Below are 288,358 nucleotides of genomic sequence, written 5' to 3' on the forward strand. Positions count from 1 at the left end.
AAAATATATTAAAAGTGTTGTAAATATATTTTGAACATACTTTGATATATATGTATATATTGTTATAGGTTCGTGAATCAACCAGTGGCCAAGTCTTACTTCCCGACGAAGTAAAAATCTGTGAAAGTGAGTTATAGTCCCACTTTTAAAATCTAATATTTTTGGGATGAGAATACATGCAGGTTTTATAAATGATTTACAAAATAGACACAAGTACGTGAAACTACATTCTATGGTTGAATTATTGAAATCGAATATGCCCCTTTTTATTAAGTCTGGTAATCTAAGAATTAGGGAACAGACACCCTAATTGAAGCGAATCCTAAAGATAGATCTATTGGGCCTAACAAACCCCATCCAAAGTACCGGATGCTTTAGTACTTCAAAATTTATATCATATCCGAAGGGTGTCCCGGAATGATGGGGATATTCTTATATATATGCATCTTGTTAATGTCGGTTACCAGGTATTCACCATATGAATGATTTTTATCTCTATGTATGGGATGTGTATTGAAATATGAAATCTTGTGGTCTATTGTTACGATTTGATATATATAGGTTAAACCTATAACTCACCAACATTTTTGTTGACGTTTAAAGCATGTTTATTCTCAGGTGAATACTAAGAGCTTCCGCTGTTGCATAATAAAATAAGGACAAGATTTGGAGTCCATATTTGTATGATATTGTGTAAAAACTGCATTCAAGAAACTGATTTCGATGTAACATATTTGTATTGTAAACCATTATGTAATGGTCGTGTGTAAACAGGATATTTTAGATTATCATTATTTGATAATCTAGGTAAAGCTTTTAAACCTTTATTTATGAAATAAAGGTTATGGTTTGTTTTAAAAATGAATGCGGTCTTTGAAAAACGTCTCATATAGAGGTCAAAACCTCGCAACGAAATCAATTAATATGGAACGTTTTTAATCAATAAGAACGGGACATTTCATAGGCCACGAGATTTCTTTGTAAGCTTTGTAAAATTATACATTTATCATGAGCACTTGATTATAAGACTTTAACATGCGGATAGCTCATTCGCTACGCGTCTTCCTTTTACCCTTTCTAGGGATACACCTGAAATGTCCCGTTCTTATTGATTAAAAACGTTCCATATTAATTGATTTCGTTGCGAGGTTTTGACCTCTATATGAGACGTTTTTCAAAGACTGCATTCATTTTTAAAACAAACCATAACCTTTATTTCATAAATAAAGGTTTAAAAAGCTTTACGTAGATTATCAAATAATGATAATCTAAAATATCCTGTTTACACACGACCATTACATAATGGTTTACAATAAAAATATGTTACATCGAAATCAGTTTCTTGAATGCAGTTTTTACATAATATCATACAAACATGGACTCCAAATCTTGTCCTTATTTTAGTATGCAACAGCGGAAGCTCTTAGTATTCACCTGAGAATAAACATGCTTTAAACGTCAACAAAAATGTTGGTGAGTTATAGGTTTAACCTATATATATCAAATCGTAACAATAGACCACAAGATTTCATATTTCAATACACATCCCATACATAGAGATAAAAATCATTCATATGGTGAACACCTGGTAACCGACATTAACAAGATGTATATATAAGAATATCCCCATCATTCCGGGACACCCTTCGGATATGATATAAATTTCGAAGTACTAAAGCATCCGGTACTTTGGATAGGGTTTGTTAGGCCCAATAGATCTATCTTTAGGATTCGCATCAATTAGGGTGTCTGTTCCCTAATTCTTAGATTACCAGACTTAATAAAAAGGGGCATATTCGATTTCGATAATTCAACCATAGAATGTAGTTTCACGTACTTGTGTCTATTTTATAAATCATTTATAAAACCTGCATGTATTCTCATCCCAAAAATATTAGATTTTAAAAGTGGGACTATAACTCACTTTCACAGATTTTTTACTTCGTCGGGAAGTAAGACTTGACCACTGGTTGATTCACGAACCTATAACAATATATACATATATATCAAAGTATGTTCAAAATATATTTACAACACTTTTAATATATTTTGATGTTTTAAGTTTATTAAGTCAGCTGTCCTCGTTAGTAACCTACAACTAGTTGTCCACAGTTAGATGTACAGAAATAAATCGATAAATATTATCTTGAATCAATCCACGACCCAGTGTATACGTATCTCAGTATTGATCACAACTCAAACTATATATATTTTGGAATCAACCTCAACCCTGTATAGCTAACTCCAACATTCACATATAGAGTGTCTATGGTTGTTCCGAAATATATATAGATGTGTCGACATGATAGGTCGAAACATTGTATATGTGTCTATGGTATCTCAAGATTACATAATATACAATACAAGTTGATTAAGTTATGGTTGGAATAGATTTGTTACCAATTTTCACGTAGCTAAAATGAGAAAAATTATCCAATCTTGTTTTACCCATAACTTCTTCATTTTAAATCCGTTTTGAGTGAATCAAATTGCTATGGTTTCATATTGAACTCTATTTTATGAATCTAAACAGAAAAAGTATAGATTTATAGTCGAAAAAATAAGTTACAAGTCATTTTTGTAAAGGTAGTCATTTCAGTTGAAAGAACGACGTCTAGATGACCATTTTAGAAAACATACTTCCACTTTGAGTTTAACCATAATTTTTGGATATAGTTTCATGTTCATAATAAAAATCATTTTCCCAGAATAACAACCAGAATAACAACTTTCAAATTAAATTTTATCATAGTTTTTAATTAACTAACCAAAAACAGCCCACGGTGTTACTACGACGGCGTAAATCCGGTTTTACGGTGTTTTTCATGTTTCCAGATTTTAAATCATTAAGTTAGCATATCATATAGATATAGAACATGTGTGTAGTTAATTTTAAAAGTCAAGTTAGAAGGATTAACTTTTGTTTGCGAACAAGTTTAGAATTAACTAAACTATGTTCTAGTGATTACAAGTTTAAACCTTCGAATAAGATAGCTTTATATGTATGAATCGAATGATGTTATGAACATCATTACTACCTCAAGTTCCTTGGATAAACCTACTGGAAATGAAAAAAATAGATCTAGCTTCAAAGGATCCTTGGATGGCTTGAAAGTTCTTGAAGCAGAATCATGACACGAAAACAATTTCAAGTAAGATTTCCACTCGAAATAAGATTGTTATAGTTATAGAAATTGAATTAAAGTTTGAATATGATTATTACCTTGTATTAGAAAGATAACCTACTGTAAGTAACAAAGGTTTCTTGATCTTGGAAGATTACTTGGAATGGATTTAGAAAACTTGGAAGTAAACTTGCAATCTTGGAAGTATTCTTGATTTTATGAAACTAGAACTTTTGGAATTTATGAAGAACACTTAGAACTTGAAGATAGAACTTGAGAGAGATCAATTAGATAAATAAAATTGAAGAATGAAAGTGTTTGTAGGTGTTTTTGGTCGTTGGTGTATGGATTAGATATAAAGGATATGTAATTTTGTTTTCATGTAAATAAGTCATGAATGATTACTCATATTTTTGTAATTTTATGAGATATTTCATGCTAGTTGTCAAATGATGGTTCCCACATGTGTTAGGTGACTCACATGGGCTGCTAAGAGCTGATCATTGGAGTGTATATATGATGTCGAACGAGGTGTATATAAAATAGCTTATATTTTACGCAGAAAATACTATTAAATACGATACAATTTTACACAAGATATTTATTTATTTATAGAATGGATATACTTAAACCTTGCTACAACACTTATAGGCAGTGTACCTAATCGTACAGTAGTGTAGTTTTTAGTAAGTCCGGTTCGTTCCACAGGGAGATCTTTAAGCAAAGCTCAACGCTATATTAGTTTACTTTTATAAAAATACAAATATATATATAAGTAATATTATTATTATAAAGAGGGGTTTTTACCGTTTAATGACCGGTTTGTCGATTTTAAAACTTTAGTCGCAGTTAAAACCTAATGTAAAATATAAAATAAATACAAGACTTTAAATTAAAGCGTAAAGTAAATAACGATAATGAAATTGCGAATAATAAAAATGCGATAAAATGAAATAACAATAAATAAAAGTGCGATAATTAGAAGTGCAATTAAATATACAATAAAGGAAATAAAATATGATATAAAAGAATTATGCTTATTTAAACTTCCGTAATCATGATGTTTGACGTGTTGATTTTAGTTTTATGCCCATGGGTTAATTGTCCTTTGTCCTGGATTATTCAATATGTCCGTCTGGTTTTTGTCCATAACAGTCCATCAGTCATAAATATAAATTGCAAGTGTCCTTGTCAAATTATTATTATACCCGAAGATAAATATTCCAACTAATTGGGGATTCGAATTGTAACAAGGTTTTAATACTTTGTTTAATGAATACACCAGGTTATCGACTGCGTGTAAACCAAGGTTTTACTACTTTGTTAACAATTACACCAATTACCCTTGAATGTAATTTCACCCCTGTTTTAATTATTCTAGTGGCTATTAATCCATTCCCGTATCCGGTTAAATGAACGATTATTCGTACAAATAAATACCCCGCCCATCGTGTCCGATCGAGTGTATATGGTAATTTATAGGGACGCCCAATTGTAAATCTTTATATTAACATTAACAAACTTTCATTTAGTTAAACAAATATAAAGCCCATTAATAGCCCATAGCCTAGTTTCCACAAGTGTCGTTCTTTTGTCCAAACCCCAATTATGGTACAAAGCCCAATTACCCAATTTTAGTAATTAGCCCAACATCATGATTACTTCGTTTTAAATAAGCATAATAATAACTTAGCTACGAGACATTAATATAAAAAGGTTGAACATAACTTACAATGATTAAAAATAGCGTAGCGTTACACGGACAGAATTTCGACTTACACCCTTACAACATTCGCTAACATACCCTTATTATTAGAATTATAATTAAAATTAAAATATAAATTATAAATATAAATATATATTACTCGTATATATTGAGAGAGAGATGAAAATATTGTGTTGATTTTGATCAGAATTCGGGTTGATTTATAGCCAGAAATGAATTTTGGGGCTCCGCGACTCGCGGCAAAAAGCCCTTCAAACTCCGCGAGTCGCGGAGAGGTATTTTCATTTCACACCCTTGGAGTTTCTGGCTGCCGACGGTTTTAATAATATATATATATAATATATATATAATTAATATAATTAATTATATATTATATTATATTTATATACATAGTTAACTTGTAATTTTTAGTCCGTTGCGTCGAGCGTTAAGAGTTGACTCTAGTCCCGGTTCCGGATTTTCGAACGTCCTCGCGTACAATTTAATATCTTGTACTTTGCGTTTTGAATCTTGTACTCTTGTGATTTCGAGACGTTTCTTATCAATAATTGGAACCTTTTTGATTGTCTTTTGTTCTTTTGAGCTTTTTGGTCGTTTGCGTCTTCAAATCGTCGAATCTGTCTTTTGTCTTCACCTTTTATTATTTAAACGAATATCACTTGTAAATAGAACAATTGCAACTAAAAGCTTGTCTTTCTTGAGGAATAATGCTATGAAATATATGTTCGTTTTTAGCATTATCAAATATTCCCACACTTGAGCGTTGCTTGTCCTCAAGCAATATCGTCTTGAAATACTAGAATCACTTCTTTATTCTTCACACTTTGTACATCAGTGATTTCTATACGGCGGTATAAACAATGGTAGTAACGATATGGTTTACAGTCCCACATGACTATAAAAATTTAGATCCATTAAGGAAATTGGATCTTTATGAAAACATTTGATCTTTTGAAAATTAAATCTAGTTTTTCCCCTAGATAAGTTTTCCGGAATAACCCTTTACCGGTGTTTGCAAAATATTTTTGTGGGTTTGGTGGGTTTCAGATTTGAAAATTTTAGCTCAAAACTTGCGGTTTTGTGTCACCCACTTGCTAACCTTGTATTTGGAAAGCAACACGTCCAGTTTACTTGTTCCGTATATTACCTTTCGGCAAACTACCGTCCGGTTGTAAAGGAAAGCGTTGAACAAGCAACTGTTAAGGCAATGTCCCGTGACATGCTTTTGATTATGGTCTATAACGTGTCGGACGCAATTACTATCCTTGGTAGGAGCAATAGTAAAGCTCACCCTTATAATTTGTCGGTCTGGCACAAGGTCCTGTCTTTGACCATGCTATGCAACCACCGTTCTTACGGTTGACACCCGATTTAGTTCAGGTGACCTAATGAATTCCAGGTGAATTCCTAGGATTTTACGTTCAATGGTAATGAACGTATTGAAAATAGGGTTTTCAGAAAACAAATCGGTTTGTATTTTTGATCAAAATATTTTCTCGTTCAAGCTCGAGTTTAGATATCATCGAATTCCATGAGTTTGAATTCTCAATCTTTAAGGTCAATCTCAAGGATTGAGTGATATCAGTCTTAAAAGCTGATTTTTAATCTTTAAGGAGATTATCCTTTCTGGGGATCTGATTCATTAGTCTTATCCAGCTAATTTGCATGGTGCCTCCCCATTGTACGAGATAAATCCTTCTCATGGTTAGGATAAATCTGACCACTTGGCGACCCTGTTTAATGCTGAGGTCCGTGGATTTCCTGCTGATTTTAGTGATGACTTTTCTAGATTTTTCGTCAACCTACAGTTGGTCTGAACGACAACTTCATGACCTAAATCAAGAAGCGCGTGTCTTTTTCGGAAGACTTTACTTCCTTTTAATGATGGAATTGATTCATCGTGTAGATCCATCTCTTCTTTTCTTTCATCGGGTAAAACAGTTTAGTTTAGTTCAAAGCAAAAGTATTTTCAGTTATTTGTTACAAATATATGTGGCATATGTTTAAAATAACTTGGTAAATTTTCCCACACTTGGCTTTTTATTTTTCTTTTTATCGTCCTCTATTCCATTTTAAATGAATTTTAACATTTTAGTTTGTTTCTCAATTTATGTCCTTTCCGAGGTAACAATAATTTCGGTGTTAAAACCTAGTTTTATCGTTCATAAATATGTATAAACATGATTTGAATTCATTTAATTAAAAATTTTGAAAAATTTTACTAGAATTGGGTAGTCAGTATATAAGACTAGGGCTGTTCTTTTTTATCAGAGAGCACTAGATTCTAATACAACTACTGCTTTACTAGTATTTTTAATGGTAACCAAGTGTTTAATATAAAAATTTTAAAATCCGAAAGAATTTAACCCCTTCCCACACTTAAGATCTTGCAATGCCCTCATTTGCAAGAAATCAGTAACAATTTAAATTATTGAGGGTGATTTGTGTGAAAATGATTAAATTTTTACCAAAGTTTCCAAATATATTGGCGTTTGTTTGCTGAATGATAAATGGTGCACGTCATTTGTTCATTCCGTCTTGTTGTTATTTCACATATATTTTGCATCATTGTCGTCAAAATTAGTTGCTTTTGCTGAACTTAATGCCAGTCTTTGAAAATGCGTTGTTTTACCCTGTTGTGTACATAAGATAAACTGCAAACATATATACATATTTTTGAAGTTTGGTTTATTACCCCACATTCAAAAATTATTAAAATCTAAGAATAAAAGTTAGATAATTATAAAAATGATTACAATATTAACAAAAATATTAAATATATCAATAATTACAAATTACAAAATAAAAATAAAAATAAGTAAACTAAGGATGATATTGGTACCAATAGGGGTTCCACGCATAACCATAAGTGCTATAGAATGCTTCGGCAGGGTCATACGTAGGATATGGTGGCTGCATCTCTATCGACCAAGGAGGGAAGACGGGTTTCGGTGTAGGAATATAGTTTCTACCTATATGTTGGCAATGCGCTATGATCTGGTTCTGATGAACTTGCCAATCTTCAAATGCTCTCTGTCTAGCATTTTCGTATTCCTGAGAAGCTATAAACCTATGCATTTCTTGCCCCCCTCCTACATTACCTTGTTCTTGGTTTCTCTCTACCTGTGGATGTCTACCATTGTATCGTACTGCGGCGTTATTTCGCCGCTTCAACACTTTCGCACCATGGTATACATTTAAACCTATAGTGTCGCGGGGTTCCGGCTCTTCTACTAATAATCCCCCCCGACTTATATCCACACCGAGATATTCACCAATCAAAGTAATAAAAATACCACCTCCTATTATGCTATGTGGACGCATCCCTCGAACCATAGCTGATAAATAATAACCCACACAATATGGTATACTTACAGCGCTGTGTGGGTCTCGAATACACATATGGTAAAACAAATCTTGTTCATTTACCTTTTCTTTGTTTTTACCCCTTTGTGTAATCGAATTAGCTAAAAACCTATGTATTACTCTTAATTCGGCTCTATCTATATCCAAATAAGAGTAGTTTCCCCCTTTGAAACGGTGATGGCTTGTCATTTGACTCCACACACCGTGTGTATCAAAATTTTCATCTATTTTCCTACCGTTTAGTATCAATCCTCTACAATCGGCAGACGCTAATTCCTCAGGCGTATATATACGTAAAGCCTGAGCCATGTCCAGTAATGACATGTGGCGCATCGAACCGCCTAACAAAAATCTAACAAAAGAACGATCGGTTAAACTAGCTACCCGATCATTCAACTCTATACTACATAACAACTCTTCACACCATACTTTATATACAGGTCTGCGTATGGTGAATAAACATATCCAGTCATTAAAAGAAGAATTACCATACCTCTGTACCAGTAATTCCCTAATTGGCCCGGCCAATTCTACAGCTTCCAAGGGTCCCCATTCTATGACCCTCGGTACCTCAACAACCTTAGAGTGAAGAGTATGCAAACCCCGTTGATATTTTGGATAATCTATCCAAAGTCTGTCAAATCGCAGGTTCGGGTGCAACTGTTCCAAGTGCATATCTGAAAAGGTCATGACTGGATGAGGTACATCCTGCTTGTAGTAGTTATCTACCTCCTGTTGTTCTAAGTTCTCAGCAGGAGCATGGCGGGCTTGGGATGAAGATTCACCCCTTTCATTCTGCAAAACATATCAAACACAAATTTTGTGCATCCAAATATGCATTAGTGTCAGCAAAATCATCAATCAAAATAATTACAATGACATTATCAATTTATATCAAACTTAAGCTTATTTTCACATTTTTATTAAATCTACACTTTTTCAAATAATCATATATGAAAATTTTCGCCAAGTTCATAAGCATTTAACTCAAATAACATGTCAAAATAATCATTACTAACAAATAAACAAGTCTCAAATGGCATTATCTTTCAAAAATCAAGTTCATGAATTTTGGACTTGAAAAAGTCCACTTTAATTCTCAAAATCATGTTTAGGCTCAAAGTTTGGATCTTTTAACTACCTAGATATGTTACACTACTCAATTTAGCAATAATTCATGACAAAAATCGGCCATAACCTGTTTATATCAAAAAGCCCCAAATTGCTCAAGAACACAAACCCTAGATTCTAAAAATTTTGAAGTTTTTGGCTTCAAATCATGTTAACAAGCATCAATCTAGGTTATACATGCATAATATACTAACAATTTAACACTAATTACACTAAATATTAACAAAATTCAAATTATGAAAATATGCTCAAGAACACACTAAAATTCGGATTTAAAGGTATTTAGGTGTAGAAATTTACCGTTTTTCTTGAGTAGTTCCTAGATATCATCCTTCTCAACATGATTTTAGCAAAAAATTTGAAGATTAACGGTGAAAAATCGAGTTTTTGGGATGATTTTTGTGGGTTTTCTCGGGTCTTTTTCGCAGTATTTTGGGTGTTTTTGTGTTGGTGGGAGTGAACTGATCGTGTGCAGCTGTTTTATTTTTTTCTGTAATTTGGTCCCTCCGCGAGTCGCGGAGGTTTTAACTGAAAACTCCGCGAGTCGCGGAGTTATTTTTTTTTTTTTTTTTTTTTTTTTATATGTTTTTTTTATTTTTTATAATCTTTAACTTATAAAACAATTAAGAAATTAATTTTAAAATTTTGTTTCCCTTGTTATTTAGGACGAGGTCGTTTTGGATTGATGTCCTAGTCCGTCCCTCGACAAAATTTTAAAATTTGTCTTTTTGTAGCGATTGTTTTAAAAGCTAAGATTTTTGGGTTTTTTTATGTTTTTGGCATACTTTAAATCAACAAGATTAAAAATATTGATAATAAAAGTTCTCGTCCCTCCCTCGGGTAAAGCAATTTCGGTTCAAAGACCTAGTCTTCAACTTACGACGAATTTTAAAAGTCATATTTTTAACTTAATGAGATAAAGTAAATTTTTGTTTTTAAATTCACACAACTTAAATATAAAATTCAAAATTAATATTAAAAATTCAAAATTCACACCAAACTTAAAATTTGAAATGCATAAAATTAAAATTTCATATTTTAAAACTTAAAAATTCACACCAAACTTAATTTAAAAATTTATAAATTCATACCAAACTTATATTAATTTTTCAAATATTTACAATTTTAAAAATATTGTTTTTACAAAGTTTACAATATTAATTTAAGATTTAAATATTAATTTTAAAAACATGGTAAAAATAAATTTAAAAATCTTTTTGTCTTTTTATCCCACTTTAATCAATCAAATATTATCAAAAATATGCGCCCCTCTTTTCGGTAAAGTAATTTCGGTTCCAAGACCTAATTTAACTCATGACGAATTTTTGAAATATTTTGGGTTGATTGATTAAAGATATTTATACCTTAAGAATAAACGTTAAATTTCGCAGTGATGTAATAAATTTTTGAATGATATCAATAATTTCGGTCGCCAAACCTAATTTTATTCAATACCAATTTAATACTTTTTAGCGAACAAATTAGCGTTTATTATCAAAAGGTTAAAAATAAAAATAAAAATAAAAACTGTACAGACATACCTGTGAAATAGATTTCTTAGTTATATGATCTATTATATTCATAAGATAGTCGGTTTAATTGGTCTTCCATGGCTGCATAGGCGTAACCTCGAGCATTCATTGTCTTTTCTTCTAAACATATGAACGGTCCGTCTCTGCATAAAGTAACAAATTCGGTATTTGAATAGGTTTGATTATTTGAACATTTACCTCCATGTGACCATTTTCCGCATTTGTGACATTTTTCTAGGTGTCGTGCTCTTCTTTTCGCTGCGGATTTTGATTTTCCTTTACCAAATTGTAACTTATTATCTTCGCATCTGGATCCTTTTCTAACTCCGTCCATTCTTTCTCTGATTACTGATACTAATTCACTCGGGAGTATGTCATTATTACGTTTAGTGATCAAAGCGTGTAGCATTAGACCATGGTTTAGTTCACAGGCAGTCTTCATTACGTAAAAACCTAAAAAAAAATAAAAATTCAGAATGGGGGGAGAAGACTAGTTCTTTAGGGTCTGCTAGGGAAAGACCATACGTGTTCCATTTTCGAGAACTACACGAAAACAAACAATCTAACTCTAACAGAAATACATATTTATCCTCTAAAGACTTGATTCTCCCCACACTTAGTTTGCTGTGATGTCGAAATTGTGATTAACTTCGTTGTCGACTTCCATCGGACCCTGTATGTAATGTTTAACTCTGTGACCATTAACTTTAAATTCAATCCCATTTGAATTTATCAATTCTATCGTTCCGTATGGGAAAACTCTTTTGACTATAAATGGTCCAGACCATCTTGATTTCAATTTTCCAGGAAATAGCTTGAATCGTGAATTGAAAAGAAGAACTCTGTCTCCTTCTTTAAATTCTTTTGAACTTCTGATTCTTTTATCATGCCATTTCTTCGTTCTTTCTTTATAGATTAACGAATTTTCGTATGCTTCATGTCTTAATTCTTCTAATTCGTTTAGTTGACTTAATCGTAGACGTCCGGCTTCATGTAAATCAAGATTACATGTCTTCAAAGCCCAAAATGCTTTGTGTTCAATTTCTACTGGAAGATGACATGCTTTTCCATACACAAGTCTAAAAGGTGTGGTTCCAATTGGAGTTTTGTAGGCTGTTCTAAAAGCCCAGAGTGCATCCTCCAATTTAATGGACCATTCCTTCGAATTTGATCCTACGGTTTTCTCAAGAATACGTTTTAAAGCTCGGTTTGTATTTTCAACTTGTCCACTTGTTTGTGGATGATATGCGGTGGAGATTTTATGAGTTACTCCATATCTTTTAAGAACTTTCTCAAGTTGATTATTACAGAAATGAGTACCCCGATCACTTATTAAAGCTTTCGGTGTTCCAAACCTTGCAAAAAGACGTTTTAAAAAGTTGACTACAACTCGTGCATCGTTAGTTGGGAGAGCTTGTGCTTCCGCCCATTTAGATACATAATCAATGGCTACGAGTATATATAGATTATTATGAGATTTTGGAAATGGACCCATAAAGTCAATACCCCAAATGTCAAATACTTCACATACTTGGATGACATTTTGTGGCATTTCATCACGTTGACTTATTTTTCCGGCCCTTTGACATGCATCACAGGATTTGCAAAGAAGGTGTGCGTCTTTGTAAATTGTAGGCCAATAGAATCCAGCTTCATAAACTTTTCTTGCTGTTAGTTGAGGCCCATAATGCCCTCCTGTTGGTCCTGTGTGACAATGGTTTAAAATTTTACTAGCTTCATCTCCAAATACACATCGGCGTATTATTCCATCGGGACAACTTTTAAACAGATGTGGATCTTCCCAGAAATAGTGTTTTATATCACTGAAGAATTTCTTTCGTCTTTGGTACGATAATCCTTTTTCAAGGAATCCACAAACTAAGTAGTTTGCATAGTCTGCAAACCATGGGATTTCTTTATAATCTATCTTCAATAGATATTCATCAGGAAAGTTGTCTTGTATGGCCGATTCATTCAGAACTTCTAATTCGGGATTTTCAAGACGAGAAAGATGATCAGCGGCGAGATTTTCTGCTCCTTTTTTATCTCGGATTTCAATATCAAACTCTTGTAAGAGTAAGATCCAACGGATTAATCTTGGTTTAGCATCTTGTTTTGAAAATAGGTATCTAAGAGCAGAATGGTCGGTATAGACCACCGTTTTTGCTAGAACGAGATATGATCGAAATTTGTCAAAAGCAAAGACAATAGAAAGGAGTTCTTTTTCAGTAGTTGTATAGTTCGTTTGTGCTCCTTGTAATGTCTTACTAGCATAATATATAGGTTGAAATCGTTTTTCAATCCTTTGTCCTAAAACGGCTCCCATTGCAAAATCACTTGCATCGCACATTAGTTCAAATGGTAGATTCCAATTTGGTGTTATCATGATCGGTGCATTAGTGAGTTTTTCTTTAAGAATATTAAAAGATTTGATACATTCATCTGAAAAGATAAATGGCGCATCCTTTTCTAGGAGTTTATTCATAGGAGTGGCAATTTTAGAAAAATCTTTTATGAAACGTCGGTAAAAACCGGCATGCCCTAGAAAACTCCTAACTCCTCTAACATTTGTGGGATGTGGAAGTTTAGCAATTACATCTACTTTAGCTCTATCCACTTCAATTCCTTCTTTTGAAATTTTATGTCCAAGAACGATGCCTTCTTTAACCATGAAATGGCATTTCTCCCAATTAAGTACTAGATTTGATTTTTCGCATCTAATTAGCATTCGTTCCAGATTAATTAGACATGATTTAAATGTATCACCGAAGACTGAAAAGTCATCCATGAATACTTCCATGCATTCTTCTATCATGTCGTGAAAAATCGCCATCATACACCTTTGAAAGGTTGCAGGGGCGTTGCAAAGTCCAAATGGCATTCTTTTGTAAGCAAAAGTACCATAAGGGCACGTGAATGTTGTTTTCTCTTGGTCCTCGGGTGCTATTGGAATTTGAAAATATCCGGAAAATCCATCTAGAAAACAATAGTAACTATTTCCGGCTAATCTTTCCAACATTTGATCTATGAAAGGTAAGGGAAAGTGATCTTTTCTGGTGGCGTCATTTAATTTTCTATAATCAATACATACACGCCATCCTGTTACAGTCCTAGTAGGAATAAGCTCATTTTTCTCATTTGTGATGACAGTCATGCCACCCTTCTTAGGTACGCATTGAACTGGGCTTACCCATGGACTATCAGAAATTGGATATATCAAACCTGCATCTAGCAGTTTAATAATTTCCTTTTTAACTACATCTTGCATATTAGGATTTAGTCTTCGTTGGCGTTGCACATACGTTTTATGACCTTCTTCCATAAGGATTTTATGTGTGCAATACGAAGGACTTATTCCTTTAATATCATGAATCTTCCATGCAATGGCTGGTTTATGAGCTTTCAACACAGAAATGAGTTGTGATTTCTCATTTTCAGTAAGAGAAGACGATATTATTACAGGTAATTCAGATTCACCATGTAAATAAGCGTATTCCAAATGGTTTGGAAGTGGCTTTAACTCTAATTTCGGAGGTTCTTCTATCGATGATTTATATCGATATCTGTCTTCTTCTTTTAGCATTTGAATTTCTTCTGTTGTTGGTTCATATCCATTAGCTATAAGTGTAGCTAACATTTCAGCTTCATCAATTGGTTCATTACCTTCTCCTAAAGAACATTCTCCTGTTCCTTGTAATTCTGGAAATTCTTCTAATAATTCTGCATGTGCATCTATAGTTTGAATATGATAACATGTATCATCTGCAGATTGTGGTTGTTGCATTGCTCTATCAACTGAAAAGGTAACACTCTCATCCTCTATACTTAGGGTCAGTTTCTTACCGAACACGTCTATCATTGCTTTAGCCGTGTTTAAGAATGGTCTTCCTAATATGAGAGGAACTTGAGAATCTTCTTCCATGTCCAAAACAACAAAGTCTACTGGAAATACTAAAGTACCAACTTTAACTAGCATGTTCTCCATTATCCCTCTAGGATATTTTATTGATCTATCGGCTAGTTGTATGCTTATTCTGGTTGGTTTCAATTCTCCAAGGTCTAGTTTAGCGTATAGTGAATACGGCATTAAATTTATACTAGCACCTAAATCTGCCAATGCTTCTATTGAACTAAGACTACCCAGAAAACATGGAATTGTGAAACTTCCTGGATCAGATAGTTTTTCTGGTATCTTATTCAACAGCACTGCTGAACAATTTGCATTCATAGTAACAGCCGAGAGTTCTTCCATTTTCTTTCTATTCGTAATTAGATCTTTCAAGAATTTAGCATACCTTGGCATTCCTGAAATCACATCAATGAAAGGAAGATTTACATTTATCTGTTTAAACATATCCAGGAATTTGGATTGCTCGGCTTCAAGTTTCTCTTTCTTCATTTTACTTGGATAAGGAAGTGGTGGTTGGTATGGTTTAACATAAGGTTTAGCCTTAACTGTGTTATCTTCATTAACCTTTTCAACTACCGGTTCTTTTTCCTTATCTTGATCAGGTTGTGGTTCTTGTGGAGTAGGAATAGTTTCATCAGAAGTTACAGGTATTTCAGGTGTTTTAAGTGTTGTACCACTTCTTGTGGTAATAGCTTTAGCTGTTTCATTCCGGGGGTTAGCATTTGTATCGCTAGGTAGACTTCCCGGTTTTCTTTCACCTATTAACCTTGCTAGGTTACTTACTTCTTGTTCCAGATTTTGAATAGAAGCTTGTTGATTTCTAAATGCTTGAGCATTTTGTTCATTTGTTTGTTTTTGAGATGTGAAAAACTGCGTTTGAGTTTCAACTAGCTTCGTCATCATATCTTCTAAATTTGGCTTTTTATCATCGGTTTGTTGTGGTGGTTTGTTTTGAAAATTCGGTCTTTGCTGATTGTAAGTATTATTGGATACTTGTTGATTGCTAGGACCTTGTTGGTTGTTGTATGGAATATTTCGGTTATAATTCTGGTTTTGATTGTAAGTCGGTCTTGGCGGTTGATAATTATTCTGATAATTATTTCCAGGCCTTTGGTTTATGTATGAAATATTCTCTCTTTGTTCCATTGTTAATTCAATACTGAGACAATCTTTTGTCAAATGTGGTCCTCCACACTGCTCACAACTAATTCGTATAGCATGAATATCTTTAGTCATCTTTTCCATTCGTCTCTCGAAAGCATCTATCTTTGCGGAAATGGAATCTAAGTCATGGCTAGAATCGGCTCTAGCTGCTTTAGATGATCTAATGATGTCTTTTTCTTGGTGCCACTCATGCGAGTGGGAAGCAGTGTTATCAATAATTTTGTAAGCATCAGTTTCGGTTTTCTTCATAATCGAACCACCAGCTGCTATATCTATGTCTTTTCTTGTAGTGATGTCGCATCCTTGGTAGAATATTTGTACTATTTGACAGGTGTCTAAACCATGTTGCGGACATCCTCTTAACAACTTTCCATATCTTGTCCACGCCTCATATAGAGTTTCATTTGGCTTCTGTGTGAACGTAACAATTTCTGCTTGAAGTCTTACGGCTTTAGATGCGGGAAAAAATTGTTTAAGAAATTTGTCAACTAAAACATCCCATGTATCGATCGCCCCTTCAGGTAACGATTCCAACCAATCTTTGGCTTCTCCCTTTAAAGTCCAGGGAAATAACATGAGATATATTTGTTCATCCTCCACTTCTCGGATTTTAAATAGTGTGCAGATCCTATTAAAGGTACGTAGATGTTCATTTGGATCTTCCTTCGGTGCACCACTAAATTGGCATTGATTAGTCACCATGTGTAGAATTTGTCCTTTGATTTCATAATCTGGCGCATTAATGTCTGGATGAGTAATTGCGTGACCTTGGCCAGTGCGTTTAGCTCTCATTCGGTCTTCCATACTTAAAGGTTCCAGATTCTCCATAATTGAATTTGTTGACTCGGTATCACTAGATGCTTCAGATTTAATAGTTCGTTCCTCAACAATCTCTGTTTGAATGATTGGTGGTTCCGGAGGAAAGTTTAATGGTTCAGGATCTATGAACCGTTCCTGAATATTTTCTGGATTCTCAATTGTGAGGTTTATTTCAAAAACTGGATTATCGGAAATTTGAACTGAACTACTTGGTCGACTGGATGATGATTCTAAAGAAAAATCAACGGCGGTTATATTTGTTAAACGATGTCTTGATCGAGTTACAGGTGGTGAACGTACAAAAGGTGATGAACGTCTTGCTCGGTGCATTCACAGAATATCCTATTAGTTTTTAAAAGGAAAGAAAAATTATAATAAGTTATCCAATCAATAGACTTTTCTGATTTTGCCCACGTTTCGAATAGCCAAAAGATGCAGCAGAGGGGCAGGATTCGTTTGGTCTCAATATAATTGAGGACTGTTTGGCTCCAATAACCCGGTCCACGTACAAATCCAACTATTACTACGAACCAGAAAATTTTGATGTCTATCAATTTAACCACTTAAAATAAATTTTCGTAATTTTAAGAAATTTAGATAAGAAGTAGAAAAAAAAATTCTAAGTCCTAAAAACTAGAATAGCGAGAAATAAGAGAGAAGAAGATTGCGCGTCGAAAAATGTCGAAAAAGAAAAATAAATGGTTGAAAAATAAAAGGTGACGGAAAAATAAAAGAAACTTATAAAAACTTAAAAATACTTAACTAATTTAACCTTATTACTACAACTAACTTAAAATTATAATCGCAAATTGAAATTACTAATTGGAATGATAATTGATACATAGTAAAAGGTCTAAAAATATTAAAGCTTACAGGAAAAACTAAATCCCAAATGGAAATAACTTAAAAAGAAACTAAAACTTAAAAAGGCGTCGCAAAATTCTAAAGCACCTAAATCTTAGTCTAAAGAAAAAGCACTTAAGGAATTCTACGGCAAAGCCTAAAAATCTAGGAGTAAAAATAACTATAGCTAAAACTAAGTTTAAAATTAAATATGAGCTAAAAATACAAATATTACGCTACAACGATTAAAAAGGTACAAAATATAAAAATATACAAAAAGTTGTAAAAAGTACAAAAAAATATTATTTTTATATTATTTATTTAATAAAACTACTAATTTTACAATTTAATTAAACTTATTTAAACTAAATACATAAATTAAATAAAAATAAAACTTAAAACTAATAATAATAATAATAATAATAATGTTTAAATAATAATAATAAATAATAACCCGTGATTAATGCGGTTTTAGGGTTTTTGTCCGTGTGTCAGAAGCACTCCGCGAGTCGCGGCAAATAAAGAGAAAAACCCCGCGAGTCGCGGGGTTTAGGAATTCAGTTGACAGGTTTTGTTTTTTACGCGTTTTTCTTTATTTTTTTTTTTATTTTGTTTTTTTTCTGTTTTTAGTTTAAATAAACGATTTTTAATAAAATTTATATTTTTATAAATTAAAATAAAGATAAAGAAACTTATAAAACTTAAATATTTAACAAAATCCTAAAAATACTTATATTTTTGTTTTTCTTTTTATATTTTTGAATAATTAAAACGTAATTTTTTACAAAAACGACTTTTAATAAAAGTAGATAAAAATCCTTTTTTTTTTTTTTTATATTAGCGTTGCGCTTCCGGCTTTTAAGATAGTTCCCCGGCAGCGGCGCCAAAAATACTTGATGTCGAACGAGGTGTATATAAAATAGCTTATATTTTACGCAGAAAATACTATTAAATACGATACAATTTTACACAAGATATTTATTTATTTATAGAATGGATATACTTAAACCTTGCTACAACACTTATAGGCAGTGTACCTAATCGTACAGTAGTGTAGTTTTTAGTAAGTCCGGTTCGTTCCACAGGGAGATCTTTAAGCAAAGCTCAACGCTATATTAGTTTACTTTTATAAAAATACAAATATATATATAAGTAATATTATTATTATAAAGAGGGGTTTTTACCGTTTAATGACCGGTTTGTCGATTTTAAAACTTTAGTCGCAGTTAAAACCTAATGTAAAATATAAAATAAATACAAGACTTTAAATTAAAGCGTAAAGTAAATAACGATAATGAAATTGCGAATAATAAAAATGCGATAAAATGAAATAACAATAAATAAAAGTGCGATAATTAGAAGTGCAATTAAATATACAATAAAGGAAATAAAATATGATATAAAAGAATTATGCTTATTTAAACTTCCGTAATCATGATGTTTGACGTGTTGATTTTAGTTTTATGCCCATGGGTTAATTGTCCTTTGTCCTGGATTATTCAATATGTCCGTCTGGTTTTTGTCCATAACAGTCCATCAGTCATAAATATAAATTGCAAGTGTCCTTGTCAAATTATTATTATACCCGAAGATAAATATTCCAACTAATTGGGGATTCGAATTGTAACAAGGTTTTAATACTTTGTTTAATGAATACACCAGGTTATCGACTGCGTGTAAACCAAGGTTTTACTACTTTGTTAACAATTACACCAATTACCCTTGAATGTAATTTCACCCCTGTTTTAATTATTCTAGTGGCTATTAATCCATTCCCGTATCCGGTTAAATGAACGATTATTCGTACAAATAAATACCCCGCCCATCGTGTCCGATCGAGTGTATATGGTAATTTATAGGGACGCCCAATTGTAAATCTTTATATTAACATTAACAAACTTTCATTTAGTTAAACAAATATAAAGCCCATTAATAGCCCATAGCCTAGTTTCCACAAGTGTCGTTCTTTTGTCCAAACCCCAATTATGGTACAAAGCCCAATTACCCAATTTTAGTAATTAGCCCAACATCATGATTACTTCGTTTTAAATAAGCATAATAATAACTTAGCTACGAGACATTAATATAAAAAGGTTGAACATAACTTACAATGATTAAAAATAGCGTAGCGTTACACGGACAGAATTTCGACTTACACCCTTACAACATTCGCTAACATACCCTTATTATTAGAATTATAATTAAAATTAAAATATAAATTATAAATATAAATATATATTACTCGTATATATTGAGAGAGAGATGAAAATATTGTGTTGATTTTGATCAGAATTCGGGTTGATTTATAGCCAGAAATGAATTTTGGGGCTCCGCGACTCGCGGCAAAAAGCCCTTCAAACTCCGCGAGTCGCGGAGAGGTATTTTCATTTCACACCCTTGGAGTTTCTGGCTGCCGACGGTTTTAATAATATATATATATAATATATATATATAATTAATATAATTAATTATATATTATATTATATTTATATACATAGTTAACTTGTAATTTTTAGTCCGTTGCGTCGAGCGTTAAGAGTTGACTCTAGTCCCGGTTCCGGATTTTCGAACGTCCTCGCGTACAATTTAATATCTTGTACTTTGCGTTTTGAATCTTGTACTCTTGTGATTTCGAGACGTTTCTTATCAATAATTGGAACCTTTTTGATTGTCTTTTGTTCTTTTGAGCTTTTTGGTCGTTTGCGTCTTCAAATCGTCGAATCTGTCTTTTGTCTTCACCTTTTATTATTTAAACGAATATCACTTGTAAATAGAACAATTGCAACTAAAAGCTTGTCTTTCTTGAGGAATAATGCTATGAAATATATGTTCGTTTTTAGCATTATCAATATACCAATAGTACATACATCTAAAAGCTGTGTATTGTACGAGTACGAATACGGGTGCATACGAGTAGAATTGTTGATGAAACTGAACGAAGATGTAATTGTAAGCATTTTTGTTAAGTAGAAGTATTTTGATAAGTGTCTTGAAGTCTTTCAAAAGTGTATGAATACATATTAAAACACTACATGTATATACATTTTAACTGAGTCGTTAAGTCATCGTTAGTCGTTACATGTAAATGTTGTTTTGAAACCTTTAGGTTAACGATCTTGTTGAATGTTGTTAACCCATTGTTTATTATAACAAATGAGATGTTAAATTATTATATTATCATGATATTATGATATATAATATATCTTAGTATGATATATATACAGTTAAATGTCGTTACAACAATAATCGTTACATATATGTCTCGTTTCAAAATCATTAAGTTAGTAGTCTTATTTTTACATATGTATTTCATTGTTAATATACTTAATAATATATTTACTTATCATTTAACATAATTAACCAAGTGTATCAATATCTTAATATTATTCATATGTACCTAGTAAGACGTTGTTATAACGATAATCGTTATATATATCGTTTTCGAGTTTCTTAAATTAATAGTCTCATTTTTATGTATATAACTCATTGTTAAAATACCTAATGAGATACATACTTATAATAAAATCATGTTAACTATATATATAACCATATATATGTCATCGTATAGTTTTTACAAGTTTTAACGTTCGTGAATCACCGGTCAACTTGGGTGGTCAATTGTCTATATGAAACCTATTTCAATTAATCAAGTCTTAAAATTTTGATTGCTTAACATGTTGGAAACACTTAATCATGTAAATAACAATTTCATTTAATATATATATAAACATGGAAAAGTTCGGGTCACTACAGTACCTACCCATTAAATAAATTTTGTCCCGAAATTTTAAGCAGTTGGAGGTGTTGACGTATTTTCTAGAAATAAATGCGGGTATTTCTTCTTCATTTGATCTTTTCGTTCCCAGGTGAACTCGGGTCCTCTACGAGCATTCCATCGAACCTTAACAATCGGTATCTTGTTTTGTTTAAGTCTCTTAACCTCACGATCCATTATTTCGACGGGTTCTTCAATGAATTGAAGTTTTTCATTGATTTGGATTTCGTCCAACGGAATAGTGAGATCTTCTTTAGCAAAACATTTCTTCAAATTTGAGACGTGGAAAGTGTTATGTACAGCCGCGAGTTGTTGAGGTAGCTCCAGTTGGTAAGCTACTGGTCCGACACGATCTATAATCTTGAATGGTCCAATGTACCTTGGATTTAGTTTCCCCCGTTTACCAAATCGAACAACGCCTTTCCAAGGTGAAACCTTAAGCATGACCATTTCTCCAATTTCAAACTCTATATCTTTTCTTTTACTGTCCGCGTAGCTCTTTTGTCGACTCTGGGCGGTTTTCAATCTTTGTTGAATTTGGATGATTTTCTCGGTAGTTTCTTGTATTATCTCCGGACCCGTAATCTGTCTCTCCCCCACTTCACTCCAACAAATCGGAGACCTGCACTTTCTACCATAAAGTGCTTCAAACGGCGCCATCTCAATGCTTGAATGGTAGCTGTTATTGTAGTAAAATTCTGCTAACGGTAGATGTCGATCCCAACTGTTTCCGAAATCAATAACACAAGCTCGTAGCATGTCTTCAAGCGTTTGTATCGTTCTTTCGCTCTGCCCATCAGTTTGTGGATGATAGGCAGTACTCATGTCTAGACGAGTTCCCAATGCTTGCTGTAATGTCTGCCAGAATCTTGAAATAAATCTGCCATCCCTATCAGAGATAATAGAGATTGGTATTCCCTGTCTGGAGACGACTTCCTTCAAATACAGTCGTGCTAACTTCTCCATCTTGTCATCTTCTCTTATTGGCAGGAAGTGTGCTGACTTGGTGATACGATCAACTATTACCCAAATAGTATCATAACCACTTGCAGTCCTTTGCAATTTAGTAATGAAATCCATGATAATGTTTTCCCATTTCCATTTCGGGATTTCAGGTTGTTGTAGTAGACCTGATGGTTTCTGATGTTCAGCTTTGACCTTAGAACACGTCAAACATTCTCCTACATATTTAGCAATATCGGCTTTCATACCTGGCCACCAAAAATATTTCTTAAGATCCTTGTACATCTTCCCCGTTCCAGGATGTATTGAGTATATGATTTTATGAGCTTCTCTAAGTACCATTTCTCTCATATCTCCAAATTTTGGTACCCAAATTCTTTCAGCCTTATACCGGGTTCCGTCTTCCCGAATATTAAGATGCTTCTCCGATCCTTTGGGTATTTCATCCTTTAAATTTCCCTCTTTTAAAACTCCTTGTTGCGCCTCCTTTATTTGAGTAGTAAGGTTATTGTGAATCATTATATTCATAGATTTTACTCGAATGGGTTCTCTGTCCTTTCTGCTCAAGGCGTCGGCTACCACATTTGCCTTCCCCGGGTGGTAACGAATCTCAAAGTCGTAATCATTCAACAATTCAATCCACCTACGCTGCCTCATATTCAGTTGTTTCTGATTAAATATGTGTTGAAGACTTTTGTGGTCGGTATATATAATACTTTTGACCCCATATAAGTAGTGCCTCCAAGTCTTTAATGCAAAAACAACCGCGCCTAATTCCAAATCATGCGTCGTATAATTTTGCTAGTGAATCTTCAATTGTCTAGACGCATAAGCAATCACCTTCGTTCGTTGCATTAATACACAACCGAGACCTTGCTTTGATGCGTCACAATAAATCACAAACTTATCATTCCCTTCAGGCAATGACAATATAGGTGCCGTAGTTAGCTTTTTCTTCAATAATTGAAACGCCTTCTCTTGTTCATCCTTCCATTCAAATTTCTTCCCTTTATGCGTTAATGCAGTCAAGGGTTTTGCTATTTTGGAGAAATCTTGGATGAATCTTCTGTAGTAACCAGCCAATCCTAAAAATTGACGTATATGCTTCGGAGTTTTTGGGGTTTCCCACTTTTCAACGATTTTGATCTTTGCCGGGTCCACCTGGATACCTTCTTTGTTCACTATGTGACCGAGGAATTGAACTTCTTCCAACCAAAATGCACACTTTGAAAACTTAGCGTACAGTTTTTCTTTCCTCAATACTTCTAGCACTTTTCTCAAATGTTCTTCGTGCTCTTGATCATTCTTTGAGTAAATAAGTATGTCATCGATGAAAACAATGACAAACTTGTCAAGATATGACCCACACACTCAGTTCATAAGGTCCATGAACACAGCTGGTGCATTAGTCAATCCAAACGGCATAACCATAAACTCGTAATGACCATAACACGTCCTAAAAGCAGTTTTTGGAATATCATCCTCCTTTACTCGCATTTGATGATATCCAGAACGTAAATCGATCTTCGAATAAACCGACGAGCCTTGTAGTTGATCAAATAAGTCGTCAATTCTCGGCAGTGGATAACGGTTTTTGATGGTAAGTTTATTCAACTCTCTGTAGTCAATACACAACCTAAATGTACCATCCTTCTTCTTGACAAACAAAACAGGAGCTCCCTATGGTGATGTGCTTGGTCGAATGAAACCACGTTCTAATAGTTCTTGCAGTTGGCTTTGCAGTTCTTTCATCTCGCTGGGTGCGAGTCTATAAGGAGCACGAGCTATTGGTGCAGCTCCTGGTACAAGATCTATTTAAAATTCAACAGATCGATGTGGAGGTAGTCCCGGTAATTCTTTCAGAAATACATCGGGAAATTCTTTTGCGACGGGAACATCATTGATGTTCTTTTCTTCAGTTTGTACCTTCTCGACGTGTGCTAGAACAGCATAGCAACCTTTTCTTATTTGTTTTTGTGCCTTCAAATTACTAATAAGATGTAGCTTCATGTTGTCCTTTTCTCCGTACACCATTAAGGGTTCTCCTTCTTCTCGTACAATGTGAATTGCATTTTTATAACATACGATCTCTGCTTTCACCTTCTTCAGCCAGTCCATGCCAACTATTACATCAAAGCTCCCTAACTCTACTGGTATCAAATCAATCTTAAATATTTCGCTACCCAGTTTAATTTCTCGATTCCGGCATATATTACCTGCTGAAATTAATTTACCGTTTGCTAATTCGAGTAAAAATTTACTATCCAACGGCGTCAATGGACAACTTAATTTAGCACAAAAATCTCTACTCATATAGCTTCTATCCGCACCCGAATCAAATAAAACGTAAGCAGATTTATTGTCAATAAGAAACGTACCCGTAACAAGCTTCGGGTCTTCCTGTGCCTCTGCCGCATTAATATTGAAAACTCTTCCGCGGCCTTGTCCATTCGTGTTCTCCTGGTTCGGGAAATTTCTAATAATGTGGTCCGGTTTTCCACATTTATAACAAACTACATTGGCATAACTTGCTCTGACACTACTTGCTCTGCCATTACTCGTTCCGACACCATTTGTTCCTTTCGTTCTGTTAACTCCTGGTCCGTAGACCTCACACTTCGCCGCGCTATGACCATTTCTTTTACACTTGTTGCAAAATTTGGTGCAGAACCCCGAGTGATACTTTTCACACCTTTGGCATAGCTGCTTCTGATTGTTGTTGTTGTTGCGATTGTTATTGTTGTTGGGATGATTGTTGTAGTTGCTGTTGTTGTTGTTGTTGTTGGGTCGTTTGTTGTAGTTGCGATTGATGTTGCGATTGTTGGGATAATTGTTGCGATTATTATTGTAATTGCTGTTGTTGTTGTATTGGTGATTCTTATCACCGTTTTCCTCCCACTTTCTTTTGACTTGCTTCACATTGGCCTCTTCAGCCATCTGTTCTTTAATTCTTTCCTCAATCTGGTACACTAGTTTGTGAGCCATTCTACATGTCTGTTGTATGGAGGCGGGCTCGTGTGAACTTATATCTTCTTGGATTCTTTCCGGTAATCCTTTCACAAACGCGTCGATCTTCTCTTCCACATCTTCGAACGCTCCCGGACACAATAGGCACAATTCTGTGAATCGTCTTTCGTACGTGAAAATATCAAATCCTTGGGTTCGTAACCCTCTAAGTTCTGTCTTGAGCTTATTGACCTCGGTTCTGGGACGGTACTTCTCGTTCATCAAGTGCTTGAATGCTGACCACGGTAGTGCGTACGCATCATCTTGTCCCACTTGCTCTAGATAGGTATTCCACCATGTTAACGCAGAACCTGTGAAGGTATGCGTAGCGTACTTCACTTTGTCCTCTTCAGTACACTTACTTATGGCAAACACCAATTCGACCTTCTCGGTCTACCGTTTCAATCCGATCGGTCCTTCGGTTCCATCAAATTCCAAAGGTTTGCAGGCAGTGAATTCTTTGTAGGTGCATCCTACACGATTTCCTGTACTGCTAGATCCAAGGTTATTGTTGGTATGTAGCGCAGCCTGTATTGCGGCTATGTTTGAAGCTAGAAAAGTACGGAATTCCTCTTCATTCATATTCACGGTGTGTCGAGTAGTCGGTGCCATTTCCTTCAAAATAGTCAAATGGAACAAGTTAATCATACAGAATATTAAGAGTAGTTAATAGTATTTCGTAGCATAATATGAACTCATTTATAAAAGCTTTTTCTTCATATTAGCGTTTTATAAGTTTAAATTCGGGTAGTATCTACCCGTTAAGTTCATACTTAGTAGCTAATATACAATTCAACTACTACAATTCTATATGAAAAACTGATTATAATAATATTTCGCGTTCAAACTTTTATACAATATTTTACAAACTTACAATACCGCTTATTTTACATAAAGCATGAAATATAGCACACAATAACTTTGATACAAGATAGTTGTGAAGATAATTCTAGCTAGTACACAAGTCGTTCAGCAAAGGCAATAAAGACACGTAATTCATACGTCCAGAAACAAGTCATGCATTCTGGTTTTACTAGGACTACTTCCCATCCTTGGTCTTGTGGAACATAACCGTTATGGCCATTGATAAGACAGCGTGTTGTAATGTCGTCAAAGGGACGAGGGTTACGTAATGACCAACAGTCTCGTAATAACCTAAAAACCTCATTTCTTACCCCAATTACCGACTCCGTCACTTGTGGGAACGTTTTGTTTAATAGTTGTAGTCCGATGTTCTTTTTCTCACTTTGGTGAGAAGCGAACATTACTAACCCGTAAGCATAGCATGCTTCTTTATGTTGCATGTTAGCCGCTTTTTCTAAATCATGAAGTCCTATATTCGGATACATTGAGTCAAAATAATTTCTTAACCCGTTGCGTAAAATAGCATTTGGGTTCCCCGCAATATATACGTCAAAGTAAACACATCGTAACTTATGGGTTTCTCAATGTGATATCCCCCATCTTTCAAACGAAAGTCTCTTATAAACCAAGACATTCTTGGAACGTTCTTCGAATGTCTTACAAACTGATTTCGCCGTAAATAGTTGTGCCGAAGAATTCTGACCGACTCTAGACAAGATTTCATCAATCATGTCTCCGGGTAGGTCTCTTAAAATATTGGGTTATCTATCCATTTTGTGTTTTTATACTGTAAAATAGACAAGAGTTAGATTCATAAAAAAAAATACTTATTAATACAAGCAATTTTTACATATATCATAAAGCATAAGCACACTATATTACATATATTACACCACACGGATACAACTATTTTATTCCGACTCGCTCGTTTCTTCTTCTTCGGTTTTGGTTCGTTTTGCCAAGTTTCTAGGGGTATATGATGTTCCCCTAATACGAGCTGTCGTTTTCCACAACGGTTTAGAAAAACCTGGTGGTTTAGAGGTTCCCGGGTCATTGTTACAACTTAAGGGCTTCGGGGGTTGACGATACATATAAAGTTCATCGGGGTTGGAATTAGATTTCTCTATTTTTATGCCCTTTCCCTTATTATTTTATTTTGCTTTTTTAAATTCAGTTGGGGTAATTTCTATAACATCTTCGGAATTTTCGTCGGAATCCGATTCATCGGAGAATTGATAATCCTCCCAATATTTTGCTTCCTTGGCGGAAACACCATTGACCATAATTAACCTTGGTCGGTTGGTTGAGGATTTTCTTTTACTTAACCGTTTTATTATTTCCCCCACCGGTTCTATTTTCTCCTCCGATTCCTCCTCTTCCGGTTCTGATTCTTCTTCCGGTTCTTCTTCGGAAACTTGTGAATCAGTCCAATATATATTCGACTCTTCGTTATTATTAGGTGAGTCAATGGGATTTGTGCTAGAGGTAGACATCTATCACACAATATCAAACATGTTAAGAAATTAATATATCACATAATATATACATGTTAATAATATATAGTTTCCAACAAAAATGTTAAGCAATCATTTTTAAAGAAAACACAGTCGAAGTCCAGACTGACTAATGCATCCTAACAAACTCGATAAGACACACTAATACAAATTTTCTGGTTCTCTAAGACCAACGCTCGGATACCAACTAAAATGTCCCGTTCTTATTGATTAAAAACGTTCCATATTAATTGATTTCGTTGCCAGGTTTTGACCTCTATATGAGACGTTTTTCAAAGACTGCATTCATTTTTAAAACAAACCATAACCTTTATTTCATAAATAAAGGTTTAAAAAGCTTTACGTAGATTATCAAATAATGATAATCTAAAATATCCTGTTTACACACGACCATTACATAATGGTTTACAATACAAATATGTTACATCGAAATCAGTTTCTTGAATGCAGTTTTTACACAATATCATACAAACATGGACTCCAAATATTGTCCTTATTTTAGTATGCAACAGCGGAAGCTCTTAGTATTCACCTGAGAATAAACATGCTTTAAACGTCAACAAAAATGTTGGTGAGTTATAGGTTTAACCTATATATATCAAATCGTAACAATAGACCACAAGATTTCATATTTCAATACACATCCCATACATAGAGATAAAAATCATTCATATGGTGAACACCTGGTAACCGACATTAACAAGATGCATACATATAAGAATATCCCCATCATTCCGGGACACCCTTCGGATATGATATAAATTTCGAAGTACTAAAGCATCCGGTACTTTGGATGGGGTTTGTTAGGCCCAATAGATCTATCTTTAGGATTCGCGTCAATTAGGGTGTCTGTTTCCTAATTCTTAGATTACCAGACTTAATAAAAAGGGGCATATTCGATTTCGATAATTCAACCATAGAATGTAGTTTCACGTACTTGTGTCTATTTTGTAAATCATTTATAAAACCTGCATGCATTCTCATCCCAAAAATATTAGATTTTAAAAGTGGGACTATAACTCACTTTCACAGATTTTTACTTCGTCGGGAAGTAAGACTTGGCCACTGGTTGATTCACGAACCTATAACAATATATACATATATATCAAAGTATGTTCAAAATATATTTACAACACTTTTAATATATTTTGATGTTTTAAGTTTATTAAGTCAGCTGTCCTCGTTAGTAACCTACAACTAGTTGTCCACAGTTAGATGTACAGAAATAAATCGATAAATATTATCTTGAATCAATCCACGACCCAGTGTATACGTATCTCAGTATTGATCACAACTCAAACTATATATATTTTGGAATCAACCTCAACCCTGTATAGCTAACTCCAACATTCACATATAGAGTGTCTATGGTTGTTCCGAAATATATATAGATGTGTCGACATGATAGGTCAAAACATTGTATACGTGTCTATGGTATCTCAAGATTACATAGTATACAATACAAGTTGATTAAGTTATGGTTGGAATAGATTTGTTACCAATTTTCACGTAGCTAAAATGAGAAAAATTATCCAATCTTGTTTTACCCATAACTTCTTCATTTTAAATCCGTTTTGAGTGAATCAAATTGCTATGGTTTCATATTGAAATCTATTTTATGAATCTAAACAGAAAAAGTATAAGTTTATAGTCGGAAAAATAAGTTACAAGTCATTTTTGTAAAGGTAGTCATTTCAGTCGAAAGAACGACGTCTAGATGACCATTTTAGAAAACATACATCCACTTTGAGTTTAACCATAATTTTTGGATATAGTTTCATGTTCATAATAAAAATCATTTTCCCAGAATAACAACTTTTAAATCAAAGTTTATCATAGTTTTTAATTAACTAACCCAAAACAGCCCGCGGTGTTACTACGACGGCATAAACCCAGTTTTACGGTAGTTTTCATGTTTCCAGGTTTTAAATCATTAAGTTAGCATATCATATAGATATAGAACATGTGTTTAGTTGATTTTAAAAATCAAGTTAGAAGGATTAACTTTTATTTGCGAACAAGTTTAGAATTAACTAAACTATGTTCTAGTGATTACAAGTTTAAACCTTCGAATAAGATAGCTTTATATGTATGAATCGAATGATGTTATGAACATCATTACTACCTCAAGTTCCTTGGATAAACCTACTGGAATTGAGAAAAATAGATCTAGCTTCAAAGGATCCTTGGATGGCTTGAAAGTTCTTGAAGCAGAATCATGATACGAAAACAATTTCAAGTAAGATTTCCACTCGAAATAAGATTGTTATAGTTATAGAAATTGAATTAAAGTTTGAATATGATTATTACCTTGTATTAGAAAGATAACCTACTGTAAGTAACAAAGGTTTCTTGATCTTGGATGATTATTTGGAATGGATTTAGAAAACTTGGAAGTAAACTTGCAATCTTGGAAGTATTCTTGATTTTATGAAACTAGAACTTTTGGAATTTATGAAGAACACTTAGAACTTGAAGATAGAACTTGAGAGAGATCAATTAGATGAAGAAAATTGAAGAATGAAAGTGTTTGTAGGTGTTTTTGGTCGTTGGTGTATGGATTAGATATAAAGGATATGTAATTTTGTTTTCATGTAAATAAGTCATGAATGATTACTCATATTTTTGTAATTTTATGAGATATTTCATGCTAGTTGCCAAATGATGGTTCTCACATGTGTTAGGTGACTCACATGGGCTGCTAAGAGCTGATCATTGGAGTGTATATACCAATAGTACATACATCTAAAAGCTGTGTATTGTACGAGTACGAATACGGGTGCATACGATTAGAATTGTTGATGAAACTGAACGAAGATGTAATTGTAAGAATTTTTGTTAAGTAGAAGTATTTTGATAAGTGTCTTGAAGTCTTTCAAAAGTGTATGAATACATATTAAAACACTACATGTATATACATTTTAACTGAGTCGTTAAGTCATCGTTAGTCGTTACATGTAAATGTTGTTTTGAAACCTTTAGGTTAACGATCTTGTTGAATGTTGTTAACCCATTGTTTATTATAATAAATGAGATGTTAAATTGTTATATTATCATGATATTATGATATATAATATATCTTAGTATGATATATATACAGTTAAATGTCGTTACAACGATAATCGTTACATATATGTCTCGTTTCGAAATCATTAAGTTAGTAGTCTTATTTTTACATATGTATTTCATTGTTAATACACTTAATAATATATTTACTTATCATTTAACATAATTAACCAAGTGTATCAATATCTTAATATGATTCATATGTACCTAGTAAGACGTTGTTATAACGATAATCGTTATATATATCGTTTTCGAGTTTCTTAAATTAATAGTCTCATTTTTATGTATATAACTCATTGTTAAAATACCTAATGAGATACATACTTATAATAAAATCATGTTAACTATATATATAACCATATATATGTCATCGTATAGTTTTTACAAGTTTTAACGTTCGTGAATCATCGGTCAACTTGGGTGGTCAATTGTCTATATGAAACCTATTTCAATTAATCAAGTCTTAACAAATTTGATTGCTTAACATATTGGAAACACTTAATCATGTAAATAACAATTTCATTTAATATATATATAAACATGGAAAAGTTCGGGTCACTACAACACCGATCAGGTGTACAAGTTATAACTACATAAGCACCCGTGCGTTGGGGCGATGTTTGTCAAACCTAAAAGTACCGTCCCTATAAGTCGAGCTTACGTAAGTAATTAATATAATCAAGCTAAGGGATTTTTGATCTGAACTCATATGTATATTCGTTTAAGTTACTCGTGCCTAATATGTAAAACATTTGAAATAACATGTTATCTCATCCCAAAAATATTAATGAAAAGAAAAAATATCATGGTTGGTCCCCAAACTTTGTTCCAGATATCAATGTGAGACCTAAAGTTTAAATTGATCATGGTTGATCCCAAGTTTTAAACATTGTACACAAATAGTCCCACGTTTAACTGATTGTTAGTTGTGGTCAGTTAAGTGAATCACGTGTAGTAGACATGCTGGGCATTATAGTCTTTTTACGTTATGCACTCACCAAAACCCTATATCTTGTTACTATTCATCATCTCCACCATACCACTGTTATTTCATTACACCTTCAATAAAACAAAATTCAACATTAGATAAACACAAATTATTGAGTGTAAATTATGCACCGAATTAAAAACACATTTCTTAAAATCTGAGGTGTTTATTTATTCAATAACAGAATCAAATAGCATTAACATATAATTTGATGAAAGAATAAAATATAACGAAAAGTTCATTGAATAAGTATAACATTTATTAACACACTTGTAATGAACACAATCAAGCTAAGGGATTTTTGATCTGAACTCATATGTATATTCGTTTAAGTTTGTGATGACCCAGAAATTTCGACTAAATTTAAACTTAATCTTTGTATGATAAACATTTCTGACACGATAAGCAAAGTCTGTAAAACTGAATCTCAAAATTTTTGAATTACTTTTATATATTTAAATACCTTCGGTTGTTTTCGACGATTCGCGAACAATTATATGTAAAAAGATACATATATACTATAACATGAAAAGGTAACAATGTATTAATTGTTTGATACCGAACATTAAACTTATTGGTTTAAATATCTATTTGAATGTATATGATAAGTTGAAATATTTATTATTAAAATTTATTTATAAATAACGTCCAATGTGTATTTAAAAACTGATTTATGTATATTAAAAAGATATATACATATATATAATAAACGATAGTAACATTCGTTTATTGATTCAATTGATATTTAGATAAGTTAACTAAAGCGTTTAAGATGAACCAGTTAAACACTAATTTGCTACAGTGTTTTCAAATTGCCACATTACTCAAAATGCTACAGTGTTTTCGAAAATCACTATTTGCTACAGTGAAATTGACTTTGCTACAGTGAATTGCTACAGTAAACACTATTTTAAAATGTATTTTTAACAAATAACGAGACGATGATTTATAGAAGTAAATGACCAAAATACTCGAAAGTTTAAGATATACTATGAGTGGTATAGTTTATGGATAACTTAAGGCTATATCTTGACAAAGGTACGTGTCACGAAACGTAAAATGCAAGTTTTCTCAGCGTACGAAAGGACATTCGAAAAACCAGAACCGGGACATAAGTCGAGTGATGACGTACGACTTATCGGAACAAAAATTACAAGTCAACTATGCACGTGAATTTAATATAATATATAATTAATTATTTAAATTATATATATTATATTAATATTTAATTATGTCGACGAGCTAAATTACAAAGCATATGTGAGCTGTCCCTGGTCCTCATGCGAGTCGCATGGCCAGAAGGCCATTTCCATGCGAGTCGCATGACTCCAGATTTCAGGCCACATCTATAAATTTCAGTGTTTTCGCTCGATTTAAATCACACACATACACAAATATATATATACTCCGTAATATTATTTATTATTTATTATTATTATTATTATTATTATTATTATTATTATTATTATTAATAAGATTATTATTAATCTTATTATTTTTTATTATTAGTGTTATTATTTTTGCGATACAAAAATAATAATGTACAAAAAATATTACGACGGAGTGCTGTCCAAGTAATTTTCAAAATGAGTTTTCGAGCAAGCTAGAGCTAAGGAAATTATGGGTTATTGCCAAGGAGGTTATGGGTAATGTTCGGGGGTATTTTTTTGTGAATCAAACCTCGTGTTTATCATCTCCGATGCGTCTACGTGCTTTCCTACAATATTGTATATCAATATTTAACTGTGAGTTTCATTTGCTCCCTTTTATATATATTTTTGGGACTGAGAATACATGCGCTGTTTTATAAAATGAATACAAAAACTAAAACTGATTTGAGTGAGTTTCATTGATCCCTTTTTAATTGCTTTTGCAATCTACATTTTTGGGCTGAGAATACATGCAAATGCTTTATTAACCGATATACAATATTTATATGCGTGAGTTTCATTTGCTCCCTTTTTAATTGCTTTTGCAATATATATTTTTGGGATGAGAATACATGCACTTTATTTTAAACACAATGGATACAAGTACATACTAAATTCTACACTGAGTTTGAACCGAAAATCCCTTAGCTTTGGTAACTAGTAACTGCCAGTTATAAGAACTGGTGGGCGCGAGTAGTAGTATATGGATCCATAGGGCTTGATATCCCCGTCCGAGCTAGAGCACTAGCCTTTTAACGGACGTATGCTATTTGAGAAGCGTACACGTTGGTTTGCGTGTATTATTAAGATGATTATACAAAGGGTACAAATTATATAAACGTTAAAGTTTAGTTACCAGGGTGCTCAATTTTGTAGAACCGATTGATAAACATTTCGAATGAAACAACTGAAATCTTGTGATCCACCTTTTATGTAAAACCTATTGATAAACGTTTTGAATAAAACAACTGAACTTTTGTAATCCACATTGATATACGGATTATGTGTAATATTAAAACTATGAACTCACCAACCTTTGTGTTGACACTTGAAGCATGTTTATTCTCAGGTTTCTAGAAGTCTTCCGCTGTTTGCTTATACGTGATACAAGATATGTGCTTGGAGTCATACATGCTATATACAAGAAACTTGCATTCACCAAACTATTACCATGTATCTTATTTTGACTTTATTGTCAACAGATGTATTATTGTAAACCATTTAAATGGTGATTGTCTATACGTAGGAATCATCAGATGTTAAAAACCTGGAATTTATATATTCATTTATGAAATACCTTTTCAAACGAATACAATGTTACAAAATGTATCACATAGAGGTCAAATACCTCGCAATGAAATCAATGAATGACGTGTTCGTCCATATGGATTTGGAGCGATCGTCACAAAGTTACTCGTTCCTAATATGTAAAACATTTGAAATAACATGTTATCTCATCCCAAAAATGTTATTGAAAAGAAAAAATATCATGGTTGGTCTCCAAACTTTGTTCCAGATATCAAGGTGAGACCTAAAGTTTAAATTGATCATGGTTGGTCCCAAGTTCTAAACATTGTACACAAATAGTCTCACGGTTAACTGATCGTTAGTTGTGTTCAGTTAAGTGAATCATGTGTAGTAGACATGCTGGTCATTATAGTCTTTTTACGTTATGCACTCACCAAAACCCTATATCTTGTTACTATTCATCGTCTCCACCATACCACGGTTATTTCATTACACCTTCAATAAAACGAAATTCAACATTAGATAAACACAAATTATTGAGTGTAAATTATGCACCGGAATTAAAAACATATTTCTTAAAATCTGAGGTGTTTATTTATTCAATAACAGAATCAAATAGCATTAACATATAATTTGATGAAAGAATAAAGTATAACGTAAAAGTTCATTGAATAAGTATAACACTTATCTATACACTTGTAATGAACGCAATCATTAGAATGGGTAACACTTATCTACACACTTGAGCTGAATTAAATCCGGATCTTCTAGAACTTTCGGTAATTTCGAACCTGCTTTATATAAAAACTCCGGTTTAGATTCCGGGTGAGCTGCAACAAATCTGAAAGTTTTCCTACCCTGTAGTTTCTGGATAACGGCGGTTCAGATGAATTAAACTTCATTTTTATGAAATATATATACTAATATATAATTTATAAGAGCTGAAACAATAAAGGAGTTATACACGAAAGGGCATGTTCCTATGAATACATTGAACAAATAAGGGAGGCAGGCTATATCATTGAAATTGGGAATTTATGAGATTCATGCACCTTTGAACCTTCTTAGTTTGATTTCGCACGATCGTGAAAGCCTGAAAGTATGAAATTTCATCCCCGATTATCGTGCACGAGTTAGAATATATATGTAGGATTTTAATCATTTTATAGAGAGAAACCTTTTAGGAGACAATAACGACTTAGGGTTTCGAGAAATTTGGAAACGTTTTTTGTGAAAAGTAGGTTGAAAAAATGCTTTACGGTATCTGGTTCTCAACAGAGAAGGTTGAAAAATGCTTTATATACTAAGAAATGTTATAGAGTTTGCTAATTGCATAAAAAAGACCATATTGCCCGGCATATTTACAAAACGTCATTCAATTAACTGGGCACGACTAATGATCAATTAATTCTGGACCATTCGTGTACAATGTTTAAAATATGGGACCAATCATAATCGATTTCAACTTTATGTCCCATCTTGATTTTTGGTACAAAGTTTGGGGACAATCATGATATTTGTTTTTATAATTAATACCATCGTCAATTGGTGGCATACTATATTAAATTAATTTAATTTGAATCCGATATATAAAGGTTATGTTTGAATACTAACAAGAGATGAGGGGATGATATTGTAACTTGTGATGTTCCATTAAAATCCGAAACCCTAACTTCATTTCAACCCTTTGTATCCTTTCCTCATTCACTGCAATCGCCGCTGCAGTTCTTCGCTTTCAGGTATAACCCTAATTTTATATAATTTGCATAGTGGTTTCTACATACAGCTCTAAAAAATTTGCAGAAAATTGATTTTTATTTCAATTTAATAATTGTTAAACTATTGATAATTTTGTAAGCAATGCTATCAGATTTTGATCAGAATAAGTGGTTATATTATAGGTATTACGATCGTTTTCTCATGTAATTTGTTTTACTGCTCGATATGTTCTTATGAGCTGATTTTAGAGCTGTTTTGCCTACGTGGCAAATTATGATCTCAGAATATACTGAATCTTTAGGATTTGTTTTTAATTAAGCTCGATAAGTTTGTTTGTGGCTTTATACAACTTTATTGAGTGTATAATCGCACTCACACACACACACACACACACACACACATATATATATATATATATATATATATATATATATATATATATATATATATATATATATATATATATATATATATATATATATATATATTTTTATTGTGTGTTTTTCTGTTTGTTAATCTGAATTATAAAATGATCTGATGCATATTAGCTAATGATAACATAGTAAAATTTTGTTTATTTCAGAGTATAGTAAAATTAACAATTGAAATTATTTTCAGATGATTAGAATTAGTATATTAATTGGTAATAAATTTGTTTTTACCTGTATTATTATTATGTTTTTGAAACTGTTATGTATAATTTCTAAATTAATTTTGGTGTTTTGTTATTGTAGCATTTTGATTTTGTGAAAATGGTGAGGGTTAGCGTTTTGAATGATGCTCTTAAGAGCATGTACAATGCCGAAAAGAGGGGAAAGAGACAGGTCATGATTAGGCCTTCTTCAAAAGTGATCATTAAGTTTCTTATGGTTATGCAAAAGCATGGTTTGTTCTTGCTTTTTCTTTTTAGTTTTTATAACCGTAGACGAGTTCTTGGTGTGACAGTTGTAATTCACAATCAATATAAGATATGGTTGATGATGTGTATTTGTATACTTGAATATGTGCAGGTTATATTGGTGAATTTGAGTATGTTGATGATCATAGGTCTGGAAAGATTGTTGTTGAACTTAATGGACGTTTGAACAAATGTGGCGTCATTAGTCCTCGTTTTGATGTCGGTGTTAAGGAAATCGAGCCTTGGACTGCTAGGCTTCTTCCTTCAAGACAGGTTAAACATCTTATTGTTTGGATCAAACCGTCAATTTTTGGAGTCGGGTTTAAATGGGTTGGGCTGATTTTTTGTTCCTTAAAATTTACAATCATTTAAAATAAAGTGATTCAAGAGAAGTTACACATTCAGATCCACTAACGGTGATGTTTTCACCTTTTCTCACTTTTTGATGGTTTCTTTAATTCATTTTTTTCACCTTGCTTAGTAAAAATTCTGAAAGTAGCTACCTCCATTATTTGTTATTTCTTGAATGGATGTTAATTGATGAACATTGTTTCAATACTAATATTTTTGAATCCGGTCATATTAATAGTTTGGGTACATTGTCTTGACTACATCGGCTGGAATTATGGATCACGAGGAAGCTAGGCGCAAGAATGTCGGGGGTAAAGTGCTTGGTTTCTTTTACTGAGACTCAAGATTTTCATGTGATGATGGCGTGTAATGCTATTATAGGCTAGGACTTGAAAAAAGTTGTGTTTTTTTTTTTGAAATTGGATTTTTGTTTATGCGAGATCATGTTTTTTGTTATGATTTATCTTCAGATATGGCATTTGTTTCTAATTAGAAAGTGATGCGTTTTTAACTCTTACTGCAATATATGATACTCTGCATACATCACAATAATCTGCATATACACAGTAATGGCTTTTAGCTTCAAAAAATATGCAGATGAGAGGGCGGAGATAAGATTTATTGATCGATGGAGCTAAAATCTGTATATACAATGTAACAAGTTCAAGATTACAACTCTTATCTATAAAATGTTCATAAACAACTGATAACAATGAAGTCAATAAGACCAGTTGATTAGACTAGACTAGGCTTATTGAGCATGTATGCCAAAGATTGTGTAGTTTCCCTCTGAAAATATATGATTAAACAACCGATAACAATGAAGTCAATAAGACCAGTTGATTAGACTAGACTAGGCTTATTGAGCATGTATGCCAAAGATTGTGTAGTTTCCCTCTGATCATTCATCAAAATATATGATTAAACAACCGATAACATTGACCACCATAATACTTTGTCAATGACTCACCACCACAATTTTCTGCTATGATCACGGCTGCTGGTGATGTTCAGGCACCACCATTTTGGGGATGAAAAGAAAGAGTTCAATAGTGAGAGGTAAGAGAGGTTTGATAAACCTCACTGTAATGGGTTTATAGTGGTAGAAGAGAAGAATCTGTAAAGCATATAAACAAGAATCATTTTTTATCTCATACCTTTTTTTAATAGTGGAATACTTTTTGCTTATTCACATTTCAGTGTTCAATATTTACCCTTCTAAACTCTTTGGTTACCGTGTGAAAGGGAATTAATTAGTGGTAAGAGCACGGGGATTGTAATAGGTTTGTCACCATTCTTGGACCTTCAATGTCGAGAAAGCCATTGTCAAAGTTGAACGTCAGTGATGGACGGGGGCGAAAATATGAAAATAATATAAGGGCAGGGGGTGGCAGCCTGCCAGCCGCCCCAGTGAATTTGCAATTTTTAATACAAAATTTTTGAATTTTTCGATTTTGCGTTCAGTGGATTTTTTTCTCCAAAGTCTCCATATTTTACACAAAAACTTTCATATTTTGCCTAAAAACCTCCAAATTTTGTCCAAAAACCTTCGTATTTTAACCCAAAACCTCCATATTTTGGCCAAAATTTTTACAAGAATCCTTAGTTAGAATTAGAATGGGATTCCAACTCTGTTACGCTTTTAAAAAAAATTTCACCCTGATAAAAAAAATTTCTACTTCCGCCAATGATGATGGATGGTTAACGTCCAACAAAGCTTCTTTTTTATTCTTTAATTTTCAATGTACAAATATAATAATTATAGTTACTTTTTCAACAATGAGGTACTTCTTTGAGGGTGTGTTCGATAGTAGTGAACGTCCAAAAAAGAAAGTAAACAATGGAGATAGCTTCTTGGAATTCTAGGGGATCTGGCAATTAAGTGGTAATGGGTTGAAAATCATTTTTTGGGAAGACTTTTGGGAGGGAGTATCCAAATTAAGGGACCAATTCTCGGCTATCTTTCGTATTTCGTCTAAAAAAATGCCTTTATATCGGATATGGGATGGTTGAATGAAGCAGAGCGTATGTCGTTGGATTTTGGGCTCACTTATGTCCTTGACCCATATGAGGAATTTCTACTTGCCACTTTATTAGCTTTATTAAAACCTTTTGTGCTTAAGTTTAATAATAAAGACGAGATCCAATGGATTCATTCGGTAGACAAGGTATACTCGGCGGCGGATGGTTCTCGTTTTATGCTTGTATCAAATGTAGATGTAGAGTTCGAGTGGACTAAAGTTCTCTGGAATAAGTATGTACCTTCAAAGGTAGCCACTTTTCATTGGATAGCGTTTCAAGGAGATGTCGCGGTAAGAGAAGTTTGAGTTATAGGCAATGTATATGGAATGTCAGAAGATAAATGCGGTTTGTGGTTAGAGCATATTGAATCGCTAGATCACATTCTTCTAAATTGATCGTGGATGCACAAGATGTGGGTCGTCTTGCTTAATTGGTGGTATTTTTGTGGGGTGATGCCATTGTCAAATTTTTTTTTTTTTTTTTTTTTTTTTTTTTTTTGTCGTCGAGTGCTACAACGCAATGGGTATAAAGTTGCTCGTGTAAAGGCTAAGGTGTTTTGATGGATGGTTAACTCGAAAATGTGTGAGAGTCTTCAATTATATGTGTGGATGACACATCCATGGTTGCTAATATAAGGATCAAGATCAAGCTGCTCAAAGTTGGTTTAAGTCTTTTTTATGTTTTCATTGTGTTTTTATCTCATTGTGTACGTGCCGGTGATAGTTTGCTAGGTTGAAAGAGGTTTAGATCCTTTTAAGTTTGTTTTCAAGTGGACGTAGTCTATTGTAATTTCAACTTGCTATTGTTATTGTTATTTTTCACAATTTCGTGAAAGATATTCATTTATTTTATTCAGTTTTTTGCCAAAAAAAGAAAAAGAAAAAACTACTTCCTTATAAAACGGGTTGAACTCATTGTTACATTTAATACCGGATTTAACACCGTGCCACTCATTCGACACCAACATCAACAACAACATTACTCAATCATATCATATGTCCACGTTACCACACATTATCCTCGATATTTACTACTCCGTATAATGTGGAGGGAAAATCAAGTATTTAACCAATAAGAAATGAGAGTTGATTCGTACACCACCTTATTTTTGCCATACACCACCAAAAAAATTATTTAGACAGTTTTACCCTTCATTTGAGAAGTTAAGGGGAGTTGGTGGTGAATATAAGGAAGGGTAAAAATGTCCAAAAAATTTATTTAGTGGTGTATGGCAAAATAGATGTGGTGTACAGATCACCTCCCATAAGAAATGGTAGATGTCATGTCATTTACATCTTCAAAATATACTCGCATGTATTTTATAAAAATTTAACACTGATATTGACATCACACTTGTATCAAACTTTTATAAAAAACTGAACTTAATTATTGAGACATACTACCCAAGCACTATTTAATTTCAACTTCCATTTGGTTACACGGTTATATGCGACTATTGACCAAGTTATTGTTTCTAGATATGAATAGTTGGCTCATAGGACTTGACCAAAACTAGGTAAAGAAAGTTTCAACTTTCAATGGGCAACGAATTAATCTAATGCCTGTGTATTCAATCCTAAGTTGGGCAGGTAATTTTTTTTTTTTTTTTTTTTCAATCTTCTAGAGTTCTAGGAAATTGATTTATAGTTCTAAACTTCTAATAATTTTAGAACTAATCTGGAAGTATCAATACTTAGTAGTATTAATGGTAGAATGAGACATGTATATGCTTCAAAACATATGAAGGTTAGAGTCCCTCTGTCCCATATTAATTTTCAGTATGTACTAAATTAATTGTTCATTGTCACAAAAATTGATAATTGATAATATTAAAGAAGTAAATTTCTTTATAACTTTAATATATTAATGCCAGAAAAAAAAACATGTATAAGTAAGAGGTAAGACGGTTAAGTAAAAAAAAAAAAATTCAACGTGATAGTAATATTTAAACTGCACGTCTTTTATTTGGAGACAATTAAACTAGGATTAGGAAGGAGGTACAACTATCAAAGATGACTATGAACCTCACAATGTGAAAGTCATATAGGCATGGTCTTTTTGTGGTGTCAATTTGGGCATTTTGCATAAAAGGGACCTTTATTTTATTGATAATGAAGTATAATAAAAATATAAAGATGCAAATAGTCATTAAAATGCTCCCATTTGAATAGAAAGGCATATAAACACTTTACTTCTTTATTCAGTATTGAATTTGAGAAACCGATGGGATCATACTCCATAACAAACAGTGGCGGATCTAGGAATAATAGTTACGTGTGTTACTAGTTAAAAGCTTAAAAAAACTTTACACTATTCAATGGTGTCACATAGAAAAAACTAGGTAAGAAGCCCTTGCTTCGCGCCAGTCTCCGTTTCAAATATAGTTTATTGCGTTTAGTTCGAAAAATTATTTTGAGTTTAACGGTTATGTCGTTTAAACGTAACTCGACCCGAGCGAATAGATCAATCCCGTCAAAAGTTAAGGTTGTCAAGTTTTAGTAGAGGTTCCTTGTGTGTACAACATCCGAAGCATGGGGTACAAAGATTTTAAGCATGAGAGTGTGTTACTATTCATAACGTTGTCTATTAGATATAGGTATAATTTAATATATTATAATATAATATAATAATAGAAAACACCACTAAGGACACTTTAGTCCACTCACACACACATTTTTACTATTAACTTTCATATACTATCTTTTAGATATAGGGGATAGAAAACACCATTAAGGACACTTTAGTCCGCTAACACATTATTACTGTTCACTTTTCCTATATCTTTTAGATATAGGTATAGTATAATTTACACTATCAAATGGTAACGTTAATTAAAAGTCCAAAAAAAATTCTTCTGCATCGCGTATTTCAGTGATAGCCCGCACTACCATTATATATAGTATAGTCCGCCCTTGATAACAAATACAAAAGTATTAAGCAAAAATTGACTTTGCATGTTTATCATAGATATAAAAAGCACCGGTTTAATAAAACTGAAAAAATGAATAAGGTTTTTTTTGTTGTTAACACAACCGGGAGGGCAAATATGATTGCTTAAATGTACATGATCTAACAAGGCTTATCTCATGATTTTTTTTAACGACAGTATCGGCATCACCAGAGGGGATTTAACCACCTTTGTGATCATATTTCACACACACTGACACGCGTTAGGAGGAAACCCAAATCGCAACAACCCTGACAGTACGGTTGAAGGTTGGGAAAACTCCCTCCGAGAGCTAATTGCTGACAGTACCAATTAGATCTCGACCCTTGAAATCGAACATGCGCTTACTCGTTGAGGACAAACATGCTGCCCCCTCATATACCACTCAGATAATGCCTCAGCCTTTTAAGTGTCCACAATAGTATATTAACTAGTGAGGCTTGAGATTGATACCTCTTCTGAAAATATCATAATACTAACCATTTGACTATGTTGTGATGGTTTTAAAATTTTCAACAAATGAAAGTTTATGAATATGAAATATGATCGAGTGTAACAATATGCCTATTTTATCTTATGCGAGTAATCTAGTATTTGAATTACAAAGCAATAATTACTTAATGTTTAGGTTGTCAAACAAAATTGAGATTCCAACTCCCATAGGTTAACCCTAACTACCAAAATGCATTCATTAAGTTCACACACGTTCTATCGATTTCAATTTTTCATATATGTCCTATTCAATTATAATAAAAGTAGACCTTTTGTATACAAAAGTTTTCAATATATATATGTAAGAATAAGTTCAATAAATACTACAGTAAAAAATTAGGTTATCTACTAGCATTAGTCATAACAATATTTTTCATAAATACTACATATTGTTGGATTATAAGTCTCTTTAGAATATGGGTCATGTGCAAGCGCATGTATTGCAGGCTCCCAAATTCGTCTCTGCCATTAACGAACAAAAAGTTTATTTGGTCACATCAATGGCATGGCGTGGATATACCAATGCCATGCATATTGCTTCCTCAAAGGGTAACTTGTGTTGTTTGTCTCAATATTATCTATATTGATTATCGAGCACACCAGTTCCCTTATTAAGTTTTTTTCCAGAAGAAACGAAAATATATAAAGACGAAAAAATAAGACTCCAAAATCAAAACACAACGAGCCGAAACCAACCAAACTAAGCAAAGGAAAACCCACAGGACTACACAAACCTAGAAGACAAAACTCAAACAACAAACTAAAAACAAACTAAAGAAACAAATAAAAAACGTAACGAAACTAAAACTATCTACAACACCACATCAGTTAAATACGAAAACTACCAAAACTAAGACAAACAAAACGAAATTCCTTCTTTCTCAGAATGCTAACATCGTCTTCTATACTATCCATGTAGTTGCACACCTCTGTCAAATCGGACACCTGATTTTTTTCTAAATAGCCTATAATATAATAAAGTATATAAATATAAATACAATATAATATAATATAATATAATATTATATTATATAATATAATATAATATAATATAATATAATATAATATAATATAATATAATATAATATAATATAATATAATATAATAATTAATATTTAATAATTAAATATAAAAAAATAATCAAATCCAAATAGTGTTAAAAGTTGAAAGGAAAAATAAAAGAACAATTACTTACGTTGAGTACGGCTCTAGTTATTGAGTCGACAACAAACGTTAATTTATTGGCGACTTAACTGACCCTTAGAGCTTATAATAAATTTTCAGGCAGGATTTAAAACTCATGGAAATTCGATTTTACCATTTTCATGGCGTCTCTATTTTATTTTATTATTATTATTATTTTTAAATTTTTAATTATATTTTATTTCTATTTTTTTAAAACTTTTTCTCACTTATTGACCGGAAGTTCACTCGGAAGCAATCTCGTCGAACAGAGAGAGGGATGACTCTCTAATTTTGAGAGTTTTTACTCTGGGCAGAGAAATAACTTGTCTTTATTCTCAGATAGGAGAAGAATTGTCTACATGTCACCTCTCCATACACCACTTAAGTGGTATTGGATTTTGTTGTTGTTATTGTTGTTTAGTTATGATTGTCCCTGAATAAACAAATCTATAAATCATGAACAACGCTAAAGTCTCCAGCTAAGATTCAATCACCTACGACGCATACACACTTATTACCATAGGCGAAACTACATGGGGTAGAGGGGGGCGCCCACACCCAGTGATTTTTTTTTTTCAGTGTAAAAATTTTGGATTTTTTGACTTTGTCTCGGTGGATTTTTTTTTGCACAAAAACTTACATATTTTGCCCAAAAACCTTCAAATTTTGCCCAAAATTCTCCAACTTTTAACCAAAACTCTCAAATTTTGTCCCAAAACCTTTAAAATTTGCCTAAAAACCTCATTTTTTCCCCCCAAAATCTTCATATTTTGAATTTTTTTTTTTGATACGGCTTAATTTTTTTTTTTTTTTTTTTTTTTTTTTTTTGCACCAGATGAAAAAAAATCTTAGTTCTGCCGCATCAACAACGTTCGTTACCTTTAAATAAATCCAACAACAACAACAACTGTCCACCGATTTATCTTGTGCGGGTCAACACCGGAACCTTTCTCCCTCATTCTTCTTTTCCCCAATTTTTCCTACTTTGTTATCAGCGCACACTCTACAACAACAAGAAAAACAAAAATACTACAGTACTAACAACCGGCGCATTTTAGCCAACCGTTATTTTTGCTTGAATTTACTCCGTATTTGTTTTCAAAGTTAATTTTCCATTTCTATCCATCTGCATTGTTTGAATTTGAATGGCGGATCTGTTATTATATTTTGATAATTTTAAATCTGTTGTGAATAAACTTGATTTATTTGTTTGTTACAGGTATTGAGATATATAGATATATGCGTGTGTATTTAGAAACATAAATACGCGCTGTTTGTGAAGCTATTTTTGTTGATAATTCTCTCAATAATTCAAATTCAATGGCTGCTCCACCGGCTAGGGCACGAGCTGATTATGATTACATTATTAAGCTCCTTTTGATTGGCGATAGAGGTTAGTTCCTAAATTCTACTAATAGTTTAATTTCGTGATCAGGTTTATTTAGCTATGTGTACAGTATATGTTTTTGATAGAGTAATTTTGTGTGGATGGAAGGATGGTATTGATTGGTTGCTTCTATGGAAATGAAAAAATATAAAAATAAATTTTAAAAGATCATTCAGTTGGAGCAGTTTTTTGCATTGGTCATGCTTAATTATGGAGTAGGTAATATATATAGTCTCGTGTCCTTTCAATTTTTTGCAGGTGCAGGGAAGAGTTGTCTTCTTTCACGTTTTTCTGATCGTTCTTTCACTACCAGTTTTATCCCTACCATAGGGTCAGTTGATCTATCTCCTTCTACATAAAAAGTACAAGTCTTTATAACAAACTTTGACATTTTTGAAATCATGTGTTCTACAGTATTGATTTCAAGACAAGAACCATTGAACTTGATGGCAAACGGATTAAACTCCAAATTTGGGACACTGCTGGTCAAGAGCGATTTCGGACAATCACAACTTGTGTGTTTCAGTTTCTGTTCTTATAAATACTTACATATAATATGCATCATACAAACACACGCACGCGCGCGCACACACGCACATTTGCAACCCTTGACCAGTAACCCAAATTCTGCATGAAATGTGTGTTTGCACAGTGATTAGTTATGTCATATTTTCAGAATAATATGTAATTTACCTAATATTTTCTCTGCAAATTACTCCAGCTTACTATAGGGGAGCTATGGGAATTTTATTGGTGTACGATGTTACAGATGTGTCATCTTTCAACAGTGAGATTTTTATCCCTTTTTTCATGAATTATACCTCGTTACTTCTCCTTTATTACCATCTTGTGCTCTAGTTCGATATCTTAATCTTATCATTTGCAATATTGTTTCCTGTTGTTGCCAGACATAAGAAAATGGATTCGCAACATCGAACAACATGCATCTGATAATGTAAACAAGATCCTTGTTGGGAATAAGGCTGACATGGATGAAAGCAAGAGGGTATAGTGTTCACATTCATATTTATGTGTTTAATTTCATTATATATATATATATATATATATATATATATATATATATATATATATATATATAGGGGCAGGATCAATGGGGAAGTAACCAATCGGGGGAAGCGGGGGGAAGCAAAAAAAAAAAAAAAAAATTCATTTTTTTTGAATTTTTTTTTTCCGGCATCAAGATCACACGAAAATATGAACATATAGAAGAGACACTTCGTGATGAATGTTATTATTTAGGCGGGAAAACGATCAACAAAAATAACATTCAAGATAATATTGTTCGTGAAGAATATGAACGTTTTTTTTCCATGTTTTGTGAAGTAAAATTTAGCTCGATTTAGAGTTTAGGGTTTAGGGTTTAGGGTTTGGTGTTTTGGGTGAATAAACCCAAAACACCAAACCCTAAACCCTAAACCCTAAACCCTAAACTCTAAACCGTCCGTGTTAAAAACTCAATCTAAATCCTAAATCTAAACCCTAAATCTAAACCCTAAACCCTAAATTTCTAAACCCTAATATCTAAACCCTATAAACCCTAATATCTAAACCCTAATATCTAAACCCCAATAGCTAAAACCTCAAAATACGTTCGAAAAACACGATAATTGTTATATATTACTTCTTCGAGCGTTTTCCCGCCAAAATAAAAACATTTATCACAAAGTGTCTCTACTAAATGTTCATATTTTCATCTCATCTATAATGTCCGTGAACAAAGTTTTTTCAAAAAACGAAAAAAAAAAAAAAAATTTTTGCTTCCCGCTTCCCCCCGAATGGTTACTTCCCTCTTGATCCTACCACTATATATATATATAGTGGTAGGCACTAATTTGGGGATAAGTGATGTTGAGTTTTTATATCTTTAGTTCTACAGCTACAATTTAAAAAATAAAAATGTCTGGAATAGTATTCATTGCGTAGATTCAAAAAGAAAAAAAAAAATTAAAAATTTTGAAAGCAGCTTATCATACATGTATGCTAACCTTTTTTGAGTTTTTTTTTTATTTTTTTTATTTTTTTATTTAGCCCCGATTTAGAGTTTAGGGGTTAGGGTTTAGGTTTTAGTATTTTGGACTAAACCCTAACCCCTAAACCTAAACTCTAAACCGTTCGTATTAAAAACTCATTCTAAACCCTAAACCCTAAACTCTGTTTTTCATTAATCAAAAGTCATTTTTTCTCTTTTTTTTTTTTTGTTAACATACATCTGGTGTATGAACAACTGTTAACATTTATATGTATGTTAACAAGCCAGTTAAAAAAAATTATATTTTTTTTGAATTTACACAATAAAAATTGATACCAGAATTTTATTTTTTTTAATCAGAGCTGTAGAACTAAATATATAAAAATCACAAAATCACTTATCCCCAAGACCCGCCTTAGCGCTAGATCTTTCCCCCCTCTCTCTCTATCTCTCTCTCTCTCCCCCCCCCTCTCTCTCTCTCTCTCTATATATATATATATATATATATATATATATATATATATATATATATATATATATATTCTAGATAAATTTGATCACACTGTTGCAATGTGTTGTAGGCTGTACCCACTGCAAAGGGCCAAGCACTAGCTGATGAGTATGGCATTAAATTTTTTGAAACTGTAAGTGAATCAGTTATATATGTTCTGCCTTATATTCTAACAAAACAAATGAGGTGGCAACGGGTGATTCTTTTGTGATGTAGGAAACGTCACTTTGGGTTGACACGCAGAGCTATATTTCAAAGATTGAGATTCCTTATTAATAATTAGTGTGACACTTATGGTTGCATTTTTCAAAAGCAAAGAACCATATTAAGAAAATATATTTGACCTCAATAATGATAATATAATTTCTTAAATGATTTAGGAGGTTATGCGCTTAAGGGTGATTTTGGGCATGTTTTGTAACAACCCCTCCCACACATCAGATAGAGAAAGAAAGTAAGAAAGTATCTGGTCCCTTATAAGGTTAAAGTAGTGGTTAATTAGTATCTCCCACCATGTTTTTTAGTTCAAACCTAGAGATACCCAGTTAGTCCATTGCTTTAGCTTGTGAGGTGATTGTCTCGGGTTGTGACGGACACACGACTCGTACATCTCTTGAGGGTCGTTTCATCTAGTATCAGCGCCATAGGCCTCTCGGGGTGCGACAGACACTCGGTTCGTGCATCTCTTCACGGGGTGTGACGAGCACAATGCTCGTACATCTCATGGGGTTTGGATCTTGGGTATTGATGGGCATTTGGCCCAGCGGTATCGTGGTGGCCCTCCAACCTCTTGGTTGAGGGTTCAAGTCCCACTTGTATTCTTGGTTGTAAATATTCGTGTTAATGGTGTGTGTGTTTGCCTCTCAAGAAAAAAAAATAAGGTTAAAGTAGTGGCTAATTAGTATCTCTCACCATGGTTTTTAGTTGAAACCTGGAGATACCTTGGGGGCGATTGTCTCTCGGATTGCGACTGGGTCTCGGCTTGTGAATCTCTTGGGGGACGGTTTGAGGGTCGTTTTAAGCTACATTCTTTTATTTAACCTGGTATACATAAAGTAGATCCCTAGTCGACCCATTTATAGTTTATAAGTAAATGGGTGGAAATTGGAAAAAATCATTTTTTCAAAATTGTTTAAAGAGATTTTCCCTTTGAATATGTCTGCCTTACATATCTTAGATGAATATTGTTTTCAGAGTGCAAAAACGACCCTAAACGTGGAGCAAGTTTTCTTTTCGATGGCGACAGATATTAAGCAAAGGCTTATGGACTCCGACTCCAAGGCTGAGGTATTTATAATCGGGGGGGAAGCAATTTTTTTTTTTTTTTTTTTTCGTTTTTTGAAAAAACTTTGTTCACGAACATTATAGATTGGATGAAAATATGAACATTTAATAAAGACACTTTGTGATAAATGTATTTATTTTGGCGGGAAAACGCTCGAAGAAGTAATATATAACAATTATCGTGTTTTTCGAGCGTATGTTGAGGTTTTAGATATTAGGGTTTAGATATTAGGGTTTAGATATTAGGGTTTATAGGGTTTAGATTTAGGATTTAGATTGAGTTTTTAACACGAACGGTTTAGAGTTTAGGGTTTAGGGTTTGGTGTTCATAAACCCAAAAACACCAAACCCTAAACCCTAAACCCTAAACCCTAAACTCTAAATCGGGCTAAATTTTACTTCACAAAACATGAAGAAAAAAAACGTTAACATTCTTCACGAACAATATTATCTTGAATGTTATTTTTGTCGATCGATTTCCCGCCAAAATAATAACATTCATCACGAAGTGTCTTTTCTAAATGTTCATATTTTCATCCAATCTATAATGTTCGTGAACAAAGTTTTTTCAAAAAACGGAAAAAAAAAAAATTTGCTTCTGCCCGCTTCCCCCCGATTGGTTACTTCCCCATTGATCCTGCCCCTATATTATATATATATTGAAATTTTCTCCAATGTTGACCAAAAAGTATCTCTGACACTGTTTTTTGATGAAGAACCAGCATCATGAAGAACCACCATCACTTACCGATGTGGGTAGAATAAAATTGTCTGAAGCCAGCTTTGATACGCATTTTAAGATAAAGAACCATCATATAGTGATGTTGGTGGACGAGAAGTATCTCAAGCCAGCTTTGATACGCATTTTAATAATAAAGATCCATCATTTAGTGATGTTGGTGGACGAGAAGTGTCTCAAGCCAGCTTTGATACGCATTTTAATAATAAAGATCCATCATTTAGTGATGTTGGTGGACGAGAAGTGTCTCAAGCCAGCTTTGATCCGGGTTTTTATGAAAAAGAACGTTCATTTAGTGATGTGGGTGGACGAGACGTGTCTCAAGCCAGCTTTGATACGTCTTCTGATGAACAGGAACCATCAGTTGACGATTTGGGTACACGACAAGTGTCTCAAAGCAGGTATGATCTCGTATGTATCGCATATGATTGTTGTGAATAGGTTAAACTGTGATTTTTATATAAAATTTAACTTTTGGTGACTGATGGCCGTCACTTATCTGAGTAGTAAGAGTCATGAAATACAAAGAACAAGGGAACTAGCAGCAAAACACGCGAGCCTTGCTTCGGCTGCAATTGATTCCTTGCAGGAAATTGATGACGAGTATGTTTAAAGTGTTGATTGTGGAGATGTTTAAACAAAAAGGCAAGTAGAGAAATTTAATGAATGCAAAATTACGCCCTTCTCTCCACCCTATATTCTGGATCCATCCATAATGCCTAAACGCTTCGCTAATTCCCATAGGTGTGATATCTCTAGCTAGATTACCTAGAAATATCGTTGAGACTCTCCTGCCATATCCTCAATTGGAACCCTCATTCGGCCTATTTCGATCATTGTGACCAATGTTTTTAGCCGGACTATTCCTAATCACAGCTTCAGCATAAGAGTGTGTTAGTTGTTGGATCGATAGTAAAGGATTTGAAGTGGAATTTGAGTATTTGATTTGGTAATTTTGAAATTGGTTGTTCAGAGAGAGAGGGTAGTTGTACGGACACCTTCTAAATTGAGACATATGGGGTGCAACTTTTTGGAAAGATGACTATGGGACCTCAGAATGTGGAAGTCACATGGGCATAATCTTTTTGAAGTGTCAATTTGGGCATTTTTCCATAAAAGGGACTTTTATTTTATTGATAGTAAAGTAATAAAAATATAAATTGGTGATTAAAATGCCCGTATTTGAAAAAGAGCAACATATAACCACTTTACTCCTCTATTGAATTTGAGAAAACCGATTTGATCATACTCTCTAACAAATACGGAGTACAAAAGTATGAAACAAATTGAATTTGCATATATTTATTATGTATTTAAGAAACATTGGTTTAATACAAATGGAAAAATGAATAAGGTTCTTCCCTGTTAAGACAACCCGAGGAGCGCAAATATAATTACTTAAATGTACGCGACCTAACACGAGTTATCTCGTAATTGTTTTTAACCCATTAATTGGCCACCCCAATATATTTAGCTTGAGGCTTGGGACTGACACCTCTTGTGAGAATATCATAATCCTAACCGTTAGACTTATGAGATATGGATGCATTATGCTATTTTTGTTAAATTCATGCTTGCAATCTTCCCTTTATCTACTTCTTATTGTGTTTTTTGTTTATAAGTGTAAGGACTCTGTTGCAATAAAGGTATGTAAGATATATTTTATGAAAGATGGCAGCTTTTTCTTATTATTACAAGTTTTTGGATCTTTAAGGGTGCAAAGTGCAACTACATTTGTGAAGGCTATAAAACCCCTCCTAGGGTTGCTGCTATGCTCGACAATCATCAGACATGCCTCATTTCATCACTTGATCCTCATTGTTCTTATTCATCAAATTCATCTCTGTTTTCATAGTTCTTGTGTTAATCTACTGTTATAGTGATAGATTGGTGTATCAATTGTGGTACCAATCTTGGTTATTATTCTATTTTGTTATCATTCTCCCTCGGCTGTAATCGTGGGATACCACAGACTCGTTTTTCGATATATTGGTAATATTTTGGTGATCTCCTTGTTACTTTCTGTGAATTGTACAATTTTATATCTAATGTGAGTAATCTTGTATAGTAGTATCTTAGAGTTTGAGTTACAAGGCAATAATTGCTTAACATTCATTAATTATGTGCATATCTCCACATGCAGAATTCACACATCATTGCGTTTAAGCACGGTATATAAGGTATTTGGACCATGATGTTGTTATTTATTGCGCGCTAACTTGCCAATATTGCAAGCACTTGTATAATGCAACGTGCATCCCTATAAGGCGGTTGAATAAATCATATCCAAGTATGATCAGGATACTTTCTATAATTTTAGCCGAATATAGTTGAAGTTTCTTATAGAAATGATATTGACGGTTTGGGTGGTTCTAAAATTAGGGTATAATGATTATCATAAACCCTAGACGTCAATAAAACACACAACATCTAACGTAGCATGGAAAACATTAAGCAATTATCGATCATCTTTAAGGTTTTCAGGTTGGTCCCTTGCGTCGGTAACCTACTATAACTATTTTTTGGCCATTAAACGATGAACGTTATCAATGATGGAATAGTGTCCTCTTTGGTCCTAATCTGTTGAAGAAGAATGATAGTTTTTATTATATTCGTATAATGTGTTTAATTGATTTTGTAATAGAGGTAGATTTAATATCTATTGAAACAGTTGTAATCTCTTTGGCGTCTCCCTAGTTTCTCGCTAGGGAGGTTGATGTTTATTTATATATAAATAAACTAAACTAGTTATGGAGCCCTCGATTCGCGCCGGGGCTCCGTTTTGAATGCGAGTTAAAAAAAAAAATCTTGATCTATTTTGTAAAAAAGAATTTTTTTCGACATCTAACATTGAAGGGTTGCTCCTTTTGTGAAAGTTGTTTTTTTGGCGTTGGTTTTTTTTTTTTTTTTTAAAGTTAGTTGATCTATTTTGTAAAAAAAATGTTTTTCGACATCGTTTGGTAGCATTGAAGGATTGTTCCTTTTATGAAAATTGCCTTCTTTATCGTTGAGAAACAAAAGGGAAAAAAAAAGTTAGTTGATTTTTTGATAATTTTTTTTTTTCGATATCTTTTGGTAACATTGAAGGGTTGGTTCTTTTATGAGAGTTGCTTCTTTTATCGTTGGAGACAAAAAAAAGGTGAAATAACGAAAATACCCCTGATTACTATTGGTGAATAGTGCTACAGAGTTTTGTCTATTAGATATATAGATAATTTTGCTGGTAAAAAAAAAGACTTTACATGTAATCACATCATTGATATTGTCATATTGATATGAGTTATCCACTGTATATGAACCATAGATTTAAATCTTAAGATACTTATACCAGATATTATTGCATTCAAAGATGTATTTAACCTTCGATAAATATATGTTTGATCATTTAGGCTGTCAAACAAAATTATTCTAACTTTCATAGTTTAATGCTAACTATCAAAATGCATCCATTAACAAACAAATAGTTCATTGGTCACATCACATCACAGAATGTGTATTGGTTTGGTTAATTGATTCTTGCACGATATTTCAATGGCATGGATATTGCTTCCTGAAAGTGTTACTCGTGTTGTTCGCCTCAATATTTTGCAAATCGGTTATGGAGCACACCATTTCCCTTATTAAATTTTCTTTTGCCAAAAATAAAAATATAAAACAAGGACCGAATGACGCGTGGCTTTACATTTTACGTGCACCATTTCCCTTATTAAATTTTCTTTTGCCAAAAACAAGAAAATAAAACAAGGACCGAGTGACGCGTGGCTTAACATTTTACCCGCAGGACACTTTTTGCATACACTGGACTTCAACTTTTCGCATTCGTTTTCAAAGGTATTTGGAGATGGTGCCGATACGCAATTCTGAGATGATCCATGGCTTAGTGACGTCCCTTTGAAGGAAAAATTCAGGCGCCCTTTATCACGTGGAAGCTGATCGAAACGCACTTGTTCGGGATAGAGTTTCGTGGTCTGATCAAGGAATAGAGCTAAAGTGGGACTGGTCTCTGGCTGTTACTGGACGAACGAGGGCAGAACTTGACACCATTAATAATCTTTTAAATCTATATGTTAAGCAGGACAGGGCAAATGACTTATGGATTTGGAACCTAGCCTCAAGTGGAGTTTTTACAACAAAAAAGTTAGCAAGCATTTTCGACGAGCGGCTGATTCAAAACAACAACAATTCGGGTTTCGAGACTCAAAAAATAATCTTGTAAAGTTGAAATATTCATATGGCGGGCGTTGAAAAGACGGATCTTGGTTCGTACCGAACTCGACAAAAGAGGTATTTGTTGGAAAATCGTGTGTACTTTTAGTCAGATTAACGCAGCGGATAGTTAAAATAATAATCTTTTATTATTTCATAAAAAATTTACAAGATTAAATATTCATATATTTAATGAAACATACACACGATTAATTTATCTCAATGATCCAGTTACACCATAATAATTGTCAAAATATGTAATTCACAAAGTGAGTAAACGATATACCTTTCTTGAAGAAACTGTTTGAAGGAGAGAAACCTACGATCAAAAATATGACCGTCTCTTAGGATAGTCCACACTACACTTTAAACGACCGTCAATGGATGCTAGTCCAAATCCAAGTAACAATTAATCAACCTTTGATTAATTTAATGAAACAATAATAATCCTCCGTATAACTCTTGTTTGCAAGAACACTTAAGCATTTCTTCATGCTAATTAATTTCACGAATTAAAGAGCCAATGATGAGATAAAAAAGGGTTCATTTGATTTGCAATGTATGTGTTTCCTTTTCTTTTTTTCTTATGACTTCCTCTTCCAAAAACCAATCAATGCTTATATTTATAATATATGTGTAAAAATAAACATTGAATTGTGAAGTCCGTGAAACAAAACGCGTACAAAGTTATTTTGTTTCTATCTATATTTTGATTCCCAAAATCTAATATTTCGATTGATTTGGTTTTAAAAAGTCGTATTTCTCAAATACTTCAGGAGTATGTTATGTAACTTATAATTAATAATTTATATCATGTCGCTTTCATGTGAATAGTAAATTAATTAATTTCGTTTCATTTACTATTCATATAAATAGTAAATGAATTAATTTCGATTTACTATTTTGTTACTTGAGTAATATATATACATCATATATATATTTTATTTGACGTCTCGGTGTATATGTGTGTGACCCCGAAGGCTCAAATGAAGTTGGTCATATAGTTATATGTTGTACCTTGCACATTAATCCTACAGACTCCCACTTGTGCATGGCACAACACTAAGTAACTATACAAACAATGGTAAGCGTCTAGCAACACGTTATTGTCCCCAAATTCATGTGAGGGTAGTTTCTCGAAACTGTTTATGGTAAGTTTTAAATGTCATTCGTCCTTTTGTTTCAGATACTGTAGTTAAACTTGAGATATGGATCATCGGTCATTCTTATTTGTTTAACAATTTTGTTTCTCGATCTTAGAACTGAATTAGATCACCAAATTAATTAAGTGTCATCTTAATTACATCTGGGTGCGGCCACACAAATATCTTATTCATTCATCGAGGAGCTCAAAAAGTATCTAACTCCAAACATTTGAGAGGAACAAATCCTATATTGCATACACGTGTCTATCACGAGCTTTACATTATACCCAATAATGGCCTTTATAACAGCCTTATTCAGGACATCGTTTAGCCATATCAAAGTACAATGCTACACTCATCAAGACGGGCGTGCATCTCAAGTCTAAGGAAACGAAGACATAATCATTAAAAGATTCACTACTGACTATGATCCATGTAGTGACATCTCATGGTTGGGTCATTCCAATATTCATCATCAATGAATACATATGAATTTTGGTCTCAACAAGTTAACTATTTATCATCAATAAATATAACCAAAATTTCACATTAATCTTTATTCATGTTATTCCCATATCATGACCGATTATGGAGATTTTGAATAATCAACAATTATTCATGGATTAAACATTTTAATATAGAACACAGTGATATAAATGAAAACGATCATACCAACTATATATCAATTCATTAATATAAAACTACTTAATGTTCTAAAAATATCCAAATACTAAATTACAAATGAAAAAGATCAGCAACATAACAAAGTTCAGTATTACTAGAATGATCATCATGCTTGTTGTGCATCATGGACTTCATGAACGGGTCAGCCACATTATCATTTGTATGAACCTTTAAGAATACTAATATCATTCCTCTTAATGACTTAATGAATGTAGTCAAACTTTTGAAGAATGTGCCAGATACTTTTATGTACATGTGATTCTTTCAAAAGTATATTAACACTCGAACTATCACAGTACATATTATAGAAGATTAAATGTTGTGTACTACTTTGAGTATAACAACAAACTTCCTTATCCAGACAGCTTTCTGAGCAACTTCTCAGTCACCAATGTATTCTGCTTTTGTTGTAGATTGTTCAATAGTGCTCTGCCTAGAGCTCTTCCAATCAACTGTCTTGCCCATCATGACAAAGAAACAACGTGACTGGATCGAGAATCATCTTGATCAGTTTGGAAACTAGAATCAGTATAAAACTTAATACTTAACTCTTCTTCTAAACCACCGTAAACCAAGAACATATCATTAGTACTCTGCAAATACTAAAAAATATTCTTAACAACAATCCAATATACTTCACCTGGATTATGTTGACAATGACTCGTCAAACTCAAAACTAATGAAACATCGAGTATAGTACATATCATGGCATACATAATGGATCATATAGCCGAAGCATATGTGATACATTTCATTTGTCTCATCTCATCTGTTGTGATAGGACTTTTGATACTTTCTCACGGTTATACCCTTTTGCATTGGCAAAGCTCCATTCTTGGAGTTTTGCATGCTAAATGTCTGCAAGATAATGTATGTACTTTGATTAAAACCAATAAGCCAATTGGATCTATTGTATAGATCCTCATTCCAATAATATAAGTAGCTTCATCAAGATCCTTTATGGAAATACATTTTTCAAGCCAGGACTTGACATCTTGCAAGTTGGAATGTTTTTTCTAATAAGTAATATGTCATCAACATATAAGATCAAGAAGACTACTCTGTTTCCAGTAGCTCTAATGTAAACTCAGGGCTTATCTTGGTTTTGAGATAAATTAAACACTTTGATTTTCTCATTAAACTTAAGATTCTAGCTCCTGGATGCTTGCTTTTATCCATAAATGGATTTTAGAAGCTTGCATACTTTATTAGAGTGCTTAGGATTCATAAACCATTCCGGCTGAACCATATATACGTCCTCGCTTAGGTCGCAATTTAGGAAAGCGGTTTTGACATCCATTAGCCATAGTTTATTATCATGAAAAGTAACCATGTCTATAAGTATCCTAATTGTTTTAAGGCTCGCGACTGGTGAAAAACTTTCATCATAACCTTTTGTTACCAATCGAGCTTTAAAAGTGTTTACATTACCGTCCATATCAGTCTTCCTTTGAAGACCCATTTTTACCTCATTGTCTTACAATTGGGTAGAAGATCAATCAAGTCTCATACTTGATTATCCTTCATGGACTGCATGTCTGTATTCATAGAATCTAGTCATTTTCAGATTCAGGATCTGATATGGCCTCACGCAGCTAGAGGGTTCATCATAATCCCCTAGTTGAGGTTTATCTGAATTAATCAAATAATTAAACCTCATAAGTCGATGAGTTTTACTAGATCTATAAAGTGCAGGTGTAATACGTTCTGGCTCACCAACAGTGCGCTCAGTTTCAACGTATGGATTGCTAGTGCTTACTGAAGGTATGTTACTTTAAAGTACTTGAATTTCTTCAAGATCTACTTTACTCCCACTGACTCCTTGTAAGAAAAGATCTCTTTCCAGGAATTCAGCAGACCGAGCAGAAAACACGTTGTCTTCAGCTTGGAAGTAAAAGTAGTAACCCATTGTTTCCTTTATGTATCGTACAAAGTAACATTAGATAGTTCTGGGTTCTAATTTGTTTGAAGTGTCATGCTTCACGTACGCTTTATAACCCCAGACTTTCAAATAAGACAACTTGGAATTCTTCCCATGCCATAACTCATATGGTGTCTTTTCTACCTTCATAGTTGGAATCACATTGAGTATGCCTGCAGCAGACTCTCATGCATATCCGTAAAAGACGGTAGTAGAGAAATCAGACTCATCATAAATCAAACTATATCAAGTAAAGTTCGATTCCTCTTACTCAGACACACCATCATTTTGTGGTGTGTAAGGTAGAGTGAACTATGAGACAATCCCACAATTCTTTAGGTGATCTAAAAATTCTTGAGTCATAAACTCACTTACTCCATTGGAGCGAAGTGCTTTAGTGGTCTTTTCAAGCTGATTATCTACTTCATTTTGGAATACTTTTGAATGTTAAAATAGCTTTATATTTATGTTTCAGCAAGTGAACATAATCATAGCCACTGTACTCATCAGTAAATGTAATGAAGTAAAATTAACTAAATCTATACATTGTTTTTAAAGGGCTACATACAACAGTATGTATTAGTCCTAAAAGATCTTTAGCTCTTTTACCTAAATCGGAGAAAGAAGCATTTGTCATCTTTTCACATAAACATGACTCGCATACATCAAATGACTCAGAGTCAATTGATTCCAAAAGTCCATTAGATTGGAGTTTTGAAATGCATTGGTTGTTTATATGACCAATATGACAATGTCATAGATAGGTCTTATTCAAGTCTTGCTTGAAGACTTTGGCGATGTAGGTATACACAGAATTCTCATTTGAAATTACACTATGCATATCAATTTCAAAAATACCATCACGTGGATAGGTATTAAGATAAATATATTATCCTTAGAAACTGAAATACCTAAGTGTGTAAATGCAAGTTTAATACTAACATCTTTCAAACTATGTAGCTCGCAGTATTGAGAGCATAATGCTATTGTTCCAACAAAACAATAAGACCACATAGAGAAGTAAGTTCAGAGGTACCAATAGCTTTAACAAAATCTTGATCCCCCTTACCTACTTACAAATCCAGTGTCTCTTTCTTCAGTCTATTACTTCTTCTCATTCCCTTCATATTGTTACAGGTGTGAAGGCCACAACCAGTTAACAAAGATCTAGAAATCACTAGAAGAAGTATATAACTATATATGGAATATACCTGATTTGCTAGTCTCACCAGCGTTGCCTTTTCTCTGCTCAGATTGGAAGATAGGACAACTTCCTTCTCCAATTGCCAACCTTTCCACAATGGAAACATTCGGCATCTTTTGTTGGGCTTTCCTTCTTGGAAGGTGGAATTTTTTTCCTAGCAAATGATTTGTCATTTTCCTTCCACAAAGTATTCGGCTTATTCTTTTTCACCCTTCAATCCTATTTCTTCCTGATCATCGAACAACATTTGATAAGCATTTTGCTGAGCAGCAGCAACTGCCACAACAGGAAGAAAGGATATGGGTTTTAAACTTTATTCAACTTCCATTTATGTTTGAGAACAGTTCTCAGATTGCGGTGTCAGTTTGGGAAGTTTGAACATTGAGTTTATCCTTCTCCAACAAAGAAGAAAGTGTTTTGGTTTGCGTTTTGATTATTTGACATCTACAACATATATATGATTCAATTTAGTATTTTCGATATTGAGCTTTAATAAATTAACTACCCAAGTTTTTATAATTTTTTAAAAACAATTAATTTACGAAAGCCTAAGATCCACATAGAGGTTCCATAGCCACATCTGTTGATCAGCTAGCAGTTATGGAGTCTATTGGTAGGTAGCGGGTATCAATTACGTTACAAGTGCAACTCTTAGATCTTTATGAGACCTTGAGATATATGTAGTTCAACAAACCACTATTATCTACTGACATGTTTGTCTCATCCTTGCCTAGAACTCAGGTCTCACCGTGAATACGATTAAGTCGTCCAATTTGGAAACAGTGGAAATTCACTTCAGTCTGACTAGATTTGAAATTCCACCTCGTGGTTATAATTCACGCTAGTCTTAATAGGTTAGAAAAATAACGAGGAGTGTTTGCAAGCTCATTGGATGACATGACTTAAATTTGAAGGGTATTTTGGAAAAAATTTGTGTCAACGAATAATGCATGCACACAAGATTCGCTACACTATTAGTTAAAAAAACATTTTAACCAATTATATATGTCGATTATGTTTGTGATCTAATTTGTTATTTAATTTATAGGATATAAAAATATACACAAACGTGTATTGTTTTAAAACAGTTTTAAAAGATGTCGTCCATATATATTATTTGAGTTTCAAAAAAAAAAAAAACATATGTTGATGTCTGAAGATGACTGTTTCATTTTGTTGAAGGTGTGGGGAAGAGTCGTCTTCTTTTGTGTTTTTCTGATAGTTCTTTCACTAAAAGTGTTATCAATACTATAGGGTGAGTTCATATATTTTACAACAAACTTTGAAATTTTTTATATCACATGTTCTACAGTATTTATTTTTTGATACGAACCATTGAACTTGATGGCAAACGGATTAAACTCCAAATTTGGGACACTGCTGGTCAGGAACGATTTCGGACAATCACAACTGCTGTGTTTCAGTTTCTGTTCTTATATATAAATATAATATATGCATCACACGCGCGCGCGCGTGCACACACACACATATTTACAACTTTGAGCAACATTAACCTAAATTCTGCGTGAAATGTGTGTTTGCAGTTGATATCGACTAAAAAGTCATGTTTTCACCCCGGTATTAAGGCCCAGAAACAAGAAAGATTCAAACTTTGTCGGAAAAATACCTACTTCGCCAGTTAGAATTGAAAAACAAGTAATTACGAAGGCGGTGCAAAAAGAATCAAGAGAATCGGAGCTAAAACGAAGATTCTAGAGCGAAAACGGTGAAAGACAAGAAATCAACTTACGATCCAGGGAATCAAGGCTGACGAGCAAGCCATACAGCTTGCCATACTGCCTGCCACTATGGATACGGCCTTCCAGATACGTGCCAACATACGGCCCACCAAACGGCCTGCCTTGAATACGGCCTGCCAAATACGCCCTGGCATACGGCCTGCCAGGCGTATTCTGGAAAATTCCAAGTCTATTTAATGGGTCTTTGTCATTCATTCCAACACACACTTCAATTCACTTCTTTCTCTCTCTTGTATAATATTAGTCATACTCTCAAGGCCTTCGACTCCGTGCGGGAAACCTAGTACCCGGAGAAGAACGCTGAAGATTGTATTATGAGCGGTCTGGAGTCTTGAAGTTGTCACTTTTGTATTCAGAACTCGTTTAATCTACTGGTACTTCTATCCTTTATCTTATATAATGTTTTATGATATTTTTGCCATGATTAGCGAGTAGTTATCTTTAGTGTATGCTATGATATAAGCAGTTATAATGCCGAAATAATATTATGGTCTATGTATGTTGTCAAAATGCTTTCCGATTATGCTTTAAACTCAATCGATTTTCCAACTAATAGAACGTAGTTATAGGCTCTGTTATTGGAAAGTCGTGAACCCCGATTCAGAGTACACTATCTGTGTCACCCCTTGGTAAGAGAAGTCTATCGGATACAACGTAAGATCGACTGAGGCACACCGGTTGTAGTAAGTCTATCAAGCTTTGGACTCCGACTGAGGACTCTTTCGTAGTGAAACATCTGACTAGACCCCTAGTACATTGTCGGTCTCAGACCATGCTAGTGTAGTCACCAAGCATATAAACTTCGTACGTGCACGCTGAAGCACAGCGGTTGTTGTAAGCTGTACCTCTGCTAAGTAAGGCCATGGAACACGGTTAGTGTTGACCAGTACACTGCACCATAACGCGGTCTCAAGCATTGCACCCCACTTGAGGGATTCTTAGTTAACTAAGGAACTGTTTGTTTAGACGCATAAAGGATTGGACAGTTAGGATAACCGAACGTGTTCATGGAAGTCAGACTTGACTTGGCCATGGTGTTCTTTATGGTTGAACTCCTTTTAAGGGCCTAGCTATCTTTTACCAATCATTAACGAAAGCATTGAAACACATCACGTCTCTCGGATATGGTAAACCATGTATTCTATTATGCTTAAGAAAGTTTAGACCATTTTGGAATGTTAATACGTTACCCAACCGAGTCGCTCAATTGGATGAGCCGTCTGAACGTGTATGCCTGTAGTCAGACTGCACGGGCGTCGGGGGTAAGGGACGTTGCTGTCTATTCAGAATCTTCAAGCCTAACGCAGTACCTAGTGACATGTCTTATGACAGGGGCGTTTAGGACCAGTGTAATGAATACAAGGCCTCTGCCTATTCATGAGCCAGCATTTCATAATCTCGGTAGAATAACTGATGAAGTCATAGTATGCACTTACTTTAAACTTATCTGAATTACAAATTTTATCGTATTTACTTTATCTGTCTTATAAACTAGAAAATCCCAAAATAAATATCCACTACTCCCTAACTATCTTAGGCTAAAATATACGTTCGATGTTACTGATATCTCAAAAATATGACCCTAGGTCATTGATGGGCAGAATCAGGTATATAAATTTATCATTGGAAAAACACCGGTTAAAAAGACTGTTACACACTAACAGGCAGTGTACCCGATCGTGTAATAGTATAAATAATGGTTTAGTTCCGTGTATCGTTCCAAGGACAGTTGTATTAGTCAAACTAGAATTATAAACTATATTATGATTAACTAAGTAAATGAAACTTAAAGGTACAAGATATTATGTTTTTGTGGCTATTTAACGATTTAGCCAAATCAGAGAAGGTTAAAAGTAAAAACAATATTTTTGGTCTTTTAAGTTTATATAATGAAAACAAGTGCAAGAAAGAAAATAAGATAGTGTGATTTAAATCAAAGAGACGAATTGTTCATCTAGATATTTTACCCTCGGTATTGGATGTAAGTTTTGATATTAAGGCCTGATTGAATGATTATGTATGTAAGTTATCTAATAGGTTCACTAAGAGTTCTCTTAAATAAACACGTAAACACAATTACAAGATCAAGGGTTCCCTTTTCACTAAGTTCTCGTGTTTGTAACCAAATAACTATGATAAGCATGCTAATCACCTAGATCGACCCGCCAAGAGTTCTCTTTAGCGAGTACTCAAACTAGAAGTACTAAGTGAGGGTTCCCTATTACTTAGACCTTTTCGTTTGTGACTAGTTGATTAGCAAGATCAAAGACTTGAATAACAATTGTCTTTGCGTTCGCTCTACACAATTCATTCCTATATCGTTTAATCGTATTGATCTAATTTACCCCCTTGGTCAGGTTTAGTAAACAATCAATCTAAGACAAGTTGATTGTAAATCAATATGATACATCAACAAGAGTTCTCTTTATCAACAACATATCAATTAACTAGATACAAATGATTTAACATCAATAAGCATGGTTCTTTAATTCAAGCTTCAATCTTTCACACATAATACATACAATCAATAAGATTACATCCAATAGCTCAGTTATTAATCTAGACAAACATTATAGAAACTAGCCAACAATCATGGTAACAAACAACATAACAATCAGATTATCAATGGAAATCATTGCTTTAGAACAAGAGATAACCTACAAGAACAATGAATTCTTGGATGAAGAAGGTTTTGATCATTGATGCCTTGATGTTGAGCCTCTTCCAAGAGCTTGGAGTTCTCCAATATTGCTCCTAAAATTCGTCTCTGTACTCTCTGGTTCGTATATCTCCAACTGGTCTTCAATCAGTAGGTTTTAAAGTGGAGAAAGTGGGTCAAAAAGTCAAAAGTAGGCTGAAACCTACTACTGGACGGCGTCCTAGACTCTGGACGGCATCCCGTTATAAAGGCTTGGACGGCGTCCCATATTCTTGGACGGCGTCCAAGTGAGAAAATCTGGACGGCGTCCCACATAATTGGACGGCGTCCAGTTGAACTGTTGGCTACTGTTTCGTTTTCTTTTTAATCTCCTTTCATTTGGACGAAGTCCCAATCATTTTGGACGAAGTCTAACATATTTGAAGCCTTGTTTTATCATTTTAGAGCGCTATCTTGACCTTAACTTGCATCGGGATCAACCATTATGATATTGCAACTCATATAACGATCATAAATCATCAAAACTCTTTACAAATCACTCTCCGATACAAATTTGCATATCTTGGTCTATCACTTGTAGAAACGCCTTCATTACCCTTGATTCTAGAGCATTTTACACGATATTGCGATAGATATATATAATGTTATTGAGCAATATCATTCATACTTCCCTTGCTCATAAGGAGTAGTAAGATTTAGGCCCCGCTAAATATAAATTTAAAATAGTACCCTCTCCCACGAGTGGCTGATCCTGGCGAGCCGTGGCCTAACGACACCGCGCAAATAAAAACCGTCCGTTTCGGCCATATCAGGAGAATTACTAGTTTTTAGCGCCGCTGCCGGGGAACTGGTATCAGGCAATACTGCTCTCGATCAAACTTATTCACAAACATTTAGTGGTGTCTAAGAAAGACAATTATACACGGACTTGGTTATTGGATTTTCCGAACAGTCGCCAATTATATTGGGACTAAAAGGATCCTGCCTCTCCGTAGTCGGCCCGGCCACTTGGTTTATTGAACAGTTCGTACGGGGCTCTATCACCAAAATACCAGGGAATCAGTAGTCAGATGCAAAAACATATTCCACCATAGGATAGTTAGTTAATTACCTTAGATTACCTTAGATTAGATTACCTTAGATTAATTTAGGCTACAATTAGATCAAAGTAGATTACCGTAGAATTAAATTAGTTTAGCTTATTATAATTTGTTTGCAAAAAATTAAAAATAAAAAGGCATACCTAGTGTATGACCCAAACCCGATCTAGACCAGGGCCGTTGTTATTCGTACCTGATCCAGACGCAATGTAAGACCCGTTTATTTGTTGTGTACATAAGTGTAATTAAGATACTTGAAGTGGTGTTTTGTTGTACATATTCAAAAAGGGGACAGATTCTGATCTGGGGGATCTGCGCGCCGCGCAGGTATATGGTGCGTCGCGCCATATGCTGTGATAGCTCACCCTCCTTTTTAAATTAGATATTTTGAGGGCTTTTTGGTAATTACACATGGGGGCCTGAATTAAAGGCTCTAGATCAGTTAGTGGAGCCTCATTTACTCCATTTCCATCTACCTTATCATCTTCCATTAAATCCTAGAGAGAGAGGAGGTTCTAGAGTGAGAGATGAAATGTCCCGTTCTTATTGATTAAAAACGTTCCATATTAATTGATTTCGTTGCGAGGTTTTGACCTCTATATGAGACGTTTTTCAAAGACTGCATTCATTTTTAAAACAAACCATAACCTTTATTTCATAAATAAAGGTTTAAAAAACTTTACGTAGATTATCAAATAATGATAATCTAAAATATCCTGTTTACACACGACCATTACATAATGGTTTACAATACAAATATGTTACATCGAAATTAGTTTCTTGAATGCAGTTTTTACACAATATCATACAAACATGGACTCCAAATCTTGTCCTTATTTTAGTATGCAACAGCGGAAGCTCTTAGTATTCACCTGAGAATAAACATGCTTTAAACGTCAACAAAAATGTTGGTGAGTTATAGGTTTAACCTATATATATCAAATCATAATAATAGACCACAAGATTTCATATTTCAATACACATCCCATACATAGAGATAAAAATCATTCATATGGTGAACACCTGGTAACTGACATTAACAAGATGCATATATAAGAATATCCCCATCATTCCGGGACACCCTTCGGATATGATATAAATTTCGAAGTACTAAAGCATCCGGTACTTTGGATGGGGTTTGTTAGGCCCAATAGATCTATCTTTAGGATTCGCGTCAATTAGGGTGTCTGTTCCCTAATTCTTAGATTACCAGACTTAATAAAAAGGGGCATATTCGATTTCGATAATTCAACCATAGAATGTAGTTTCACGTACTTGTGTCTATTTTGTAAATCATTTATAAAACCTGCATGTATTCTCATCCCAAAAATATTAGATTTTAAAAGTGGGACTATAACTCACTTTCACAGATTTTTACTTCGTCGGGAAGTAAGACTTGGCCACTGGTTGATTCACGAACCTATAACAATATATACATATATATCAAAGTATGTTCAAAATATATTTACAACACTTTTAATATATTTTGATGTTTTAAGTTTATTAAGTCAGCTGTCCTCGTTAGTAACCTACAACTAGTTGTCCACAATTAGATGTACAGAAATAAATCGATAAATATTATCTTGAATCAATCCACGACCCAGTGTATACGTATCTCAGTATTGATCACAACTCAAACTATATATATTTTGGAATCAACCTCAACCCTGTATAGCTAACTCCAACATTCACATATAGAGTGTCTATGGTTGTTCCGAAATATATATAGATGTGTCGACATGATAGGTCGAAACATTGTATACGTGTCTATGGTATCTCAAGATTACATAATATAGAATACAAGTTGTTTAAGTTATGGTTGGAATAGATTTGTTACCAATTTTCACGTAGCTAAAATGAGAAAAATTATCCAATCTTGTTTTACCCATAACTTCTTCATTTTAAATCCGTTTTGAGTGAATAAAATTGCTATGGTTTCATATTGAACTCTATTTTATGAATCTAAACAGAAAAAGTATAGGTTTATAGTCGGAAAAATAAGTTACAAGTCGTTTTTGTAAAGGTAGTCATTTCAGTCGAAAGAACGACGTCTAGATGACCATTTTAGAAAACATACTTCCACTTTGTGTTTAACCATAATTTTTGGATATAGTTTCATGCTCATAATAAAAATCATTTTCTCAGAATAACAACTTTTAAATCAAAGTTTATCATAGTTTTTAATTAACTAACCCAAAACAGCCCGCGGTGTTACTACGACGGCGTAAATCCGGTTTTACGGTGTTTTTCGTGTTTCCAGGTTTTAAATCATTAAGTTAGCATATCATATAGATATAGAACATGTGTTTAGTTGATTTTAAAAGTCAAGTTAGAAGGATTAACTTTTGTTTGCGAACAAGTTTAGAATTAACTAAACTATGTTCTAGTGATTACAAGTTTAAACCTTCGAATAAGATAGCTTTATATGTATGAATCGAATGATGTTATGAACATCATTACTACCTTAAGTTCCTTGGATAAACCTACTGGAAAAGAGAAAAATGGATCTAGCTTCAATGGATCCTTGGATGGCTCGAAGTTCTTGAAGCAGAATCATGACACGAAAACAAGTTCAAGTAAGATCATCACTTGAAATAAGATTGTTATAGTTATAGAAATTGAACCAAAGTTTGAATATGATTATTACCTTGTATTAGAATGATAACATACTGTAAGAAACAAAGATTTCTTGAGGTTGGATGATCACCTTACAAGATTGGAAGTGAGCTAGCAAACTTGAAAGTATTCTTGATTTTATGAAACTAGAACTTTTGGAATTTATGAAGAACACTTAGAACTTGAAGATAGAACTTGAGAGAGATCAATTAGATGAAGAAAATTGAAGAATGAAAGTGTTTGTAGGTGTTTTTGGTCGTTGGTGTATGGATTAGATATAAAGGATATGTAATTTTGTTTTCATGTAAATAAGTCATGAATGATTACTCATATTTTTGTAATTTTATGAGATATTTCATGCTAGTTGCCAAATGATGGTTTCCACATGTGTTAGGTGACTCACATGGGCTGCTAAGAGCTGATCATTGGAGTGTATATACCAATAGTACATACATCTAAAAGCTGTGTATTGTACGAGTACGAATACGGGTGCATACGAGTAGAATTGTTGATGAAACTGAACGAGGATGTAATTGTAAGCATTTTTGTTAAGTAGAAGTATTTTGATAAGTGTATTGAAGTCTTTCAAAAGTGTATAAATACATATTAAAACACTACATGTATATACATTTTAACTGAGTCGTTAAGTCATCGTTAGTCGTTACATGTAAGTGTTGTTTTGAAACCTTTAGGTTAACGATCTTGTTAAATGTTGTTAACCCAATGTTTATAATATCAAATGAGATTTTAAATTATTATATTATCATGATATTATCATGTATGAATATCTCTTAATATGATATATATACATTAAATGTCTTTACAACGATAATCGTTACATATATGTCTCGTTTAAAAATCATTAAGTTAGTAGTCTTGTTTTTACATATGTAGTTCATTGTTAATATACTTAATGATATGTTTACTTATCATAGTATCATGTTAACTATATATATATCCATATATATGTCATCATATAGTTTTTACAAGTTTTAACGTTCGTGAATCACCGGTCAACTTGGGTGGTCAATTGTCTATATGAAACATATTTCAATTAATCAAGTCTTAACATGTTTGATTGCTTAACATGTTGGAAACATTTAATCATGTAAATATCAATCTCAATTAATATATATAAACATGGAAAAGTTCGGGTCACTACAGTACCTACCCGTTAAATAAATTTCGTCCCGAAATTTTAAGCTGTTGAAGGTGTTGACGAATCTTCTGGAAATAGATGCGGGTATTTCTTCTTCATCTGATCTTCATGCTCCCAGGTGAACTCGGGTCCTCTACGAGCATTCCATCGAACCTTTACAATTGGTATCTTGTTTTGCTTAAGTCTTTTAACCTCACGATCCATTATTTCGACGGGTTCTTCGATGAATTGAAGTTTTTCGTTGATTTGGATTTCATCTAACGGAATAGTGAGATCTTCTTTAGCAAAACATTTCTTTAAATTCGAGACGTGGAAAGTGTTATGTACAGCCGCGAGTTGTTGAGGTAACTCTAGTCGGTAAGCTACTGGTCCGATACGATCAATAATCTTGAATGGTCCAATATACCTTGGATTTAATTTCCCTCGTTTACCAAATCGAACAACGCCTTTCCAAGGTGCAACTTTAAGCATGACCATCTCTCCAATTTCAAATTCTATATCTTTTCTTTTAATGTCAGCGTAGCTCTTTTGTCGACTTTGGGCGGTTTTCAACCGTTGTTGAATTTGGATGATCTTCTCGGTAGTTTCTTGTATAATCTCCGGACCCGTAATCTGTCTATCCCCCACTTCACTCCAACAAATCGGAGACCTGCACTTTCTACCATAAAGTGCTTCAAACGGCGCCATCTCAATGCTTGAATGGTAGCTGTTGTTGTAGGAAAATTCTGCTAACGGTAGATGTCGATCCCAACTGTTTCCGAAATCAATAACACATGCTCGTAGCATGTCTTCAAGAGTTTGTATCGTCCTGTCGCTCTGCCCATCAGTTTGTGGATGATAGGCAGTACTCATGTCTAGAAGAGTTCCTAATGCTTGCTGTAATGTCTGCCAGAATCTTGAAATAAATCTGCCATCCCTATCAGAGATAATAGAGATTGGTATTCCATGTCTGGAGATGACTTCCTTCAAATACAGTCGTGCTAACTTCTCCATCTTGTCATCTTCTCTTATTGGCAAGAAGTGTGCTGATTTGGTGAGACGGTCAACTATTACCCAAATAGTATCAAAACCACTTGCAGTCCTTGGCAATTTAGTGATGAAATCCATGGTAATGTTTTCCCATTTCCATTCCGGGATTTCGGGTTGTTGAAGTAGACCTGATGGTTTCTGATGCTCAGCTTTGACCTTAGAACACGTCAAACATTCTCCTACGTATTTAGCAACATCGGCTTTCATACCCGGCCACCAAAAATGTTTCTTGAGATCCTTGTACATCTTCCCCGTTCCAGGATGTATTGAGTATCTGGTTTTATGAGCTTCTCTAAGTACCATTTCTCTCATATCTCCAAATTTTGGTACCCAAATCCTTTCAGCCCTATACCGGGTTCCGTCTTCCCGAATATTAAGATGCTTCTCCGATCCTTTGGGTATTTCATCCTTTAAATTTCCCTCCTTTAAAACTCCTTGTTGCGCCTCCTTTATTTGAGTAGTAATGTTATTATGAATCATTATATTCATAGATTTTACTCGAATGGGTTCTCTGTCCTTCCTGCTCAAGGCATCGGCTACCACATTTGCCTTCCCCGGGTGGTAACGAATCTCAAAGTCGTAATCATTCAATAATTCAATCCACCTACGCTGCCTCATATTCAGTTGTTTCTGATTAAATATGTGTTGAAGACTTTTGTGGTCGGTATATATAATACTTTTGACCCCATATAAGTAGTGCCTCCAAGTCTTTAATGCAAAAACAACCGCGCCTAATTCCAAATCATGCGTCGTATAATTTTGTTCGTGAATCTTCAATTGTCTAGACGCATAAGCAATCACCTTCGTTCGTTGCATTAATACACAACCGAGACCTTGCTTTGATGCATCACAATAAATCACAAAATCATCATTCCCTTCAGGCAATGACAATATAGGTGCCGTAGTTAGCTTTTTCTTCAATAACTGAAACGCTTTCTCTTGTTCATCATTCCATTCAAATTTCTTCCCTTTATGCGTTAATGCAGTCAAGGGTTTTGCTATTCTGGAAAAGTCTTGGATGAACCTTATGTAGTAACCAGCTAGTCCTAAAAACTGGCGTATGTGTTTCGGAGTTTTCGGAGTTTCCCACTTTTCAACAGTTTCTATCTTTGCCGGATCCACCTTAATACCTTCTTTGTTCACTATGTGACCGAGGAATTGAACTTCTTCCAACCAAAATGCACACTTTGAAAACTTAGCGTACAATTCTTCCTTCCTCAATACTTCTAACACCTTTCTCAAATGTTCACCGTGTTCTTGGTCATTCTTTGAGTAAATAAGTATGTCATCAATGAAAACAATGACAAACTTGTCAAGGTATGGTCCACACACTCGGTTCATAAGGTCCATGAACACAGCTGGTGCATTAGTTAAACCAAACGGCATGACCATAAACTCGTAATGACCGTAACGTGTTCTGAAAGCAGTCTTTGGAATATCATCTTCTTTCACCCGCATTTGATGATACCCGGAACGTAAGTCAATCTTTGAATAAACAGACGAGCCTTGTAGTTGATCAAATAAGTCATCGATTCTCGGTAGTGGGTAGCGGTTCTTGATGGTAAGTTTGTTCAACTCTCGGTAGTCGATACATAACCTGAATGTACCATCTTTCTTCTTGACAAACAAAACAGGAGCTCCCCACGGTGATGTGCTTGGTCGAATGAAACCACGCTCTAAAAGTTCTTGTAATTGGCTTTGTAGTTCTTTCATCTCGCTGGGTGCGAGTCTGTAAGGAGCACGAGCTATTGGTGCAGCTCCTGGTACAAGATCTATTTGAAATTCAACGGATCGATGTGGGGGTAATCCCGGTAATTCTTTCGGAAATACATCAGGAAATTCTTTTGCGACGGGAACATCATTGATGCTCTTTTCTTCAGTTTGTACTTTCTCGACGTGTGCTAGAACAGCATAGCAACCTTTTCTTATTAGTTTTTGTGCCTTCAAATTACTAATAAGATGTAGCTTCGTGTTGCCCTTTTCTCCGTACACCATTAAGGGTTTTCCTTTTTCTCGTATAATGCGAATTGCATTTTTGTAACAAACGATCTCCGCTTTCACTTCTTTCAACCAGTCCATACCGATTATCACATCAAAACTCCCTAACTCTACTGGTATCAAATCAATCTTAAATGTTTCGCTAACCAGTTTAATTTCTCGATTCCGACATATATTATCTGCTGAAATTAATTTACCATTTGCTAATTCGAGTAAAAATTTACTATCCAAAGGCGTCAATGGACAACTTAATTTAGCACAAAAATCTCTACTCATATAGCTTCTATCCGCACCCGAATAAAATAAAACGTAAGCAGATTTATTGTCAATAAGAAACGTACCCGTAACAAGCTCCGGGTCTTCCTGTGCCTCTGCCGCATTAATATTGAAAACTCTTCCACGGCCTTGTCCATTCGTGTTCTCCTGGTTCGGGCAATTTCTAATAATGTGGCCCGGTTTTCCACATTTATAACAAACTACATTGGCATAACTTGCTCCGACACTACTTGCTCCGCCATTACTCGTTCTGACACCATTTGTTCCTTTCGTTCTATTAACCCCTGGTCCGTAGACCTCACACTTCGCTGCGCTATGACCATTTCTTTTACACTTGTTGCAAAATTTGGTGCAGAACCCCGAGTGATTCTTTTCACACCTTTGGCATAGCTGCTTCTGATTGTTGTTGTTGTTGTTGCGGTTATTATTGTTGTTGGGATGATTGTTGTAGTTGCTGTTGTTGTTGTTGTTGTTGTTGGGCCGTTTGTTGTAGTTGCGATTGATGTTGCGATTGTTGGGATAATTGTTGCGATTATTGTTGTAATTGCTGTTGTTGTTGTATTGGTGATTCTTATCACCGTTTTCCTCCCACTTTCTTTTGACTTGCTTCACATTGGCCTCTTCAGCAGTCTGTTCTTTAATTCTTTCTTCAATTTGGTTCACGAGTTTGTGAGCCATTCTACATGCCTGTTGTATGGAGGCGGGCTCGTGTGAACTTATATCTTCTTGGATTCTTTCCGGTAATCCTTTCACAAACGCGTCGATCTTCTCTTCCTCATCTTCGAATGCTCCCGGACACAATAGGCACAATTCTGTGAATCGTCTTTCGTACGTGGTAATATCAAATCCTTGGGTTCGTAACCCTCTAAGTTCTGTCTTGAGCTTATTGACCTCGGTTCTGGGACGGTACTTCTCGTTCATCAAGTGCTTGAATGCTGACCACGGTAGTGCGTACGCATCGTCTTGTCCCACTTGCTCTAGATAGGTATTCCACCATGTTAACGCAGAACCTGTGAAGGTATGCGTAGCGTACTTTACTTTGTCCTCTTCAGTACACTTACTTATGGCAAACACCGATTCGACCTTCTCGGTCCACCGTTTCAATCCGATCGGTCCTTCGGTTCCATCAAATTCCAAAGGTTTGCAGGCAGTGAATTCTTTGTAGGTGCATCCTACACGATTTCCTGTACTGCTAGATCCAAGGTTATTGTTGGTATGTAGCGCAGCCTGTACTGCGGCTATGTTTGAAGCTAGAAAAGTACGGAATTCCTCTTCATTCATATTCACGGTGTGTCGAGTAGTCGGTGCCATTTCCTTCAAAATAGTTAAATGGAACAAGTTAATCATACAGAATATTAAGAGTAGTTAATAGTATTTCGTAGCATAATATGAACTCATTTATAAACGCTTTTTCTTCATATTAGCATTTTATAAGTTTAAATTCGGGTAGTACCTACCCGTTAAGTTCATACTTAGTAGCTAATATACAATTCAACTACTACAATTCTATATGAAAAACTGATTATAATAATATTTCGCGTTCAAACTTTTATACAATATTTTACAAACTTACAATACCGCTTATTTTACATAAAGCATGAAATATAGCACACAATAACTTTGATACAAGATAGTTGTGAAGATAATTCTAGCTAGTACACAAGTCGTTCAGCAAAGGCAATAAAGACACGTAATTCATACGTCCAGAAACAAGTCATGCATTCTGGTTTTACAAGGACTACTTCCCATCCTTGGTCTTGTGCAACATAACCGTTATGGCCGTTGATAAGACAGCGTGTTGTAACGTCGTCAAAGGGACGAGGGTTACGTAATGTCCAACAGTCCCGTAATAATCTAAAAACCTCATTTCTTACCCCAATTACCGACTCCGTCACTTGTGGAAACGTTTTGTTTAATAGTTGTAGCCCGATGTTCTTGTTCTCACTTTGGTGAGAAGCGAACATTACTAATCTGTAAGCATAACATGCTTCTTTATGTTGCATGTTAGCCGCTTTTTCTAAATCACGAAGTCCAATATTCGGATATATTGAGTCAAAATAATTTCTTAACCCGTTGCGTAAAATAGCATTTGGGTTCCCCGCAATATATGCGTCAAAGTAAACACATCGTAACTTATGGGTTTCCCAATGTGATATCCCCATCTTTCAAACGAAAGTCTCTTATAAACCAAGACATTCTTGGAACGTTCTTCGAATGTCTTACAAACTGATCTCGCCTTAAATAGTTGTGCCGAGGAATTCTGGCCGACTCTAGACAAGATTTCATCAATCATGTCTCCGGGTAGGTCTCTTAAAATATTGGGTTGTCTATCCATTTTGTGTTTTTAAACTGTAAAATAGACAAGAGTTAGATTCATAAAAAAATACTTATTAATACAAGCAATTTTTACATATATCATAAAGCATAAGAACACTATATTACATATATTACACCACACGAATACAACTATCTTATTTCGACTCGCTCGTTTCTTCTTCTTCTTCGGTTTTGGTTCGTTTTGCCAAGTTTCTAGGGATATATGATGTTCCCCTAATACGAGCCGTCGTTGTCCACATTGGTTTAGAAAAACCTGGTGGTTTAGAGGTTCCCGGGTCATTGTTACAACTTAAGGACTTCGGGCGTTGACGATACATATAAAGTTCATCGGGGTTGGAATTAGATTTCTCTATTTTTATGCCCTTTCCCTTATTATTTTCTTTTGCCTTTTTAAATTCAGTTGGGGTAATTTCTATAACATCATCGGAATTCTCGTCGGAATCCGATTCATCGGAGAATTGGTAATCCTCCCAATATTTTGCTTCCTTGGCGGAAACACCATTGACCATAATTAACCTTGGTCGGTTGGTTGAGGATTCTCTTTTACTTAACCGTTTTATTATTTCCCCCACCGGTTCTATTTCTTCTTCCAGTTCCGATTCTTCTTCCGGTTCCGATTCTTCTTCCGGTTCCGACTCTTCTTCCGGTTCCGACTCTTCTTCCGGTTCCTCTTCGCGAACTTGTGAATCGGTCCACGAATCATTCCAATTTACATTTGACTCTTCATTATTATTAGGTGAGTCAATGGGACTTGTTTTAGAGGTAGACATCTATCACATAATATCAAACACGTTAAGAGATTAATATATCACATAATATTCATATGTTAAAAATATATAGTTTCCAACAAAAATGTTAAGCAATCATTTTTAAAGAAAACACGGTCGAAGTCCAGACTCATTAATGCATCCTAACAAACTCGATAAGACACACTAATGCAAATTTTCTGGTTCTCTAAGACCAACGCTCGGATACCAACTGAAATGTCCCGTTCTTATTGATTAAAAACGTTCCATATTAATTGATTTCGTTGCGAGGTTTTGACCTCTATATGAGACGTTTTTCAAAGACTGCATTCATTTTTAAAACAAACCATAACCTTTATTTCATAAATAAAGGTTTAAAAAACTTTACGTAGATTATCAAATAATGATAATCTAAAATATCCTGTTTACACACGACCATTACATAATGGTTTACAATACAAATATGTTACATCGAAATTAGTTTCTTGAATGCAGTTTTTACACAATATCATACAAACATGGACTCCAAATCTTGTCCTTATTTTAGTATGCAACAGCGGAAGCTCTTAGTATTCACCTGAGAATAAACATGCTTTAAACGTCAACAAAAATGTTGGTGAGTTATAGGTTTAACCTATATATATCAAATCATAATAATAGACCACAAGATTTCATATTTCAATACACATCCCATACATAGAGATAAAAATCATTCATATGGTGAACACCTGGTAACTGACATTAACAAGATGCATATATAAGAATATCCCCATCATTCTGGGACACCCTTCGGATATGATATAAATTTCGAAGTACTAAAGCATCCGGTACTTTGGATGGGGTTTGTTAGGCCCAATAGATCTATCTTTAGGATTCGCGTCAATTAGGGTGTCTGTTCCCTAATTCTTAGATTACCAGACTTAATAAAAAGGGGCATATTCGATTTCGATAATTCAACCATAGAATGTAGTTTCACGTACTTGTGTCTATTTTGTAAATCATTTATAAAACCTGCATGTATTCTCATCCCAAAAATATTAGATTTTAAAAGTGGGACTATAACTCACTTTCACAGATTTTTACTTCGTCGGGAAGTAAGACTTGGCCACTGGTTGATTCACGAACCTATAACAATATATACATATATATCAAAGTATGTTCAAAATATATTTACAACACTTTTAATATATTTTGATGTTTTAAGTTTATTAAGTCAGCTGTCCTCGTTAGTAACCTACAACTAGTTGTCCACAATTAGATGTACAGAAATAAATCGATAAATATTATCTTGAATCAATCCACGACCCAGTGTATACGTATCTCAGTATTGATCACAACTCAAACTATATATATTTTGGAATCAACCTCAACCCTGTATAGCTAACTCCAACATTCACATATAGAGTGTCTATGGTTGTTCCGAAATATATATAGATGTGTCGACATGATAGGTCGAAACATTGTATACGTGTCTATGGTATCTCAAGATTACATAATATAGAATACAAGTTGATTAAGTTATGGTTGGAATAGATTTGTTACCAATTTTCACGTAGCTAAAATGAGAAAAATTATCCAATCTTGTTTTACCCATAACTTCTTCATTTTAAATTCGTTTTGAGTGAATCAAATTGCTATGGTTTCATATTGAACTCTATTTTATGAATCTAAACAGAAAAAGTATAGGTTTATAGTCGGAAAAATAAGTTACAAGTCGTTTTTGTAAAGGTAGTCATTTCAGTCGAAAGAACGACGTCTAGATGACCATTTTAGAAAACATACTTCCACTTTGTGTTTAACCATAATTTTTGGATATAGTTTCATGCTCATAATAAAAATCATTTTCTCAGAATAACAACTTTTAAATCAAAGTTTATCATAGTTTTTAATTAACTAACCCAAAACAGCCCGCGGTGTTACTACGACGGCGTAAATCCAGTTTTACGGTGTTTTTCGTGTTTCCAGGTTTTAAATCATTAAGTTAGCATATCATATAGATATAGAACATGTGTTTAGTTGATTTTAAAAGTCAAGTTAGAAGGATTAACTTTTGTTTGCGAACAAGTTTAGAATTAACTAAACTATGTTCTAGTGATTACAAGTTTAAACCTTCGAATAAGATAGCTTTATATGTATGAATCGAATGATGTTATGAACATCATTACTACCTTAAGTTCCTTGGATAAACCTACTGGAAAAGAGAAAAATGGATCTAGCTTCAATGGATCCTTGGATGGCTCGAAGTTCTTGAAGCAGAATCATGACACGAAAACAAGTTCAAGTAAGATCATCACTTGAAATAAGATTGTTATAGTTATAGAAATTGAACCAAAGTTTGAATATGATTATTACCTTGTATTAGAATGATAACCTACTGTAAGAAACAAAGATTTCTTGAGGTTGGATGATCACCTTACAAGATTGGAAGTGAGCTAGCAAACTTGAAAGTATTCTTGATTTTATGAAACTAGAACTTTTGGAATTTATGAAGAACACTTAGAACTTGAAGATAGAACTTGAGAGAGATCAATTAGATGAAGAAAATTGAAGAATGAAAGTGTTTGTAGGTGTTTTTGGTCGTTGGTGTATGGATTAGATATAAAGGATATGTAATTTTGTTTTCATGTAAATAAGTCATGAATGATTACTCATATTTTTGTAATTTTATGAGATATTTCATGCTAGTTGCCAAATGATGGTTCCCACATGTGTTAGGTGACTCACATGGGCTGCTAAGAGCTGATCATTGGAGTGTATATACCAATAGTACATACATCTAAAAGCTGTGTATTGTACGAGTACGAATACGGGTGCATACGAGTAGAATTGTTGATGAAACTGAACGAGGATGTAATTGTAAGCATTTTTGTTAAGTAGAAGTATTTTGATAAGTGTATTGAAGTCTTTCAAAAGTGTATAAATACATATTAAAACACTACATGTATATACATTTTAACTGAGTCGTTAAGTCATCGTTAGTCGTTACATGTAAGTGTTGTTTTGAAACCTTTAGGTTAACGATCTTGTTAAATGTTGTTAACCCAATGTTTATAATATCAAATGAGATTTTAAATTATTATATTATCATGATATTATCATGTATGAATATCTCTTAATATGATATATATACATTAAATGTCTTTACAACGATAATCGTTACATATATGTCTCGTTTAAAAATCATTAAGTTAGTAGTCTTGTTTTTACATATGTAGTTCATTGTTAATATACTTAATGATATGTTTAATTATCATAGTATCATGTTAACTATATATATATATCCATATATATGTCATCATATAGTTTTTACAAGTTTTAACGTTCGTGAATCACCGGTCAACTTGGGTGGTCAATTGTCTATATGAAACATATTTCAATTAATCAAGTCTTAACATGTTTGATTGCTTAACATGTTGGAAACATTTAATCATGTAAATATCAATCTCAATTAATATATATAAACATGGAAAAGTTCGGGTCACTACAAGAGAGCTCCATTAAAGGAAGAAGGAGGTTGAATCGGGTCTTAGTGCGAGTTCTAAAGTTGTTCACCTAGTCGCTAGCTACGTGGTGATTGTGTTGGTAAGTTATAAAACCTAATTTCTTACTTTAATTATATTAAGGGTTAGGGTTTGGGTTAGTGTTGCACATAAAACCCATTTGCTAGTGATTTGGGGGTTTTGGGTGAATTTGGGTCATGAGGCTCAAAGATGATTAACCTAGGGTTTTCAAAGTGTTAATTGATGTTTATGAACTTAAATAGGTTAGTTAATTACTAGCACACCTAGAGATAAGTAAATGGGCATTGTGTGGGTTAGTGGATGACCCGAAATGGGTGTGTTAACCTTAAATTGGTCAAATGGGTCAAAGTGGACCTAAGTTAGTTAATGCTTGTGATTAATGCATAAACCTTGTTTTAAAATGTGTTTTAAACCTATCTTGGCTAATGTTAGGATTTTGGTATGAGTTGACCCACAATTAGGGTTAAGGGTGCAAATGGGTTGAAATTGCACCTTGGGTCAAAATGGCTTTAGAATGGTGAAAGAATTGGTTGACCAACTTGAGTTTGTGATTGATAATATGTATAAAATGATAGGTACGTTACATTGAGGTCTTGCAAGCTCGGGTATGTTTTCACAAGAGATTTTGAGGTGAGTGGAATAATTATATGCGTAGATATATAATGTATCTATTTGTTGTAGCATAAAATGTGTAGTGTCGAGGTGCTAAGACACCACATTTCACGTGATGAGTGAAGCATCGAGGTGTTAATATGTCACTCGGGGTGAAGCATCGAGGTGTTAAGATGCCACCTAGGAGTGTAGTGTCGAGGTGTTAAGACACCACTCCGTAAAATAATGAGTGAAGCATCGAGGTGTTAAGATGCCACTCGGGGTGAAGTACCGAAGTGTTAAGGTGCCACCCTAGGGGTTAGTGATACGAGGTGTTAAGTACCCTAACGGATGTTATGAACACCGATGGCGTTTTCGCGAGCGCCATTCCCTTGTACGATTGGTTAACCATGGTTATTGTGTTGTAAGTGTAAGCATATTATATTATTTGAGTTATATTTATATGCGTTACTATGCTAGCTTGTGGTATTGGAGATTTCTAGCTTGTATTCGAGATTATAAGCTATTTGTGTTGCTAGCATGTATGCGGTGTTTGAGTAAGTGATTGCAAGTAGGTATATTATATATGTATGTGTATAATTATTGCATTCACTAAGCGTTGGCTTACTCTCTCGTTGTTTATCTTTTTATAGGCTCCGGCGTGGACAAGGGTAAGGGCATTATCTTGGATTAGGGATCCCGCTTCGTTGTTAGGGGACGCTTTTTGGATGTTCTAGCTTTTGAAGTTTGACCAAGACTTGGGTAGTTTAACCCCAAACACCATGATCATAGTGTCGTTTGGTACTTAAACTTTTTGGTGGTCGAAACTCATATTTTGTATTAAACTTGTAATTTGGGTCGTGTGGGCCCCGCTTCGTAAAACTCATCTTATTAATGGAACGTGTTAGTTTTACATATATGAATATGTTGTGAAAAGCGTTTTGTCTAATTTTGTCGGGAAACGGCCAAACATTTTTGTGTATTTGACTCTCGGGGACAGCAGGCTGTCCAGGTTGTTTCGCGCGCCGCGCCATATACTGAACAACCAAAATTTTTTTTTTTGTGATATTTTTACGTGGGTTGATCGAGGTTTGGTTTGGGTTGTTACAAGTGGTATCAGAGCATGGTCTAAGGGATTTAGGCGACTTGAGATAGGTGCTTAGACTTAGACTTTATTGTGTGTGCGCTTTATGCGGGACTTGTAGGACTTTGGGTCGGGACGAGAATTGTTAGTGCTAGTGTTTATGTGAATTAACCATGCACTAATTGTTTTGTATTGTTTTAGCAATCATCAAGAGAGATAGACGTGGTACTAGCGAGTTAATGCGACGTGCTCGCGTAACAACGATTAGCTACCGTTGTTACGGGTGCAAATCGTGTCAAATAAGTAATGTACGACGATTGTTGAGCAAGATGGGGTAGTGTGGAGTACGTGTATATACTTACGTGTTATGTCCTTTCTTTCTTTGCTTAACCTTTTCAGTTTTATAGAATGAAGACGAGAAATGGACACGATAACGATATCGGAGGTATAAGCGAGGACTCCGAATTCATGGCCAAGGTTGAGGCCATCTTGAAGAACTACAAGGAGGATTTTCTTGTTAGCGTGAGGAAAGTTTTCAAAGAATCGGTTGACGAGAAAATAACTAATTTAATTAATGAACGAATGAACGCCATTGTCAAAGAGGCACTTGACGCTAGAAATGTTTATCCTCGTGGTGAAGGAGGTGAAGGGAGGCGGGACTTCCATTACAAGAACTTCAAGGATGCTCAACCCCCGATGTTTAATGGGGTGCGAGTTCCGTTGAAAAGCGCGTGTTAGATTTCCGATATCGAGGGGGCTTTCCGTACCGCGGAGTGTCCTCCCGAAAATAAGGCGAGGTATGGTTCTAGCATGTTGGGCGAAGAGGCTAAGTTATGGTGGGATGATAAGATTTGATTGTACGGGGAAGAGTAATGCATGAGCTTGACATGGGAGGAGTTTAAGAAGGAATTCTTCAAAGAATACCGAACTTCTTCCGATCTTGATAGAATCCGGGATGAGTTGCACCATTTGCAACAAGGTCCAATGGACTTGGTCACACTCAAGTCTACCTTTTTGGCAAAAACTCGTTTTTGTCCGGAATATGTGGGTGACGATCACAAGCTAATGAAAGATTTCTACCGTACCATGAATGATGAGTTCAAGGGTAAGATTAGTCGGGGAGCGGCTAAGTCTTTTGACGAGTTATTTGAATTGGCTCGGGGCTTTGAGCCGGATGTTCCAAGAAAAAGAGATTTCACGTTTTCCAAAAGAAAGTTTGAAGGTTCTAGTCATTCTAACTTTTCAAACAAGAAGAATAAGAACAAGAAGGGTTCTGAGAGTGTTAGTAGCGTGAAGAAGGGTGCTTCCGGGGGTTTTTCTTATACGTGCTACAATTGTGGGCAACCGGGTCATATGGCTCGTGAATGTCCGAAACCATCTTTCGGAAACAAGGTCACTTGTTTTAATTGCGGTAAAGAAGGGCATAAGAAGCCGGAGTGTCCTGAATTGCGAAGCGATAATGTTAAGCGTCTTGAGAAAGCGGCGGGTACGGCAAGGGGTCGAAATTATTTGATGAGCAATGATGAAGCCAAGCAATCAAACGAAGTTGTCTCAGGTACTTTCATGGTTAATTCTAATCCGGCAAGGATACTTTTTGATAGTGGTGCTAACTTGTCGTTCGTGTCACCAAAATTTGTGCCTAAACTTAATAAACCATTAGCTAAGTTAAGTCATCCGGTAGAAGTCGAAATAGCGGACGGCAAGACGGTGTTAGTGGTTGATGTGTGTAATAATTATGATGTTGTGTTTGGTGCCGAAAACTTTAAAATTGATCTCATCCCTATGACTTTGGGCGATTTTGATATCGTTGTTGGTATGGATTGGCTCGATCGAAATAGAGCCGATATTGCATGCCACGAAAAATCTATTCGTGTGAAGACCCCAAGTGGGGGAGAGTTAATTATTCATGGCGATAAGCGGAGAAGACTTGTGCCGATATGCACTTTTGCACGGGCACGTCGTTTCCTTGTTTGTGGTGGCATGGCTTTTCTTGTAGAGACCCGTCCTAATCCATAAGAACGAATACGGAAACATATGATTACATCACGAGGTATTGACCTCTAAATGATACATTTTTGGGAAGCATGATAAGTCCGTACTCCACATTCTAGCTTCATCCTTGGTTTTCAAAGAAAGGAAACTTTAAGAAAAGGCTTACTTTGATTGCTGTAGCCCTATTTTTAGGCTTGGTAAGCGTAAGCTATTGTTGTAGGCTCGAGAAGGGTAGGCTCGCAGCTTCGCTCAGCAGAAGAGCCTGACTTTCTATTAGTCAAGCGCTAGCGCCCAACCGGGCTGCTTGACGAGAAAAAACCGCATGTTTGGCTCTATATTCCGCTTTTTGGCTTAGTAAGCTCTTCTTTCTCTTTCAGGCACTCTACCTCAGCAAAGGATGCGATGAAGGAGTCACCATCTGTCACATGGGTGATCAGGGCGGACATTGTTCTTTCGTCAGCCGAAGTTGGCTGCTGGCACAACAGGGTGGTGCCTTACCGCACCGCAGGTGGACGCGCGGTAGCGTTCGTGACAAACATTGCATTCGTTTTTAAAAGACAAACTTCCATTTCATCTAAAGTTGACAGGTATGCATACCATTTCATAATATCCAAACTATAAATGACGTAATCTGTCATTTACTTAATAATAATCTTTAATGAACTTCATCGACTCAAATGCAACGTCTTTTGAAATATGTCATGAATGACTCCAAGTAATATCCTTAAAATGAGCTAATGCACAGCAGAAGATTTCTTTCAAACCTGAGAATAAACATGCTTTAAAGTGTCAACCAAAAGGTTGGTGAGTTCATTAGTTTATCATATACAATCATTTCCATTATTTTAATAGACCACAAGATTTTCATTTTTCATTTTCATAAATATCATTCTCATAGCAGGCCTTTCGCATCTTGCATAGAGATAAAAATCATTCATATGGTGAACACCTGGTAACCGACATTAACTAGATGCATATAAGAATATCCCCTATCATTTTGGGAAATCCTTCGGACATGATAAAACAACATCGAAGTACTAAAGCATCCGGTACTTTGGATGGGGTTCGTCGGGCCCATAGATCTATCTTTAGGATTCGCGTCAATTAGTAGATCGGTTTACTAATTCTTAGGTTACCAAGTAAAAGGGGCATATTCGGCTTCGATCATTCACCCATATAATGTAGTTTAATTACTTGTGTCTATTTCGTAAAACATTCATAAAAGTTGCGCATGTATTCTCAGCCCAAAAATGTAAAGGGTAAAAAGGCAAATGAAACTCACCATACTGTATTTTGTAGTAAAAATACATATAACGACATTGAATAAGTATAGGGTTGGCCTCGGATTCACGAATCTATATCATTTATATATATATATATATATATATATATATATATATATATATATATATATATATATATATATATATATATATATATATATATATATATATATATATATATATATATATTAACACACATAATTGTAATCGAATGAATTTATATATTTTCAGTGATATACTTGTTATTTTAATAAATTATGTGTTTCATTAATAACTTAATGAAATATATTTAATTTATATACTTTAAATAATTAAAAATGTTAATATAGTTTAATTAAGTATATTTCTATATAACTAATTTTTATTGTAGTAATGATAATAATAATAATAGTAATATTGATACTAATAATAATAATAATATGGTTGTTATAAAAATAGTAATGATACTAGTAACTTTAAAAATGATAATAATATTAATAATATAAAAATAATAATATTAATGTTAAAAGTAATAATAATTGGGATAAAATAATAATGATGATAAAAATAATGATAATTCTAATAATAATAATAATGATACTTAATAATAATAATAGTGTTAATAATAATAATAATATTTATAATTTTCAAAAATAATAATAGGTATTTGACATAAACTTAATTATATTTTTTCTTAATAATCATAATCATATCATTAACCTATTTTAAATCATAAACTTAATCCTAAATATTATTTTTAAACCTAACCTTATCATAATAATAATAAATATAATAATGATAATAATAATAATAATGAGTAATAAGCAACTACCTCACAGGAGTAGTCCTAAGAAAAATGCCCAAGTCCGGGTTTGAACCCGCGACGTCCCGCTAACCCGAAAACAATCCTAACCATTTCTCTGACCTCGCTTTTCTGATTAAACTCAGATTTATATAACTCATCACATCGATCATCTTAATCATCATCATAACTATCATGATCATAACATCATCCTCATGATCATCATCGATATCTTATCATCTTAATTTACTTATCATGCCTCGTGATCATCACATATATCATTAACATCACGAATCCATTTCGTTCATATGACATGATCATCATCATTACTCATCATCATTTATCACTATCATCATCTAATATCATTATCTAAATTTTGAGACAAGTGTGGGATGGGTTTCGGCCCAATAGAAAATAGTTGAATCTCGGCCCAAGAACTAAATTAATCAAGCCTAAAATCAATGAGTCCACACCACATCACGGATCACGTTTAAATTTAGTGACAGGAGATAGATTCCGTCATCAACTAATCATCGTGACATCATAAGCTCAATCCTTAATATAATCATCATCATCATCTTTTCATTATTTGTGTGTCCAATATCATCATTTTTATTACCTATTCACGTTACTATATCATTATTTATATAATCGACTTAATCCTTATCATATCTACATTATCACTTCGTCTTGAGTCATCCAAATCCACAGATGCATAAACTCGTTTACTTAAATTAGTCGTTATAGGTCCGGTCTAATTAGAAACCCAAGTACACGGCCCAACAGACTTCTCGTCCAAATCAGAATATCTTGGCCCAACAGGCTTTATAAACTCACAGCCCTATAATCATTACAACGATAATTACGGCCCAAGTTCCATAAAAGGATCACGGCCCACAATAAAGAAAAGAACTCGACCCAATTCAATGGTTAGTTCAATAGCCGAACAGTTAGCTTTTAAAACGTGTATATCCAAAATGACTTTCGGTTCACCAACATTTCCCACTCAATTTGTCTGCCATTATATTTATCATTGTCCCACACATGACTTGGAGATTAATAATGATATGTATATTAATATTCAAATACATTCATATTGACCAACTTTAAATTGTGATCCAATATTAATACCATACTAGTTATTATCATGGGGTTTTTGTAGGGTTTGAATCGAAACCAGAACAAAATAGTACAATAGTAGTAACAAAAAGGTGAGGATAGCTGTTTCGATATGGTGACTGCTTCAAGTGGTATAATCACGCAGGATCATAACTCCAACGAAGGAAAACAATTAAATGATTGTGGATTATTGTAAGGGATGGTGTTTGGGGTGGTTCGTGTTTTGCTTGACTGAAAAAGAAATTGGATTGCAGTAGTACAGCAGCATACGGTGGCGGTTCATGGTGGTTGTGGTGTTGAGGAGGTGGAGCGAAGACTAAAGATAATGGTGGTGGTTTATTAAGAAAACAACGATTAGTGTGGGTTGTCCGATGACAAAGGTGGTGGTGATTTCTATGGCTTAAACAAGAAGAAGAAGAAGAAGTGTATATATGTATTATGTAAGTGTGTATGTAATTAGAAATAATACGATGGTGTCGTGGAGTTCTTCGAATAACAATAATATGGAAGCAGTAATAAGTAATGATGATGATAAACCTGAAGTAGAAACAAACCACGCGGTCAATAGTGACATTATTGAGGTGTTTACAAGGTGGAGATGATTGTAGAACAATATTAGTATTTGGTTTTGTAACAGAAACGAAGCAACGGTACTAGCTTGATCGAAAAGTAGGATATGGATGTTTGGTTCTTGATAGTGTGAATTGATAAGGATAATTGAAGAGGGTGGTGGTGGTATGATGATAATTGCCGGTGGTCATTGGTGATTGAAGTTGATCAACTAGGTGATGGATTTGGTTGGTGTTGCAAAGAATTGGAGAGTGGGTTTGTGTGATGTTTAATTATATGAGATAGATAAAGATATTTGAGATGAAGTGGGACACTAACAGTGAGCACAATAATCATTCAATCAATATCTAAACTTAAATCACGGATTATTTGGTAGTGTGTTAATGGTCGACAACAATTCAATCACAGAGAAAATAGAATACGATTTCAAACGGATTTTGTTGGTTAATATGACTAATTGGGAATGATTTGTACTAGTTTTTCCGATATAAATAAATTTAAAACAGTATGATAAGGATAGGAACTGAGTATGTTTAACGACCCGTCAAAGTACACTTGACGACCATCGTTATCTTGGTCCCACAACTTGATCATAACTCTATATGAATTTGATAAATAACCTTGCATTCTTTATTTAAAAATGATTTCCTATAAAGGAAACCTATCAAAATATGTAAGTTTAGAAAAACCAAACATTATTACTTAACCAAAAGTTGACCAAAACAAAGTCAACAGCATCCGCTATTAAATGTATCAAAATAGAATGCAAGTTATTGTTTAACAAAAGCTGCCATCATAAATATGCAGACTCTCTAAGCACATCGGAAACAATCAATCATGAACCTAAGAATAAAACATGCGAGTAACTGTCAACAAAAATGTTGAGTGAATTATAGGTTTAATATTGCAAACAATATTTAATAAAAACCATAAAAATTTATATTTGAAAACATAAAAACTCCTTTTTGGACCACAAAATTATATGCTAGAAAACATATAAAAACATTATTCCATTTTCCGTGAGCCACCTGGTAACCACTTAACCATTTATTTACCCTTGCCAAACACAATAAATAATGTACACCGAACAAGTGTATCTACAACAAAATACGAAGTACTAAACATTCCGATTATAAATTGCTAGCGCGACTAGCTCGAAATGGGGTTGTCAAACCCGATAGATCTATCCATAGGATTCGCGTTCACCAGTAGAAACCAGTGATTACAATTACCAGATTAGGGAATATTTTTGTTCGACTCACAATGAATAATTTAAACCAACTTCTACTTGTGTCCAATACGTAAAAATAAAATGCATGTATTCTCATCCCAAAAGATTTAAAATAGAAAAATGGGACTATAACTTACCTTAATAGCAAACGAAGTAACCACACAAATAAGCAAACAACAAATGAAGTAAAGTGATCAGGAATGATCACAACGCCTACCTATAAATAAAGAAGGTCGATATAAATAACTAACTTAGGTCAAGTCTTAGTATGATAGCTATTGTATATGTTGTAAGTAGACATAGAACAACACTCAACATGCATCGGTTTGATCGGAACAGCGTACGGACACACACTTTCTATTTTTAGAAAGTTTCTATTTTTAGCAGGTTTCCATTTTTGGAAAGTTTCTATTTTAGGAAAGTTTCTATTTTAGGAAAGTTTCTATTTTGGAAAGTTTCCATATTTAGAAAGTTTCCATATTTAGAAAGTTTTCATATTTAGAAAGTTTTTAAGTTAGGGAAGTTTCCTTAATTAGAAAGTCAACAAAAGTCAACTAAAAGTCAAAGTCAACCGAAAGTCAACGCAAAAGTCAACCTTGGTCAAACATAGTCAACATTAATTTTAAAAGTATAAGTTGTAATAATAACATAAGTTATAATGTTAATTAAAGTTAAATATGTATAATTATATTATAACATAAGTTTAATTAAATTAAAATGAATTTTTAAAGTTAACATAAGTTTAAATGTTATAATTAATATAACATAAGTATTTAATTAATTAATTAAATATTAATCATAAGATAAGTATTATTAATTAATAATAGGTTTTAAATCATATCATAAGTATTATTAATTAATAATGAATTATTAATCATATCATAAGTTTCTAATTATAATCATTAAATCATAATATTTAATAATTAAATTATAATTAAATAATAATTAAATCTTCTAATAATTAAATAATCAATTAATTCTTATTATAAGTCTTATTATAATCACCTCATAATATAAGTTTAATACTTACCATAAGTACTTTTCATTAATAATAAAAGTATTATTAATCATAAGTTTAATTAAAGTTTCATTAATCATAATTAATTAATAAATGATATAATAAATATGTATATCATAAGTCTTAAATTAAAATAATTACTTTTATATCATAAGTAATTTATTAATAATGAAAATCATTATTCATATCATAAGTCTTATTTCATAACCATAAGTTTTAATTAAAATTTCATCGGGTCATAACTTGAGCCCCGGGAATCAGTTTTCGGCGAGTCTTATATATATCTTCGCCTAACCAACCCACCCGACACCTTAGTATGCTCAAGAACATCTCAAGAACAACCACCAAGTCGTGACTTACAGCCATTACTCAATTTGGATCTTTAATCCGTTCAAAAACATGTTTTAGTCATAACGGGTGATCCGTGGCTCGGATTTCGATGACCCGAACATGAATGTTCATCCAATCATCAATCCTAACACACTAGTAAACCCTAAAGACTCTAAATATGGTCACAAAGTCAGACCATACCTGTACCAATTCATTTTCATATTTTAATTTCAATTAAACACCATTTTGATCATAACTTATGTTCCGGGAATCGAAATAACATGAATCCGGAGTCTAAAATTAATGTCTTGATGAGAGGAACTAATCTAGACACTTTAATTTCACTTTTATATCAGTTGTGTTTACAGAAACCATCAAACAAACCGCTGTTCCAAATCAATCAAACCGAAAACATGAATTAACGAGCATTTCTACGCATACTATCAACAATACAATAACATATAATCATCATACTATCAATATAACATATAAAAATAGTAAAATTAAAGAAAAATCAAAAAGTTAGGGTTAGGGTTTATACCCTAATCAAGAAAAGATGAATATGGACGCGTAAAGATTGAAGAGAGGAATTCGATTATGTAAAAAGCCCCTTGATCTAAGTACTAGAAGATGATCAATTAATGATGATGGTGATGTGAAAGTGGTGGCCAAAAAATAAAAAGAGAAGAGGAGGAAGATGAGAGAAAAAGACTTGCTAGATTTAGGTTAAGGAAAAAGAAATGAGAAAATAAAATGAAATAAAAAGTTTAAAAAAATAAAAATGGGGTAAAGGGGGGAGTTTGGCCGAAATTTTGATGGGGTGGGCCCCTTTGTGGTCCAAATTTGATAAATGTTCAATAGCTTTTGGCCCGAATGCCCGAACGAAGCCCAAAACGCGAAAACACCGCTACACGATTAAATATTTGGAGAGATAACGCACACGTGACAAATAAAATATATAAATACTATATATATTCATATGACATCAAAATATCATATTTAAAATAATTTGAATTTAAAAATCCCAAAATTTTGACCGTTGGTTTGAAAACCGAAGAGATTCGCCGGATAGAAATCCACGACACTTAGAAACGTGCAATTTGAAATATGAATACAAATATTCATTTAACACATAATAATTAATATATTATTACAAAAATAATAATATAGGTCATAGAAATGACGTGGCATGAATAACAGTTAACGATCGTTAAATAATTAACAGTAAAAGATAATGGAAAAAGTAGGGTCGTTACAGTACCTTCCCGTTACGGAAATTTCGTCCCAAAATTTAAGCAGGTGCAGTGGTTAACTCAGCATCTGAGAACAAATGCGGGTACTTCTGCTTCATCTGATCTTCACGCTCCCAAGTGAACTCGGGACCGCATCTGGCGTTCCATCTAGCCCGAACAATAGGAATTCTGCTCTGCTTAAGAGTCTTAACCTCTCGATCCATAATTTCAACAGGTTCCTTAATAAAATGAAGTTGCTCATCAACATGAAGTTCCTCCAGAGGAATAGTTTCATCGGCCTCGGCCAAACACTTCTTCAAATTCGACACGTGAAAAATGTCGTGAACGACACTGAGTTCTTGTGGCAATTTCAAACGATAAGCCACGGGTCCAACTCTCTCAATAATCTCAAATGGTCCAACAAGACGAGGATTCAACTTTTCTCTCTTACCAAATCGTACCACACCCTTCTAAGGTGATACTTTCAACATAACATGGTCACCGACCTGTAACTCAAAATATTCCCTTCCCCTTGTGGCATAGCTCTTTTGTCGACTTCTGGCAGTTCTCAATCTTTCTTTAATCTGTACGATTTTCTTGGTAGTCTCATGAATAATTTCTGGACCTGTGAGTTGAGCATCCCCAACCTCATTCCAACAGACAGGAGACCTACACTTCCTGCCATACAGAGCTTCAAACGGTGCGGTCTTAATACTCACATGATAACTGTTGTTATAAGAAAATTCAGCCAACGGCAAGTATCTATCCCAACCATTACCAAAATCAATTAATCATGCTCTCAACATGTCTTCCAACGTTTGGATGGTCCTTTCACTCCGACCATCCGAATGTGGATGATAAGCGGTGCTCATACCCAATTTAGTTCCCAAAGCATCTTGTAAGGAGTGCCAAAACCTCGATGTATATCGACTGTCTCGGTCCGAAATAATCGATACAGGAACACCATGTCTCGAAACAATCTCCTTCAAATACAAACAAGTAAGCTTCTTCATTGAATCTATTTCCTTAATTGGCAAGAAATGAGTTGACTTAGTGAGTCTGTCAACAATCACCCAAATGGTATCATAACCACCCACAACTCTTGGTAACTTCGTAATAAAGTCCATCGTAATACCTTCCCACTTCCACTCGGGAATTTCAGGTTGCACCAGAAGTTCCGGACGGTTTCTGATGCTCAGCTTTGACCTTAGCACAGGTCAACCACTTACCCACCTAAGTAGCCACATCAGCTTTCAAGTTAGGCCATCATTATAGCTCCTTAAGATTATGATACATCTTTCCTGAACCAGGATGTATAGAGTACCTAGACTTATGAGCCTTATGCCCTCATCTAACACAAGTTGTCGCAAATCACCAAACTTTGGAACCCAAAGACGTCCCGCAAAATACCGCGTGCCATCTGATCGTACCTCAAATTTCTTACTCATGCCTCTGACCTTCCCGTTACGAAATTCTCCTCCTTCAAGGCTTCTTGTTGTGCCTCAAGAATATGCCTAGCGAGGTTAATTCGTATTGTCATATTCAAGGCTCTAAACCTACGAGGTTCAGCCCTCTCTTTACGACTTAACGCATCGGCCACCACATTGGCCTTCCCCGGATGATATAAAAGTTTGCAGTCATAATCATTCAATGTCTCAACCCATCGTCGCTGCCTCATATTCAACTGTTTCTGATCAAGGATATGTTGAACACTTTTATGATCAGTGTACACTGTACTTTTGACCTCATATAGATAATGTCTCCATATCTTAAGCGCCAACACAACAGCTCCCAATTCTAAATCATGGGTCGTATAATTCTGCTCGTGAATCTTCAACTGACGTGATGCGTAAGCAATGACTTTCTTTCGCTGCATCAAAACACAACCAAAGTCTTGACACGAAGCATCATAATAGATAACAAAATCATCATTACCCTCGGGTAGTGATAATATCGGTGCAGAAATTAACTTCTTCTTCAGAGTTTGGAAAGCAGACTCTTGTTCATTCTTCCACTCATACTTCTTCCCCTTATGCGTTAAAGCAGTCAGAGGTTTCGCTACTCGTGAAAAATCTTGAATGAACCTTCTATAATAGCCTGCCAAACCTAGGAACTGACGAATCCGAGTAGGAGTTTTTGAAATCTCCCACTTCTCAATCGCCTCAATCTTAGCAGGATCAACTTGTATTCCCTGTTTACTAACAATATGCCCCAGGAATTGAACTTCTCTTAACCAGAAGGCACACTTATAGAACTTAGCGTACAACCATTCTTTTCTCAATAAATCAAGCACCAACCTCAAATGTTCTTCGTGCTCCTCATCACTCTTAGAATAAATAGGGATGCCGTCGATGAAAACAATAACGAATTTGTCCAGATATGGTCTACACACACGGTTCATGAGGTCCATGAACACAGCAGGTGCATTTATCAATCCGAACGGCATAACAAGGAATTCGAAGTGACCATAACGGGTACGGAAAGCGGCTTTCGGAATATCAGTTTCTTTAACGCGCAATTGGTGATAACCAGAACGAAGATCAATCTTAGAATAAATGGACGGACCTTGAAGTTGATCGAACAGATCATCAATTCTCGGAAAAGGGTAACGATTCTTAATAGTACGCTTGTTTAACTCGCGATAATCAATACACAATCGGAACGAACCATCTTTCTTCTTGACAAACAAAATAGGAGCTCCCCAAGGGGACGAACTGGGATGAATGAAATATAGTTGCAACAATGAAGGAAGAAATATATGGAGTAGTCACATCGGTGGCATAGATATTTAAGGCAATTCTCTCAAAGGAGATAACGAGGATCATGGACTTCAAAGTAAATTTTCATTACATTTCCGAAAGGAAGACGTACGAAAAGTGTGATATTTCAACGAGAGTGAACTTCCTTGTACAATGAGCGAGGAAATATAGGATTCATCCATATTCTTAAATTTATGTGCGGATGAAAAGAACGCGAATCATGGGTTATAAAGAATGGCCGACTTCAGGTGAGATGAATCTCCAAAAATAATTTCGTGCACCTCAAAGTATTGGATCATAGGATTGATGTTTTCGAGGGTGTTGCGGTTGACAGCGAATATTGAGAGTAGAAACTCCTCAAACGGTCTAGTGTAATATATATCCATGATACTCACCATAACAACAGTTGGGGTAGAAACCCACATATCGCCTTTTCTACAATAGGGTGACCACCGAGTGTACCCCAGAAAATTGATTTATCGGTCCACGTTTCGGCCATGTCCAAACATAAGAGGGAAAATTTTACGAGCGCAAAGACTTTCCAACAAATTTTATAAAACCGGAATCCAAAGTGGTGTAAGAGTTTCTATCAACGAACTTAATGGTAAGTTTCATCCTTAAACGGAGAATAAGAAGAACCGTGATCCAAACCCTCTGTAGAGTAATGCGAAAATTTGATAAGATCAATCAAAAGGGGTTTTGAAAAAGCTTTAAACGTTTGATGCGACATCATAAACGGAGCGAAGTTCTTAGTAATTTAGAAGTATGTACAACATGTACCATTTTATATAAAACAATTTGACTTAATCAAACAACTCAATAAATGAGTGGTTTAAAATAATTTTTGAAGGTATGATTTAGTATATACTAGCCAAAATAGGTAAGGGTAAATTTATTCATTTGAATCCATACGTACATATATGATTTTATAATTTGTATACATGACAAAATATTTCATTACTTCTATTCGCCCATAAATCCCGTGAGAACCGCCCAATTAAACAAATGTGTAAAACTCCCGATGATAAATAGAGTATCTGTATTCAGAGGTTACAAGTTGAAGTAAAATCGTGGAAGATCGAGTAAAGGACTTGAATCATCGTGCGACATAATGTTACGAGGTCATGAAAACCAATGAGTTAAATGTTGTTTTGACTAATATCAGGACATAAGTCCTTGGGCCAAAACTGTTCCCGAGCGAAGCTGTTGCTAACAAGCGAGTTATGAAGGATAGAGCATGAGATAGATAATTCGGTTAAAACGAGCTTCTCGTATATCAACAAATAAGATAATGAATGTTTTCCCTACCCATGTAATACATCGGAATTTCTGAATGAGTGGTGTAAAAATTTTCTTTGACTCGCTTTCTATTCCTCATGTCACAATATTGGGACTTCTTTATGAATTAACGTAATATAATCACGTTGGCCTGACGCCATTATATTTCACTAATTCATAGTTCCATTCCAATAGCACTACATGTGGTCAGGACACACGATCAACCTCAAATTTTCACACAATTTCTCTAAAACGATTTCTTAAACAATGTGCTAAGGATAGCACAAGAGACAAAAATATCAAAAGTAATGAATAAGAGTAACGATGACATAAAAATGTCTTCGAGGTACCAAGAATCTCTAAAAGTCAAGAATGACATTTTCCGGTTCAAAAACCAAAGTACATAGGCACAACGGCACAAAGGCACGTAATATAACAAGAATATTATATACCTAAACATAATAGCTGACATTGAAATACCGAGCATTTAGAAGTCAAGAATGACATCTTGCGTAACATAACTCAAACGTCAAACACATAACCATAATAGATGACATAGGAATGTCGAGAATTTCAGAAGTCAAGAATGACATCCCTCGGTTTCACTATCTGAGGTGTTCTTATAAAAGATAAACTCGCATGAGTCGGAGAATATATTTAAATCGGAATGGGAGTTCCTCCCGGATTCAGAACATAACAGAGATGTATGTATGATAACAATATACATACCAATACGATACAAATAATCACATATAATAATATATAATAGGTCGGGCTGTAGACTAGACTCACTAATGCACCCTATTGACTCGGGTAATGACATCAATGCAGCCTAATTCCCTACAACCAGAGCTCTGATACCAACTTTAACGACCCGTCAAAGTACACTTGACGACCATCGTTATCTTGGTCCCACAACTTGATCATAACTCTATATGAATTTGATAAATAACCTTGCATTCTTTATTTAAAAAATGATTTCCTATAAAGGAAACCTATCAAAATATGTAAGTTTAGAAAAACTAAACATTATTACTTATCCAAAAGTTGACCAAAACAAAGTCAACAGCATCCGTTATTAAATGTATCAAAATAGAATGCAAGTTATTGTTTAACAAAAGCTGCTATCATAAATATGTAGACTCTCTAAGCACAGCGGAAGCAATCAATCATGAACCTGAGAATAAAACATGCGAGTAACTGTCAACAAAAATGTTGAGTGAATTATAGGTTTAATATTGCAAACAATATTTAATAAAAACCATAAAAATTTATGTTTGAAAACATAAAAACTCCTTTTTGGACCACAAAATTATATGCTAGAAAACATATAAAAACATTATTCCATTTTTCGTGAGCCACCTGGTAACCACTTAACCATTTATTTACCCTTGCCAAACACAATAAATAATATACACCGAACAAGTGTATCTACAACAAAATACGAAGTACTAAACATTCCGATTATAAATTACTAGCGCGACTAGCTCGAAATGGGGTTGTCAAACCCGATAGATCTATCCATAGGATTCGCGTTCACCAGTAGAAACCAGTGATTACAATTACCAGATTAGAGAATATTTTTGTTCGACTCACAATGAATAATTTAAACCAACTTCTACTTGTGTCCAATACGTAAAAATAAAATGCATGTATTCTCATCCCAAAAGATTTAAAATAGAAAAATGGGACTATAACTCACCTTAATAGCAAATGAAGTAACCACACAAATAAGCGAACAACAAATGAAGTAAAGTGATCAAGAATGATCACAACGCCGAGCTATAAATAAAGCAGGTCGATATAAATAACTAACTTAGGTCAAGTCTTAGTATGATAGCTATTGTATATGTTGCAAGTAGACATAGAACAACACTCAACATGCATCGGTTTGATCGGAACAGCGTACGGACACACACTTTCTATTTTTAGAAAGTTTCTATTTTTAGCAGGTTTCCATTTTTGGAAAGTTTCTATTTTTGGAAAGTTTCTATTTTAGGAAAGTTTCTATTTTAGAAAAGTTTCTATTTTAGGAAAGTTTCTATTTTAGGAAAGTTTCTATTTTGGAAAGTTTCCATATTTAGAAAGTTTCCATATTTAGAAAGTTTTCATATTTAGAAAGTTTTTAAGTTAGGGAAGTTTCCTTAATTAGAAAGTCAACAAAAGTCAACTGAAAGTCAAAGTCAACCGAAAGTCAACGCAAAAGTCAACCTTGGTCAAACATAGTCAACATTAATTTTAAAAGTATAAGTTGTAATAATAACATAAGTTATAATGTTAATTAAAGTTAAATATGTATAATTATATCATAACATAAGTTTAATTAAATTAAAATGAATTTTTAAAGTTAACATAAGTTTAAATGTTATAATTAATATAACATAAGTATTTAATTAATTAATTAAATATTAATCATAATATAAGTATTATTAATTAATAATAGGTTTTAAATCATATCATAAGTATTATTAATTAATAATGAATTATTAATCATATCATAAGTTTCTAATTATAATCATTAAATCATAAGTATTTAATAATTAAATTATAATTAAATAATATTAAATCTTCTAATAATTAAATAATCAATTAATTCTTATTATAAGTCTTATTATAATCACCTCATAATATAAGTTTAATACTTACCATAAGTACTTTTCATTAATAATAAAAGTATTATTAATCATAAGTTTAATTAAAGTTTCATTAATCATAATTAATTAATAAATGATATAATAAATATGTATATCATAAGTCTTAAATTAAAATAATTACTTTTATATCATAAGTAATTTATTAATAATGAAAATCATTATTCATATCATAAGTCTTATTTCATAACCATAAGTTTTAATTAAAATTTCATCGGGTCATAACTTGAGCCCCGGGAATCAGTTTTCGGCGAGTCTTATATATATCTTCGCCTAACCAACCTACCCAACACCTTAGTATGCTCAAGAACATCTCAAGTACAGCCACAAAGTCGTGAATTACAGCCATTTCTCAATTTGGATCTTTAATCCGTTCAAAAACATGTTTTAGTCATAACGGGTGATCCGTGGCTCGGATTTCGATGACCTGAACATGAATGTTCATCCAATCATCAATCCTAACACAATAGTACACCCTAAATACTCTAAAAATAGTCACAAAGTCAGACCATACCTGTACCAATTCATTTTCATATTTTAATTTCAATTAAACACCATTTTGATCATAACTTATGTTCCGGGAATCGAAATAACATGAATCCGGAGTCTAAAATTAATGTCTTGATGAGAGGAACTAATATAGACACTTTAATTTCACTTTTATATCAATTGTGTTTACAGAAACAATCAAACAAACCGCTGTCCCAAATCAATCAAACCGAAAACATGAATTAACGAGCATTTCTACGCATACTATCAACAATACAATAACATATAATCATCATACTATCAATATAACATATAAAAATAGTAAAATTAAAGAAAAATCAAAAAGTTAGTGTTAGGGTTTATACCCTAATCAAGAAAAGATGAATATGGACGCGTAGAGATTGAAGAGAGGAATTCGATTATGTAAAAAGCCCCTTGATCCAAGTACTAGAAGATGATCAATTGATGATGATGGTGATGTGAAAGTGGTGGTCAAAAAATAAAAAGAGAAGAGGAGGAAGATGAGAGAAAAAGACTTGCTAGATTTAGGTTAAGGAAAAAGAAATGAGAAAATAAAATGAAATAAAAAGTTTAAAAAAATAAAAATGGGGTAAAGGGGGGAGTTTGGCTGAAATTTTGATGGGGTGGGCCCCTTTGTGGTCCAAATTTGATAAATGTTCAATAGCTTTTGGCCCGAATGCCCGAACGAAGCCCAAAACGCGAAAACACCGCTACGCGATTAAATATTTGGAGAGATAACGCACACGTGACAAATAAAATATATAAATACTATATATATTCATATGACATCAAAATATCATATTTAAAATAATTTGAATTTAAAAATCCCAAAAGTTTGACCGTTGGTTTGAAAACCGAAGAGATTCGCCGGATAGAAATCCACGACACGTAGAAACGTGCAATTTGAAACATGAATACAAATATTCATTTAACACATAATAATTAATATATTATTACAAAAATAATAATATAGGTCATAGAAATGACGTGACACGAATAACAGTTAACGGTCGTTAAATAATTAACGGTAAATGATAACGGAAAAAGTAGGGTAGTTACAGTACGTAATTTATTTGTATTTATATATGTATACACTGTATTTACATATTTATATATCAATATATATGTATTTATCTATATATATATATATATATATATATATATATATATATATATATAACTTGTAATTTTTATATATATATATATATATATTTATATATATATCTGTATTTGTATAACTATATTTCAACTATATATATATATATATATATATATATATATATATATCTGTATATTAAATATATAAAGAAACATAATATTATTAATTAGACAAACATTAATATTCAATATTAAGTTTAATAATAATAATGAAACTGATAATAATAATAATACTAATACTTACAATAACAATAATAATAACAATAACATTTAATATTTCAAATTATACTTCCAATTATTATTTATATATACACACATATTTATTTACAAATAGTTGTTCGTGAATCGTCAGGCATGGTCAAAGGGTAATTGATTACATGAATATAGATTTCAAAACTTTCGAGACTCAACATTACAGATTTTGCTTATCATGTCAGAAACATATAAAGATTAAAGTTTTAATTTGATCGGAAATTTCTGGGTCATCACAGTACCTACCCGTTAAAGAAATTTCGTCCTAAAATTTGATCGAGGTCGTCATGGCTAACTATAAAAATATTTTCATGACGAATATGAGTTGATAAATAGAGTTTTTATCATTATTAAGTAATATAGATAAAACAATTTGATTACGCGAAGAGTATAAGTAAAGCTATCGCAAGAGAGTGAAATGAGTAAATGTATATTCGTTTTAACCGATGGCGTAGTTATGATTGATTTCCGGAATTCACGGGATTTAAAGAAAATCTTCGTAATAAGATTTGGTTCTTCGACGATTAAGGAAATTAGGATCTTCTTTGATTAAATGCAATAATCTGTTTCGATTGATCTGTCGGATATTTTACTATAAATCCCTCCCCCTTCGTTTCCTTATTTTCTACAACTCACACCTTCTATTCTTTCTTCCTTGATTCATACTTTAAAGCTTCCATTAATGTGCTCCATCCCGTTCTGATCCTTGATATACTTCTAACTTTCATATATGTCATTCTTCTCTTTCATCTACCACCGGAGGATTTTATTTACTTCTACTATTACCTTGGGGTTATAGTAATTTTAATTCTCCCGTGCCTTTACGTGGCAATACGTATTGATATGCACGGTTTGTAATTTATGTGTTGTTGGCGAGCTTTATATTTTCTTTTATTACTCGGAGCTCTTTGCCTTTTTATTCTCTTCTCGACTCTAAGTACTACAAGTAATGGCCCAGAATTCGTAGGTATGGAGTTTCAAATGAACATGACTAATGTTCTACGAGAGAGATTGTTATAGCACGATCTTGGTTGGTTAAATTACCAGGATTCAAGGAAAAAGATAGAACTATCAAGAAGATATATTCTTGATATGTTTGGATATTAGATAAAATGTAAGATTTTTGTAACATGGCACATGATGATGGTACTGTGAATCATCACGTTTAATTAGTAACTCAGCATGACTTATCGTAATATAATCACGTTGATCAAGTGTCATTATATTATACTAACTCATGTATCAGTTCCCAACACTACTTCAAAAACATTCATAATTTAAACCCGAATTTTAAAGAAATTTAGAAACTAAAGTAGTTTCCTTTATGATGTAATATAGATAGCACGAAGAGATAAATAATTTTGGACGAGAATATTTATGAAAATATCCTCAGAAATATCAAAGATATTTATGATGATATTTTGGAATCTCTAAGTTCGATGGTTGATGAAGAAAGATTTTTCGCAAGATTTTAACATGAGTACGGAGCTAGATATTCGTTGAAGGTTTCATCGGATCCAGAATTACCTGGTTTCTTTGAATATATGGTATGGTCCGTGTATTTGACCTTGGTCTCCTTCATGGTTTGCTCAATCTGTTTTTCAGTACCAAATTTTCTATCGAGCGTTCCTAACACTCCTTTCTTTATCATCAAACTTTTGGCCGTTTAGACCATCTACAATTTTTCTGTTTCCTCTGCATTTAATGCTACGATATCTAAATCATTGGTTATCAATCCGAGGTGGTTTCAGGAGAATTGTGTTTTTTTAGATTATTAAACGCTGATGGTAATATGGTGACATATAAAAGGTTCCCCGGTAACAATAAAAGAGCATACATATAATCCAGGTGATAATAAGGTTGTTTCGAACGAAAAGTCGAAGTTGACTTGCTGGAGCTATGACAAAATTTGCTACTTTGAAAGGAATTACCAAGTTATTTTGGGTAATAATAACACTAAAGGAATTAGCACAGATACGTGTTAAACGTTTACTCAGGTTGCGAGAGTTTTCAAGTGCATAACTATATGCATCAATCTCTTCTTACGTAGATGAAGTGCGGTTGGTTCATCCTCTCGATTGAGGTGTTTTTAAGAATCATGAAAGGTTTGAACGCAGATTGTAATCGTCAAGATATAAATGAGATTTAAGATGAAATCAAGTGGCAAACTTGAGGAAATATTTAATTGTAGTAGATGTAATTTATTTACGATCTTTTAAGTCAAAATGTGTTGTAATTAATATTTCCTACTCTTTTAATATATTTTTTTAATTGTCCATGATAGTAGTCCAATAGTCCAATAGTTCAATCAAAACTAGTATATTATAAGGATATAGTCATATAGGAACAGTTAGCTAGGAACAGTCAGCTAGAATTTGGTTAGTATATGTGACGATCGCACCAAATCCATATGGACAATACGTCATTCATTGATTTCATTGCGAGGTATTTGACCTCTATATGATATGTTTTGTAAACATTGCATTCTTTTGAAAAGGCACACCATAAATGAATATTTAAATCAAAGGTTTTCAACATCTGATGATTTCTACATATAGACAATCACTGTAAATAATAGTTTACAATAGTACTTCCGTTGACAATACAGTCAAAATAAGATACATGGTGATGATTTGGTGAATGCAACGTTTCCTTGAAAAATATGCCATGTATGACTCCATGCACATAGCTTGTCTAATATATAAGCAAACAGCGGAAGACTTCTAGGGAACCTGAGAATAAACATGCTAACAAGTGTCAACACAAAGGTTGGTGAGTTCATAGTTTTAATGTTGCGCATAATCTATATATAAAGGTGGATCACAAGATTTCAGTTGTTTCATCTAGAAACGTTTATCAAAATATTCTACAAGATTGAGCACCCTGGTAACTAAACTTTAACGTCTATATAATAAGTACCCTTTGTATAATCATCTTAATAATACACGCAAACCAACGTGTAAGCTTCTCAAATAGCATACGTCCGTTAAAAGGCTAGTGCTCTAGCTCGGACGGGGATATCAAGCCCTATGGATCCATATATAACTACTCGCGCCCACCAGTTCTTATAACCGACAGTTACTAGTTACCAAAGCTAAGGGATTTTCGGTTCAAACTCGGTGTAGAATTTAGTATGTACTTGTATCCATTGCGTTTAAAATAAAGTGCATGTATTCTCAGCCCAAAAATATAGATTGCAAAAGCAATTAAAAAGGGTGCAAATGAAACTCACGCATATAAATCTAGTATTTTCAGTATTTATAAACAGTCGCATGTATTCTCAGCCCAAAAATATATTGAGTAAAAGGGATCATATGAAACTCACGCATATAAATCTAGTATTTTCAGTATTTATAAACAGTCGCATGTATTCTCAGCCCAAAAATATATTGAGTAAAAGGGATCATATGAAACTCACCTTAGCAGCATATAAAGTCGTTCACCAAAATGTGATCGAAACTCAGAGTATCAAATAACCGTAGATCTCAACGTATCAATATTGTGATTCAATATTGCAGAAAAGTACGTAGACGTAATGGAGATGATAAATACTAGATTTGATTCACAAATATACCCCCGAACATTACCCATAACCTCCTTGGCAATAACCCATAATTTTGTTAGCTCTATCCCGCTCAAAACCCATTTTGAAAGTGACACGCTCAAGACCTCGTCGTAGTATTTTATGTATAATAATACTACTAATAATAATAAGATTAATAATAATAATAATCTTAATAATAATAATAATAATAATAATAATAATAATAATAATAATAATAATAATAATAATAATAATAATTATAATAATAATACGGAGTAAAAAAAAAATAGATTGAGGATATATATTGGCCAAATGATCGAGCTTTATAATGTCTCCTGGAAATTCTTGCCATGCGATCGCATGGCATATGTGAGGGGAACCCATGCGATCGCATGGCCCCTGGTGACAGCTCAAAGTTGCTTGTTTTCTTGCTTGTCGACATAATATTATAATATATATAATATATTTAATTTAAATAATTAATTATATATTATATTAAATTCACGTGCATAGTTGACTTGTAATTTTTGTTCCGATAAATCGTACGTCATTACGCGACTTATGTCCCGGTTTCGGTTTTTCGAACGCATTTTTGTACGCTTAGAAAACTAGCATTTTACGTTTTGTAACACGTACACTTGTCAAAATATAGACTTAGATTATCCCTAAATTATACCTCTCAAGATATAACTTATACATTTGAGTGTTTTGGTCATTTACTTCTATAAATCATCGTCTCACTATTTGTTGAAATACATTTTAAAATAGTGTTTACTGTAGCAATTCACTGTAGCAAAGTCAATTTCACTGTAGCAAATAGTGATTTTCGAAAACACTGTAGCATTTTGGGTACTGTAGCAATTTGAAAATACTGTAGCAAGTTAGTGTTTTACTGGTTCATCTTAAATGCTTTAGTTAACTTATCTAAATATCAATCGAATCAATAAACGAATGTTACTATCGTTTACTAATTAACTTGAAATTATATATATGTATATATCTTTTTAATATACATAAATCAGTTTTTAAATACACATTGGAAGTTATTTATAAATAAATTTTAATAATAAATATTTCAACTTATCATATATATATTCAAATAGTTATTTAAACCAATAAGTTTAATGTACGGTATCAAACAATTAATACATTGTTACCTTTTCAAGTTATAGTATATATGTATCTATTTACATATAATTGTTAGCGAATCATCGAAAACAACCGAAGGGTATTTAAATATATAAAACTAGTTCAAAAATTTTGAGATTCAGTTTTACAGACTTTGCTTTTCGTGTCGAAAATGTTAATCATACAAAGATTAAGTTTAAATTTGGTCAGAAATTTCCGGGTCATCACAGTATAGGTTTTAAAATTTTTTCGTAGTTAATTAATTGGTTACTAATTTTTTTTTTGTTCATTATCTTCATCATTATGCCACTTGTCAAATCTTGATTTGAATTCCGATAAGTCGAAATCCAAATATGAAATTGAATGAAATTGGTTATTCCGTGGTGAACGGATTCGTATATCTGTGGATGTAAGTAGGATAGTAAATGACTGTTGAATCAGATTCGAAGAATGTACCGTGTAACTTATTAATGTGGAATCTAAATATTCCTCAGGTATTACCTACCCGTTAAAATATTTTCACCATTAACAGTTTGTACAAAAGAATTTTTAATTACAATATTTACGAAAACATATATACATATATATTTTCTTCAGATGTAATCATGGATTTAATGAGTTAATATGATATTAAACTCATATGATTTTCGATTTGTGCTAGAATAAGTAATCCCTAAAACTATTAGGAACCACATATTCTTCGCAGAATATTGATGAAGTTATGGATCAATACTTCATCGTTCATTGCTATTGGTACTCCTTGGTATCTATGGTGCGTATGATGTTGATGTTCGTGGGATAGATTGTGAAATTGAGGCTTGGGATGCGGATGTTGTTGTTGGTGGTACTGTTGATGCCGGTAATGTTGCTGAAGATGGTACATTTTGCACCATACTTTTCAAGGCTACAACTCGGGTGCGAAGCTCGTTGACTTATTACTCCGGGATGATTGTCGGTCTAAACGAGCGGATGTATAAGGTTTTAAATTTGAGATAGTATATAATCATGGCGAGATATTCGGGTAATGAGGGTGAAAATGGTGTTTCGGATTGGTTCGTCGGTAAGTACTTCAGGTTCTTCACCAAGAGGTGAATTCAGTTGATGGAAAGGATCGCCTTCTTCTCGTCTCCATTGATTTAGTAGACTATAAACTCATCAGATGAATTGGAGATGGATGATTGATTGATTCATTATGGTGATGCTACTTTCGGAGCTGGAGTGGGACTCCATATCGGAATCCAAGGGACTTGAACTAGTGGTGAGTTCCATTGTGTACGATTGAATAAAGAATTTTTCGATATGAAATGATTTTCGGATATCGGATGATATTCTAATTACATAGAATACCTATACATAGTACAGAAGATTTCGTAGATTACGGAGAAATTTTCAGAAGCTGTCAGGCAAAGCTTACAGTAACAGATACGCTAAGATATGAATTAGCATATACGCTAAGATATGAATTTTGTCTATACACTATTTATGCAATCAATGCAGTAATATGTGTCTAGACTAAGAATGATAAGCAGGTAATTTTCGACAAGAAATGATAAGCAAAACTTTTGACATGCAGACCAGGTTCAAGTTCAGACTTATTAATATAACCTAACAACTACTAGGTCGAAGTCCAGACTCACTAATGCATCCTAACAACTACCTGTTAGACATACTAATGCAGACCTGGTTCGCTAAGACCACCGCTCTGATACCACATGTAGAGACCCATCCTAATCCATAAGAACGAATACGAAAACATATGATTACATCGCGAGGTATTGACCTCTAAATGATACATTTTACAAACATTGCATTCGTTTTTAAAAGACAAACTTCCATTTCATCGAAAGTTGACAGGTATGCATACCATTTCATAATATCTAAACTATAAATAACCTAATCTGTCATTTACTTAATAATAATCTTTAATGAACTTCATCGACTCGAATGCAACGTCTTTTGAAATATGTCATGAATGACTCCAAGTAATATCCTTAAAATGAGCTAATGCACAGCGGAAGATTTCTTTCAAACCTGAGAATAAACATGCTTTAAAGTGTAACAACCCGAGTTTTTATGTTAAAACTTCCGTTAAATACTTGACGATCGTTAGTTAAATCATACAATTTTCATACGCCAAATTTTTTTTTCAGAATAGTTAACAGTGGCTACGTGAAACTTTTTCGTATTTAAAGTAATTAAATGCATACTTGATCCTTAGTGGGTTACTTGAATTAATATGTTATATTAATTAGTGAACTTAATTCGGTTGACAAATTAAACTAGAAACGACACGATTAAAGTTAATCGTCTAGAAAACTTTTTAAGTTAACGGAACTCAGAAAAACGATAGAATAATTATTGTTAATAAACTTACGAAAGAAATTTAATTTATTATTTACTTAATGAATTAAACACGGTGATTTTGTTTCAACGACTAGTTAATGTTCCGGAGATTCGGTACGGTTAACGGCACTCGAAACGAACCACGCGCGAACGAGCTTTTACACAAAACGAGCCCGAGACCCGAGCCCGAGGCCACATGGCCATGACCTCATACCTCATCTATAGTGACCCGAACTTTTCCATGTTTATATATATTAATTGAGATTGATATTTACATGATTAAATGTTTCCAACATGTTAAGCAATCAAACTTGTTAAGACTTGATTAATTGAAATATGTTTCATATAGACAATTGACCACCCAAGTTGACCGGTGATTCACGAACGTTAAAACTTGTAAAAACTATATGATGACATATATATGGATATATATATAGTTAACATGATACTATGATAAGTAAATATATCATTAAGTATATTAACAATGAACTACATATGTAAAAACAAGACTACTAACTTAATGATTTTTAAACGAGACATATATGTAACGATTATCGTTGTAAAGACATTTAATGTATATATATCATATTAAGAGATATTCATACATGATAATATCATGATAATATAATAATTTAAAATCTCATTTGATATTATAAACATTGGGTTAACAACATTTAATAAGATCGTCAACCTAAAGGTTTCAAAACAACACTTACATGTAACGACTAACGATGACTTAACGACTCAGTTAAAATGTATATACATGTAATGTTTTAATATGTATTTATAAACTTTTGAAAGACTTCAATACACTTATCAAAATACTTCTACTTAACAAAAATGCTTACAATTACATCCTCGTTCAGTTTCATCAACAATTCTACTCGTATGCACCCGTATTCGTACTTGTACAATACACAGTTTTTAGATGTATGTACTATTGGTATATACACTCCAATGATCAGCTCTTAGCAGCCCATGTGAGTCACCTAACATATGTGGGAACCATCATTTGGCAACTAGCATGAAATATCTCATAAAATTACAAAAATATGAGTAATCATTCATGACTTATTTACATGAAAACAAAATTACATATCCTTTATATCTAATCCATACACCAACGACCAAAAACACCTAAAAACACTTTCATTCTTCAATTTTCTTCATCTAATTGATCTCTCTCAAGTTCTAACTTCAAGTTCTAAGTGTTCTTCATAAATTCTACAAGTTCTAGTTACATAAAATGAAGAATACTTTCAAGTTTGCTAGCTCACTTCCAATCTTGTAAGGTGATCATCCAACCTCAAGAAATCTTTGTTTCTTACAGTAGGTTATCATTCTAATACAAGGTAATAATTATATTCAAACTTTGGTTCAATTTCTATAACTATGACAATCTTATTTCAAGTGATGATCTTACTTGAACTTGTTTTCGTGTCATGATTCTGCTTCAAGAACTTCGAGCCATCCAAGGATCCGTTGAAGCTAGATCCATTTTTCTATTTTCCAGTAGGTTTATCCAAGGAACTTAAGGTAGTAATGATGTTCATAACATCATTCGATTCATACATATAAAGCTATCTTATTCGAAGGTTTAAACTTGTAATCACTAGAACATAGTTTAGTTAATTCTAAACTTGTTCGCAAACAAAAGTTAATCCTTCTAACTTGACTTTTAAAATCAACTAAACACATGTTCTATATCTATATGATATGCTAACTTAATGATTTAAAACCTGGAAACACGAAAAACACCGTAAAACCGGATTTACGCTGTCGTAGTAACACAGCGGGCTGTTTTGGGTTAGTTAATTAGAAACTATGATAAACTTTGATTTAAAAGTTGTGATTCTGAGAAAATGATTTTTATTATGAACATGAAACTATATCCAAAAATTATGGTTAAACTCAAAGTGGAAGTATGTTTTCTAAAATGGTCATCTAGACGTCGTTCTTTCGACTGAAATGACTACCTTTACAAAAACGACTTGTAACTTATTTTTCCGACTATAAACTTATAATTTTTCTGTTTAGATTCATAAAATAGAGTTCAATATGAAACCATAGAAATTTGATTCACTCAAAACGGATTTAAAATGAAGAAGTTATGGGTAAAACAAGATTGGATAATTTTTCTCATTTTAGCTACGTGAAAATTGGTAACAAATCTATTCCAACCATAACTTAATCAACTTGTATTGTATATTATGTAATCTTGAGATACCATAGACACGTATACAATGTTTCGACCTATCATGTCGACACATCTATATATATTTCGGAACAACCATAGACACTCTATATGTGAATGTTGGAGTTAGCTATACAGGGTTGAGGTTGATTCCAAAATATATATAGTTTGAGTTGTGATCAATACTGAGATACGTATACATTGGGTCGTGGATTGATTCAAGATAATATTTATTGATTTATTTCTGTACATCTAACTGTGGACAACTAGTTGTAGGTTACTAACGAGGACAGCTGACTTAATAAACTTAAAACATCAAAATATATTAAAAGTGTTGTAAATATATTTTGAACATACTTTGATATATATGTATATATTGTTATAGTTTCGTGAATCAACCAGTAGCCAAGTCTTACTTCCTGACGAAGTAAAAATCTGTGAAAGTGAGTTATAGTCCCACTTTTAAAATCTAATATTTTTGGGATGAGAATACATGCAGGTTTTATAAATGATTTACAAAATAGACACAAGTACGTGAAACTACATTCTATGGTTGAATTATCGAAATCGAATATGCCCCTTTTTATTAAGTCTGGTAATCTAAGAATTAGGGAACAGACACCCTAATTGACGCGAATCCTAAAGATAGATCTATTGGGCCTAACAAACCCCATCCAAAGTACCGGATGCTTTAGTACTTCGAAATTTATATCATATCCGAAAGGTGTCCCGGAATGATGGGGATATTCTTATATATGCATCTTGTTAATGTCGGTTACCAGGTGTTCACCATATGAATGATTTTTATCTCTATGTATGGGATGTGTATTGAAATATGAAATCTTGTGGTCTATTATTATGATTTGATATATATAGGTTAAACCTATAACTCACCAACATTTTTGTTGACGTTTTAAGCATGTTTATTCTCAGGTGATTATTAAGAGCTTCCGCTGTCGCATACTTAAATAAGGACGAGATTTGGAGTCCATGCTTGTATGATATTGTGTAAAAACTGCATTCAAGAAACTTATTTTGTTGTAACATATTTGTATTGTAAACCATTATGTAATGGTCGTGTGTAAACAGGATATTTTAGATTATCATTATTTGATAATCTACGTAAAGCTTTTTAAACCTTTATTGATGAAATAAAGGTTATGGTTTGTTTTAAAATGAATGCAGTCTTTGAAAAACGTCTCATATAGAGGTCAAAACCTCGCAACGAAATCAATTAATATGGAACGTTTTTAATCAATAAGAACGGGACATTTCAGTTGGTATCCGAGCGTTGGTCTTAGAGAACCATAATTTTGCATTAGTGTGTCTTATCGAGTTTGTTAGGATGCATTAGTGAGTCTGGACTTCGACCGTGTTTACTTGAAAAATGATTGCTTAACAAATTTTGTTGGAAACTATATATTTTTAACATGTGAATATTATGTGATATATTAATCTCTTAACGCGTTTGATATTATGTGATAGATGTCTACCTCTAGAACAAGTCCCATTGACTCACCTAATAATAATGAAGAGTCAAATGTAAATTGGAATGATTCGTGGACTGATTCACAAGTTCCCGAAGAGGAACCGGAAGAAGAGTCGGAACCGGAAGAAGAATCGGAACCGGAAGAAGAATCGGAACTGGATGAAGAAATAGAACCGGTGGGGGAAATAATAAAACGGTTAAGTAAAAGAAAATCCTCAACCAACCGACCAAGGTTAATTATGGTCAATGGTGTTTCCGCCAAGGAAGCAAAGTATTGGGAGGATTACCAATTCTCCGATGAATCGGATCCCGACAAGGATTCCGATGATGTTATAGAAATTACCCCAACACAATTTAATAAGGTAAAAGAGAACAATAAGGGAAAGGGCATAAAAACAGAGAAATTTGATTCTAACCCCGATTAACTTTATATGTATCGTCAACCCCCAAAGCCCTTAAGTTGTAACAATGACCCGGGAACCTCTAAACCACCAGGTTTTTCTAAACCGTTGTGGAAAACGACAGCTCGTATTAGGGGAACATCATATATCCCTAGAAACTTGGCAAAACGAACCAAAACCGAAGAAGAAGAAACGAGCGAGTCGGAATAAGATAGTTGTATTCGTGTGGTGTAATATATGTAATATAGTGTGCTTATGCTTTATGATATATGTAAAAATTGCTTGTATTAATAAGTATTTTTTTATGAATCTAACTCTTGTCTATTTTACAGTATAAAAACACAAAATGGATAGACAACCCAATATTTTAAGAGACCTACCCAGAGACATGATTGATGAAATCTTGTCTAGAGTTGGTCAGAATTCCTCGGCACAACTATTTAAGGCGAGATCAGTTTGTAAGACATTCGAAGAACGTTCCAAGAATGCCTTGGTTTATAAAAGACTTTCGTTCGAAAGATGGGGGATATCACATTGGGAAATCCATAAGTTACGATGTGTTTACTTTGACGCATATATTGCGGGGAACCCAAATGCTATTTTACGCAATGGGTTAAGAAATTATTTTGACTCAATATATCCGAATATTGGACTTCGTGATTTAGAAAAAGCGGCTAACATGCAACATAAAGAAGCATGTTATGCTTACGGATTAGTAATGTTCGCTTCTCACCAAAGTGAGAACAAGAACATCGGGCTACAACTATTAAACAAAACGTTCCCACAAGTGACGGAGTCGGTAATTGGGGTAAGAAATGAGGTTTTTAGATTGTTACGGGACTGTTGGACATTACGTAACCCTCGTCCCTTTGACGACGTTACAACACGCTGTCTTATCAACGGCCATAACGGTTATGTTCCACAAGACCAAGGATGGGAAGTAATCCTAGTAAAACCAGAATGCATAACTTGTTTCTGGACGTATGAATTACGTGTCTTTATTGCCTTTGCTGAACGACTTGTGTACTAGCTAGAATTATCTTCACAACTATCTTGTATCAAAGTTATTGTGTGCTATATTTCATGCTTTATGTAAAATAAGCGGTATTGTAAGTTTGTAAAATATTGTATAAAAGTTTGAACGCGAAATATTATTATAATCAGTTTTTCATATAGAATTGTAGTAGTTGAATTGTATATTAGCTACTAAGTATGAACTTAACGGGTAGGTACTACCCGAATTTAAACTTATAAAACGCTAATATGAAGAAAAAGCTTTTATAAATGAGTTCATATTATGCTACGAAATACTATTAACTACTCTTAATATTCTGTATGATTAACTTGTTCCATTTGACTATTTTGAAGGAAATGGCACCGACTACTCGACACACCGTGAATATGAATGAAGAGGAATTCCGTACTTTTCTAGCTTCAAACATAGCCGCAGTACAGTTTGCGCTACATACCAACAATAACATTGGATCTAGCAGTACAGGAAATCGTGTAGGATGCACCTACAAAGAATTCACTGCCTGCAAACCTTTGGAATTTGATGGAACCGAAGGACCGATCGGATTGAAACGGTGGACCGAGAAGGTCGAATTGGTGTTTGCCATAAGTAAGTGTACTGAAGAGGATAAAGTGAAGTACGCTAAGCATACCTTCACAGGTTCTGCGTTAACATGGTGGAATACCTATCTAGAGCAAGTGGGACAAGATGATGCGTACGCACTACCGTGGTCAGCATTCAAGCACTTGATGAACGAGAAGTACCGTCCCAGATCCGAGGTCAATAAGCTCAAGACAGAACTTAGAGGGTTACGAACCCAAGGATTTGATATTACCACATACAAAAGACGATTCACAGAATTGTGCCTATTGTGTCCGGGAGCGTTCGAAGATGAGGAAGAGAAGATCGACGCATTTGTGAAAGGATTACCGGAAAGAATCCAAGAAGATATAAGTTCACACGAGCCCGCCTCCATACAACAGGCATGTAGAATGGCTCACAAACTAGTGAACCAGATTGAAGAAAGAATTAAAGAACAGACTGCTGAAGAGGCCAATGTGAAGCAAGTCAAAAGAAAGTGGGAGGAAAACGGTGATAAGAATCACCAATACAACAACAACAGGAATTACAACAATAATTGCAACAATTATCCCAACAATCGCAACATCAATCGCAACTACAACAAACGGCCCAACAACAACAACAACAACAACAGCAACTACAACAATCATCCCAACAACAATAATAACCGCAACAACAACAACAATCAGAAGCAGCTATGCCAAAGGTGTGAAAAGTATCACTTGGGGTTCTGCACCAAATTTTGCAACAAGTGTAAAAGAAATGGTCATAGCGCGGCGAAGTGTGAGGTCTACGGACCAGGGTTTAATAGAACGAAAGGAACAAATGGTGTCGGAACGAGTAATGGCGGAGCAAGTAGTGTCGGAGCAAGTTATGCCAATGTAGTTTGTTATAAATGTGGAAAACCAGGCCACATTATTAGAAATTGCCCGAACCAGGAGAACACGAATGGACAAGGCCGCGGAAGAGTTTTCAATATTAATGCGGCAGAGGCACAGGAAGACCCGGAGCTTGTTACGGGTACGTTTCTTATTGACAATAAATCTGCTTACGTTTTATTTGATTCGGGTGCGGATAGAAGCTATATGAGTAGAGATTTTTATGCTAAATTAAGTTGTCCATTGACGCCTTTGGATAGTAAATTTTTACTCAAATTAGCAAATGGTAAATTAATTTCAGCAGATAATATATGTCGGAATCGAGAAATTAAACTGGTTAGCGAAACATTTAAGATTGATTTGATACCAGTAGAGTTAGGGAGTTTTGATGTGATAATCGGTATGGACTGGTTGAAAGAAGTGAAAGCAGAGATCGTTTGTTACAAAAATGCAATTCGCATTATACGAGAAAAAGGAAAACCCTTAATGGTGTACGAAGAAAAGGGCAACACGAAGCTACATCTTATTAGTAATTTGAAGGCACAAAAATTAATAAGAAAAGGTTGCTATGCTGTTCTAGCACACGTCGAGAAAGTACAAACTAAAGAAAAGAGCATCAATGATGTTCCCATTGCAAAAGAATTTCCCGATGTATTTCCAAAAGAATTACCGGGATTACCCCCACATCGATCCGTTGAATTTCAAATAGATCTTGTACCAGGAGCTGCACCAATAGCTCGTGCTCCTTACAGACTCACACCCAGCGAGATGAAAGAACTGTAAAGCCAATTACAAGAACTTTTAGAGCGTGGTTTCATTCGACCAAGCACATCACCATGGGGAGCTCCTGTTTAGTTTGTCAAGAAGAAAGATGGTACATTCAGGTTATGTATCGACTACCGAGAGTTGAACAAACTTACCATCAAGAACCGCTACCCACTACCGAGAATTGACGACTTATTTGATCAACTACAAGGCTCGTCTGTTTATTCAAAGATTGACTTACGTTCCGGGTATCATCAAATGCGGGTGAAAGAAGATGATATTCCAAAGACTGCTTTCAGAACACGTTACGGTCATTACGAGTTTATGGTCATGCCGTTTGGTTTAACTAATGCACCAGCTGTGTTCATGGACCTTATGAACCGAGTGTGTGGACCATACCTTGACAAGTTTGTCATTGTTTTCATTGATGACATACTTATTTACTCAAAGAATGACCAAGAACACGGTGAACATTTGAGAAAGGTGTTAGAAGTATTGAGGAAGGAAGAATTGTACGCTAAGTTTTCAAAGTGTGCATTTTGGTTGGAAGAAGTTCAATTCCTCGGTCACATAGTGAACAAAAAAGGTATTAAGGTGGATCCGGCAAAGATAGAAACTGTTGAAAAGTGGGAAACCTCGAAAACTCCAAAACACATACGCTAGTTTTTAGGACTAGCTGGTTACTACAGAAGGTTCATCCAAGACTTTTCCAGAATAGCAAAACCCTTGACTGCATTAACACATAAAGGGAAGAAATTTGAATGGAATGATGAACAAGAGAAAGCGTTTCAGTTATTGAAGAAAAAGCTAACTACGGCACCTATATTGTCATTGCCTGAAGGGAATGATGATTTTGTGATTTATTGTGACGCATCAAAGCAAGGTTTCGGTTGTGTATTAATGCAACGAACGAAGGTGATTGCTTATGCGTCTAGACAATTGAAGATTCACGAACAAAATTATACGACGCATGATTTGGAATTAGGCGCGGTTGTTTTTGCATTAAAGATTTGGAGGCATTACTTATATGGGGTCAAAAGTATTATATATACCGACCACAAAAGTCTTCAACACATATTTAATCAGAAACAACTGAATATGAGGCAACGTAGGTGGATTGAATTGTTGAATGATTACGACTTTGAGATTCGTTACCACCCGGGGAAGGCAAATGTGGTAGCCGATGCCTTGAGCAGGAAGGACAGAGAACCCATTCGAGTAAAATCTATGAATATAATGATTCATAATAACCTTACTACTCAAATAAAGGAGGCGCAACAAGGAGTTTTAAAAGAGGGAAATTTAAAGGATGAAATACCCAAAGGGTCGGAGAAGCATCTTAATATTCGGGAAGACGGAACCCGGTATAGGGCTGAAAGGATTTGGGTACCAAAATTTGGAGATATGAGAGAAATGGTACTTAGAGAAGCTCATAAAACCAGATACTCAATACATCCTGGAACGGGGAAGATGTACAAGGATCTCAAGAAACATTTTTGGTGGCCTGGTATGAAAGCCGATGTTGCTAAATACGTAGGAGAATGTTTGACGTGTTCTAAGGTCAAAGCTGAGCATCAGAAACCATCAGGTCTACTTCAACAACCCGAAATCCCGGAATGGAAATGGGAAAACATTACCATGGATTTCATCACTAAATTGCCAAGGACTGCAAGTGGTTTTGATACTATTTGGGTAATAGTTGATCGTCTCACCAAATCAGCACACTTCCTGCCAATAAGAGAAGATGACAAAATGGAGAAGTTAGCACGACTGTATTTGAAGGAAGTCGTCTCCAGACATGGAATACCAATCTCTATTATCTCTGATAGGGATGGCAGATTTATTTCAATATTCTGGCAGACATTACAGCAAGCATTAGGAACTCGTCTAGACATGAGTACTGCCTATCATCCACAAACTGATGGGCAGAGCGAAAGGACGATACAAACGCTTGAAGACATGCTACAACCATGTGTTATTGATTTCGGAAACAGTTGGGATCGACATCTACCGTTAGCAGAATTTTCCTACAACAACAGCTACCATTCAAGCAATGAGATGGCGCCGTTTGAAGCACTTTATGGTAGAAAGTGCAGGTCTCCGATTTGTTGGAGTGAAGTGAGGGATAGACAGATTACGGGTTCGGAGATTATACAAGAAACTACCGAGAAGATCATCCAAATTCAACAACGGTTGAAAACCGCCCAAAGTCGACAAAAGAGCTACGCTGACATTAAAAGAAAAGATATAGAATTTGAAATTGGAGAGATGGTCATGCTTAAAGTTGCACCTTGGAAAGGCGTTGTTCGATTTGGTAAACGAGGGAAATTAAATCCAAGGTATATTGGACCATTCAAGATTATTGATCGTGTCGGACCAGTAGCTTACCGACTTGAGTTACCTCAACAACTAGCGGCTGTACATAACACTTTCCACGTCTCGAATTTGAAGAAATGTTTTGCTAAATAAGTTCTCACTATTCCGTTAGATGAAATCCAAATCAACGAAAAACTTCAATTCATCGAAGAACCCGTCGAAATAATGGATCGTGATGTTAAAAGACTTAAGCAAAACAAGATACCAATTGTTAAGGTTCGATGGAATGCTCGTAGAGGACCCGAGTTCACCTGGGAGCATGAAGATCAGATGAAGAAGAAATACCCGCATCTATTTCCAGAAGATTCGTCAACACCTTCAACAGCTTAAAATTTCGGGACGAAATTTATTTAACGGGTAGGTACTGTAGTGACCTGAACTTTTCCATGTATATATATATTAATTGAGATTGATATTTACATGATTAAATGTTTCCAACATGTTAAGCAATCAAACTTGTTAAGACTTGATTAATTGAAATATGTTTCATATAGACAATTGACCACCCAAGTTGACCGGTGATTCACGAACGTTAAAACTTGTAAAAACTATATGATGACATATATATGGATATATATATATAGTTAACATGATACTATGATAAGTAAACATATCATTAAGTATATTAACAATGAACTACATATGTAAAAACAAGACTACTAACTTAATGATTTTTAAACGAGACATATATGTAACGATTATCGTTGTAAAGACATTTAATGTATATATATCATATTAAGAGATATTCATACATGATAATATCATGATAATATAATAATTTAAAATCTCATTTGATATTATAAACATTGGTTTAACAACATTTAACAAGATCGTCAACCTAAAGGTTTCAAAACAACACTTACATGTAACGACTAACGATAACTTAACGACTCAGTTAAAATGTATATACATGTAATGTTTTAATATGTATTTATACACTTTTGAAAGACTTCAATACACTTATCAAAATACTTCTACTTAACAAAAATTCTTACAATTACATCCTCGTTCAGTTTCATCAACAATTCTACTCGTATGCACCCGTATTCGTACTCGTACAATACATAGTTTTTAGATGTATGTACTATTGGTATATACACTCCAATGATCAGCTCTTAGCAGCCCATGTGAGTCACCTAACACATGTGGGAGCCATCATTTGGCAACTAGCATGAAATATCTCATAAAATTACAAAAATATGAGTAATCATTCATGACTTATTTACATGAAAACAAAATTACATATCCTTTATATCTAATCCATACACCAACGACCAAAAACACCTACAAACACTTTCATTCTTCAATTTTATTCATCTAATTGATCTCTCTCAAATTCTAACTTCAAGTTCTAAGTGTTCTTCATAAATTCTACAAGTTCTAGTTACATAAAATCAAGAATACTTTCAAGTTTGCTAGCTCACTTCCAATCTTGTAAGGTGATCATCCAACCTCAAGAAATCTTTGTTTCTTACAGTAGGTTATCATTCTAATACAAGGTAATAATCATATTCAAACTTTGGTTCAATTTCTATAACTATGACAATCTTATTTCAAGTGATGATCTTACTTGAACTTGTTTTCGTGTCATGATTCTGCTTCAAGAACTTCGAGCCATCCAAGGATCCGTTGAAGCTAGATCCATTTTTATATTTTCCAGCAGGTTTATCCAAGGAACTTAAGGTAGTAATGATGTTCATAACATCATTCGATTCATACATATAAAGCTATCTTATTCGAAGGTTTAAACTTGTAATCACTAGAACATAGTTTAGTTAATTCTAAACTTGTTCGCAAACAAAAGTTAATCCTTCTAACTTGACTTTTAAAATCAACTAAACACATGTTCTATATCTATATGATATGCTAACTTAATGATTTAAAACCTGGAAACACGAAAAACACCGTAAAACCGGATTTACGCCGTCGTAGTAACACCGCGGGCTGTTTTGGGTTAGTTAATTAAAAACTATGATAAACTTTGATTTAAAAGTTGTGATTCTGAGAAAATGATTTTTATTATGAACATGAAACTATATCCAAAAATTATGGTTAAACTCAAAGTGGAAGTATGTTTTCTAAAATGGTCATCTAGACGTCGTTCTTTCGACTGAAATGACTACCTTTACAAAAACAACTTGTAACTTATTTTTCCGACTATAAACCTATACTTTTTTCTGTTTAGATTCATAAAATAGAGTTCAATATGAAACCATAGCAATTTGATTCACTCAAAACGGATTTAAAATGAAGAAGTTATGGGTAAAACAAGATTGGATAATTTTTCTCATTTTAGCTACGTGAAAATTGGTAACAAATCTATTCCAACCATAACTTAATCAACTTGTATTGTATATTATGTAATCTTGAGATACCATAGACACGTATACAATGTTTCGACCTATCATGTCGACACATCTATATATATTTCGGAACAACCATAGACACTCTATATGTGAATGTTGGAGTTAGCTATACAGGGTTGAGGTTGATTCCAAAATATATATAGTTTGAGTTGTGATCAATACTGAGATACGTATACACTGGGTCGTGGATTGATTCAAGATAATATTTATTGATTTATTTCTGTACATCTAACTGTGGACAACTAGTTGTAGGTTACTAACGAGGACAGCTGACTTAATAAACTTAAAACATCAAAATATATTAAAAGTGTTGTAAATATATTTTGAACATACTTTGATATATATGTATATATTGTTATAGGTTCGTGAATCAACCAGTGGCCAAGTCTTACTTCCCGATGAAGTAAAAATCTGTGAAAGTGAGTTATAGTCCCACTTTTAAAATCTAATATTTTTGGGATGAGAATACATGCAGGTTTTATAAATGATTTACAAAATAGACACAAGTACGTGAAACTACATTCTATGGTTGAATTATCGAAATCGAATATGCCCCTTTTTATTAAGTCTGGTAATCTAAGAATTAGGGAACAGACACCCTAATTGACGCGAATCCTAAAGATAGATCTATTGGGCCTAACAAACCCCATCCAAAGTACCGGATGCTTTAGTACTTCGAAATTTATATCATATCCGAAGGGTGTCCCGGAATGATGGGGATATTCTTATATATGCATCTTGTTAATGTCGGTTACCAGGTGTTCACCATATGAATGATTTTTATCTCTATGTATGGGATGTGTATTGAAATATGAAATCTTGTGGTCTATTATTATGATTTGATATATATAGGTTAAACCTATAACTCACTAACATTTTTGTTGACGTTTTAAGCATGTTTATTCTCAGGTGATTATTAAGAGCTTCCGCTGTCGCATACTTAAATAAGGACGAGATTTGGAGTCCATGCTTGTATGATATTGTGTAAAAACTGCATTCAAGAAACTTATTTTGTTGTAACATATTTGTATTGTAAACCATTATGTAATGGTCGTGTGTAAACAGGATATTTTAGATTATCATTATTTGATAATCTACGTAAAGCTTTTTAAACCTTTATTGATGAAATAAAGGTTATGGTTTGTTTTAAAATGAATGCAGTCTTTGAAAAACGTCTCATATAGAGGTCAAAACCTCGCAACGAAATCAATTAATATGGAACGTTTTTAATCAATAAGAACGGGACATTTCATCATCATCCCTGGTCCCATGAGTAGCCAATGCATGTTGACTATTAGTTTAGGCCCATGTTTGTTGACTTTTGGTTGTTTAGGACACTAACTATATTCTCTTAAATTCTAAATAACAAGAGAACATGTCCCATTCTTTTTCCTATCATTCTTGCTCTATGATTGCAGCCCCATACACACCAAATAGTTTCCTACCTTCATCCCTACAATTCTCCATCAAGTTTTGATGTCTTGTTTTTGCTTCTTTGATCAATATCGTTGCTTGCATCGTTCTCTACGCGCTAGTATAAACAATTTTGTAATCAAAGGTATAATTAGCTAAACCCTAATCTTTAAAATCAGATTTTTATTAAGGTTTCATAAATTAGGTTGTCTATTGCTCAAGTCTTGATGTTTGTTGATTGTTTAATGCGTTAGATCACTCGTTTTGTTTATTTGTTGCGAAAACTGAATTGTATATTGCATGATCAGTGAATTTTTATTTTTCTAATGCATGATATTATGTGATAATTAGGTTCCTTTATTAATTTTAGGCTTTGGATTCGCTTGATTTCTTTTCCGGATGATCAAGTTATGACCAATTGAAATTAACGTTGTGTTTTTGTGATTGATCGGAAATTCTGGGTTTGATAGACCAAGAATTGGATTGTGAAATTAATACCATTGGATAGGTAATTAAAAAACACACAGGTTACACTAGGATATCATATTGTTTGCTTATGTATAACTTGAGATATGCTTGATTTATTGAAAAAGTAGATTTATACAGCACTTGCATGAAAACAGCCTTGTATGATAAAATTTATTAACTTATGGATTTAAAGCTTTGCATATTTGAAATGTACACAAAAATTACTTCACCTTTCATGTAGATATCATAGTCTAATTGTATCTGGATCTTCGGATAATTGCGTGCGAATGTGACTAACTAAACTAGAATCGAAACAGCAACTTGCTCTCTGTTTTATACTCTGTGGTTTGTGTTTATTGAATTAGCATGTATGCTTCTGGAAAATGAATCTTAACATTATATGTGACATATGGTTAGTTAATGTCAATCTCTGAAACCTTATACATTTGGCACAATAGGGCCACACATTATGTAAATTCTGAATTGAGCTGAAAACTGAACATTCAAATTGCACGAATAAACTGTACAAATTGGCTAAACAAAAATTGCTCAACTTTTTATATGTGTTAGTTTTATTTGTCCTTGAACCATGGACACTGGTATTGTATCAATTGCATGTCCCTAGCTACAGTTATAGCCAAAACGAAATCAGTACGCGGTCAGAAACTGACTTGGCAAACCATAAATGTATCCCTTCTGATTCCTGACTTTTAATTATCGTATGAGACCTTGGCTGGACTTTTTGGAATCAATTTTGAGTATACTTATGATCTGGAGTTTTCCATGTTTACTTGAATTTTGTAATATGAGATAATATGCTAAGTTTGCTACATGTACATGAACTTTGTGCACAACGATAAACTGAAATTGTGAAATTGACCAATTATGATCTAAAATGTGTTGTTTGACTTAGGTTTGACATGTTGACCAACATTTGACATGAACCTACTGATGTTGACCTTAGTTGACTACTTTGACCAAGTTTGACTTTTTGTTTGACTTTGTTTGACTTGCATGATCTAGTTGACTATATGTTGACTTTTACTTTGAAACGCGTCGAGTCGAGCAATAAGACAACTTATACAATGAAACCACATTTATTTAGGAAATATTTATTGACCAACCTAAATACATATACTTAGGTTGCATTACTCGGCTATAAACCGTACACGTAAATTGTTCACTTTTCAATCCGAGCTTTATTCAAAGGTGAGTCTACAATCCCACTTTTTACATGTTTTCAGGGATGAGAATACACGCTGTTATACTTACATTATCAAATGCTTTTTGTATTGACACGAGTACTATATCTGCATATTGAGTTTGTACACAAAGCCTCTAGCTTGAATACTTTAAATACCATCGGTGTAGGCACAATTTAGATGGACGGATCCGTTAGGTTGACAACCTCACCCTACAATATTAACTGTGGTACATTTACTTTGAACATAATAAATTCGTACAAGTGTATAACATTTTTATGAGGTAAAGGCGGGTATAGTGGATTCTATACTCGGGTCATTGCTAGTATTCAGGTGCTCATAGATTATGCAAACGTTTCGCAACTTGGAGTTGTACTTGTAAAATCTCGTGGTCAAGGAAACTAAACTATATTTCTGATAACTGTTTTTCAGATACTATACAACGTTATTTAAAACTGTGGTTTACGAACAAATGAGATAAAACTTGACATGGTATTGTCTACGAATATTTGAAACTTGACATGGTATTGTCTACAAATGATTAAAACTTGACATGATATTATCTACGAATATTTGAAACTTGACATGATATTGTCTACAAATGATTGAAACTTGACATGGTAGTGTCAACAAACTTTTGAAATGGGACACGGAGTTGTCTACAAACTTTTAACATTGAACCTTGGTGGTCTTCCACTAATAACCGTTTTCGAAATGTATTTCTTAAACATACTGTATTGTTTACCTAAAACCTGTAGATTCACTCAACATTATTGTTGATCCGTTTTGCGTGTTTTATTCTAAGGTATTAATTGCTTTCGCTGTAAGATATTGCTGTTACGTAGAAGTCAAGCCAAACACTGGGACCAGAGTTAACATTCCGTTAAAGGGATTTTTGACGGGGTGTTACAGATGGTATCAGAGCTTTGGCTATAGGGAACTAGGATACATTAGTGTGTCTAACCGTAGGGTGCATTAGTGAAGTCTAGTCTATAGCCGTGTGTCTTGGATGACTTTTATACACCATACCTGCACTATTTGCTTCACAATACGACATGTAAGGCTACACATTACATCACGTACATATACACCTTATACCCATATGATATGGACTTGAACTAAACGTTATACTACGAATCACATACGTACACGCGACGTGATAATTAACTAAATTAAGTTGACTACGCTATCTTGAACTTATGGAGCGATGTCGAATGGAAATGTGATATAGCGTAATGTAATGACTGGGATTACATTACGGTAACTCATATAGAAGTTCCGACATCGCAAAATAAGGAATTGGGAGTGAGTCAAGTAGGTTACTTGGATAAATACCGTTTAGAACATAAACCGTTTAATTTCAAATATGAGTACAAATTTACATTGTACGATTTAGTTGTTATTATAACCTATAAGGAGCGTGTAATCACGTCACAATTCGTCACTACCCGACACTGTTCGTCATCCCTGATTTCTACTTGGCACTACAAAGACACTGCCTGGACATACTCATCATCTTATACCACTACTCCTTGCTATTTATCATTGCTTACTACTACTTAACGCTGCCTCTCACTACTAGTCACGACTGATCACTACTTCTTACTGCTTGTCATTACTACTTAATGTTACCCCTTACTACTTGCTACTTGCCACTACTAAATACTACTCATTACCACTTACCACTACTAAGTACTACTCGTCACTACTAACACCTCCACGTTTTACTACTCGCTACTGTTCATCACAACTCACTTTTGATACTTCTTTAGAGTAGGAATTCCTGGTAACAGCTCGCACAATACGTAGTAGATGTTGTCTACTTGATTTCTAACTTACCTATCATTCAACCACCCGTAGTTTCACGCTTTGGTTTCCCAACACGAGTCTACTGACTGATAACTATTATGCATTATTGGGTGCGTTAATATGCATGCGTGTACTTATGATACGAGTATACTACTTAATAAATTATTCGTCACTACTATCATCACTGCACATCACAACCTATCGCTGCTTATCGTTAACACCACCACTCATTGCTACTAGTAAGTACAACTTGTTACCGTATCCCTCCTCAATCTGTTCTAATGTGCTTTCCTTAAGCAGTAATCATTTCTTTATACCTAAAAATACCACCAACCGACTTTTAATGCGTTGACATGAACTACACTTCATCTGTTTTCCGCGAGACGCATATGTTTGGAAATCTGCGCCGACTCCTTTGATTGGATATTAGATTTTAGTTGAGTTGCCATTACACCTTGTGCAGTATCATCCTTCATGAAATTGTCATGAGTTTGTTCTTCCTCATCGATCATAAAATTTATATATACTGTCAACACCCGCACTGATAGAAGTTTTAATGCTAGAGAATTTGGTCATAACGTCTATAATCCTGTACCTTCATTAGACAACGTGTACCCTATAGAACTATTAAGCTGGGAAGTTTTAACCTTGTGGTTGAAACAAACCAGTTATCTGGTGATATAATCGAGGCAGCCCCGACCAGAAGGCTACTCGAATTACTTTCACCGATAATAATGGTGTACGGAGAGGAGATCAGTACACCGTCATGTTACACTAATTACTCGAAGGTCCAGAATTACCTGAGATGAGAATGTCTCTCAATTCAGGCACATGTGAGTATAATTGAATCAACATTTAAGGGAATCAAAGATGTCCTAACCATTAGAAACTTTCCTTAAGGTCCTTCTGGAGGAGTACCTGGTCTTCCACCTCACCGGGAAGCCGAATTTCAGATTGATCTAGTGCCAGGAGCAGCCCCAATGGCACACGCACCGTTTAGGCCTTACCCCTAGAGCTATAAGAGTTGTTGGCTATGAATGCCAAGCTGAGGAGCAAGATGCTCACATTGAATAAGAACTCCCCATGGTGAAGAACATCGGGGTTGTAATACTTTGATCCGTGTCTGGCGCAACCAGGTGAACTTTAAGACCGAGGAGTTCATAGTTCGAGCTCCGGTCTTGTTTGTTAAAAAGAAGGATGGGTCGTGAGGTCAAACAGTTGAAGCAAAGCAGAATTCCTATCGTTAAAGTTCGGTGAAACGCGAGAAGAGGACCAGAGTTCACTTGGGAGCGTGAAGATCAGATGAGACTGAAATACCCGCAACTGTTTCTCGAGGAAACTACTTCAGCGGACGATCACTAAAATTTCGGGACAAAATTTTCAATAACAGGTGGGTAATGTAACAACCCGAGTTTTTCTGTTAAAACTTCCGTTAAATACTTGACGATCGTTAGTTAAATCATACAATTTTCATACGCTAAATTTTTTTTCCAGAATAGTTAACAGTGGCTACGTGAAACTTTTTCGTATTTAAAGTAATTAAATACGTACTTGATCCTTAGTGGATTACTTGAATTAATATGTTATATTAATTAGTGAACTTAATTCGGTTGACAAATTAAACTAGAAACAACATGATTAAAGTTAATCATCTAGAAAACTTTAGTTAACGGAACTCAGAAAAACGATAGAATAATTATTGTTAATAATTATTGAACTTACGAAAGAAATTTAATTTATTATTTACTTAATGAATTAAACACGGTGATTTTGTTTCAACGACTAGTTAATGTTCCGGAGATTCGGTACGGTTAACGGCACTCGAAACGAACCACGCACGAACGAACTTTTACACAAAACGAGCCCGAGACCCGATCCTGAGGCCACATGGCCATGACCTCATACCTCATCATCCTTGGTCCCATGAGTAGCCAATGCATGTTGACTATTAGTTTAGGCCCATGTTTGTTGACTTTTAGTTGTTTAGGACACTAACTATATTCTCTTAAATTCTAAATAACAAGAGAACATGTCCCATTCTTTATCCTATCATTCTCGCTCTATGATTGCAGCCCCATACACACCAAATAGTTTCCTACCTTCATCCCTACAATTCTCCATCAAGTTTTGATCTCTTGTTTTTGCTTCTTTGATCAATATCGTTGCTTGCATCGTTCTCTACGCGCTAGTATAAACAATTTTGTGATCAAAGGTATAATTAGCTAAACCCTAATCTTTAAAATCAGATTTTTATTAAGGTTTCATAAATTAGGTTGTCTATTGCTCAAGTCTTGATGTTTGTTGATTGTTTAATGCGTTAGATCACTCGTTTTTTTTATTTGTTGCGAAAACCGAATTGTATATTGCATGATTAGTGAATTTTGATTTTTCTAATGCATGATATTATGTGATAATTAGGTTCCTTACGAAAAACTATTAATTTTAGGCTTTGGATTCGCTTGATTTCGTTTCCGGATGATCAAGTTATGACCAATTGAAATTAACGTTGTGTTTTTGTGATTGATCGGAAATTCTGGGTTTGATAGACCAAGAATTGGATTGTGAAATTAATACCATTGGATAGGTAATTTAAAAACACACAGGTTACACTAGGATATCATGTTGTTTGCTTATGTATAACTTGAGATATGCTTGATTTAGTGAAAAAGTGGATTTATACAGCACTTGCATGAAAACAGCCTTGTATGATAAAATGTATTAACTTCTGGATTTAAATATTTGCATATTTGAAATTTACACAAAAATTACTTCACCTTTCATGTAGATATCATAGTCTAATTGTATCTGGATCTTCGGATAATTGCGTGCGAATGTGACTAACTAAACTAGAATCGAAACAGCAACTTGCTCTCTGTTTTATACTCTGTGGTTTGTGTTTATTGAATTACCATGTATGCTTCTGGAAAATGAATCTTAACATGATATGTGATATATGGTTAGTTAATGTCAATCTCTGAAACCTTATACATTGGGCACAATAGGGCCACACATTATGTAAATTCTGAATTGAGCTGAAAACTGAACATTCAAATTGCACGAATAAACTGTACAAATTGGCTAAACAAAAATTCCTCAACTTTTGATATGTCTTAGTTTTATTTGTCCTTGAACTATGGCCACTGGTCTTGTATCAATTTCATGTCCCTAGCTCCGGTTATAGCCAAAACGAAATCAGTACGCGGTCAGAAACTGACTTGACAAACCATAAATGTATCCCTTCTGATTCCTGACTTTTAATTATCGTATGTGACCCTGGATGGACTTTTTGGAATTGATTTTGAGTATACTTATGATATGGAGTTTTCCATGTTTACTTGAATTTTGTAATATGAGATAATATGCTAAGTTTGCTACATGTACATGAACTTTGTGCACAACGATAAACTGAAATTGTGAAATTGACCAATTATGATCTAAAATGTGTTGTTTGACATGTTGACCAACATTTGACATGAACCTACTGATGTTGACCTTAGTTGATTACTTTGACCAAGTTTGACTTTTTGTTTGACTTTGTTTGACTTGCATGATCTAGTTGACTTTTACTTTGAAACGCGTCGAGTCGAACAATAAGACAACTTATACAATGAAACCACATTTATTTAGGACATATTTATTGACCAACCTAAATACATATACTTAGGTTGCATTACTCGACTATAAACCGTACAACTAATTGTTCACTTTTCAATCCGAGCTTTATTCAAAGGTGAGTCTACAGTCCCGCTTTTTACATGTTTTCAGGGATGAGAATGCACGCTGTTATACTTTCATTATCAAATGCTTTTTGTATTGACACTAGTACTATATCTGCATATTGAGTTTGTACACAAAGCCTCTAGCTTGAATAGTTTAAATACCATCGGTGTAGGCACAATTTAGATGGACAGATCCATTAAGTTGACAACCTCACCCTACAATATTAACTGTGGTACATTTACTTTGAACATAATACATTCGTACAAGTGTATAACATTTTTATGAGGTAAAGGCGGGTATAGTGGATTCTATACTCGGGTCATTGCTAGTATTCAGGTGCTCATAGATTATGCAAACGTTTCGCAACTTGGAGTTGTACTTGTAAAATCTCGTGGTCAAGGAAACTAAACTATATTTCTGATAACTATTTTTCAGATACTATACAACATTATTTAAAACTGTGGTTTACGAACAAATGAGATAAAACTTGACATGGTATTGTCTACGAATATTTGAAACTTGACATGGTATTGTCTACAAATGATTAAAACTTGACATGGTATTGTCTACGAATATTTGAAACTTGACATGGTATTGTCTACAAATTATTGAAACTTGACATGGTAGTGTTAACAAACTTTTTAAATGCGACACGGAGTTGTCTACAAACTTTTAACATTGAACCTTGGTGGTCTTCCACTAATAACCGTTTTCGAAATGTATTTCTTAAACATACTGTATTGTTTACCTAAAACCTGTAGATTCACTCAACATTATTGTTGATCCGTTTTGCGTGTTTTATTCTCAGGTATTAATTGCTTCCGCTGTAAGATATTGCTGTTACGTAGAAGTCGAGCCAAGCACTGGGACCAGAGTTAACATTCCGTTAAAGGGATTTTTGACGGGGTGTTACATAAAGTATCAACCAAAAGGTTGGTGAGTTCATTAGTTTATCATAAACAATCATTTCTATTATTTTAATAGACCACAAGGTTTTCATTTTTCATTTTCATAAATATCATTCTCATAGCAGGCATTTCGCATCTTGCATAGAGATAAAAATCATTCATATGGTGAACACTTGGTAACCGACATTAACTAGATGCATATAAGAATATCCCCTATCATTCTGGAAAATCCTTCGGACATGATAAAACAACATCGAAGTACTAAAGCATCCGGTACTTTGGATGGGGTTCGTCGGGCCCATAGATCTATCTTTAGGATTCACGTCAATTAGTAGATCGGTTTACTAATTCTTAGGTTACCAAGTAAAATGGGCATATTCGGCTTCGATCATTCACCCATATAATGTAGTTTAATTACTTGTGTCTATTTCGTAAAACATTCATAAAAGTTGCGCATGTATTCTCAGCCCAAAAATGTAAAGGGTAAAAAGGTAAATGAAACTCACCATACTGTATTTTGTAGTAAAATACATATAACGACATTGAATAAGTATAGGGTTGGCCTCGGATTCACGAACCTATATCATATATATATATATATATATATATATATATATATATATATATATATATATATATATATATATATATATATATATATATATATATATATATATATATATATATATATATATATATATATATATATATATATATATATATTAACACACATAATTGTAATCGAATGAATTTATATATTTTCAGTGATATACTTGTTATTTTAATAAATTATGTGTTTCATTAATAACTTAATTAAATATATTTAATTTATATACTTTAAATAATTAAAAATGTTAATATAGTTTAATTAAGTATATTTCTATATAACTAATTTTTATTGTAGTAATGATAATAATAATAGTAGTAATATTGACACTAATAATAATAATAATATGGTTGTTATAAAAATAGTAATGATACTAGTAACTTTAAAAATGATAATAATATTAATAATATAAAAATAATAATATTAACGTTAAAAGTAATAATAATTGGCATAAAATAATAATGATGATAAAAATAATGATAATTCTAATAATAATAATAATGATACCTAATAATAATAATACTTGTAATAATTATAATAATATTTATAATTTTCAAAAATAATAATAGATATTTGACATAAACTTAATTATATTTTTTCTTAATAATCATAATCATATCATTAACCTATTTTAAATCATAAACTTAATACTAAATATTATTTTTAAACCTAACCTTATCATAATAATAATAATAAATATAATAATGATAATAATAATAATAATGAGTAATAAGCAACTACCTCACAGGAGTAGTCCTAAGAAAAATGTCCAAGTCCGGGTTTGAACCCACGACGTCCCGCTAACCCGAAAACAATCCTAACCATTCCTCTGACCTCGCTTTTCTGATTAAACTCAGATTTACATAACTCATCACATCGATCATCTTAATCATCATCATAACTATCATGATCATAACATCATCCTCATGATCATCATCAATATCTTATCATCTCAATTTACTTATCATGCCTCGTGATCATCACATATATCATTAACATCACGAATCCATTTCATTCATATGACATGATCATCATCATTACTCATCATCATCTATCACTATCATCATCTAATATCATTATCTAAATTTTGAGACAAGTGTAGGATGGGTTTCGGCCCAATAGAAAATAGTTGAATCTCGGCTCAAGAACTAAATTAATCAAGCCCAAAATCAATAAGTCCACACCACATCACAGATCATGTTTAAATTTAGTGATAGGAGATAGATGTCGTCATCAACTAATCATCGTGACATCATAAGCTCAATCCTTATTATAATCCTCATCATCTTTTCATTATTTGTGTGTCCACTATCATCATTTTTATTACATATTCACGTTACTATATCATTATTTATATAATCGACTTAATCCTTATCATATCTACATTATCACTTCATCTTGAGTCATCCAAATCTAGATATGCATAAACTCATTTACTTAAATTAGTCATTATAGGTCCGGTCTAATTAGAAACCCAAGTACACGGCCCAACAGACTTCTCGTCTAAATCAGAAAATCTTGGCCCAACAGACTTTATAAACTCACGGCCCTATAATCATTACAACAATAATTACGGCCCAAGTTCCATAAAAGGATCACGGCCCACAATAAAGAAAAGAACTCGACCCAATTCAATGGTTAGTCCAATAGCCGAACAGTTAGCTTTTGAAACGTGTATATCCAAAATGACTTTCGGTTCACCAACATTTCCCACTCAATTTGTCTGCCATTATATTTATCATTGTCCCACACATGACTTGGAGATTAATAATGATATGTATATTAATATTCAAATACATTCATATTGACCAACTTTAAATTATGATCCGATATTAATACTATACTAGTTATTATCGTGGGGTTTTTGTGGGGTTTGAATTGAAACCAGAACAAAATAGTACAATAGTAGTAACAAAAAGGTGAGGATAGCTGTTTCGATATGGTGACTGCTTCGAGTGGTATAATCACACAGGATCATAACTCCAACGAAGGAAAACAATTAAATGATTGTGGATTGTTGTAAGTGATGGTGTTTGGGGTGGTTCGTGTTTTGGTTGACTGAAACAGAAATTGGATTGCAGTAGTACAACAGTATACGGTGGCGGTTCATGGTTGTTGTGGTGTTGAGGAGGTGGAGCGAAGACTAAAGATAATGGTGGTGGTTTATCAAGAAAACAACGGTTAGTGTGGGTTTTCCGATGACAAAGGTGGTGGTGATTTCTATGGCTTAAACAAGAAGAAGAAGAAGTGTATATATGTATTAAGTAATTGTGTATGTAATTAGAAATAATACGATGGTGTCGTGGAGTTCTTTGAATAACAATAATATGGAAGCAGTAATAAGTAATGATGATGATAAACCTGAAGTAGAAACAAACCACGCGGTCAATAGTGACATTATTGAGGTGTTTACAAGGTGGTGATGATTGTAGAACAATAATAGTATTTGGTTTTGTAACAGAAACGAAGCAACAGTACTAGCTTGATCGAAAAGTAGGATATGGATGTTTGGTTCTTGATAGTGTGAATTGATGTGGATAATTAAAGAGGGTGGTAGTGGTATGATGATAATTGCCGGTGGTCATTGGTGATTGAAGTTGATCAACTAGGTGATGGATTTGGTTGGTGTTGCAAAGAATTGGAGAGTGGGTTTGTGTGATGTTTAATTATATGAGATAGATAAAGATATTTGAGATGAAGTGGGACACTAACAGTGAGCACAATAATCATTCAATCAATATCTAAACTTAAATCACGGATTGTTTGGTAGTGTGTTAATGGTCGACAACATTTCAATCACAGAGAAAATAGAATACGAGTTCAAACGGATTTTGTTGGTTAATATGACTAATTGGGAATGATTTGTACTAGTTTTTCCGATATAAATAAATTTAAAACAGTATGATAAGGAAAGGAACTGAGTACGTAATTTATTTGTATTTATATATGTATACACTGTATTTACATATTTATATATCAATATATATGTATTTATCTATATATATAACTTGTAATTTGTATATATATATATATATATATATATATATATATATATATATATATATATATATATATATATTTATATATATCTGTATTTGTATAACTATATTTCAACTATATATATATATATATATATATATATATATATATATATATATATATATATATATATATATATATATATATAAAGAAACATAATATTATTAATTAGACAAACATTAATATTCAATATTAAGTTTAATAATAATAATGAAACTGATAATAATAATAATAATACTAATACTTACAATAACAATAATAATAACAATAACATTTAATATTTCAAATTATACTTCCAATTATTATTTATATATACACACATATTTATTTACAAATAGTTGTTCGTGAATCGTCAGGCATGGTCAAAGGGTAATTGATTACATGAATATAGATTTCAAAACATTCGAGACTCAACATTACAGATTTTGCTTATCGTGTCGGAAACATATAAAGATTAAAGTTTTAATTTGATCAAAAATTTCCGGGTCATCACATTTCTTGCCCATGTTGTTGATACTCGTGATGAGCCACCACCTATTAGTGAAATTCAGGTGGTTAGTGAATTCGAAGATGTTTTTTCGGATGAGTTACCGGGTGTTCCGGCGGAAAGACAAGTTGAATTTCGCATTGAGTTGGTTCCGGGAGCTACTCCCCTTGCTAAAACTCCTTATCGTTTAGCAGTGACGAAAATACAAGAGTTGTTAAATCAAACCCAAGAGTTGCTTGAGAAGGGTTTTATTCGACCGAGTGCTTCGCCATGGGGCGCTCCGGTTTTATTTGTGAAAAAGAAGGATGGTAGTATGTGGATGTGCATCGATTACCGAGAGTTGAATAAAGTGACGATCAAGAATCATTATCCATTGCCTCGGATTGACGATTTGTTTGACAAACTCCAAGGTGCGACGTATTTCTCAAAGATTGACCTGCGGTCCGGCTATCATCAAATGCGGGTCCGTGAGGAAGATATTGAGAAGACGGCTTTTCGAACACGTTATGGGCATTTTGAGTTTGTAGTTATGCCTTTCGGTCTTACGAATGCACTGGCGGTATTCATGGACCTTATGAACCGAGTGTGCCAACCTATGTTGGACAAGTCGGTGATTGTGTTCATTGACGACATACTAGTCTACTCGAAAAGTATGAACGAACATGAACGTCATTTGCGTGAAGTATTGAAGACGTTACGAAGGGAGAAGTTGTATGCTAAGTTTTCCAAATGTGAATTTTGGCAAAGGGAGGTTCAATTCCTTGGCCACATTGTGAACAAAGATGGTATTCAAGTAGATTCGGGGAAGATAGAGACGGTGAAGAGTTGGAGACAACCGACTACACCTACGGAGGTCCGAAGTTTTCTTGGATTGGCCGGTTATTATCGTCGGTTTATCCAAGACTTTTCTAAGATCGCTTCTTCATTGACGAAGTTGATGAGGAAGAACGAGAGATTTAACTGGGAGAACGAGCAAGAAATTGCTTTTCAATTGTTAAAAGAGAAGTTGTGTCAAGCTTCGGTGTTAGTGTTGCCGGAAGGAGTGGAAGACATGACGGTTTATTGTGATGCTTCATTAAATGGGCTCGGGTGTGTTCTAATGCAAAGAGGTAAATGTAGTGACCCGAACTTTTCCATGTTTATATATATATTAAATGAAATTGTTATTTACATGATTAAGTGTTTCCAACATGTTAAGCAATCAAACTTGTTAAGACTTGATTAATTGAAATAGGTTTCATATAGACAATTGACCACCCAAGTTGACCGGTGATTCACGAACGTTAAAACTTGTAAAAACTATACGATGACATATATATGGTTATATATATAGTTAACATGATTTTATTATAAGTATGTATCTCATTAGGTATTTTAACAATGAGTTATATACATAAAAATGAGACTATTAATTTAAGAAACTCGAAAACGATATATATAACGATTATCGTTATAACAACGTCTTACTAGGTACATATGAATCATATTAAGATATTGATACACTTGGTTAATTATATTAAATGATAAGTAAATATATTATTAAGTGTATTAACAATGAAATACATATGTAAAAATAAGACTACTAACTTAATGATTTCGAAACGAGACATATATGTAACGATTATCGTTGTAACGACATTTAACTGTATATATATCATACTAAGATATATTATATATCATAATATCATGATAATATAACAATTTAACATCTCATTTGTTATAATAAACAATGGGTTAACAACATTCAACAAGATCCTTAACCTAAAGGTTTCAAAACAACATTTACATGTAACGACTAACGATGACTTAACGACTCAGTTAAAATGTATATACATGTAGTGTTTTAATATGTATTCATACACTTTTGAAAGACTTCAATACACTTATCAAAATACTTCTACTTAACAAAAATGCTTAAAATTACATCCTCGTTCAGTTTCATCAACAATTCTACTCGTATGCACCCGTATTCGTACTCGTACAATACACAGCTTTTAGATGTATGTACTATTGGTATATACACTCCAATGATCAGCTCTTAGCAGCCCATGTGAGTCACCTAACACATGTGGAAACCATCATTTGGCAACTAGCATGAAATATCTCATAAAATTACAAAAATATGAGTAATCATTCATGACTTATTTACATGAAAACAAAATTACATATCCTTTATATCTAATCCATACACCAACGACCAAAAACACCTACAAACACTTTCATTCTTCAATTTTATTCATCTAATTGATCTCTCTCAAGTTCTATCTTCAAGTTCTAAGTGTTCTTCATAAATTCCAAAAGTTCTAGTTTCATAAAATCAAGAATACTTCCAAGATTGCAAGTTTACTTCCAAGTTTTATAAATCCATTCCAAGTAATCATCCAAGATCAAGAAACCTTTGTTACTTACAGTAGGTTATCTTTCTAATACAAGGTAATAATCATATTCAAACTTTAATTCAATTTCTATAACTATAACAATCTTATTTCGAGTGGAAATCTTACTTGAAATTGTTTTCGTGTCATGATTCTGCTTCAAGAACTTTCAAGCCATCCAAGGATCCTTTGAAGCTAGATCTATTTTTTTCATTTCCAGTAGGTTTATCCAAGGAACTTGAGGTAGTAATGATGTTCATAACATCATTCGATTCATACATATAAAGCTATCTTATTCGAAGGTTTAAACTTGTAATCACTAGAACATAGTTTAGTTAATTCTAAACTTGTTCGCAAATAAAAGTTAATCCTTCTAACTTGACTTTTAAAATTTACTAAACATATGTTCTATATCTATATGATATGCTAACTTAATGATTTAAAACCTGGAAACACGAAAAACACCGTAAAATCGGATTTACGCCGTCGTAGTAACACCGCGGGCTGTTTTGGGTTAGTTAATTAAAAACTATGATAAACTTTGATTTAAAAGTTGTTATTTTGGGAAAATGATTTTTATTATGAACATGAAACTATATCCAAAAATTATGGTTAAACTCAAAGTGGAAGTATGTTTTCTAAAATGCTCATCTAGACGTCGTTCTTTCGACTGAAATGACTACCTTTACAAAAATGACTTGTAACTTACTTTTCCGAATACAGACCTATACTTTTTCTGTTTAGATTCATAAAATAGAGTTCAATATGAAACCATAACAATTTGATTCACTCAAAACGGATTTAAAATGAAGAAGTTATGGGTAAAACAAGATTGGATAATTTTTCTCATTTTAGCTACGTGAAAATTGGTAACAAATCTATTCCAACCATAACTTAATCAACTTGTATTGTATATTATGTAATCTTGAGATACCATAGACACGTATACAATGTTTCGACCTATCATGTCGACACATCTATATATATTTCGGAACAACCATAGACACTCTATATGTGAATGTTGGAGTTAGCTATACAGGGTTGAGGTTGATTCCAAAATATATATAGTTTAAGTTGTGATCAATACTGAGATACGTATACACTAGGTCATGGATTGATTCAAGATAATATTTATCGATTTATTTCTGTACATCTAACTGTGGACAACTAGTTGTAGGTTACTAACGAGGACAGCTGACTTAATAAACTTAAAACATCAAAATATATTAAAAGTGTTGTAAATATATTTTGAACATACTTTGATATATATGTATATATTGTTATAGGTTCGCGAATCAACCAGTGGCCAAGTCTTACTTCCCGACGAAGTAAAAATCTGTGAAAGTGAGTTATAGTCCCACTTTTAAAATCTAATATTTTTGGGATGAGAATACATGCAGGTTTTATAAATGATTTACAAAATAGACACAAGTACCTGAAACTACATTCTATGGTTGAATTATCGAAATCGAATATGCCCCTTTTTATTAAGTCTGGTAATCTAAGAATTAGGGAACAGACACCCTAATTGACGCGAATCCTAAAGATAGATCTATTGGGCCTAACAAACCCCATCCAAAGTACCGGATGCTTTAGTACTTCGAAATTTATATCATATCCGAAGGGTGTCCCGGAATGATGGGGATATTCTTATATATGCATCTTGTTAATGTCGGTTACCAGGTGTTCACCATATGAATGATTTTTATCTTTATGTATGGGATGTGTATTTAAATATGAAATCTTGTGGTCTATTGTTACGATTTGATATATATAGGTTAAACCTATAACTCACCAACATTTTTGTTGACGTTTAAAGCATGTTTATTCTCAGGTGAATACTAAGAGCTTCCGTTGTTGCATACTAAAATAAGGACAAGATTTGGAGTCCATGTTTGTATGATATTGTGTAAAAACTGCATTCAAGAAACTGATTTCGATGTAACATATTTGTATTGTAAACCATTATGTAATGGTCGTGTGTAAATATTTTAGATTATCATTATTTGATAATCTACGTAAAGCTTTTTAAACCTTTATTTATGAAATAAAGGTTATGGTTTGTTTTAAAAATGAATGCAGTCTTTGAAAAACATCTCATATAGAGGTCAGAACCTCGCAACGAAATCAATTAATATGGAAGGTTTTTAATCAATAAGAACGGGACATTTCATTTGGTATCCGAGCATTGGTCTTAGAGAACCAGAAAATTTGCATTAGTGTGTCTTATCGAGTTTGTTAAGATGCATTAGTGAGTCTGGACTTCGATCGTGTTTTCTTTAAAAATGATTGCTTAACATTTTTGTTGGAAACTATATATTATTAACATGTATATATTATGTGATATATTAATCTCTTAACATGTTTGATATTGTGTGATAGATGTCTACCTCTAGCACAAATCCCATTGACTCACCTAATAATAACGAAGAGTCGAATATATATTGGACTGATTCACAAGTTCCCGAAGAAGAACCGGAAGAAGAATCAGAACCGGAAGAAGAATCAGAACCGGAAGAGGAGGAACCGGAGGAGGAAATAGAACCGGTGGGGGAAATAATAAAACGGTTAAGTAAAAGAAAATCCTCAACCAACCGACCAAGGTTAATTATGGTCAATGGTGTTTCTGCCAAGGAAGCAAAATATTGGGAGGAGTACCAATTCTCCGATGAATTGGATTCCGATAATAAGGGAAAGGGCATAAAAATAGAGAAATCTAATTCCAACCCCGATGAACTTTATATGTATCGTCAACCCCCGAAGCCCTTAAGTTATAACAATGACCCGGGAACCTCTAAACCACCAGGTTTTTCTAAACCGTTGTGGAAAATGACAGCTCGTATTAGGGGAACATCATATATCCCTAGAAACTTGGCAAAATGAACCAAAACCGAAGAAGAAGAAACGAGCGAGTCGGAATAAGATAGTTGTATTCGTGTGGTGTAATATATGTAATATAGTGTGCTTATGCTTTATGATATATGTAAAAATTGCTTGGATTAATAAGAATTTTTTGTTTATGAATCTAACTCTTGTCTATTTTACAGTATAAAAACACAAAATGGATAGAAAACCCAATATTTTAAGAGACCTACCCGGAGACATGATTGATGAAATCTTGTCTAGAGTCGGTCAGAATTCTTCGGCACAACTATTTACGGCGAAATCAGTTTGTAAGACATTCGAAGAATGTTCCAAGAATGTCTTGGTTTATAAGAGACTTTCATTTGAAAGATGGGGGATATCACATTGGGAAACCCATAAGTTACGATGTGTTTACTTTGACGCATATATTACAGGGAACCCAAATGCTATTTTACGCAACGGGTTAAGAAATTATTTTGACTCAATGTATCCAAATATAGGACTTCATGATTTAGAAAAAGCGGCTAACATGCAACATAAAGAAGCATGCTATTCTTACAGGTTAGTAATGTTCGCTTCTCACCAAAGTGAGAAAAAGAACATCGGGCTACAACTATTAAACAAAACGTTTCCACAAGTAACGGAGTCGGTAATTGGGGTAAGAAATGAGGTTTTTAGGTTATTACGAGACTGTTGGTCATTACGTAACCCTCGTCCCTTTGACGACATTACAACACGCTGTCTTATCAACAGCCATAACGGTTATGTTCCACAAGACCAAGGATGGGAAGTAGCCCTAGTAAAACCAGAATGCATGACTTGTTTCTGGACGTATGAATTACGTGTCTTTATTGCCTTTGCTGAACGACTTGTGTACTAGCTAGAATTATCTTCACAACTATCTTGTATCAAAGTTATTGTGTGCTATATTTCATGCTTTATGTAAAATAAGCGGTATTGTAAGTTTGTAAAATATTGTATAAAAGTTTGAACGCGAAATATTATTATAATCAGTTTTTCATATAGAATTGTAGTAGTTGAATTGTATATTAGCTACTAAGTATGAATTTAACGGGTAGGTACTACCCGAATTTAAACTTATAAAACGCTAATATGAAGAAAAAGCTTTTATAAATGAGTTCATATTATGCTACGAAATACTATTAACTACTCTTAATATTCTGTATGATTGACTTGTTCCATCTGACTATTTTGAAGGAAATGACACTGACTACTCGACACACCGTGAATATGAATGAAGAGGAATTCGGTACTTTTCTAGCTTCAAACATAGCCGCAGTACAGGCTGCGCTACATACCAACAATAACCTTGGATCTAGCAGTACAGAAAATCGTGTAGGATGCACCTATAAAGAATTCACTGCCTGCAAACCTTTGGAATTTGATGGAACCGAAGGACCGATCGGATTGAAACGGTGGACCGAGAAGGTTGAATCGGTGTTTGCCATAAGTAAGTGTACTGAAGAGGACAAAGTGAAGTACGCTACGTATACCTTCACAGGTTCTGTGTTAACATGGTGGAATACCTATCTAGAGCAAGTGGGACAAGATGATGCGTACGCACTACCGTGGTCAGCATTCAAGCACTTGATGAACGAGAAGTACCGTCCCAGAACCGAGGTCAATAAGCTCAAGACAGAACTTAGAGGGTTACGAACCCAAGGATTTGATATTACCACGTACGAAAGACGATTCACAGAATTGTGCCTATTGTGTCCGGGAGCGTTCGAATATGAGGAAGAGAAGATCGACACGTTTGTGAAAGGATTACCGGAAAGAATCCAAGAAGATATAAGTTCACACGAGCCCACCTCCATACAACAGGCATGTAGAATGGCTCACAAACTAGTGAACCAGATTGAGGAAAGAATTAAAGAACAGATGGCTGAAGAGGCCAATGTGAAGCAAGTCAAAAGAAAGTGGGAGGAAAACGGTGATAAGAATCACCAATACAATAGCAACAACAATTACAATAATAATCGCAACAATTATCCCAACAATCGCAACATCAATCGTAACTACAACAAACGGCCCAACAACAACAACAACAACAACAACAACAACAACTACAACAGTCATCCCAACAACAATAACAACCGTAACAACAACAACAATCAGAAGCAGCTATGCCAAAGGTGTGAAAAGTATCACTCGGGGTTCTGCACCAAATTTTGCAACAAGTGTAAAAGAAATGGTCATAGCACGGCAAAGTGTGAGGTCTACGGACCAGGGGTTAACAGAATGAAAGGAACAAATAGTGTCGGAACGAGTAATGGCGGAGCAAGTCGTGTCGGAGCAAGTTATGCCAATGTAGTTTGTTATAAATGTGGAAAACCGGGCCACATTATTAGAAATTGCCCGAACCAGGAGAACACGAATGGACAGGGCCACGAAAGAGTTTTCAATATTAATGCGGCAGAGACACAGGAAGACCCCGAGCTTGTTACGGGTACGTTTCTTATTGACAATAAATCTGCTTACGTTTTATTTGATTCGGGTGCGGATAGAAGCTATATGAGTAGAGATTTTGGTGCTAAATTAAGTTGTCCATTGACGCCATTGGATAGTAAATTTTTACTCGAATTAGGAAACGGTAAATTAATTTCAGCAGATAATATATGCCGGAATCGAGAAATTAAAATGGGTAGCGAAATATTTAAGATTGATTTGATACCAGTAGAGTTAGGGAGTTTTAATGTAATAGTTGGCATGGACTGGCTGAAGAAGGTGAAAGCAGAGAACGTATGTTATAAAAATGAAATTCGCATTGTACGAGAAGAAGGAGAACCCTTAATGGTGTACGGAGAAAAGGGCAACATGAAGCTACATCTTATTAGTAATTTGAAGGCATAAAAACTAATAAGAAAAGGTTGCTATGCTGTTCTAGCACACGTCGAGAAAGTACAAACTGAAGAAAAGAGCATCAATGATGTTCCCGTCGCAAAAGAATTTCCCGATGTATTTCCGAAAGAATTACCAGGACTACCTCCACATCGATCTGTTGAATTTCAAATAGATCTTGTACTAGGAGCTGCACCAATAGCTCGTGCTCCTTATAGACTCACACCCAGCGAGATGAAAGAACTGCAAAGCCAACTGAAAGAACTATTAGAACGTGGTTTCATTCGACCAAGCACATCACCATGGGGAGCTCCTGTTTTGTTTGTCAAGAAGAAGGATAGTACATTTAGGTTGTGTATTGACTACAGAGAGTTGAACAAACTTACCATCAAAAACCGTTATCCACTGCCGAGAATTGACGACTTATTTGATCAACTACAAGGCTCGTCGGTTTATTCGAAGATTGATTTACGTTCTGGATATCATCAAATGCGAGTAAAGGAGGATGATATTCCAAAAACTGCTTTTAGGACGCGTTATGGTCATTACGAGTTTATAGTTATGCCGTTTGGATTGACTAACGCACCAGCTGTGTTCATGGACCTTATGAACTGAGTGTGTGGGCCATATCTTGACAACTTTGTCATTGTTTTCATCGATGACATACTTATTTACTCAAAGAATGATCAAGAGCACGAAGAACATTTGAGAAAAGTGCTAGAAGTATTGAGGAAAGAAAAACTGTACGCTAAGTTTTCAAAGTGTGCATTTTGGTTGGAAGAAGTTCAATTCCTCGGTCACATAGTGAACAAAGAAGGTATCCAGGTGGACTCGACAAAGATCGAAACCGTTAAAAAGTGGGAAACCCCAAAAACTCCGAAGCATATACGTCAATTTTTAGGATTGGCTAGTTACTACAGAAGATTCATCCAAGATTTCTCCAAAATAGCAAAACCCTTGACTGCATTAACGCATAAAGGGAAGAAATTTGAATGGAAGGATGAACAAGAGAAGGCGTTTCAATTATTGAAGAAAAAGCTAACTACGGCACCTATATTGTCATTGCCTGAAGGGAATTATGATGATTTTGTGATTTATTGTGACGCATCAAAGCAAGGTCTCGGTTGTGTATTAATGCAACGGACGAAGGTGATTGCTTATGCGTCTAGACAATTGAAGATTCACGAGCAAAATTATACGACGCATGATTTGGAATTAGGCGCAGTTGTTTTTGCATTAAAGACTTGGAGGCACTACTTATATGGGGTCAAAAGTATTATATATACCGACCACAAAAGTCTTCAACGCATATTTAATCAGAAACAACTGAATATGAGGCAGCGTAGGTGGATTGAATTGTTGAATGATTACGACTTTGAGATTCGTTACCACCCGGGGAAGGCAAATGTGGTAGCCGACGCCTTGAGCAGAAAGGACAGAGAACCCATTCGAGTAAAATCTATGAATATAATGATTCACACTAACCTTACTACTCAAATAAAGGAGGCGCAACAAGGAGTTTTAAAAGAGGGAAATTTAAAGGATGAAATACCCAAAGGATCGGAGAAGCATCTTAATATTCGGGAAGACGGAACCCGGTATAGGGCTGAAAGAATTTGGGTACCAAAATTTGGAGATATGAGAGAAATGGTACTTAGAGAAGCTCATAAAACCAGATACTCAATACATCCTGGAACGGGGAAGATGTACAAGGATCTTAAGAAACATTTTTGGTGGCCAGGTATGAAAGCCGATATTGCTAAATATGTAGGAGAATGTTTGACGTGTTCTAAGGTCAAAGCTGAACATCAGAAACCATCAGGTCTACTACAACAACCTGAAATCCTGGAATGGAAATGGGAAAACATTACCATGGATTTCATTACTAAATTGCCAAGGACTGCAAGTGGTTATGATACTATTTGGGTAATAGTTGATCGTCTCACCAAGTCAGCACACTTCCTGCCAATAAGAGAAGATGACAAGATGGAGAAGTTAGCACGACTGTATTTGAAGGAATTCGTCTCCATACATGGAATACCAATCTCTATTATCTCTGATAGGGATGGCAGATTTATTTCAAGATTCTGGCAAACATTACAGCAAGCATTGGGAACTCGTCTAGACATGAGTACTGCCTATCATCCACAAACTGATGGGCAGAGCGAAAGGACAATACAAACGCTTGAAGACATGCTACGAGCTTGTGTTATTGATTTCGGAAACAGTTGGGATCGACATCTACCGTTAGCAGAATTTTCCTACAACAACAGCTATCATTCAAGCATTGAGATGGCGCCGTTTGAAGCACTTTATTGTAGAAAGTGCAGGTCTCTGATTTGTTGGAGTGAAGTGGGGGATAGACAAATTACGGGTCCGGAGATAATACAAAAAACTACCGAGAAAATCATCCAAATTCAACAAAGATTGAAAACCGCCCAGAGTCGACAAATGAGCTACGCGGACAGTAAAAGAAAAGATATAGAGTTTGAAATTGGAAAAATGGTCATGCTTAAGGTTTCATCTTGGAAAGGCGTTGTTCGATTTGGTAAACGGGGGAAACTAAATCCAAGGTACATTGGACCATTCAAGATTATAGATCGTGTCGGACCAGTAGCTTACCAACTGGAGCTACCTCAACAACTCGTGGCTGTACATAACACTTTCCACGTCTCAAATTTGAAGAAATGTTTTGCTAAAGAAGATCTCACTATTCCGTTGGACGAAATCCAAATCAATGAAAAACTTCAATTCATTGAAGAACCCGTCGAAATAATAGATCGTGAGGTTAAGAGACTTAAACAAAACAAGATACCGATTGTTAAGGTTCGATGGAATGCTCGTAGAGGACCCGAGTTCACCTGGGAGCGTGAAGATCAGATGAAGAAGAAATACCCGCATTTATTTCCAGAAGATACGTCAACACCTCCAACTGCTTAAAATTTCGGGACGAAATTTATTTAACGGGTAGGTACTGTAGTGACCCGAACTTTTCCATGTTTATATATATATATTAAATGAAATTGTTATTTACATGATTAAGTGTTTCCAACATGTTAAGCAATCAAACTTGTTAAGACTTGATTAATTGAAATAGGTTTCATATAGACAATTGACCACCCAAGTTGACCGGTGATTCACGAACGTTAAAACTTGTAAAAACTATACGATGACATATATATGGTTATATATATAGTTAACATGATTTTATTATAAGTATGTATCTCATTAGGTATTTTAACAATGAGTTATATACATAAAAATGAGACTATTAATTTAAGAAACTCGAAAACGATATATATAACGATTATCGTTATAACAACGTCTTACTAGGTACATATGAATCATATTAAGATATTGATACACTTGGTTAATTATATTAAATGATAAGTAAATATATTATTAAGTGTATTAACAATGAAATACAAATGTAAAAATAAGACTACTAACTTAATGATTTCGAAACGAGACATATATGTAATGATTATCGTTGTAACGACATTTAACTGTATATATATCATACTAAGATATATTATATATCATAATATCATGATAATATAACAATTTAACATCTCATTTGTTATAATAAATAATGGGTTAACAACATTCAACAAGATCGTTAACCTAAAGGTTTCAAAACAACATTTACATGTAACGACTAACGATGACTTAACGACTCAGTTAAAATGTATATACATGTAGTGTTTTAATATGTATTCATACACTTTTGAAAGACTTCAAGACACTTATCAAAATACTTCTACTTAACAAAAATGCTTAAAATTATATCCTCGTTCAGTTTCATCAACAATTCTACTCGTATGCACCCGTATTCGTACTCGTACAATATACAGATTTTAGATGTATGTACTATTGGTATATACACTCCAATGATCAGCTCTTAGCAGCCCATGTGAGTCACCTAACACATGTGGGAACCATCATTTGGTAACTAGCATGAAATATCTCATAAAATTACAAAAATATGAGTAATCATTCATGACTTATTTACATGAAAACAAAATTACATATCCTTTATATCTAATCCATACACCAACGACCAAAAACACCTACAAACACTTTCATTCTTCAATTTTTCTTCATCTAATTGATCTCTCTCAAGTTCTATCTTCAAGTTCTAAGTGTTCTTCATAAATTCCAAAAGTTCTAGTTTCATAAAATCAAGAATACTTCCAAGATTGCAAGTTTACTTCCAAGTTTTCTAAATCCATTCTAAGTAATCATCCAAGATCAAGAAACCTTTGTTACTTATAGTAGGTTATCTTTCTAATACAAGGTAATAATCATATTCAAACTTTAATTCAGTTTCTATAACTATAACAATCTTATTTCGAGTGGAAATCTTACTTGAAATTGTTTTCGTGTCATGATTCTGCTTCAAGAACTTTCAAGCCATCCCTTTGAAGTTAGATCTATTTTTCTCATTTCCAGTAGGTTTATCCAAGGAACTTGAGGTAGTAATGATGTTCATAATATCATTCGATTCATACATATAAAGCTATCTTATTCGAAGGTTTAAACTTGTAATCACTAGAACATAGTTTAGTTAATTCTAAACTTGTTCGCAAATAAAAGTTAATCCTTCTAACTTGACTTTTAAAATCAACTAAACAATGACCCGAGAACCTCTAAACCACCAGGTTTTTCTAAATCGTTGTGGAAAACCACAGCTCGTATTAGGGGAACACCATATATCCCTAGAAACTTGGCAAAACGAACCAAAACTGAAGAAGATGAAACGAGCGAGTCGGAATAAGATAGTTGTATTCGTGTGGTGTAATATATGTAATATAGTATGCTTATGCTTTATGATATATGTAAAAATTACTTGTATTAATAAGTATTTTTTTTTTATGAATCTAACTCTTGTCTATTTTACAGTATAAAAATACAAAATGGAAAGACAACCCAATATTTTAAGAGACCTACCCGGAGACATGATTGATGAAATCTTGTCTAGAGTCGGTCAGAATTCTTCGGCACAACTATTTACGGTGAAATCAGTTTGTAAGACATTCGAAGAACGTTATAAGAATGTCTTGGTTTATAAGAGACTTTCGTTTGAAAGATGGGGGATATCACATTGGGAAACCCATAAGTTACGATGTGTTTACTTTGACGCATATATTGCGGGGAACCCAAATGCTATTTTACGCAACGGGTTAAGAAATTATTTTGACTCAATGTATCCGAATATAGGACTTCATGATTTAGAAAAAGCGGCTAACATGCAACATAAAGAAGCATGCTATGCTTACGGGTTAGTAATGTTCGCTTCTCACCAAAGTGAGAAAAAGAACATCGGGCTACAACTATTAAACAAAACGTTCCCACAAGTGACGGAGTCGGTAATTGGGGTAAGAAATGAGGTTTTTAGGTTATTACGAGACTGTTGGTCATTACGTAACCCTCATCCCTTTGACGACATTAAAACACGCTGTCTTATCAATGGCCATAACGGTTATGTTCCACAAGACCAAGGATGGGAAGTAGCCCTAGTAAAACCAGAATGCATGACTTGTTTCTGGACGTATGAATTACGTGTCTTTATTGCCTTTGCTGAATGACTTGTGTACTAGCTAGAATTATCTTCACAACTATCTTGTATCAAAGTTATTGTGTGCTATATTTCATGCTTTATGTAAAATAAGCGGTATTGTAAGTTTGTAAAATATTGTATAAAAGTTTGAACGCGAAATAGTATTATAATCAGTTTTTCATATAGAATTGTAGTAGTTGAATTGTATATTGGCTACTAAGTATGAACTTAACGGGTAGGTACTACCCGAATTTAAACTTATAAAACGCTAATATGAAGAAAAAGCTTTTATAAATGAGTTCATATTATGCTACGAAATACTATTAACTACTCTTAATATTCTGTATGATTAACTTGTTCCATCTGACTATTTTGAAGGAAATGGCACTGACTACTCGACACACCGTGAATATGAATGAAGAGGAATTCCGTACTTTTCTAGCTTCAAACATAGCCGCAGTACAGGCTGCGCTACATACCAACAATAACCTTGGATCTAGCAGTACAGGAAATCGTATAGGATGCACCTACAAAGAATTCACTGCCTGCAAACCTTTGGAATTTGATGGAACCGAAGGACCGATCGGATTGAAACGGTGGACCGAGAAGGTCAAATCGGTGTTTGCCATAAGTAAGTGTACTGAAGAGGACAAAGTGAAGTACGCTAAGCATACCTTCACAGGTTCTGCGTTAACATGGTGGAATACCTATCTAGAGCAAGTGGGACAAGATGATGCGTACGCACTACCGTGGTCAGCATTTAAGCACTTGATGAACGAGAAGTACCATCCCAGAACCGAGGTCAATAAGCTCAAGACAGAACTTAGAGGGTTACGAACCCAAGGATTTGATATTACCACGTACGAAAGACGATTCACAGAATTGTGCCTATTGTGTCCGGGAGCGTTCGAATATGAGGAAGAGAAGATCGACACGTTTGTGAAAGGATTACCGGAAAGAATCCAAGAAGATATAAGTTCACACGAGCCCGCCTCCATACAACAGGCATGTAGAATGGCTCAAAAACTAGTGAACCAGATTGAGGAAAGAATTAAAGAACAGACGGCTAAAGAGGCCAATGTGAAGCAAGTCAAAAGAAAGTGGGAGGAAAACGGTGATAAGAATCACCAATACAACAACAACAGCAATTACAATAATAATCGCAACAATTATCCCAACAATCGCAACATCAATCGCAACTACAACAAACGGCCCAACAACAACAACAACAACAGCAACTACAACAATCATCCCAACAACAATAACAACTGCAACAACAACAACAATCAAAAGCAGCTATGCCAAAGGTGTGAAAAGTATCACTCGGGGTTCTGCACCAAATTTTGCAACAAGTGTAAAAGAAATGGTCATAGCGCGGTGAAGTGTGAGGTCTACGGACCAGGGGTTAACAGAATGAAAGGAACAAATAGTGTCAGAACGAGTAATGGCGGAGCAAGTAGTGTCGGAGCAAGTTATGCCAATGTAGTTTGTTATAAATGTGGAAAACCGGGCCACATTATTAGAAATTGCCCGAACCAGGAGAACACGAATGGACAAGGCCATGAAAGAGTTTTCAATATTAATGCGGCAGAGACACAGGAAGACCCGAAGCTTGTTACAGTTACGTTTCTTATTGACAATAAATCTGCTTACGTTTTATTTGATTTGGGTGCGGATAGAAGCTATATGAGTAGAGATTTTTGTGCTAAATTAAGTTGTCCATTGACGCTGTTGGATAGTAAATTTTTACTCGAATTAGCAAACGGTAAATTAATTTCAGCAGATAATATATGCCGGAATCGAGAAATTAAACTGGGTAGCGAAATATTTAAGATTGATTTGATACCAGTAGAGTTAGGGAGTTTTAATGTAATAGTTGGCATGGACTGGCTGAAGAAGGTGCAAGCAGAGATCGTATGTTATAAAAATGCAATTCGCATTGTACGAGAAGAAGGAGAACCCTTAATGGTGTACGGAGAAAAGGGCAACATGAAGCTACATCTTATTAGTAATTTGAAGGCACAAAAACTAATAAGAAAAGGTTGCTATGCTGTTCTAGCACACGTCGAGAAAGTACAAACTGAAGAAAAGAGCATCAATGATGTTCCCGTCGCAAAAGAATTTCCCGATGTATTTCCGAAAGAATTACCGGGACTACCTCCACATCGATCTGTTGAATTTCAAATAGATCTTGTACCAGGAGCTGCACCAATAGCTCGTGCTCCTTATAGACTCGCACCCAACGAGATGAAAGAACTGCAAAGCCAACTGAAAGAACTATTAGAACGTGGTTTCATTCGACCAAGCACATCACCATGGGGAGCTCCTGTTTTGTTTGTCAAGAAGAACGATGGTACATTTAGGTTGTGTATTGACTACAGAGAGTTGAACAAACTTACCATCAAAAATCGTTATCCACTGCCGAGAATTGACGACTTATTTGATCAACTACAAGGCTCGTCGGTTTATTCGAAGATCGATTTACGTTCTGGATATCATCAAATGCGAGTAAAGGAGGTTGATATTCCAAAAACTGCTTTTAGGACGCGTTATGGTCATTACGAGTTTATGGTTATGCCGTTTGAATTGACTAACGCACCAGCTGTGTTCATGGACCTTATGAACTGAGTGTGTGGGCCATATCTTGACAAGTTTGTCATTGTTTTCATCGATGACATACTTATTTACTCAAAGAATGATCAAGAGCACGAAGAACATTTGAGAAAAGTGCTAGAAGTATTGAGGAAAGAAAAACTGTACGCTAAGTTTTCAAAGTGTGCATTTTGGTTGGAAGAAGTTCAATTCCTCGGTCACATAGTGAACAAAGAAGGTATCCAGGTGGACCCGGCAAAGATCGAAACCGTTGAAAAGTGGGAAACCCCAAAAACTCCGAAGCATATACGTTAATTTTTAGGATTGGCTGGTTACTACAGAAGATTCATCCAAGATTTCTCCAAAATAGCAAAACCCTTGACTGCATTGACACATAAAGAGAAGAAATTTGAATGGAAGGATGAACAAGAGAAGGCGTTTCAATTATTGAAGAAAAAGCTAACTACGGCACCTATATTGTCATTGCCTGAAGGGAATGATGATTTTGTGATTTATTGTGACGCATCAAAGCAAGGTCTCGGTTGTGTATTAATGCAACGGACGAAGGTGATTGCTTATGCGTCTAGACAATTGAAGATTCACAAGCAAAATTATACGACGCATGATTTGGAATTAGGCGCGGTTGTTTTTTCATTAAAGACTTGGAGGCACTACTTATATGGGGTCAAAAGTATTATATATACCGACCACAAAAGTCTTCAACACATATTTAATCAGAAACAACTGAATATGAGGCAGCGTAGGTGGATTGAATTGTTGAATGATTACGACTTTGAGATTCGTTACCACCCGGGGAAGGCAAATGTGGTAGCCGACGCCTTGAGCAGAAAGGACAGAGAACCCATTCGAGTAAAATCTATGAATATAATGATTCACACTAACCTTACTACTCAAATAAAGTAGGCGCAACAAGGAGTTTTAAAAGAGGGAAATTTAAAGGATAAAATACCCAAAGGATCGGAGAAGCATCTTAATATTCGGGAAGACGGAACCCGGTATAGGGCTGAAAGAATTTGGGTACCAAAATTTGGAGATATGAGAGAAATGGTACTTAGAGAAGCTCATAAAACCAGATACTCAATACATCCTGGAACGGGGAAGATGTACAAGGATCTTAAGAAACATTTTTGGTGGCCAGGTATGAAAGCCGATATTGCTAAATATGTAGGAGAATGTTTGACGTGTTCTAAGGTCAAAGCTGAACATCAGAAACCATCAGGTCTACTATAACAACCTGAAATCCCGGAATGGAAATGGGAAAACATTACCATGGATTTCATTACTAAATTGCCAAGGACTGCAAGTGGTTATGATACTATTTGGGTAATAGTTGATCGTCTCACCAAGTCAGCACACTTCTTGCCAATAAGAGAAGATGACAAGATGGAGAAGTTAGCACGACTGTATTTGAAGGAAGTCGTCTCCAGACATGGAATACCAATCTCTATTATCTCTGATAGGGATGGCAGATTTATTTCAAGATTCTGGCAAACATTACAGCAAGCATTGGGAACTCGTCTAGACATGAGTACTGCCTATCATCCACAAACTGATGGGCAGAGCGAAAGGACAATACAAACGCTTGAAGACATGCTACGAGCTTGTGTTATTGATTTCGGAAACAGTTGGGATCGACATCTACCGTTAGCAGAATTTTTTCACAACAACCGCTATCATTCAAGCATTGAGATGGCGCCGTTTGAAGCACTTTATGGTAGAAAGTGCAGGTCTCTGATTTGTTGGAGTGAAGTGGGGGATAGACAGATTACGGGTCCGGAGATGATACAAGAAACTATCGAGAAAATCATCCAAATTCAACAAAGATTGAAAACCGCCCAGAGTCGACAAAAGAGCTACGCGGACAGTAAAAGAAAAGATATAGAGTTTGAAATTGGAGAAATGGTCATGCTTAAGGTTTCACCTTGGAAAGGCGTTGTTCGATTTGGTAAACGGGGGAAACTAAATCCAAGGTACATTGGACCATTCAAGATTATAGATCGTGTCGGACCAGTAGCTTACCAACTGGAGCTACCTCAACAACTCGCGGTTGTACATAACACTTTTCTTTGCTAAAGAAGATCTCACTATTCCGTTGGACGAAATCCAAATCAATGAAAAACTTCAATTCATTGAAGAACCCGTCGAAATAATGGATCGTGAGGTTAAGAGACTTAAACAAAACAAGATACCGATTGTTAAGGTTCTATGGAATGCTCGTAGAGGACCCGAGTTCACCTGGGAGCGTGAAGATCAGATGAAGAAGAAATACCCGCATTTATTTCCAAAAGATACGTCAACACCTCCAACTGCTTAAAATTTCGGGACGAAATTTATTTAACGGGTAGGTACTGTAGTGACCCAAACTTTTCCATGTTTATATATATATATATATTAAATGAAATTGTTATTTACATGATTAAGTGTTTCCAACATGTTAAGCAATCAAACTTGTTAAGACTTTATTAATTGAAATAGGTTTCATATAGACAATTGACCACCCAAGTTGACCGGTGATTCACGAACGTTAAAACTTGTAAAAACTATACGATGACATATATATGGTTATAAATAGTTAACATGATTTTATTATAAGTATGTATCTCATTAGGTATTTTAACAATGAGTTATATACATAAAAATGAGACTATTAATTTAAGAAACTCGAAAACGATATATATAACGATTATCGTTATAACAACGTCTTACTAGGTACATATGAATCATATTAAGATATTGATACACTTGGTTAATTATATTAAATGATAAGTAAATATATTATTAAGTGTATTAACAATGAAATACATATGTAAAAATAAGACTACTAACTTAATGATTTCGAAACGAGACATATATGTAACGATTATCGTTGTAACGACATTTAACTGTATATATATCATACTAAGATATATTATATATCATAATATCATGATAATATAAAAATTTAACATCTCATTTGTTATAATAAACAATGGGTTAACAACATTCAACAAGATCGTTAACCTAAAGGTTTCAAAACAACATTTACATGTAACGACTAACGATGACTTAACGACTCAGTTAAAATGTATATACATGTAGTGTTTTAATATGTATTCATACACTTTTGAAAGACTTCAAGACACTTATCAAAATACTTCTACTTAACAAAAATGCTTAAAATTACATCCTCGTTCAGTTTCATCAACAATTCTACTCGTATGCACCCGTATTCGTACTCGTACAATACACAGATTTTAGATGTATGTACTATTGGTATATACACTCCAATGATCAGCTCTTAGCAGCCCATGTGAGTCACCTAACACATGTGGGAACCATCATTTGGCAACTAGCATGAAATATCTCATAAAATTACAAAAATACGAGTAATCATTCATGACTTATTTACATGAAAACAAAATTACATATCCTTTATATTTAATCCATACACCAACGACCAAAAACACCTACAAATACTTTCATTCTTCAATTTTTCTTCATCTAATTGATCTCTCTCAAGTTCTATCTTCAAGTTCTAAGTGTTCTTCATAAATTCCAAAAGTTCTAGTTTCATAAAATCAAGAATACTTCCAAGATTGCAAGTTTACTTCCAAGTTTTCTAAATCCATTCCAAGTAATCATCCAAGATCAAGAAACCTTTGTTACTTACAGTAGGTTATCTTTCTAATACAAGGTAATAATCATATTCAAACTTTAATTCAATTTCTATAACTATAACAATCTTATTTCGAGTGGAAATCTTACTTGAAATTGTTTTCGTGTCATGATTCTGCTTCAAGAACTTTCAAGCCATCCCTTTGAAGTTAGATCTATTTTTCTCATTTCCAGTAGGTTTATCCAAGGAACTTGAGGTAGTAATGATGTTCATAATATCATTCGATTCATACATATAAAGCTATCTTATTCGAAGGTTTAAACTTGTAATCACTAGAACATAGTTTAGTTAATTCTAAACTTGTTCGCAAATAAAAGTTAATCCTTCTAACTTGACTTTTAAAATCAACTAAACACATGTTCTATATCTATATGATATGCTAACTTAATGATTTAAAACCTGGAAACACGAAAAACACCGTAAAATCGGATTTACGCCGTCGTAGTAACACCGCGGGCTGTTTTGGGTTAGTTAATTAAAAACTATGATAAACTTTGATTTAAAAGTTGTTATTCTGGGAAAATGATTTTTATTATGAACATGAAACTATATCCAAAAATTATGGTTAAACTCAAAGAGGAAGTATGTTTTCTAAAATGGTCATCTAGACGTCGTTCTTTCGACTGAAATGACTACCTTTACAAAAACGACTTGTAACTTACTTTTCCGACTATAAACCTATACTTTTTATATTTAGATTCATAAAATAGAGTTCAATATGAAACCATAGCAATTTGATTCACTCAAAACGGATTTAAAATGGAGAAGTTATGGGTAAAACAAGATTGGATAATTTTTCTCATTTTAGCTACGTGAAAATTGGTAACAAATCTATTCCAACCATAACTTAATCAACTTGTATTGTATATTATGTAATCTTGAGATACCATAGACACGTATACAATGTTTCGACCTATCATGTCGACACATCTATATATATTTCGGAACAACCATAGACACTCTATATGTGAATGTTGGAGTTAGCTATACAGGGTTGAGGTTTATTCCAAAATATATATAGTTTGAGTTGTGATCAATACTGAGATACGTATACACTGGGTCGTGGATTGATTCAAGATAATATTTATCGATTTATTTCTGTACATCTAACTGTGGACAACTAGTTGTAGGTTACTAACGAGGACAGCTGACTTAATAAACTTAAAACATCAAAATATATTAAAAGTGTTGTAAATATATTTTGAACATACTTTGATATATATGTATATATTGTTATAGGTTCGTGAATCAACCAGTGGCCAAGTCTTACTTCCCGACGAAGTAAAAATCTGTGAAAGTGAGTTATAGTCCCACTTTTAAAATCTAATATTTTTGGGATGAGAATACATGCAGGTTTTATAAATGATTTACAAAATAGACACAAGTACGTGAAACTACATTCTATGGTTGAATTATCGAAATCGAATATGCCCCTTTTTATTAAGTCTGGTAATCTAAGAATTAGGGAACAGACACCCTAATTGACGCGAATCCTAAAGATAGATCTATTGGGACTAACAAACCCCATCCAAAGTACCGAATGCTTTAGTACTTCGAAATTTATATCATATCCGAAGGATGTCCCGGAATGATGGGGATATTCTTATATATGAATCTTGTTAATGTCGGTTACCAGGTGTTCACCATATGAATGATTTTTATCTCTATGTATGGGATGTGTATTGAAATATGAAATCTTGTGGTCTATTGTTACGATTTGATATATATAGGTTAAACCTATAACTCACCAACATTTTTGTTGACGTTTAAAGCATGTTTATTCTCAGGTGAATACTAAGAGCTTCCGCTGTTGCATACTAAAATAAGGACAAGATTTGGAGTCCATGTTTGTATGATATTGTGTAAAAACTGCATTCAAGAAACTAATTTCGATGTAACATATTTGTATTGTAAACCATTATGTAATGGTCGTGTGTAAACAGGATATTTTAGATTATCATTATTTGATAATCTACGTAAAGCTTTTTAAACCTTTATTTATGAAATAAAGGTTATGGTTTGTTTTAAAAATGAATGCAGTCTTTGAAAAACATCTCATATAGAGGTCAAAATCTCGCAACGAAATCAATTAATATGGAACGTTTTTAATCAATAAGAACGGGATATTTTATGACGACTCCGACAAAACACTTAACGGCTCCGTCACTTGGTCCCACAGCTTGATCGAAACTCTATATGAATTTAATAAAACAACCTTGTATTCTTTATTTAAAAATGATTTCCTATAAAGGAAATCTACTAAAATGTATAAGTTTAGAAAAACTATACAATAATACTTTAACCAAAAGTTGACCAAAATAAAGTCAACAAACAACCACTTTTTAATGTAACAAAATAGAATGCAAGTTAATGTTTAACAAAAGCTGCCATCATAAATATGCAGACTCTCTAAGCACAGCGGAAGCAATCAATCATGAACCTGAGAATAAAACATGCGAGTAACTGTCAACAAAAATGTTGAGTGAATTATAGGTTTAATATTGCAAACAATATTTAATTTAAACAATAAAAATTTATGTTTGAAAACATAAAAACTCCTTTTTGAACCACCAAATTATATGCTAGAAAACATATAATAAAACATTATTCCATTTTCCGTGAGCCACCTGGTAACCACTTAACCATTTATTTACCCTTGCCAAACACAATAAATAATATACACCGAACAAGTGTATCTACAATAAAATACGAAGTACTAAACATTCCGATTATAAATTGCTAGCGCGACTAGCTCGAAATGGGGTTGTCAAACCCGATAGATCTATCCATAGGATTCGCGTTCACCAGTAGAAACCAGTGATTACAGTTACCAGATTAGGGAATATTTTTGTTCGACTCACAATGAATAATTTAAACCAACTTCCACTTGTGTCCAAAATATAAAATAAATTGCATGTATTCTCATCTCAAAAGATTTAAAATAGAAAAATGGGACTATAACTCACCTTAATAGCAACTGAAGAAATCTCACAAACAAGCGAACAGCAAATAAAGTAAAGTGATCAAGAAAGATCACAACGCCGACCTATAAATAAAGCAGGCCGATATAAATAACTAACTTAGGTCAAGTCTTAGTATGATAGCTATTGTACATGTTGCAAGTAGACATAGAATAACACTCGGCAAGCATCGGTTTGACTGGAATAGCATACGAACACACACTTTCTATTTTTAGAAAGTTTCTATTTTTAGCAGGTTTCCATTTTTGGAAAGTTTTCTATTTTAGGAAAGTTTATATTTTTGGAAAGTTTCTATTTTTGGAAAGTTTCTATTTTTGGAAAGTTTCCAAATTTAGAAAGTTCTATTTTTAGAAAGTTTTGAAGTTAGGAAAGTTTCCTTATTTAGAAAGTCAACAGAAGTCAACTGAAAGTCAAAGTCAACCGAAAGTCAACTCAAAAGTCAACCTTGGTCAAACATAGTCAACATTAATTTGAAAAGTGTAAGTTATAATAATAACATAGGTTATAATGTTTATTAAAGTCAAAAGTGTATAATTATGTCTTAACATAAGTTTAATTAAATAAAAATGAATTATTAAAGTTTAGATAAGTTTAAATGATATAATTAATATAACATAAGTATTTAATTAATTAATTAAATATTAGTCATAATATAAGTATTATTAATTAATAATAAATTTTAAATCATATCATAAGTATTATTAATTAATAATGAATTATTAATCATATCATAAATTTCTAATTATACTTATTAAATCATAAGTATTTAATAATTAAATAATAACTAAGTCTTATAATAATTAAATAATTATTTAATCCTTATTATAAGTCCTATAATAATAATAATCTCATAATATAAGTTTAATACTTATCATAAGTATTTTTCATTAATAATAAAAGTATTATTAATCATAAGTTTAATTAAAATGTTAATTAAATCATAAGTCATAATTAAATGATATAATAAATATATATCATAAGTCTTAAATAATAATAATTACTTCTTATATCATAAGTAATTAATCAATAATGAAAATCATTATTTTTCTCATAAGTTTTAATATTTAACCATAAGTTTTAATCAAAAGTTCATCGGGTCGTATCTTGAGCCCCGGGTGTCGGTTTTCGGCGAGCCTTACATATATCTCCGCCTAAGCAAACCACCCGACACTTTGGTACACTCAAGAACACACCAAGAACAGCCCAAAAATCGTGATATACAGCCAATACACTACTTGGAACTTTAATTCAATCAAAAACGTGTTTTAGACGTAACGGGTGATTCGTGGCTTGGATTGAGATGACCCGAACATGAAAGTTCGCCCCACCATCAGTTCTAACACACTAACACACCTTAAAGTCACCAAATATGGTCACAAAGTCGGACCAAACCTGGTTCATACCAAAATCACATTTCAATCTTAACAAAATACCACTTTGATCATAATTAGGGTTCCGGGAATCGAAACGACATGAATCTGGAGTCTAAAATTAATGTCTTGATGAGAGGAACTCATCTAGATACTTTATTTTAACATTTATATCAGTCATCATATCAGAAACACACGAAAAAGCTGCTGTCCAGAATTTTACAAACCGAAAACATGTGATTATGAGTACATCTATGCATACAAACACCATTACAATAATCCACAAACATCATACTACTAAATAATCATAAAAATACAGAAAATAAATGAAAAATCAAAAGTTCTAGGGTTAGGGTTTATACCCTAATCAATAATCAATGGATGTTATCGCGTAGAGGAGATTGAGAGGAACGCGTTGGTGTTAATCAATCCTTGATCCAAGCTTTAAAATTAATTGATGATGATGATGTTGGTGGTGGAAGTGGCGACGGCTCAAGGGAGCAAAAGGGGAGGAAGAGAGCAAATATCTAAAATTAGGTTTGATAAAATTAGGAATAAAATGTAAAAATGAGGAGTATTGCAAAAATGAATGGGGTATATCCCCCTCCTTGACAATTTCGGCCAAGAACTGAATGGGGTGGGCCCCATAGTGGCCCAATTTTATAAATGACAAAATCCTAGTGGCCCGAACGCCCGAACGAAACCCGAAACGCGAAAACGCCGCTACGCGATTGATTTTTCGAAGAGATAATAAATACGCGACGAATAAAATATATAAACACTATATATAATCATATGACATCAAAATATCATATTTAAAATAATTAGGACTTAAAAATTCCAAAAGTTCGACCGTTGGTTTGAAAACCGAAAAGATTCGCCGGATAGAAATCCGCGACACGTAGAAACGTACAATTAAAGATATGAATACAAATATTCATATAACACATAATAATTAATATATTATTACAAAAATAATAATATAGGTCATAGAAATGACGTGGCATGAAAAATAATTAACGGCAAAAGATAACGGAAAAAGTAGGGTCGTTACAGTACCTTCCCGTTACGGAAATTTCGTCCCGAAATTTAAGCAGGTGCAGGGGTTTCCTCGGCATCTGGGAACAAATGCGGTTACTTCTGCTTCATCTGACCTTCACGCTCCCAAGTGAACTCGGGACCGCGTCCGGTGTTCCATCTAACTCGAACAATAGGAATTTTACTCTGCTTAAGAGTCTTTACCTCTCGGTCCATAATTTCAACAGGTTCTTCAATAAAATAAAGTTGCTTATCAACATGAAGTTCATCAAAAAGAATAGTTTCATTGGCCTCGGCCAAACACTTCTTTAAATTCGATACATGAAAAATGTCACGAATAACACTGAGCTCTTGTGGCAATTTCAAACGATAAGCCACTGGTCCAACTCTCTCAATAATCCCAAAAGGTCCAACAAATCGAGGATTCAACTTTCCCCTTTTACCAAAACGTACCACACCCTTCCAAGGTGAAACTTTCAACATAACACGATCACCGACCTGAAAGTCGATATCGTTCCTTCTCTTATCAGCATAACTCTTTTGCCTACTCCTGGCAGTTCTCAATCTTTCCTTAATCTGTGCAATCTTCTCGGTAGTCTCGTGAATGATCTCTGGTCATGTGAGTTGAGCATCCCCAACCTCATTCCAACAGACAGGAGACCTACACTTTCTACCATACAGAGCTTCAAATGGTGCGGCTTTAATACTTGCATGATAACTGCTGTTATAAGAAAACTCATCCAGCGACAAATATTTATCCCACCCATTTCCAAAATCAATAACACACGCTCTTAACATGTTTTCTACGTTTGAATGGTCCTTTCACTCTGACCATCCGTCTGTGGATGATAAGCGGTGCTCATATCCAATTTAGTTCCTAGAGCACCTTGTTAGGACTGCCTCAGTCCAACATAATCGATACGGGAACACCATGTCTCGAAATAATCTCCTTCAAATACAAACGAGTAAACTTCTTCATTGAATATGTTTCCTTAATTGGCAAGAAAAGAGTTGACTTAGCGAGTCGGTAACAATCACCCAAATGGTATCATAACCACCCACAACTCCCGGTAACTTCGTAATAAAGTCCATCTTAATACCTTCCCACTTCCACTCGGGAATTTCAGGTTGCACCAAAAGTCCAGACGGTTTTTTGATGTTCAGCTTTAACCTTAGCGCAGGTCAAACACTTAGCCACATACGTAGCCACATCAGCTTTCAAATTAGGCCACCAATACAGCTCCTTAAGATCATGATACATCTTTCCTGAACCAGGATGAATAGAGTACCTAGACTTATGAGCCTCATCTAAAACAAGTTTTCGTAGATCACCAAACTTCGGAACCCAAAGGCATCCCGCAAAATACCGAGTACCATCGGTTTGTACCTCTAACTGTTTACTCAAGCCTCGGACCTTCCCGTTACAAAATTTTCCTCCTTCAAGGCTTCTTATTGTGCCTCAAGGATCTGCCTAGCGAGGTTTGTTTGAATTGTCATATTCAAGGCCCTAAACCTGCGAGGTTCAGCCCTTTCTTTACAACTTAATGCATCAGCCACATCATTGGCCTTTCTCGGATGATATAAAAGTTCGCAATCATAATCATTTAACGTCTCAACCCATCTTCGTTGCCTCATATTTAACTGTTTCTGATCAAGAATATGTTGAAGACTTTTGTGATCAGTGTACAATGTACCTTTGACCCCATATAGATAATGTCTGCAAATCTTAAGCGCAAACACAACAGCTCTCAACTCTAAATCATGGGTTACGTAATTCTGCTCGTGAATCTTCAACTGACGTGACGCGTACGTAATAACTTTCTTTCGTTGCATCAAAACACAACCAAAGTCTTGACACGAAGCATCACAATAGATAACAAAATCATCATTACCCTCAGGTAGTGATAATATCGGTGCAGAAGTTAACTTCTTCTTCAGAGTTTGGAAAGCAGACTCTTGTTCACTCTTCCACTCGTACTTCTTCCCCTTATGCGTTAAAGCAGTCAGAGGTTTCGCTACTCGTGAAAAATCTTGAATGAACCTTCTATAATAGCCTGCTAATCCTAGAAACTGGCGAATCTGAGTAGGAGTTTTCGGAACTTCCCACTTTTCAATCGCCTCAATCTTAGCAAAATCAACTTGTATTCCCTATTTACTAACAATATGTCCGAGGAAATTGAACTTCTAACCAGAAAGCACACTTAGAGAACTTAGCGTACAACTCTTCTTTCCTCAACAGATTAAGCACTAACTTCAAATGTTCTTCGCCCTTCATCACTCTTAGAATAAATAAGGATGTGGTCAATGAAAACAGTAACGAATTTGTCCAGATAGGGTCTACACACACGGTTCATGAGGTCCATGAACACAACAGGTGCATTTGTCAATCTGAACGGCATAACAAGAAATTCAAAGTGACTATAACGGGTACAGAAAGCGGTTTTCAGAATATCAGTTTCTTTAGCGCGTAATTGGTGATAACCGGAACGAAGATCAATCTTATAATAAACGGACGAACCTTGAAGTTGATCGAACAGATCATCAATTCTCGGAAGAGGGTAATGGTTTTTAACAGTGAGCTCGTTCAATTCACGATAATCAATACACAAACTAAATGAACCATCTTTCTTCTCAACGAACAAAACGGGAGCTCCCCAAGGGGACGAACTGGGACGGATGAAATAAAGTTGCAATAATGAAGGAAGAAATAAATATGGAGTAGTCACATCGGTGGCATAGATATTTAAGGCAATTCTCTCAAAGGAGTTAACGAGGATCATGGACTCCAAAGTAAATTTTCATTATATTTCCGAAAGGAAGACGTATGAAAGGTGTGATAATTCAACGAGAGTGAACTTCCTTGTACAATGAGCGAGGAAGTCTAGGATTCATCCATATTCTTAAATTTATGTGCGGATGAAAAGAACGCGAATCATGGGTTATAAAGAATGGCCGACTCCAGGTGAGATGAATCTCCAAAAATAATTTCGTGCACCCTAAAGTATCGAATCCTAGGATTGATGTTTACGAGGGTGTTGCGGTTGACAGCAAAAATTGAGAGTAGAAACTCCTCAAACGGTCTAGAGTAATATATATCCATGATACCCATTATAACAACAGTTGGGGTAGAAACCCACCTAGCGCCTTTTCTACAATAAGGTGACCATCGAGTGTACCCCAGAAACTTGATTTATCGGTCTGCGTTTCGGCCATGTCCAACCATAAGAGGGAAAATTCTATGAGCGTAAAGACTTTCCAACAAATTTTATAAAACCGGCATCCAAACTGGTGTAAGAATTTCTATCAATAGACTTAATGGTAAATTTTCATCCTTAAACGGAGGATGAGAAGAAATGTGATCCAAACACTCTGTAGAGTAATGCGAAAATTCTAATGTAATCAATCAAAGAAGTTTTGAAAAAGCTTTAAACGTCTAATGTAACCCCATAAATGGAACGAAGCTCTTAGTAAATTTAGAAGTATGTACAACGTGTACCATTTTACGTAAATCAATTTGAGTTAACTAGACAACTCAATAAGAGTGGTTTTAAAATAATTTTGAAGGTATAAATTAGTGTATACTAGCCAAAATAGGTAAGGGTAAATTTGTCCATTTGAATTCATACGTACATATATGATTTTATAAATAGTATACATGACAAAGTATTTCATTACTTCTATTCGCCCATAAATCTCGTGAGAACCGCCCAATTACACAAATGTGTAAAATTTTTAATGAAAAGCAGGGTATCCGCATCACAGAGGTTACGAGTTGAAGTAAGATCGTTAAAGCTCGGGTGATGGACTTGAATTGTCTTGCGACGTCTCTTCAATAAATGCTACGAGGTCATGAAAACCAATGAGTTAAATAATGTCTTGACTTTTATCAGAACACAAGTCCTTGGGTCAAAACTATTCACGTGCGAAGCTGTCACTAACAAGCGAGTTATAAATGATAAAACATGGGGTAGGTAGTTCGGTTAAGATGAGTCTCTCGCATATCAACAAATAAGATAATGAGTATCTTCCTTACTCATGTAATAACGTTAGAATTTCCGAATGAGTGGTGTACAAATTTTCTTTGACTCGCTTTCTATTCCTCATGTCACAATATTGGGACTTTTTATGAATTAAAGTAATATAATCACGTTAGCCTGACGCCATTATATTTCACTAACTCATAGTTCCATTCCAATATCACTACATAAGGTCAGGACACGTGGTAAACCTCGAATTTCAACACAATTTCCCTAAAACAATTTCTTAACAATGTGCTAAGGATAGCACAAGAGACAAAGACATCGAAAGTAATGAATAGGAGTAACGATGACATAAAAATGTCTTCGAAGTACCAAGAATCTCTAAAAGTAAGAATGACGTTTTCCGTTTCAACAACCAAAGCACATAGGCACAACGGCACAAATGCACGTAATATAACAAAAATGTTATATACCTAAACATAATAGCTGACATTGAAATGCCGAGCATTTAGAAGTCAAGAATGACATCTCGCGTAATATAACTCAAACGTTATATACATAACCATAATAGATGACATAGAAATGCCGAGAATTCTAGAACACGTAATGTAACTTAAACGTTATATCAATAAACACTAATTATGACATAGAAATGTCGAGAATTCCAGAAGTCAAGAATGACACCCCCTCGGTTTCACTAACCGAGGTGTTCCTTTAAAAGATGAACTCGCATGAGTCGGAGAATACGTTTAAATCGGAATGGGAGTTCCTCCCGGATTCAGAACATAATAGAAATGTATGTATGATAATAATATACATACCAACACGACACAAATAATCACATATAATAATATATAATAGGCCGGGCTGTAGACTAGACTCACTAATGCACCCTATTGACCCGGGTAACGACATCAATGCAGCCTAATTCCCTACAACCAGAGCTCTGATACCAACTATGACGACTCCGACAAAACACTTAACGGCTCCGTCACTTGGTCCCACAGCTTGATCGAAACTCTTTATGAATTTAATAAAACAACCTTGCATTCTTTATTTAAAAATGATTTCCTATAAAGGAAATCTACTAAAATGTATAAGTTTAGAAAAACTATACAATAATACTTTAACCAAAAGTTGACCAAAATAAAGTCAACAAACAACCACTTTTTAATGTAACAAAATAGAATGCAAGTTAATGTTTAACAAAAGCTGCCATCATAAATATGCAGACTCTCTAAGCACAGCGGAAGCAATCAATCATGAACCTGAGAATAAAACATGCGAGTAACTGTCAACAAAAATGTTGAGTGAATTATAGGTTTAATATTGCAAACAATATTTAATTTAAACAATAAAAATTTATGTTTGAAAACATAAAAACTCCTTTTTGAACCACCAAATTATATGCTAGAAAACATATAATAAAACATTATTCCATTTTCCGTGAGCCACCTGGTAACCACTTAACCATTTATTTACCCTTGCCAAACACAATAAATAATATACACCGAACAAGTGTATCTACAACAAAATACGAAGTACTAAACATTCCGATTATAAATTGCTAGCGCGACTAGCTCGAAATGGGGTTGTCAAACCCGATAGATCTATCCATAGGATTCGCGTTCACCAGTAGAAACCAGTGATTACAGTTACCAGATTAGGAAATATTTTTGTTCGACTCACAATGAATAATTTAAACCAACTTCCACTTGTGTCCAAAATATAAAATAAATTGCATGTATTCTCATCCCAAAAGATTTAAAATAGAAAAATGGGACTATAACTCACCTTAATAGCAACTGAAGAAATCTCACAAACAAGCGAACAGCAAATAAAGTAAAGTGATCAAGAAAGATCACAACGCCGACCTATAAATAAAGCAGACCGATATAAATAACTAACTTAGGTCAAGTCTTAGTATGATAGCTATTGTACATGTTGCAAGTAGACATAGAATAACACTCGGCAAGCATCGGTTTGACTGGAACAGCATACGGACACACACTTTCTATTTTTAGAAAGTTTCTATTTTTAGCAGGTTTCCATTTTTGGAAAGTTTTCTATTTTAGGAAAGTTTCTATTTTTGGAAAGTTTCTATTTTTAGAAAGTTTCTATTTTTGGAAAGTTTCCAAATTTAGAAAGTTCTATTTTTAGAAAGTTTTGAAGTTAGGAAAGTTTCCTTATTTAGAAAGTCAACAGAAGTCAACTGAAAGTCAAAGTCAACCGAAAGTCAACTCAAAAGTCAACCTTGGTCAAACATAGTCAACATTAATTTAAAAAGTGTAAGTTATAATAATAACATAGGTTATAATGTTTATTAAAGTCAAAAGTGTATAATTATGTCTTAACATAAGTTTAATTAAATAAAAATGAATTATTAAAGTTTAGATAAGTTTAAATGATATAATTAATATAACATAAGTATTTAATTAATTAATTAAATATTAGTCATAATATAAGTATTATTAATTAATAATAAATTTTAAATCATATCATAAGTATTATTAATTAATAATGAATTATTAATCATATCATAAATTTCTAATTATACTTATTAAATCATAAGTATTTAATAATTAAATAATAACTAAGTCTTATAATAATTAAATAATTATTTAATCCTTATTATAAGTCCTATAATAATAATAATCTCATAATATAAGTTTAATACTTATCATAAGTATTTTTCATTAATAATAAAAGTATTATTAATCATAAGTTTAATTAAAATGTTAATTAAATCATAAGTCATAATTAAATGATATAATAAATATATATCATAAGTCTTAAATAATAATAATTACTTCTTATATCATAAGTAATTAATCAATAATGAAAATCATTATTTTTCTCATAAGTTTTAATATTTAACCATAAGTTTTAATCAAAAGTTCATCGGGTCGTATCTTGAGCCCCGGGTGTCGGTTTTCGGCGAGCCTTACATATATCTCCGCCTAAGCAAACCACCCGACACTTTGGTACACTCAAGAACACACCAAGAACAGCCCACAAGTCGTGATATACAGCCAATACACTACTTGGAACTTTAATTCAATCAAAAACGTGTTTTAGACGTAACGGGTGATTCGTGGCTTGGATTGAGATGACCCGAACATGAAAGTTCGCCCCACCATCAGTTCTAACACACTAACACACCCTAAAGTCACCAAATATGGTCACAAAGTCGGACCAAACCTGGTTCATACCAAAATCACATTTCAATCTTAACAAAATACCACTTTGATCATAATTAGGGTTCCGGGAATCGAAACGACATGAATCTGGAGTCTAAAATTAACGTCTTGATGAGAGGAACTCATCTAGATACTTTATTTTAACATTTATATCAGTCATCATATCAGAAACACACGAAAAAGCTGCTGTCCAGAATTTTACAAACCGAAAACATGTGATTATGAGTACATCTATGCATACAAACACCATTACAATAATCCACAAACATCATACTACTAAATAATCATAAAAATACAGAAAATAAATGAAATATCAAAAGTTCTAGGGTTAGGGTTTATACCCTAATCAATAATCAATGGATGTTATCGCGTAGAGGAGATTGAGAGGAACGCGTTGGTGTTAATCAATCCTTGATCCAAGCTTTAAAATTAATTGATGATGATGATGTTGGTGGTGGAAGTGGCGATGGCTCAAGGGAGCAAAAGGGGAGGAAGAGAGCAAATATCTAAAATTAGGTTTGATAAAATTAGGAATAAAATGTAAAAATGAGGAGTATTGCAAAAATGAATGGGGTATACCCCCCTCCTTGACAATTTCGGCCAAGAACTGAATGGGGTGGGCCCCATAGTGGCCCAATTTGATAAATGACAAAATCCTAGTGGCCCGAACGCCCGAACGAAACCCGAAACGCGAAAACGCCGCTACGCGATTGATTTTTCGAAGAGATAATAAATACGCGACGAATAAAATATATAAACACTATATATAATAATATGACATCAAAATATCATATTTAAAATAATTAGGACTTAAAAATTCCAAAAGTTCGACCGTTGGTTTGAAAACCGAAAAGATTCACCGGATAGAAATCCGCGACACGTAGAAACGTACAATTAAAGATATGAATACAAATATTCATATAACACATAATAATTAATATATTATTACAAAAATAATAATATAGGTCATAGAAATGACGTGGCACGAAAAATAATTAACGGTCGTTAAATAATTAACGGCAAAAGATAACGGAAAAAGTAGGGTCGTTACATATTTCAGTAAAGTCATCGCTTATGCCTCTCGACAATTAAAGGAACACGAAACAAGATATCTGACTCATGATCTAGAGTTGGCGGCGGTTGTGCATGCATTGAAACTTTGGCGCCATTACTTGTATGGTGTCAAGAGTACGATTTATTCGGATCATAAGAGTTTGAAACATCTCTTTAATCAACGAGATTTGAATTATCGCCAACGTAAGTGGATGGATGTGGTGAAAGATTATGATTGTGAAATACTTTATCATCCGGGCAAGGCAAATGTGGTCGCGAATGCGTTAAGTCGAAAGGATCATCACCCGGCGTATGATGATCCGGGCAAGGATTGTTACGTATGATTATTACTAACGATTTTCTTGAAAAACTTGGTGTGATTCAAATAGAGGCTTACGTTCACAACAAGCACGCGAAACGAATTGTGGGACAATCGGAATTCATTACTATGGGTTCGCGTGGTTTGTTGTCTTTTCAAGGAAGAGTGGGGGTGCCTAAGATAGGTGATTATCGACAAGTGCTACTTGATGAAGCACATAAGTCAAAGTATTCCATTCATCTGGGCGCAACGAAGATGTATCTTGATTTGAGGAAGGATTATTGGTGGCCGGGCATGAAACGTGATGTTGTAAAGTATGTTGAGCAATGCGTCACGTGTTTGCAAGTTAAGGCCGAGCACAAAAAGCCGTATGGTAAGTTACAACCGTTAGAAAGCCCGAAATGGAAATGGGAGCACATTACCATGGATTTCATCACCAAGTTACCTAAAACGGCGAGAACTCAATTGGATTCGATTTGGGTTATAGTTGATCGATTGACGAAAAGTGCTTTGTTTCTTCCCATTCGGGAAGCGATATCGTCGGAGACCTTGGCTAAGTTGTTTATTAAGAAAGTCATCTCTCAACACGGAGTTCCTATATCGATTATTTCGGATCGAGATACTCGTTTTACATCTCGGTTTTGGGAAAAGTTTCACGAAGATATGGGTACCCAATTGAAGTTGAGCACGACGTACCATACTCAAACGGACGGTCAAACCAAACGTACGAATCAAACTTTGGAGGATATGTTACGGGAGTGTATTATTGATTTCGGTGGTAGTTGGGACGAGCATTTACCTTTGGTGGAATTCTCGTACAATAATAGTTATCATACTAGTATTGGGATGCCACCTTATGAGATGCTTTATGGGCGTAGGTGTCGAACCCCGATTTGTTGGGGTGAAGTGGGATAAAAGGAAATCGGGAGTACTGATTTAGTCTTAGAGAATAATAGCAAGATTGATATGATTCGAGAGCATTTGAAAAAGGCTCAAGATAGGCAAAAGTCGTATGCCGATAAACGTAGACGAACGATCGAATTTCAAGAAGGTGACATGGTGATACTTAAGGTTTCGCCATGGAAAGGTATTATTCGATTTCGAAAACGGGGAAAGTTAGCTCCTCGGTTTATTGGGCCATTTAAGGTTTTAGCTCGTGTTGGTGAAGTCGCGTATCGTTTGGAGTTACCCGAAGAGCTTGCGGGGATTCATAATACATTTCATGTTTCCCATCTCCGTAAGTGTCTTGCGGATGATTCATCGTGGGTGCCATTAGACGAGATTGAGCTAAACAATAAGTTAGAGTATATTGAGGAGCCGATTGCTATACTCGATGAGAAGGTCAAAAGGTTGAGACATAAATAGGTAAGGACTTTTAAATTCCAATGGTGTCGTAGTAAAGGTTCCGAGTTTACTTAGGAGCCCGAAGAGTTCATGTTGGTTTATCTTCCTTCTTGTCATGCGGCTTGAATCGCGAGGACGCGCTCTGATTCAAGTGGGGGAGAGTTGTAAGACCCGTTTATTTGTTGTGTACATAAGTGTAATTAAGATACTTGAAGTGGGGTTTTGTTGTACATATTCAAAAAGGGGACAGATTCTGATCTAGGGGATCTGCGCGCCGCGCAGGTATATGGCGCGCCGCGCCATATGCTGTGACAGCTCACCCTCCTTTTTAAATTAGATATTTTGAGGGCTTTTTGGTAATTACACATGAGGTCCCGAATTAAAGGCTCTAGATCAGTTAGTGGAGCCTCATTTACTCCATTTCCATCTACCTTATCATCTTCCATTAAATCCTAGAGAGAGAGGGGGTTCTAGAGTGAGAGAGCTCCATCAAAGGAAGAAGGAGGTTGAATCGGGTCTTAGTGCGAGTTCTAAAGTTGTTCACCTAATCGCTAGCTACGTGGTGATTATGTTGGTAGGTTATAAAACCTAATTTCTTACTTTAATTGTATTAAGGTTTAGGGTTTGGGTTAGTGTTGCACATAAAACCCATTTGCTAGTGATTTGGGGGTTTTTGGGTGAATTTGGGTCATCAGGCTCAAAGATGATTAACCTAGGGTTTTCAAAGTGTTAATTGATGTTTATGAACTTAAATAGGTTAGTTAATTACTAGCACACCTAGAGATAAGTAAATGGGCGTTGTGTGGGTTAGTGGATGACCCAAAATGGGTGTGTTGACCTTAAATTGGTCAAATGGGTCAAAGTGGACCTAAGTTAGTTAATGCTTGTGATTAATGCATAAACCTTGTTTTGAAATGTGTTTTAAACCTATCTTGGCTAATGTTAGGGTTTTGGTATGAGTTGACCCACAATTAGGGTTAAGGGTGCAAATGGGTTGAAATTGCACCTTGGGTCAAAATGGCTTTAGAATGGTGAAAGAATTGGTTGACCAACTTGAGTTTGTGATTGATAATATGTATAAAATGATAGGTACGTTACATTGAGGTCTTGCAAGCTCGGGTATCTTTTCACAAGAGATTTTGAGGTGAGTGGAATAATTATATGCGTAGATATATAATGTATCTATTTGTTGTAGCGTGAAATGTGTAGTGTCGAGGTGCTAAGACACCACGTTTCACGTGATGAGTGAAGCATCGAGGTGTTAAGATGCCACTCGGGGTGAAGCATCGAGGTGTTAAGATGCCACCTAGGAGTGTAGTGTCGAGGTGTTAAGACACCACTCTGTAAAATAATGAGTGAAGCATCGAGGTGTTAAGATGCCACTCGGGGTGAAGTACCGAGGTGTTAAGGTGCCACCCTAGGGGTTAGTGATACGAGGTGTTAAGTACCCTAACGGATGTTATGAACACCGATGGCGTTTTCGCGAGCGCCATTCCCTTGTACGATTGGTTAACCATGGTTATTGTGTTGTAAGTGTAAGCGTATTATATTATTTGAGTTATATTTATATGCGTTACTATGCTAGCTTGTGGTATTGGAAATTTCTAGCTTGTATTCGAGATTATAAGCTAATTGTGTTGCTAGCATGTATGCGGTGTTTGAGTAAGTGATTGCAAGTAGGTATATTATATATGTATGTGTATAATTATTGCATTCACTAAGCGTTAGCTTACGCTCTCGTTGTTTATCTTTTTATAGGCTCCGGCGTGGACAAGGGTAAGAGCATTATCTTGGATTAGGGATCCCGCTTCGTTGTTAGGGGACGCTTTTTGGATGTTCTAGCTTTTGAAGTTTGACCAAGACTTGGGTAGTTTAACCCCAAACACCATGCTCATAGTGTCTTTTGGTACTTAAACTTTTTGGTGGTCGAAACTCATGTTTTGTATTAAACTTGTAATTTGGGTCGTGTGGGCTCCGCTTCGTAAAACTCATCTTATTAATGGAACGTGTTAGTTTTACATATATGAATATGTTGTGAAAAGCGTTTTGTCTAATTATGTCGGGAAACGGCCAAACATTTTCGTGTATTTGACTCTCAGGGACAGCAGGTTGTCCAGGTTATTTCGCGCGCCGCGCAACTACTTGGCGCGCCGCGCCATATACTGAACAACCAAATTTTTTTTTTGATATTTTTACGTGGGCTGATCGAGGTTTGGTTTGGGTTGTTACACGCAATAATCTCTAAAGCACGCAAGGAAGCAAGAATCAGAAACCAAATGGCGTTACGCGTTACTTTAGCAGAAAATACCAAACCCTCGATTGAAGGCCGTGGAGGACCAATCAGATTTCCAGAGATTCAAGGACACTCGTTCGAGTTAAAACATCACATTATCCAGCTCATTCAGAATAGCTGTCAGTTTCATGGATTACCGAATGACGATCCTAATTCTCACCTTGATAAATTCATATCTCTTTCGAACTCTTACAAACAGCCAGGGATAGGACAAGATATAGTCTGGCTATACTTGTTCCCCTATTCTCTCACTCATCATGCTCAAACTTGGTTTGAAGGACTGGAAAAAGATTCCATCACGTCATGGACGGAGATGGCTACTAAATTCCTAACCAAATATTTCCCTCCTTCTAAACAAACCAAACTGAAGAATGACATCATTAACTTCAAACAAAGTTATGATGAATCTCTTTACACCGCAAGGGAGCGTTTCAAAACCTTGCTGAAGAAGTGCCCTAATCACCAGTTAGAACGGTCAGCCCAAATCTGTACCTTCTAGAATGGTCTTACGGTAAATCATAGGACGACGATCGATGCAGCAGCTCAAGGGAATCTGATGAACCAAACAGCAGACGAAGCATGGGAATTGCTCGAAAAAATGACAATGCATCATCATGACTGGAACAGTGGTGAAACAACTTCATCATCTGCCCCACTCTCTGCACTTAACAATCAAACGAAGGCCATCAAATCCCTCACGGATAAGATGGAATCTCTTGCCAAGCAACTCGGAGAACTGAAGACGCAGCCGCAGCAGGTTAACCAAGCTCAGGCTTGTGTTAATTGTACAAACCCGCAACCCACTGAAGACTATCAAGTTGAGTACGAAAATCCTGACGGTTCAGTCTGTTACGTTCAATACCCAGCTCGTCCACCAAATCCCGGATTCAGTCAACCACCAAGGGTTAATCAATTTCAGCGAAACAATCAACCTTTCTGCTATCGCTATCCACCTTATCCAGCCCAACAATCTCAATTGACCTACGATCAACCACTTCCACTCACTGGTCCCCCAGTTGAGGAAAATTCCCCTACCACCCAGATTACAAAAGCAGCTAACCCTACTCTCGGAGCTGATGATCAGTTAACTCAGTTCATTCAAGGACAACAATAGCTAAATCAGAGAACTGCAGCCAGATAAGATCAGACGGAGATACTAATGAGAAATCAATTGGCTCTGCTCAAAAGTTTGGAAACGCAGCTCGGACAGTTATCACAACGCCTTGAAACCCGACCGCAGGGAAGATTGCCAAGTAATACTATCCAAAATCCCCACATAGAAGAAGCAAAGAAAATGGATTTCGTAATTGATAGTGCTCCAAATGAACATATATTTAGTAGCAATATCCTTCCAATATGTAAAGTTTTCAGTTGCAATTGTTCTATTTTCAAGTAATATTCGTTTATATTAAATAAGTGCGAAGACAAAAGGCGAAAACGAAGATTCGAAGACAAAAACGTCCAAAATGCTCAAACGTACAAGATACAATCCAAGTGGTTCCATTTATTGATGAGAAACGTCTAAAAATGACAAGAGTACAAGTTGCGAAACACAAAGTACAAGATATCTACGCGTACGAAAACACGTTAGAAAATCCGGAACCGAGACATGAACCGAGTATCAACGTACGACTCAACGGTCCTAAAATTTCAAGTCAACTATGCACAAGAATATAATATAATATATAAATAATTATATAAAATTATATATATATATTATATTATATAATAAAAACGTCGACAAGCAAATGGCCAAAAGTTGGTGAGCTGGAGAACGTGCCTTCGCGATCTCGGAGCTGGAAGGCACATCTGCTAAGCGATAGCAGAGCAGCCAAAATCAGAAATGCCTATAAAAGGCACGAGCTTCTGCCGAGTTTGATACACCAATTCATATATCTTTCCTCTGAAATAATAATAAATATATATATATATATATATATATATATATATATATATATATATATATATATATATATATATATATATATATATATATATATATATATATATATATATATATATATATATATATATATATATATATATATATATAGTATAGGTTAGTTTTATATTAGTTAGTTTGGGTAATGTAACGGTTATTTACGGGTTTTAAAGCCGGAACTCTGTCCGTGTAACACTACGCGATAAATAATCAATGTAAGTTATGTTCTCCTTTTTAAATTAATGTCTCGTACTTAAGTTATTATTATGCTTATTTGAATCGAAGTAATCATGACGTTGGGCTAAATATTAAGATTGGGTAATTGGGCTTTGGACCATAATTGGGGTTTGGATAAAAGAACGACACTTGTGGAAATTAGACTATGGGCTATTAATGGGCTTTATATTTAATTAACGATACCTCGTTAATTTAATATAAAGGTTATGATTTGACGTATCTATATATAACCACATACGCTTAATCGGACACGATGGGCAGGATATTTATAAGTACGAATTATTGTTCATTTGACCGGACACGGGGATGGATTAATAGTCAATGGACTCATTAAAACAGGGGTGGATTACATTCAAGGGTAATTGGTGTAATTGTTAACAAAGTATTAAAACCTTGGATTACACACAGTCGATAACCTGGTGTATTCATTAAACAAAGTAATAAGACCTTGTTACAGTTCGAATCCCCAATTAGTTGGAATATTTGACTTCGGGTATAAGGTTAATTTGGCGAAGACCCTCGCACTTTATAATTATGACCGATGGACTATTATGGCAAAACCAGATGGACTTATCGAATAATCCAGGACAAAGGACAATTAACCCAGGGTAATAAATTAAAATCAAAACGTCAAACATCATGAGTACGGAAATTTGAATAAGCATAATATATTTTATTTTATATTTTCTCGTACTTTTATTTATTTTGTCATTTTAATTATTGTTATTTATTTTATCGTTGGTTAAATATCGTCATTTACTTTAAGCTTTGCTTAAAATATAAAATCGACAAACCGGTCATTAAACGGTAAACCCCCTTTTATATATTATTATATATAATTATATATATTTTTTACAAATATAGTCATTTAAAATATAGTGTGAAATAAGCCATCTCCCTGTGGAACGAACCGGACTTACTAAAAACTATACTACTCTACGATTAGGTACACTGCCTATAGTGTTGTAGAAAGGTTTAGGTATATCCCATTTGTAAATAAATAATTAAAACTTGTGTAATTCGTAACGTATTTCGTAATAAATATATAACTATTTCGTACCCCCACGCTACAACATCAAGTTTTTGGCGCCGCTGCCGGGGACTCGGCGAAACGCTATATTTTTAATCTATATTTGTATAAATATATTTGTAAATAATTTTTAGAAAAACAATATAAAAAACGAGTTTAAATTGAACCTGCATACTCCGAGATCGCGGAGATGTACCCCTTCATTCTACGCGATCGCGTATCTGTACCTGACAGGTCAACCAGTGCATTTAATGCGAATTTAGGGTTTATTTTTATATATTATTTATTATTTAGGGTTTAATTTATATATTAATATAATTAGTTTTTAGTTTTAATATATAATTTGTAATTTTAAGATTAATTAAATGCTATGAATATTTTTATATACTAATAATATAAAAATAATATTTTTATAAAATTGTATTTTTATAACTTTAATTTTATTTTCATATTTTGTATCTTTTTAATTGTTTATTCGTAATATTTGTATTTTTATCGTTCGTAATTAGTTTTAAGACTAGTATTTTGCCGTAGTTATTTTATATTTCTAGATTTTTAGGCTTTGCCGTAAAATCCCTTAAGTGTTTTTTTTCTTTATACTAAGATTTAGGTGCTTTAGAATTTTGCGACGCTGTTTATAAATTTTAGTACCTTTTAAGATACGACGCGCTACTTTCTTATTTTTATTTTTTGACGTTTTTCGACGCGTAATCTTTTTCTTTCTTATTTCTCGACACGCTAGTTTATAGGACATAGATTTTCTATTTCTTCTCTAAAATTTCAAACGAAAAATTATTTTAAGCGGTTAAATTGATAGACATTCAAATTTTCTGGTTCATAGTAATAGTTGGATTTGTTAGTGGCGAGTTGTGGGCTTGCGATTTAAAGGGTCCTGGCTACCTGCTGCATCTATTGGCTATTCGAAACGTGGACAAAATCAGAAAAGTCTATTAATTTGATAACTTATATAATTTTTTATTTTATAACTAATAGGATAATCAGTAAATGCACCACATTGTAGCTAAAATTTGGTAATAAGCGCATTATGGAAAATCTCGAAAATATTTTGGAAACTCTTTATGACATACGAAATCAATACTCTCAACCGAGTGTTGATGACAATTTGTTCGGTCAATCTTGGATCACGAATGACGAAACAATAACTGGAGATTATCACTCAACATGGGAATGTTATTATTACGTTCCTATGGAAAATTATGCACCCACGGAACCTGAATGGAACGATTATGAAGAATACAATTCAAATTGGGATTATTCCCAAGAATATATCCAAACTCAACAACCAGAAGACGAGGAAAATTATGTGCCTAAAAATTCTTTAGATTATATGAAAATCAAACTCGAAGAACTTGATGCTCAAAATGAACAAATGAGAGAGTTTGTAAATAGGCAAGCTGAAACTCTATCAGATTACACACCTGTTGATCTGAGGAGTCGTGTGTAAGAAAATCTCATATCATCGAATTTTGATGAATTCGAGAGCTCCGAAATCACCAATTATCCCGATGATACTTTTTATTCAGCTTTACCAATTTCACAACATATCGACACATTAGCCTCTACCGATGATATCATCGATCCATCAATGGATGAAGAAGAAATAAGGGTGACAAATTGGTACTCTTGGGAAAACGATAACGTTGAAAATTTTACCCCCGAGACCAAAATGGTGGGACCGATAAGTACCGTTAATGAAGAAGAATCTACTTCGATCTCGAAATTCACCATTCCACAACCTTCCAACCCAATATTCTCAATAGACGAGTCATCTACCGAAGATGAACTACGAGCTGTAATAGACAATGACACCTCGGATTTCACCCAATTGGGTAATAGAGGTGAAACCTTTGGTCCCAAGAATGAACGGAAGGAAATGTTAGGAATTGTCCACCCTATAGTATGTATGTCGGTGTATATCGATCCATTTGACCAAGAACCAGAAAAGAGACATATCCATTTAATAAAAGCTACACTTAAAAAAGAATTAAGTAGTGACGATCGGGTGAGTCTAAACTTTAAACCCATTGATATATTATACACCACCCGAGATGTAAATAACTGGCTCACTATTCTAATTCGTGGAACTTATTCTACCGACTTCACATGTCATCAGCTAAGTGTGGGGAAGTCTAACCCCACTTATGTAACATCCCGTCTTTTTCCATTTACTTTTCCGTTATACTAATATAAAGTCCGTTATATGTTTATAACATCTCCCGTTGATACGCGTTTTAAATTATCTCGTTTAGGTAATTCCCGCACCCGAACGAAAGTTGAGGGACTAAACTTGACAAGGGATCAAACCCTTGACTAGGTCAAAGGGTCAAACCCCTTTCACCCATTCATTTTCATCTCCATCTCTCTCTCTTTCTCTCTAGCAAGAACACACACCCAAAACCAAATTCATTCAATCATCATCTAAATTCGATCTAGGAGGCTTACAACAAAATAAACTACATATTTGTGATCCTCTCTTCATCCTCTTCATTTTGGTACCAACTTCATCTCATTTGGGTAACTTTCTAAAATCACTAGATTTTGTGTTCTTGATGTTTTTAACTTATAAAAGTGTTAATTAGTGTCTATGGCTCAAGTCTAACATGAATATATGATTTATATGCTCGATCTCGTTGTTTTAGTGTAACTAGCATGAACTTGAATTTTGGTGTGTTGTTCTTGAATTTTGGATGATCATATGTTGTTAGATGTTAAAAGTTGATGTTTTAATTGTGTTACTAGCATCACTAGCTTCAATTTGATGTGTAGGTTGCCTTAGAAAACTCCATGAACTTGATTATTGATTTTGGTGAATTTGGGTTAGGGTTTGATGAACTTGAAATGGACTTTTGATGCATTGAATGCCATGGATTATTATTGGTAAGTGTTTAGTTGGATTGTATGCTTGATTACCTTCGAAACGGCATATCATTCATGTAAATTGGTTGCCCGAATCATTGAATTGCATTTATGAACTTGTATGCGGTTAATGTTAAGCATTAGATGCGGTTTTGGTTGTTGTAATAGGTAGATTGATTGATGAAATGTGTTTAGTTGTTTTCCTCGTCAAATTACCTTCCCAACGGTATAAGATACTTGTCTTGATTGTTTGCGGATCATAAATGGTGATTGTTTGAAGTTAGGTTCGTGCATAAAACTTAAAAACTGCCAGAATTCTCTGCACAGGTAATGGCGCGGCGCGCCATATACCCGCGCGGCGCGCCATTTTGGTCCGTCCAACTTGGTCAATTTTTGAATAATGTTTGCTATGCTACGCACCTCCGATTCACATGTAACTTGTCCTAACATGCTCATACATGATTAAAAACCTCAGAAAAATAGTTCGGGACACGACCCGAACGTGTTGACTTTTTCGTTGACTTTGACCGACCGAGGTTTGACTTTTTGTCAAACTTAACCAAATGATTATGCAACCTCCCTAACTTGTTTATATACTTGTATCTTGCATGAAACTTGACAATTTGATTTCACATGCTAAATAATCGAGTCGTAACGAGCCATAGGACTAATTGAACATCTTTGACCTATCGTGTTTACCGTTATTGATACGACCTATTTGTTTAGGTCAAGACTAGCACTATCCTTCACACACGTTATTTTGTGAAGTACTTTTCGTACGTGCACTCAAGGTGAGATCATAGTCCCACTTTTACTCTTTTTGAACTTACATTTGGGATGAGAAAACATAAACATTTCTTTACTAAGTGAACACAAGTACAGGAAAACAAACATTCTACATACGAGTTTAGAACAAAATCCTCAATTCGATTATCATTAGTTACACTTGCCGGGTGTAAGCGAGAACTTATGTTGTATGGATCCATATGGGTTTGACAAACCCTCATTCAAACGGTTCGCTACCGTTTACGAATGAAATATATTTTCGAGAAACAGTGTATGTTCTAGCACTAAGTGATGGGGTTCAATGGAAGGAAATGTTAAGCATTGATAATTGGGTGCTCGTGAAACAAACTTTTGGAATGTATTACTATTATTTCATTGATGCAAATCTTGTGGTTCACGTGTACTTACTTACTTAAACCTATGATTTCACCAACGTTTTCGTTGACAGATTTCTATGTTTTTCTCAGGTCCTTGAACGATACATGATACATGCTTCCGCTCATTATTTTGATACTTGCATTGGATGTCGAGTATATATGCATACACGGAGCGTCTTTTGGCTACTTTTAAATTGTGTCGCATAAGTTTCATTTGTACTTATAACTTTGTAACGTAACTTGTGGTGGAACTATTCTCGTAAACTTTGAACAATCTTTACATTTGAAATGAATGCGACATATCTTTTGGTCAAACGTTGTTTTAAAGACTTATGACCACGTAACGGGACCTAAGTAGACGGCGCCGTCAATGACATTTTTTTCGGGTCGCTACAGATGGTATCAGAGCATTGGTTGTAGGGATTTAGAGTTCATTGGTGTCAACCTCGAGTCATAGGGTACATTGGTGAGTCTAGACTACAACCGGCATATAGACTTGAAGTAGGAATTACTTGACTACTTGTGCATTTATACTCGAACGCTTCTACTCATATCTACTCTTAGTTCATCTTAATCTCACGTTGTTTAATTTGATTGACGCGCCACCTTGACTATATGAAATGATGTCGAATGCACATATGAATCAGGGTAATATAATTTCCGGGATTATATTACGGTGACTCATATGAACGTTCCGACATTATGACATAAAGAATTTAAGGCGAGTCGAGGAAAAACTTCTCTTTATCTTTATTCTATATCACGGTTAGTATTATTGAGAATACTAATCAATGATATTCTTGTGTCTTGAAGGAACAATGGCTCCTCGTCGTGTACGCCGCAATGAAACTCCCGAACAAGCTCTCGAACGGATGATAGCTACCGCCGTAGATGCGGCCATGGCCGGTCACTCATCCAACAACAATAATAATAACAACCACAACAACAACAACAACAACAACAACAACAACAACAACAACAATGGAGCCGGAAACTCAAACGAGGGATGCTCCTATAAAGCTTTCATGGGGTGCAAACCTCACACTTTTGATGGAACCGGGGGACCGGTCGTGCTCACCCGATGGTTTGAGCAAACGGAAGCCGTCTTTAGCATAAGCGGTTGTCGGGAACAAGACAAGGTCAAATACTCCACTCAAACTTTCTCCGGAATTGCTCTAACATGGTGGAACACCTATGTTCAATCGGTGGGTACCGATGAAGCTCATGCCCTCTCTTGGGCCGATCTAAAGGAAAAGATGATTGTTAAATATTTTCCGCGCGAAGAAACCCGAAAGCTTGAGGAAGAACTAAGAGCTTTGAAAGCGGTCGGAAACGATCTTAAAGCTTATAATCAACGCTTCGCCGAACTATCCTTGATGTGTCCTAATCTTGTTAACCCCGAATCTCAAAGGATTGAGCTCTACATGCTCGGTCTTCCAAAAAGCATCAAACAAGGGGTGATGTCATCCAAACCCACTACTCATCAAGCCGCTATGAACATGGCTCGCCAACTAATTGAAACGGTTGACGAAATCGTAGTTCCGGCACCTAAGGCTGAGGATAAATCGGGCGGCAACAAAAGAAAGTGGGAACCCTCCCAATCAAGCAACAACAACAACTTTGCTAAGAAGCCTTACACCTCCGACGGCAAGAGGGGTTATGCCGGGAACCTACCTCTTTGCAACAAATGCAACAAACGTCACTTTGGTGAATGTGGCAAGTTAATTTTCCACCGGTGCCAAGGAGTTGGTCATAAGGCCAACGATTGTAAAGGTGCCACTCCCGTTGCTCGAAAGTGGCCCAATGCACCAAAGACGGGCACTTGTTACGAATGTGGTCAAACAGGTCATTATAGAAATGCATGCCCAAAGAAGAAAGATAACCCCAACACGCGCGGCCGAGCTTTCAACATCAACACCGAGGAAGCCCGGGATGACACTGAACTAGTCACGGGTACGTTTCTTCTCAACAATTCTTATGTCTCTTGCTTATTCGATTCAGGTGCCGATAAATGCTTTGTATCCAAGACTTTGACTCATTCTTTTAGCACTCCACCTCTTCCATTAGATACCACTTATACCATTGAAGTGGCTAACGGGAAACTATTAAGTGCCGACACATATTACCGGGGGTGTACGATAAACATTTTGGGTAAGGAATTTGAAATTGATTTGATACCCATGGAACTAGGAAGCTTTGATGTAATAATCGGTATGAATTGGTTAGTCAAAACGAAATCTCACATTCTTTGTGATCTTAACGCAATCCGAATTCCTATCGAGAATGGTGAACCTTTGATCGTCTATGGCGATAAGAGTTGCACCGGACTCAACCTCGTTTCGTGTGTTAAAGTTAGAAAACTACTCCGTAAGGGTTGTTTTGCGATCCTTGCCCACGTTAAGAAAGTCGAGTCCGATGAAAAGCATATCGATGATGTGCCAATTGTTAGTGACTTTTCCGATGTATTTCCCGACGAATTGCCGGGTCTTCCACCTCATCGACCGGTTGAATTCCAAATCGATCTTATTCCGGGAGCCGCACCCGTAGCACGTGCACCATATAGACTCGCTCCATCTGAAATGCAAGAATTGCAAAGTCAAATCTAAGAACTACTTGATCGTGGTTTTATCCAACCTAGCCATTCACCTTGGGGCGCTCCGATTTTGTTTGTTAAAAAGAAAGACGGAACCCTACGAATGTGCATTGATTATCGTGAACTAAATAAATTGACGGTTAAGAACCGATATCCTCTTCCTCGCATCGATGACCTCTTTGATCAACTACAAGGGTCTTGTGTATATTCGAAAATCGATCTCCGCTCGGGTTATCATCAATTAAGGGTTAAGGGGGAAGATGTCTCCAAAACCGCTTTCCGAACTCGTTATGGTAGTTATGAATTCCTTGTCATGCCATTTGGTCTCACTAACGCACCGGCGGTGTTCATGGATCTTATGAACCGCGTGTGCAAACCGTATCTCGATAAATTCGTTATTGTGTTCATCGATGATATATTGATCTATTCTAAAAATGAAGAAGAGCACGAACAACATCTCCGACTTGTGCTTGAACTCTTGAGACAAGAACGACTTTATGCCAAATTCTCCAAGTGTGAATTTTGGTTGAAGGAAGTTCAATTTCTTGGTCATGTTGTAAGTGATCAAGGTATTAAAGTCGATCCCACGAAGATCGAAGCCATTAGTAAATGGGAGACTCCTACTACTCCTACTCACATTCGTCAATTCTTGGGTCTCGCCGGGTACTATCGTAGATTCATCGAAAACTTCTCTTTGGTTGCACGTCCTCTAACCGCATTAACTCACAAGGGAAAGAAATTCATTTGGGAGACCGAGCAAGAATCCGCGTTCCAAATCTTGAAGACAAAGTTAACCACCGCTCCTATCTTGTCACTTCCCGAAGGCAATGATGATTTTGTTGTATATTGCGATGCCTCGAAACATGGTTTTGGGTGTGTATTGATGCAACGAAAGAAAGTCATTGCTTATGCCTCCCGACAACTCAAAATTCATGAACGAAACTACACGACGCATGATCTCGAACTCGGAGCCGTTGTCTTTGCACTTAAAATGTGGAGACACTATCTTTATGGAACCAAGAGTACTATCTTTACCGACCACAAAAGTCTCCAACACATTTTCGATCAAAAGCAACTAAACATGAGACAACGACGGTGGATTGAAACTTTGAACGATTACGATTGCGAGCTTCGTTACCATCCCGGGAAGGCAAACGTAGTAGCCGATGCCTTAAGTCGAAAAGAAAGAGCGGTGCCTCTTCGTGTCCGAGCCTTAAACATCACCATCCACACAAACCTTAATAGCCAAATTCGGGTAGCCCAAGATGAGGCTCTCAAGGATGAAAACATCTCTCTCGAACCCTTGAACGTCCTCACCTCTCGATTCGAAGTTAAAGAAACCGGACTCCGATATTTCGCCGGAAGAATTTGGGTGCCTAGTTATGGGGATCTACGAAGCCTTATTTTAGATGAAGCCCATAAGTCACGATACTCGATTCACCCCGGTGCCAATAAGATGTACCACGACCTTAAACAACTATATTGGTGGTCGAACATCAAAAGGGACGTAGCTACTTATGTTTCCAAGTGTTTGACATGTTCCAAAGTCAAAGCCGAACACCAAAGACCATCCGGACTACTTCAACAACCCGAGATCCCGCAATGGAAGTGGGAAAGGATAACGATGGATTTTATCACCAAGCTACCAAAAACGACGGGCGGTTATGATACCATTTGGGTTATTGTTGACCGTCTCACCAAATCCGCACACTTCCTTGCCATGAAAGAAACAGACAAAATGGAGAAACTTGCACAACTTTACATTAAGGAAATCGTAGCCCGACACGGTGTACCTTTATCGATTATCTCCGACCGAGATGGCCGTTTCGTTTCTAGATTTTGGCGTACATTGCAAGAAGCGTTGGGAACGCGTTTAGACATGAGCACCGCATATCATCCTCAAACCGATGGACAAAGCGAACGTACAATTCAAACCTTGGAAGACATGTTACGAGCTTGCGTGGTTGATTTCGGAAAAGCTTGGGACAAGCACTTACCTCTCGCCGAGTTCTCTTATAACAATAGTTATCACGCGAGTATTAAAGCCGCACCTTTTGAAGCGCTATATGGCCGCAAATGTGGTTCACCTCTTTGTTGGGCCGAGGTAGGTGATGTGCAAATCACCGGACCCGAACTCATTCACGAAACTACCGAGAAAATCGTTCAAATCCGAGATAGGCTTAGGACGGCCCGAAGTCGTCAAAAGAGCTATACCGACAAACGACGCAACGATCTTGAATTTCAAGTCGGTGACCGAGTAATGTTAAAGGTCGCACCTTGGAAGGGTGTAATCCGTTTTGGGAAACGCGGGAAGCTAAATCCGCGGTATATTGGTCCTTTCGAAATCTTGGAGCGTATTGGAACCGTTGCTTATCGTTTAGATCTTCCGCCTCAACTGAGTTCCGTTCATCCTACCTTCCATGTATCTAACTTGAAAAAGTGTCTTGCCGAACCCGATATCGTCATCCCTCTCGAGGAACTTACTATTGATGACAAACTTCATTTTGTGGAGGAACCGGTTGAAATTGTGGACACCTCCGTCAAGACATTGAAACAAAGTCGAATCCCGATTGTTAAAGTCCGTTGGAACACCAAAAGGGGACCCGAGTTTACTTGGGAAAGACAAGATCAAATGCAAAGGAAGTATCCTCATCTATTCGTGAATTCAGAAACGCAAGATCTCGAGGAAGAAACAACGACTACTACGCCTACTTAAATTTCGGGACGAAATTTCTTTTAAGGAGTAGGTAATGTAACATCCCGCCTTTTTCCATTTACTTTTCCGAAAAACTAATATAAAGTCCGTTATATGTTTATAACATCTCCCGTTGATACGCGTTTTAAATTATCTCGTTTAGGTAATTCCCGCACCCGAACGAAAGTTGAGGGACTAAACTTGACAAGGGATCAAACCCTTGACTAGGTCAAAGGGTCAAACCCCTTTCACCCATTCATTTTCATCTCCATCTCTCTCTCTTTCTCTCTAGCAAGAACACACACCCAAAACCAAATTCATTCAATCATCATCTAAATTCGATCTAGGAGGCTTACAACAAAATAAACTACATATTTGTGATCCTCTCTTCATCCTCTTCATTTTGGTACCAACTTCATCTCATTTGGGTAACTTTCTAAAATCACTAGATTTTGTGTTCTTGATGTTTTTAACTTATAAAAGTGTTAATTAGTGTCTATGGCTCAAGTCTAACATGAATATATGATTTATATGCTCGATCTCGTTGTTTTAGTGTAACTAGCATGAACTTGAATTTTGGTGTGTTGTTCTTGAATTTTGGATGATCATATGTTGTTAGATGTTAAAAGTTGATGTTTTAATTGTGTTACTAGCATCACTAGCTTCAATTTGATGTGTAGGTTGCCTTAGAAAACTCCATGAACTTGATTATTGATTTTGGTGAATTTGGGTTAGGGTTTGATGAACTTGAAATGGACTTTTGATGCATTGAATGCCATGGATTATTATTGGTAAGTGTTTAGTTGGATTGTATGCTTGATTACCTTCGAAACGGCATATCATTCATGTAAATTGGTTGCCCGAATCATTGAATTGCATTTATGAACTTGTATGCGGTTAATGTTAAGCATTAGATGCGGTTTTGGTTGTTGTAATAGGTAGATTGATTGATGAAATGTGTTTAGTTGTTTTCCTCGTCAAATTACCTTCCCAACGGTATAAGATACTTGTCTTGATTGTTTGCGGATCATAAATGGTGATTGTTTGAAGTTAGGTTCGTGCATAAAACTTAAAAACTGCCAGAATTCTCTGCACAGGTAATGGCGCGGCGCGCCATATACCCGCGCGGCGCGCCATTTTGGTCTGTCCAACTTGGTCAATTTTTGAATAATGTTTGCTATGCTACGCACCTCCGATTCACATGTAACTTGTCCTAACATGCTCATACATGATTAAAAACCTCAGAAAAATAGTTCGGGACACGACCCGAACGTGTTGACTTTTTCGTTGACTTTGACCGACCGAGGTTTGACTTTTTGTCAAACTTAACCAAATGATTATGCAACCTTCCTAACTTGTTTATATACTTGTATCTTGCATGAAACTTGACAATTTGATTTCACATGCTAAATAATCGAGTCGTAACGAGCCATAGGACTAATTGAACATCTTTGACCTATCGTGTTTACCGTTATTGATACGACCTATTTGTTTAGGTCAAGACTAGCACTATCCTTCACACACGTTATTTTGTGAAGTACTTTTCGTACGTGCACTCAAGGTGAGATCATAGTCCCACTTTTACTCTTTTTGAACTTACATTTGGGATGAGAAAACATAAACATTTCTTTACTAAGTGAACACAAGTACAGGAAAACAAACATTCTACATACGAGTTTAGAACAAAATCCTCAATTCGATTATCGTTAGTTACACTTGCCGGGTGTAAGCGAGAACTTATGTTGTATGGATCCATATGGGTTTGACAAACCCTCATTCAAACGGTTCGCTACCGTTTACGAATGAAATATATTTTCGAGAAACAGTGTATGTTCTAGCACTAAGTGATGGGGTTCAATGGAAGGAAATGTTAAGCATTGATAATTGGGTGCTCGTGAAACAAACTTTTGGAATGTATTACTATTATTTCATTGATGCAAATCTTGTGGTTCACGTGTACTTACTTACTTAAACCTATGATTTCACCAACGTTTTCGTTGACAGATTTCTATGTTTTTCTCAGGTCCTTGAACGATACATGATACATGCTTCCGCTCATTATTTTGATACTTGCATTGGATGTCGAGTATATATGCATACACGGAGCGTCTTTTGGCTACTTTTAAATTGTGTCGCATAAGTTTCATTTGTACTTATAACTTTGTAACGTAACTTGTGGTGGAACTATTCTCGTAAACTTTGAACAATCTTTACATTTGAAATGAATGCGACATATCTTTTGGTCAAACGTTGTTTTAAAGACTTATGACCACGTAACGGGACCTAAGTAGACGGCGCCGTCAATGACGATTTTGTCGGGTCGCTACAACTTAACGATAAATTAGGGGTTCGGGTTCGTTAATAAACATGCATAATGAGTAAGGGTAGAAGACGCATTTTCAAATATTAGCAAACAGTTCAGAAAAGCAACCGTTTTTGAAGAAAAACATGTGTGATAAAATAAGAAGGAATGAACAATGAGGTGCACCATCTATCATTCGACGAGCTTTGTAATTACAAACTGGGTATTTTTAATCACTTTTCTACACTAATCACCCTCATGAATTTATAATTATAGTCTGATTTCATGCAAATGAGGGCATTGCATGATCTCAAGTGTGGGGAAGGGTTATAAATTCTCTCGGGTTTGCACTTGGTTATTTGCCAAATTTTGTGAAAATTTGAAAATTTTTTAACTAAACGAATTCAATATCATGTTTATATATATTTATGAACGATAAAACTAGGTGTTAATACCGAAATTATTATTACCTCGAAAAGGACATAAATTGAGAAACAACCAAAACGCTTGAATTTATTTATTAAGATATAAAAAGACGCATGAAAAAAGCCAAGTGTGGGGAGAATGTACCAAGTTATTCAATTAAAAACTATCTATCACATGTTTCTGTAAAGTTATTGCAGGTACTTTTTGGACTAAATTAACCGCTTTACCCGGTTTATTTGAAAGAAAAGATGGATCTACACGATGAATCAATTCCATCATTAAAAGGAAGTAAAGTCTTCCGAAAAAGACACGCGCTTCTTGATTTAGGTCAAGAAGTTTCCATCCAGACCAGCTGTAGGTTGACGAAAAATCTAGAAAAGTCATCTCTAAATTCAGCAGGAAATCCACGGACCTCAACATCAAACAGGGTCGCCATGTGGTCAGACTTATCCTAACCATGCGAGGATCTGTCTCGTAAAATGGGGAGGGCGCCGTGCAAATTAGCTTGATAAGACTAATGAATCAGACCCCCAGAAAGGATAATCTCCTTAAAGATTAAAAATCAGCTTTTAAGCCTGATATTACTCAATCCTTGAGATTGACCTTAAAGATTGAGAATTACAACTCATGGAATTCGATGATATCTAAACTCGAGCTTGAACGAGAAAATATTTTGATCAAAATTAAAACCGATTTGTTTTCTGAAAACCCATTTTCAATGCGTTCATTACTATTGAACGTAAAATCCTGAGAATTCGTCGGAATTCATTAGGTCACCTGAACCAAATCGGGTGTCAACCGTAAGAACGGTGGTTGCATAGCATGGTCGAAGACAGGACCTTGTGCCAGATCGAAAAATTATAGGATGATCTTTACTATTGCTCCTACAAAGGATAGTAATAGCATCCGACACATTTTAGACCATGAACAAATGCATGTCATTAGACATTGCCTTAACAGTTTCTTGTTCATCGCTTTCCTTTACAACCGGACGGTAGTTTGCCGAAAGGTAATATACGGGACAAGTAAACTGGACGTGTTGCTTTCCTAATATAAGGTTAGCAAGTGGGTAACACAATACCGTAAGTGTTGAGCTAAAATTTTCAAATCTGAAACCCACAAAACCCACAAAACCCACAAAAATATTTTGTAACACCGGTAAAGGGTTATTCCGGAAAACTTATCTAGGGTAAAAGCTAGATTGAATTTTCAAAAGATCAAATGTTTTCATAAAGATCCAATTTCCTAATGGATCTAAATTTTCATAGTCATGTGGGACTGTAAATCACAATGTTACTATCATTGTTTATACCGCCGTATCAAAATCACTGATGTATAAAATGTGAGAATAAAAGAAGTGATTCGTGTGATTTAATTTCAAGTTATGTATTGCTTGAGAACAAGCAACGTTCAAGTGTGGGGATATTTGATAGTGCTCCAAATGAACATATATTTAGTAGCAATATCCTTCCAATATGTAAAGTTTTCAGTTGCAATTGTTCTATTTTCAAGTAATATTCGTTTATATTAAATAAGTGCGAAGACAAAAGGCGAAAACGAAGATTCGAAGACAAAAACGTCCAAAATGCTCAAACGTACAAGATACAATCCAAGTGGTTCCATTTATTGATGAGAAACGTCTAAAAATGACAAGAGTACAAGTTGCGAAACACAAAGTACAAGATATCTACGCGTACGAAAACACGTTCGAAAATCCGGAACCGAGACATGAACCGAGTATCAACGTACGACTCAACGGTCCTAAAATTTCAAGTCAACTATGCACAAGAATATAATATAATATATAAATAATTATATAAAATTATATATATATTATATTATATAATAAAAACGTCGACAAGCAAATGGCCAAAAGTTGGTGAGCTGGAGAACGTGCTTTCGCGATCTCGGAGCTGGAAGGCACATCTGCTAAGCGATAGCGGAGCAGCCAAAATCAGAAATGCCTATAAAAGGCACGAGCTTCTGCCGAGTTTGATACACCAATTCATATATCTTTCCTCTGAAATAAAAATAAATATATATATATATATTATATATATATATATATATATATATATAGTATAGGTTAGTTTTATATTAGTTAGTTTGGGTAATGTAACGGTTATTTACGGGTTTTAAAGCCGGAACTCTGTCCGTGTAATACTACGCGATAAATAATCAATGTAAGTTATGTTCTCCTTTTTAAATTAATGTCTCGTACTTAAGTTATTATTATGCTTATTTGAATCGAAGTAATCATGACGTTGGGCTAAATATTAAGATTGGGTAATTGGGCTTTGGACCATAATTAGGGTTTGGATAAAAGAACGACACTTGTGGAAATTAGACTATGGGCTATTAATGGGCTTTATATTTAATTAACGATACCGCATTAATTTAATATAAAGGTTATGATTTAACGTATCTATATATATAACCACATACGCTTAATCGGACACGATGGGCGGGATATTTATAAGTACGAATTATTGTTCATTTGACCGGACACGGGGATGGATTAATAGTCAATGGACTCATTAAAACAGGGGTGGATTACATTCAAGGGTAATTGGTGTAATTGTTAACAAAGTATTAAAACCTTGGATTACACACAGTCGATAACCTGGTGTATTCATCAAACAAAGTATTAAGACCTTGTTACAGTTCGAATCCCCAATTAGTTGGAATATTTGACTTCGGGTATAAGGTTAATTTGGCGTAGACCCTCGCACTTTATAATTATGACCGATGGACTATTATGGAAAAACCAGATGGACTTATCGAATAATCCAGGACAAAGGACAATTAACCCAGGGTAATAAATTAAAATCAAAACGTCAAACATCATGAGTACGGAAATTTGAATAAGCATAATATATTTTATTTTATTATATTTTTATATTTTGTCATTTTTATTATTGTTATTTATTTTATCGTTGCTTAAATATCGTCATTTACTTTACGCTTCGCTTAAAATATAAAATCGACAAACCGGTCATTAAACGGTAAACCCCCTTTTATATATTATTATATATAATTATATATATTTTGTACAAATATAGTCATTTAAAATATAGTGTGAAATAAGTCATCTCCCTGTGGAACGAACCGGACTTACTAAAAACTATACTACTCTACGATTAGGTACACTACCTATAGTGTTGTAGCAAGGTTTAGGTATATCCCATTTGTAAATAAATAATTAAAACTTGTGTAATTCGTAATGTATTTCGTAATAAATATATAACTATCGTACCCCCACGCTACAACATCAGTAATCCCAGAGGAAGAACCAAGGAGAAGATCAGCTAGGCTCAAGAACAGATCAACATATACTTAGAAGCTGACCCCTGAAACTCCAGTTCGCGTACCTTATCCTGGAAGGCTACAAGGAGAACCATCCAAGCTTGATTCTTTCAAACTTGATGGAAGATTCCTGGACACCATGTCCAAAGTTCCCAACCAGAAGAGATACATCCGAAGGCTTCTCTCTACAAAGGAGAGGATACCAGACTCTAACAAAATTCCACTGAGTGAAGAATGCTCTGCATTACTCAGAAACTCTCTACCACCTAAGCTAGGAGATACGGGTCGATTCGTTTTCCCATGTTCAATCTACCAATCTGGAACCATTCATGCGCTAGCAGATTTAGGAGCAAGTATCAACCTAATCCCCTACTCTCTCTACAAGAGATTAGAGTTAGGAGACTTGTCACCAACCAAAATGACAATCCAAATTGCCAATCATACAATTCGATATCCCAAGGGCATAGTTGAAAACGTCTTGGTGAAAGTCGACAAATTCTTGTATCCTACGGATTTCGTAGTAATGGATATTAAGGAAGACCTACACACCCCAGTAGTGTTAGGAAGACCTTTCATGAATACGGCTAGGACTGTCATTGATGTGTACAATCAAACCATGATCTTACGATCACATGGGGAGAGCGTTACCTTCAAAATTGACCGACCAACCGATCTTTCTGGACAGGCAGAGATGTTTTCTATTTCCACTAGACGGATCACTTCCGATGACGAGTTCTCACCACCAGCCGATGATATCGAGATGGGTGTCGAATCACATCCTGTAGATGACCCAGAAATGAAAGAAGGGGATCCCAGCGAAGAAATAGAGGAAGAGAAGGAATCTAAAGAGGAAGAGGAAATGGAAGACGTAAAAGAAACTGCGACAACACCCGTTCCAAGCACTGAGCGTCATGAAGAAATAATGAGGCTTGAGACGGAAGATCACAGTTTAATCATTCGCTTCAAGAAGAAGACCGACAAGGCTGAAGTTAAGGATATAGAAATTGATCCTGTAAGTATCAAAGTGGAGAATCAGAATACTGAAGAAACCCGTTCATCAGACGCATCCTCAGAGGAGCAAGATACCGATGATGACGAGGAAGAGCATCATGAAGACATTCTGACTAACTCACACTCTCTAACCGAACCAGATCAAGGGGAGCCGGACTCTTTTTCAGATCGAATTCCGGTTATATCCACACATGGAGACATGATCACCTTCATCAATGATACCGATGATTTTGAAGACATTCTCGAAGCCATCCGAAAGTCAACCATTGATTTTTCGCTACGCTTAACAGAACGAATCATGGCTATCAGAGAAGAGCACCACCTCTATCTCCGAAGAGAAGACAATGATGTTGAAATCCTAGAAGAACGCATTAAAGTCTTTATCAATTCTCTTCACGATCATATCTATCGCGAAGAAAGGCAACGAGAGCATAATTCAGTAGTTCGCACTATTCTCGAAACAAGATTCTGTCGAGATCAGAAGATCATTTACTCTAGGGTTTATAACGCCTTAGCCAGATCTACACTTCCGTTCTCACGAAACGAACGAGCACTACTGACTCTCATCCGGAAGTATATGGATCTTTCCACCGGACGCCCGACTTATCACTCTAATTTGCAAATGATCGAGGATATTCACAGCTTTTTTGCTCTTTTAGATAGAGATAACTTTGAAAGCACACCAGACAGGCTAGTGATTTACGTAACAATTGATCACCACGCTGATCTGATTATCAAAGAGTTACAAGACGCTGTTATGGAAGAAGCAAGACGAAACAATCCGTTCTCTCATCTTGAACCAGATCGAGTCAACATTGCCACCTATGTTACAAAGCAGCTATCACGTATCTTCCACGAGTCCACATATCCTAGTTTCACATTTAAAGCTGGATGTCGGGAGATATACTCAAAGACGGTGAAATTAATGCTCGGATCAGGATTGCTGTTCACTTCTTTCCAGCTTCGTCTCTTAACTAATCTGTGTAAAGCTACAGACTCCTACTGTGGAGATCACCGTTCCGAAGACTTCGAGATTCTAAAGATACAGTTTCTGACATTGTTTGAAGACCTCAGAAATGAGCATCCCATCAGAGAAATAATCAACACCAGCACTGCTTCCATGATTGACATTCATGGGTCAACCAGCAGAGCTGTGGATCATATTCTCATCGGACTTCAAGACTTATCAAGGGCCGAAACTGCGCACTACTTATCTTTCAGAAGATCTTCAAGAGAAGTACCGGATCTGTTACCACTGTTGCTCCGACACTTTCTCAGGACTTATCCACCAAGACTCACGTTCCCTCGAGAAGACCAAAATCACAACCATCAACGAGGAATGTTTGCTTTTTAAAGCATCACTACGGTCTAGCCAACGACCTTAAACAAAAGCGCTTCTCAGGAGGCAACCCGTGCAATAAAGTAGAGTAGAAGAATAAAGGATGACAAATGAGCCGATAAAGAATCAAGGAAACCAGTCGCATCTGCTAGGGGTATTTCTTTCTTTCGCTACTAGCTCAAGATTCAAACTATACCGCATCCTAGCTTATCACTAAGTGTGGGATAACACCCAATCAAAACACTAGACAAATACTCCCAAATCTTCAACTAAAACTCCAAAGTGTGGGATACACTAGGAACATTGAGGACAATGTTCGTCTAAGTGTGGGATGTTGGTATCTTTTTATGTTGTATTATAATAAACCATTACGAAGATTCTAAGTCCTTAAGCCAAATTTCAAAATTTTTTGCAAAAGAAACCCTTTTCGAAAAAGTATTTTTGAAAACCTAAAACGTTTTTCAATAAAAATAAGGCTTAAGTAAGGTGGAAATCTTGTTAGATTGAAATCTCTAATAGAGCATTGCATGACTAAGGCATTATCGACCTAAATTGATTATGGTGAGGCACCTCAAATAAGACCAGCATTCATCCTTAATGCTTCACTATTTTTCGTTGAGAGTGCCGATGTCTGTGCTCAGAATCAGAACTTGCTTTAGATCTACATCTCCAAGCAGCAAAGCATGATTCGGTTGTAATCAAAATAGCTACCCATTTGTCAAACATAAACCTTCCGCACATCCACTACTTCTACTCCACCACCACATCCATATCACCTTTACTATTTATCCAAAAAATCCAGAAAATGAGATTCCTTCCGAAAACCCGATGTTATAAACCTCTCAAGTATAATGGCAAAGGTCTTGAAAAAGTTTACTGGCAAAAAGTTTCTCGAGATGAAGTCTATCAAAAAAAAAAATAAGTTCTGAAAAAAGGAGCAGAACTAAATAAGAGAAATGCCGAAGAAGAACTTGACCGAAATGATTATCAAATGAAGAAAAGTGCTTCTCAAAATACTTCAGCACTCCTATCTATCCGAATAAAAGTCTGTATAAAGACTACATTACCCTTTTATTTCACCCCTCAAAAACAACTTCACTACTACTCCAAAATTCCTTCTCCATCATTGACAAATAACCCGTAAAGCTGAGATTACTACCGTTCTCGCGTTAGCAGCAAGGATTTGAGTCTTTATCAAGCCTATGACGATGGGTGCAGCATGACTGGCTATGTATGTATTCATTTCTTAGATATATAGGGAACCCTAAACACTTGAGTGATTTGAGTGACCTAGTGAAAGCTAGCCTATGTCATGTAACCTCCTCGCATGCTCGCAGAGATAATTTCAGTCCTAACATAGATGACTCACCTTATCTTTTTGCTCTTATAATAAAAGCAAATCGCTTAGGCTATTAGAAAAGAAACACCGAAAAGATTCTTAAAAAAATGAGAGTTTGCTTGAGGACAAGCAAAGTCTAAGTGTGGGATATTTGATATCGGCTAAAAAGTCACGTTTTCACCCCGGTATTAAGGCCCAGAAACAAAAAAGATTCAAACTTTGTCGGCAAAATACCCACTTCGTCGGTTAGAATTGAAGAACAAGTAATTACGAAGGCGGTGCAAAAAGAATCAAGAGAATCGGAGCTAAAACGAAGATTCTAGAGCGAAAACGGTGAAAGACAAGAAAATCAAGTTACTGTAACATCCCGCCTTTTTATGGTTACTTTCCGTTTAACTATTTTAAAGTCCGTTATATATTTATAACATCTTTCGTTAATACGCGTTTTAAATTATCTCGATTAGGTAATTCACGCACCCGATTCAAACTTGAGGGACTAAAATTGACACGGGGCAAACTAGTTGACTAGGTCAACTAGTCCACCCCAATCACCACCATTCAACCATCTCAATCTCTCTCTCTTTCTCTCTAGCAAGAACACACACACAATTACCAAATTCATTCAATCATCATCTAAATTCGATCTAGGAGGCTTACAACAAAATAAATTACATATTCGTGATCCTCTCTTCATCCTCTTCATTTTGGTACCAACTTCATCTCGTTTGGGTAACATTTCTAAAACTCTAGATTTCTCTAAATTCGTGTTTTTGACTTGAAATGGTGTTAGTTAGTGTCTATGGCTCATTGTGATGTCGTGTATGTAATTTGTAGGCTCGATCTTGTTATTTGGTGTAACTAGCATGAACACTTGAAATGGGTTAGTTTAACCTTTGATTTTGAATGATAAAATGTGTTTAGATTTTAATGGTTGTGTGTTCAAAGTGTTAGTTACTTCATTAACTTCGTTTTGGTGTGTTGATTGACATGAAAACCTTACATTAACATGATTATTGGTTTTGAGATGTTGGTTCGGGTTTGATAAGCTTTATATGAACTTTTGATGTATCAAATGCTATGAAATATTGTTGATAAGTGTTTTGTTGCAACGTGTGTTTGATTACCTTCGAAACGGCATATCATACATGTAAATTGGTTACCCGAATCATGAAATGCGTTTTAGAACTTGAACCTTTGATTATGAACGTTTAATGCGGTTTTGGGTTGTTGTAGGTGTTAAATTACTTGTTGAAATGTGTCTAGTCATTTTCTTCGTCAAATTACCTTCCCAACGGTATAAAATACTTGACTTGATTGTTTGCGGATCATAAATTGTGTTTATTTGGTTTTTGGTTCGTGCACTTAGGAGTTCTGCATCAGACTTGAAATCCAACCTGGACGCCGTCCAGATACTTGGACGCCGTCTTAGTATTCAAAGCTGGACGCCGTCCAGAAAGTCTGGACGCCGTCCCAGCCTTCAAAGCTGGACGCCGTCCAGATGCACTGGCAGGCTACTGTCCTCGTTGGTCATTTTACGGAAAATGTTTGCTATGCTATGGACCTCCGATTCACATGTAACTTGTTCTAACATGCTTATATATGATTAAAAACCTCAGAAAAATAGTTCGGGACCTGACCCGAACGTGTTGACTTTTTCGTTGACTTTGACGGACCAAAGTTTGACTTTTTGTCAAACTTAACCAAATGATTATGCAACATTCCTAACTTGTTTCTATACTTGTATCTTGCATGAAACTTGACAAATTGATTCACATGCTACGTAATCGAGTCGTAACGAGCCATAGGACTAATTGAACATCTTTGACCTTTTGTGTTTACCGTTGTTGATACGACCTATTTGTTTAGGTCAAGACTAGCATTGTTCTTTGCACACGTTTACTTGTTGAAGTACTTTACTACTCGTGCACTCAAGGTGAGATCATAGTCCCACTTTTACTCTTTTTGAACTTACATTTGGGATGAGAAAACATAAACATTTCTTTTACTAAGTGAACACAAGTACAGGAAAACAAACATTCTACATACGAGTTTAGAACAAAATCCTCAATTCGATTATCATTAGTTACACTTGCCGGGTGTAAGCGAGAACTTATGTTGTATGGATCCATATGGGTTTGACAAACTCTCATTCAAACGGTTCGCTACCGTTTACGAATGAAATATATTTTCGAGAAACAGTGTATGTTCTAGCACTAAGTGATGGGGTTCAATGGAAGGATTGTTAAGCATTGATAATTGGGTGCTCGTGAAACAAACTTTTGGAATGTATTACTATTATCTTGTTGTTGCAAATCTTGTGGTTCACTTGTACTTACTTACTCAAACCTATGATTTCACCAACGTTTTCGTTGACAGATTTCTATGTTTTTCTCAGGTCCTTGAACGATACATGATACATGCTTCCGCTCATTATTTTGATACCTGCATTGGATGTCGAGTATTTATGCATACATGGAGCGTCTTTTGGCTACTTTTAAATTGTGTCGCATAAGTTTCATTTGTACTTATAACTTTGTAACGTAACTTGTGGTGGAACTATTCTTGTAAACTTTGAACAATCTTTACATTTGAAATGAATGCGACATATCTTTTGGTCAAACGTTGTTTTAAAGACTTATGACCACGTGACGGGACATAAGTAGACGGCGCCGTCAATGACGATTTTGTCGGGTCGCTACAGATGGTATCAGAGCGTTGGTTGTAGGGATTTAGAGTTCATTGGTGTCAACCTCGAGTCATAGGGTACATTGGTGAGTCTAGACTACAACCGGCATATAGACTTGAAGTAGGAATTACTTGAATACTTGTGCATTTATACTCGAACGCTTCTACTCATATCTACCCTTAGTTCCTCTTAATCTCACGTTGTTTAATTTGATTGACACGCCACCTTGACTATATGAAATGATGTCGAATGCACATATGAATCAGGGTAATATAATTTCCGGGATTATATTACGGTGACTCATATGAACGTTCCGACATTATGACATAAAGAATTTAAGGCGAGTCGAGGAAAAACTTCCCTTTATCTTTATTCTATATCACGGTTAGTATTATTGAGAATACTAATCAATGATATTCTTGTGTCTTGAAGGAACAATGGCTCCTTGTCGTGTACGCCGCAATGAAACTCCCGAACAAGCTCTCGAACGGATGATAGCTACCGCCGTAGATGCGGCCATGGCCGGTCACTCATCCAACAACAATAATAATAACGACAACAACAACAACAACAACAACAACAACAACAATGGAGCCGGTAACTCAAACGAAGGGTGCTCCTATAAATCCTTCATGGGGTGCAAACCTCACACTTTTGATGGAACCGGGGGACCGGTCGTGCTCACCCGATGGTTTGAGCAAACGGAAGCCGTCTTTAGCATAAGCGGTTGTCGGGACCAAGACAAGGTCAAATACTCCACTCACACCTTCGTCGGTGTCGCTCTTACATGGTGGAATACTTATGTACAATCGGTGGGTACCGATGAAGCTCACGCCCTCTCTTGGACCGACTTGAGGGAAAAGATGATTGTCGAATATTTCCCTCGTGAAGAAACCCGAAGGCTCGAACAAGAGCTAAGAACTTTAAAGGCGATCGGAAATGACCTCAAGGCTTATAATCAACGATTTTCCGAACTAGCCTTGATGTGCCCAAATCTTGTGAACCCCGAAGCTTTAAGGGTTGAACTTTACATGGATGGTCTTCCAAAGAGTATCAAACACGGAGTAATGTCATCCAAACCCACTAATCATCAAGAAGCTTTGAACATGGCCTGCAAATTGATAGAAACGGTTGACGAAATCGTAGTTCCGGCACCTAAGGCCGAGGATAAATCGGGCGGCAACAAAAGAAAGTGGGAACCCTCCCAATCAAGCAACAACAACTTTTCCAAGAAATCTTTCACCTCCGACGGCAAGAAGGGTTATGCCGGAAATCTACCTCTTTGCAACAAATGCAACAAACATCACTTTGGCGAATGTAGTAAGCTAATTTGCCATCGGTGCCAAGGAATTGGTCATAAGGCCAACGATTGTAAAAGTGCCACTCCCGTCGCTCGAAAGTGGCCCAATGCACTAAAGACGGGCACTTGTTACGAATGTGGCCAAACGGGTCATTATAGAAATGCATGCCCAAAGAAGAAAGATAACCCCAACACGTGCGGCCGAGCTTTCAACATCAACACCGAGGAAGCCCGGGATGACACTGAACTAGTCACGGGTACGTTTCTTCTCAACAATTCTTATGTCTCTTGCTTATTCGATTCGGGTGCCGATAAATGCTTTGTATCCAAGACTTTGACTCATTCTTTTAGCACTCCACCTCTTCCATTAGATACCACTTATACCATTGAAGTGGCTAACGGGAAACTATTAAGTGCCGACACATATTACCGGGGGTGTACGTTAAACATTTTGGGTAAGGAATTTGAAATTGACTTGATACCCATGGAACTAGGAAGCTTTGATGTAATAATCGGTATGAATTGGTTAGTCAAAATGAAATCTCACATCCTTTGTGATCTTAACGCAATCCGAATCCCTATCGAGAATGGTGAACCTTTGATCGTCTATGGCGATAAGAGTTGCACCGGACTCAACCTCGTTTCGTGTATTAAAGTTAGAAAACTACTCCGTAAGAGTTGTTTTGCGATCCTTGCTCACGTTAAGAAAGTCGAGTCCGATGAGAAGCACATCAATGATGTGCCAATTGTTAGTGACTATTCCGATGTATTTCCCGACGAATTGTCGGGTCTTCCACCTCATCGACCGGTTGAATTCCAAATCGATCTTATTCCGGGAGCCGCACCCGTAGCACGTGCACCGTATAGACTTGCTCCATCCGAAATGCATGAATTGCAAAGCCAAATCCAAGAACTGCTTGACCGTGGTTTTATCCAACCTAGCCATTCACCATGGGGCGCTCCGATTTTGTTTGTTAAAAAGAAAGACGGATCCCTACGAATGTGCATTGATTATCGTGAACTAAATAAATTGACGGTTAAGAACCGATATCCTCTTCCTCGCATCGATGACCTCTTTGATCAACTACAAGGGTCTTGTGTATATTCGAAAATCGATCTCCACTCGGGTTATCATCAATTAAGGGTTAAGGGGGAAGATGTCTCCAAAACCGCTTTCCGGACTCGTTATGGTAGTTATGAATTCCTTGTCATGCCATTTGGTCTCACTAACGCACCGGCAGTGTTCATGGATCTTATGAACCGCGTGTGCAAACCGTATCTCGATAAATTCGTTATTGTGTTCATCGATGACATATTGATCTATTCTAAAAATGAAGAAGAGCACGAACAACATCTCCGACTTGTGCTTGAACTCTTGAGACAAGAACGACTTTACGCCAAATTCTCCAAGTGTGAATTTTGGTTGAAGGAAGTTCAATTTCTTGGTCATGTTGTAAGTGATCAAGGTATTAAAGTCGATCCCACGAAAATCGAAGCCATTAGTAAATGGGAGACTCCTACTACTCCTACTCACATTCGTCAATTCTTGGGTCTCGCCGGGTACTATCGTAGATTCATCGAAAACTTCTCTTTGGTTGCACGTCCTCTAACCGCATTAACTCATAAGGGAAAGAAATTCATTTAGGCGACCGAGCATGAATCCGCATTCCAAATCTTGAAAACGAAGCTAACCACCGCTCCTATCTTGTCACTTCCCGAAGGCAATGATGACTTTGTTGTATATTGCGATGCCTCGAAACATGGTTTTGGGTGTGTATTGATTCAACAAACAAAAGTCATTGCTTATGCTTCTCAACAACTCAAAATTCATGAACGAAACTACACGACGCATGATCTCGAACTCGGAGCCGTTGTCTTTGCACTTAAAATGTGGAGACACTATCTTTATGGAACCAAGAGTACTATCTTCACCGATCACAAAAGCCTTCAACACATCTTCGATCAAAAGCAACTAAACATGAGACAACGAAGGTGGATTGAAACCTTAAACGATTACTATTGCGAGCTTCGTTACCATCCCGGGAAGGCAAATGTAGTAGCCGATGCCTTAAGTCGAAAAGAAAGAGCGGTGCCTCTTCGTGTCCGAGCCTTAAACATCACCATCCACACAAACCTTAATAGCCAAATTCGGGTAGCCCAAGATGAGGCTCTCAAGGATGAAAACCTTTCACACGAGCTCTTGAACATTCTCGTCTCTCAATTTTAAAATTAGGGAGACCGGACTCCGATATTACGCCGGAAGGATTTGGGTGCCTAGTTATGGGGACCTACGAAGCCTTATTTTAGATGAAGCCCATAAGTCACGATACTCGATTCACCCCGGTGCCAATAAGATGTACCACGACCTTAAACAACTATATTGGTGGCCAAACATCAAAAGGGACGTAGCTACTTATGTTTCCAAGTGTTTGACATGTTCCAAAGTCAAAGCTGAACACCAAAGACCGTCCGGACTACTTCAACAACCCGAGATCCCGCAATGGAAGTGGGAAAGGATAACGATGGATTTTATCACCAAGCTACCAAAAACGACGGGCGGTTATGATACCATTTGGGTTATTGTTGACCGTCTCACCAAATCCGCACACTTCCTTGCCATGAAAGAAACGGACAAAATGGAGAAACTTGCACAACTTTACATTAAGGAGATCGTAGCCCGACACGGTGTACCTTTATCGATTATCTCCGACCGAGATGGCCGTTTCGTTTCTAGATTTTGGCGTACATTGCAAGAAGCATTGGGAACGCGTTTAGACATGAGCACCGCATATCATCCTCAAACCGATGGACAAAGCGAACGTACAATTCAAACCTTAGAGGACATGTTACGAGCTTGCGTGGTTGATTTCGGAAAAGCTTGGGACAAGCACTTACCTCTCGCCGAGTTCTCTTACAACAATAGTTATCACGCGAGTATTAAAGCCGCACCTTTTGAAGCGCTATATGGCCGAAAATGTCGTTCACCTCTTTGTTGGGCCGAGGTAGGCGACGTACAAATCACCGGACCCGAACTCATTCACGAAACCACCGAGAAGATCGTTCAAATCCGAGATAGGCTTCGGACGGCCCGGAGTCGTCAAAAGTGCTATACCGATAAAAGACGCAACGACCTTGAATTTCAAGTCGGTGACCGCGTCATGTTAAAAGTCGCACCTTGGAAGGGTGTAATCCGTTTTGGGAAACGCGGGAAGCTAAATCCGCGGTATATTGGTCCTTTCGAAATCTTGGAGCGTATTGGAACCGTTGCTTATCGTTTAGATCTTCCGCCTCAATTGAGCTCCGTTCATCCTACCTTCCATGTATCTAACTTGAAAAAGTGTCTTGCCGAACCCGATATCGTCATCCCTCTCGAGGAACTTACTATTGATGACAAACTTCATTTTGTGGAGGAACCGTTTGAAATTGTGGACACCTCCGTCAAGACATTGAAACAAAGCCGAATTCTGATTGTTAAAGTCTGTTGGAATGCCAAAAGGGGACCCGAGTTTACTTGGGAAAGACAAGATCAAATGCAAAGAAAGTATCCTCATCTATTCGTGAATTCGAAAACGCAAGATCTCGAGGAAGAAACAACGACTACTACGCCTACTTAAATTTTGGGACGAAATTTCTTTTAAGGAGTAGGTAATGTAACATCCCGCCTTTTTCTGGTTACTTTCCGTTTAACTATTTTAAATTCCGTTATATATTTATAACATCTTTCGTTAATACGCGTTTTAAATTATCTCGATTAGGTAATTCACGCACCCGATTCAAACTTGAGGGACTAAAATAGACACGGGGCAAACTAGTTGACTAGGTCAACTAGTCCACCCCAATCACCACCATTCAACCATCTCAATCTCTCTCTCTTTCTCTCTAGCAAGAACACACACACAATTACCAAATTCATTCAATCATCATCTAAATTCGATCTAGGAGGCTTACAACAAAATAAATTACATATTCGTGATCCTCTCTTCATCCTCTTCATTTTGGTACCAACTTCATCTCGTTTGGGTAACATTTCTAAAACTCTAGATTTCTCTAAATTCGTGTTTTTGACTTGAAATGGTGTTAGTTAGTGTCTATGGCTCATTGTGATGTCGTGTATGTAATTTGTAGGCTCGATCTTGTTATTTGGTGTAACTAGCATGAACACTTGAAATGGGTTAGTTTAACCTTTGATTTTGAATGATAAAATGTGTTTAGATTTTAATGGTTGTGTGTTCAAAGTGTTAGTTACTTCATTAACTTCGTTTTGGTGTGTTGATTGACATGAAAACCTTACATTAACATGATTATTGGTTTTGAGATGTTGGTTAGGGTTTGATAAGCTTTATATGAACTTTTGATGTATCAAATGCTATGAAATATTGTTGATAAGTGTTTTTTTGCAACGTGTGTTTGATTACCTTCGAAACGGCATATCATACATGTAAATTGGTTACCCGAATCATGAAATGCGTTTTAGAACTTGAACCTTTGATTATGAACGTTTAATGCGGTTTTGGGTTGTTGTAGGTGTTAAATTACTTGTTGAAATGTGTCTAGTCGTTTTCTTCGTCAAATTACCTTCCCAACGGTATAAAATACTTGACTTGATTGTTTGCGGATCATAAATTGTGTTTATTTGGTTTTTGGTTCGTGCACTTAGGAGTTCTGCATCAGACTTGAAATCCAACCTGGACGCCGTCCAGATACTTGGACACCGTCCCAGTATTCAAAGCTGGACGCCATCCAGAAAGTCTGGACGCCGTCCCAGCCTTCAAAGCTGGACGCCGTCCAGAAAATCTGGACGCCGTCCAGATGCACTGGCAGGCTACTGTCCTCGTTGGTCATTTTACGGAAAATGTTTGCTATGCTATGGACCTCCGATTCACATGTAACTTGTTCTAACATGCTTATATATGATTAAAAACCTCAGAAAAATAGTTCGGGACCCGACCCGAACGTGTTGACTTTTTTGTTGACTTTGACCGACCAAAGTTTGACTTTTTGTCAAACTTAACCAAATGATTATGCAACATTCCTAACTTGTTTCTATACTTGTATCTTGCATGAAACTTGACAAATTGATTCACATGCTACGTAATCGAGTCGTAACGAGCCATAGGACTAATTGAACATCTTTGACCTTTTGTGTTTACCGTTGTTGATACGACCTATTTGTTTAGGTCAAGACTAGCATTGTTCTTTGCACACATTTACTTGTTGAAGTACTTTACTACTCGTGCACTCAAGGTGAGATCATAGTCCCACTTTTACTCTTTTTGAACTTACATTTGGGATGAGAAAACATAAACATTTCTTTTACTAAGTGAACACAAGTACAGGAAAACAAACATTCTACATACGAGTTTAGAACAAAATCCTCAATTCGATTATCATTAGTTACACTTGTCGGGTGTAAGCGAGAACTTATGTTGTATGGATCCATATGGGTTTGACAAACCCTCATTCAAACGGTTCGCTACCGTTTACGAATGAAATATATTTTCGAGAAACAGTGTATGTTCATGCACTAAGTGATGGGGTTCAATGGAAGGAATGTTAAGCATTGATAATTGGGTGCTCGTGAAACAAAATTTTGGAATGTATTACTATTATCTCGTTGTTGCAAATCTTGTGGTTCACTTGTACTTACTTACTCAAACCTATGATTTCACCAACGTTTTCGTTGACAGATTTCTATGTTTTTCTCAGGCCCTTGAACGATACATGATACATGCTTCTGCTCATTATTTTGATACCTGCATTGGATGTCGAGTATTTATGCATACATGGAGCGTCTTTTGGCTACTTTTAAATTGTGTCGCATAAGTTTCATTTGTACTTATAACTTTGTAACGTAACTTGTGGTGGAACTATTCTTGTAAACTTTGAACAATCTTTACATTTGAAATGAATGCGACATATCTTTTGGTCAAACGTTGTTTTAAAGACTTATGACCACGTGACGGGACCTAAGTAGACGGCGCCGTCAATGACGATTTTGTCGGGTCGCTACAGTTACGATCTAGGGAATCAAGGCTGACCAGCAAGCCATACGGCCTGCCATACGACCTGCCACTGTGGATACGGCTTACCAGATACGTGCCAACATACGGCCCACCAAACGGCCTGCCTTGAATACGCCCTTCCAAATACGCCCTGGCATACGGTCTGCCATACGGCCTGCCATACGGCCTGCCAGGCGTATTCTGGCAAATTCCAAGTCTATTTAATGGGTCTTTGTCATTCATTCCAACACACACTTCAATTCACTTCTTTCTCTCTCTTGTACAATATTAGTCATACTCTCAAGGCCTTCGACTCCGTGCGGGAAACCTAGTACCCGGAGAAGAACGCTGAAGATTGTATTAGGAGCGGTCTGAAATGTCCCGTTCTTATTGATTAAAAACGTTCCATATTAATTGATTTCGTTGCGAGGTTTTGACCTCTATATGAGACGTTTTTCAAAGACTGCATTCATTTTAAAACAAACCATAACCTTTATTTCATCAATAAAGGTTTAAAAAGCTTTACGTAGATTATCAAATAATGATAATCTAAAATATCATGTTTACACACGACCATTACATAATGGTTTACAATACAAATATGTTAGAACAAAATAAGTTTCTTGAATGCAGTTTTTACACAATATCATACAAGCATGGACTCCAAATCTCGTCCTTATTTAAGTATGCGACAGCGGAAGCTCTTAATAATCACCTGAGAATAAACATGCTTAAAACATCAACAAAAATGTTGATGAGTTATAGGTTTAACCTATATATATCAAATCATAATAATAGACCACAAGATTTCATATTTCAATACACATCCCATACATAGAGATAAAAATCATTCATATGGTGAACACCTGGTAACCGAAATTAACAAGATGCATATATAAGAATATCCCCATCATTCCGGGACACCCTTCGGATATGATATAAATTTCGAAGTACTAAAGCATCCGGTACTTTGGATGGGGTTTGTTAGACCCAATAGATCTATCTTTAGGATTCGCGTCAATTAGGGTGTCTGTTCCCTAATTCTTAGATTACCAGACTTAATAAAAAGGGGCATATTCGATTTCGATAATTCAACCATAGAATGTAGCTTCACGTACTTGTGTCTATTTTATAAATCATTTATAAAACCTGCATGTATTCTCATCCCAAAAATATTAGATTTTAAAAGTGGGACTATAACTCACTTTCACAGATTTTTACTTCGTCGGGAAGTAAGACTTGGCCACTGGTTGATTCACGAACCTATAACAATATATACATATATATCAAAGTATGTTCAAAATATATTTACAACACTTTTAATATATTTTGATGTTTTAAGTTTATTAAGTCAGCTGTCCTCGTTAGTAACCTACAACTAGTTGTCCACAGTTAGATGTACAGAAATAAATCGATAAATATGATCTTGAATCAATCCACGACCCAGTGTATACGTATCTTAGTATTGATCACAACTCAAACTATATATATTTTGGAATCAACCTCAACCCTGTATAGCTAACTCCAACATTCACATATAGAGTGTCTATGGTTGTTCCGAAATATATATAGATGTGTCGACATGATAGGTCGAAACATTGTATACGTGTCTATGGTATCTCAAGATTACATAATATACAATACAAGTTGATTAAGTTATGGTTGGAATAGATTTGTTACCAATTTTCACGTAGCTAAAATGAGAAAAATTATCCAATCTTGTTTTACCCATAACTTCCTCATTTTAAATCCGTTTTGAGTGAATCAAATTGCTATGGTTTCATATTGAACTCTATTTTATGAATATAAACAGAAAAAGTATAGGTTTATAGTCGGAAAAATAAGTTACAAGTCGTTTTTGTAAAGGTAGTCATTTTAGTCGAAAGAACGACGTCTAGATGACCATTTTAGAAAACATACTTTCACTTTGAGTTTAACCATAATTTTTGGATATAGTTTCATGTTCATAATAAAAATCATTTTCTCAGAATAACAACTTTTAAATCAAAGTTTATCATAGTTTTTAATTAACTAACCCAAAACAGCCCGCGGTGTTACTACGACGGCGTAAATCTGGTTTTACGGTGTTTTCGTGTTTCCAGGTTTTAAATCATTAAGTTAGCATATCATATAGATATAGAACATGTGTTTAGTTGATTTTAAAAGTCAAGTTATAAGGATTAACTTTTGTTTGCGAACAAGTTTAGAATTAACTAAACTATGTTCTAGTGATTACAAGTTTAAACCTTCGAATAAGATAGCTTTATATGTATGAATCGAATGATGTTATGAACATCATTACTACCTTAAGTTCCTTGGATAAACCTACTGGAAAAGAGAAAAATGGATCTAGCTTCAACGGATCCTTGGATGGCTCGAAGTTCTTGAAGCAGAATCATGACACGAAAACAGGTTCAAGTAAGATCATCACTTGAAATAAGATTGTTATAGTTATAGAAATTGAACCAAAGTTTGAATATGATTATTACCTTGTATTAGAATGATAGCCTACTGTAATAAACAAAGATTTCTTGAGGTTGGATGATCACCTTACAAGATTGGAAGTGAGCTAGCAAACTTGAAAGTATTCTTGATTTTATGTAACTAGAACTTGTAGAATATATGAAGAACACTTAGAACTTGAAGATAGAACTTGAGAGAGATCAATTAGATGAAGAAAATTGAAGAATGAAAGTGTTTGTAGGTGTTTTTGGTCGTTGGTGTATGGATTAGATATAAAGGATATGTAATTTTGTTTTCATGTAAATAAGTCATGAATGATTACTCATATTTTTGTAATTTTATGAGATATTTCATGCTAGTTGCCAAATGATGGTTCCCACATATGTTAGGTGACTCACATGGGCTGCTAATAGCTGATCATTGGAGTGTATATACCAATAGTACATACATCTAAAAGCTGTATATTGTACGAGTACGAATACGGGTGCATACGAGTAGAATTGTTGATGAAACTGAACGAGGATGTAATTGTAAGCATTTTTGTTAAGTAGAAGTATTTTGATAAGTGTATTGAAGTCTTTCAAAAGTGTATAAATACATATTAAAACACTACATGTATATACATTTTAACTGAGTCGTTAAGTCATCGTTAGTCGTTACATGTAAGTGTTGTTTTGAAACCTTTAGGTTAACGATCTTGTTAAATGTTGTTAACCCAATATTTATAATATCAAATGAGATTTTAAATTATTATATTATCATGATATTATCATGTATGAATATCTCTTAATATGATATATATACATTAAATGTCTTTACAATGATAATCGTTACATATATGTCTCGTTTAAAAATCATTAAATTAGTAGTCTTGTTTTTACATATGTAGTTCATTGTTAATATACTTAATGATATGTTTACTTATCATAGTATCATGTTAACTATATATATATCCATATATATGTCATCATATAGTTTTTACAAGTTTTAACGTTCGTGAATCACCGGTCAACTTGGGTGGTCAATTGTCTATATGAAACATATTTCAATTAATCAAGTCTTAACAAGTTTGATTGCTTAACATGTTGGAAACATTTAATCATGTAAATATCAATCTCAATTAATATATATAAACATGGAAAAGTTCGGGTCACTACACGGTCTGGAGTCTTGAAGTTGTCACTTTTGTATTCAGAACTCGTTTAATCTACTGGTACTTCTATCCTTTATCTTATATAATGTTTTATGATATTGTTGCCATGATTAGCGAGTAGTTATCTTTAGTGTATGCTATGATATAAGCAGTTATAATGCCGAAATAATATTATGGTCTGTGTATGTTGTCGAAATGCTTTCCGATTATGCTTTAAACTCAATCGCTTTTCCAACTAATAGAACGTAGTTATAGGTTCTGTTATTGGGAAGTCGCGAACCCCGATCCAGAGTACACTATCTGTGTCACCCCTTGGTAAGAGAAGTCTATCGGATACAACGTAAGATCGACTGAGGCACACCGGTTGTAGTAAGTCTATCAAGCTTTGGACTACGACTGAGGACTCTTTCGTAGTGAAACATCTGACTAGACCCCTAGTACATTGTCGGTCTCAGACCATGCTAGTGTAGTCACCAAGCATATAAACTTCGTACGTGCATGCTGAAGCACAGCGGTTGTTGTAAGCTGTACCTCTGCTAAGTAAGGCCATGGAACACGGATAGTGTTGACCAGTACACTGCACCATAACGCGGTCTCAAGCATTGCACCCCGCTTGAGGGATTCTTAGTTAACTAGGGAACTGTTTGTTTAGATGCATAAAGGATTGGACAGTTAGGATAACCGAACGTGTTCATGGAAGTCAGACTTGACTTGGCCCTGGTGTTCTTTATGGTTGAACTCTTTTTAAGGGCCTAACTATCTTTTACCAATCATTAACGAAAGCATTGAAACACATCACGTCTCTCGGATATGGTAAACCATGTATTCTATTACGCTTAAGAAAGTTTAGACCATTTTGGAATGTTAATACGTCACCCAACCGAGTCGCTCAATTGGATGAGCCGTCTGAACATGTATGCCTGTAGTCAGACTGCACGGGCGTCGGGGGTAAGGGACGTTGCTGTCTATTCAGAATCTTCAAGCCTAACGCAGTACCCAGTGACATGTCTTATGACAGGGGGCGTTTAGGACCAGTGTAATGAATACAAGGCCTCGGCAGAATAATTGATGAAGTCATAGTATGCACTTACTTTAACCTTATCTGAATTACAAATTTTATCGTATTTACTTTATCTATCTTATAAACTAGAAAATCCCAAAATAAATATCCACTACTCCCTAACTATCTTAGGCTAAAATATAGGTTCGATGTTACTGATATCTCAAAAATACGACCCTAGGTCATACTTCCCTTGCTCATAAGGAGTAGTAAGATTTAGGCCCCGCTAAATATAAATTTAAAACAGTACCCTCATCCACGAGTGGCTGATCCTGGCGAGCCGCGGCCTAACGACACCGCGCAAATAAAAACCGTCCGTTTCGGCCATATCAGCAGTGATTATTTATATCATATTTTTAGATAAATATCTAATTTACCAAATATATCCTCTCCAAATTAGGCCAGCTTATTACAGGGGAGCTATGGGATTTTTGTTGGTGTACGATGTTACAAATGAGTCATCGTTCAACAGTGAGATTTTTGTCCCTTTTTCATGAATTATAACTCGTTACTTCTCCTTAATTGTCATCTTGTGCTCTAGTTCGATATCTTAATCTTATCATTTGCAATATTGTATCCTGTTGTTGCCAGACATAAGAAAATGGATTCGCAACATCGAACAACATGCATCTGATAATGTAAACAAGATCCTTGTTGGGAATAAGGCTGACATGGATGAAAGCAAGAGGGTATAGTCTTCAATTTCATAATATTTATGCGTTTAAATTCGATGACAATCAAGGTTTTACTAGATTGTATAGCTACTGAGGAAGCAGATAAATCTGATCACATTATTGCAATATGTTGTAGGCTGTACCCACTGCAAAGGGCCAAGCACTAGCTGATGAGTTCGGCATTAAATTTTTTGAAACTGTAAGTGAATCAGTTATATATGCCCTGCCTTATATTCTAACAAAAGAGGTGGCAACGGGTGATTGTTTTCTGCTGTAGGAAACGTCACTTTGGGTTGACACGCAACGCTCCATTTTAAAGATTGAGATTCCTTATTAATAATTAGTGTGACAATTATGATTGTGTTTTTCAACAAAGAACCATATTAAGAAAATATATTTTACCTCAATAATGATAATATAATTTCTTAAATGATTTAGGAGGTTATGCACTTACAGTGATTTTGGGCCCGTTTTGTAACAACCAGTCCCACATTAGATACAGAAAGAAAGTATTGGTCCTTTATAACTTATAGGGTTAAAGTAGTGGCTAATTAGTATCTCCCACATGGTTTTTAGTTGAAACCTGGAGATACCCTGTTTTAGCTTGTGAGGGGCAATTGTTTCTCGGTTTGCGACGGGTTCTCGGCTCGTGCATCTCTTGGGGCCGATTTGAGGGTCTTTTGGCCCATTATACAAAAAGCAAATCCCTAGTCGACCCATTAATAGTTCGTAAGTAAATGTGTAGAATTGGCACACATCATTTTTCAAGATGATTCAAAGAGATTTTCCCTGTGAACACAAAAACGAATATTATCACAAATGTCTGGCAAGTACATGTGTAGAATTGGCACATATCATAGATGAATCTTGTTTTTACAGAACACAAAAACGAACCTAAACGTGGAGCAAGTTTTCTTTTCGATAGCGACAGATATTAAACAAAGGCTTGCGGCCTCTAACTCCAAGGCTAAGGTATTTATCACAAATTACTTCTATAGATCATTATAAGAATAAGAAAGCTACACTATATATATATATATATATATATATATATATATATATATATATATATATATATATATATATATATATATATATATATATATATACATATACATACATACATACATACATATATATACATATGTATATGTACATATATATAGGGGAGGGATCCACTGAGAACTCTAGTAGTGTGAGAACCTGAGAACTCAAATTCGAACAAAAAATGACGCGGCCGAGCAATTTTGTGGATAGTCGAACAAAAATTTTAGATGCATGACAAATAACATGTTCTACAATTCTATTTATTTCTACAAAATTTGGTTCGGTTCTACAAAATTGTAGAACAGAAATTAGTTCGAATTGGAGATTTTTGTTCGGCCACGTGAAATTTTTTCTTTTCTACAAAATTTTGGTTCGAATCTACAAAATTGTAGAACTAAAATTGGTTCTAATTACTCCCTTTTTGTTCTAATTACTTCTGTTCAGTTTTTTTTTTTTTTTTTTTATTTAGCCCGATTTAGAGTTTAGGGTTTAGGGTTGAGGGTTTACTCCGTAAACCCTCAACCCTAAACCCTAAACCCTAAACTCTAAACCGTTCGTGTAAAAAACTCATTCTAAACCCTAAACCTAAACCCTAAAATCTAAACCCTAAACCCTAAAATCTAAACCCTAAAACCCTAAATCTAAACCCTAACTTAATTTGATGAAAATTGATGTAGAACAAGTGTAGAACAGCATGTTCTACAAGCTGTTCTACATCATGTTCTACATAAAAGCAAACAATGCATCTAAAGACCAAAAATAAAAATTGCTCGACTATGGCTATTTTTGTTCGGCCGCGTAATTTTTTTTGCTCGAATAGGATAGTTCTCAGGGTTCTCATTTCTAAAATGTTCTCATTTGATCCCTCTAATATATATATATATATATATATATATATATATATATATATATATATACATATACATATATGTACATATACATATATGTACATATACATATATGTACATATACATACATGTACATATATGTACATATATACATATATGTATATATACACACACACACACACACACACACACACACACACACATATATATATATATATATATATATATATATATATATATATATATATATATATATATATATATATATATATATATATATATATATATATATATATATATAATAGTATATTAAATATTATATAAGGGAAGCACTTTTTGGGGGGAAGTAAATTTTTTTCTTTTTTTTCGAATTTTTTTTTTCAGGCATCAAGTTTAGGTGAAAATATGAACATTTAAAAAAGTCACTTTGTGATTAATGTTATTATTTTGACGGTAAAACGCTCGAAGAAAAAAATGAAAACATTCAATGCATTCAATGTTTTCATTCTGAGTTTATTTGCATCGTTTTGTTTTCATCTTGTGTGAAGTGTTTTTTTTTAAATTTAGCCCGATTTAGAGTTTAAGGTTTAGTTTTTAGGGTTTAGTGTTTTGGGACCCTAAACCCTAAACTCTAAACCGTTCGTGTTAAAATATTCAATCTAAACCCTGATTTCTAAACCCTAAACCATTAATTTCTAAACTCAAAACCCTAATATCTAAACTCTAATAGCTAAACCCTAATTTTTAACCCCCTAATTTCTAAACCCTAATTTCTAACCACTTAAAAAAACTCGGTATCAAAACATTCAATGCATTGAATGTTTTCATTTTTTTTCTTCGAGCGTTTTACCGTCAAAATAATATAACATTCATCACAAAGTGTCTTTTTTAAATGTTCATATTTTCATGTGATCTTAATGTCTGAAAAAAAAATTAAAAAAACGAAAAAAAATTACTTCCCTCTAAAAAAGTGCTTCCATCTTGATTAAATCTATAATCTATACATAGTGTAGGATCCATAGTAGAACATGTTAGGGGAAGAGGGGTGAAGCATTATGGACCACCACACAGTACCTATATTTAAATATTAGAATATTATCTCCACACTGGTCCTACACATTCACCTTCATAAATATGTGGCTCAAAATGCTTCCTGTCACTTTATCGTATTTTGTTCTTCCCTTTTGATCTTGTTCTTCCCTTTTGATCCTAGTAATTTATATACTGAAGGCTTTTCGTATGCCCGAGAGACATATTAAATTTTTGTGGCTAATATGTTATGATCCAAGTCGGGTCATACCCAATAACAAACTTACCTACACCTTATACGTATTTGATCTTAACGATTGGATCATTAAACAAATACGCGACACTTGGATTTTAGAAAAATCGGGTTTCTAAAATATCATCACTTGAGATAAATTATTTGGATAATTTATATATGATATGGATTTAGTTATTTATAGGTTTAAATAACTATATTGTGTTATGTTTTTTTAAGTGGTTTATATAAATATGAAAGTAGCAAATATTTATATGGTTTCTTTTGCAAGTTTTATAAAAATTGCTACATTTTATAAACACACAACAAGAGTGGCAGATTTGGGTCTCCAAGAGAGCCCACCCATGCTCACTTTTGATGCTTCCAACATAGCACAATTACTTAGATGCATGCTCTTGACCAAAGAATAAAAATACACATGCATACACACTCTTTCAAGTGAGAAAAAGAACAAGAAATTCAGCTTCCTGCTGCCATTTCAGTCGTGGTTTTGCAGCTGCACAAGTGGGTTCATTTCTTGTTTTTCAAGCTCTAATCAAGTGTCTAATAAAATCCTAACTAAAGGCTAGGGTGTTGGTGATAAATTTGGGGTATTATCTCTTGAGGTTTCATAGTTTTGAGACTCCATTCACCATCATCTTTTGACAAGCTGCTGTCCAGAATCTTGGGTTCAAAGGAAGTGGGTTACAAGCTTGGTTTAAAGGTGATTAAGTGTCTAAAACATAACTAAGTTCAAGGGTGGTGTTGGTGCATCAAAGGTTTAGGATTTTACACACTTGTTCATCATCTTCATCATCATTTTAACCTCCTAACTTGGAGAAGGTATAACATCTAAACTCTCTTGTAGTTTGTAAGTATATTAAACAACTTGATCCTTGTGGGATTTAACTTTAATTGGTTAAAGTTTAACAAGTCTTATAAATGGTTATTTACATGCTTCTGCTTTGAATGATTCTTAAAAGGTTTTAAGTATTATGAAACTTGTTAAATCCCTACAATGGTATCTAGAGCCGAAGTTGTTGAAATATGCTTCGAGATGATTATTAAACTCACTATATATTTTACATTTTATGTACATGCATGATTGTAAAATGCAAAAATTAAAGTGTTTGGGTGGGTTTGTTGGTTGGCCGAATTTAAGGAGGTTCCAAATGGGTTTTGGAACTTGCCATTTGGTCAATTATGTTGTATGTTAAAATTCACAATCAAGCCTTGACCTCTTGTTTGAATGGTTGCATGTTTGGTTGATTTAATTCATTCATTTGGTTTGTAATAATATTTATTCAATTTGGTTTGTAATATTATTATTTTGGTTATGTAATTTATTTTATATTTGGTATGTAAAATAGATTAGGTTGTAATTTCATTTTTTAGACAAAATGTATTAGGATATATTTTGTAAAATGATGAAGATGATGAAGACTTGAAGAACTCAAGAAGCATGTGGATGCAAGGTTAAGTGGGAGGTTAAAACCTCTTACTTTGTGTTTGACCCATTACCCGGTAGCATTTTGTTTTCGGCTAAACAAAATGTCTACCAAAGGCTTGATTGTGAACATTTGTTTTGCATGCGTGGTTGTTTTAATTTCTTGTATGATTGTGGATTGTGTATGTTACTACAACAAGTTATCACACAAGTTAACAACAAGCAAAACTACTATTTAATTGGTTAAATTATTAACAACATGAAATGTACCAAACTACAATTTAATCGGTTAAATTGAAATGGCAAAAGACGCTAATAAACGGTTATTAAGAACATGATAAGGATCATATGTATAAAATGGTTTATATCAAGTAATTGGCTAAAATTACATGACTTGAAAATAGATTTCAAATGAACCATACACTAAATGCATGTTGGTGTATGGCATAAAAGTTTTCTCAAACTAGAAATAATGAAAACTTAAAATCCCTTTAACAAACAAGGTAAACAAGTTAAACGCCATCCTTTTATGTGACACTTAGACATATTAGGGAACTCATGATGGGATAAAGGTCACCTAACCGTCATGAACAAACTAATATGATTAAGGTGAATTTCGCATGCTTGTGGGATAAAGGTCACCTAACCACTTGTATGTTAAGTTTACACGTTTACACAAGTAGGACGACTTGATTTGGGAATCATGAACTTAGGGTCACCGAAGCATGAGGAACAAATAGGCGTTGATGGGATAAATATGTCATGCAAAAGGATTGCATGATCCCATAATTTAGAAGTTGCAAAAGGATTGCAATTGTCATATAATGACTACCTAGCTAAATCAAATGACGGGATAAAGGTCACCTAATCGAAATTTGGTTTTCCATTGGATTCTAAAATTTAATATATATATCAATTCGATTTAAAGGGTATTGATTGTTAAATTTAAAATCGATACTTAAATGAACTTTGTTAAATTTTGTAGATGGCCGCCAATAACAACAACATGCAAAACGCACCTATTAACTTGAACAACCTATCGTTAAGATCTCTCCTCGAGAAAGACAAACTCAACCATACAAACTTTATGGATTGGTTCCGCTATCTTAGGATTGTCCTCAAACTTGAGGATAAGGCGTATGTGTTGGAAGACCCCATTCCCGATCAACCCGATGAGGATGATACGGAAGGCATGGCTTATTGGGATAAGTATTGCGCCGATTCGGTGTAAGTCGCTTGCCTAATGCTTGGGACTATGATACCCGAACTCCAAAAGGATTTCGAGCATCACACTGCATACGACATGATCACGCAATTAAAGGAGATGTTCCTTCAACAAGCTCGTGTCGAGCGCTTTGAAACGGTCCGAGCGCTTCATGCATGTCGTATGGACGACTCCCAATCTGTTTCATCTTATGTCCTTAAGATGAAGAGCCTCATTGATCGCGCAAACCGTCTTAATCTAAACATATCTAATGAGCTTTCCACGGATCTTATCCTAAACTCCTTGTCAAAGAGGTTTGACCAATTTGTAATTAATTACAATATGAATGGGATGGATAAGACCATTGGCGAACTTCATGGCATGCTTAGAACGGCGGAAACTAGCATGGGTAAGAGGGCTTTACCCGTGCTAATGGTCAATGATGGTGGGTCCAAAGGTAATAACACCTCTAAGCCAAAGGCGGCTAAGAGGAAAGGACCCGCCCATCAAGGCAAGGGAAAGGGGAGGATGGTTACCCCAACCAAAAACAAGAACAAGAAGCAAAAGGTTGCCGGACAAGCAAACCCCAAGGAAGACCCGTGCTTCGGTTGCGGTGAAATGGGTCACTGGAAACGCAACTGCCCGGTCTACCTTAAGGAGTTGAAGGAAAAGAGGGATGCGGGGCAAACCTCAGGTAATATATATATGGTATATGTAGAGCTTAGTATTACTTCTTCTAATACATGGGTATTAGACACTGGATGTGGAACTCACATTTGCAATTCTTTGCAGGGGTTCAAAAGAAGTAGCAAGCAAACGGGAACATCAAGTCTCTTTATGGGTAATGGAGCCAAAGTGCAAGTGAAGGCTCAAGGAGACTTTGTATTAAAGCTTTCAAGTGGTTTGGAACTTATTTTGAACAATGTTTTGTATGCACCGGATTTATGTCGAAACATTATTTCAGTTTCCCGTTTAAAACAATGTGGTTTTTATCTTAATTTTGTTAATGATGATATCCACGTTTATTTAGATAATGTATTCTATTTTAAGGCTTCCCCTTCAAATGGAATTTATGAATTGGTTCATGATGACACATCATCTAGTAGCTCAATATACCATACTAGCACCAAGAAACTCAAAAGGGATTTGAGTGATTTCTACTTATGGCATTGTCGCCTTGGTCACATAAACAAGAATCGAATGCATACACTCCAAAAGAATGGCCTTTTGAAATCAAATGAACTAGATTCGTTTGATGTATGTGAATCTTGTTTACAAGGCCAAATGACTAAAGCACCTTTCAAAGGGACCTACGAAAGGGCTAAGGACTTATTGGGATTAATACATTCGGATGTATGTGGACCCTTTAAGCCCATAGCTAGGAATGGTGAAAGATACTTCGTTACTTTCATTGATGACTTCAGTCGTTTCGGATATGTCTACTTGTTAAGACATAAGGACGAAACTTTTGAAGCATTCAAAGAGTATCAAAACGAAGTACAAAATCAACTCAATAAGACAATTAAGGTACTTCGAACCGATAGAGGAGGTGAATACCTAAGCGATGCCTTCCAAGATCATCTTAGAAGTTGTGGGATTATCTCGCAACTTACTCCACCCGGGACACCACAGCTTAAAGGTGTGTCCGAAAGGAGGAACCGAACCCTAATGAATATGGTTCGATCTATGATGGCTAGAAGCTCGTTACCTCTATCATTCTGGGGTTATTGTCTATGCTCAGCGGCTCGTTTTTTAAATATGGCCCCAACCAAGAAAGTGGAACGAACACCTCATGAGATGTGGTTTGGAAAACCTCCATCTCTATCATACTTAAAGGTATGGGGATGTGAAGCTTACCCTAAGCGTTACGTCCCTAATAAGTTGAATGCTCGATCCACGAAGTGTATCTTCATAGGATATCCCAAGGATGATATGGGATACTATTTCTATGATCCTTCCGAGCAGAATGTATTTGTTGCTCGGAAGGCTGAATTCCTTGAAACTAAGTTCCTAATGGAAGGCAAAAGTGAAAGGAAGATGGATCTTGAAGAGGTTCAAGATCAAGTAGATGATACACAATTGACTGACACTAGCACTCAACATGAAAATGTTGAGAGTGATCAGATGGATGATCAAAATACACAAGACGTTCGCAGATCTGGTAGGATTAGTAATCCTCCTGAGAGATATGGGTTTCTCATGGATGGTTGTTATGTGGTTGATTTGGATGAACCAATAAACTACCAAGATGCTTTATCAAGGATTGATAAAGATAAATGGCAGGAAGCCATGAACGCTGAGATGCAATCCATGTATGACAACCAAGTTTGGGAACTTGTTGCGCAACCTCCTGGCTCTAGGCTAGTTGATTGTAAATGGTTGTTCAAAATGAAAACCGACATACATGGAAACTTGGATACATATAAAGCTAGACTTGTAGCAAAAGGTTTCACTCAAACTCAAGGGGTTGACTATGATGAAACTTTTTCGCCTGTGGCGATGCTAAAGTCTATTAGGATATTACTTGCCATTGCTGCTCATTATGATTATGAAATATGGCAGATGGATGTCAAGACCGCTTTCCTAAACGGACATCTTGAGGAAGATGTCTATATGGTTCAGCCTGAGGGTTTTGTTGATCCGAAATATCCTAAAAAGGTATGCAAGTTAAAGAAGTCAATCTACGGATTGAAACAAGCGTCTAGAATGTGGAATCATCGTTTTAATGAGGAGGCCAAGAAATTTGGCTTCATTAAAAATGGTGATGAAGCTTGTGTATACAAGAAAGCTAGTGGGAGCACTATCATGTTCCTTGTACTATATGTGGATGATATATTGTTATTTAGAAATGATATTCCGGCAATGCAAGGTGTTAAAACTTGGTTAAGCAAATGCTTCTCCATTAAGGATCTTGGAGAAGCACAATACGTTTTGGGGATTGGGATCTACAGGGATAGATCCAAGAAACTGATAGGTTTAAATCAAAGTGCATACATTGAAAAGATCTTGAAAAGGTTCAAGATGGAGAACTCTAAGAAAGGTTTGGTACCTATTCAAAAGGGAACACTTCTCAGTTCATCTCAGTGCCCCACCACGAAAGATGAACAGGAGAGAATGAAGAAAGTCCCATATGCTTCTGCCATTGGGTCAATCATGTATGCAATGATATGCACTAGACCGGATGTGTCATGCGCTCTAAGCCTGACAAGTAGATACCAGAATAACCCAGGCAACAGTCATTGGATTGCTGTCAAAAGTATATTGAAATACCTTAGGAGAACTAAGGATATGTTTCTAATATATGGGTCTGGTGAGGAGGAACTCGCTGTAAAAGGTTACGTGGACGCGAGTTTCCAAACTGATTGAGATGATTCTCGATCACAGTCCGGTTATGTCTTCACATTAAATGGTGGTGCGGTCTCGTGGAAGAGTTCAAAACAGGATGTTGTTGCTTTATCCACTACAGAGTCGGAGTACAACGCCGCATCATTGACAGCTCAGGAAGCTGCATGGATGAAGAAATTCATCGACGACTTAGGAGTAGTCCCTTCCATTCAGGACCCTCTTGAGATCTTTTGTGACAACGAGGGTGCGATTGCTCAAATCAAGGAACCTCGTGCTTACCAAAAGACCCGTCACATTGAGCGGAGATTCAACTACATAAGGGATGAAGTTGAAAAGGGAAAGATATGTATTCTCAAAGTTCACACAGATCTTAATATAGCGGATCCACTCACGAAGCTCTTACATGGTGCAAAACATCAAGGGCATGTTAGTGCATTAGGGCTTCGATATTCTAGTGATTGGTTGTAATCTGTTTTAAGTATTGTAACGGAACGAAATTGTTCAAACTCATTAATATAATTATGGCATTAATTTATTTTGAGTTATGTTCCTATTTTGCATATTTATCCATGAATAAGTAATTATTCTAAAATTCCGTAGTCGATCACATTCGTGGGAACAAGTGTGAGGTTTAGACTATTATGAACTTGGATTGGTATACATTCACGGGATGAATGAAGGGCAAGGTTGCAACCAAGGTTCATAGATATTTGTAGGATACAAATATTGGAAGACCCGCTCTCAAGATTTACTAAATGGAGCCTTTGTGGTTGATCACATGTAATCTTGAGTAAAGGCGAATATCATTGTATCCTCTGACCTGAGATACATATTGGGTTCGGATATTTACCAAGTATTGTGCCTTGATTCTTTCCTTCGCTATTCTGAAATATGGTAGCTCACAAGGAAGAGCTCAGGTATAATGCAAGGTACATATTTATGACGTATGTAGTCAAGATGGAATTTGTCCCTCTTATTCGTTGAGAGTCAGATGTCTAAGGCCTGATAAAGTTAAATCTAAAAGAGAGTGATCACTCTGTATCTCTTGGATTTAACATGACATCTAGGATGAAAGGAAATAATGAAAGACTCACCTATTCATATTCGAGATGGAACTCGAAAGGGATGATGTTATTGAATGGCACAAAGTCATAACATATTGGGGGTGATGGACGGTCGTTAGGTGGTATCCATCACTTGCATTAATTTCTTATGTTTCTCGTGCAAGTGGGAGATTGAAGGCTTTTCGTATGCCCGAGAGACATATTAAATTTATGTGGCTAATATGTTATGATCCAAGTCGGGTCATACCCAATAACAAACTTACCTACACCTTATACGTATTTGATCTTAACGATTGGATCATTAAACAAATACGCGACACTTGGATTTTAGAAAAATCGGGTTTCTAAAATATCATCACTTGAGATAAATTATTTGGATAATTTATATATGATATGGATTTAGTTATTTATAGGTTTAAATAACTATATTGTGTTATGTTTTTTTAAGTGGTTTATATAAATATGAAAGTAGCAAATATTTATATGGTTTCTTTTGCAAGTTTTATAAAAATTGCTACATTTTATAAACACACAACAAGAGTGGCAGATTTGGATCTCCAAGAGAGCCCACCCATGCTCACTTTTGATGATTCCAACATAGCACAATTACTTAGATGCATGCTCTTGACCAAAGAATAAAAATACACATGCATACACACTCTTTCAAGTGAGAAAAAGAACAAGAAATTCAGCTTCCTGCTGCCATTTCAGTCGTGGTTTTGCAGCTGCACAAGTGGGTTCATTTCTTGTTTTTCAAGCTCTAATCAAGTGTCTAATAAAATCCTAACTAAAGGCTAGGGTGTTGGTGATAAGTTTGGGGTATTATCTCTTGAGATTTCATAGTTTTGAGACTCCATTCACCATCATCTTTTGACAAGCTGCTGTCCAGAATCTTGGGTTCAAAGAAAGTGGGTTACAAGCTTGGTTTAAAGGTGATTAAGTGTCTAAAACATAACTAAGTTCAAGGGTGGTGTTGGTGCATCAAAGGTTTAGGATTTTACACACTTGTTCATCATCTTCATCATCATTTTAACCTCCTAACTTGGAGAAGGCATAACATCTAAACTCTCTTGTAGTTTGTAAGTATATTAAACAACTTGATCCTTGTGAGATTTAACTTTAATTGGTTAAAGTTTAACAAGTCTTATAAATGGTTATTTACATGCTTCCGCTTTGAATGATTCTTAAAAGGTTTTAAGTATTATGAAACTTGTTAAATCCCTACATATACTACTCAAGTTACCCACAAAGACTTAAAACCTATACCATATACACACATACAAGGGGTGAAACGTATAGGAAAGTTACCCACACACTATGTTTAAAAGCAAAATTTGGGTGACTGCATATTGCAGTTTTTGTAGAACTTTTTGATAGAATTTATTCACATGTATATATTTATGTTCATATGGATATGCAACATTTCCCGGAGTTAATGTAACTCTAATTATGTGCAACTTAATGAAATTGCTTTAACTAATGTTAGAATACTTTGTGCTATTGGCCTTCCACGCACACACGCATATATATTGAGATTTCTCCAACGTTGACCAAACTTATCTATGACACGTTTTTTATGAAGAACCAGCATCGTGAAGAACCACCATCACTTCCGGATGTGGGTAGAAGAGAGTTGTCGAAAGCCAGCTATGATACGTATTTTGATGATAAAGAACTATCATTTAGTGATGTTGGTGGACGAGAAGTGTCTCACGCCAGCTAAGATACGTTTTTTTATGAAACAGATGTCTCATTTAGTGATGTGGGTGGACGAGAAATGTCTCAAGCTAGCTTTGATACGTGTTCTGATGAACAAGTACCATCAGTTGATGATTTGGGTACACGACAAGTGTCTCAAAGCAGCTATGATCTCTAATGGGATTATTGGATTAACAACAATCACCAAAAAAATTAGAAGGATTAGGCATCCAAGCCCAGGCTTTTTGCCAAGGTAGTTCTTGTTATGATCTCTTATATATATATATATATATATATATATATATATATATATATATATATATATATATATATACTAGGCTTTAGAGCATCTGCGTTGCACTGACAGGTAAAATAACCGTTCACGGGTGGTTATATATATTGTTGTGGTTTAATTGATTTTATGAAACAATTATTGTTGTGACTAATAGATAGAATACTCTCAATAAAATGTGGTATGGTATGTTTATGAAGAAAAAAAATACATAAATGAGCATTTAGTAATTTTTCATAAATAGAGAATCGAATTGGAGTCTCCTACAAACTATTCCGCACCTGCTGAGTTGATCCATAACTATGTGTTCTCAAAGTTCATTGACTGTCCAATAATGTTAGTTGTAGTCTCACGGTTTAGCTCTTCGTGGCTTCGTTCCCTAACACTTCACTCTCATTCTCAACAACCACAATTCCCCTAATTGTAAATCAAATTTAACCTGTAATTTGAACAATTATCGTCAAGTGTCATTGTATCCAAATGAATTACTCCATTAAATATATATACACATTAACACAATTTGTGCATATATTGGTACAAATTCAAGTTAAATCAATGAGAATATATATTCACTTAAGCAAAACTGTTGTAGTTACCATTATAAGTAGTTTAATCGATTATGACTAATAGAATATCGCCCACCAAGCACAATTTTCACTTAAGATGGAGTAGCACTATGCTAACCATGATTATAACTTTATATAGTAATATTGATATTTAAGAGCATGCTCCCCTCAACACTAGAATTGCATGCCACTAATACTTGTCTAGCAATAGCAATGAGCATAATCGACTAACTAATATAAAAACCGCAATAAAACAACAATCAGTCAAACTAAAAAGTTGATCAGCATGTATATATGAAATGTGTAAGACCTTCTTACGCAATTAATTTGAGTATTATTATTATAACTTCATTTAAAAAAACGTGTTCGTAAAACAAAAGCTTTCATTCAGATAATTTCAGTATTATTAATATAATCCGATGTTAAGCCAGTCACCTAAAATGATAATATTGGGTGATTGGGTCAACCCAGTCAAGTTGAACATGTGTACAGTATAAAGAAAAGTTGTATGACATATAATTATGTGTCATATTAATATATACTTAAACACAAGATCAAAAATACAATGGGTTCTATAAACTATTCTTTGATTCCAAGTAACCAATGGTTAATATGATGTAAATCAATGGTCAATTAGCGGTACTGCCGGTGTTTCTATTGACACATTTATACCACCTCTTACCATCCTGTACCCCTTGACTCGACTCTATCACTCGCTAAACACAAAAAGTTACAAATTTTTAACACCATATTATTGGGTGCTTACCCAACAAATATTGGTGATTTTAGTGTCATCCAACATGCATTTTAGTTAGTTGGTATTTACTTGAATGCAAGAGTTAGCTAGTTTTACTTAATAACGGCTTTGGAGAGTGTGGAGTACACACCCGTAAGATTTGACTACTAACTGACGCGTAATTGCGGGGGTCAAGGGGGTTGCACCCCCTTGCGGGGTCCAAGGGCAGCGCCCCTAACTGGGGTCCCGCTCCAACATGCATTTTCGGTATAACAGATATTCGCCCCAAAAATGAAGGGACACACTCTTTCATTTCCCAACTGTTTTCTATAACAGTTTTATGGACGTTTATTGTTCATATTGCATTCATTCTACCCAACAGAAAAACACACACAATCTCTCAGATAATTTGATTAGTGATTTCATTGCCAAAAACACTAATTGCGTTCTTGTCTTATCTCTGTAAAAATTTCGTGCAACCGAGACAATCGTTGGGTCGAAATACTTTATAGAGAAAGTGAACACACGATTCAAGAATCAATTCATGAACACACGATTCAAGAATCAATCCAGGCAGTCAATTCATACTCATTTTCTAACAACAAAGAACTTTGCAAAAGTTGTATGCTTCGCTATAAGTCATATACTTTTATCTTCAATTCAACCTAAAATGAATCCATAACCCATTCATAACTCTAAATTTGAATGGTGAGAAGTGTTTTATATATGCAACAAATCAAACCATATCTATGATCAATGTAAATTACAATATACATGATTTTCGAACCCATTGCTAACTAAAAGAAAAAAACACGTTGAAAATGAAAATAGATCTAATTTGAATGATCATTCCTCAAAGCCTGAGCTTTACAGTAAAAACACGCGTTATCGTGGTGACCCTTTTAACCAAGAGGTTGAGGGTTCAAGTTTCGTTGTGAACATATTTCGTGGATTATTGTAAATATTTGTGTAAAGTGTGTGTGAGTTTGCCTTAAAAAAATAGAAAATTATATACCTTAAAGCCTTATCTTACCATATTCGCCAGAGTATAATGATTTTGGACTCGTTGATAACTAAATTTAACACATGATCATTCTATTTTAAAGGTATATCATTGTTTATGTGTTTAAATTGCTTAATTTCAAAATAACGATATGTCTAATTTCAAAATGAAAATAGGTATATCACCGATTATATCACGTAATTTTCACATTCGTGATTACAAATGCTCTGTACAAGTTTTGATCCCTACTTTGTTTTTATAAAAAGACATAAATAATCAGTAGCGGATCTAGAATTTTTAGTCACTGGTAGCACCAAACCCAGTCCTACTTTGTCTTTAGAATTTTTTGTTGTCGGGTTGAAAAATTAATCAGAAACAATGATCTCAATAGTGATGTAATAAAATATATTAGAATATTATTAAATTTGTTGATCTACGCCAATAAATATCATATTCCTTCTGTTCCATTTTAAATGTTTTTTTAGAAGTTTTTGTTGAATATAAAATAAGTTGAACAAAGTTTTACTCTTATATTCATGGTAAATTTGACTGAATAAATCTACTAACCATATGATTGAGATACATAATTTAAGGTAAAATGAGATATTTGATGACACAATTATTTAATTGTAAATTTGTAATATTTTTTATAATTGAATAATTACTTTGGACAGAGATACAAATACAAATAGTATTGTTTTGGAATGAAAGAGTAATAACTAAAAGAACCAAACTAATGGTATAATATATATATATATATATATATATATATATATATATATATATATATATATATATATATATATATATATATATACACACATTATAATAAATCGCGTGCCAATAATCCTACGTGTCAGTCTATTATTAATTCTGGTTAAATTTGCTTATGTGGCGGCTTGTGGTTAACTTATAATTTATAGTAATTATCCTTTTTATGTAAACTGAATATTTAAATAAAAGTAACCGAATTATGTGAAAACAGATTTATTGTATGTGATGTAAAACAAATTGTTATAATCCGATGATTCTTCTATTTTATGTTCTTGCACATGTCTACTTATTATATTGATCAGTATGCTTTTAATTGGTCTACATGAATTGTACAAAGTTTTATAACTCATATTAATAGATAGAGATGTATTGTAGCCAGACTCTAATACCCAAATTAGATTAAAATAGAATATTTAATTAGATTAGATAGTTTGGAGGCTAAGTTTGTAGTCTATCTGTTAATGTGATCGATACTTTATTTAACAAAAGGGAAGTGTAATAGAGTTAGACGGTTAGTAAAACTCAAAAACGTATTCTAAATTAACTAGGATTCTATAATATATTGGTCAAGATATACTCTTTATATACATAAAATATATATTCGGAATTAGCTTCCGAGTAGAATGTTTAAATTCAAATCCAAAATAAATAAATTAATATATGAATATGAATTGATTTAAGTTTTTTGATAATAATAGTTGTTTGTAATGACTAATGATGTGTAATTTCATGAGATTGCTATTCTTGTATTTATATTTAATAATAGTAAAGTGTTGTATGGTAGTTTTTCGACAAAAGAATTTTTAAAATTCTTCAACATCACGGGCTTCAAATTGTATGGTAGTTTTTCGACAAAAGAATTTTCAAAATTCGTCAACATCACGGGCTCTTAATTCAATAGAATTTTTAAAATTTGTCAACACCACGAGCTCTTAAATAATTTTTATACTTTTCTTATCTTTTATATATATATATATATATATATATATATATATATATATATATATATATATATATATATATATATAATATATATATATATATATATATATATATATATATATATATTATATATATATATATATAAATATATATATAATATATATATATAGTTTGTGTTTTGGATAATGTATGTTCAAAATAAAGATAAAAAACAAGTCAGAGGGCTGAAATAGAGCTTTAATAGAAAATAGAGGCTATATATGAACTATGTACGAGTAATTTAGATGTAAAGTAGTTGTGGGCCATTGAAGTGTTATCTCTTCCATATTCCATCCATCTCTGCAACTTCAAAAGCTTCCATAGTTCCATTGAACTCTTTTATTCATTTTTATATTACTCCTTACAACTTCAAAAGCTTCTTCTAAACTGGATTCTCCTTCGTCATCCCACATCTTCTATTCCGAGTCACGGGTGCACCACGGTTGCTATTTTCGAGTTCAGATCGGTGGCGAGTCACGGGTGCACCACGCCAATGGCTATACTTATTACCCTTCACCACCAAGATCCACTGGTAGCACGTGCTACCAGTGTCAATAGAGTGGATCCGCCCCTGTAAATAATTACTTTTTAGTAATGTTGTTTCTTTCGATTTTATAGCTAATATTTAATAAAGCATGTATAAATTATTAATAGTAATATCATATCATATCCCAGCTAAGCATGGATATCACAAATCTTGTTAAATTCTAAGTTGAGTATACTTTTTGTTCGATCTTCTAGGAATTTGATTTACAGCTCTAAACTCCTAAATAATTTTCGAACTAAGTATAAACTATTAAGTACTCCGTACTTAGTAGTATAAATGGTAGAATGAGGCTTATGTATTTGGTTAAAAAAAAGATAAAAATTAATACTCTATTCGTCTCATATTAATAGTCTAGTATTTTTTTTTAAGATAAACCAAATTAATTATTAATTTTCATATAAAAATGCAAATAGTCATTAAAATGTCCCCTTTGAAAGGAAAAACATATAACCACTTTACTTCTCTATTGAATTTGAGAAAACCGATGGGATCCTACTCTCTAACAAATACATAGATATGAAACAAATTGAATTTACATATTTTTCTATCTATCTATCTATTCTATAATCACTTCCTCACATAAAGCATGGTGATTAAGTCCAATGTGTCAGACCCACAACCCCACACTCTTTCCGATCGCCACGTGTCATCACTATCTGATTTTCTTTTATTTTTTATTTTTTTTTTAAACAACTAAAATTACGGATTTTCATCCGTTCCTCATACAGTTTCATCAAATCCTCTCCAGGTTTTTCATCTCCTTCAACCTCCTTTCTTCCACATCTTTTTTCACGACGAGCACAATCGATTCTTTCATCCATTCATTCAATCGACTAAACTTCTGGCCCAAAATTAGGGTTTGGTTTTTTCAATTTTATGCAATCAACTAAAAATGTGGGCTCAAAATTAGGGTTTATGATATGCATAAAGGTTTATTATCATCCGCCTGAAGCAATCTAAAGAAGCATATCTGCTGACTCTCTGAATCAATACCATATGTTTACAGGTTTGAAATCTTCGATTTCCATGTACGAATTTGACCATAGTTCAGTTTTGTTTATGATTTTTATAAATTTAATTTAATTTAATTTAATTCATTTAATTATGTGTATTTGAATCATAACTTTAATAATTGTTGTAATGTTTATGTAGTAGACTGGTTTCACTTAATTACGTTCATATCACTCATACGTTCTTCCCTGATTTCTGAATTTGGGTTCCAAACAAAACCTGTATGCATCGAATTGATGTTGATTCAGAAAATTGATGGATTACATATCGATTGGGAGGTTAGACTGTGGGATAATCATCGATGGATTACAGATCGATTAATTTTGTATCATCTAAAGGTAATATTTATTTATAGCTTAATTATCAAATTGTATTTATGCACCTTACTCTTACTATGTAATCGATATGAGCAGCAATGCATAATAGCAAAACCATTATATTTAATACACATCCCACTAAATTAAGAACCTACAGAATATGAAACTATTGTGCCAGATTACTCACAAGGTCACAAGACAAAGGACTTCGACTTTAGGAAAAATTACACTTATATGATGTCCATTGTTTGCTACAAATCACACTACAATATTTTTTACCTAGAAAAATATTAGAATGTGTTTAGATTACTGAACATTGACCATATTAGTTGTTATTTAATCATTTTTGTTTTAATGGTTCTGATTCGATAATTTCAGGTAGAGGGACCATTCAGTCTACATTATCACATACTACTGGACTTATATTTCTTTGAGGCATGGTTGCAATAGTATAGTCAAGGTATTTTTCCAACTTTTAGTAATTCGTAAGATAATTTGTAGATTACGTAATTGCTACATATACATGTTTTGGTGTGCATATAAGCAGGTCGATTCAACTTCTGTTTATAGGGAGCTTATATAGTTGACTGAACGATGTATATTCATATACTATAGTTAAGAAGGAAAACGGGTCTTTTGGGTCAAACATGTCAAGTTGGTCTTATATTGCCAAAAATGTAATAGAGTATTTTGTAAGCCTACTTAACAATACATGTTTATAATATGCCGATTTATCAATTCAATGATAGGTCAATTATGAAGACTTTTGCCAAATTGCCTCTTTATGCACAAATTAAATTGGGTCAAACTGTCGTCTTTTTTTTTTCAGCCCTTCAAATTTCATGAAGTTCGAATAGAATGAATACGAAAGAATCGCCCTTCTGCCTTTTTATCTTTATGTAATGCGAACTGTGAGGTTTTGTTCTTCTTCAACATGTCTTCTTTATCGACATTTAATTAATAAGTTATATTAATATGAACTTCTGCAAAATGATACTGTATTATACGTTGTAACATGATACATGTTTCTCTTACTCAAGCTAGAATTGATATGAGTGAACTTGATGAAGATTCTGATGGATACCTTCAACCTTATGCAAGTACCATATCACATTTGTTCACTCCATTTGATTTTATACACATTAAATGTAATGCAAAAAATAAATTTTCAAACCTTTTTTTTATAGGAGATGGAGGCTTATATCAGAGGTCTTATTCCTAATTTGACTCAACTTCATGATAAGGTGAGATCTTATAGTTCTCTATAATTTATTGTCAGTCTGTTATTTACCTTTCGTATTTGACTGTTTTAGAATACCCTTTTCTTTTCTCTGTGATCCTTTCTGTACTTATATTTGTAGTTTTTGTGCTTCAGCTACAGAGTACCCTCTACTTCTTTTTGTTCCGTGTGAGCCCAAAGGTACTTGTATGTTTATTAAACACTTAATTGACTTATCAACCTTTGAACAAATGGCATTTAATATTGTCTTAGTTTAGTCGGCACTTTATGTATATTGTTACTGAAACATGTAATTTTTGACTAGCGAGCCATACATAAATTATTGTCTATTTGTAACTTGCCTTTATAATATGAGTGGTTCCTTAATTGTGTTTAGAGAAAGTATACTAATACAAAATCATTTAAAATAAAGAAATAAAATAGAAGTTAAAATGTGAAAGCCTTTAAGGCAAACCAAGTAAAATAACTTAACTATTTTTCTTTTTAAATTACACATTCGGTAATACGATTAGATCCTTTCAATCCTTATCGAGTTATGGGTCAAATGTGCGTATGTTCAGTTATTTAAGTTTTGTTGATTTGTGAAAGTTATTCGAAGTGAATTGATAGTATACTATAGCTAAAATGGTGAAAAGTCATAGTTTTGACTATTTGGACACTTGACCCGTTTGGGTCAAATGGGGTCAATTTAGGTAAGGGTCCATGTATAAATGACCCATATGCCGAGATTAGCGAGTTTGGATGTCGAAGAATGTCACCAATCTCTACCACTGTAAGTTGTCACATGAAATAAACATCCACAATATAAATTATTATAAATACAAAATATAACAAAAACAGAAACATATAACCCTATAAATCATGACAGGTATAAAGCAAAGTTTGACGAAAGACCACACTTCAGCTGGAACGAAAACGCTACAAAGACCCAAATCACGATAAAAACAAGAACCGATACACAATTTTAGAATTGATGCACAACCCAATAGGTGCACTAACACTTCATTGAAGGTAAATATTCTCATAATTGTGTGCAACAACAATGATTAAGAACTTTTCTTTCAGCCATTTTATTGAAATACGCACTTATCTGATATTTTTTGTGCTTCCACATATGCAGTTTTACTAGAGCAATTGGATGCATTTAACAAGTGGATGGTGTCAAAACCTTAAGCAATCCTAATAACTATTGGTCGCACACCTAGACTAAGTTTTTCACTACCTTATAACTATGAATTATTTTATATTACAATACAGCAAATATAGTCACATATGTAGCTGACATACACCTACTGTAGCAATGGTGGCTATTTTTTTATGTATCAATGGTGGCTAATTGTGCAGGTTTTGATCAGAAGACTCAGCGGAGTAGCTGAGCGATTTCACTAAACCGGTGAAGAGAGTTAGTCATCGATCCATCGAAAACAACGATTCAACCTAAATGTGCACGTCCACCGTTCTTTAGTACTCTTTGGATGTCTCCAAACAAGGGGTTAGCTTTCAACATTGTTCTTCCATTACTTAAGTATATAAACACACAATAGTGCATAGTTATTAACCACAATAGTGCATATAAGACTATTATGGCTGCTGATTCAAGAGTGTCATGAAAACTCAACAAAGTACAAGTTTCATTTGACAAGTGGTCTTTTGATCAATAGTTGTATATTGTTTGTAAGGAAGTCCTAAGAAGTTATGATAATTTATATTGTTCATTTTTGTGAACTTAAGTCGTACTATCGTGTTCATTTTTGAAGTTTATTGATAATTTATGTTTGCTTAAAACATTTCATTTTTTATTTTGTTTATATATAAATGTCATTTTAGTATACCCGTGATTTCACATATCATAAAACTATTGTAAGAAGATGGTTTTTGAAAAGTTATTGTGTGATTGCAGAATGTGAGCTAGCGTGATACGGGCATCAAAGCTTCTTGAGGCAGGGAACCTATTCATGCTGGAGTAGAAGAAGCTACCCATGAGCTAAGTAAAACTTAAGGGAGTTCATAAGGTTGGTGTTTTGTAGAGATATGAGACGTGGTCAATATCAATATCAAAAGGAGATAAGATTGTATTGCATATGAATATCCATTAAATATGATTAAGTTATTTTCTATCTCCATGGCTCATAGAACATTTTTTGTTTAAATGTCAACTTATATGATTTATATATGAAAGATGTTTTGTTGTTTGTTAATAACTTCATTCATATTTTATACTTAGTTTTGATTAGGGCCTTCCGTGCAATACACGGGCTCTTAAAAGCTAGTATATAACTCATATAAAGCACAAGGCTTATGCCATGTGTCAAGCAACTAATTACCTCTTAATTATGGTAATCCAAATGGTAATCACTCATTAGTGGCCTTAATCCACCTAAACAGCCCTAAAATTGCGCCACGTGTCCTTCTTCATCTATCAGTTTTCAATTTAAAAAAAAAAAAAAAACCGCGTGTCACATATCTCTTCAAAACTAAAACATCACAACCCCTCTCTCTCTCTCTCTCTCTCTCTCTCTCTCTCTAAAACTAAAAAACCGTATCCTTCTTACCGGCGATTATGGCATCATTCCGCCTTAATAGAGGACGCCGATATCACTAATAAATTCGTCATGATTTTCTCAACATAACGGTATAATTTTTATTCATCGTTACGAGGATTGAAAAATCGGAGGTTTGTGGTGGTTTACAGTGGTTTTGGTCGATGGTTTCATCTCCTACGACGCAATGTTTGGTGTTTGATTTTGTGTTTCATCTCTTACGGCGCAATGGTTTCATCTCCACGACTTCAAATCAATTGAATTTTAATTCAGGTTAAATCTAATTTTGTGTTTCTAGGTTAAATCCAATTGAAGGTTGTTCGTGATTATGTGAAATAATTGTCAATCGGGTTTACAACAATCGTTTTTGATAAATAAAAAAAAAAAAAAAACAGGTATGAATTTCAATGCAGATTATGTTCGTGATTAAGTTCGCGTTAACTGGGAGAATTAAACATGAACTATTTTGATTTTCATCAGTTCTGTAATTCTTTTTTTGAAAAAAAATTTGTATTTCAGTTTACGAAGAAATAGCTTGGCTGATGGTGAACGAGAGTGTTATAATTCAAAGCTTATTTGCAGTAACTTTGTTCGACTTGCAGCCCGTGTCAGTGGAGTTGGCCCCCGGATTGGGGAATATATTTGATGGTATTCAGGTTCGCCAAGCTTTTCTCTGTTTTACATTATGTACCAACTTTTTATTGTAACGTATATGTATTAAAACTGAAGTTCATATCTGTCTCTTAAGGTAGTTCATGGATTCTGCTCTTATGGAGGGTTGTTTTTATCTTTGACACTCATTTCTTATATCATATAAAAAAACTCCTTCACATTAAAGTTTTCCTGAAATGGGCAACTCCTTAAAACATTCTGATATGGGTTGTTTGGTATGATATTTCTTATTTACGTATTTTGAAGGAAAAAGTTATATATCTGTTTGTAAAAAAGTGCTTCAGTTTGAACCAAACAGTATCCAAAGTTACAAAGTTTGGATTAAATGGCAATTGTTGGAAGTTTCATCACTGAGACACTTAAATCTTAATGATATGCTTAAGCAACTACATTGTTAATACATGTTTTGTTGATAGCAATTTATTCAACTTTAGTTACCTCAAAGTTTCATTGTTGTGTATTTGTATATGTCAATTTGGTTTGGTCATCTAATGAAATTCAAATGTGGCCAAATTTGGGGTGATGAAAGTAAAAGACCTATAATTTGTTGTAATTTATTATAAATGTAGGTGGTCAGTCAGAGGTTGCGTCAAATATTCAAGCACATTTGGCATTACATTATCACAACCTACAGTTGCTAGATGGTCTAAGTTTGGGACCCTGACAGATTCTTCAGTTACAAAGCTTAGACCCGCGAAACGGGTCAAGCAGAAAAATGGAGAGAGGTGTTTCAGGTGCTTATGAATATATTATGTTTTTTTCTTCAGGTTATTATGATCGTTTAGTTTTTAATAATTATTGTTTTGGGTCATTATCATTTTTCAGTTTTTAAATTGGTATGTATACAAAGTAAAGCTTGATTCGTTGCCGTGTTACCCAATTCATGTTACCCATCCTTTTTAACTACCACTAAGTTTTTTTTTTCTTTTCTTTGTTTGATCTAGCCATTATGGTTATTATTGTATATCAAGGGATGCTACTTTCAAGAATCCGGGTAAGTGAAAATGAGAGTGACTATAAGAACCACATAACACTAATCAATCGAGACTGTTTTGAATTGGATAAGCAATGTTGGTGATACACACTACACACATAGTTACATGCTGGGTCTTCTCTCTTGTGCAATTTTAGGTACGCGATCATCTTTTTTTCTTTTATATGTATCCCGCTAGGTGGCTCAATAAGTTGGCTTTTAGAAAATCCATACATATTCTGTCAATTTTCCTACATATGTTGTTTTTATCACATTACTTCGATTGATCGTTGTTTTTTGAGATACGAGGGACGCAATCTTGCTAAAAAAAAATTAATAAATAGTTTTGAAGATAAAGACAAGGATTATAATAAATTTTAGTTTGCTGTGAACTTAGTGTCTATTTATTATGAACTTAGGTCCCGTTTGGCTCTCGGAGTCCAATGGGATTTTGACGGAATTGCAATTGAAGGTAGACACGCATTGTAGATATACCATTAGGTTAATGATACCAGTGTATGTAAATATTCAATTTCATCAAATTTTGTCATGCAGTATGGTCTTCACTTGGCTTTTAACTAAAAAGGTGTAATTTGTAAATGAAAATGCTTTTGAAAACTTACAATTCCATAGCTACAACAAAGATGTGCAATTGCACCTACTAATGGTAACATTCTTTTATTATACAATCGGTATTCGTACTTTTCAACAATTTCTTTACTAACAACCACCAATTTTGCATATTAAGTTTATTTAAGCTATGGGATCGTCAAAATTGTAAATGAGTTATTTTATTGGTTTAACGGGCTCGATTGTAGTAATTTGAGGTTGAATTATTTTTGTCTGGTAAATAATTAGTTGTGTTTGATGATACTTGCATGTGTACACTTATTATGTCTAAGATTATAATCATTTTTTAATAATCATTTAATAAGTGGTTGGGTCAAGTTATATCTTGAATGAAGTAAATTTTTAATACGAGCAATGTGTGTTGGGTCAGTTTGACCTAAAACACTTATTTTACAAAAAATTTGTTTACCTGAAACGGTTCTTTTCCTCTATAATACTCTTGGTATTACTAGTACTGGTACTATTACGACTACTACTATTACTTTTATTATTATTATTTTTATTATTATTATTATTATTATTATTATTATTATTATTATTATTATTATTATTATTATTATTATTACTATTATTGTATTATGGGTGTGTTAATATTAATTATTAATATTATTTGTGGTATTAATATTATTACTATTGCTTTTAACTATTTTTTACTAACACTAGTACTAGTATTAGTATTTTTATTTTTTAGCCGCTTAGAGCCTAAATCGATTTTCAGGGAGACTTTTAAACCCATGAAATTTTGATTCTATCATTTTCATGGCGTCTCAATATATATATATATATATATATATATATATATATATATATATATATATATATATATATATATATATATATATATATATATATATATTTTTTTTTTTTTTTTTTTTTTTTTTTTTTTTTTTTACTATTTTTATAAATAAATAAAAAAAGGCTGGAGGTCCACTCGGAAGCAATCTCTTTATCCGCCGAATAAAGAGAGGGATGACTTTCTCTACTTTTCTGGGTGGAGAAATGACTTGTTTTTATTCTCGGATAAGGGAAGGATTGTCTACATCTCACCTCCCCCATACACCACTCAAGTGGTATTGGGTACTGTTGTTGTTGTTGTTGTTGTGGTTCTTTTCCTCTATAAAGTATGATGACCATTAATCATATTGTTTCACTTATTATATATTATCCATAGAAAAGGATTTGCTAGGTTTTAGTGAATCGGTATGTGTTGCACGTCCTAACAGTATTGAATTGGATAAGCAATTAAGCAATGTGATTGATACAGACAACACCCAAGTTATATTCTGAAGCTTCTCTCCTATGCATTTTAGGTACACACACATCTTTGTTTCTTCTAGATGTATCACACTAAGTTGGTCGACAACTTAGGTTTTTGTCAATCAATATCTATGTTACCCTGCTTGACCTACGTAGTTTGTTTATAAAATAATTTTGTTTGATCGTTGTTTTTGGTTTCATGTCTTAGGTTCAAGGTTGTCAATGTCTATGGAGCAGTCAGGTTCACTCTTTATTTACTTGATTTTTAATTATATTTGGTCTTGCATACTTGCTGAAAACAAAGAGGTACTGTGCATTTATTATATACAGTAATGCTTATATGTTGTGTTCGATCCATTTGACTAATGAAATGCTAGATTTGTACATTCAGTTGGTGAAAGACTATACTTGGAAAGAGTCATTGCCCGAGGTTGTTATATTGCTCTAACTGTTTGTTTGATTAAGAGTAGTCATGCAACGCACAGGCTCTTAAATAAACGTTTACATGAAATATATTGTTATTTTTTATCATTAAGAATGTTGATGTTACATGCGTTACTAAACATAATGTTAGTTCGTGTTTCAATCCTTTTGAGTCATCCCCCTAACTTTTTTGTTTCAGCTTCCGGTAAGACTATGTTACATAGCTGAGCTACTGATTTTGATTTGCTTGGTGATACTCCAGATCACAATTCCACTATATATCTTAGTATATGACTAAAAACGGTGACGTGTGTGTATCTATGTATATGATAGCATGATACTATGATTTGTGACTGTTTTGAATTTCGTAATGCATATAACCCTCATTGTCTTTCAAGCAACTTTAATGAACGTGCTTTTTATCTATATAACTATTTAGCACAATCCTTACTAGAATTTAAATGCATTGGTTGAATGAAAAACATTGTTTGTTTTATTATCAAGTATGATGTCTTATATTAATGTGGCTTCGATAATGTTGATAAGTTCGTTTTAATTTTATACTTAGTCTTATTAGGGTCCACTGTGCAACGCACGGTCTCTTAAGGCTAGTTTATAATAAATATAAGAAACACTTGTTTATACAAATGAATAAATGAATATGGTATTTTCATGTTAAGGCAACCAGAGAGCGCAAATATAATCGTCTGAATATTTGCTATTAATCGGATTATTTCATGATCATTTTTGACTATTTAACCAGCCACCCCAATATATTAGCTAGTGAGGCTTGGGAGTGATACTTGTGAGAATATGATCATAATCATAATCATAATCATTAGACTATGTTGAGATAATTTTTTTTTTTTAAATCAGCAATGAAACGTTTATGAAGATAAAATATGGATGAGTGTAGCAATATGCAATTTTATACTATGCAAGTAATCTAGTATGTTAGAGCTTGAATTACAAAGCAATAATTGCTCAATGTTTAGGTTGTCAAACAAAATTGATATTCTAACTCCCATAAGGTTAACGCTAACTACCAAAATGCATTCATTAACAAACAAAAAGTTAATTTGGTCACATTACAAAACGTATATTTGTTTGATTGGTTGATTCTTGCACGATATTCCAATGGCATGGATATTGCTTCCTCAAAGGGTCAATATTAAGTAAATCGATCATCGAGCATATACCATTTCCCTTGAATTCTTTTTTCTTTTTTTGTGAAAAATCAAAACTATATAAATAAAGGAAACATTCATAAAAAAATCAAAGATCCAAAAACCAAAACACAACAAGCTGAAACCAACCAAACCAACCAAAGGGAAACACTCTCACAAAACTACACGAACCTACAAGACAAAACTCAAACAACAAAACCGAAAACAAAATAAAGGAACAAACGAAAAACGTAACCATAAAACTATCTGTAAGCCTTTCAAAAAAAAAAAAAAAACTATCTGTAATAAAACATCGCCGAAACACCAAAACCAAACGGAGAACCAATAACATCCAAAACCCAAACGAACTACAGAATCTCTTTTATTTTTCTGTTCTGACCAATCATGAACTCACGATTTAGATGAACACATAATATAATACTCAGTAATTAAATTGTATATTCTAGATAGTGTTAAATGTTGAAGGGAAAGGAGTGTGAATCGTCGTGCTTTAAGTATTTGAAGAATCATCAAAAGCACAAAGCTAGTGGTAGTGGTTTTGTTGTTCTGAAGAAGTCGGTCAAGATCAAGAAGAAGACGTCGGGGATTAAGAAGTAATCTTTACAAGATGAAGATGATAGTGCCGAGAAGGTTGACAACAAGGACGGATTTATTGATGGCCTGGTTAATCGTGATTTATTGCCTCCGATGACATGTACCCTCGTAGAGAATGGATTGTCTAATGTGTTGACTTAATCGTGGAGTAATCGGTCGGGTAAACCTCTCATTCGCGAAATGGTTGATGATAAAATGAACAAAGTGGTCTCTAATGGCCTGGTCGTAAGGTTTAACATTGTTCTTGTTGTGGATTTTTGTTTAGCTTTTCTCTTTGCTTGTTGTAAGTCCGTATGTTGGTTTAGCGTCTTTTGGTTTGTGTCTTTTAGTTGTACATTCGTAGTTTAGTGATTCTTTTTTTTGGGTAAACGAGGAAACTCTCCTATGAACGAGCACATTGGCTCCCACATAAAAGGTAAAACCTCGGGGGTAATCAAGCCCCCAAGTGCGATACCTGGTACCGGGTGAATTGCGCATTATGCGCACCCTCTAGGCACACTTCCTTTTTGAACAATTTGGCATAGCCAGAAATTGAACCCGATGATTCTTGTCTGTTCTATTTGTTTTGAGCTTAGTTTTTTTTAGTTACGAGCCTATTTGAGTTATATCTTAGTTTAGTTTTTTTATCCTTCGATGAAAGTTTCATTAATTTTATAGTATTAGTTATTTTAAAATAGAAAGAAAAAAAGTTGAAGGGAATAAAGAATAGTTTAGTTACGTTGAGTATCCCTGGACCCAGAATAAACAAGTAAATATAATTATAATAATAATAATAATATAATAATAAATAAATAAATCTATAGTAATCAACGCTAAAACATCCAGCTAAGATTCAATCACCTACAACGCATACACAGTTATTACCATGATCAACAACGTTCGTTTTCTTTAAATCCAACAACAATAACTGTCCACCGGTTAATCTTGTACGGGTCAACACCGGAACCTTTCACCCTCATTCTTCTTTTCACCAATTTTTTCCTAATTTGCTCAGGGGTGATCAGCGCACACTTAACAACAACAACAACAAAAACAAAAATACTATTAACAACCGGCGCATTTTAACCAGCTGTTATTTTTTGCCTGAAATTATTCATTTGCAAAGTTAATTATCCATCTCTATTTATCGGTATTGTTTAATTGGCGGATCTGTTATATATTATAAATTATTATGATAATTTTGATTCTGTTGATGATAAGCTTGATTTCTTTGTTTCTTACAGATATTGGAATATCTATTTGTGTGTATTTATAAACATACATACACGCAGTTTGTGAAGCTATTTTTGTTGATAATTCTTCCAATAATTCAATGGCCGCTCCACCGGCTAGGGCACGAGCTGATTATGATTACCTTATTAAGCTCCTTTTGATTGGCGATAGCGGTTAGTTCCTAAATTCTAATACTCCGTATGTTTTTTTTTTTTTTTTTTTTTTTTTTTTAATTTTAATTTTAATTTCATGATCAGCTTATTTTAATTTTGTGTATATATTATTAATAGAGTATGTTTGTATGATAGAAGGATGATATTGATTGGTTACTTATGGAAATGAAATAATAAATAATAAAAAATTTAAAAGATCATTTTTTGTAAAATGTTATAAAGGTGCAGGGTTATACGCATGAGAGAATTAACTTAGGAATACGAACACTGGTCAATAAAATTGGAGACAATTTGATTTCTTTTTTTCTTTTTCTTTTTTTGTTTTTTTTTTTTGTTTTTTTGTATGAGATTGGGATAATAAAAAATGTGATACAGTGGTTATTAAACGTGTAAACATTTTTTAATTCTGCTGTAGCGACCTTTTAAGTCTTTTTGTGATATGTATGTATCTATGTGTATACCATATTAGCATATAATGAGCCATCTATGTTGACATCTGAAGATAATTGTTTAATTTTGTTGCAGGTGTGGGGAAGAGTTGTCTTCTTTTGCGTTTTTCTGATGGTTCTTTCACTACTAGTTTTATCACTACCATAGGGTTAGTTGTTCTATCCTATTCTTCTGCATAATATTATGAGCTTTTGCAACAAACTTTGACATTTGTTGAAATCACGTGTTCTACTACAGTATTGATTTTAAGATAAGAACCATTGAACTTGATGGCAAACGCATTAAACTCCAAATTTGGGACACTGCTGGTCAGGAGCGATTTCGGACAATCACAACTGGTACGTTTCAGTTTCCGTACTTATAGATGTTTACATATGATAATATGCATAATACACACTCACACACACACAATATAATCGGTCATACTTTAATATAATATGTAATTTACCTAATATTTTCGCTCCAAATTACTTCAGCTTACTATCGGGGAGCTATGGGAATTTTATTGGTGTATGATGTTACAGATGAGTCATCTTTCAACAGTGAGATTTTTATCCCGTTTGCATAAATTGTACCTTGTTAATTTTCCTTTATTTATATCTTGTCCTTTAGTTCAATTTCTTATTATTTGCAATATTGGTTCCTGTTATTGCCAGACATAAGAAACTGGATTCGCAACATCGAACAACATGCATCTGATAATGTAAACAAGATTCTTGTTGGGAATAAGGCTGACATGGATGAAAGCAAAAGGGTATATAGTGTTCACGTTCATATTTATGCGTTTGATTTCGATATTTTTAGTTGTTGATGAAGCGAATAAATCTAATAACACTATCGTAATATATTGCAGGTTGTACCTACTGCAAAGGGCCAAGCACTAGCCGATGAGTATGGCATTAAATTTTTTGAAACTGTAAGTGAATCAGTTGTATATATATGCTCTGCCTTATATTCTAATGATTTAGGAGGTTTTATGCAATAAAAAAATGCACTTAGGGGGATTTTGGACCTGTTTGACCCGTTATCTCTTAAGCTACATTCTTTTATGTAACCTTGTATACATAAAGCAGATCCCTAGTCGACCCATTTGCAGTTTATAAGTAAATGGGTAGAAATTGGCGCAAATCATTTTACTCAAGATGATTTAAAGAGATTTTCTCCGTGAATGTATCATCCTTACATATCTTGGATGAATCTTGTTTTCAGAGTGCAAAAACGAACCTAAACGTGGAACAAGTTTTCTTTTCGATAGCGACAGATATTAAGCAGAGGCTTGCGGACTCCGACTCCAAGGCTGAGGTACTTATTTCAAATCACTTCTATAGATAGTTATAAGTACAAGAAAGCTACATGTTTATTTATTTATTTATTTATTTATTTTTTTGCCAAGAATCAAACACAAAGCCTATACATATAAGGGGTGAAATATATAGGCAATATGCTTAAAAATACAATCTGGGTGACTGCACATTAAAGTTTGTTTATAACTTTTTGATAGTGTACATTGACATGTATATGCATCATGTATGTATGTACGCATGGATATGCACCAGTCCCATGAGTAAATGTAAATTCCAATTATGTGCAGCTTAATGAAATTGCTTTAACTAATGTTAGAATTAGAATACCCTCAACAATAACAAAATATAAGAATTTTAGTGATGATTTGTGTATTTGACTTCAGTGGTCCGTTGAACTAGTTATAATTTAATACTATACTTGGCAATCGGGTCGGGTTTGGGTCCAAACGGGTCGGCCCGAAATGGGTCAAGTTTTTGTAAGACCCAGACGGGTCGGACCCAATCGGGTCGGGTTGGGTTTGGGTCAGGACCCAATTTTTGCCCCAAAATTTCTTAAAATGTGATAAAATTCTTACAATGAGCATAACTAAAAAATGAAATTTAAATGCAAAACTAAAACTAAAACGCGACTGAAAGCTAAAAACGGAATCTCAGAAGCAAAATTGAAAGCTTAAAATGATAACTGAAACTACACAAATCAACTAGTGTTATCAATACGCACGACCCGTTCAACCCATGTACAAGACCCGTTGGACCCGTCTCTACTTATTTGATTTTATGAATTTAGACCTAATGGACCTATTTCTTTTTATTTGTCTAAGACTCATATAGTCATATGGGTCTTAAAGAAACCCATATGGGTCTTATGAAGAGTTTGGATTTACTTTGCCAGGCATATCAATACGCAAGACCCATTGGACCCATATACAAGACCCGTTGGACCCGTCCCTATTTCTTAGACTTTATGAATTTAGACCCAATGGATCCAATTCTTTTTATTTGTCTAAGACCCATATGTTTCCTAGAGAAACCCATATGGGTCTTATGAAGAGTTTGGGTTTGCTTCGCCAGGCATATAATTTATGTATTCGACTGTTTCGAAAAGGAAGTGCTTGTTATGATACACAAGTGTTTTGGACCAAAATCCAGAATAAAGGCATATTTGTTGCATATATATTGTGATGAATGTTGATTATATGTAAACCAAAGTCTTGTGTTTCAGATGTTAATGTTTGTTGTATTGAGAAGATTTTGTTAATTTTTAATGACAGCCGTCGACAATTAAGATTAATCAACCAGATGGAGGTGTAAATGGTGGAGGTGCACAAACATCATCTTGCTGCGGTTCTTAAGCAATGTTTCGGAGTTGCTGATCTACGCTTGCGATTGGCCGGTATTGGTGATACACAAACACAGCCGGTTACCAACTGCAGTGATGGTGTGATAGGTTTTTTGTCATTCTTTTTAAACTTTTGTGCTATGTTATGTGAAACATGATAGGTTTTTTTGTCGTTTGCCTTCTTTTTTTCTCTGTTTCACATCTGCTATAAGAATTTTCATTTGGTAGGTTGTATTTCTTTACCATATCTATAGAAGTAAACTTCTAATGAAATTTGAAGATAAGTTTAATAAACATGGAGTTCTGTTGGTTTTTTCACAAAATTTTTGGTGCCATTATTTCACTTAATGCAACTTTTTTTTGGCCATAAGAGAAGGGTTTTAATTGAACCCAAACCAATGGTTTAAAAGTCATTTAGGCTATTCGCAAAGCGCGTTATCGGGCAAATCATGTCACCAACACGTCAGTAGCGTGGTGTGCTAGCCGAGTTTTTATTTGAAGTGTGCTCGGAAACGAGATACTTTACGAGTGTGGTGGGTTTATAGGTGACATGGACCCTAATTTGACTGTTACTAAAAAGATTTTTTTAAAAACTGTATTATTACTGTTTGAATTTAATTAATGAATATAAATATCTTCTATTATTCTTACCTATATACACAAACTTACTACTTCACATACAGATAACATACAAATCGTCACCTTTTTCCTACTACTTCCCATTTTATCACCACTTTTATCGCGTCACCATCATTCCAAAAATAATACATCACCTTGCACATCACCGCCTGCACTACAAATAGTCTCAGACTAGTGGTGTTGATGACGTGGCAAGTTAGTGATGGCGCTAACATGCAAAAGTGGTGGGGTAGAGGGAAGTAGTAGGAAAGGGTTTGGGGAAGGTGTTCTGTCAAGTTATGAATGAAAGTTGAATGTGAAATAAGATGATAAAAAAAAAAAAAAAAAATCATCAATCGCGCGTCTTTTTTCCATCCAGCATACTCAAAAATATTGCCCTCAACATGCCCCACTAAGCACGTTGTGATATGTCCTTGCACAAAACAACCTAGCACGCTCCATCGCAAAAAGCCTTGGGCAAAAACAGAACCATGATCAAACTGGTCTGGAATTCACAATATACATGATTACACGTTGCTTCCGAATTCAAAGTGAGTTTCAATACATCTAGGGGTGTGCATTAAACGGTTTCGACCATGAAACCGACCAAACCAAATCGATTTGGTTGAAGTGGGTTGGCTTATTTGGTTTTGGTTTGGTTTGTTGGTTTCACCTGAAAATATTTACGATTTTCAGTTTGGATTTGGTTTGTAAAATTAACATTTGGTTTCAAACCGAAAAACCGAAATATACTTTTATTTATGGTATGTATATATTTAAGATTTAATTTAATTTATTTTGGATTTTAAATATGAGTTCTCTCTTATTTGTTCTTGTTTGAGTTTAATGTTTTTATTGGTTTAATTTGAATTTAACAGTTGAATTTGTTTATAAATTACACTATATTATGAATTCTTTATACTTAGAAACTTAGCGGCTGCTGGTTTCGTTTTTTATTTTTGTGCTACTCAGTTTATTGATATAGTTTAGATTGTAAATATGAGTGTATACTCTCGGGCTGCTTCTCATAGTGCATGCTTGTCAGAAAATATTGCATCAATTATAGACTTAAAATTTAATTAATAAAATATGTTTGTTTAAAAAAAAAGAAACTACACTTTTTATCTAAAATTTTTTGTTTGGTTTAACCAAAACCAATCCATGTAAACCGATTTCTTATTTGGTTGGATTGATTTGGTTTTATCAATTTTGGTTCGGTTATTGGTTCTCAAAAGTATTTTTAAAAACCGATTAAACCAAACCGAATAAACCACGTAAATCAATAAACCGACCGAACGAACACCCCTAAATACATCAGAGTTTTGGATTGTGTTGTTAGGGTTGGATAATTAGATTGCTGATAATTATTAAAAAAAATGCAACTTAATAGACAGATTAAGCTAAAAATCTTTAATATGCACTCATAATAAACAAGTTTTGTATGAAGATCTAACATCCCAATATTAAAATACCATCAAAACCGAAACAAAGAAAAGATAATCTATAGAGACTTATATGTACATACATATACATACACTAATTAAAGTTCACCAGAAATCATCAACCTCATGGGTATAGACACTTTTTAACAACGCAAAACAACACACCGAATACAGTATTATATCTCACAAAAAAATAAAAATAAAAAGCTAATGGTGACAACTGTCACTATAAATTCAGTTCATCCTTCCCATATATACGTTGAAGTTCACGAGTAGCAGCTTGGAAAGATTCTGAACAATTAAAAACCAAACATAAGCAACAGCAAATTGCAATCTTGTGATAAAGAAATGAATAACTAGAGGTGGCAATTTTGACCCATTTTTCTTGTCAATGAACCCATATTGGCACCCACTTTGACATGTTACCCAGCCCGCCCGTTTTGGCACATTTAATGTTACTGACAAATACTCTTTGTAAATAAATTCACCTTTCCAGCTGCGAAACACTTTCTGGTCAATTAATCCATTCGGGTCAATGAGTCCATACGGGTCAATGAGTCTATACGGGGTCAATGAATCCATAAGCAACAGCAAACTGCAATCTTGTGATAAAGAGGTGAACGAATACTAGAGGTGGCAATTTTGACCCATTTTTCTTGTCAATTCAAAAATAAATGCATTGAATTGGCACCCCTTTTGACATATTACCCAGCCCACCCATTTTGCCATATTTAATGTTAATGACAAATACTATTATTTTTTTAAAAAAAAAATCACCTTTCCAGCTGCGAAACGCTTTTTGATTAATTGGCGAACCAGTGACAGTCTGAATTGCATCAAATAATAAACTTTCGGGTGTGGTCCTCAATTCTTGAACTATTTGATATATCGTCTTTCCACTATTCGTGTATATGTGATTATTTGGGTGCTTTGTTTTGCAACCAGCATGACGCTCAAACTCATATGCATTCAGTGCCTAAGATTAAAAAAAAAAAAAAAAAAAAAAAAACCATTGCAGTAATATAACAATTAATTGTATTTTATTTACCAGTAAATTGTAAACCACATATGTCATGATTTTAAAACCAGACACTAACAATTTATTGAATTAATGAATTAACAATTTATTGAATTAATGAATTATATTATATATTATACTAACAATTTATTGAATTATGTATTATATTATATACGTATCATATATTATATATGCCCGGTAACAAAAAAGAAACTTACCTTAGAGTGGTTACATGATTGACAACCACACATGTAGCCAGAACCTTTTATAATTCCTCCAAGTTCCTATTAATGTAAACAAAAAATAATAATAATAATAATAATAATAATAATAATAATAATAATAATAATAATAATAATAATAATAATAATAATAATAATAATAATAATAATAATAATAATAATAATAATAATAATAATAATAATAATAATAATAATAATAAAAAAAAAACTTATCATGAACCAACAAAATAGAGACAAAAAACCCGAACAAACTAACTTACTCATGAATCACGATACTTAAAACTTTTTGTTACAAATGCACCATCTAGCTTGTGAAAATGCAAAAAAAAAAAAAAAAAAAAAAAAAAAAAAAAGACATTTTAAAGCCATCAGAAATTTCGGAGAAACATTATAATTTTTACAAACTGTAATGCGATTGTTCGAAAGTCATTTATTAATATAAATATTTATAAATTTTTTTAACATAAATCTAAATCTAAATATTTATATTTATTAAATGATTGCAAGGATGTTTGTTTACCTCCCTTGATACTGAAACATATTTAACAGGAACTCCATCAAGTATTCCCGTAGCCATCAAACTTCTAACGTTTGACGGGAAACTATTAGGTGCCTCCTTTTTAACCGTTTTCGTTTCCGACTTGTTCTTCGATTTGACACCCGTACGCGTGGTCCCCACAACAATCGCGTTATGTGCATCCAATTCCTTAATCCCGTTAGACTGCAACGTTGATTGATCAAACGATAACCCATAATTATTCACATCTTTCACATAATAACCATTCATTGGTGGGTCCATCTCAGATTCATCTTGAAAACTACCAAACGATATAGCATTAGCAATTGATATAGTATTTTCATCATCTTTATTACTCTCTGTATGACCCGTTGACCTTTGGTCAAACCCAGTGTAAGAATGACCCATTAACGTTACACTTCCATCTTCTTCATTAGCATAATTAGACATAAAAGTATTCTCGTTTAGTGCATCATTATCCTTGACTTGGTTGACTTTGACTTTTCTAATCCCTCCGTAATTCAAGCACGTCTCGGGATCTTCAATACTATATGACATAGATAAACCGGCTAAATTAACATTCCCGATTTGTTCATGAACTATCTTTTTATCGGGCCCCACAGGAGAACCTAATAAGCGGTCGATAAATTGATTTGGGGGCGATTGGAGAGCAGAAACGTTGTCCCACGATAAATGAGAACTCGGTATACAACATAATGATTTGGTATTTGGAGATTCGATAACTTGTCGTTTATTAGGAAATAATTCGGCTTCGGTTGCATCTGAAAACCATTGATTCGAGCGTTTTGAATCTACTCGTAACGAATTACCAAAAATGTCGTCCCCATCGGTTATACGACCATTCCCTTTACCCATCCAAAATCTCTTCTCATGAAAAGACTGGTTCATAAAAAAACATAAAAAAAAAAAAGAAAAAAAAGATTAGAAATAGTCACACCAGAAAAGAAAAATCTTACCACATTTTCAATATAATGCTTGCAAAGTATACGGTTTTCAAAGAGCATATAAAGTAATGAAGCTATTAACCTATAAATGTATATGAACTTTATTATTGATTTAACTAATATAACTTGATTGAAACAAGAAATGTATAGATACAAACACATATACACATACATAGTTTAAATAAGGTCAACATTTCACATCATTCAGAGTACTTCAAACATCTAAAATAACAAACTAGGTGCATAATAATAATCATATTGTACAAAATCATTTAGGAAAATAGCTTACCATTGTGCTAATCAATATTCCTCAAAAAGCCAATAACAGGTACAAATTGTCTGTGAATACATATAAATAAACAAATTACATAAAAGGAACAAATTTTAATAAAACCCTAGCTTAGAAGTTAGAAGTAAGAAGCTAAAAATTGAATATAAGTTTGTCGATATATATTTACCTTTATATGTACGGATAACGGTGATTGATGAGGTTGAACTAGAAGTTCAGATCAGATCCATTGCCGGCAGAGGAGGGCCGGTGATCGGAAAAATAAAAATTAGGTTTTGGAGGGGTGTATAGTTTACAAAGGTGGATGAGGAGCACAGGATATTTTCTCGCATGTATGGTTAATTAAATCGATCTGGTGTTTAACCCAACTAATTATCTTTCGTGAGTTCTATCAATGTCAGCCGTTGGATTGGAGTTAAGCGTCTTTGATGATGAGAGTTCTCTATGTTTTATGGAGATAATAAGAAAAAAGTAAGTGGATAGTACATGTGGTTTGTTATGTTTATTATCACATCACCTATACTTTTATTATTGCTTTAGTAGTACCTCAGTTTTGTTGAATAATCGTGGTTAGTACTTAACACCTCACATGTGCAATGCATGTGAGGGTAATTTCATCATTTACGTAAAATAAGTAGAGTTTATGTATCACTCATGCAAAAGTGTACAAACCACGGATACCAATGGCGTAATTTTATTTATCAATTACTTTCAATGAATTATTTATTATTATTATTATTATTACTTCCAATATATTAGTTATCTCGTTAAATTTGGTCGTCTGAATAATATGAACAACATCACATATCCCACCTTATGTACTAACTGTTATAGTTATTATTATTATTTTATTATTATAATTTCTACATCATATACAAAGTACAATATTATTATTTTATTATTTATAATTAATTATTTAACATTCTATTAAAAATTTTAAGAAATTTTAAAAAAAAAAAAATCATTTGTCAAATATATTTTTAATTAGCTTTTTCGACTATATATTATGCTTACTATTTTTGACAATTAATTTGATATATCCCGAAAATAAATACTAATAATAAAAATAGGACAAAAAATATATAGGTATTAAAAACGATCGTCGATATGTGTATTATTTTTATATAGGTTTTGAACTATCGTCGATATGCATCCGTTGATGCTTCCAAGCAATCCGTTAAAATCATGCATTTCCAAGCCAATTGACGCAGCGCGGATGTACATATTTGTATCGTAGTTAAACTTGTCGACTAAGAGCATCATTTTTTTGTTCAAAAAATAATACGCATATTGACAATCGTTTAAAACATATATATTTTTTATTCTATTTTTATTATTAGTATTTATTTTCGGGATATATCAAATTAATTATCAAAAATAGTAAGCATAATATATAGTCGAAAAAGCTAATTAAAAATATATTTGACAACTAAATTAAAAAAAAAAACATCTTAAATTTTTTAATAGAATGCTAAAAAATTAATTATAAATAATATAATAATATAGTACTTTGTATATGGTGTAGAAATTATAACAATTAAATAATAACAATAACTATAATAGTTAGTATATAGTTTATGATCATATACATAGCATTGTATATGTATATTTTATTTGCTAAATGCCAAAAGCAGAATTGCGCGAACTGTAATCCAAAGCTATGAAATATTCGCTGAAAATAAGTACAGCGGTTATGTTTCCGCACTAATAAAGGACTGCGATTTAATCCGCTGAGTTTCCGCGGACAGTTAAGCAATTCGCAGGCCGCGGATATCTCGAATACTATAAATAGAGAGCATGACCTCTCATTTATAGGTTGTTGATTCTCTGCCATTTGCCCAAGCCTTTGTGAATTTCACTCGTGACTTTGCCCAAGGAACTTTCGCATTGAGTTAAGGTGAATCATGCTAATTAACAATCAAGACCGGATCGGGGTGGTTGGTCACTTGATAGTTATAGTGAAAGACGATCACCGGTGCCCAAAATAATCATCAAACATTCCATCCTCCATCATAATCTCATTGCACTCGATCCGTAATTAAGTAACATCATTAATTAGGGATTGATCAATTGGCGCCATCCGTGGGACACGTTTTACGAATTAAACTGGAATTTTTTTGCTTCGTGCTGTCAAACGATTAATTCTTTGGTTTAATTCCAATCATGTTTTTTGTTGTAATGATTTGCAGGCAAAATTGTTTGAAATTGGCGGTAACTTGCTCGATTGCTTGGAATAATGAGTAATATTGGAAATGATAGCGATGTAGTGGTCGCTATGCGAGCGAATGCCCAAGAAAGAGGAAAAAAGCGAAAATCAGTTAAAATGTATCAAAATTGGCAATTTGCGCCAATTAGTTTCCCGAAAATGTAGAGCGATGATTTCTCTGAAATGCCGATAGTACTATCGTGCAAAATCGCGGAAGCTGATATCACAGTCATGAAAGTCATATCGATAATGGCAGTAGCGTTGATATTATTTACGAACAATGTTTCGCTCAACTGCCAGAGAGTATTAAAACAAACCTGCAAACAACTGCGGTTTCGCTAACTGGTTTCGCAGGAGAATCTTCATTGCCTATAGGCATTTTGCCATTAAACATCGAGCTAACTGATGTAAACGATGACGCTTTGGTGCGACAAGCGCGATTAGATTTTTACGTTATGCGAGCCTCATCTCGTTATAACATGTTGTTGGGAAGAACTGCTATAAGTAAATTTGGAATTGTCCCGTCCACAATTCATGGCATGATTAAGTTTCCAACATATAAAGGGGTCGCCACAATATGTTCAATGAGCATTATGCCTATTTGTGCGGCTGTTAACGTAAAAACTGCAGGACAAGAAATTGTTGCTGATGCAGATAATACGGAAATGATTAATCCTGCATATCCTGAGCAGAAAATTAAAGTGGGACGCAATGTTACTGCGGATACTAGGAAACAAATTGTGCAACTGCTTGTTCAGTACATGGATGTTTTCGCTTGGTGCGAAAATGATATGACTGGTGTCCCGCGTCATATTGCGGAGCACATGCTTAATGTAAATCCAGCTCTAAAACCTGTAGTACAAAAGCGAAGGGGTATGGCCCCAGATCGCGTAAAATGGCTGTGCGAAGAAGTAACAAAATTGGTGCAGGCTGGAATTTTACGCGAAGTTCAATACCAATCATGGATCGCGAATCCAGTTTTGGTGAAAAAACCTGATGGTTCTTAGAGAATGTGTATTGATTACAAAGATTTGAATAAAGCGTGCCCCAAGGATAACTATCAGCTTCCAGAAATTGATTTAAAAGTGGAATCTTTGCACGTTTTTTCATACAAATGTTTTCTGGATGCGGCAAGAGGTTATCACCATATTCCTATGGCACAAGAAGACGCAGATAAAACCGCATTTCATACGGGCAAAGGCATATATTGCTATATAATGATGCCTTTTGGTTTAATCAATGCGGGTGCGACATATCAACGATTGATTGATACCGCGTTTGACAAACAAATAGGGCGTAATCTCGAAGCTTATGTAGATGATTTAGTCATCAAAAGCACGATGCAAGAGCAAATAATTGAAGATATGCGCGAAACATTTGACACATTGTGAAAAATAAACATGAAGCTTAATCCGCTAAAATGCAGTTTTGGCGAAACTGAAGGAAAATTTTTGGGATATCTTGTTACAGAGAAAGGTATTCAGGCTAATCCAAAAAAGATCGCGGCTATAGAAAATATGACCACACCAAAAACGGTTAAAGAGGTGCAAATTTTGACGGGAAAACTGGCCGTGTTAACGCGTTTTTTGTCTAAAGCTGCTGAAAGCAGTTGCCGTTTTTCAAAACTCTAAAAGGATGTTTGAAACAAAAAAGTTTTGTTTGGTCCAGCGTAAAAACTTTGCCGACGCTAACAGCGCCAGTTGATGGCGAAATTCTTTATCTTTATATATCAGTGGCAAACGAAGCCTTCGGTTCAGTTTTGATCGCGGAAAGGAACAAAATACAAAAGCCAGTGTATTTTGTTAGCAAAGCTCTTACAGGAAGTGAAGTAAACTATGCACCGATTGAAAAGTTTGTGTACGCGCTTATTTTAACATCGCGAAGGCTAAGAAGATATTTTCAAGGGCATCCAGTGCATGTATTAACAAATATGTTAATCAAGCAAGTCTTAACCAAACCAGAGATATCTGGTAGACTCGCATTGTGGGCAGTAGAGTTAGGTGCTTATCAAATATCTTACCTTCCGCGTAGTGCTATAAAAGGTCAGGTTATGACGGATTATCTCGCTGAAATGTCTGGAGAGTTGGAGGTGATTAATGAGCGAACCGCGTTGAAACCGGTACTTGGTGAAACTTGGAATTTGTTTACTGATGGTGCTTCGTGCGCAGAAGGTGCAGGTGCGGGTTTGGTTTTGACAAGCCCAAGTGGTGAGGAGCATACGTATGCACTGCGTTTTAATTTTGATGTGTCAAATAATGAAGCAGAATATGAAGCACTACTTGCTGGTTTAAATATTGCGCGAAAAATGAATATCACTAAGTTGCGAGCATTTACAGATTCGCAGTTAGTAGCGAATCAGTTTAATGGATCTTTTGAAGCACATGATCCTTCTATGCAGAAATACTTGCAGCTATTGAAAGAATTAGCAGCACGGTTTGAGCATTTTGAACTTGCGCAAGTGCCAAGAAGTCAAAATAAGAAGGCGGATGCTTTGAGCAAGTTGGCCGCTTTAACATTTTCGCATTTTCAAAAACAAGTATGGGTTGAGGAATTACCAAGTAAGTCAATAGATAGCGACTTAATGGTCGCATCTGTTGAAGAAGAACAGCCAAATTGGATGGAACCAATTATACAATATATCCGCAATGATACTTTGCCAAGCGACAGCCGCGAAGCTCGTTTAGTAAGAGAGCGGGCACCAATGTATATCATTCAAAATGATATTTTATACTGCAAATCGTACTGCGGACCAATGATGCGATGTGTTGGCCCAATTGAGGCAGAAATGATTGTAGATGAAGTGCATAATGGTACTTGTGCACTGCATTCAGGCTACAAAACAATTGCAGCAAAAATTATGCGGATGAGTTACTTTTGGCCATCCCTATACCGCGATGTGGCGAAAATTGTTAAAAGATGTAAAAGTTGCCAAAGGCATGCCCCGCAGAATCGAATGCCAAGGCATGATACGATTCCTGTCAATTCGCCATGGCCATTTCACAAATGGGTTATTGATATTGTAGGGCCATTTCCCGCAGGGCCTGGTAATGTTAAATTCCTGATTGTGGCAATCGATTATTTTACCAAATGGGTTGAAGCTAAGGCGGTCCGCACTATTACTGGTCTACAAGTGCGAAATTTTGTATGAGAATACATTGTTTGTAGATTTGGTATTCCGCGAGAACTGGTTAGCGATAATGGCGCACAAATAGCGAAAGATCCTTTCAAAACATGGTGCACTGATTTAAATATCATACAAAAGTTTACATCAGTAGCGCACCACAAGCTAATGGCTTATGCGAAGTAACCAACCGCGGTATAGTAAGCGGAATTAAAAAGAGGTTATGCGAAAAGCGAACTGGTTGGGTAGATGAATTACCCAATGTGTTGTGGGCACATCGCACAACTTTCAAAAAGAGCACAGGGGAAACACCTTTTAGTTTGGTGTATGGCTCTGAAGCAGTAATTCCCGCAGAAATTCTGGTACCAACGCACAGAATAGTTAACTTTGAGGAAGAAGCGAATGATGCTGCGTTGAGCGAAAACCTGAATTTCATTGAAGAGCGGAGGTTAATGGCTGCTATCAGAGAAGCGAATAATAAGCAGCTAATTACTAAGTATTATAACAAAAGAGTGCGTACTTTGTCTTTCACTATAGGTGAATGGGTGTTGCGAAATAATGAAGCAAGCAGAGCAGAAAAGCTTGGAAAACTGGGTCCTAATTGGGAAGGCCCTTATCAAGTTGTGGCAATTAATGCAGCAGGTTCATATAAGCTCGCGGATATGGAAGGGCGAACTTTACCTAATGTGTGGCATGTTGAAATGTCCCGTTCTTATTGATTAAAAACGTTCCATATTAATTGATTTCGTTGCGAGGTTTTGACCTCTATATGAGACGTTTTTCAAAGACTGCATTCATTTTTAAAACAAACCATAACCTTTATTTCATAGATAAAGGTTTTAAAAAGCTTTACGTAGATTATCAAATAATGATAATCTAAAATATCCTGTTTACACACGACCATTACATAATGGTTTACAATACAAATATGTTACAACAAAATAAGTTTCTTGAATGCAGTTTTTACACAATATCATACAAGCATGGACTCCAAATCTCGTCCTTATTTAAGTATGCGACGGCGGAAGCTCTTAATAATCACCTGAGAATAAACATGCTTAAAATGTGAACAAAAATGTTGGTGAGTTATAGGTTTAACCTATATATATCAAATCATAATAATAGACCACAAGATTTCATATTTCAATACACATCCCATACATAGAGATAAAAATCATTCATATGGTGAACACCTGGTAACCGACATTAACAAGATGCATATATAAGAATATCCCCATCATTCCGGGACACCCTTCGGATATGATATAAATTTTGAAGTACTAAAGCATCCGGTATTTTGGATGGGGTTTGTTAGGCCCAATAGATCTATCTTTAGGATTCGCGTCAATTAGGGTGTCTGTTCCCTAATTCTTAGATTACCAGACTTAATAAAAAGGGGCATATTAGATTTCGATAATTCAACCATAGAATGTAGTTTCACGTACTTGTATCTATTTTGTAAATCATTTATAAAACCTGCATGTATTCTCATCCCAAAAATATTAGATTTTAAAAGTGGGACTATAACTCACTTTCACAGATTTTTACTTCATCGGGAAGTAAGACTTGGCCACTGGTTGATTCACGAACCTATAACAATATATACATATATATCAAAGTATGTTCAAAATATATTTACAACACTTTTAATATATTTTGATGTTTTAAGTTTATTAAGTCAGCTGTCCTCGTTAGTAACCTACAACTAGTTGTCCACAGTTAGATGTACAGAAATAAATCGATAAATATTATCTTGAATCAATCCACGACCCAGTGTATACGTATCTCAGTATTGATCACAACTCAAACTATATATATTTTGGAATCAACCTCAACCCTGTATAGCTAACTCCAACATTCACATATAGAGTGTCTATGGTTGTTCCGAAATATATATAGATGTGTCGACATGATAGGTCGAAACATTGTATACGTGTCTATGGTATCTCAAGATTACATAATATACAATACAAGTTAATTAAGTTATGGTTGGAATAGATTTGTTACCAATTTTCACGTAGCTAAAATAAGAAAAATTATCCAATCTTGTTTTACCCATAACTTCTTCAATTTAAATCCGTTTTGAGTGAATCAAATTGCTATGGTTTCATATTGAACTCTATTTTATGAATCTAAACAGAAAAAGTATAGGTTTATAGTCGGAAAAATAAGTTACAAGTCATTTTTGTAAAGGTAGTCATTTTAGTCGAAAGAACGACGTCTAGATGACCATTTTAGAAAACATACTTCCACTTTGAGTTTAACCATAATTTTTGGATATAGTTTCATGTTCATAATAAAAATCATTTTCTCAGAATAACAACTTTTAAATCAAAGTTTATCATAGTTTTTAATTAACTAACCCAAAACAGCCCGCGGTGTTACTACGACGGCGTAAATCCGGTTTTACGGTGTTTTTCGTGTTTCCATGTTTTAAATCATTAAGTTAGCATATCATATAGATATAGAACATGTGTTTAGTTGATTTTAAAAGTCAAGTTAGAAGGATTAACTTTTGTTTGCGAACAAGTTTAGAATTAACTAAACTATGTTCTAGTGATTACAAGTTTAAACCTTCGAATAAGATAGCTTTATATATATGAATCGAATGATGTTATGAACATCATTACTACCTTAAGTTCCTTGGATAAACCTACTGGAAAAGAGAAAAATGGATCTTGCTTCAACGGATCCTTGGATGGCTCGAAGTTCTTGAAGCAGAATCATGACACGAAAACAAGTTCAAGTAAGATCATCACTTGAAATAAGATTGTTGTAGTTATAGAAATTGAACCAAAGTTTGAATATGATTATTACCTTGTATTAGAATGATAACCTACTGTAAGAAACAAAGATTTCTTGAGGTTGGATGATCACCTTACAAGATTGGAAGTGAGCTAGCAAACTTGAAAGTATTCTTGATTTTATGTAACTAGAACTTGTAGAATATATGAAGAACACTTAGAACTTGAAGATAGAACTTGAGAGAGATCAATTAGATGAAGAAAATTGAAGAATGAAAGTGTTTTTAGGTGTTTTTGGTCGTTGGTGTATGGATTAGATATAAAGGATATGTAATTTTGTTTTCATGTAAATAAGTCATGAATGATTACTCATATTTTTGTAATTTTATGAGATATTTCATGCTAGTTGCCAAATGATGGTTCCCACATGTGTTAGGTGACTCACATGGGATGCTAAGAGCTGATAATTGGAGTGTATATACCAATAGTACATACATCTAAAAGCTGTGTATTGTACGAGTACGAATACGGGTGCATACGAGTAGAATTGTTGATGAAACTGAACGAGGATGTAATTGTAAGCATTTTTGTTAAGTAGAAGTATTTTGATAAGTGTATTGAAGTCTTTCAAAAGTGTATAAATACATATTAAAACACTACATGTATATACATTTTAACTGAGTCGTTAAGTCATCGTTAGTCGTTACATGTAATTGTTGTTTTGAAACCTTTAGGTTAACGATCTTGTTAAATGTTGTTAACCCAATGTTTATAATATCAAATGAGATTTTAAATTATTATATTATCATGATATTATCATGTATGAATATCTCTTAATATGATATATATACATTAAATGTCTTTACAACGATAATCGTTACATATATGTCTCGTTTAAAAATCATTAAGTTAGTAGTCTTGTTTTTACATATGTAGTTCATTGTTAATATACTTAATGATATGTTTACTTATCATAGTATCATGTTAACTATATATATATCCATATATATGTCATCATATAGTTTTTACAAGTTTTAACGTTCGTGAATCACCGGTCAACTTGGGTGGTCAATTGTCTATATGAAATATATTTCAATTAATCAAGTCTTAACAAGTTTGATTGCTTAACATGTTGGAAACATTTAATCATGTAAATATCAATATCAATTAATATATATAAACATGGAAAAGTTCGGGTCACTACAGTACCTACCCGTTAAATAAATTTCGTCCCGAAATTTTAAGCTGTTGAAGGTGTTGACGAATCTTCTGGAAATAGATGCGGGTATTTCTTCTTCATCTGATCTTCACACTCCCAGGTGAACTCGGGTCCTCTACGAGCATTCCATCGAACCTTAACAATTGGTATCTTGTTTTGCTTAAGTCTTTTAACCTCACGATCCATTATTTCGACGGGTTCTTCGATGAATTGAAGTTTTTCGTTGATTTGGATTTCATCTAACGGAATAGTGAGATCTTCTTTAGCAAAACATTTCTTCAAATTCGAGACGTGGAAAGTGTTATGTACAGCCGCGAGTTGTTGAGGTAACTCAAGTCGGTAAGCTACTGGTCCGACACGATCAATAATCTTGAATGGTCCAATATACCTTGGATTTAATTTCCCTCGTTTACCAAATCGAACAACTCCTTTCCAAGGTGCAACTTTAAGCATGACCATCTCTCCAATTTCAAATTCTATATCTTTTCTTTTAATGTCAGCGTAGCTCTTTTGTCGACTTTGGGCGGTTTTCAACCGTTGTTGAATTTGGATGATCTTCTCGGTAGTTTCTTGTATAATCTCCGGACCCGTAATCTGTCTATCCCTCACTTCACTCCAACAAATCGGAGACCTGCACTTTCTACCATAAAGTGCTTCAAACGGCGCCATCTCAATGCTTGAATGGTAGCTGTTGTTGTAGGAAAATTCTGCTAACGGTAGATGTCGATCCCAACTGTTTCCGAAATCAATAACACATGCTCGTAGCATGTCTTCAAACGTTTGTATCGTCCTTTCACTCTGCCCATCAGTTTGTGGATGATAGGCAGTACTCATGTCTAGACGAGTTCCTAATGCTTGCTGTAATGTCTGCCAGAATCTTGAAATAAATCTGCCATCCCTATCAGAGATAATAGAGATTGGTATTCCATGTCTGGAGACGACTTCCTTCAAATACAGTCGTGCTAACTTCTCCATCTTGTCATCTTCTCTTATTGGCAGGAAGTGTGCTGATTTGGTGAGACGATCAACTATTACCCAAATAGTATCAAAACCACTTGCAGTCCTTGGCAATTTAGTGATGAAATCCATGGTAATGTTTTCCCATTTCCATTCTGGGATTTCGGGTTGTTGAAGTAGACCTGATGGTTTCTGATGCTCAGCTTTGACCTTAGAACACGTCAAACATTCTCCTACGTATTTAGCAACATCGGATTTCATACCCGGCCACCAAAAAATGTTTCTTGAGATCCTTGTACATCTTCCCCGTTCTAGGATGTATTGAGTATCTGGTTTTATGAGCTTCTCTAAGTACCATTTCTCTCATATCTCCAAATTTTGGTACCCAAATCCTTTCAGCCCTATACCGGGTTCCGTCTTCCCGAATATTAAGATGCTTCTCCGATCCTTTGGGTATTTCATCCTTTAAATTTCCCACTTTTAAAACTCCTTGTTGCACCTCCTTTATTTGAGTAGTAAGATTATTATGAATCATTATATTCATAGATTTTACTCGAATGGGTTCTCTGTCCTTCCTGCTCAAGGCATCGGCTACTACATTTGCCTTCCCCGGGTGGTAACGAATCTTAAAGTCGTAATCATTCAACAATTCAATCCACCTACGCTGCCTCATATTCAGTTGTTTCTGATTAAATATGTGTTGAAGACTTTTGTGGTCGGTATATATAATACTTTTGACCCCATATAAGTAGTGCCTCCAAGTCTTTAATGCAAAAACAACCGCGCCTAATTCCAAGTCATGTGTCGTATAATTTTGTTCGTGAATCTTCAATTGTCTATACGCATAAGCAATCACCTTCGTTCGTTGCATTAATACACAACCGAGATCTTGCTTTGATGCGTCACAATAAATCACAAAATCATCATTCCCTTCAGGCAATGACAATATAGGTGCCGTAGTTAGTTTTTTCTTCAATAACTGAAACGCTTTCTCTTATTCATCATTCCATTCAAATTTCTTCCCTTTATGCGTTAATGCAGTCAAGGGTTTTGCTATTCTTGAAAAGTCTTGGATGAACCTTCTGTAGTAACCAGCTAGTCCTAAAAACTGGCGTATGTGTTTCGGAGTTTTCGGGGTTTCCCACTTTTCAACAGTTTCTATCTTTGCCGGATCCACCTTAATACCTTCTTTGTTCACTATGTGACCGAGGAATTGAACTTCTTCCAACCAAAATGCACACTTTGAAAACTTAGCGTACAATTCTTCCTTCCTCAATACTTCTAACACCTTTCTCAAATGTTCACCGTGTTCTTGGTCATTCTTTGAGTAAATAAGTATGTCATCAATGAAAACAATGACAAACTTGTCAAGGTATGGTCCACACACTCGGTTCATAAGGTCCATGAACACAGCTGGTGCATTAGTTAAACCAAACGGCATGACCATAAACTCGTAATGACCGTAACGTGTTCTGAAAGCAGTCTTTGGAATATCATCTTCTTTCACCCGCATTTGATGATACCCGGAACGTAAGTCAATCTTTGAATAAACAGACGAGCCTTGTAGTTGATCAAATAAGTCGTCGATTCTCGGTAGTGGGTAGCGGTTCTTGACGGTAAGTTTGTTCAACTCTCGGTAGTCGATACACAACCTGAATGTACCATCTTTCTTCTTGACAAACAAAACAGGAGCTCCCCACGGTGATGTGCTTGGTCGAATGAAACCACGCTCTAAAAGTTCTTGTAATTGGCTTTGCAGTTCTTTCATCTCGCTGGGTGCGAGTCTGTAAGGAGCACGAGCTATTGGTGCAGCTCCTGGTACAAGATCTATTTGAAATTCAACGGATCGATGTGGGGGTAATCCCGGTAATTCTTTCGGAAATACATCGGGAAATTCTTTTGCAATGGAAACATCATTGATGCTCTTTTCTTTAGTTTGTACTTTCTCAACGTGTGCTAGAACAGCATAGCAACCTTTTCTTATTAGTTTTTGTGCCTTCAAATTGCTAATAAGATGTAGCTTCGTGTTGCCCTTTTCTCCGTACACCATTAAGGGTTTTCCTTTTTCTCGTATAATGCGAATTGCATTTTTGTAACAAACGATCTCAGCTTTCACTTCTTTCAACCAGTCCATACCGATTATCACATCAAAACTCCCTAACTCTACTGGTATCAAATCAATCTTAAATGTTTCGCTAACCAGTTTAATTTCTCGATTCCGACATATATTATCTGCTGAAATTAATTTACCATTTGCTAATTCGAGTAAAAATTTACTATCCAAAGGCGTCAATGGACAACTTAATTTAGCACAAAAATCTCTACTCATATAGCTTCTATCCGCACCCGAATCAAATAAAACGTAAGCAGATTTATTGTCAATAAGAAATGTACCCGTAACAAGCTCCGGGTCTTCCTGTGCCTCTGCCGCATTAATATTGAAAACTCTTCCGCGGCCTTGTCCATTCGTGTTCTCCTGGTTCGGGCAATTTCTAATAATGTGGCCTGGTTTTCCACATTTATAACAAACTACATTTGCATAACTTGCTCCGACACTACTTGCTCCACCATTACTCGTTCCGAAACCATTTGTTCCTTTTGTTCTATTAACCCCTGGTCCGTAGACCTCACACTTCGCCGCGCTATGACCATTTCTTTTATACTTGTTGCAAAATTTGGTGCAGAACCCCGAGTGATACTTTTCACACCTTTGGCATAGCTGCTTCTGATTGTTGTTGTTGTTACGGTTATTATTGTTGTTGGGATGATTGTTGTAATTGTTGTTGTTGTTGTTGTTGTTGTTGTTGTTGTTGTTGTTGTTGTTGGGCCGTTTGTTGTAGTTGCGATTGATGTTGCGATTGTTGGGATAATTGTTGCGATTATTGTTGTAATTGCTGTTGTTGTTGTTGTATTGGTGATTCTTATCACCGTTTTCCTCTCACTTTCTTTTAACTTGCTTCACATTGGCCTCTTCAGCAGTCTGTTCTTTAATTCTTTCTTCAATCTGGTTCACTAGTTTGTGAGCCATTCTACATGCCTGTTGTATGGAGGCGGGCTCGTGTGAACTTATATCTTCTTGGATTCTTTCCGGTAATCCTTTCACAAACGCGTCGATCTTCTCTTCCTCATCTTCGAATGCTCCCGGACACAATAGGCACAATTCTGTGAATCGTCTTTCGTACGTGGTAATATCAAATCCTTGGGTTCGTAACCTTCTAAGTTCTGTCTTGAGCTTATTGACCTCGGTTCTGGGACGGTACTTCTCGTTCATCAAGTGCTTGAATGCCGACCACGGTAGTGCGTACGCATCGTCTTGTCCCACTTGCTCTAGATAGGTATTCCACCATGTTAACGCAGAACCTGTGAAGGTTTGCGTAGCGTACTTCACTTTGTCCTCTTCAGTACACTTACTTATGGCAAACACCGATTCGACCTTCTCGGTCCACCGTTTCAATCTGATCGGTTCTTCGGTTCCATCAAATTCCAAAGGTTTACAGGCAGTGAATTCTTTGTAGGTGCATCCTACACGATTTCCTGTACTGCCAGATCCAAGGTTATTGTTGGTATGTAGCGCATCCTGTACTGCGGCTATGTTTGAAGCTAGAAAAGTACGAAATTCCTCTTCATTCATATTCACGGTGTGTCGAGTAGTCGGTGCCATTTCCTTCAAAATAGTCAAATGGAACAAGTTAATCATACAGAATTTTGAGAGTAGTTAATAGTATTTCGTAGCATAATATGAACTCATTTTTAAAAGCTTTTTCTTCATATTAGCGTTTTATAAGTTTAAATTCGGGTAGTACCTACCCGTTAAGTTCATACTTAGTAGCTAATATACAATTCAACTACTACAATTCTATATGAAAAACTGATTGTAATAATATTTCGCGTTCAAACTTGTATACAATATTTTACAAACTTACAATACCGCTTATTTTACATATAGCATGAAATATAGCACACAATAAATTTGATACAAGATGGTTGTGAAGATAATTCTAGCTAGTACACAAGTCGTTCAGCAAAGCCAATAAAGACACGTAATTCATACGTTCAGAAACAAGTCATGCATTCTGGTTTTACTAGGATTACTTCCCATCCTTGGTCTTGTGGAACATAACCGTTATGGCCGTTGATAAGACAGCGTGTTGTAATGTCGTCAAAGGGACGAGGGTTACGTAATGTCCAACAGTCCCGTAACAATCTAAAAACCTCATTTCTTACCCCAATTACCGACTCCGTCACTTGTGGGAACGTTTTGTTTAATAGTTGTAGCCCGATGTTCTTGTTCTCACTTTGGTGAGAAGCGAACATTACTAATCCGTAAGCATAACATGCTTCTTTATGTTGCATGTTAGCCGCTTTTTCTAAATCACGAAGTCCAATATTCGGATATATTGAGTCAAAATAATTTCTTAACCCGTTGCGTAAAATAGCATTTGAGTTCCCCGCAATATATGCGTCAAAGTAAACACATCGTAACTTATGGGTTTCCCAATGTGATATCCCCCATCTTTCAAACGAAAGTCTCTTATAAACCAAGACATTCTTGGAACGTTCTTCGAATGTCTTACAAACTAATCTCGCCTTAAATAGTTGTGCCGAGGAATTCTGGCCGACTCTAGACAAGATTTCATCAATCATGTCTCCGGGTAGGTCTCTTAAAATATTGGGTTGTCTATCCATTTTGTATTTTTAAACTGTAAAATAGACAAGAGTTAGATTCATAAAAAAAATACTTATTAATACAAGCAATTTTTACATATATCATAAAGCATAAGCACACTATATTACATATATTACACCACACGAATACAACTATCTTATTCCGACTCGCTTGTTTCTTCTTCTTCGGTTTTGGTTCGTTTTGCCAAGTTTCTAGGGATATATGATGTTCTCCTAATACGAGCCGTCGTTTTCCACATTGGTTTAGAAAAACCTGGTGGTTTAGAGGTTCCCGGGTCATTGTTACAACTTAAGGACTTCGGGGGTTGACGATACATATAAAGTTCATCGGGGTTGGAATTAGATTTCTCTATTTTTATGCCCTTTCCTTTATTATTTTCTTTTGCCTTTTTAAATTCAGTTGGGGTAATTTCTATAACATCATCGGAATTCTAGTCGGAATCCGATTCATCGGAGAATTGGTAATCCTCCCAATATTTTGCTTCCTTGGCGGAAACACCATTGACCATAATTAACCTTGATCGGTTGGTTGAGGATTTTCTTTTACTTAACCGTTTTATTATTTCCCCCACCGGTTCTAGTTCTTCATCCGGTTCCGATTCTTCTTCCAGTTCCGATTATTCTTCCGGTTCCGACTCTTCTTCCGGTTCCTCTTCGGGAACTTGTGAATCAGTCCACGAATCATTCCAATTTACATTTGACTCTTCATTATTATTAGGTGAGTCAATGGGACTTGTTCTAGAGGTAGACATCTTCACGTAATATCAAACGCGTTAAGAGATTAATATATCACATAATATTCACATGTTAAAAATATATAGTTTCCAACAAAATTTGTTAAGCAATCATTTTTCAAGTAAACACGGTCGAAGTCCAGACTCACTAATGCATCCTAACAAACTCGATAAGACACACTAATTCAAAATTCTGGTTCTCTAAGACCAACGCTCTGATACCAACTGAAATGTCCCGTTCTTATTGATTAAAAACGTTCCATATTAATTGATTTCGTTGCGAGGTTTTGACCTGTATATGAGACGTTTTTCAAAGACTGCATTCATTTTTAAAACAAACCATAACCTTTATTTCATAGATAAAGGTTTTAAAAAGCTTTACGTAGATTATCAAATAATGATAATCTAAAATATCCTGTTTACACACGACCATTACATAATGGTTTACAATACAAATATGTTACAACAAAATAAGTTTCTTGAATGCAGTTTTTACACAATATCATACAAGCATGGACTCCAAATCTCGTCCTTATTTAAGTATGTGACAGCGGAAGCTCTTAATAATCACTTGAGAATAAACATGCTTAAAACGTCATCAAAAATGTTGGTGAGTTATAGGTTTAACCTATATATATCAAATCATAATAATAGACCACAAGATTTCATATTTCAATACACATCCCATACATAGAGATAAAAATTATTCATATGGTGAACACCTGGTAACCGACATTAACAAGATGCATATATAAGAATATCCCCATCATTCCGGGACACCCTTCGGATATGATATAAATTTCGAAGTACTAAAGCATCCGGTATTTTGGATGGGGTTTGTTAGGCCCAATAGATCTATCTTTAGGATTCGCGTCAATTAGGGTGTCTGTTCCCTAATTCTTAGATTACCAGACTTAATAAAAAGGGGCATATTCAATTTTGATAATTCAACCATAGAATGTAGTTTCACGTACTTGTGTCTATTTTGTAAATCATTTATAAAACCTGCATGTATTCTCATCCCAAAAATATTAGATTTTAAAAGTGGGACTATAACTCACTTTCACAGATTTTTACTTCGTCGGGAAGTAAGACTTGGCCACTGGTTGATTCACGAACCTATAACAATATATACATATATATCAAAGTATGTTCAAAATATATTTACAACACTTTTAATATATTTTGATGTTTTAAGTTTATTAAGTCAGCTGTCCTCGTTAGTAACCTACAACTAGTTGTCCACAGTTAGATGTACAGAAATAAATCGATAAATATTATCTTGAATCAATCCACGACCCAGTGTATACGTATCTCAGTATTGATCACAACTCAAACTATATATATTTTGGAATCAACCTCAACCCTGTATAGCTAACTCCAACATTCACATATAGAGTGTCTATGGTTGTTCCGAAATATATATAGATGTGTCGACATGATAGGTCGAAACATTGTATACGTGTCTATGGTATCTCAAGATTACATAATATACAATACAAGTTGATTAAGTTATGGTTGGAATAGATTTGTTACCAATTTTCACGTAGCTAAAATGAGAAAAATTATCCAATCTTGTTTTACCCATAACTTCTTCAATTTAAATCCGTTTTGAGTGAATCAAATTGCTATGGTTTCATATTGAACTCTATTTTATGAATCTAAACAGAAAAAGTATAGGTTTATAGTCGGAAAAATAAGTTACAAGTCATTTTTATAAAGGTAGTCATTTTAGTCGAAAGAACGACGTCTAGATGACCATTTTAGAAAACATACTTCCACTTTGAGTTTAACCATAATTTTTGGATATAGTTTCATGTTCATAATAAAAATTATTTTCTCAGAATAACAACTTTTAAATCAAAGTTTATCATAGTTTTTAATTAACTAACCCAAAACAGCCCGCGATGTTACTACGACGGCGTAAATCCAGTTTTACGGTGTTTTTCGTGTTTCCATGTTTTAAATCATTAAGTTAGCATATCATATAGATATAGAACATGTGTTTAGTTGATTTTAAAAGTCAAGTTAGAAGGATTAACTTTTGTTTGCGAACAAGTTTAGAATGAACTAAACTATGTTCTAGTGATTACAAGTTTAAACCTTTGAATAAGATAGCTTTATATATATGAATCGAATGATGTTATGAACATCATTACTACCTTAAGTTCCTTGGATAAACCTACTGGAAAAGAGAAAAATGGATCTTGCTTCAACGGATCCTTGGATGGCTCGAAGTTCTTGAAGCAGAATCATGACACGAAAACAAGTTCAAGTAAGATCATCACTTGAAATAAGATTGTTGTAGTTATAGAAATTGAACCAAAGTTTGAATATGATTATTACCTTGTATTAGAATGATAACCTACTGTAAGAAACAAAGATTTCTTGAGGTTGGATGATCACCTTACAAGATTGGAAGTGAGCTAGCAAACTTGAAAGTATTCTTGATTTTATGTAACTAGAACTTGTAGAATATATGAAGAACACTTAGAACTTGAAGATAGAACTTGAGAGAGATCAATTAGATGAAGAAAATTGAAGAATGAAAGTGTTTTTAGGTGTTTTTGGTCGTTGGTGTATGGATTAGATATAAAGGATATGTAATTTTGTTTTCATGTAAATAAGTCATGAATGATTACTCATATTTTTGTAATTTTATGAGATATTTCATGCTAGTTGCCAAATGATGGTTCCCACATGTGTTAGGTGACTCACATGGGCTGCTAAGAGCTGATAATTGGAGTGTATATACCAATAGTACATACATCTAAAAGTTGTGTATTGTACGAGTACGAATACGGGTGCATACGAGTAGAATTGTTGATGAAACTGAACGAGGATGTAATTGTAATCATTTTTGTTAAGTAGAAGTATTTTGATAAGTGTATTGAAGTCTTTCAAAAGTGTATAAATACATATTAAAACACTACATGTATATACATTTTAACCGAGTCGTTAAGTCATCGTTAGTCGTTACATGTAATTGTTGTTTTGAAACCTTTAGGTTAACGATCTTGTTAAATGTTGTTAACCCAATGTTTATAATATCAAATGAGATTTTAAATTATTATATTATCATGATATTATCATGTATGAATATCTCTTAATATGATATATATACATTAAATGTCTTTACAACGATAATCGTTACATATATGTCTCGTTTAAAAATCATTAAGTTAGTAGTCTTGTTTTTACATATGTAGTTCATTGTTAATATACTTAATGATATGTTTACTTATCATAGTATCATGTTAACTATATATATATCCATATATATGTCATCATATAGTTTTTACAAGTTTTAACGTTCGTGAATCACCGGTCAACTTGGGTGGTCAATTGTCTATATGAAATATATTTCAATTAATCAAGTCTTAACAAGTTTGATTGCTTAACATGTTGGAAACATTTAATCATGTAAATATCAATCTCAATTAATATATATAAACATGGAAAAGTTCGGGTCACTACACATGTTGTCTTATTAAAGCGATATTATGCATAGCTTTTGTGAAAACTATCTAGGATATGTGTACAAAGTGCGAAATTGGATTCAAGGCATATGGCTGATATACTTATTAGGTGTTTTTGTTTTTAATTTTTTTTGCAAGTTGATGTGCGAGAAGTGTCGTATAAAATAATATGGAAAAATACCGATTAAAGATTTCTACACACTAATGGGCAGTGTACCCGATCGTGTAGTAGTATAGTAACTGGTTTAGTTCCGTGTATCGTTCCAAGGACAGTTGTATTAGCCAAACTAGAATTAGAAACTATATTATGATTAACTAAGTAAATGAAACTTAAAGGTACAAGTTTTATGTTTTGGTGGCCATTTAACGATTTAGCCAAATCAGAGAAGGTTAAATGTAAAAACAATATTTTTGGTCTTTTAAATTTATAAGATGAAAATAAATGCAAAGAAAGCAAGTAAGATAGTTTTGATTTAAATCAAAGAGATGAAATGTTCATCTAGATATTTTACCCTCGGTATTGGATGTAAGTTTTGATATTAAGGCCTGATTGAATAATTATGTGTGTAAGTTATCTAATAGGTTCACTAAGAGTTCTCTTGAAAAAACACGCAAACACAATCACAAGATCAAGGGTTCCCTTTTCACTATGGTTCTTGTATTTGTAATCAAATAACTATTATAAGCATGCTAATCACCTAAATCGACCCGCCAAGAGTTCTCTTTAGCGAGTACTCAAACTAGAATTACTAAGTGAGGGTTCCCTATTACTTAGACCTTTTCATTTGTGACTAGTTGATTAGCTAGATCAAAGACTTGAATAACAATTGTCTTTGCGTTCGCTCTACACAATTCATTCCTATTTTGTTTAACCATTTTAATCTAGTTTACCCCCTTGGTCCGGTTTAGTAAACAATCAATCTAAGACAAGTTGATTGTAAATCAATATGATACATCAACAAGAGTTCTCTTTATCAACAACATATCAATTAACTAGATACAAATGATTTTAACAGCAATAAGCATGATTCTTAATTCAAGCTTTAATCTATCACACATAATACATTCAATCAATAAGATTACATCCAATACCTTGGTTATTAATCTAGACAAACATTATAGAAACTAGCCAACAATCATGGTAACAGACAACATAACAATCAGATTAACAACTAAAATCATTGTTTTAGAACAAGGAATAACCTACAAGAACAAGGAGTTCTTGGATGATGAAGGTTTTGATCTTTGATGTCTTGATGTTGAGCCTCTTCCAAGAGCTTGGAGTTCTCCAATTTTGCTCCTAAAAATCGTCTCTGTACTCTCTGGTTCGTAAGTTATGAAACAGTCCCTCAAAACAGTAGTTTTAAAGTGGAGAAAGTAGGTAAAAAGCACAAAAGTCTGCTGAAACCTACTACGGGACGGCGTCCAAAAAGGTTGGACGGCATCCCGTCCTTAAGAGCTAGACGGCGTCCTATAAATCCAGGACGACGTCCTGTTTCAAGATGCAGGACGGCGTCCTATAATCCTGGACGGCGTCCAGATATGCTGAAATCCACTGTTTCGCTTTCTTTTCAATCCTCTTTTATTTGGACGAAGCCTAACACCTTGGAAGCTTTGTTTTACCATTTTAGAGCACTAAATAGACCTTAAGTCGTATCGGGATCAACCAATGTCATAAATCATCAAAACTCTTTGTAAATCACTCTTCCGATACAAATTTGCGCATCTTGGATTATCACTTGTAGAAACGCCTTCATTATCCTCGATTCTAGAGCATTTTACACGATATTGCGATAAATATATATGATGTTATTGAGCAATATCAAAACACCCCACACTTAAACCTTGCTTGTCCTCAAGCAATTCTTTCTTTACAAAGTAGAACAATATCAAACATAATCACACAATATAGATTACAAACATTACATGAATCACTCGAAGCACACGAAACACACACGTTGATATGAAACACAACTCACGCTATATACACAATGGAAACACACACACACATTTTTGGGAGATCAGAGCCAAGTATCCGAAAAATTTGACCCTAGGAAAATCAGGATCTTATGAAAACGTTTTATGATTTTGAAAATATCATGCTAGTTTTTAATACTATGCACGTTTTCCGATTTTGATCGGATTTTCTGAATTTTTTTTTAAAATGAGTGCGGGTTTCCCGCTATTGGTCAAGCCAATCCCTCCCACGGTACCTAACATTACGAGATGTCGGTAGAAAATAATGTGCTTTAGGAGGATACACATTACGTCCGGACATCATTGACAATTATGAGGTAATCATCTAATCCGTTAAATCAATCATGAAGATTGAGGTTTATCAGTCTTAAAAGCTGATATTTTACCTTTCTGGAGGTTATCCTTCCGGGGATCTGATAAATCACTAACATTTTGTGTATACATGGTGCCCCCCCGTTTTACTAGTTAATCTCCCTCATTAAGATAAACTTTGACTACCAGTTTCCCTGTTTGACGTTGAGGCCTGGTAGATTTCCAGTCGATGTCAGTAATGACTTTTCAAGAGTTTTTGTCACCCTACAACTGGTATGGACTACATCTTCTGAATTGAATCAGTAAGTGTGTCATTCGGAAGACTTTACTTCCTTGAGGATGGAAAAGATACATCCTATTGGTCATATCAAATGGTCGGACGCAACATTGTCCTTGTTAGGAGAAACAATGAGGACCGTCCTTAGGGTTTTCGATCTGGCGCGAGATCCGGTTTCCGACCACGCTATACAATCACCGCTCTCTCACGGTTTACACTCGTTTTGGTACAAGTGACCTACAAGTTAGCTTACTAAACTAGTAGGATTCTCATTCAAATAATTGAATGATAGTGCAACTTCAAAGACTATTAATAATTTAAAATGTAAACCAACATTTATTTTCTAGATTTTAAGATCATAATGTGTATAACATGGTTTTTGGACTTTTAATCGTTTTTAAGGCTACTTAAAAATTTTAAAATTTTTATAATAAACGCCTTAATTTTAGTGAAACGAGTTCCCGATAAATTTCTATTCCCCACCCCACACTTGAGATCATGCAAGGCCCTCATTGCATGAAATCAGAAAAAGGATTAAATTTAGAGGGTAAAGCGATAGGGTGATTGTAGAAATTTTCAATTTTTAACCTGCAAATCGTGGAACATGTAGACGGATGCCGCTGAACTTACTGCCAGCATAAGAGCATCGTCCATTCCGCGATTATCATCATACACACATCATAATATCAAATGTCGCTGAACTTAATGCCAGTCTTTGAAGTTCAATCACGCTGCACAAATTAACAAACCACACAATTTATAATAAAAAGAACGGTGTTTTTACAACCACAACCGTTCATAAATCCACACAATTAGCCAGTTATTACAAACCAAATATTGTCTAAAATCACACCACACAAATTAAATTGTCTCAAAACAAAGTACAAAATGATCAAAGGCACGCAGGCCTAGTTATCAAACGGCCAAAAATAATTACCCGAACCATCTCTGTACGGGCGTTCCTGTGGATATTCCTGCTCAAATCTGTTCCGAGCATCCTGCAACGCAGCGGTATTATCATAAATCGGGTGAGGCGGAGGTGGGTTTTGAGGATCCGTGTAATATTGGGGTGTCAGACGTGTCGTCCCATAGTACTGCTTGGGGTTGGAATAAAACAACTCTGAGTTATGGTTATTCCAATCAATACCATAACTCATCCATCCCTGGTCGTGCACTTGAGCAATCTGTCGTTGCTCCATTCGCTGCTGACTATCCCACATTCGATCGTTGTGCGTCCTTTGTTCGTTCGGGCTCAACCTCATGTTATTAACACTACCAACCAAACTGTCCCAACTTGATTGGGACTGATGCCACGGAACCTGATCACCAACGTTAGTCCGTGCCTCCATTTCCGCCTCTTCTTCCTTCTGCTGTTCTTGCTGCACGCCACTGCCACTTGCGCCACCTGCGCCACCTGCCTCAAAAGGTACCAAATGCCCATTTCTATCTTTCATAAGAATTTCAGCATTAATATAAGAAACCTTTTTTAATGGTTTCATGACGTTCGTACAATCCTGTAATCTGCTGAAATCTATGTTAAAATGTCGAGCAAGTCGGGTGATGTAGTGGCCTCCCAGAAGTGGCTTTTGTTGCCGTGTCTCGGTAGCAATGGCTAGGAAATAATTACCGATCAACCCAGGAATGTCGGTATAGCAACCCCGCTTTATTTGGTCCATAATCCATAAATCCAACGTTTTCACTTTCTCGTGACCCTCAACCCTCGCATTAAAAGTGCATGCGATAAGTCTATGAAGCAGTTTATCATCCCGGGCTGCAATTTCGTTGTACCTGTACCTGCTTGATCTAAACTGTGCAGACGCATTCGGCCTACAAATCCTTCGCCAATAAGAAACATCACTAAATTCATGCCGGCCAACATAATCGGAGGCCCGCAAGTATTCACCTAACTGGGTATCGGTGAGTTCCTCAAAAATACCCAAAACTCGGCATAGCTCAAAACTACTTATACCCCTGTACTCACCCCCTAAACGAAATCGAAGAAAGTCATTTGACAAATAATCGCTGACATTGTTAAATCGCACAGTTGAGTAGAATTCTTTAAGCAGCACCGGATAAATTGGTTTGTTGATGCTGAAAACTTGCTCCCAATCGTGGGTGACTACTCTACCGTAGGGGATGGCGAGTAAGTTAGAAACATGGCGGCGCATACCCGCCTCTTCCAATGGGCCCCAGATAAAATACCAAGTGGCATTAATAGGCCTACGGTTTATCGTCTCAAATGTTTCTGTGTAGTCTTCGTCGTTTTGAACCTGTGTCAACCAAACTCGAGGATCATTTCGATCCTCCTCTTCTTCTTCTCCTGACGATGATGATGAATGATGTTGCTGTTGTGGTGGTTGTCGTGGTGGAGCCAAACCTGCTATCCTTCCTCTCTTTGCCGGTCCTCCTCGGCTTGATTGTCCCTGCAAAACATTAACACCAGACCAAAAGAACATAGAAACCGTTGTGTTAATATTACCGAGTAGCAAGAGAACTTAATCATTCCATTTCAAGTTCATAAGTATTATGACTCATTTAAGCAAAAGCGTATGTTCACAATTTTAAACCAAAGTCAACTATAGTCAACATAAACCCGTTAATAACTTTTCAAAAATGAAAATCACAACTTCACAATGTAGCATCAACTTATGACTCAAGTATTCAAGCATGTTGTGTTATAGGTCATAACATTTAAATTTGCATTCTAATGATATTCATTACAAATCATAACACATTTTTCGCAATTTTAGTTCAAATGACCTATTATAACATCATACATTATGGCATTCCATTCCATCAATTTACTTCAACAGGCCCATACAAATGAAAATCAAGCATACATACTTCATAAGTTCATTACAATTCAACAATATGCTAAAAAATTCAAGAACATTCAAAAATGACCCGGCCAATTTGACATCAATATCACCAACACAATTAAATACTTCACAAGATTCATTAACATCATACACAAACTCAACATCATGAACTAATGGCCCTAAATTCGGATTCAAATTCCACAAACCCTAAAATCATGAACAAACCCTTAAAAGCATGTAATCTTTGCAAAATAAACACATTATGGGCAATTAAACTACTAAGGCATGTTAATCTTAACAATAATCATGCAAATCAAACACCCCACACTTATCCTTCACCAATTTATAGATATAAACATACAATTCAAGTAATTGATAAAGAAAGGTGTAAAAATGGAGTATCCATACCCTAGAAAACATGATTTGAAGTTTGGATTTGAAGAAGAAAACGCGAAATTGAGGTAGAAATTAGGGTTTTTGGAGAGTGTTTCGTGTTTGGCAGAGAGAAATGGATAAAAATGTGTTTTTGTGGTTAAGAAATGGGTTGGATAGGTATTTAAAACGTATTTTTTTTTTCTGAGTCAGTCACGCTAGACGGCGTCCAGAAAGGAGGACGGCGTCCAAGGTTTCATTCTGGGACGGCGTCTAGCAAAAGAGGACGGCGTCCAGGTCTTTAAATGGGGACAGCATCTAGGAAAATGGGACGGCATCCATGTCTTTAAATGGGGACGGCGTCCAGGAAAATGGGACGGCGTCCAGGTCTTTAAATGGGGACGGCGTCCAGGAAAATGAGACGGCGTCCCATTGCACTAAAACTCACTGACCTGTTTTTCTGAGTCGTGCGTGTTTAAAGGCCAAACGTAAATCATTTTGTACCAAACTAAAATTTATCGTGCACACACTTCAAACCTATTTACAATTGTGAACTATTTTTTAACGAGTCGTTCACCAAACTCGTCGCCATTTTGATTTATGCTCTGTTCTTGAAGTTGAGGCTAACCTCATCCTCAATTTCTAGGGGACCATCAACATAGTGTTTGACCCGGTGGCCATTCACTTTAAAAGTATCACCCTTCCAGTTCACCATTTCAATTGTACCATAAGGGTACACCTTTCTAACCACAAATGGTCCCGTCCATCGGGACTTAAGCTTTCCTGGTGATAACTTGAAACGGGAATTGTAAACAAGGACACGATCTCCTTCCATGAATTCTTTTGGATGTTTCAATCTTTTGTCGTGCCATTGTTTGGTTTTTTCTTTGTAAATTAGAGAGTTGTCATAGGCTTCGAGCCTCAACTCGTCTAATTCGTTTAGTTGGGTCAAACGTAACCGACTCGCTTCTTGGTAATCCAAATTGCATGCCCTTAGCACCCAATGCGCTTTGTGTTCAATCTCCAACGGGAGATGGCATGCTTTTCCGTATACCATACGAAAAGGAGTTGTTCCAATTGGTGTTTTGTAGGCCGTGCGAAAGGCCCACAATGCATCGTTTAACTTGATTGACCACTCTTTTGGATTTGCACCAACGGTCTTTTCAAGTATTCGTTTTAATGACCGGTTGGTGTTTTCTACTTGCCCACTTGTCTGGGGATGATAGGATGTTGAAATTTTATGGATTACTCCATATCTCTTCAACACCTTTTCCAATTGCTTATTGCAAAAGTGAGTGCCCCGGTCACTTATAAGAGCTTTTGGCGTGCCAAACCTAGAGAAAAGTTCCATCAAAAAGTTTACCACAACTCGGCCATCATTTGTTGGTAGAGGTTTTGCCTCCGCCCATTTGGAAACATAATCTATGGCAACAAGTATGTATAGGTAAGAATGAGATTTTGGAAAGGGCCCCATAAAGTCAATTCCCCAAACATCGAACACCTCGCATACTTGGATGCTTTGTTGAGGCATTTCATCCCGTTTAGTGATTTGACCGGCCCGTTGGCACGCGTCACAAGCCTTACAAACAGTGTAGGCATCTTTGAATATTGTAGGCCAATAGAAACCGGCCTCGTAAACTTTCCTTCCCGTGATTTGGGGACTAAAGTGCCCACCTGTTGGACCAAGGTGACAGTCAAGCAGAATTTTGGTGCATTCTTTCCCCGAAACACACCGGCGAATAATTCCATCCGCACATCGCCTAAATAGATAAGGGTCTTCTCAAAAATAGTATTTTAGGTCACTAAAGAATTTCTTTCTTTTCTGATGTGACCAACCGGTTTCTAGGAATCCACCCGCAAGATAGTTGGCTATGTCTACAAATCATGGATCATCAATTTTCTCAATCTTCATGAGATTTTCGTCTGGAAAGTTATCTTGGATAATAGTCTCATGGAGAACCCCAAGATTCGGGTTCTCAAGTCGAGAAAGGTGATCGGCAGCTAGGTTTTCGGCCCCTTTTTGTCTTTAATATCGATGTCGAATTCTTGCAAAAGCAAGACCCAACGTATTAACCGGGGTTTAGCATCTTGCTTAGTAAGCAAGTACTTCAATGCCGAGTGGTCTGTATAGACAACCGTCTTTGCTAGTACTAAATAGGATCCGAATTTATCAAACAAAAAGACGATTGCCAGGAGTTCCTTCTCGGTGGTAGTGTAATTAAGTTGGGCTCCTTGCAATGTCTTGCTAGCATAATAAATGGGCTTGAAATGTTTTTCAATTCTTTGCCCCAAGACGGCACCAATAGCAAAGTCACTAGCGTCACACATAAGTTCGAATGGTATTGACCAATTCGGTGATATGAGAATGGGTGATTGTGTGAGCTTTGCTTTAAGTAGGTTAAAGGCGGTAAGACACTCGTCCGTAAAGACAAATGGAGCATCTTTCTCAAGAAGTTTGTTCATGGGGGTTGCAATTTTGGAAAAATCTTTAATGAACCGCCGGTAAAAACCGGCGTGCCCCAGAAAACTTCTTACGCCTTTTACATTTGACGATGGTGGTAATTTGGCTATGACTTCCACTTTAGCTCTATCCACCTCCAGACCTGCACAAGAAATTTTATGACCCAATACAATGCCCTCTTTTACCATAAAATGGCATTTTTCCCAGTTTAGCACAAGATTTGATTCTTCACACCTAATCAACATACGCTCAAGATTATGAAGACATGAGTCAAAAGAATCACCGAAGACTGAAAAGTCATCCATGAATACTTCCATAAAGTCTTCAATCATATCATGAAAAATAGCTACCATACACCTTTGAAAGGTAGCAGGAGCATTGCATAAGCCAAAGGGCATACGTCGATAGGAGAAAGTACCATAAGGGCATGTAAAGGTCGTTTTCTCTTGGTCCTCTGGTGCTATAGGGATTTGGAAATATCCCGAGAAACCGTCAAGAAAACAATAAAAGTTCTTTCCTGCCAACCTTTCCAACATTTGATCGATGTAAGGAAGAGGAAAATGGTCTTTTCGGGTAGCATCATTTAATTTTCTGTAATCAATACATACCCTCCAACCCGTGATAGTCCTGGTAGAAATTAATTGGTCGTCTTCATTTGTGACAACGGTCATGCCATCCTTTTTGGGCACGCATTGGACCGGACTCACCCAAGGGCTATCCGAAATTGGATAAATGAGACCTGCATCTAGGAGTTTGACAATCTCCTTTTTAACAACTTCTTGCATACTAGGGTTGAGTCGCCTTTGTCTTTGTACACATGGCTTATAGTTATCTTCCATTAATATCTTATGCGTATAATAAGAGGGACTTATACCCTTGATGTCATGAATTTTCCATGCTAGAGCCGTTTTATGGGCTTTTAACATGGAAACAAGTTTAGACTTCTCACTTACAGAGAGTTCGGATGAAATGATAACCGGAAGAGTAGAACCTTCTTGTAGGTAAGCATATTCCAAGTGTTTTGGAAGTGGCTTGAGTTCTAAAACGGGAGGTTCTTCAATCGATGTTTTACATCGGTACTCATTTCCTAAATCCAACTTTCTGTATTCTTCATCATTTGGCTCATAACCGTTAGCCATCAAGGTGGTCAACATCTCCACTTCTTCCAACATATTCTCTTCATCACCTTCTGCAAAAATGCAATATCCCGTACCTTGCAATTCTGGAAATTCCTGCAACAACTCCGAATATGTGTCTATGGTTTGTACATAATAACATTGATCATCAGTAGACTCGGGGTATTGTAGGGCATGGTCAACGGAAAAGGTAACCTTCATATCCTCAATACTAAGGGTCAATTTCTACCCATGAACATCTATCATAGCTCTAGCGGTATTGAGGAAAGGTCGACCTAATATAAGAGGCACACGTGTGTCCTCCTCCATGTCCAAAATTACAAAGTCAGCCGGAAATACTAGGGTACCTACTTTTACCAACATATTCTCTAAAATTCCACGAGGGAATTTAACAGAGCGGTCCGCTAGTTGAATTGCCATTCGGGTTGGTTTTAGTACCCCGGGATTTAGCTTAACATATAATGAATAAGGCATTAAATTTATGCTAGCCCCTAAATCCGCTAATGCTTTAATGCATTCCAAATCTCCCAGGAGACATGGTATAGTAAAACTTCCAGGATCTGCTAATTTCTTTGGTATTTTGTTCATCAAAATTGCTGAACAATTAGCATTCATGGTGACGGATGAAAGTTCCTCCATTTTCTTCCGATTAGTAAGTAAGTCTTTTAAGAACTTAGCATACTTGGGCATACCTGAGATTACATCAATGAAAGGCATATTTATGTTAATTTGTTTAAACATATCTAGGAATTTTGACCTTTCGGCCTCTAGCCTTTCTTGTTGTTGTTTTCTTGGGTATGGGAGCGGTGGTTGATATGGTTTCACTACGGTTTTTTCCCGTTCTTCCTTTTCAACCACTTTTTCCGGCTCCTTAACCGGTTCATCATTTCGGTTCAACGGAACACTAAAATCAGAATTTTCGGGCATTTTTGGAGCATCGTATGCTAAACCACTCTGTGTGGTGATAACATTGGCGTGCTCATTTCGAGGGTTCTTATTTGTATCGCCCGGTAAACTACCTGGTTTTCTCTCACTAAGTAAATTAGCTAAACCACTCATTTGTTTCTCCAAATTCTGAATTGAGGCTTGTTGATTTCAAAACTGGTGTTCGTTTTTCTCGTTGGTTTGGTTTATATTTGTGACAAGCTGAGTTTGTGATGAAATCAACTTTTCCAACATACTCTCCAAATTTGACTTTTTTCTTCCTGTTGGGGTTTTTGATAAAAACCCGAAGTTTGTTATTGGAACCCACTACTTGACCCTTGTTGGTAATTGAAATTTTGACCTTGAGGGTTGTAGGGGTTGTTAAAGTTCCGGTTAAATTGGGCTCTTCCTTGAAATTGATTGTTATTTCTTTGGCTTATGTAAGCCACTTCTTCTTTTTTAGCCATTGTTAAACCGGCATCACAATCTTTTCCTAAATGAAGACCACCACAATATTCACAACCTACTTTCATACTATGAATTTCCTTGGTGATTTTATCCATGGTTCGAGCAACACCGTCTATTTTAACACTTAGGGAACTAAGGTCATCATAGGCACCGGCGCTTTGGACTTGAGCATTACGAGTAATTGGGCGTTCTTGATGCCACTCATGAGAATAATCGGCTAACTTCTCGATTATTTCATAAGCCTCTTGCTCGGTTTTGTCCATAAGAGAACCACCGGCCGCTTGGTCAATTGAAATTCGGGTTGCTACATCACAACCTTTGTAAAAGATTTGGACCTTTTGAAAGGTATCCAAACCATGGTTTGGACAACCTCTTAGCATTTTGGAAAATCGATTCCATGCTTCGTACAGGGTTTCCATCGGCTTTTGACAGAATTGGGTAATTTCGTGTTGGAGTCTCGCGGACTTGGATGCTGGAAAATATTTCTTAAGAAATTTTCCAACATACCATCCCACGTTTCTATCGTAGCCTCAGCCAATGAATCTAACCAACTTCGTGCTTCCCCTTGGAGTGTCCAAGGGAAAATTCTTAATAATATGGCCTGGTCAGTTTCTGGTTTAAGTTTAAAAAGAAGACATATCTCTTGAAAGAGACGAATATGTTCGTTTGCATCTTCATTCGGACCACCACCAAATTGACACCTGTTATTAATCATTTGAAGAATAGGTCCTTTTATTTCAAAAGTTACCTCACCAGTAGGTGGAGTAATAGCACTACCTTGTCCGGTCCGGGTTGCTTTCATCTTTGCTGCCATTGATTGTCGTGGTACCAACGGTCTTTCTCTTTCCATTTCAAAATTTGGGGGTTGAACGGGTTTACCAAAGTCTGAATATCGAGGCTTGGTCGTACTTGATTCTGAATCAAAGGTTTCTTGCTTTGATGAAGATTCAAAAATTTCAAGTACTTCTTTTGAAATCCTACCAAGCTTTCTATCAGGCTCAGTAAACGGTGTAAGTAATGGAGATTCTGAACTTCGGGTATGTGGCATAAGCGACCTATAAACTGTCAATCACACAACTAACAAAAACTATTAAACATACCGATTCTATAAAATTAAAATCAAAGACTATTAAAAATTTAAAATAATTAAGAAACTACTTAATCACAAATCAGTTAATAATTCTATTTTGACACAAAACTGTCCCCGGCAGCGGCGCCAAAAACTTGATGTGCGAGAAGTGTCGTATAAATTATCGTATAAAATAATATGGAAAAATACCGATTAAAGATTTATACACACTAACGGGCAGTGTACCCGATCGTGTAGTAGTATAGTAACTGGTTTAGTTCCGTGTATCGTTCCAAGGACAGTTGTATTAGCCAAACTAGAATTAGAAACTATATTATGATTAACTAAGTAAATGAAACTTAAAGGTACAAGTTTTATGTTTTGGTGGCCATTTAACGATTTAGCCAAATCAGAGAAGGTTAAATGTAAAAACAATATTTTTGGTCTTTTAAATTTATAAGATGAAAATAAATGCAAAGAAAGCAAGTAAGATAGTTTTGATTTAAATCAAAGAGATGAAATGTTCATCTAGATATTTTACCCTCGGTATTGGATGTAAGTTTTGATATTAAGGCCTGATTGAATAATTATGTGTGTAAGTTATCTAATAGGTTCACTAAGAGTTCTCTTGAATAAACACGCAAACACAATCACAAGATCAAGGGTTCCCTTTTCACTATGGTTCTTGTATTTGTAATCAAATAACTATTATAAGCATGCTAATCACCTAAATCGACCCGCCAAGAGTTCTCTTTAGCGAGTACTCAAACTAGAATTACTAAGTGAGGGTTCCCTATTACTTAGACCTTTTCGTTTGTGACTAGTTGATTAGCTAGATCAAAGACTTGAATAACAATTGTCTTTGCGTTCGCTCTACACAATTCATTCCTATTTTGTTTAACCATTTTAATCTAGTTTACCCCCTTGGTCCGGTTTAGTAAACAATCAATCTAAGACAAGTTGATTGTAAATCAATATGATACATCAACAAGAGTTCTCTTTATCAACAACATATCAATTAACTAGATACAAATGATTTTAACAGCAATAAGCATGGTTCTTAATTCAAGCTTTAATCTATCACACATAATACATTCAATCAATAAGATTACATCCAATACCTTGGTTATTAATCTAGACAAACATTATAGAAACTAGCCAACAATCATGGTAACAGACAACATAACAATCAGATTAACAACTGAAATCATTGTTTTAGAACAAGGAATAACCTACAAGAACAAGGAGTTCTTGGATGATGAAGGTTTTGATCTTTGATGTCTTGATGTTGAGCCTCTTCCAAGAGCTTGGAGTTCTCCAATTTTGCTCCTAAAAATCGTCTCTGTACTCTCTGGTTCGTAAGTTATGAAACAGTCCCTCAAAACAGTAGTTTTAAAGTGGAGAAAGTAGGTAAAAAGCACAAAAGTCGGCTGAAACCTACTACGGGACGGCGTCCAAAAAGGCTGGACGGCATCCCGTCCTTAAGAGCTAGACGGCGTCCTATAAATCCAGGACGACGTCCTGTTTCAAGATGCTGGACGGCGTCCTATAATCCTGGACGGCGTCCAGATATGCTGAAATCCACTGTTTCGCTTTCTTTTCAATCCTCTTTTATTTGGACGAAGCCTAACACCTTGGAAGCTTTGTTTTACCATTTTAGAGCACTAAATAGACCTTAAGTCGTATCGGGATCAACCAATGTCATAAATCATCAAAACTCTTTGTAAATCACTCTTCCGATACAAATTTGCGCATCTTGGATTATCACTTGTAGAAACGCCTTCATTATCCTCGATTCTAGAGCATTTTACACGATATTGCGATAAATATATATGATGTTATTGAGCAATATCACAAGTCTTGATCACGCTTGTAGGAATTTTAAAAATAAACATTTGTAAAAGTATGCGAAAAGTTTATCTGTGAAATGCGAACGATTATGAAATGTTTTACAGTTTGTTTCATAGAGTTGTAGTATTTCGCAAGTGTTTTGATAGCAAAGTGATGAAATTGCCCACTTTTGCATGCAAATTATTGCGAAAGGAATTTTATATCCTAAGTATTTGGTTTTGCCAATACTTAGATGCTTCACAATGCTAATTAATTGCATAATGATCATTTCGGCGGACTTAAAAGATTCATAACGTATAAATATATACGCATACAGATTGTTTCGCAAAAGTACGCATTTATTATGTGCACAATAATAAAGGTTGGAAATTGCAAAGGACAAGTTTGTGTTATGAATACTGTTTACGAAAAAGCGCTATATAAATAAAGAGTACTCGCGAATAAATATGAAAATACAAAATTTCATTAATAATTACGCAGAGATAGCTGCGCGCTAAGTTTTACAAAGTCTTATTCTTTCTTAGCTAAATCAAGTGCGATGTTGTCTTTCACAGTGGCATCATCCTGTTGACTTATTGCATTAACTTTGTCGATTGGAATGTCCACTAAGTTTGCTTGCGCAATAGCAGCAGCATCACGTGCTTCGGCAAGTGAACAAATGCGGTCATTGATGGCGGGAGGTAGTGGATCTGGTATGGTGCAGTATTGATGTTCTGCGAGGTGTATATAAAATAACTTATATTTTACAAGGAAATACTATTAAATACGATACAATTTTACTCAAGATATTTATTTATTTATTGAATGGATATACTTAAACCTTGCTACAACACTTATAGGCAGTGTACCTAATCGTACAGTAGTGTAGTTTTTAGTAAGTCCGGTTCGTTCCACAGGGAAAATCTTTTAATCAAAGCTTAACGCTATATTAGTTTTATTTTATAAAAATACAAATATATATATAAGTAATATTATTATTATAAAGGGGGATTTTTACCGTTTAATGACCGGTTTGTCGATTTTAAAACTTTAGTCGCAGTTAAAACAAAATGTAAAATATTAAATAAATAAAAGACTTAATTTAAAGCGTAAAGTAAATAACGATAATGAAATTGTGATAAATAAAAGTGCGATAAAATAAACTTGCGATAATTAAAAAGTACGATAATTAAAAGTGCAATTAAATACAATAACAATAAATAAAAGTGCGATAATTAGAAGTGTAATTAAATATAAAATAAAGGAAATTAAATATGAAATAAAAGAATTATGCTTATTTAAACTTCCGTAATCATGATGTTTGACGTGTTGATTTTAGTTTTATGCCCATGGGTTAATTGTCCTTTGTCCTGGATTATTTAATATGTCCGTCTGGTTTTTGTCCATAACAGTCCATCAGTCATAAATATAAAGTGCGAGTGTCCTCGTCAAATTATCCTTATACCCGAAGTTAAATATTCCAACTAATTGGGGACTTAAACTGTAACAAGATTTTAATACTTTGTTTAATAATTACACCAGGATGTCGACTGAGTGTAACCAAAGGTTTTAATACTTTGTTATCAATTATGCCAAGTGTCCTTGTACATAATTTCACCCCTGTTTTAATAATTCTAGTGGCTATTAATCCATTCTTGTGTCCGGTTAAATGAACGATTATTCGTACATATAAATATCCCGCCCATCGTGTCCGATCGAGTGTATATGGTTATTTATATGGACGTTCAATTGTAAATCTTTATATTAAAATTAACAAACTATCATTTAGTTAAACAAATATAAAGTCCATTAATAGCACATAGTCTAATTTCCACAAGTGTCGTTCTTTTGTCCAAACCCCAATTATGGTACAAAGCCTAATTACCCAATTTTAGTAATTAGCCCAACATCATGATTACTTCGTTTTAAATAAGCATAATAATAACTTAGCTACGAGACATTAATGTAAAAAGGTTGAACATAACTTACAATGATTAAAAATAGCGTAGCGTTACACGGACAGAATTTCGACTTACACCCTTACAACATTCGCTAACATACCCTTATTATTAGAATTAAAATTAAAATTAAAATTAAAATATAAATATAAATATATACTACGTATGAATGAGGAGAAGAAAAAGATGTGTTTTGATGTTCACCAAGCTGCGAATTTTATAGGCATGTGGGCTGGAAAAGTGGCTCATGCGATCGCATGAGCTTTACCCTTCAAGGCCATGCGATCGCATGGCCAGCTAGAGAGGCTCACATGCCTTTGTTTTTTCTGCCGACGATTTTTAATAATATAATATATAATATATAAATAATTATAAGAATTATTTAAATATTATATTATATTTATGTGCATAGTTGACTTGTAATTTTTAGTCCGTTGCGTCAAGCGTTGAGAGTTAACTCTGGTCCCGGTTCCGGATTTTCGAACGTCCTTGCGTACAATTTAATATCTTGTACTTTGCGTTTTGAATCTTGTACTCTTGTAATTTTGAGACGTTTCTTATCAATAATTGGAACCTCTTTGATTGTCTTTTGTACTTTTGAGCTTTTTGGTCGTTTGCGTCTTCAATTCGTCGAATCTGCCTTTTGTCTTCACCTTTTATTATTTAAACGAATATCACTTGTAAATAGGACAATTGCAACTAAAAGCTTGTCTTTCTTGAGAAATAATGCTATGAAATATATGTTCGTTTTTAGCATTATCAAATATTTCCACACTTGAGCGTTGCTTGTCCTCAAGCAATATAGTCTTGAAATACTAGAATCGCTTCTTTATTCTTCACATTATGTACATCAGTGATTTCTTTACGGCGGTATAAACAATGGTAGTAACGATGCGGTTTACAGTCCCACATGACTATAAAATTTAGATCCTTTAAGGAAATTGGATCTTTATGAAAACATTTGATCTTTTTGAAAATTCAATCTAGCTTTTACCCTAGATAAGTTTTCCGGAATAACCCTTCACCGGTGTTTGCAAAATATTTTTGTGGGTTTGGTGGGTTTCAGATTTGAAAATTTTAGCTCAAAACTTGCGGTTTTGTGTCACCCACTTGCTAACCTTGTATTGGGAAAGCAACATGTCCAGTTTACTTGCTCCGTATATTACCTTTTGATAAACTACCGTCCGGTTATAAAGGAAAGCGTTGAACAAGCAACTGTTAAGGCAATGTCCCCTGACATGCTTTTAATTATGGTCTATAACGTGTCGGACGCAATTACTATCCTTGGTAGGAGCAATAGTAAAGCTCACCCTTATGATTTTTCGGTCTGGCACAAGGTCCTGTCTTTGACCATGCTATGCAACCACCGTTCTTACGGTTGACACCTGATTTGGTTCAGGTGACCTAATGAATTCCAGATGAATACATAGGATTTTACGTTCAATGGTAATGAACGCATTGAAAATGGGTTTTCAGAAAACAAATCGGTTTGTAATTTTATCAAAATATTTTCTCGTTCAAGCTTGAGTTTAGATATCATTAAATTCCATGAGTTTGTAATTCTCAATCTTTAAGGTCAATCTCTAGGATTGAGTAGTATCAGTCTTAAAAGGTGATTTTTGATCTTTAAAGGAGATTATCCTTTCTGGGGATCTGATTTATTAGTCTTATCAAGCTAATTTGCACGGTGCCTCCCCCATTGTACGAGACAGATCCTCTCATGGTTAGGATAAGTCTGACCACTTGGCGACCCTGTTTGATGCTGAGGTCCGTGGATTTCCTGCTGATTTTAGAGATGACTTTTCTAGATTTTTCATCAACCTACAGCTGATCTGGACGACAACTTCATGACCTAAATCAAGAAGCGCGTTTCTTTTTCGAAAGACTTTACTTCCTTTTAACGATGGAATTGATTCATCGTGTAGATCCATCTCTTCTTTTCTTTCATCGGGTAAAACAGTTTAGTTTAGTCCAAAGCAAAAGTATCTTCAATTATTTGTTACAGAAATATGTAACATATGTTTAAGATAACTTGGTAATTTTTCCCACACTTGACTTTTATTTTCCTTTTTATTGTCCTCTATTCCATTTTAAATGAATTTTAACATTTTGGTTTGTTTCTCAATTTATGTCCTTTCTGAGGTAACAATAATTTCGGTGTTAACACCTAGTGTTATCGTTCATAAATATGTATAAACATGATTTTGAGTTCATTTAATTGAAAATTTTGAAAAATTTTACTAGAATTGGGTAGTCAGTATATAAGACTAGGGCTGTTCTTTATCAGAGAGCACTAGATTCTAATACAACTACTACTTTACTAGTATTTCTAATGGTAACCAAATGTATAAAGTAAAAATTTTAAAATCCGAAAGAATTTAACCCCTTCCCACACTTAAGATCTTGCAATGCCCTCATTTGCAAGAAATCAGTAACAATTTAAATTATTGAGGGTGATTAGCGTAGAAAAATGATTAAATTTTACCAAAGTTTCCAAACATATTGGCGTTTGTTTGCTGAATGATAAATGGTGCATATCATTTGTTCATTCCGTCTGTTGTTACATCACATTTATTTGTCATCTTGTCGTCAAAATTAGTAGCTTTTGCTGAACTTAATGCCAGTCTTTGAAAATGCGCTATTTTATCCTGTTTTGTACAATTTACAATATATATACATACAAATATAAACATGCATGGCAATTTGAAATGAGACTTAATATCCCACTTTCAAATCCTAAATGTGAAATATTAGTACACAATAATAATAAAAATGATAAAGATTACATAAGTATATTCAATAACATAAGTTTAAACATGAATAAGTAAAAAGATAAAAACATAAAAATCATATAAATAACCAAATGGAACCAAATCAGTTGGATAGGGGTTCCAGTTCATCTCATCAGGTGGGTTCCATTGTTGGTTATAGGTGTTCTGATAGGCTTGGTTATAGTCATACCGGTTAAAGGGTGGTCGGATATCGGGGCTGTGTGGCGAAAAATGAGCAGGTCGAGTAGGTACATAGTTATTTGGTACCTGATATGATAGCTGGCTCATGATTTGGTGCTGATGAACTACCCAGCTATCGTGTTGGCGTCGCCTATAATCCTCGTATACTCGCTCGGAGTTCCACTGCTCATACATACTATGTCTGGCCGCATTCGTCATTGCTTCCTCATCTATACGAACGTGGACGTCAAGAATAGCATCTCGAAAGACATCCCTAATGTCTTCCGCCTCCTCCATTTCCTCGTCTGAGCCTCTCTCTACCTGAGGATGAGATCCCTTATAGGGTACTGCCTGGTTATGTCTACTTTTCAATACCTTAGCACCCACATAAACTTTCAATCCTAAGGGCTCAACCTGTTCTCTACAAAGCTGTAATGGACCCCCTTGGTTCCTATCAACACCTAAATACTCTCCAATGAGAGTAACAAAAATACCTCCTCCTATTATACTCTCGTCCTGCATTCCCTCTACCATTTTAGATAAATAAAAAGCAACACAGTAAGGGATATTGACAAAGCTTCTAGGATCCCGAATACACTTTAGGTAGAATAAATCATGTAAGGTAATTTTTTCTTTATTGTGACCTCTCTGTGTAATTGAGTTAGCCAAAAATCTATGAATAATACGAAGCTCGGCTCTGTCAATATGTGTATAGGAGTGTCCTCCTACTCGTGTAAAAACATCAAAATGTGACATACGCCTCCAAATGGCGTCAGCGTCAAAGTTACTATCTACCCTTTCACCATAATGAATCAAATTTGTACAATCGGGTAATAGCAACTCACCAGGAGTATATATCTGTAAGGCCCTGGCCATGTCCAGCATGGACATTCTGTACATCCTACCGCCAAGGATAAACCTAAGAAATCTTCTATCATCTATTCTAACTATATTTGTATCAAGTGATACAGTACTCATCAACTCAACACACCATTCCTTATATACAGGTCTACGAATGGTGAAAAGACGTTCCCAATCTGTAAAAGAAGAACTGCCATACCTTTGTACCAAAAGCTGTCTAACACGGTCAGCTAGATGGACCATTTCCAAAGGGGCCCAATCGATTACCCTTGACACCTCTACCATTTTTTGTTACCAATTTGAATTTGTTCCTTTGATATGTCTCGTAATCTCTCCATCTCCTATCAAATCTCAGATTAGGATGCAGAGTGTGCTCAGGAATCGTTGGGAATTCTACTGGCGGCCTCATTGGGAATACTATGAATTCATCAACAAACTGTACCGGATCATAATAAGGTACGTGCTGATCAGGCTGTTGTTGTTGTTGTTCCTGTTGTGGTTGTTGTTCGTGTTGCATTTCTGGTTCTGGTTCTGGTGCTGGTGCTGGTCGTCTAGATGATGATGCTCCTGAATCTCCAGTATCGGCTTTCTGCAAAACACATTAAACACAAAATTTGTGCATCCAAATATGCATTAGTGTTAGCAAAATAACAACTTAAAACAATCACTATAACATGTTAAATCAAAATTAAACTTATACACATTTTCACAATTTTTCACAATTCTACACTTTTCAAATAAGCACATATGAAAATGTATACAAAATTCATAAACATTTAACTCAAATAACATGTCAAAATAGTCATTACTAATAATTAAACAATTCTCAAATGGCAAATATATCAAATTAATCAAGTTCATGAATTTTGGACTTAAAAAGTCCACTTTAATCTCTAAAAATCATGTTTAGGATAAATGTTTGGATCATTTAACTATCTAAACATGTTACACTACTCAATTTAGCAATAATTCATGACAAAAATCGGCCATAACCTGTTTATATCAAAAAGTCCCAAATTGCTCAAGAACACAAACCATAGATTTCTAAAAATTTTGAAGTTTTTGGCTTCAAATCATGTTAAATAGCATCAATCTAGGTTATACATGCATAAAATACTAACAATTTAACACTAATTACACTAGAAATTAACAAAATTGCATTAGGTAAAAAATTGGTAATTATCACAAAAACTAGGAATTTATAGAGTTTAGGGGTGTAATTTTTACCATCTTGCTGAAGAATGAGAATCTAGGCATGATTAGAGCAAGAAAAATTACGAATTACGGTGGAAAATTGCGAATTTTAGAGGAGATTTTGGGGTTGGTTCGTATATGTGTGTGTGTTTTTTTGTGCAGAACAGCGAGCTGTATGTATCAGGCCAGATTTTTGCCTCCATGCGATCGCATGGAGGTATAGGGTGATTCCCATGCGATCGCATGGGTACCCGGCTACAGTGTTTTGCCTTTTTTTTTTTAAATAAAACCTTATACTTTATAAAACTTATAATTAATTAAATTTTAAAAATTTGTTTTCCTTTAGGAGCGAGGGTGTTTCGGATCGATGTCCTAGTCTGTCCCTTGACAAAAATTTTAAAATTTGTCAAATCAAAGCGCGATTTTAAAAGTAAAGATTTTTGGATTTTTTAATGTTTTTGGCATACTTTAATTCAATAAGATTAAAAATAATGATAATAAAAATTCTCGTCCCTCTCTCAGGTAAAGCAATTTCGGTTCAACGACCTAGTCTTCAACTCACGACGAATTTTAAAAATCATATTTTTAACTTAGCGAAATAAAGTAAATTTTTGTTTTTAAATTCACACAACTTAAATTTAAAATATGCATAAAATTAAAAATTCACATTTTTTAAAAATTAAAAATTCACACCAAACTTATATTATATTTTTGTTTTTATACATACAAACTTAAAAATATCAATTGTTCAAATATTTACAATTTTAAATATATTAATTTAAAAAGTTTACAATATTAATTTAAGATTTATATATTAATTTTAAAAACATGGTAAAAATAAAATTAAAAATCTTTTTGGGTCTTTTATCCCACTTTAATCAATTAAATATTATCAAAAATATGCGCCCCTCTTTTCGGTAAAGTAATTTCGGTTCCATGACCTAATTTAACTCATGATGAATTTTTGAAATATTTTGGGTTGATTGATTAAAGATATTTATACCATAAGAATAAACGTTAAATTTCGCAGTGATGTAATAAATTTTTGAATGATATCAATAATTTCGGTCGCCAAACCTAATTTTATTCAATACCAATTTAATACTTTATAGCGAACAAATTAGCGTTTATTATCAAAAGGTTAAAAATGAAAATAAAAAAAATAAAAACTGTACAGACTTACCTGTGAGATAGTATTCTTAGTGATATGATCTATCCCACTCATAAGATAGTCGGTTTAATTGGTTTTCCATAGCTACAAAGGCGTAACCTCGAGCATTCAGTGTGTTTTCTTCTAAACATATGAACGGTCCGTCTCTGCATAAAGTAACAAATTCGGTGTTTGAATAGGTTTGATTATTTGAACATTTACCTCCATGTGACCATTTTCCGCATTTGTGACATCTTTCAAGGTGTTGTGCTCTTCTTTTCGCTGCAGATTTTGATTTTCCTTTACCAAATTGTAACTTATTATCTTCGCATCTGGATTCTTTTCTTACTCCGTCCAATCTTTCTCTGATTACTGATACTAAATCACTCGGAAGTGTGTCATTATTACGTTTAGTGATCAAAGCGTGTAGCATTAGACCATGGTTTAGTTCACAGGCAGTCTTCATTTCGTAAAAACCTAAAAAAAATAAAAATTCAGAATGGGGGGAGAAGACTAGTTCTTTAGGGTCTGCTAGGGAAAGACCATTCGGGTTCCATTTTCGAGAACTACACGAAAACAGAAAATCTAACTCTAACAGAAATACATATTATCCTTTAAAGACTTGATTCTCCCCACACTTAGTTAGCTGTGGTGTCAAAATTGTGATTAACTTCATTGTCGATTTCCATTGGACTATCTATGTAGTGTTTAACTATGTGACCATTAACTTTAAATTCAATTCCATTTGAATTTATTAATTCTATCGTTCCGTATGGAAACACTCTTTTGACTATGAATGGTCCAGACCATCTTGATTTCAATTTTCCAGGAAATAGCTTGAATCGTGAATTGAAAAGAAGAACTCTGTCTCCTTCTTTAAATTCTTTTAAACTTCTGATTCTTTTATCATGCCATTTCTTCGTTCTTTCCTTATAGATTAATGAATTTTCGTATGTTTCATGTCTTAATTCTTCTAATTCATTTAGTTGACTTAACCGTAGACGTCCAGCTTCATGTAAATCAAGATTACATGTCTTCAAAGCCCAAAATTCTTTGTGTTCAATTTCTACTGGAAGATGACATGATTTTCCATAAACAAGTCTAAAAGGTGTGGTTCCAATTGGAGTTTTATAGGCTGTTCTAAAAGCCCAGAGTGCATCCTCCAATTTAATGGACCATTCCTTCGAATTTGATCCTACGGTTTTCTCTAGAATACATTTTAAAGCTCGGTTGGTGTTTTCAACTTGTCCACTTGTTTGTGGATGATAAGCAGTGGAGATTTTATGAGTTACTCCATATCTTTTGAGAACTTTCTCAAGTTGATTATTACAGAAATGAGTACCCCGATCACTTATTAAAGCTTTCGGTGTTCCAAACCTTGCAAAAAGACGTTTTAAAAAGTTGACTACAACTCGTGCATCGTTAGTTGGGAGAGCTTGTGCTTCCGCCCATTTAGATACATAATCAATGGCTACGAGAATGTAGAGATTATTATGAGATTTTGGAAATAGACCCATAAAGTCAATACCCCAAATGTCAAATACTTCACATACTTGAATGACATTTTGTGGCATTTCATCACGTTGACTTATTTTTCCGGCCCTTTGACAAGCATCACAGGATTTACAAAGAAGGTGTGCGTCTTTGTAAATTGTAGGCCAATAGAATCCAGCATCATAAATTTTTCTTGCTGTTAGTTGAGGCCCATAATGCCCTCCTGTTGGTCCTGTGTAACAATGGTTTAAAATTTTACTAGCTTCATCTCCGAATACACATCGGCGTATTATTCCATCTGGACAACTTTTAAACAGATGTGGATCTTCCCAGAAATAGTGTTTTATATCACTAAAGAATTTCTTTCGTTTTTGGTACGATAATCCTTTTTCAAGGAATCCACATATTAAGTAGTTTGTATAGTCTGCAAACCATGGTATTTCATTATAATCTATCTTCAATAGATATTCATCAGGAAAGTTGTCTTGTATGGCCGATTAATTTAGAACTTCTAATTCGAGATTTTCAAGACGAGAAAGAAGATCAGCGGCGAGATTTTCTGCTCCTCTTTTATCTCGGATTTCAATATCGAACTCTTGTAAGAGTAAGATCTAACGGATTAATCTTGGTTTGGCATCTTGTTTCGAAAATAGGTATCTAAGAGCAGAATGGTCGGTATAGACCACCGTTTTTGCTAGAACGAGATATGAACGAAATTTGTCAAAAGCAAAGACAATAGCAAGGAGTTCTTTTTCAGTAGTTGTGTAATTCGTTTGTGCTCCTTGTAACGTCTTACTAGCATAATATATAGGTTGAAATCGTTTTTCAATCCTTTGTCCTAAAACGGCTCCCATTGCAAAATCACTTGCATCGCACATTAGTTCAAAAGGTAAATTCCAATTCGGTGTTATCATGATCGGTGCATTAGTGAGTTTCTCTTTAAGAATATTAAAAGATTTGATGCATTCATCTGAAAAGATGAATGGAGCATCCTTTTCTATGAGTTTATTCATAGGAGTGGCAATTTTAGAAAAATCTTTTATGAAACGTCGGTAAAAACCGGCATGCCCTAGAAAACTCCTAACTCCTCTAACGTTGGTGGGATGTGGAAGTTTAGCAATTACATCTACTTTAGCTCTATCCACTTCAATTCCTTCTTTTGAAATTTTATGTCCAAGAACGATGCCTTCTTTAACCATGAAATGGCATTTCTCCCAATTAAGTACTAGATTTGATTGTTCGCATCTAATAAGCATTCGTTCAAGATTAACTAGACATGATTCAAATGTATCACCGAAGACTGAAAAGTCATCCATGAAAACTTCCATGCATTCTTCTATCATGTCGTGAAAAATCGCCATCATGCACCTTTGAAAGTTTGCAGGGGCGTTGCAAAGTCCAAATGGCATGCGTTTGTAAGCAAAAGTACCATAAAGGCACGTAAATGTGGTTTTCTCTTGATCTTCGGGTGCTATTGGAATTTGAAAATATCCGGAAAATCCATCAAGAAAACAATAGTAACTGTTTCCGGCTAATCTTTCCAACATTTGATCAATAAAAGGTAAGGGAAAGTGACCTTTTCTGGTGGCGTCATTTAATTTTCTATAATCAATACATACACGCCATCATGTTACAGTCCTAGTAGGAATAAACTCATTTTTCTCATTTGTAATGACAGTCATGCCACCCTTCTTAGGCACGCATTGAACTGGGCTTACCCATGGACTATCAGAGATTGGATAAATTAAACCTGCATCTAGCAGTTTAATAATTTCTTTTTTAACTACATCTTGCATATTCGGATTTAGTCTTCATTGGCGTTGCACATACGTTTTATGACCTTCTTCCATAAGGATTTTATGTGTGCAATACGAAGGACTTATTCCTTTTATATCATGAATCTTCCATGCAATGGCTGGTTTATGAGCTTTCAACACAAAAATGAGTTGTGATTTCTCATTTTCAGTAAGAGAAGACGATATTATTACAGGTAATTCAGATTCACCATGTAAATAAGCGTATTCCAAATGGTTTGGAAGTGGCTTTAACTCTAATTTCGGAGGTTCTTCTATCGATGATTTATATCGATATCTGTCTTCTTCTTTTAGCATTTGAATTTCTTCTATTGTTGGTTCATATCCATTAGCTATTAGTGTAGCTAACATTTTAGCTTCATCAATTGGTTCATTACCTTCTCCTAAAGAACATTCTCCTGTTCCTTGTAATTCTGGAAATTCTTCTAATAATTCTGCATGTGAATCTATAGTTTGAATATAATAACAAATATCATCTGCAGATTGCGGTTGTTGCATTGCTCTATCAACTAAAAAGGTAACACTCTCGTCCTCTATACTTAGGGTCAGTTTCTTACCAAACACGTCTATCATTGCTTTAGCCGTGTTTAAGAATGGTCTTCCTAATATGAGAGGAACTTGAGAATCTTCTTCCATGTCCAGAACAACAAAATCTACTGGAAATACTAAAGTACCAACTTTAACTAGCATGTTCTCCATTATCCCTCTAGGATATTTTATTGATCGATCTGCTAGTTGTATGCTTATTCTTGTTGGTTTCAATTCTCCAAGGTCTAGTTTAGCGTATAGTGAATACGACATTAAATTTATACTAGCACCTAAGTCTGCCAATGCTTCTATTGAACTAAGACTACCCAGAAAACATGGAATTGTGAAACTTCCTGGAT

The 288,358-nt window shown here is 34.7% G+C and overlaps 7 protein-coding genes across 19 annotated transcripts; 6 read left to right on the forward strand and 1 right to left on the reverse strand.

Annotated features, from left to right (window-relative positions):
- Nucleotides 1-36,105: 36,105 nt before the first annotated feature.
- LOC139898968 (small ribosomal subunit protein uS8) lies at nt 36,106-37,949 on the forward strand. Its single transcript, XM_071881769.1, has 4 exons — nt 36,106-36,209; nt 36,924-37,074; nt 37,200-37,360; nt 37,677-37,949. Exons 2-4 carry the CDS (start codon nt 36,942-36,944, stop codon nt 37,773-37,775), a joined length of 393 nt encoding a protein of 130 aa, XP_071737870.1. The 5' UTR covers nt 36,106-36,209; nt 36,924-36,941; the 3' UTR covers nt 37,776-37,949.
- Nucleotides 37,950-45,029: 7,080 nt separating this feature from the next.
- LOC139898969 (ras-related protein RAB1BV-like) lies at nt 45,030-53,907 on the forward strand. Of its 10 annotated transcripts, none has more exons than XM_071881775.1 (10): nt 45,030-45,477; nt 45,730-45,802; nt 45,886-45,986; nt 46,193-46,258; nt 46,380-46,477; nt 48,043-48,105; nt 49,167-49,259; nt 49,973-50,238; nt 50,272-50,396; nt 53,777-53,899. In XM_071881775.1, exons 1-10 carry the CDS (start codon nt 45,405-45,407, stop codon nt 53,857-53,859), a joined length of 1,041 nt encoding a protein of 346 aa, XP_071737876.1. In that variant the 5' UTR covers nt 45,030-45,404; the 3' UTR covers nt 53,860-53,899. The 10 variants fall into 10 exon arrangements, with proteins under 10 accessions (XP_071737876.1, XP_071737873.1, XP_071737875.1 ...); XM_071881772.1 differs by having other exon boundaries at nt 45,030-45,187; nt 45,304-45,477; nt 49,973-50,396; XM_071881774.1 differs by having other exon boundaries at nt 49,979-50,396; nt 53,777-53,907.
- Nucleotides 53,908-54,226: 319 nt separating this feature from the next.
- Nucleotides 54,227-225,585, forward strand: LOC139902309 (ras-related protein RABE1c-like). The gene is made up of 10 exons (XM_071884949.1): nt 54,227-54,254; nt 60,338-60,410; nt 60,468-60,572; nt 205,759-205,829; nt 205,950-206,047; nt 206,169-206,231; nt 206,912-206,997; nt 212,374-212,461; nt 225,361-225,417; nt 225,535-225,585. The coding sequence occupies exons 1-10, from the start codon at nt 54,227-54,229 to the stop codon at nt 225,583-225,585; spliced, it is 720 nt and encodes a 239-aa protein (XP_071741050.1).
- Nucleotides 225,586-227,926: 2,341 nt separating this feature from the next.
- Nucleotides 227,927-232,315, forward strand: LOC139898971 (uncharacterized). 3 transcript variants are annotated; one of them, XM_071881781.1, is made up of 5 exons: nt 227,927-228,226; nt 228,473-228,609; nt 229,195-229,359; nt 229,570-229,756; nt 231,694-232,315. In XM_071881781.1, the coding sequence occupies exons 1-3, from the start codon at nt 228,118-228,120 to the stop codon at nt 229,264-229,266; spliced, it is 318 nt and encodes a 105-aa protein (XP_071737882.1). In that variant the 5' UTR covers nt 227,927-228,117; the 3' UTR covers nt 229,267-229,359; nt 229,570-229,756; nt 231,694-232,315. The 3 variants fall into 3 exon arrangements, with proteins under 3 accessions (XP_071737882.1, XP_071737883.1, XP_071737884.1); XM_071881782.1 differs by having other exon boundaries at nt 229,597-229,756; XM_071881783.1 differs by lacking the exon at nt 229,570-229,756.
- Nucleotides 232,316-234,580: 2,265 nt separating this feature from the next.
- Nucleotides 234,581-238,440, forward strand: LOC139898972 (ras-related protein RABE1c-like). 2 transcript variants are annotated; one of them, XM_071881786.1, is made up of 9 exons: nt 234,581-234,793; nt 234,913-235,074; nt 235,600-235,672; nt 235,762-235,862; nt 236,001-236,066; nt 236,181-236,278; nt 236,378-236,440; nt 236,734-236,826; nt 238,100-238,440. In XM_071881786.1, the coding sequence occupies exons 2-9, from the start codon at nt 235,002-235,004 to the stop codon at nt 238,178-238,180; spliced, it is 648 nt and encodes a 215-aa protein (XP_071737887.1). In that variant the 5' UTR covers nt 234,581-234,793; nt 234,913-235,001; the 3' UTR covers nt 238,181-238,440. The 2 variants fall into 2 exon arrangements, with proteins under 2 accessions (XP_071737887.1, XP_071737885.1); XM_071881784.1 differs by having other exon boundaries at nt 234,582-234,818.
- Nucleotides 238,441-240,211: 1,771 nt separating this feature from the next.
- LOC139898973 (uncharacterized) lies at nt 240,212-243,689 on the reverse strand. The gene is made up of 6 exons (XM_071881787.1): nt 243,428-243,689; nt 243,259-243,308; nt 242,008-242,904; nt 241,464-241,529; nt 241,005-241,203; nt 240,212-240,518 (listed from the first exon to the last, which is right to left on the reverse strand). Exons 2-6 carry the CDS (start codon nt 243,259-243,261, stop codon nt 240,454-240,456), a joined length of 1,230 nt encoding a protein of 409 aa, XP_071737888.1. The 5' UTR covers nt 243,262-243,308; nt 243,428-243,689; the 3' UTR covers nt 240,212-240,453.
- Nucleotides 243,690-247,514: 3,825 nt separating this feature from the next.
- Nucleotides 247,515-248,612, forward strand: LOC139902310 (uncharacterized). Its single transcript, XM_071884950.1, has 2 exons — nt 247,515-248,022; nt 248,488-248,612. Exons 1-2 carry the CDS (start codon nt 247,515-247,517, stop codon nt 248,610-248,612), a joined length of 633 nt encoding a protein of 210 aa, XP_071741051.1.
- Nucleotides 248,613-288,358: the final 39,746 nt, after the last annotated feature.

Source organism: Rutidosis leptorrhynchoides, chromosome 3 (assembly GCF_046630445.1).
Source record: "Rutidosis leptorrhynchoides isolate AG116_Rl617_1_P2 chromosome 3, CSIRO_AGI_Rlap_v1, whole genome shotgun sequence".
Lineage (NCBI taxonomy): Eukaryota > Viridiplantae > Streptophyta > Magnoliopsida > Asterales > Asteraceae > Rutidosis > Rutidosis leptorrhynchoides.

Coding starts and splice junctions, on each gene's coding strand:
- LOC139898972 (XM_071881786.1), top strand. CDS start 235,002: ATGGCCGCTCCACCGGCTAGGGCACGAGCTGATTATGATTACCTTATT. Junction 235,075..235,599: donor CCTTTTGATTGGCGATAGCG/GTTAGTTCCTAA, acceptor ATTTTGTTGCAG/GTGTGGGGAAGAGTTGTCTT. Junction 236,441..236,733: donor GCATTAAATTTTTTGAAACT/GTAAGTGAATCA, acceptor TCTTGTTTTCAG/AGTGCAAAAACGAACCTAAA.
- LOC139902310 (XM_071884950.1), top strand. CDS start 247,515: ATGACGGATTATCTCGCTGAAATGTCTGGAGAGTTGGAGGTGATTAAT. Junction 248,023..248,487: donor ATGGGTTGAGGAATTACCAA/GTAAGTCAATAG, acceptor TTGATATTGTAG/GGCCATTTCCCGCAGGGCCT.
- LOC139902309 (XM_071884949.1), top strand. CDS start 54,227: ATGGCGGGCGTTGAAAAGACGGATCTTG. Junction 206,998..212,373: donor CTTGCGGCCTCTAACTCCAA/GGCTAAGGTATT, acceptor GGGAGGATGGTT/ACCCCAACCAAAAACAAGAA. Junction 225,418..225,534: donor TGACTCAACTTCATGATAAG/GTGAGATCTTAT, acceptor TTATATTTGTAG/TTTTTGTGCTTCAGCTACAG.
- LOC139898973 (XM_071881787.1), bottom strand. Junction 241,204..241,463: donor AATCATGTAACCACTCTAAG/GTAAGTTTCTTT, acceptor TTTTAATCTTAG/GCACTGAATGCATATGAGTT. Junction 240,519..241,004: donor AGCGTTTCGCAGCTGGAAAG/GTGATTTTTTTT, acceptor TTAATTGTTCAG/AATCTTTCCAAGCTGCTACT.
- LOC139898969 (XM_071881771.1), top strand. CDS start 45,405: ATGGCTGCTCCACCGGCTAGGGCACGAGCTGATTATGATTACATTATT. Junction 46,259..46,379: donor AGATGTGTCATCTTTCAACA/GTGAGATTTTTA, acceptor TGTTGTTGCCAG/ACATAAGAAAATGGATTCGC. Junction 46,478..48,042: donor ACATGGATGAAAGCAAGAGG/GTATAGTGTTCA, acceptor AATGTGTTGTAG/GCTGTACCCACTGCAAAGGG.
- LOC139898971 (XM_071881781.1), top strand. CDS start 228,118: ATGGTTTCATCTCCTACGACGCAATGTTTGGTGTTTGATTTTGTGTTT. Junction 228,227..228,472: donor TCAATTGAATTTTAATTCAG/GTTAAATCTAAT, acceptor TTTGTATTTCAG/TTTACGAAGAAATAGCTTGG. Junction 228,610..229,194: donor ATATATTTGATGGTATTCAG/GTTCGCCAAGCT, acceptor TTATAAATGTAG/GTGGTCAGTCAGAGGTTGCG.
- LOC139898968 (XM_071881769.1), top strand. CDS start 36,942: ATGGTGAGGGTTAGCGTTTTGAATGATGCTCTTAAGAGCATGTACAAT. Junction 37,075..37,199: donor TATGGTTATGCAAAAGCATG/GTTTGTTCTTGC, acceptor GAATATGTGCAG/GTTATATTGGTGAATTTGAG. Junction 37,361..37,676: donor GGCTTCTTCCTTCAAGACAG/GTTAAACATCTT, acceptor TCATATTAATAG/TTTGGGTACATTGTCTTGAC.